Source organism: Eretmochelys imbricata, chromosome 3 (assembly GCF_965152235.1).
Source record: "Eretmochelys imbricata isolate rEreImb1 chromosome 3, rEreImb1.hap1, whole genome shotgun sequence".
Classification (NCBI taxonomy): Eukaryota; Metazoa; Chordata; order Testudines; family Cheloniidae; genus Eretmochelys; species Eretmochelys imbricata.
This window is the reverse complement of record NC_135574.1, coordinates 121,174,409-121,411,686: the sequence shown is the minus strand read 5'-3', so window position 1 is coordinate 121,411,686 and position 237,278 is coordinate 121,174,409. Positions and strand designations below refer to the sequence as shown.

The 237,278-nt window shown below is 42.8% G+C and overlaps 4 protein-coding genes across 4 annotated transcripts; 2 read left to right on the top strand and 2 right to left on the bottom strand.

Annotated features, from left to right (window-relative positions):
• Positions 1-35,317: 35,317 nt before the first annotated feature.
• Positions 35,318-94,075, top strand: LOC144262403 (plasminogen-like). Its single transcript, XM_077812163.1, has 19 exons — positions 35,318-35,333; positions 37,167-37,302; positions 39,398-39,504; positions 45,633-45,747; positions 46,772-46,911; positions 49,407-49,527; positions 52,058-52,176; positions 53,987-54,149; positions 55,157-55,287; positions 56,764-56,929; positions 63,183-63,370; positions 64,162-64,301; positions 76,510-76,603; positions 79,290-79,410; positions 82,211-82,285; positions 86,320-86,460; positions 89,533-89,639; positions 91,090-91,235; positions 93,914-94,075. The coding sequence occupies exons 1-19, from the start codon at positions 35,318-35,320 to the stop codon at positions 94,073-94,075; spliced, it is 2,388 nt and encodes a 795-aa protein (XP_077668289.1).
• Positions 94,076-105,281: 11,206 nt separating this feature from the next.
• Positions 105,282-147,906, bottom strand: SLC22A3 (solute carrier family 22 member 3). The gene is made up of 9 exons (XM_077811806.1): positions 147,490-147,906; positions 128,864-128,967; positions 126,392-126,546; positions 122,726-122,894; positions 120,384-120,501; positions 111,715-111,812; positions 111,378-111,592; positions 107,707-107,815; positions 105,282-105,552 (listed from the first exon to the last, which is right to left on the bottom strand). Exons 1-9 carry the CDS (start codon positions 147,904-147,906, stop codon positions 105,282-105,284), a joined length of 1,656 nt encoding a protein of 551 aa, XP_077667932.1.
• Positions 147,907-178,729: 30,823 nt separating this feature from the next.
• On the top strand, positions 178,730-203,181 carry LOC144262158 (solute carrier family 22 member 2-like). The gene is made up of 11 exons (XM_077811805.1): positions 178,730-179,146; positions 186,150-186,253; positions 187,708-187,862; positions 189,429-189,597; positions 192,994-193,108; positions 193,667-193,773; positions 193,951-194,165; positions 195,182-195,290; positions 196,795-196,907; positions 198,766-198,865; positions 203,115-203,181. The coding sequence occupies exons 1-11, from the start codon at positions 178,730-178,732 to the stop codon at positions 203,179-203,181; spliced, it is 1,671 nt and encodes a 556-aa protein (XP_077667931.1).
• A 6,705-nt stretch (positions 203,182-209,886) lies between these two features.
• Positions 209,887-234,950, bottom strand: LOC144262157 (solute carrier family 22 member 2-like). The gene is made up of 11 exons (XM_077811804.1): positions 234,534-234,950; positions 226,402-226,505; positions 224,189-224,343; positions 221,347-221,515; positions 219,118-219,232; positions 218,369-218,475; positions 215,770-215,984; positions 215,167-215,275; positions 213,182-213,294; positions 211,892-211,991; positions 209,887-209,950 (listed from the first exon to the last, which is right to left on the bottom strand). Exons 1-11 carry the CDS (start codon positions 234,948-234,950, stop codon positions 209,887-209,889), a joined length of 1,668 nt encoding a protein of 555 aa, XP_077667930.1.
• Between the last annotated feature and the right edge of the window lie 2,328 nt (positions 234,951-237,278).

Here is a 237,278-nt window from a genome sequence, read left to right as displayed (position 1 = left end):
TTAATCATGCACCTCCCTGAACAAGACCATACAAGCGATATATTTTTCAAAGCTATCAGTTCTCTAAGGCACAGCTTTCTCCAAATTGGCAAGGTCAGTTAGTCCATGTACCACTCTACTGTAATTAGCTTTTTTTTTCAGGGGAGGGTGGGCAGTTTTCCACTATTTGACAATTGACCTTTCTGAACTAACAGTAGCTTTCAAAGGGAACATGTCTTGTTGCTTGCTAATACAACCTGGGATGATAATGCTTAACACGTATTTAACATTTTTCATTTCCAAAGCCATTAACAAGCATGAACTTACCTCACAACAGGGAGGTAGGTAATTATATATTAACCCTATTGACAATTGTACAGATAGTGAGAGTTGAGGCAGAGATATAAAGTGATTTACTCAAAACCCCAGAGAGAATCAGTGTCTGAGCTAGAGTTAGAGTTCAGGAGATCCCAGGTCCCAGTCCTGAGCTCATGGCACACCTCTTTCTCTCTCATGGATATTACTTAGGCAGGCTTACGATTATGGGAAGCCAGGAGGGGGCACCAACTCCCCACTCCCTTTGGATCACCTTCTCTGCAGCTGCCCCCTCACTGTGCAGCAGTGGACTTCATAAGAAGAAGCACTCTAAGCAGTTGCTCTTTTCCTAGGGTGACCAGACAGCAAGTGTGAAAAATCGGGACAGTGAGTGGGGAGTAATAGGCACCTATATAAGACAAAGTCCTGAATATCGGGACTGTCCCTATAAAATTGGGACATCTGGTCACCCTATCTTTTCCCCCTGCTGCAGCTGTTCAGCAGCATCCCCACTGGCAGCCTGCCACAACACAGCAAGAGAGAGCCTCCATGCCCTTTTACCCTGTTTTGGTAGAACTGGGGAAGGAGATGCAGTGGATACCTCATATAATTGCACCTGTCTCTTACGCAGTTCAGAAAAAGTACACGCTCTCCGAGGATGCTTTTGGCCAGGTGTCCCACATGAAAACGTAGTGATTGAGGCAAAAGGGGAGACCAGTTGAACCTAAAGCACTAAGCGCCAGTGTCCTGCACTAATATTCATACACCCAACGGTTTTATTAAGCCATAGCAGCACTCCTTCATGTCATGGATGACCAAGCCTACATGGCCAGAGGGCAGGTCAAGCTCTGGCATAAAGCCTCTGCCTTGTTTGCATCACTTCCTTAGGATGAGCTGCGGGAGCTCAGTAGGAATGTGAACATTCAAGTGAATGTGGCCCAACTTCAGCAGCAAATGGCCTTTATAGTTGATCCAGTAGCAAGAACTGTCTGAAAGGACACTAGCCACACCTACCTCTGGCACTTTTCACCATGCATGGATCATAAATTCCAAGGGCAGAAGGGACCATTGTGATCATCCAGTCTGACCTCCTATACAGCACCCACCGCAGAACTCCCGCAAAATAATTCCTCAAGCAGATCTTTTAGAAAAACTTCCAAGCTTGATTTAAAAATGGTCAAGTGGTGGTTATGGGGGTGGCAGCATGTTGCTATATTTCTGCAGGGCTGGGAAATGTAGCTAATATGTTTATGAATATAAGGTATATACGCTGAATAGTCATAGTCATATATTTATGTTTTTAACTGTATTAGATTTTAGTTGCTCTTGCACAATATTGAATTGGATACAAAACTGGTGTTATATTTCCTTTCTCACTCTGCAAGCCCTGTAGATTTCCTCTCCTGTTCTGCTCAGGATAAGAATAGCCCGTCAAGCTTCCTTTTACTTTTTTTCTCAGTGTTTTTTGCTTTAAGTTTTTGTTCCCTCCAACTTTTTCTCAACTTCTAAAACTATTTTATTCCAGACTTTCCTGCAAGCGACACAAATGATTTCAGCTTGCTGGATACAGTGGGATACATGGTTTTGGCTCCAGTTGGCTAAGTGTAGCGATTCTGAGAAGGTTATATTGCCTTTCTGGAAATTTCAGGACATGGATCTAAAACAAGAACAGAGCCTCATTACTGTTGTCCCTCTGCTGAGCAGGGTCAGATGTCAGGGCTTTGCAGGTCAGTTCCCCAGTGAAGGAGACATCAGTGACATGATGTTAAGGTATTTTCTTAGTGTAACTTGTTTTATTTACACTAGACATCAGTCCTTGAACAGAGGTGGTCACAAATAGCCCATAGGCAATCTCTTTTTTCAAAAATCTCAGCCAAAACACCAATGTCCAGTTCCCATGGAGCAAGTCTCCCCAGAAATGGCTCTAATTAGAGAGATTAAGGCAGAGAACAAACTCCATTGCTGCTTGCCACAGCTCCCCTAAATAGAAAATACATCACCAAGCTAATGACAATGCAGCACTCCTTTGAAGACTGAACAGCGCTCACATACTAGGAAAAACAACTTGTTAGACTGTGTAACTCCCTCTGGCAACTCCCAGCATAACAATATGTAGAAAGGCATCCAGACAACCAGTGTGTAGCAGTTGTGGTGCTACAGGAGCCATCAATGACATTTGTCTCTCACTGCTCCTTCCCCGTGAGCAGTAAAACAATGGCCACAACAGGAGGCCCTATGAAAGTGCTTCTATGGCTTGAAATAGGACAGAGGTGAAAAGCGTGGTTAAGGCCAGTCTGCCCAGTTTGAGCATAGCTTATGCCAGCACCCTGAGCAACTTCATAAGGTTCATTAATTATTAAATATTATTATCACCTGATTTAGGAGCATAGTATCATATTGGGCCTGAATCTCCTCTCACCTGTATTGGTGTAAATCAGGAATAACTATCTGCACAATGGAATTACGCTGGTGTAAAATTAATGTACATGAGAGCAGAATCAGGCCCATGGTGAAAGTTGCTCCTCTGCTTTTTCATCGTGACAATGCAACATTACATCCCAAACAGCATGCTGGAGGCACATAGGGTTGTACAGGAAACAGAATGATCTAGTGGCTAGGCCTTGGTGAGACTTTGGAGACCTGGGTTCTATCACTTTACTTTATTGTACTTCATTTTCTCCACCCACCTCTTGCCTGCCTTACCTATTTGGACTGTAAGCTCTTCAGCCCAGGAGCTGTCTCTCATTATATGGATGTATGGTGCCTAGCACAATGGGGCTCTGATCACAGCTGGGACCTGTAATAAAAATAATAATAATCGTGATGTGTGTATTTGTCCTACTGGACAAACAATTAAAAATGTGGCATCCCTTTACCTGGTATTAAACATATAAATAACTTCCAAAGCATAGGCAGCGCATAATGGAAGCAAGGGGAGTCTAAGCCTCCCCAAATCTTTTGCCACCGGGGTGAGGGCAGTAGTGGATTGGGGCCCTGTCATAAATATAAAGGGAAGGGTAAACCCCTTTAAAATCCCTCTTGGCCAGAGGAAAAATCCTCTCACCTTTAAAGGGTTAAGAAGCTAAAGGTAACCTCGCTGGCACCTGACCAAAATGACCAATGAGGAGACAAGATACTTTCAAAAGCTGGGAGGAGGGAGAGAAACAAAGGGTCTGTGTCTCTCTCTGTCGGTATGCTGCTTTGCCGGGGATAGAACAGGAATGGAGTCTTAGAACTTTTAGTAAGTAATCTAGCTAGGTATGCGTTAGATTATGATTTCTTTAAATGGCTGAGAAAAGAATTGTGCTGAATAGAATGACTATTTCTGTCTGTGTGTCTTTTTTGTAACTTAAGGTTTTGCCTAGCGGGATTCTCTGTGTTTTGAATCTAATTACCCTGTAAGGTACCTACCATCCTGATTTTACAGGGGTGATTCCTTTACTTCTATTTACTTCTATTTCTATTAAAAGTCTTCTTGTAAGAAAACTGAATGCTTTTTCATTGTTCTCAGATCTAAGGGTTTGGGTCTGTGGTCACCTATGCAAATTGGTGAGGATTTTTACCAAACCTTTCCCAGGAAGTGGGGTGCAAGGGTTGGGAGGATTCTGGGGGGAAAGACGTGTCCAAACTACGTTTCCCAGTAAACCCAGTTAGAGTTTGGTGGTGGCAGTGGTTATTCCAAGGACAAAAGATAAAATTAATTTGTACCTTGGGGAAGTTTTAACCTAAGCTGGTAAAGATAAGCTTAGGAGGTTTTCATGCAGGTCCCCACATCTGTACCCTAGAGTTCAGAGTGGGGGAGGAACCTTGACAGGCCCCCTGAAAAAATCTCCCCCAGCCAAGGCCCCACTGCCGGAGGAGCTTGCAGTGGCACAGAGCTTTTCTGGTCTTGGGGCTGCAGTGGGTGGGGGGGAGGAGGAGTGGGGGTGGAGTCTTGGGGAAGTGGGTGGAATGGGGGTGGCGCCATGGGGGGAAGGGTCAGAATAGGGTGGGGCCATGGGCAGGGCTGCAGGTGGAAGGGGTGGAATGGAGGAGGGCAGAGCTGTGTTCCCAGCTGAGCCTGAGAGTTCGACCCCAGCCAGGGCCAAGCACTCAGTCCCCTCCCCGTATCCCCAACTGAGCTCTAAGGCCCACCCCTTTGCCCCAACTGGGGCCATGGGGGTGGGGGGAAGGGACCAAGCTCTCAGCCCTCCTCCGTGTCCTGGCCAGGGCCATGGGTGGGGCTGAGAGCAGTGAGCGGTGGGCGTGGCCTCAGCCTGAAGAGGTGGGGCAGGGGCCGAGCCTCCCCATGGGGAACCTTCACCTGCTGCCCATGTTCCAAAGTAAAAAACAAACTAGCAGAGCCAAAATCCGCCAAAGAATAATGAAACACTGAAAGTTAGGGACAAGGTTCACTACTTTGCTCCTGAACGTACTTGATATTTCTATCTGCTGTGCTGAGTGTATTGAATGGATCCTAATATTCCATTGGTTTCAGTGGAATGGCACTGGATGGCACCTGCAGTCTTGCAGAGGACCAGCAGTGAAAGAGTTAAAGGACCCCCAGACTGTTCATTCTGGAAGCTAGCTAAAGATTGAAAATTTTGTGAACAAACACTGAAAATGCTAACTGTGAAACTAGAAAATGGTAAGGATGACTAAAACCATCATAAATGCTATGCCACCACTATTCCCTTGGATTCCCTGCACACTATTCCCTTGGATTGCTCCCCTACCCTTTTTCCACGTCAGTGATATGCTTCTACCAACAATGATTAGTGAAAGATCAGGTGTGAGGGGAAAAAACCATGGAGTATTATACACAATAGTTTACCTCAGAACTTATTGATATCTGATACAAGCATGATGGGAAATTATTTCTGTATCATGGGTAGCCTGACTCACTGCTGATTACATACAAAGTGTCAATGCAAGAATGTATGACGTGTAAAATGTTCAGTATCAGAATGAATTTTACTATTATTCCCTCCCACCCCCCGCCCCCAAAGAACCATTCTTGATAATGGAAACTATGCATCTAATTTTCCATTCACCTGCCTGAAAATGTGTCCCTTTCCTCTTCTATTCCCTGCACTCATTTTCCTTCAAGATCCGATAACTTGATTCTAGGATATACACACCAAATAATATAGGGCCCAATCCAAAGATCACTGAAGTCAATGGAAGTCTTTCCATTGATTTCAATGGGCTTTGGATCAGGCCCACAAAGTCAGGGGCAGAGCTAGTCTAAGTTCCAGCTTCCCTGACTAATTCTCTACTCTTCTGAGCATCACTTAAAAGCACACGTGTGCCAGACCAATGCACCAAAGCTGTATGATGTTTCCTGGTGAAGCTCTGAGAACAATCAAGCATTTCCCAATCCCTCTCTTTCCCACTCATGTGCCTGATCCAAAACATTTTCTAATCTGGCCTTCAGCATTCAGTTTATTTTATTTATTTATTTATTTATTTATTTTTAATATTTCATATAGTTAAGGCTGTAAGAAAATTGTGGGCTGCGATTTTGTTCCTGAAACATCAACTTTCAGCACTCAGCACAACTTTCAGCCCACACTGCAATACTGCTGCAAATTTGAGTGGTGCTGTGAGCTGCCCATCAGGTTGCAATGCTGCTCACTCAAATGAGGCCTGGCTACCCCGGCGTCATTACTGGGTCAGGCTGGTGGCAGAGGGGGACTAGGAAGAGGATGGGGACCCAAGTGGGCTGGGTCCAGGCTCTCCAATGGGCTCGCCCTGTTTGCTGCCCTGGCTCTACACTGAGTGCTGTTCCCTGCACTCAGTTCTGAGGGCACTGGCCTTGCACTTTGCCCATGTGCAGTTCTGCCTCCGCTAGGTGGTGCAGGCTGGGCCTGCTAAGCAGCAGTGGCTCCTGCATGACCTCAAGGACTTTGCCTTCTGCAGCTGCCTGGCCACACTGTGGGACGGGCTTGGGAAGAGCCCTGTGAATGGGACACAGGGAGGCAGGAGCTTGTGCCTCCAGCAGGGCACAATAACAAGACATGGGACCCCCGGTGGTGTCAGACCCAACAGGGCCTCTAGGGGTCTCTGAGCTGGGGCCAGCTCCAGGGCACAAGGGCTCAGGACCTTGCATCCTACCCTGGGGATTGGAGGAAGGGGAGGGGGGTTTCCAGCCCTTGTTGGAGGGTAAAGAACCCTGCTGCCAACTCAACATCTAGTCAGTTATAAAACAAGAGTGCCCACGTACACCTGCACCCCCCACACCTCTGGCCCCCCTACCCTGCAACCCTACCACACCTCTGCCTTGGGGGCACCTCTACACACACCTGCACCTGACCAATATGACATAGGGACAGTTGGGATAAATCTGAGTGGCTTTTCAACCCCATGAGCCAGGTCACAGTGCCACTCACTCATATTTGGCCCCACACCAAAACTACAACTTTAACAAAACTGTGGCCACAACTTTTGAACCTAGAAAAATCACAACTTTCTTACAGCTTTAATTATGAGAGTGTTATAGAGGTCAGGGTTTTCCAAGCTAATTTTTAGATTCACAGAATCAGTTTGAATTCACAAACCATTTGCTTCTTAATTTTTTCCTCTAAAAGGAGTTTAAACATTTTAAAACCCCATGTTTTTAATTAAAGGGAAACTTGTGTTATGTACATAGGTGCTGGAATGAATGGTGCAGGGGGTGCCGCAGCACCCCCTGTCTTGAAGTGGTTTCCATTATGTACAGGGTTTACAATTTGATTCAATGGCTCTCAACACCCCCACTATAAAAATTGTTCCAGCACCCCTGGCTATGTATGGGGGAGAGATGAACCTCCCCAAAAGCCGGATTGACCATGTGTATACTGGTATCTTTCCATTAGAGGCTCTGTCTCTCTCTCCTCCTCTGCTCCTTTCTTCATTTTTTCTGCATCTATGCTGCACTAAGCTTGTTTCTGCTGTATTTTCACCCTATTCATTTACTGGACATTTCCCTCTTTACTTCATTTCTGCTCCTTTTTTTCAGTGTCTCCCCTAAGCAGAGCATTAATCCAACAATTAAGCTCTAGTCAAACTTTTGAACCCATTAGATTCAAGTTGGTTAAGGACAAAACATCTTTCAGCATCTTTAATTTCAATAATCAATACCTATTCTAGAAAGTGGGTAGGGTTAATGAATTGGTTACAGCAACTCCTAGATGGCAAGATAAAACAAATCCACTGATTTTCTTACCACTGATCTGTACCTTTCTTGTCCTCAACATCCAGTCTCACACTCACACAGAAGGTTGGTTGAGATACTGGGGGAAAAAATATGCCAGCATTAGACCCTTGATCTTACTGGAGTGGTCCAGCTCTGAAAATGGTATGAAATGATGGATTCAGTTCCTAACAGAGTTTCTGTGATTTGACAGGAATGAAGGCAGCTGCATCTGAATATCTCTCTCTGGGCTGCGTTATTTAATCTTCCCAAGCACTCCCCTCTTCTCTCTTCATCAGCAACTGAAATTTCAATCTTGAATCATCCCCTTTTCCTTGCAGGACCCTCTCAGGATTACTTTGTTGTTGTTTGGCAGGGGGCTGGGAAATGGAGAAGAGCCCAGTCACTGAAGTCAAGATTCAGTATAAGTTATTGCTGTATGATGGGCCAGGAGACAGCAAAGTACTGGTGCATTAATTAGGCTTATAGGCAAATATCTGCCAAATATTGTGCCTCAGAGTGGTTATTAATATGTTGGTTTGTGACGGCTGTTATGCTGCTGCTTCTTTGTCAAAAAAAAGTGAAATATGCTGCACCCTCCTGGACACTCATACTGTAGTCTGGTATACTTTTTAGAGAGTTGCTTCATACAAAAGATGTAATAAGATTAAAATATGAATCCGATCAGGGAAAATTCGGTTTTCATGGCTTCTTCTGAATGATCTTCCCTTGTTTTGACTGGTCTTAAGCTCAAGTGGGATTCAGAAACAGAAGCTTTTTCCATACTATATCCTGGCACATTCAAACTGTGGATTTAGATAGCATGTCTTCATCTACAAACTATGCTTCCTCCCTGCCTGAGGGCAGAAAAGTGACTCACGCAAGGTATGACACAATATTGAGTCAACTGGAACCACTGCATACATATTTTTTTAAATTGCACATAAACTGATACTTAAATGGAGAAGGCATTTTGCTTGCAGTGCAAAAATCCACTTTACTCCCCTTATGCAGTTTCAGTTTTAAAAAAAACAGAAACAAAAAGCAATTTGTGGGAAAGGCGAGCTGAAAGGGAAGAAGTCAATTTTGCTTGCTGCCCATGTTCTTGCACTGATCTGTATTTAAGTGACCAGCAGCATGTGCATTTAGGATGACGTTAGAAAAGGCTTGGATAAGAAGGGGCCTAAGTGTTGAATTGAAAGGCATTGCAATGTATGTTATCCAATCTATTATGATTTAGTTTTTGCACTGCATCTTTAAATGGGAAGAAGTCCTCCTTCCTGCTAATGAGGTAAAATCCTTGTAGTGTTCTGGTGCAGCCTACCACAGAAGAGAGACATACAGTGCATGTAGGGTGACCAGACAACAAGTGTGAAAAATCGGGACAGAGAGTGGGGGGTAATAAGCTTCTATATAAGAAAAAGCCTCAAATATCAGGACTGTCCCTATAAAATCGGACATCTGGTCACCCTAAGTGCATGTCTTCCTGATGACAGAAAACATACTATTCTTCCTTCTTGCTTTCGGTATTCTCTAAAGATTATTCTGACTGCAAGTTTGTGATTTCTATTTGTGTACAGAGATACACAAAATAAATAGCGAGGGTAAAATGGACGAAATTCAAAAGTTGCGTCTTTCTTTTCTTTCATTGTTTTCTTCTTATTCTATCTTTTGTTTTTGAGAGACAGTTAGAATATGAAGGTGAATCAAGTTAGAAAAGGGAAATGGAAGAGCAAGTAGGGAGGGAGTGGATTAGTGATTTGTTTTACTACTACCGCCGCACAAGCCAGCAACAGCCCCATCCCCTGGCTTGCTCGAGAAGCCAACTGTCAGTAAGGCAGGAGCACACATTGCAATAGAATCACTGTAGTTTTTATGATGAGTTTGTGGTATCTGAAAGGACTTGGCTTGACATCCTTAGATGCTGAAGAGGTACAGCATGGGAAATGGCAGTGCCCAATGGCCCAGCCAACGTGCCCTAACCTCAACACCTCTAGGGGAAAGAGAGCAGTTCACTCTCCAACCTCTTTTTATCTTTGTTCTCACTCATGAGGCTGCCAATTGCGATGTGGATGCAGATCTGCTAGGAACTGGACTGAGACCAGCAACCCATTTTATGATCACACAGGCCAATAAAAATCCATCAGATGGTAAAGACTATTGATCTGGACTCCATTTAAACTTCTGCCCTAGAAATTAAAAGCTGTGTGGTCCATTACCAATTCCTCAATCTTTCCAGTCCCCAGCAGCAGTACTTTAAACAGGGGCAAATTCTACACAGGTGAGGGTATTAAAACAATACCTTATACTTACACAGTGTCTTTTATTTCTGTAAATGCCAAATTGTTTTGCAAACTATTATATATATATATACTCACAAAAATTGTTACACCCACCATTGAAATGCGACAGCCTCTTATCTGGAATGCAATAGCTATTTAACAACAACCCGCAATGCACTACACAACAGTTTAAGATAGATTTCAGAGGAGCAGCCGTGTTAGTCTGTATCCGTAAAAAGAAAAGGAGTACTTGTGGCACCTTAGAGACTAACAAATTTATTAGAGCATAAGCTTTCATGAGCTACAGCTCACTTCATCGGATGCCACAAGTACTCCTTTTCTTTTTACAGTTTAAGATAGTAACTGAAGGAGAATACAATACCCAGGAGATTTCACTAGATTTACTTCTGAGTTTCACCAGTGCAAAACAGATCAGACCCAGGTGCTCTAGCTTCAATGGGAGTTTTTGAGGAAGTAGTGAATGATCAGGCAATTTGAGTGGACTATACACTAACTAGTTGAGTATGGATGTTATAAAAACAAACATAGCAACCATGGATTGAAAACTGAATGTAAATATGCTAGATCGGTGTCATGCTGTCTGAAATGGCTTACGACTGTGAGTGCCAGCCTCAGGTCAGACTGTCAGAAAACAGGGCAGACACTCCAAACTGATGGTATAGTCTATAATTAGATTTCACTAAGCCAGTAACATGTATGCACTCCTGGATCACTATGTTAGTCTTACCAGGGAGTCACAAACAGCCCCCTTAGGCTCTCCAGCCTGCCTTGCCACCCAGACAATCTGGATTTTGTTATAATGGTCCCTTATACCAATGGTCCCTTATACCAAATTACACTACATTACATTAGGTTACTCCCAACCCTAAAGGGTCGGTCACTTACCCGAGGTCAGTGGATACTCTCTATCTCACGCCAAAGACAATGCTAGCAGTCAATTTCTCTAGTATACTAACTAAAGATGTATTAGCTAAGAAAAGGAAATGAGAGTTATTGAGAGGCTAAAGCAGGTAAAATGCATTAACAGGTAAATCAAAGTCTGTAAATCCAAAATGTTAACAGAGTTGTAGTAATCTGCTAGATTTCAAAAAGGATAATTCTGGGGATCTCTGTCCACTTGTTCAGTATTCCGCCCTGCCACAATCCAAAACAGTTCAGAGATACTGGATTGACCCCATATCCATTCTTATAAAGCAATTTGGCAAGTGTTTTCATCATGGCATGGGCTCTTCCTTTGTTGACTAAATGCAAACTGAGCCTGTGAATTTCTGTTGTCAAACACAGTCACCCAGGCTTTGAAGTTAGCAATCTACTTCCTTGCATTCACAAGTAATTTAGGGCTTGTCTACACTGGCAAGTTTTGTCTATGAAACTAATGTCAACATGAAAAAATCAACAAAATCAAAAGTCGCCAAAGTGAGTCTACATTTGCTCCCTCTGTCAACAGATCGTGTCCACATTTGGAGCACCATTGTTGACAGCGAGAGCAATGCACAGTGGGTATGTATCCCACAGTGCCTGGCGACACCAAATGTTGCTAGGTTTTGTGGGAAGGTGGAAACAGAGCACGGTGCATCCTGGGACGTGCAAAATATTGTGCATGACAGCAGAGTTACTCGCAAAGTTACTGACAGAGGATGAATAGCAGGCACCTGAGTGTGATATGGACAGCAGCAACTTATCAGTGCTTTTGGCATTCACAGAGCAGCTGCATATGATAGACCGTCACTTTTGGGCTAGGGAAACAAGCACTGATTGATGGGATCGCATTGTCTTGCAGGTGTGGGATGACAACCAGTGGGTACAGAACTTTAGGATGCATAAAGCAACCTTCATGGAGCTATGTGCTGAGCTGGCCCCCAAACTGCAGCGCAAGGACACCAGAATGAAATCTGCCCTTTCGGTAGAGAACCATGTTGCAATCGCTGTGTGGAAGCTGGTGAATCCAGACTGCTACTGGTCAGTTGCAAATCAATTTGCAGTGGGGAAGTCCACTGTTGGGGCTGTATTACTCCAAGTGTGCAGGGCAATAAATCACATCCTGCTGCGGAGGCCCGTGACTCTGGAAAATGTGCATGAAATAGTGGCTGGCTTTGCAGAGATGGGTTTCCCTAACTGTGGCGGGGCGATTGATGGCACACACATTCCAATTTTAGCACCAGACCACCTTGCCTCTGAATACATCAATAGGAAGGGATACTTCTCCATGGTGTTGCAGGCGCTTCTGGATCACTGGAGGCATTTCATGGACATCAGTGCAGACTGGTCTGGAAAGGTGCATGACGCATGCATCTTCAGGAACCGTGGTCTATACAGAAAGCTGCAGGCGGGGACTTTCTTTCCAGACCACAAGATCACAGTGAGGGATGTGGAAATGCCCATAGTAATCCTGGGAGACCTGGCTTAACCCTTACAGCCCTGGCTCATGAAACCTTACACAGGGTACCTGGACAGCAGCAAGGAACATTTTAACAACAGGCTGAGCAGGTGCCACATGGTAGTCAAATGTGCCTTTGGCCATTTGAAAGCTCACTGGAGGTGTCTCAATGGCAGGCTAGAGCTCACTGAAGATAATATTCCCATGGTCATAGCTGTGTGCTGCACTCTGCATAATCTGTGTGAATCTAAGGGTGAAATGTTTGCTCAGGTGTGGAGCACTGAGGCAGAGTGCTTGGCCGCACAGTTTGAGCAGCCAGATGCTAGGGCTGTCAGTGGAGCCCAGAGGGCTGCTATTAACATCAGAGAGGCTTTGAGGAACCACTTTGACAATGGGGGACACTAACACATGTCTGCTTTGGAGTTGCTTCCCTGGTGCATCCATGTACAATTTTGGGGCCCAAGCTCCATGTAACAAAATGCTTTAGAAGTCTGTTCCTGAGATTGAATTGATTGCTGTACGCTTTTGTAGAACACAGAATAAAAATGCTGTACCATTAAATACCTTAGCCTTTATTTCTTGTTTAGCCTTTATTTATTGTTAAAATGCTGTACCATTACATACCTTTTAGCCTTTATTTATTGTTAAAAAGGTAAAACCTCACAACTGTGTTCAAGCTGTGAGAGGGGGTGGAGTGATGGGGAAATTCAGGAGTGCTGTGAAGTGAAAAGGAATGCGTGGGCATAGAGGGGGGTGGGATTGGCAAAGAATTACACATGTGCATGTTCTACAGGGGTGGTCGACCGTCGATCTGCTCAGCCTGCAGCTGTATCAAAGACTTAAGCATCCCTGTGTGATCCTCCATAACTTTTATCATCCGCTCTGTTGCTTGCCGAGAAAATGCTGCATTGGGTTCCCAGCACTCTTTGCATTCCCTGGTCTGTCTCTCATCATGCCGCAGCACCTCTTGGAACACGTCTTCTTTGCTGCGTTCTTTGCTTCTTTGCTCGGGTTCTTCCTTATCTGATGAAGCTGGTCAGCAGGGGTGCGTGGTGTGTTTCTCAAGGTCTCAGTTGCTATGGACATTTCACAGAAGAGGCATTGTTACATTCCAGCCAAGGATTGAAACATTTCAGTAACAAGGGCCTTTTGCTGAGTAGTAATCACTTTCTCACTGACTCCAGGCAGGCACACAGCAATGTGAGCACCCCAATCATGGTGAGTGTCGGAAGTGGGGGGGAAGGCGATTGTGCAAATGGACAAAACGGTCACGGCTTGCAGGGCAGCTTTGCAGGGAACTCATTCTAAAATTATCACACACTTTTTCACAGGCGGCCAATCTACTTGCTGACATCTCATTGCTGTGGGTGAGCAGGGAAACCAGGGCACAACTACTGCATGCTTGCGGCTTTCAACCCAGTCTATATGCATCTCAGCTACGTGCTGCTTTGGTCCCAGCTCCAGTGATTGCTAAATGGCATGGTACAGTTTCCTACAATGCGGGAACTAACAAGGCTGCAATCCCTTGGAATCTGCGGCAGAGGATTAACAAGTACCTCTTGGAAACTTTCCAGAGCCTCTCTCTGGAGGATTCCCTGCAGGTCTCAATGTCTATCGACACCTTGCTTGGTCACACAGATTAGCTACACAGGGCAATGTCCTGCTCACATAAAGCACTACCTGCCTCCCACTTTTCGATTCCCTGGACACAAGCCACAGCAACTTACCTGGCATCTCATCTGCTTCCTGCTCCCTGCAGAGCACTTCTGGAGTGGAGAAAAGTTCCTGTCTGCCTGCCCCACCAGGCGAACTTGCTGGGAGCTCCACATTCTCTTCTATCTCCACTTCTTCATCCACAATTTCAGCCTCAGGGTTACCCCCTCTTTCAGCAGCCTGTGAAGTATCCACGGGGCAATCGGCAATGGAGGCGGGGTCACCACTGAGGATAGCATTCAGCTCCTTATAGAAGCAGCAGGTCTTAGGTGCACCACCAGAACGATGGTTCGCCTCCCACGCCTTATGGTACGCTTGCCTCAGCTCCTTTATCTTTGCTCTGCACTGCTATGTGTCCTGATCATAGCCCTTTTCGCACAGCCCTCAAGAAATTTGCCCATATGTGTCCTGATTCCTATGGGTTACTCGCAGCTGCCACTGAACAGACTCCTCTCCCCATACAATGATCAGATCCAACAGCTCAGCGGTGGTCCAAGCGGGAGCGTGTGTGGTGCAATAGCCAGCCATGCTTACCTGGGAAGCCACCTGGGAAGCCACCTGGGAAGCTCACATGGGAAGCCAGCAAGCAGGAAATGAGATTTAAAATTCCCAGGGCTTGCAAGGGGGAGAGGCAGGTTGGCTGCAAGGCAGAGGAGTTTAAACCGCTGAGCAGAGCAGCAGCATGGGAATTGTGGGACACTTTCTAGAGGCCAATAAAAAAAAAATCCTGCTGTCTACACTGGTTGTTAGTCGACAATAAAGGGAGGTGGAAAGACAAAAGTCTCTCGTAGGGGTCGAAGTTTTTTGTTCCCAAAACTGGGCTTGTTCTCGCTACAAAAGTCCCATTGTAGTGTGTATGCTATCGCTGTTTTGTCGCCAAAAGGCAGTTTTTGGCAACAAAACTTGCCAGTGTAGACAAGCCCTTAGTTACAATGATTAAATAATGCAATTGCCTGCCATTACATTAAAATAGGGCTAGATAAGTGAAACAATACAAATAACATTTTATTAGTTTTCATGCAGTTGACATATCAAACATCTTCTCATTTTAGCACTGACACACACTTTAATCTAGGGTTATCTAATAACCAGTCATACATAATGTAATGTGATAGCAATCAACAATTTATAGATAAGTAAAGACAATATCACTCACATTTCCTTTGAATTAACACGAGTGAATTAGTATACTTACCATTTCTTTGATATTCACACACAAGTGAATTGGCCAATGGCTTTGATTTGAGCTGGTCTATCAGTGTCACAGTAGGAATCATTTACTCTTTTTGATATATGTATATATTACTTTAAAAAATCTATTTATGTTACATATGTTATGGCTCAGGTATCAAAATGGTGAGGGTGAAATTCTGGCCCCTTGAAGTCAATGGCAAAACTCCCATTGACTTGAGAGGGGCCAGGATTTCACCCTGTTTAACAAAGCCATTCAATGAAAGATAGTAGTGTCATTTGCTTTTTGCCTTTTAACATCTTTCATTTTGATTGGTTAGCATTTCCTTCCACTTTGCACAAGTTAATGAGCCAGACTATAGGAAGAAGGATGAAATGGTCAGCAACCAAATTTAGAACCTGCAAAGGTCAAACTGAAACTGCACTATTTCAATGTATAGGTCATGTGACAAATTGTGCTATTTTGTCCTTTTATTGGAGACTACAAGAATGGGGAATTACAAAGATTCATGCTATTTCATTTATACTTTGCAGACTGAGGATTTGAATTTCTGTATTCCTCAGATGCTGGAATCACCACCGAGTGACACTCTGCTGTGAAATGTTGCAGAAATGATTATGTATTGTGCTTTCAGTTTCATAAAAATATCAGAATTGCCCCTCAAAGTTTTATCTAAACTAATGTTTTGCAAGAGATTGCAAGTGGGGCAGCTGGAAAATTTCCAGGGGCTAGAATGCAAAAGCTATTTCTTTTGTACACTGTAGAATGCATTCCACAGCACATCCTGTACTTGGCCAGGAACGTCCCCTTGGTGAGTGCAGATTTTTCAATAAAATGGGTCAGGCTGGATGGGTGTGGGGGGGCGGGGGCGGGGAGGGATGAGTAGCACACAAAGACCTTCCCCCCTTCCTTGTGCAGCTTGCACGAGAATCTGTCACAATTGATTTCAGAGTGGTAGCCATGTTAGTCTGTATCTGTATTTGTTTTTGTCACAACTGAGTCCCTGCATTAGGGGATGGTGTGGGACTACTTGCCTGGTGTGCCCAAGGGGGTGGGGAGGAGAGGGAAGGAGGTGGGGTCACAGTGCTGCCCTGTCCAGGCCAGTCCACAGAGGAATCAGAATGCAGCAGGTGGAAGAACAGACTTCATCATCCTAACAGATAGTACAGTCCATGTGGTCCCCTTGTGTATCTGAGCCACATGGGGAGGGATTATGCTTCTCTGAAGTACAATCCTCTCCAAGATCCCTATAGGGCAGTTGTGATATGCACTATTCCCTAATTCAGGCTTGTGGTATTGCCATAATTTCTCTACAGTATTCAGTATAGGAAATCAGGAGTATTATTGTCTCATAATCCCCCTTAACAAGCAAGGCCATATTTGATTGATGACTCTCCACTACCTATAAAGTTTAGTACACTGAATTCAGAATGCAAACTGCTGCTGAATTAGATGTTATTACTGACATATTACCTCTCTAACTACTTAGTTTTCAGTCTTAGTGGGGGCTTTACATTTTCTTTATTTTTTTCACTGAAATGGGTCCACTGCCAGACTGTCTTTGGGATTCACCCTCTTCTAGGGCTTGATCCTGCTCCAGTGAAGTCAATGGGAGTTTTTTATCTCCCCCACCCCCGCCAACTTGCCCTTCTATTCCATGGATATCTCATGGGTAGCTCTGCTCTGGTTATCTTTTCCCTACAGATCTCCATCAAGCTCACTTTCTGAGGGACTTATATCTACCTGTCTTGACTCTATCTGTTTCTGACTATAATTAGCAATAGATTGTTCCAGTAAATGTTTCAATACTGAAGTATTTCTCCTGAAAAACTGTCCTGTTTGTCCCATGTCTCTGATTACTATCACTTTCCGTTATTCAGATATTTTTGTTTCCAATGTCAGAAATCTTGGAGACATCTTAACCCCCAAATTATTTTCTCCTCTCACTTCCCCCTTTAAATCTCCTTATCATCACTTCTGGAACAATGCCAGAAATTGTCCTGTCCCTGACCCTAGCCTGGGCTGCAAGTTATATCCTTTATTCATGCCTTAATTACTTCCGACCTCAACTACAGCAACTCCTTCTTTTAGAATCTATCTAAATCTCTTCTCTCAACTTTAGGTGATCCTGAATTCCGTGGCCAGATTACTCTTTCACTCCATGAAGCAGGACTATGTCATTTTCAATTTCATCGTTTATGCTGGCTTGCTGTTTACAAACTGAATATCAAATTGTTTTCTTTGTTTCCAGTATTACCCATGGATCTGTGCCACCCTACCACATAGATTTAACACCAACATATTCTACCCCCCAACTCACTCTCCTCTTCTAGTCCTGACGTCTGTCTTCTTCCTTTAATTCTCTGCATTTTGGAGTGGCTACCTCAACACAACTGAATCTTGTCCTCAAGCATCTTCCCCTTTTTTTCCCTTTAGGTTATAATTGACACGTTTGTGGCTTTTTCTAACACGTTGTGGTATTGAAGATTGAGGAAACTACATCTAAATAAATGTAAACATTAGCACAAATGACTTAGGTTGACTCTGTGGTCACTATTTTTTTCATTTTACAGAAATAAACTGAATTTCAAGGGTCAACTTTTATTTAAAAAGCGATCTACAACTGATTATATTTTAACCACTATGCTAACTGAAGTCCCTCAACTCTGATTTAAACTCTGATAAACACCTGGCCTCTGAGGATATCAAACAAAGAAGAGCAAACACTACCAGATCAGAAATGGACAGAGATTTAGACAAAGTGCAGGTCATTCAAAAGAGGGCGAGAGAGACCAACAATCCCTTCCAATTTAGAAGGAGAATATTTTTCAAATGTTTGGCCTTGCAGGATAATGCTAAAAACTCTGGGTGAAAATTAATGTTCAGACACAGGCCCAAAAATGAAGAGGACTGAGGAGGGTAGATAGAGGGAGTGAGGGGTATTCTTCTGTTTTAACCCTAATGTGCTACTTTCAGGTGGAAAGTGTACAATATGGGCAATTTTACATCCTGTTCAATATGCTGATAGATGATTATATTTTCCTGTACCCAGATCTTTGGGGCTCGATCTGACCCATTATGATGCAGAGGTACAATACATCTGCAAATCTCCATCTTTGTCCTTGACAAAAATGGAAGCCTGAGTCTTCTCTCCCTTACATGGGTGTAGATCATTGAAGTCAATGGAATTATACCAGTGTAAGTGAGGTAGAACCAGGTCTGAGGCTAGCTTAAGAAGCAACCACACAGTGGAGGGAGTATACTGGGGTCTTTAGCTTGGGGAAAGCTAGCAACTCAGGGTATGTCTACACTGCAGTTAAAAACCCATGGTGGACCCATGTCAGCTGACTCAGACTTGTGAGGCTCGGGCTAAGGGGCTGTGTATTGCAGTGTAGATGTTTGGGCTCTAGGACCTTGCAAGGTGGGAGGGTCCCAAAGATTGGAGTGCAACCCAAGCCTGAACGTCTATACCACAATTAAACAGCCCCTTAGCCCGAGCCCCAAAATACTGACTCAGCTGGCATGGGCTAGCCACAGGTGTCTAACTGCAGTGTAGATGCACCCTTAGTGTCTTTACACCAGCCTTCCCCCCAGAAAGGACATAGCTAATGAGTTGCTCATTACACAAGGAGGGTTGAAGCAGTCTTTTGTTTTTTCCTAAAACAAGCTGAAGATAGTGAGAAATTACAGCAGAACAGTTTGAACACAGATGTAAAAAACAGCTGTGTGAATAACTGATTTTTGGTTCGCTGCAATTCCAAAAAACTGAAAACAATTGTTTTGGGTCATCCCCAAAACATGAAATTTATTGTGAATTGAAAAGTCAAAAAAATTCATTTCAGGTTGAATGAAATGTTTTATTTGACCCAAAACAAAACATTTTGTCTGGATTTTTTAATTCTTTAATTTTTTAAAAAATAAAATGGAAGGGCTTTTTTCAAAAAGTAATTTTCAATAAAAAATTCTAGATGTTTCACCTTTTTTTGATTTTTTTTTCTGACATGAACAATTTGGCAAAAGTGATGAATTCATGTCACATTTCAGTTTCACCAAATTTGCATTTTTTGTCAGAAAAAAAGTTTTGGCTGAATAATTTCACCCAGCTCTAGTAAAAAGTTTCCACAAACCCCCTATATTCTATACATTCAAATGATTTATAGAAAACTAAACAAATTTAACAGTTACTTGAGAACTTCAGTCCAATTCATTGCTGCCAAAGCTAGAAGTCATTTTGATCTTGTTTACAAGTTAACTTGCAGACACCGTGTGACAAGTAATGTGTTTTTTCCCCCAATATGCCTGTCTTGTCTACATGGGGACACTCAGGAAAATTAATCCGAATGATAACTGAATTAGTTAAACTTCATTAAACCCCTGTGTGAACATGCTCATTCAGAATTAAAGTGGCCTTAATTCAGTTTAGAATATTTCACTTTAGAATTAACTTTCCTGAGTGTCCCCATATAGACAAGCCCTAAATTTAGCTGGATATAAGAGAGCTATTTCCACTTTAAGTTTTGCAAAAGCTTATCCGGTGGGTGGACATCCCACATTTAGCCTGAGATTTAGGGCAAATATTTGGAAAAAATAATGGAACAGATCCTCAGCTGGTGTAAATTGGCCACACAGAGCTATGCCAATTTACACCAGCTGAGAATCTGGCCTAATATATGTTGTTTTCCATTGTACAGTATAGAAGATCTGCTTGTTCCTGGCTGCAGTTAGGATTCTATCCGGATCTCTCAGTCCAGAGAGACCATTACAATTCTTGAATTTCTGTTAGTAGAATCCTGTTCTATTCTTTTGATAGGGAATCTGCAGACTCTTTCAACTTAAACCTGTTCTTCAGTTTTCACCTTTAGTTATCCATCCACACACTTAAAAAGCCAACAAGATCTCTGCATTCCATTCCATCTGGAAATTCTACAACCCACAGACAAGCAGCCGGCTCTTGATTTTCCATCACTTTTCCCATGCGGTATTCCAATAATTTATTGCTTTACAGTCTGAATGTCGTGATATGGCCAAAAATCTCATTTTTGTTGTTCATCTTTTTGAAGTTAATCTGTCCCCAGTACTTGAGTGACAGCAGAGCTCACCCTGTTTTCCACATTATTGACATGAGAAACCTGTTGATCCTGGCTGGCATCCATCAGTGCCAGGGATACTTTAATTTCAGTAGCATTTGAGTTAATTTATTAAAAAATTGTCAGTTTTCAGATACAGTTTTCAATACATTTTTCAAAACTCACAAAAGGGCCTGCATCTTTGAAAATACTAAAATGAATCTCTAAAGTCAGGGTTTATTTTTGAATCAAAGAGCTTTAAAAGCTAAGTAAATTGGCCTCTCAGTACCCTCTGAGGTAACTGCTATACCAGATAGAGAAATTGAGGCACAGAGAGGTTAAAGTGACTTGCCCAAAATCACAGAATACATCAGTGGCAGAGCTAGCAATAGAGCCCAGGAGTCCTGGCTTCTTGTCTCTGTCCTAGCCCAACACAACCTCCTGAACTAGCTGAGGCTCAACTAAGGGTTAACCTCCAGAGTGCTAAGAACTTTGAAATGGTAGACTAATAGACATGCTGGGTCTTGTGCAGGTTTAAAGGTAGCCATGTGGGTGGGAGGAAATGGCAGGTATTTTAGGAGGAGGCAGGGAGTCTTTGGGGACTAAGTCAAAGGGTCTGAGTAGCTCCCAGAAGTTTCTCCACTACTGAAGTTTATGGTATTTTCTATTCTTCACTTTCTGCTTTTTTCCCCGGAAATAATAGTGCCTCAAGCCTGGTCCTACAACCATCCACACACTGTCAACTGAAGAAGAGGGGGCTCGTTACTTATCCCTCTCTCTTCACTCACACAGTTGTTTTTTTCCATTCTGTAAGAACAGCAAATCCTTCCCTCCTTCAATTATTAGTTACCTCCCTGAACTGATTTCCACCTCCCGCACAACTCATCTTCTCTTCCAATGGGACTAATCCCTGCTGTTAATGACAATCACATTTCTCTAGTCTGCTACCAGGGTTCTCTGGAGCCTCTAATGGGATCCTGCTCTCTGTAGTGCTTCACACAGGGCCTAGCAGAATAATTCCTACTGCAGCAGGAAGTTTGATAGCAGAATATTAAAGGATCCTGTTGAGAAAATGAGAGTGCTTCACAGAGCTAAAGATAGGAACAGCTCTAGGTTTTATGGGACTCTATGCAGAGTAACACATGTGGAGTCCCATCCAGATCGTCCTTCCTTAATTTATTTACACCCTCTCCCATCCTCAGCCAGTTTGGAGCTCCCTCCCCCACAGGGTATCCTGAGTGACTTGCATATTTGACTCCACAGCTTGAGGTGAGGCTCCCCCACCAACCCAACATAGTCTGGAAGGCTACGAACCAGCGCTGAAGTGCAATTTTCCCAAGAGAGAGGGCATTTAGGGAATCCATCTCTGCTAGTTTTGAAATCAGTTTGGAACATGGGTGAGCGTAGGGGTGTGGCACACTGGCTAGGAGATTTTGTGTGGGTGTGGCTATGTCTGTGGAAAGGAGGAGCCCAACTGTAGCCACATAGATCTCATAGACCTAAGGTCAATAGTGGCTACTGGCATGTGAGACATTGTTAGGAATTAAATAAAACAAAAACCCTTCTCCGTAAGTAAACATCAACAAAAAAACCCAACCCTAGAGTATGTCTAAAATTGAAATACAATGAGAGAGGGATTTCTCTGATGAAACTGTAGAATGACAATATAACCCAGTTAACATTATTTGTGACTGATTTTATTCTTGCTTACACTGGAATAAATCAGGCATAGCTGCATTTATGCCAATACAGCATTGCAACTGAGATTAGCATCAGGGCCTTGGCGTTGAAGACACAGAATAGCAGGTATTTGCATTCTGCTCAGTGGCAAAAAGTAATTTTCCCCTCTGCTGATACTCACCCCTTCTTGTCAACTGTTGGAAATGGGCGATGTCCACCTTGATTGCACTGGCCTCGTTAGCACTACAAAAATAATTTTCCTCCTTTGATATTCACCCCTTCTTGTCAACTGTTGAGAATATGCCACTTCCACCTTAACTGAATTAGGCTCGTTAGCACTGATACCCCCCACCCCCTTGGTTAAGCAACTCCTATCTTTTCATATGCTGTATATTTATACCTGCTTTCTGTATTTTTCACTCCATGCTGAAGTGGGTTTTAGCCCACGAAAGCTTATGCCCAAATACATTTGTTAGTCTCTAAGGTGCCACAAGGATTTCTTGTTGTTTTTGTATTTTTTCAGTAATGCTATCCCTGTCTTTAGGTTAGCAAAACGAGGCCTAACAATTTCAGAGCTAAAGCATGCCCTGTGTGATAGGAGAGTGCTTTCATCTTTTCCCAGCATCTAATACAAACATTTAAACATTATTTTGTAAGATCTTCAATTCAAGGTAATGTTTGAACATTTAGATCGTGGCAGAGTGGGTCACAGAACCGGGAGAATGATTAACTTAATTTGACTATCTTGTTTGTTTGATGCTGTCTAAGTCGAGTGTGAGTCAATAAAACTGACACAGCATTAACACAGCTTTCAGCGCAGAGCCAGCCTGTCCCAAAATGGGGATTAGCAAAGCCGTCTTTCTGTTATTTTTATTTCTATACACAGGTAAGGTTTCTTTATATTGCATTTTAATCAAAGTGAGATTCTGGCCCAACTTTCCAAATTTGGGGCTTGGAATTGGGTACCTAAATCCATATCTAGGCACCTAATTCAAAGGGCCTGATTTGCAGAGATGCTGAGCAACCACAGCTCCTAGAAAGGAAAATGGGAGCTGTGGTTGTGCAGCAACTCTGCAAATCAGGCCACTTTTATTTACTTGCCAAACTTTAGGCACCCCAGTCTGAAAACATTGACCTATATATTTAAAAGTGCAAATTAGTAACGTTGCTAGCCTTTAAAGATCTATGTGAAAGTCACAAAGCCCAGGGTCACTTATCTTCTTTCAAATCTCTATTTGTTGCTCCTTTATGAAGGCTCTCTGACGAAGCGTGGTACCTACAGAAAGGGGACCTTGCAGTCCTGACTAACTGCTGCTGCTAGTATTTGGGAACAACAATATTTCTATCCAGAGCCTAGTTCAGATTCTGAATTCCTTCAAAGCTCCAGAATCTCCTGATCTAAATTTTGGTGTAGTCCCCTCTATTCTTAAAGTAATTGTTATGTATTATACACTATATTGTATATCATTATATATAATAGTATATTTGTCTCATTTCCTGCTGTATATGTTCTTCTGATTCAATGTAATGCACCTAGGGTGACCAGATGTCCCAATTTTACAGGGACAATCCCCATATTCGGGGCTTTGTCTTAAATAGGTGCCTATTACCCTCCACCCCCATCCCGAGTTTTCACACTTGCCATCTGGTCACCCTAAATGCACCACTAGGATACTCACTAATTTTTGTGATTGTGTCATACCAGGCAGCCCTTAGAACAAATAACAACACAGTTTGAGTTGTTTGCAACTTTGTCATACAGTACCACATTCAATAAGTGGTCGGTTAAACAAAGGATTTGGCTACACTAAATGGTGTAAATCGTGAAACTTCTGACATAGGCCCAGTGGTAGCAGAGATCTCACATATTTATTCTGCTCTTTGCTAAAGTGCCAGGAAAAATGATGAACCATCCTTCAATGTTTTGTGTTGAACAAATGACTTCAATGAATTATGCAACAGATTTTCCAGTGGCCAGATTTTCAGAGGTAATGAGCTGCCACAAATCCGATGGAAGTCAATGGGAGCTGAAGGTGCTCAGCACCTTTGAAAACTAGGCCAATACAGGCCTAATATAAAAGCTGTTTAAGTCCATGGAAAGACTCCATGTGGGCTTTAGATGAGGCCCGAGGTCTGTGTATTACATCAGTTACTATCAAATATCCCAAAGCTGTCTGATTTTGATTTATTTATTGCAGTATTACAGATTGTTATTTTTTGTTTGTTTTTAAATCCAAAGTGTTTTCAAAAAAGCAGAAAGAAAAGAAAATATCCCCTGTAGCATGGAGATTTTAGTCTCCTCTGTGGCCAGGTTCTTGTAAGAGGCTTTCCTGTTACTGATTTGTATGGGGCAATAAAGCATTTCAATAGATTGGAATTTAATCTTCAGTAGTCTAGATGCTATAAGATTAGTTCTTCAAAAGATAAAAACAAGAGGATTTATAAAATGCTAGACAATACGTTAAGTCTTTTAAAATATATATCTGTTTTACGAAGATCAGCAAATGCGATGGAGATTTTGAATAAGTACTCTGTGTGCTGTACAAATGAAACTTGACTCAGATATCAAAGCCTGACGGCATTTCTTCCCACAGACATTGTATATATCTACATGAACTGCTGAAATAGCACTTTTAAAAGTGAGGTTAACAATCAAGGCAATAGTTCATATGATTATATAACAACTTTATCTTCATAGAGATCATATGGAAAGATAACAGAAGAAAGCAGGGATGTGTTGTGTGTGTGATTGTGTGGGAGTGAGGGGTATAAAAGAAACAGCTGTTATAGTTACTTGTAAAAGGTATGAATAGATTCTAGCTAATGGAAGTTAGGATTTAGAAATATTACAGAGGGGCCCTTCTATCACAAAATATAGTAGCTATTTGATGTTAAAGCATATCCAAGTGAATTTAAATTCTAGTTTCTGAGTTGTCCTTACTGATATGAATACTCCTAACTGAAAGCAAAGGGATTATTTATGTGAGTGAGGACTATTGATATGATTATGGGTTTACAGGATTTTGTCCTCTGTTGGCAATGTAGTCAAGAAACATACCCAGTATTTGCCTTGCCGATCTGTTCATGGGCCTTTCTCAAACTGCTGTAAATGTCAATCTTTGTTCCCTTTTCTGAATAAGAAAGTAACATCTTTTTAATGGTAGAGAATTCCACAGACTTAGAAAAAACTGCAGTCGGCGCATGTCACAAGCTCAGGGCTGGGTGAATAAAAGCATCAACATTATTCACATACATTTTCATTGTTTTCTCAAAGTACTACTCTCTGTACTGACACCATGAGGGAAAAGAAAAGAAAAAAATCATATGTCTTTAAAAATTAATTTAATCTAATTTTAGACCATCAACACTAAATGCCTTAATCACAACCATATGGGTATTGCATGGGGTTGCTATGGGGCAGAGGTAAGGTTGTTTGGATACCCAGCAATATATTTTCATATCTTAACATGTTTGGACTTCTTTAAGTTTAACCTTTACCCTGAATTTTCAGGATTAGTAATGAATGTATCTGAGATGAGTACAACATCCCTTTATTTTATCCTAAATTACTGATGTGTTCTCTCAATCTTACTTCTTAGTAATGCCATTTTTGTCTGGGAATACAGTAAAGAGTGGAATCAGCTAGATATGTGTGTAGTAAATCTAAGTAACTGTGTGACCTTAATATTGTAACTCCTGTCTGTTTTCCTAACCCTGTCTGTCCTCCCTGTTCTTATTTGTAACCATCCCTTGCATCATGTCTACCATTAGATTATATGCTCCTAGGGACGGGGATGACAGGCCAAAATCTGCCTTCAGCAACACCAGCGTAAATCCAGAGCAACTTTAATGACTTCTGTTGGGTCTCAATTTATATTGATAAGACTGAGAGAAGAATTTGCCTCTTTGTCTATTTTATTTCTCTAAAAGGCACCTAGCATACTGTAGATGCGAAATGATGATTAAGAATAATGTCGTATTGCAGGGTGATTATTGTAGAACTTGAATGAACAAAATCACTCCATTTTCAAGTTGTGCTGGCTAATGCCAGCAGAGGCCCACTATGGTCACAGGAATGTCTCTTTTCAGAATTAGGGCTGTGTGACTATTCTGCTTGAATTGTGTTTATCAAGGAGGTGTAGTCAGTCAAGTGGCTATTAGTTTTGTGTCAAGTTTACCCTCACCATTAAGCAATAAATCCCATTTATAAAAGGGAAGATTCCTTTTTGGCTTTGGAATGGGTTATTGTTACTTTCGGCCCCCTGTAACTTGGCTTGTGTCAGGGATCACTAGGCTTTCCCTATTGACTGTGCTCACTGAGTTAGGCCGATCACTTTCTCTCTCTTGGGATGGACTGCACTACTTCCCCCCAAACAGTCTCAGACCACAGGGATTTTCAATGCAACCAAGTTCATTAGAGTCAGACAGAGAAAAATAATAATACAATAATATAAATGGTATCAAAGCAGTCTTAGCCAGACCTGTAAAAGCTCATTTAAACAGATACAGACCCGTAGGTAAGGAAAGAGAATTCAGATAATAAAGTACTCACATGTGTAGCACAATGCCTCGTGTGGCATCCTGTGAAGATCTGTCAAAGTGACCACTGCTCTTACAGACAAGCTGTGGTTCAGCCTATCAGAGTCAAAAGATGCTTATCTTGTTATGTACAACACTCATATTATAGTCCCTTTGAAGTGAGTAGTTATTAGATTGCCTTAACATTCCCCATAGAGTCCCTTGTTTGGGAAATTACTATTTGTACAGGTGTCCTCTCCTTGGGATGTTCCTTTTTCATACAACAGCCATTGTATGTTTCCAGTTCTATTCAGTATTTTTGGATTGTCCTCTCCTAAGTAGCTTGCGGTCATCTGCATCCTGTCCCTTCGCAGGTTCATTTCTAAAACTTCTTTGAATGCATGGAAGTATCACCCAGTCATATATGTCTTTTCTTAGCTTAGGCCTTGTTTACATACAACTTGCACTGATTTAACTAAAGGAGTGTTTTTAAATGGATTTAGTTGAAGCTAAATCAAAACAAGCTACTCTTATATCCAAATAAGACTGTCTACACACAAACTCACACCAGTTTAACTAATTGTTTAAACCAGTACCAGTTTTTGTGTAGACAAATCGTTACTCCCAACTCAGAATGTCATTGATGCAAGATTGATCCAACGTGTGACTTCCTCAAATATAGAACACCCTGCTGTCAACTGATTACCCAGAGAGATAAAAATGTACACCCATTCAATGTCATTGCCATTTACATGCAGTGCTGGCTGGTCATTCATTTCCGTTTTATAGGACGCATGCATATGTCAGGGGGGTTGAAGAATGAACCTGGCATCACCGCATAGTGGTGGTGATCTGGGCTGTATCGCCCAGTGGCGAGGGTGAGCGGCCATATTGCCCAGTGGCGAGGGTCAGTGGCCATAGGGCCCAGTAGCAATAGGCAATGGCTGGGGGCAGGGGAACCCAGACCCTCCCTGCTCCACTGGGTTGCAAGCCAGGATCTTGTGAATAATGGCTCAGATATATGAGCTATGGGTGGCTGCCCTTACTCTTGTTCCCTGTTCCACTTCCTACCTTGGCTTCAGTTCCTCTGTCTGTGCCATTAGTATGTTTCTGGATTCCCCCGGGATCCCTCCTGATCATACTCCAGAGGGTGTTCCTCTATCAGCCATGGCCTGTTGTTCCCAGCCTCCCTGGGGTTACGGGCCTGTGGTCGCTTGGCAGTGGGGCCTGGTCTTGGCTGTGTGGAGCCCTGGTAGCTTCTCTGCAGAAGCTTGCAGTGCACAACTGCTCCCCTGCTCTGTCTGCCCAGACTCAGCTGAGCCCAGCCTCCAATGTGAGCATGCCCAGCAGGTGCCATTGAGCAGGGCCTTCTGGGCCCAGAGCTGTTCTTTAACCCTTAGTTCAGCAGTGTGGGGCTCATGCACCCCATCACACACCCTCCTCCTCAGGTTTGGGCCTAGCAGTGGGCCTTCCTCCTGCTCTCCTCCTCCATCCTGAGGAAAAAAAATCAATTTTGCGTGTGCCTTTCCCAGGCAGTTGAGCATGTGGAAGTCATAAGGCTGCAAGAAGGTGTACCATCTCAATCCGGACATCGGTGTCCTTCATAGAATTTAGTGAGCAGAAGGGGGCGTGATCTGTGAAGAGTAAGAAGGAGTTTCCTAGTAGATAATCGTATAGGTCCTCTATGGCCCATTTCACAGCCAGGGCCTCTTTTTCAATCTCCTCCTGTGGGAATAGTTTCATACTCAGGTACAATATTGGATGTTTCTCACCTCCTATTTCTTGGGACACCATGGCCGCAAGACCCACTTCTGACATGTCCGTCTGAAGGATAAAAGGCTCTGAAAAATTGAGGTGGAAGAGAACTGGCCCCTGAGCTAGCCGGTTCTTCAGAGTTCTGAAGGCCCTATCACACATCTTTGTCCATTGCGCCTTCCTGGGATGGGTGCTTTTTACTAGGTCGGTAAGACGGGGGTGGGGGTGGGGAAAGCGGGGCAACTATTGTGGCAAAGCCAGGCATAAGTCACCTACAATAGCCTAGTAAATGTTGCACCTGCTCCTTGGTTGATGTGTTCATACCATGGGTTAGTGCCTGCACCTTATCCACCGGGGGTGTTGCTGGCCCCACCCTATGGGGTACCCAAAGTACGTCACTTCTCTCTGCCCAAGGTGGCACTTAGCCAGATTTGCAGTAAGCCTTCCCAAGGGCTTGACCGACCATGATGATGTATTGTAGGTGGTCTTCCTGACTGTAGCTATAGATGACTATATCATCAATAAGGCGTCCATGGGTCATGGTGTTGCAGCACCTTATTTGTCAGTCACTGAAAGGTGGCAGATGCTCTGTGTAGGCCAAAAGGCATAGTCACAAATTGATAGAGGCTAAAGGGAGTAGGAAAGGCCACCTTCTCTGGGACATCTCTGCCATAGGGATTTGCCAGTATCCTATACTCAAATCTAGCATGGATATATACTCGGAGCTCCCCAGTTTCTCTAGTAGCTCATCCACCTGGGCATTGGATACGCATCAAATAGCACTATCGTGTTGATCTTTCTAAATTCTATGCAGAATCTCATTGAGCTGTTGGGTTTTGGCACCAGCACAATAAGGCTTCTTCACTCACTGTGGGACTTCTTGATGACCCCCAGTGTCAGCATAGCCTGGAGTTCTTTGTGGACCACCTCCCACCTTTTCTTTGGCAGGGGATGATGAGTCTCCTGTACTTGCTACATCCTCCCTGGGATGGCTGAGAACACCATGGGGAAGGCCTGAGTCAGTTGCAGTGTTTGGTCTTGGTGCCTTGGGTTGAGCTCTGGCCCCATTGGCACAGGAGCTGGGTCTGTGGATGTCATGGCTTGAGGCCCCAGTTTTGGTTCTGGGGAATAAAGGGCTATCAGAAGACCATCTTGAGTCTTCCAGGCCTTCAGTAGGTTGATGTGATAAATTTGCGTCTCCCTCTATCTCCCAGGCTGACGGATCTCATAGTCAACTGGCCCTACCCTTTTTACCACTTCAAATGGCCCCTGCCACAGGGCCAATAGTTTTGAGTCGGGCATTGGGAGTAACAACAAGCCCTGTCACCTGGTTCGCAACTGTTTCTCCTTGTTGTTGGTCCATTCCTGGGCCTTCAAGAGACCTTCAAGAGGTTTTCCTTAGTAAAGTCTCTTAGCATTTTCAGCTATTCTTGAAAATTGGAACATATATGGCACTGAGCCCACCACCACCCCAGTCTCCTATTCCTTCCAGGCCTCGTGGAGAAGGTCCAAAATCCCCCTGGGCTGTCTACACACAGAAGCTTGAAGGGTAAGAATCCTCTGGTGGTTTGGAGGACCTCCCATATGACAAATAGCAATGATGGTCGCAGTTGGGCCCAGTGTCAAGGATCCATGTTGACCAATTTCCGCAACATGGCCTACAGGGTCCCATTGAACTGCTCCACCAGCCCATCTCTCTGCAGATGGTAGATGGAAGTTTTCAGGGCTTTGATCCTCCACAGTTTACACAATTCCTATGTCTGTTTGGACACGAAGTTGGATCCTCGGTCCATCAGTATTTCCTTTGGTATTCTGACCCTGGTGAAGAGCTTCATGAGTTCATTCACTACGGTGGGCATATTTGTTGTGTGTAGTGGGATGGCTTCAGGGTACTGTGTGGCATAGTTTACTATCACCAATAAATAACAGTACCCAGATGTGATATTCTCAAGGGGCCCCCACTAAATCCTTTCCTACCCATTCAAAGGGTATGCCCACCACTGGGAGCAGAATTGGGCCCTTTGGGCCCTACCAGCTAGCATTCAGGGCACAAGACAAAAATCTAGCACCTTTTTTGTGGATTCCCAGCCAGAAGAATCTAAGGGACCATTCTCTCCTGCGTCTTTTTTCACTCCAAGTACCTGGCATATGGCACTGAGCGGGTTCGGTGTAGAAGCCTCCAGTGGAACTTCTTGACTCCCAGCAGCCATCGCCCTGTTTCCTGGGTTTGGGGGTCTCATCACTCAGTAAAGCCACTAGGTCCAAAGCTCAAAGTGGGGCCAGTGCTTTACTCATTGGGTTTTGCCCACCTCACCATCGGAGACAGCTATCTGTTACCATGCCCAGCTCAGAGTCTGGTCTTCCCATTGTTCTTGCACAAAGTCCTCATCTTCTGGTAGCCAATTGTGGCTTATTTCCTTGGGTGTCCCAGTGCTAGTAGGCTGCTGGGTTGGCATTGCTGGCTGGCTGGAGGGACACTCTCCGGGGTCTTCCATTGTGTCTTGGCCCATAAACCCCCTCATTTTCAGGCCTGGGTTGATTTCTGAGGTGGGGAAGTCCCTGCTCCACTGCTTGAGGAGTCCCTCAAACCACTTCCCATCCTGCCCTAATGTTATTGGGTAGGCCAGGGTGTCTGCTAGGCTGACCTGGCAAGTCCCAGTGTAACCTCCTACCATCAGCTGCATTCTTGTTGCAGGGACTCATGTCCCTATGAATGGACTGGAGGTAGGGCAGAGCAGCTGATGTATCAGGGAACTCTACTAAGCTTGTCCGTACAATGGTTTGGCTATACCCAGAGTCTATCAGATGCATCATTTCAGCTCTGTTGACCCATACTGGCAGCAACACCTTGCCAGGCCCTGCCTACAAACTCTGGTGCGTGCCATCCATGCCTGTCCATAGATGCAGTCCATGAAGGGGCACTCCCACCTAAAATGCCCTTGCTGTCCACACTCGAAGCAACTCCTTTTTGGGTTACATTCAGCTGGCTTGTTCCTGGGGCCACGGGACCTCCTGGTGGGCATACCCCGCTCTTGGTGACCATTTTGCCTCAGTGCCTGGGTCCTGCTCTCCAAGTGGGGGTGACACAAAGGTAGGTCGCCAGTTCAGCCACCCTTGGCCTCCCCTCCTAGCAGGCTCCTCATTAGGGGTCAGTGTCCTGGTTCCGGGGGCTCCCATCCTAGGTGTCATTGAGGCTGGACTATTGGCTGCCAGGTCTTTCTCCATCAAAGTTACAGCCTCTGCCAGCATTGACAATTGATGGTGTTTCACCCACTCCTTCCTGCTGGCTGGGAGAACCTGTACTGCTGCAACAGGATAGCCTCTGCCACCTGTACTCTGGTCTGCTTCTTGGGGTTCAACCAGAGCCAACACTGTTCCTTCAGGTGTTGGGCCACCACCTGGGTCAGGCTTCTGGCAAGTATCTCTCATTTCAGAATTGCTGGTGGAACATCTCAGGGTTGATGTCCAGGTAGTTGACAATAACTGCCTCTACCTTGTTGTAGTCCAATGCTTCTATGGAGTCCAAGCCCCAATAGGCAGCTTCTGCAGGTCCTATCAAATATGGGGCTATCATGGTGGCCCAGTGTTCTTGGGGCCAACAGGCTGTGGTGGCCACCCATTTGAAGGTGACCAGGAAGGCTTCTGGGTCATCTCATGGTCCCATTTTCGTAAGTCTGATGGGCAGCCCAGTGGGGAGGATGTCCCCTGAGGGTCCAGGCCTCCAAGTGTTAGATGCCCCTTCAGGCTGCAAAAGTGATGCCATCTGCTGAATTGGGTGTTCTTGTTGCACCTGATGCTGAATTATCAGTTCCTGGAGTAGCTGGTGCTGCTTCTGGGCCACTTGTAGTAGTAGTAGAAGTTGACCTTGCTGTTGCTGGGCCACCTGCCGTTGCTCGCTCTCTACCATTCATTCCACTAAAATTTTCTGTATCCGTGGCCACTTTTGGGTCAGGTTCACCATTACACCTCCTGTCTTTTTAACAGGACTTGGCCAGTACCCGCATTCTCCAACATGTGTTGGAGGAGTTGAAGTCCGAACTTTGCAGCACCACCCAGTGGCGAGTGTTGGTGGCCATGTCTCCCAGTGGTGATGGTCTGGCTGTAGAACCTGTGAATAATAGCTCAGATATGTGGCTTAAGGGTGGGCACCCTTATGTCTGTTCCTTGGGCCATTTCCTATCCTGGTTTTGGTTTTTCCGTCAGTGTCACTGGTTTGTTTCTGGATTCCCCCTGGAGTGCTCTCTGATTGTGCTCCAGAGAGTCTTCCTCTATCAGCTGTGACCTGTCATTCCTGACCTCTGTGGGGTGAAGACACTGTGGTTACTTGGCAGTGAAACCTGGCCTTGATCATGTGGAGCCCTAGTAGCTTCTCTGCAGTAGCTTGCAGCACACAACTGCTTTGCTTTGTCCACCCAGCTTGAGGTGAGCTTCTCCCTTTTGAGCCTAGCCTCCAATGTGAACATGCCATGCTGGTGTAGCTAGGTGGGGCTTTCTGGACCCAGAGCTGTTCTTTAATCAGTAGTTCACCAGTGTGGGGCTTATGCAAGCCATCACAGCGTAACTTTGGTTATATCACGATTGATCTTAAGTTCCAGAGATAGCTTTTCCCCAGCTCTTTCAGTATTAGCCATAGTTGGACAGTAGTCTCTCTAAGTAAGACAATACAGCCATATATTCAAGATGCTCTAAAGATGAATCTTTAAATTTCACACCTCATACTTTGGCCTCAGTCAGCTTTGTCATCAGCTAGATTTTTCCAAACATTAAATAATGTATGTGAGAGAACACATACCTGGCATAGTTCTGAGACCCAGTCTGTAATACAACCGGTGGCGTTCACATAGATAAATGCACTGAGATTCAGTTCCTCCACTTGGCACACTAAGTCTGCAAGCATTCCATATTGGCACCGCAGTATCCACAGTGTCAATGCACAGAGGCAAAAGAAGCTACAAAGTCTATGAACATGATGTTGACTTCCTTTTGTCACTTGAGTCATTTTTCAATCACATTCCACAGAGCTTATATAACATGGGCAGTAGATCGACCTGTGCAGAAACCACACTGGTTGTCTCTCATTTTTGGATTGAAACAGTATTTCAGCTGGTGCAGTAGTCTGATCATCAACACCTTCCTTGGGACTGACAGCAGCATTATCCCTCTATAATTTGAGCAAGTTGATCGCTCTCCTTTTTTGAAAAAAGGGATGATGCAGTCCCTTTCCCAATCTTCTGGAATATGACCAGTTTCTCAAACTTTTAAGATGACTCTCTGAAGCCAATGAACTAAATCTGGGCCTCGTTTTCAGTTCTAATGAGATATTGTCAAAACCAGAAAGAACAGGAGTACTTGTGGCACCTTAGAGACTAACCAATTTATTTGAGCATAAGCTTTCGTGAGCTACAGCTCACTTCATCGGATGCTGCATCCAATGAAGTGAGCTGTAGCTCACGAAAGCTTATGCTCAAATAAATTGGTTAGTCTCTAAGGTGCCACAAGTACTCCTTTTCTTTTTGCGAATACAGACTACCACGGCTGTTACTCTGAAACCTGTCAAAACCAGGTGCTTTATCATTTCATGACCATTTGTCCACTAGCATCGCTTCCTCTAATGTCACTGGCCTGTTGTCTGCCAGGTTCATTGCTGGAATAAGTTGTAGTTTACATCTTGGTGGTGATCTGTTCATCAATTCACAAAATTGCTTATGCCAACGCTTAAGTTATACGTCAATATCCTGGCAGCATTCTCCATTTTTGTCCTTAACTGGCAGAAGCCACGAGAACGGCCTGCCAATTAGATCTGAACAGCGAGTGACATCTGCTTACTGAGCAAATGCAAGAAACTAAATCTTGTCCCCAGAGGGCTCACCATCTATAACTCTCTGATTATCTACAATGCCACAGAAGTTGATCCAATAAAAGATATTACCTCACCCACCTTGTCTCTCTAAATCAGGGGTGGCCAACTTGAGCCTGAGAAGGAGCCAGAATTTACCAATGTACATTGCCAAAGAGCCACAGTAATGTCAGCAGCCCCTCATCAGCTCCCCGCAGTCCCCACGCCCAGCGCCCCCCACCCACCAGCAGCCCTGCCAATCAGCACCTCCCACTCCCTCCCCGCACCTCCCGATCAGCTGTTTCGTGGCATGCAGGAGGCTCGGGGGAGGAGCAAGGGCACTGCAGGCTCTCGGGAGGAGGCAGGAAGAGGTGGAGTGGGGCCAGGGCCTGTGGCAGAGCCAGGGGTTGAGCAGCGAGCGCCCCCCCGGCACACTGGAAAGTTGGCACCTGTAGCTCCAGCCCCGGAATCGGTACCTATAAAAGGAGCCGCATATTCATTTCTGAAGAGCCTCATGTGGCTCCGGAGCCACAGATTGGCCACCCTGCTCTAAATGTTGTCATAACAGAAGTGTCATTAGCCCTTGTGAAAGTTATCATTTTTTAAATCTTTAAAGAAAAAACCCCCAAAAGACATTTGCTCAGTTTTACCAGCACAACCTCACATATCCCAAACAAGTGAGCCACACTGACCCCTCTCCGAACCTCAATGAAACAGTCAGTTATGTATTCTGGATCAGCCCTGGAACATTTATAAGTGACACATATATAACCAGAACAGATTAGTTTCCTTCCAGATATTTGACGGGCCTGTTAATTAATTTCGTTGTGCCATTTCTGCATTTATAACAAATTGGACTTTAGGTTAAAATAATGCACAGCCTGTTGTATTTTGAGATCAGTTATTTTGTTTGTATTTTGCTATCTTCATCAAGGAATTTGTCATATTCTCTTGTCTGTTACTAGTTACCAGTTCAGCCAAAATTATCTTATAAACACCTTCCAAATGTATTTGTGCACAATTTAAATCAGTTCAAAAAAAAAGAGAAGGAGCAGCAGCTCTGTAGGTGCAAAGATATTAGCAAATGTTGTTTTCTATTCATGACACTGATGAGTAAGAATGGAGCTGCTTCCTGTATGATCACAGAAAGCAATGAATATCTGAGGTGGGACTGTTTTGGAAAACAGATAGAACTTGAGATTAGAGATGAGCAAAACCATAGCTGGCCTGTAAACTGCCATTGCCCCATAATCATACAACAGGACACTAGGGATGTGAATCCCACAGCACGTTCTCCAGCTATCTATTCAAGGTATTTATATGGCGCCTGTCACCAGAGTGTCTGAGTACCTCACAATCTTTCAGTATTTACCCTCAAAACACCCCTATGGGGTAGGGCAGTGCTATTAGCCCCATTTTACAGATGGGGAATGGAAGCCCAGAAAGGTGAGTGATGTGCCGAAGGCTACACAGGAAGACTGTAACAGAGTAGGGACTTGAACCCAGGTCTCCCAAATGCTAGACTAGTACACTAACTACTAGACCCTAGCTACTTTGCTAGGGATTATGGGTGGTAGGGACAATAGCTGGCAGTAGGACTAGGAGTTTTTCCTCCCATATCTGATACTCTGGATCTGACTTTGTCTGCACTTACACTGGGTGTAAATTGGAAGTAACTCGCTGAAGTCAATGGAATTAAACCAGTGTAAAACTTGTGTATGACAACAGTCAATGAGAGGGTTGGGCGAGGCAGGTGCTTTGTTCCCTGCATACCCAGATTGTGAGGATTGAGGAGAAGTGTCCGTGAAAGAGGCACGTCCGTGAAAACTCCAGAAGAAGGTACATTTGGCTCCAGAGAAAAGGGCAGGCCACTAGAGCTCCACAAAGACATATCAGTAAGGTGGGGGTAGATATGGGATTCCAAAAGGTTGGGGATTTTCTTGGATGCTTGGATTCTTATACTACTTAGCCACCCCCTCTGGCACCTATAGAAAAATACCCTTGATGTGTGACTTAACTACAACGGAGATAAATTTACTTTGATAGCTACAACAAAAAAGCATTTGGTATAATATAACTATGAACAGTATGTATGTATGTAATGGTGTGAACGCTGAAAACCCCCTTAAATTCATTGGGGTTACACTGACATAAAAACTGGAGTAATGTAGCAGTGAATCAGGCCCAATATGTGTTGATGCAAATCAACTTCTATGAGAGTGAAGTACATCCCTGTGCAGAAGGTCAGCACAAGGTGTAAATGGATTTGAGTGATGTGTAGGCCTTGGGGTCACTCTCTGTTTAGGGGTGAGTTTCACACTGAATGAATAATTCTCAGTATCAAACATTTATCAAGAATATCCTCATTTGAAAAGGAAATGATAAAACCGCATGATTAGCACTCTCTGTAATCCTGCTGCTAAAAACAGCAGAGAAACAATTGTCTAACTGATGAATAGACATTTAGAATTTTTATAGATGTCAGAGGAAAGTTAATTAGGTAGCAAATTCCTTTACAAGGGTGAATGTAGTTGAACATCTCAGAATTAATTGGTTCACACAGATGTAAAACATACTAGCATATTCATCCAACACATTTAACATGTAGGTCTGGCTTTCAGAAATTGTCAAATTAATTTATTTACCAATTCACAATTTTGTGTTAATTCACTGCAATCAAAGACACAACCGGACAACTTGACTATTAAATCTGATCCGGTCTTGAGATATTATAACAACAATAAACATGGTCATTGTAAGTGACTGCAGTGATAGCCTGATGACTGATGTTCTCTTGTTTCCACTCAAAACATCTGGAGACTGACAACAAAGAAGACGTGACAGATAAAACTGAACTGACTACAAATTCAATGAGATTGTGTCACCAATGGAGAGTCATTTTTTCACATGACTCCCATCCTTCCAAGATCTCCAAAATACTGTTACCAAAATCATCTCCCTTGTTTCTGATTCACTCCGTGTCACTTCCTCACCCCTTTGGGTCTCTGTGTCTGCTTCCCATTCCCTATGCATCAAATGACTTGTTCTCATCATCAAAGCACTTCGTCTCTGTCCCTGTGTCCAGTGATGCCAACCTTTACCATACCAGGAGAATGGAGCTTATTCAGGGTGTGTTACCATTAACTCAAATGCACACAAATTAAATGGCAGCGTCACTTGCCAATGTATGACAGGAAATGGGATTTAAAAGCACAAATTATATGAACTGCAGAATTCTCACTTTTTAATCCCTGCTCCTTTTTTTTGGTTTTCTTTTAGCACAAGGAGATATACTAGACAACTATGTAAAAACGGAGGGTGCTTGGATAGTTGCTCAAACAAAACAGATTTACAGAACAAACCGTAAAGAAGAATGTGCTGAGAAATGTGAAGCTGAAACAAAATTCACATGCAGGTAATTTCTGTTGTGTCCCACAGCTATATCCCATTGTGGCTGACTGAGTATTCTGCTTTATACGTTAAGGAAGCTTTCTAAAGGTGTTCCTCAGGAGTAAGTTTATTCTGAGGTTTGGAAGGAAAGGAAAAAATGCCCAGAAAGTCAATACATGGGAGATGTGGGTGAAAAGAGAAGATATGGAAGGAGACACCAAGAAGATGGTGTTTTTAATTTCAGCATACGTACTGGAAAAAAACATGGTATCTTGATGCACAAACCCTCCTGACAAACAATCTAACACACCAATATCCAGGTGCCTTCAGACCCTTTGCCATACATAGGCCTATAAGAAATGAGCTGGTCAGAAAACAGGACATCAGCAATAGCACTTGTTGGGTTTATCACATTCTTATTCTGCATCTTGAGCCAGAGGGTCCCCTGCACTAATGTGTGTGGACTAGATCTTCCCTTGCCTCCCTGGGAGGGAGGAAATGGCACCACCTCCACTCCTTGCTTCCCTGTAGAGGTCCTATGAATAAGGGTCTCTGTGGGATTTTGGGGCATTGGAGGTGATGGAGTAGGGAACAGGCCAACCTTCAGCACTGTCCCCTGCTCAGTCGCCATATATCTGACTGGATATTCTACTGACAGTTATCGTTCCTTGCAGCAACATTGACTGCGGAGCCAAGCATACTGCCTGAGGGATGGGGGCCAGTGGAGCAGTGCAAAGGGACAAGCCTGCACTGTAAAGGGAGGGTCCCTTCACACCAGGTCCTGTCCATCCATGGGGTTGGGACGCCTTCCTCGCTAAACTCCAGGGGTCCCCAACCCTTTCTCTTCCAAATGATGCTTCTTTGAAAACTCCAGAGGTGAATCTTATGGAATTTTCTGACCTTCTGATTCCCCTCCCTCCATTCGAACCACAGGTGATCTGGTGCTGAGTTTTTAAAGTGGTGTATAACTTGGCAATCAATTTAAAATCTGCTGTAAGTTTTAAAAATGGCAAAGATCCACCGAGAAACAACTTTCATTTAAAGGGGCTACCAAACAGGATCACAGAAGTCACTGCCAGCTACTATTTTCATGCAAATGAATCATCACCCATCCTCTGTGAACCACCCCTCCTTTCCTCCCTTCAGCTTAAGCTACGCAGAGGATGCAGAACTTCAGCAACACTCCTGGAGTTCTCACCCAGGAAAGGCAAGATTGGACCAAGTTCCTTAAAGAAATGTTAAAAACACACATGTATCTTTTGTAGAGGGGTAACCGTTCCCTGCTGGGACCTCTGCATATACAATATCATCCCTCAGCCTCCTGATTGCTAGTGTGGAAGTCAGGGCTGCAGCCATGAACCCTGCCCGTGGAACCTGATCCTGCATCACTGAAGTTTATGGGGATTTTGCTGCTGAAGCAGGATTGAGCCCCTGTGCCTTTGAGCCCTTGCTCAAGCCTGGTTTTTAGACCAATGGGACTTCTTTGTATAAGTACTTTTAAATCAACAATGTATGCTGATTAGCATGGGGGCAGGGGGAGACCAGGAGAAGAAGGTTGCATGAGAGGGAGCATGTGATACCTTTATATAAATACTACAGGAATGGATTCAACATTGCAGCTTAATGTAATGTTTCTGCTGTGTTTTGGCCCATAATTGTTGAACACTGTTTTGTTTGTGGTGTTGTTTTAGTAAAGGCAGCCTGTCATGGTGTATCAGGCTTTGCTAGACCAGGGAAAAGCTCCAGGGAAAAGCTGAGTGTAGGTCAGACTTAATTAACATGAGCTAGCTAGGACTCCTTTAACGTAATCACTTTTCCTAGTGTGAAAGCAGGCTGACACCTGTCATTCAGTTTGTGCAGGTTGAGTTGTAGCCTAAGCAGTTACAACCTACTCCAGACAAAGGGTAACATTTTCAAAATGTGCTGGAGAGACTTAGGAGCCTAAGTCCGATTTAGGCACTTCAGGTGCTTTTGAAAATTTTACCAAAAGCCTAAAATGTCTCTAAACTGCCGTGACTGATAAAATCTAAAATGGATAATGAAAAATTTTCACTAAGACAATAATTTAAACAACATTAATGACCGTTTCTTACACTGCTTTCCCCTCTCAATTTCAACAGGGCCTTTCTATTCACCAGTAAAGATCAACAGTGTACTACATTGCCTGAGAACACCAAAACATCGGAGTTGGTTAGAAGAACAGATGTAGTGCTCTTTGAGAAGAGAAGTATGTATATATTTTGATATTACTTCTTTAATATATGCTCACCTGACAGAAATATATCCTTGACCACTTTTCTGAGGTTGCTAGTTTACTGTCATTTATGGTGGTGATGATTTCTGTGAGATGGGTGCAGGGAAATGGACTGAAAACACTAAAGTAATTCCATATAGGCCATTGAACAGTCCTCAAATGGTAATACACCCAGCTTGGGCTGGATTCAAACCATCCTCCTTGAAGGGAAAGGATGTAGATGCATTTCTAACCCTCCATCTAGTCCCAAGCATTTTATGTTTTGGGGATCACACATATTGAACATGCTTCAACCAAAAAAATAAAAAAAAAGGGATACATTTCTCCACCCATAAATGTTTGCAGCACTCTGCTTAATGGGTCTGGTGGAACCTATTATCATGTGAGTTTTCAACCCTACTTGGTTTCCTATTTCTACGCTTTATTTTCAGTTCCTTAATTTTCTGTTTATGTGGTTTAAATATGTCCCAGAAAACCAGGGAGGAGTCAACGGAAGAAGCATTTGATCTCATATTCTATCCAGTGGCGAATTAACCATTGGACCAGTGGGGCCTGTGCCCAGGGGCCCTGGCCAGTTGGGGCCCCCCAGAAAAATGGGCACCCCAACTCACTCTGCCTGTCCAGCACTCGTGCTGGGGAGGGGGTTGGGGCGTAGGGGCTTGCCCCACTCTACCTGCCAGCCCGGGGCTCTGCCAGGGAGTGGGGTTGGGGAACAGGGGCTTGCCCTACTCTGCCCGCCTGCCTGGCGTGCCAGCCAGGGAGCGAGGCAAACTGCTGCACCCCGACTCTGCTCCCAGCAGGAGTGCTGGGCGGGCAGGGTGCGCCACAACCCTGCTCCTTAGCAGGAGCGTGGGGAGGAGCGGGCGACTGCAGGTGGAAGGGAAGGGAGGTTCCCCCACTTGCTCTGGCTCAGGGCCCCACAAAACAGTAATCTGCCTCTGATTCTGTCTGTCTCTAAACAATGAATCTCTCAATAAGAAAATATCGAATATCCATGTTTTTTATAAGCTCCCTTTTAAAATCTCTGTTCAAGGCTTATAGTATGCTCAGATGAGTGGTTGGGTTTAAGACTGTTTTTGGATTCCTTAATTCTCCCCTTGAAGTAAAATTATAGTCAAGCCTTGAAAAGACCATAGGCAGTGAGAAAAATAAATTTCCATTTTTAAATGAGACCACTTCTACCAGTTCCAAGGGAAGAAAAATTACATAGTAACATCAACTGACTGAAATGAGAGTTCTTGGAGAAAAGAAAGGTCTCATTTGCTAATCATTCAAACACCTAGGGTAACTGGCTAGCATACCTTGTAGTGTTTATAGTGACCTGTGTTAAATGATGCTGTAATCACCAGTAATACTTTTTCACATTTTTTGATGAGTTTGAAAAATATGCCGAAATACTAAGCTTCAGACAGCCTTGAAGCAGGTCTCATTTACTGCATAATGGTTTTATAAGGAAAACACAATGGACCACATTCTAAACTGGTATAAATTAGCATATTTCCACTGATTTCATTGACTTCAGCTCTGAAGCTGGCCCAGAACCCCCAAAACTGGAATTTAAACATCAATGAGCTTCATCAAACTTCATCCTAGCTCTCACATTCACATCCTGGAACACCTACAGGATAACATAGTGTAATGTGTCGGACACCAAGAAAGAGGCTAATTTGTAGAAGCCAGTAGCTTCAATAGTTGCTAGATAAAAGTCATATCTCTAGTTTATGATCAACCAAGGAGATTTTGTTTTGATGATGTAATACCTGTAACTTGATATCTTCCTTCAGAGTTGAGGCAATTAAAATTTCTCTGGCTTTGGAATTAGCTGTCCTGCTTTTGCAGTTTAACTCAGTTGAATTACTATAATCTCTTAAAAAATTAGAAAAATAACAAGCTTTATTAACTCATCATCTGTCTCTTAAATGTTACCAGTTAAAATTCTTAGTTGGTGTAAATGGCCCAAATGCCACCAGAGTTATTTGCACTAACAGAACATTGGCCCTATGACGCCAACCCAAACCCAGTAGCTAGAGCTTCCAGCTGTATAGTGCATATACAGCTCTCTGCCACTTTCTTTTTTCACATATTCCTCATAGAAAATTGACTTAATAAGTCATTGGTATTAAAAGCCATACTCAAAAGTTTGAAGCCACATCACTTCCATTAAAATAGGCTTAAGAATAGTGGACTTTGTAAATGTCTTTACTTAACATTTCAATAGTGGGAGTTTCCTTTGAGTAAGGATTGAATAAAAACTGAACAAGGCCTTAAAAGTTGGCCCTGTATAGTTTTTGTTATAAATCTGAAAAATCAATGGACACATGAGCAAGTGATGAAGTAAGATGAAATTAACTCTTCACTTATAAGTAATTAAATATTCCCATTGACACAATATAAATACTCCAATGAGAGGGCCAGATTCTTATTTTGGTGTACATGGCTGTAAATCCAGAGAAAGGCCAATGAATCACTGAGAGCAGAATCTGTCCCATAACACCACAACATTGTAACTCTTTGTCATTAACACATGATGCATTGATGACAACACAATGACATGTCAACCCTGAAAATGTGTTTGGGACACTGTCAAAATCAGAACTATCCAGCAAATATAAGGATGGGTGATGATCCTACCATATGCAGACTGAGATTTTCAAACAATTCTAAAGGAGTTTGGTGCCCAAATCCCATTTAAACTCAATGGGATTTGGACATCCAACTCCCTTAGGATCCTTTGAAAATCTCAGCCGTGGATCTTGGGGGTTTCCTGTTAAACAAGCTGACTATATAAGCCAATCAGTAAATATGGTAGAATTGCGAACCCCAAGCATTCGAAAACCAGAAGTCAAGCTAGAAAAATCACAAGATTGGCTTAAAAACCATGAGATATTTAAAAAAGAAAATGTGGGGGGCTTTTTATTTTCCTTCTGTCTTTTAAGCCATTGGAGTACACTCAGGTCACATTTTCAAGCGCCTATCTGCAGCCATGAAGGCTACAAATTTGCTATTTTTTTTCTATTTGAAAGCTGAAATTCTCATCTAATCACTTCCAGAAGCTGGGGCTTTCAATAAAATCCTAATATAATAAGATTAGTGCTAAAATCAAGGGAGTTGTCAACTCTTGATTTAGTCATTCCTTTATTTTAATTTGTACTAACTACACAAAAAGATCCAGTCTAGTTTCCAATAAGCTTCTTTCTGTACAGTGGCCTCCGACATAAGGCATGAAGGAACTCTGACTGTTATGCATGAAGCTGCGAAACTCCCTGTGAAAAGTTTAGGACAGTGCAATACATCTGGTTCAGTGAGATTAGAGGTTTTACTGGAGCCTACTGAGTATTTAACTGTGTTCCTCTGTAATTCACCTTATTATTGTCAGAGTTTTAAAGCATCTTGTATCAATCCTAAAGATAAAACCATGTTATCTGAATATGTTGTTACAGAACAGGAAATAGGAATGAAGGATTTGCCTCATTGGCTCAGATCAATGATTCGTGCAGTCTATTGTGCTGCCTCTGGCAGTCACTAATAGCCTAATGTGTCAAAGGAAAGTGAACGCTTCCCATTAGGCATCTAAATGATTATGCAGTGCTGTAGATGGAACCCAAATGAACAGCTCTTCCCTTTTGTCCACAAGAGGTCATCTTACACTCTCAAAAATGATACTTGATTACCCTTCTCTATCTTATCTTTCACAGCCACAGATGCTGTTTGATAGGGAAAAATGTGCAGATTTTTTCCCAGAACTTCCCCATTAAACATGTTATAAAACACAGAAGCCAATTTAGTTTGTGCTATGGAAAGAGGGATGGAAATTAAAGGCCGTATTTGGACTTATCAATTTGTAAATTGTTAACCCAAATGAACATGGGCTTGAGTTTAGGGTTCAAAGTTGGTTATTTGTTAGCAGATGGGAAAAAAACCTAAAGGTTATATAAACTGTCAGAAGTTTATTCAAACAAAAAGAGTTTGTGTCAGCACTTGACTGCTTCAGTGTTCATTACTTCAGATTTTTGAACGTGAACACATTGCAAAACGACTTAGGGTATACAAAATTCTGTGGTAGACTAGCTATTTATCCATAAGTATAGTCTGGCCAGATTAGAAATAGGCCTGAATCAGAAACCCAGATCCAAATACCTCTCAATTTTAGGAAAATCTGGACCCCCATCCATAAACAAGCAGTAAGCCTAATTCTCCTCTTACTGTACCTAGGTAAATCAATTTTATGTCAATTGAGTTACTCCAGATTTACACTGATGTATATAAAAGGATAATTATGCTCCTACGGTAGTTGTGGTGCAGGTTATGTTGAGAAATTTTGAAGCAAAACTGAGAAACAACAAAAATTCTCCATAGCCAATGTTCAAAAACACTGAAACCAACCTGATGAAACCCAGCCCTTCTCAGCTGGAGAAAAGGGAGACACTGAGCATTGACACTTTATTACCAGGAGCAGGGGAGACGCTGAGCATTGCCATGGGTGCTTGTGCATGTGGAATGGGGGAATGGGGAGGAAAAATAAAGGATGCCAGAAGTCCCCTGAAAAAAAAATCACCACCTAGGCCTATTCCAGATCCTCTAAAAACAAATACCAAGTAAAACCTGTCCTAAATGACCAAACAAGGGACTGTCAAAAATTGGTTGCTTAATGGAGATCACGTAATAAAAGTGGAGCAGGATTGTATTAGAATGCTTGGTGACACTTGTGGTAAGTCGGTTTAAACAAGTGCATGCCAGTAACGATTATCTCCTGTACAGATTTCATTGTGGTAAACTGTGCTAGAATGGTTCATACATGAACCAAGATGACACTCACCATTATTAGCTCATAAAATGAAGAATTTGTAACCCTCAAGGTTGCACTAATTTGCACCTCGGGACCAACCTGGCACCAGGAAATAAGAAAGACTGCAGCATGATAAATGTTGTTTTTTAATGGTGACCACCGGATAGGAATGGAGTTTACATGCATGCTGTATGTCACTGCAAATGGGCACGGTTGTGAAGAGTCACTCAGAGATGCTGCTGTTCAACATCTGCAATTTCAGATGTCCAACCCATAGGCAGCCCTAGTTCCATCAGCAGTAGCCTGGTCAGCACTGAGCCCTACAGCTGTCAACTGCTCTGTAGTCTTAGTCATAGGTTCCTTGATTTGGGCACGGTTTTTCCAGACCTCAAAGGCCAGTCTTGGATGGCTGCGAGGGGACTGGACAAATCACTGACAACTTAGGCTTTCAGTGCTACTGGTCATTTTACATCTTCAAGACTATCTTCATAAGGAAATGATATAGCTAGGGTGACATCCTGGCCCCACTGAAGTCACTGTCAAAACTCCCATTTACTTCAATAAAGCCAAGCCTTCACACAATTAGGCCAGTCCCACAAAGGCCAGCACTGCCCAAAATTCAAAGTTTAGCTCTATCAGACTCATCCAGCTTCATCTTGTGCAGTGGTGACTCATGGTTTCAGCATAATTCCATAAGTGAGTCAAGTTTCATTCATAAGCAGGGGGATCTCAGTGAAATACGTGGTCTATGTTTACTGTTTGTAACAAAACCCAAACTTGAGTAGGTCTGAGTTACAAAATTCTACCTTTTGAATCTCCAAAGTTCAGGCATGTTTAGATCTGTGATTCTTTCTGGGGCCCACTCTGCCTGAAATCAGGTGAGTTTCATCTGCTTTTAGGTTTTGTTGAAAATATTTTACTTGTAATAGAGCTTTACTTGTAATAGAGCAACACAAACACAGAGGCAATAAAAAAAACTATGTTTTATTCCACTCCCAAGAAGGGAGCATTATAGCTGTTGTAATCTGAACTCACCCTTCAGAAACAACCATAATTTGTTATATCTGTTTCCCTAAACATTTTTGGTCTTTACGTAAACATTCAAGTGATCTTCCTTATGTATGTCATTAAAATTTGCAAACTAACCTATTTTTACTATAGCACAACTCTGGGGTTTTGGAGGGTGGGAGCAAGAGAAGATTTGGAATGTGGGTATTTAGGCTGATTAGCATGTGTGTAGAATCTGTATATAGTTATTTAATTCAAACAGATGTGACATTATGATACTGATAGATAAAAATGTATTTCGTGTCAGTGTATCTTTTAGAATGCAGGACTGGTAAGGGGAAGGACTATAGAGGAACAATATCTAAAACTCAGAATGGTGTGCCCTGCCAGAAGTGGAGAGACAGTAAACCTCATATACCTAAGTATGTCCTTTTCATATTTGTGTATATGTTATTCTGAACCTATTCCAAGCCATCCATATTAAATGTGTACTAAAGAATTTTGTAGTGTATATCATTAAAGCAAGTTGTTCAGCATTCAAACTCATTGGTAAGAAATCATTTCCTCCTTGTCTCAATCACTGTGATCTCTACCTGTTCTCAGAAAGACCTGCAAGGCTGACATATTTCTAAGCATCTATGAAATTTATCCTTCAGTGATTCAAGGGGATGTACTAGATGACCAAAAGGATGATTTCAAAGATAGCATTTCTGGCCAAATTTGGTGGTCCTTAAGCAAGCAAAACATTCATTGGATGAAATCCTGGCTCCGTTGAAGTCAATGGCAAAACTTCCACTGACTTCAATGGGACTAGGATTTCACCCGTTCATTTCAATGAGTGCTAAAAGTGGCAAAGGAGATAGAAGTTACATCATCTTATTGGAGACCCCCTTGCATGTTTCCATGACAGTATTTTATGGCATTAAATGAGAAGCCGTCAACAAGATTGAACTGTTAACCTCCCATTCACACAGGATGTGTTAGTATCACATGCAAGTTGTTGACAACTCTCGTATTTAGTTAATGCCCTTTTTTGCGTTCCCCAGGAAAGTGTTCTGTATGAAATATTGCTCTTTTTAACTATGTGTGTTAGAAAAACACAGCAGGCAGTTATTGATGGAGCTCAGACCCTGGCAGTCCAACAGCAACAATCCGTTGCAAGTGTAAAAGAGCATTCTGGGTCTATGAGGCTGTCATATTTCCTACAAACTGTAGATATGAAGCTGTTGGCTTTTCTCCAGAGTCATCAAAGAACTGACATCCAGTAGCTATGAAGAGGCTACTAATGACAGCCACAGAATACTCTTCAGATAAGGATTTCAACTCTGGGCAACCAAAGGGAGCATCTATTTCCTTGGTCTTTCATGTGTATGACTAGAGTCCAAAATCACCTGAGAAATTAGGACATTTCACTTTCGCTGTAATGGCATTTTTATTTTATTTCAGTTATACACCTGACAACAGTCCCCTTGCAGGGTTAGAGGCAAACTACTGCAGAAATCCTGATGAGGATGAAAAAGGACCCTGGTGTTACACAACAGATCCTGATACCAGATTTGATTACTGTAACATCCAAGAATGTGAAGGTCAGGATTCACACACCAAAGATCTTTTTACATCACCATATCTCTAAGTATGTTAAATTGTGCAAGTGCTTTTTTTTCAAAGTATGGAAAATATTAGCTCCCTGACCCCATTATCTCTTCATTTGAGACCATGCCAGCAAACTTGAATCCAGAAGCTGCAAAAAACTTCCTCAGGTGAGTAGTCTTTATTCAAGTGACTTGCAGGATCAAGCCCCTTGTTGTTCTTTTGGGTAGCCTCAGTGGTATTAGAACAGTTCCCTAAGGTCAACATACAAGTACATGTGTTCCAGAGGACATACCCTTTTGACAATGACAGAGGAGGACATCTTTTCTTGGTTAATATTATTGTACTGCATTAGTATCACATCCTATTTTTAATCATCAGACCGATCCCACCATAATATATCTAAGGACATCAAAATCTGAGGACCTGGCCCATTTTTGTGGTAGTTAATATGGCTATTACCATTGGCCTTAATTCAGCAAGGCACTTAAGCACAAACCTAACTTTAAGCATGTTAATAGTCCCATTGATATTAATAGGTCCCCTCATTTACTTAAGTTTGGGCATGCGCTTAAGTACCTTACTGACTCAGGGCCTTGTTTGTATATGACCTTGTTCTTGGATGTTATCGTTCATGGCAAAATGCCATAATTCTGTCTGGAAACTTTCAAAACTAAAAAATAGGGTTTTGCCACTTCCCAATGGTTTTGTTTCAGCATCCCACTTCAGAGTCACTTAACATTTCCATTATAACAGCTCCTTGCCAGATCATTGTATGGTACAAAAGGACTCATAATTAGAGACGAGCCTGATCCAAAAATCTGGATCTGAAGAAACTCCTATTTGAGGGAGTTAAAAAAACAGACACAGATCTCAGTTTTGTGCTTCAGGTCCATTTGTGCTTTGAATTCAGATCCAGCTGGGACTTAGCACGAAAGTTCTCAACAAAAAGGATGTCTCCCTGAATGGCTTAAATTGTATAAATATTTAATAGACATCATGGAATCACAATTTTCGGTTGGTTTTAGATACTTTTTGATCTGCTCTAACTAGAAAATGGCATATTTAAGAAAAGAAAAGAAAAAGAAAAGAAAAGAAAAGAAAGATTGACCTGACGATCATGGTCATGCAAACAACGGCCATTGACACCAGTGGGAGTTTTGCATGCAGACATATGGCATGGGCCAGTCCTGAAAATCTTGCAGTCACATAAAATTTGATTCAGTTGATGAGCATAAGCACCATGAACTTCTAGGGATCCTTTGCTCAGTGCATAAAGAGATTAATCTTGGTTCAACTCCCCTATTCTAAACATATGGCTCTTCCTTTATTTTCCTTCTAAATCTCACGCAGACAATTCTACTGAACCCAGGTGGGACTTCCTCTGCTGCATGGGGCACAAGTAACTTGCAGGTTTAAACTAGAGAAAATGGTGATTCTCTGTAACTTGAAATCTTTAAACCATGATTCGAGGACTTCAGTAACTCAGCTGGAGGTTAGGAATCTATTACAGCAGTGAGTGGATGAGGTTCTGTGGCTGGCAATGGGCAGGCAGTCAGACTAGATGATCTTGATGGTCCCTTCTGATTTCAAAGTCGAATCTATGAAACTTAATGGATTATGTTCAGGAAATCAAATGAACATCAATCCAGAGGGTTGGCCTCGCCATGGTCTGATTGTTGAGAGTAGTGGGAGAATGTTAGCTGTTTAGTGTCATCATATTACATCCCATGGAACCAGAGTCTTCATTATCCAAGTCAAGGAGTACTTGTGGCACCTTAGAAACTAACCAATTTATTTGAGCATAAGCTTTCGTGAGCTACAGCTCACTTCATCAGATGCATACTGTGGAAAATACAGAAGATGTTTTTATACACACGGACCATGAAAAAAATGGGTGTTTTTATACACACGGACCATGAAAATTGAAGTGATAAACACCCATTTTTTTCATGGTCCGTGTGTATAAAAACATCTTCTGTATTTTCCACAGTATGCATCCGGTGAAGTGAGCTGTAGCTCATGAAAGCTTATGCTCAAATAAATTGGTTAGTCTCTAAGGTGCCACAAGTACTCCTTTTCTTTTTGCGAATACAGACTAACACGGCTGTTACTCTGAAACCTGTCATTATTCAAGTCATTACTCTTTAAAGGAAGCTACGTTGCAAAGGAAGTTTCGACAGTAATATATACATCCTAACAGCTCCTTAGGAATCTTCTTGTCATATCATAATTTTTTAATTGTAATTTTCATTGTTTTTATTTAAAAAGATACACTATAGTGTAACCAATAAGCCAAATAAAATAAAGGTATTTAAGTAGGTGAAGTCACCCACCGGTAGAAAGACGCTTGCCATTTTAGAATAGTCCTTCACTCTAGTTTTGTCTTCTAATTGGTCTCTTGAGCTGATGGCAAGTCCAAAGGGAAAGTTTCCGGACCAGTGCTATTCTTGATTTTTTTCTTTGTTTTCACTCCGGCTTGCCCATACAGAAGAGTGTATGCATTGCAGTGGCGAAAACTACCACGGCAAAATCTCCCAAACCGAGTCTGGGATGGAGTGCCAGCACTGGGATTCTCAGAAGCCTCACTCGCATGGGTACATCCCTTCAAAGTAAGTCATAACCAGTAATAAAATAACTGATCAGCTAGATGGACCAAAGACCAGGGAAATAGCCCCTGGGGTCTGGAGCCAGAAGGGAAAAAAGATGGTTAAATTATTTTTCATAGTAATTTTCCAGTTTCATGTTGATAATACTTGATCATGTTTTTTGGTGGCCAACCTCTCCGTTGGCCATTTGAGCCAATACATTTTTGCATGTACTTGACGTTTTGCTTGTTTGCCATACTAATACCATCGGCAGCCTTTGGGAGTGTGTGTGTGTGTGTGTTTTTAACATCCTTCCCTTAAAAAGAGAGGGTTGGGGAGGCAAAAAGTTCTGTTTTGGTCCAGGGCAACAACAGGGCTGATCTGCTACCTCTCAGTGCAATGGAAAAAGGTAAATCAACATTCCTTTCTCTTTTCTTTCTGTTTCTTTGGAGGCCACTCCAAGTTATCTGAAATTCAAGCTAGGGAAAATTGTAGTGACTGAAGAACCTCAGAAGGCTCTGAGGTTTGGTTCTGATAATAATTAATAATAATAATACCTAACATGTACATGCAACTTTTCATCTATAGATCTCAAATTACTTTACATTGCTAAGCATCATAGTCCTCATTTTATGGATGGGGAAACTGAGGGTTTTTTTATGTCTCATTGTTTTACTGTGTTTCCCCTGCCTGTCCTTTTCCACTTGTTGTCTCTTGTCTTTTATATAAATTGTAAGCTCCTTGGGATGTTCTTTGTGCAGCGCCTAGCATATTGAGGTCCTGGTCCATTACTAGGGCTCCTAGGTGCTACAACAATACCAATAGCAAAACAAACAAATAACACCTATAATATAAGGGCAGAAATTTCAGAGATGCTCGACATCCAGAGTCCCAATGACTGGAGTTGTCAGGGCTGAGCACCTCTGACTATCAGGTCCTAAGTGGCTTGCCCAAGGTCACATAACAGCTCAGTAGCAGAGCAGAAGTAGAACCCAGGTCTCAACTCTCAGGCCAGTGTCTTATCCACTGGACTATGCTGCCATTCATAAAACCTATAATAACCACCTTGCAAAACTTGAATGCTTGGCCATATTTATCTGAAACTTTTAAGATCTTTTTAGTGCTCCCCATTCTCAGCTGATGTATAGAACATAACAGCTGGTGACATGAAACCTCCTCAGGTGGCCCTTCATTCTTGTCTTATGAATCAGAATGAACAAGTAAGAGGTTGAATCTGAAAGACAGTAACATTTTAAAGTCACCGTCCCCCTTTTGTTAAAGACAGTCTCTAATAAACACATATTGAAACAGACAAGCTTACAGAATATCAGAAGAAAGATGAGGTAATATTATGAAAGTTTTCTGCTCTGAGATCTTAAAAAAATGGAAACCAGAGAAACAGATTTATATGCTTCACAACTTTAAGCTGACCTGCCAGGAAGGAATATCTCCTGCAACGTCACAGTATTGAACAAATTGCCTGGGTGGTGGTTTGGGGATTCCCTTCCTCTGAAGAACTGAGATTAGTACAGGAGTAGTCAGAGCAAAGGTTTGATCCCCTGGGGCAAATGCTTGATTTCTTTCTTTCTCTTTTATCTTCTTCCCTCCCTCATGCTAAACCAGTTCTCTTCACCCTCTCCCTTCACCACCACTGTCTCTGCTGACCCTGACAGTGTTTGTGTTCAGGGAATAGAGAGATAGTGATTATGTCTAGATCCTGAGCAGTCAGCTGGGAGGCAAGCGTCCTGTACCTTCTCCTACACATGTGCAATCAGGAAGAGCTAATCACACCAACTGGTCCAAAATGTTGAGGGGAAAAGGAAAATGGAAAACTAGACATAGGTCACTGAGAGCAGAGCACAACACAGTGGATCACATGAGCAATTTCAATTTACAGCAAATATATTCAGATTTTTAAAATTTTGTAGTATGATACATTGCATAAAGGCGAGCTACTTAGGAAACGGCCAAACAAAGCAATATCTCCTTTTAAAAATAGCTCGCTGTTAGAGAAGGGTCTAGTAATTCCTTTAGGCCCCAGTCCAGCAAAGCTCTTAAGCACATACGTAAGTTTAAGGATGTTCTGCCTCCTTGTGTGCGTGCATCATGGCACAGTATTTAATTAAATGGTCACATGCCATTTGCTGTACAAGACCCCTGTCTCATTCAGTGCACAGAATGGACAATGAATGAGGCTGTGGATTGCAAGAAGAGAAAGGATGTTCTCTTATGGGTAAGAAACTGGACTGCGACTCTTATTGCTGGTCTGCAATAGTCTTTCTGCATGATGTTAGGCAGAACTACCATAGTGCATATGAACAAGGGGCCCAAATGAGGTTGCACAGGTAACCTTAATTCTGGCATTTCCTAACTTTTTGAGTGTTGACTTTGGAACCTTACTGTTCTTTTAATATAGTTTTTCCTATGTAATTTATATTTCATTCTTTAGCCCAGTATCAGAGTGTCCAAAAAAGCCCCTTGTGCCCCAGAAGGGGCAATTCATACTGTCAGCCATTAGTGAATTAGCTTCTTAATTTAAACTTCTAATTTTCAGCTTTCCAGAGAAGAATCTGAGGATGAATTACTGCCGTAATCCTGATGGCGAGCCTCGGCCCTGGTGTTTCACTACCAACCCCACGAAACGCTGGGAATTTTGTAACATTCCACGTTGCAGTAAGTGTTACTTATGGAGATTGTGGAACCCAAGCTAGCTATCACGGCAGGCAGTTGCAACAGGTAGACGCTAGAACCAAAATGTAGGGAAAAGTTGGGGGTGAGGCTGGAGGGTGGAATCCATCAACAAATATTCCAAGAAGAGCCTTCTGTGCCAGGGAAAGTGCATCATTAATAGAATCGTTTACTAAGTTCTACTCATTTAAACCTGTGTAAGTGCATTGAGGGTGATGGGGCTGCGTAGGTTTACTGAGTGCATAATTTGCACAGTTGTCTCTGAAACTCAAATTTGCCCTGCAGAAATTTTATTACTGATGTTAGCTCTAGAGGGAAATAACTCAGATTGAGTCTCAGGATGCATCTTCACTAGGGAAAAAAGGGTTTTTTAAAAAAAAACTCAAGTTAACTAACAGGAGGTCAAATCCTAGTGAAGTCAAGGCAGTTTGTAGTTTTCACAAGAGTTTGCAGGTCAAGGAAAACTGTGGGGAAGCCTAGGATTTACTGTGGCCTGTTAACGCATGTGAAAACTACAAACTGTGTTGCCATCATTAGGATTTTATCCTATGTTAGATAACTCAAGTTAAGAACACATCTTTTTTCCTAGTGAAGACAAGACCTCTGAGCTCAGGGCTAGCAGTTAAAAAAATCCATTAAACTGAGCACATTTGACATGCAAATCACAGAGACAATAAATATGGTGCACCACTATGCCATTTTCAGACCAGAATTGCACTTTGAGGAGCAGGCTTATATTTATGTCATCAGTCCTAGTCTTAAGTATATGCTTTGCTCACTGCTTTATGAAGAAGCACATATTTGCTGGATAGAGATCAATTAAAACACATATTTATTGATGGAGGGTGAATATTTGACAGGTTTCTCTACAGTAAGAAATGGGTTGAGAAAGTGTAAGATCACTGATACTGAGTTTAGAACTTTAACTAGTTTTATGGAACATGTTGACCTTTTAGAACCTTATTATTCTTCCATCGGGAAATTATATGTACAGTCAAAATGTATGTTCCTTTTCATCTTCAAGTTAAAAAACAAAACCAAATAAATAAATGTGGACTCACAACCCAATGGTAGCTCATTTATGCCTTTGAGGTTCCCAGTGCTCTGGTTCTCCTTGGAATACTTGTGGGCTGTGGCTAATAGACACCTGCCTTTCTTAATGCTTATTGCATAAGTACCTGAGTAGTTCTAACCATCTTCCTTTCTTCAGCATTCTCCTTTTGCTGCCAGACCATCTCAGGCTCCTTGTTCCAAGACTCGCTCTTCCCATTAAATCTTCCCCCTCCAGATTTGTGTTTTACTCCAAAGGCCCCACACCCTGCTGTGATGCTTCTCTTTACAACATCTCACAGGGCCTCATCCTCACTACCTCCTGTCCTAACAATCTCTGCTCTTCCATCCTACCTCTCAGACTCACCTAGTCTTACTCCCTCACCTCACTTTTCTCACCTCCATTGTGGTGAGACAGCTAGGGCGGAGGAAAGGATGGATGGTTTAAATGTGGTCATGTTGCCGCCAGATGTTTCAGAGGGTTTGGCATAGAACAGAATTCATTCTTTGGAAAGTTTGATTCCTTTTGAAAATTTTATGGCAACTTAAAATCCAAGTGAGATGAGTCAAGAAGGAATGTTTTCTCTGTGCTTTGGCTTATGTCCTGCCATAGCCTTCAGAAACCTCACCAGTATAGAAACAAAAAGTGCATGTTCCACATTATGCAAAGTTAAGCTGAGTTATGCAAAGTTAAGCTGACATATCTTGAAGGCACTGTTTATATTCTTTTCCTTTTCTGGTATAGCTACACCACCACCACTTCCTGGCCCAGGACGTCAGTGCCTGTCAGGAAACGGAGAGGATTATCGTGGCAAGATAGGTGTCACTGTGTCAGGAAACACTTGTCAACGTTGGAATGCTCAGTTTCCCCACAAACATGCCAGGACTCCAGAGAGCTATCCCTGCAAGTATGTAAAACCTCTTAATTATTTGGTGCCTGCTGGAAGTACCAAGGAACACAGTCATTTCATGATGATGTAGACATAATATTGAGGTTGGCACAATTTTTGTCCAACCATATTGCTAAGTTCTCCTTTTTCCATATTATTTCAGCTCTCTCATTATTCTTCTTTGATTTCTTCACTTGATCCTGCTCTTTGATTTTTCCTGTGTTCCTCCTCTTCATCTCTTATTCTTATGTACTTGCATCTTCCGCTCTGGCATTCGTGGTCTTCCTATTCTTCTTTTCCCCTCTCACATCTATCCTTTACTGTATTCCATACCCAGGTGCTTCCATGTAGAATAAGAGTGTTAGAAAAATTATTTTTCCCAGTGATGATACTGTTCCACAATGTGCTTTATCTGCACTACTATTGGTGTCCTCTCACAAGTGAAGGAAGCACAAGTGTGATCCACTGGTGAACATGTGTTACAGATTCTCCTCTGTGCTGATCCGCAGAGGATACGAGCTGTTACAGCCTCCAGCTATAGAGCCTTGGCTCTTAAACTCCATCTATAGCAGCACATGCGTTAAGTCTCCAGTTCAATGTGATCACTGCTATCTTTGCCAACATACCAGGGACCTCCAGAGCTAAAAGCAGGAGCAGCTACAGTTTGAGCTGAAGAGTCGAGGCTGTAAAACTAGGGTTTGTAACAACTCATATCCTCTGTGGATCAACATAGAGGGGAACCTGTAATACTCACCTGGGGTTACATAAGCATCAGAAAAGCTGCTCATATTCTTAGCATGTGGACCTCTCTTACCTAGAATGCTGACCGGACTCACAACAATAATGCATTGCAGTAATTTGTCTTTATTATGGATAAATGTAATTACTGAGCAACATTTTGCTGAAGTAGTGACTCACAATAAATACAGTATTAAACAGGTGAGGAAACATTCCCCACCCCCTTGTTCTCGGCCATTATCAGATTTCCACGAGAAGCTAATTTTCACACAGTGCTTTTACTTCAGGGCTTTAGAAGAAAACTACTGTAGAAACCCTGACGGTGAGATCAAGCCATGGTGTTATACCACCAACAGCACAACACGATGGGAATACTGTAACATACCCAGCTGTGATGAGACAGATGCAGAAAACACTGGTAAGGAGAGTGGATGCACCTGTGATATGGGAGTTGAAGGAATAGTGGGAGACAGTCATTCTTTTTTTGTACCAATTGCAAATAAATCATTGTTTATTCATATTTTTATTAATGTGTTGATCTGAACACTGCAAACCACATCTGAACATTAGTGGAAGGTTGAACCTGTTGAGGGTAGGATTTAAGTCTGGTGGGAAAGTGCAGTGTGAGGAAGAAAGGTTTTACATCATATTGTTCCGCTGACTGCCTTGGCTTTGGAAAAGTTACTGAGCAGTGGGCTTACGGAGCTTCATTTTTCCTTTTGAACTTAGTATCTTTTCTAACATCAGAGAAGATTTAAAAGTGTGGAAAAAGTTAAAAAACAGGAAAAAATTAAAAATAAAACCCTAGAAAGCATTAATCGATTGCATTCAATGGCAAGGAAAGAAAAAAAATGGAGATAAAGCAGAAAAACATAGTAATTAAAAATTCAATAAATATTCCATTTTTGAAAACTGAAATGAAAATTTTCCTTTTGTTTCAAAATTTCTCATTGCAATTGTTTTAAAAAATGGTTAAAATGACATTTCTCTGTTAAAAATTATTGTTTTGGACAAAACTCAATTTTTTGGTGAGAAAATTTTGGGCTCAAAAATTTCAACCAGCCCTTCAAATAATACAAGTACAGTAGGATCCCAGTTACCCAAATTGCTTGGCACCATCAAGTATACATAGATACACCAGATGTGTGTCCATCGATAACAAATCAATAGAAGCTGCAATAATTTAGAGAAAACATCAGCCTCCAAACTCCAACCCCTGAAAAATCCAAACCAACACTTCCACCTGTTTACATATCCTAACTAACAACCCCAAACTCTTTCAGTACAAACAAAGGGAAATCATCCCAATGCAAGGTCACTAGAAATACATCTGATATAAAAGCACAACTTTGGATCCACATTCTGAACTTTCACAAAAAGAAAAGGAGTACTTGTGGCACCTTAGAGACTAACAAATTTATTTGAGCATAAGCTTTCGTGAGCTAAAGCTCACTTCATCGGATGCAATCAGTGGAAAATACAGTGGGGAGACTGAATGCATCCGATGAAGTGAGCTGTAGCTCACGAAAGCTTATGCTCAAATAAATTGGTTAGTCTCTAAGGTGCCACAAGTACTCCTTTTCTTTTTGCGAATACAGACTAACACGGCTGCTACTCTGAATTCTGAACTTTGTGATTCTCTAATCCAAGTATGCCCATAAACACAAAATTGAAACTGAGATTGCATCTAAGGAACAGCATCTGACTCATGAAGGTAACCCATTAAAATGCCCCTTCTGAATGAGATCTTGTCATAAGAAGGTATCTGTGACAGGCAGGCTAATCGCTCTGACTTGTTTGTTTATTGCTTTTATTTGTTTGTTTTGTTTTTTCTGTGCTCGTTTATCAAAGTAAAATTCACCTTTAAAGCACTGCTTTTTATTGTTCATTACAGATGCAATTGTGCTTCACCAGGGTCCAGTCATTGAGGATTGCTTTCGAGGCACTGGCCTGAGTTACCGTGGCACAGCTTCGATGACTGTCTCAGGAAAGAAATGCCAAGCATGGAGATCAATGTCTCCGCACAAACACACAAAAACCCCAGAGGCATATCCAAATGCGTATGTTTACTTCGACCACTATCACAAAAGCAGTGTAGGCATTGTCCAGAAATCTATTAATTGTGCCATCCACGTAAAGGGACACTGTCAAGTTAAAATTCACATTGCAAACAAATTTCTTTACCAATTTACTAAGAGTGCCTTGAGAGATAGAATTTTAAAATCCAATTCAGTTGTTGTTATTTTAGGTCTTTGTTTAATTGTTTTAGTTTCTCCCACTTGGACAATGAAAATTAGCTAAGCCAGCTTCACTTTCAGGATCTTAATACTGCAGTGGTTTCAAACACTGGAAGAGGATGTATTTCATTTAAAATAACATCTTTCATTATTATTTTGTAAACCAATGAAACATTTATATTGGTCTAAGATTTAAAAAAAACTTGTTTTCACAAAATTTAAATTCTGGGCTAAATGTAAGTACTGTATAGTGTCTTTTAAAATTGCTCTTAAAGAAATTAAGAGTTGTCATAAATATTCCAAGAATCAGACTTATGGCCAAATTCTGCCATCAGATCCACACTGTAGGTCATAGAAATATGCACTGTGTTATGTATTTGAGAATCTGACAGCTGCCTTTAAACCTGCTTCAGGACAGTGTATGGGAGAATCTAAGAAAATGGAAATTACTTATATGGACACAAATAATGTTGCAATACATACTGCTCAGGAATATGTATAGTATTGCTAAGTTATATGTATTTTGTGACTGCTGTAGTCATAATTAGGAGATGGGGGTTGGGAATATTATATATAGCGCTTAACTACCCTGATAGTTAAGAAGTTTTGCCTAATGTTCAACTTAAACCTCCCTTGCTACAATTTAAGCCCCTTGCTTCTTGTCCTATCCTCAGCAGTTAAGAAGAACAATTTATCTCTCTCTTCCTTGCAACAACGTTTTATGTACTTGAAAACTGATATGTTCCCTCTCAGGCTTCTCGTCTCCAGACTAAACAAACCCAGTTTTTTCATTCTTCCCTCATAGGTCATGTTTTCTAGACCTTTAATCATTTTTGTTGCTCTTCTCTGGACTTTCTCCAATTTGTCCACATCTTTCCTGAAATGTGGCACCCAGAACTGGACACACTACTCCAATTGAGATCTAATCAATGTGGAGTACAGCAGAACAATTACTTATCATGTCTTGCTTATAACACTCCTGCTAGTACATCCCAGAATGATGTTTGCTTTTTTTTGCAACAGTGTTACACTGGTGACTCATATTTAGCTTGTGATCCACTATGGCCCCTACATCCCTTTCTGCAGTACTCCTTCCTAGGCAGTCATTTCCCATTTTGTATGTGTGCAACTGATTGTTCCTTCCTAAGTGGAGTACATTGCATTTGTCCTTATTGAATTTCTTCCTATTTGCTTCAGATCATTTCTCCAGTTTATCCAAATCATTTTGAATTTTAATCTTGTCCTCCAAAGCACTAGCAAACTCCTCCCAGCTTGGTCTCGTCCACAAATGTTATAAGTGTACTCTCTATGCCATTATCTAAATCATTGATAAAGATATTGAACAGAACTGGATCCAGAACTGATTCCTGTGGGACCCCACTTGATATGCCCTTCCAACTTAACTGTGAACCACTGATAACTACTCTCTGGGAACAGTTATATATTATATTAGCCTTTTTTACAACTACATCATATTGTTGTCTCATATTCAGTTTGTGATCCATCACCCCCAAACCTTTTCAGTAGAACTACCATCTAGCCAGTTATTCCCCATTTTGTAGTTGTGCATTTTTCCTTCCTAAATGAAGTACTTTGCACTTGTTTTTATTGAATTTCATCTTGTTGATTTCAGACAAATTCTCTAATTTGTCAAGGTCATTTTGGATTCGAATTCTGTCCTTCAAAGTCCTTGTAAAACCCTCCCAGTTTAGCATCATCTGCAGATTTTATAAGCATATTCTCCACTCCATTATCCAAGTCATTAATGAAAATATTGTGTAGTACCAGACCCAGGACTGATCCCTGTAGGACCCCACTAGATATTCTAGTTTAATAGCAAACCATTGAGTAGCAAACCTACTCATTGAGTAGGGTCTCTCAACCAGTTGTGCATCCATCTTATCATAATTTTATTTAGACCTTATTTCCCTAATTTGCTTATGAGAATGTCCTATGGGACTGTGTCAAAAGACTTATTAAAATAATATATCACATCTACTGCTCCCCCCCCACATACCTACCAGTTCTCTAAGTTTGCTTTTTTCTAAGTCCTTTGTTCTTTTTCTGCTTCTCACTCCTTTCCTTCCCTATAATCATGAGATCTATTGCTTCATGGTCACTTTCACTCAAATTGCCTTCTGCCTTCAGATTCACTATCAATTCCTCCCTGTTGGTCAGAATCAAATCTAAAATGTCTGTTCCCATGGTTACTTCCTTCACTTTCTGAAATAAAAGGTTGTCCCTGATACATTCCAAGAACTTACTAAAAATTTTGTATTCTGCCGTATTACTTTTCCAATAGATGCCCGGGTGATTAAAGCCTCCATTACTACCAGTTCTTGTGTTTTGGACATTTCTGTTTTTTGTTCTAGAAATGCCTCATCCACCTCCTTTTCCTGATTAAGTGGACTGTAGTAGACCCCTGCCATGACATCACCTTTATTTTTCCCCTTTTATCTTTACCCAGAGACTTTCAACTGGTCTGGCTCTTACTTCCATCTGGACCTCAGAACCAGTGTATATATTATGGATGTATAATGCAACCCCTCCTCCCTTTTTATTTTCGCTTCCCTTCTTGAATAAGCTATACCCCTCTATACAAATATTCCAGTCATGAGACTTGTGCCACAAAATCTCTGTGTTGCCAGTTAAGTAATAATTTACTTTATGTACTAACACTTCTTGTCAGCAAGTTAAAGAAGTATGGGCTGGATGAATGCACTATAAGGTGGGTAGAAAGTTGGCTAGATTGTCAGGCTCAACGGGTAGTGATCAATGGCTCCATGTCTAGTTGGCAGCCGGTGTCAAGTGGAGTGCCCCAAGGGTCAGTCCTGGGGCCGGTTTTGTTCAATATCTTCATAAATGATCTGGAGGATGGTGTGGATTGCACTCTCAGTAAATTTGCGGATGATACTAAACTGGGAGGAGTGGTAGATACGCTGGAGGGCAGGGATAGGATACAGAGGGACCTAGACAAATTGGAGGATTGGGCCAAAAGAAATCTGATGAGGTTCAATAAGGATAAGTGCAGGGTCCTGCACTTAGGACGGAAGAACCCAATGCACAGCTACAGACTAGGGACCGAATGGCTAGTCAGCAGTTCTGCAGAGAAGGACCTAGGGGTGACAGTGGACGAGAAGCTGGATATGAGTCAGGAGTGTGCCCTTGTTGCCAAGAAGGCCAATGGCATTTTGGGATGTTAAGTAGGGGCATAGTGAGCAGATCGAGGGACGTGATCGTCCCCCTCTATTCGACATTGGTGAGGCCTCATCTGGAGTACTGTGTCCAGTTTTGGGCCCCACACTACAAGAAGGATGTGGATAAATTGGAAAGAGTCCAGCGAAGGGCAACAAAAATGATTAGGGGTCTAGAACACATGACTTATGAGGAGAGGCTGAGGGAACTGGGATTGTTTAGTCTGCATAAGAGAAGAATGAGGGGGGATTTGATAACTGCTTTCAACTACCTGAGAGGTTGTTCCGGAGAGGATGGTTCTAGACTATTCTCAGTGGTGGAAGAGGACAGGACAAGGAGTAATGGTCTCAAGTTGCAGTGGGGGAGGTTTAGGTTGGATATTAGGAAAAACTTTTTCACTAGGAGGGTGGTGAAACACTGGAATGCGTTGCCTAGGGAGGTGGTGGAATCTCCTTCCTTAGAAGTTTTTAAGGTCAGGCTTGACAAAGCCCTGGCTGGGATGATTTAATTGGGTATGGGTCCTGCTTTTGAGCAGGGGGTTGGACCAGATGACCTCCTGAGGTCCCTTCCAACCCTGATATTCTATGATTCTATGATTCAGTTATTCTGTTTATTCCCCATACTCCTTGCATTTGCGTATAGGCATTTAAAAATATGCTGGTCTCTCTTATGCATAGTAAATAAATAACGAGGAAACCCATCTTGGATTGACAAATTGAAATGAGGGGTGGTGGGATCAATGTAAATAGCAACTCACTGGGCTTCTTAATACTCACTTCTGCCTTCTTTAGTCTGTCCAAAATACAGAAGCTTAAATAATCATCCTGTCACAGCTCTCTAACCATGTTGTTGTCTTCTCAAGGCCTTTCCTGGAGTCCCTGTCTCTTTCAACGTAACTCCTAGCTGAAACCCTGCTTACATGTCATCTCATCTCATCTGTTGCAATCACTTTGTCATCTGCACCTTGACCAACTGGCTGCTCCTTTTGCCTCCTCCTCCAAGTCTGGCATCTTGTGCCATTTTTCATGCTGCTGCCTGTGCCTGCCTGGAAGTGCACCCTTTTTTCCTGTGAGCCACGCATCTCCCTTCTCCACTTTTAAATATCTGCTCAATATCCACTTCTGTGGCCTTACTTTCCGCAGTGTCCTCCATTTCTCTGCTCTAATAAATGGGTTAGTCTCTAAGGTGCCACAAGTCCTCCTTTTCTCCACTCCTCTGCTATCTGCTTCTCCTCTCTTGCCACACCTCAGTTTCTGATTAAATGTACCAGTATTTATATGACGAGCAAACGACATATTATATGGCCCACATTCTTTTCATCAAACCCCCATCCCTCTTTTTCATATCCATTTCATCCTCCTTCATGTTCTTTATGTGTCTCTATTTTATGCCCCAGCATTGCAAACCCATATGCATGGGAGTTGTCCCAATAAATTCAGTGGGACTATTCTTACACATAAAGTTATTCACATGCAAAAATGTTTGCTGAGCCTTAGACCATAAGAACTTAGAGGGAAGGGCCTGGTATTTTCTTATGTTTTATTTCAAAAAATCCTTCATTTTGATTTCTAAAAGCAAACCCGCCCATCCTCTCCCCCCCTCCCCACCCTGCCACCAAAAGCTCTGGATCTGTTTGAATATTTATTAATACGTAATTGCTAAGGCCCTACTTGAACTGCAGGATGATTGTCAAAAAGTTGTGGCAGAGTTACAGGCAAGCCGTGGAAAAATTGCAGACCAGTAATAATGGACCTTATTATTTGTGGTAATAAAGTCCATTATTTCTTTTCTGTGATTTTCCACTGTCAGCCGCCCGGAGCTGAGAGCAGCGGGCCGACGGCTGAGAGTGGGCTGGGGCAGCCAGGGCTCCTGTTGTCAGCGCCATGCATGGTGGGGCTCCTGCTGTCAAAATTGTGGTGGAAGCCTAATACTGTGGAATCCACATTTTCTACAATATCGCCCATTAATTTTCTACTATTGTATACAGTTATTTGTCTTTTATTAATAATAATATTATGACACCAGTCATTACTCAGCAAATCATGATATTGGTATAGCTTTTGGCTTAAATTCTGCAAATGTTGTTTTATGTTTCCTCATGCATAAAAAAGGATTGTTACCAGTTATGATGTCAATATGAACTTCAGCCCTCTGCTGATATAATAGCCATAAAGGATGTTTTCTTTTGACATGGTGGCAATAGAATTTCTGCTATCTATGTTAAATAAATATATTGTGACAAAATGGCCAATGTTGGTATGGTAGGTCCCATGCTTTTCTTGGCAGGGGGCTAAGACGCTACCCCTTGCCCCTGCTCTTGGGGCACCAAGGGCTCTGTTGGTGGCCCAGGAAGGTGGTAGAGGAGGGAAGAGGGGGAGGGGTCTGGGTTTGCTCCTCACTCTGAGCCCCAGCCCTTGTCAACCCCTGCAGGTTTCTTACCCTCTTCCCCCTTGTGTAGGGTTACTCTCCGTCCTTGACGTTGCGGGAGGGAGTCTTCCTGCCATGCTGAGGCAGGGTCTCCCTTCCTTCAGTTCGCTAGTCTTTCAAATCTCAGCAACACACCTCCAAACTCCAGTCCTCTCTCCTTCCTCATACCCCCTGACTGCCTGAAGCAGGGGGGTTTATTAGGTTCCTGACAGGGCCTTAATTTACTACAGGTGCTCCAATTAACCTGTAGCAACCCTCCCTAGTCTACAGGGAACCATGCCTTAATTAACCTAGGGCTTATATATTTCCCCTCTCCCACTACTCCCTGGCCCTGCTGTATCACAATACACAATTCCTTTAGTGTCTACATGCATACCGTGTTTTTATAGGAGGTTCCCGTAAACTCTTTCAGTGCCGTAGCATGAATAAGAACACACTGTGTTTACATTTCTAGGGACTTGAAGCAGAACTATTGCAGAAACCCAGATGGTGATAGAAGCCCCTGGTGTTACACCATTGATCCTACTGTGAGATGGGAATACTGCAATCTGAGGCGGTGTGGCAATGTACAATTGTCTTTACCAAAGCCCCCTCGGACAACGATGGCATCAACCCTTCATACAACGACACCCACCCAAACAGGTAACCAGCAAAATATAATCATTATGTAAAAGACTTATAGCGTTTAATATGGCTTCCATCCATCAGAATGCTTAAGTATGTACTTAACTTTAAGCATGTGAACAGTCCCATTGAAGCCAACGCTTAACAACTTGCAGCATCAAGCCTTTACGCATTGGTGCTTCAGACACATGCCTGAGGCCCTGGCTCTTAGATTCATGTGAGGTCATCTGTATCTAACCTTTTCTTTAAAAAATATTCTAACACTAAAGGCTGCCAGGAAAAGGTTACACTGGGGCTACATCTTGAAGTGATGCATGATGTCTGTGTAAGTTTTTAGAGAGCCTGAAACCGTTGCTCAGAAGTTGGAACTGCCCCATTCATCTTCATTAATTGTTAACTCTGAAACCTGCAGCTCTGCTGAGAAAGCCCTGGTGACACCAACCAAGGAAGGAACTTGGTGTAATGGGAGCTTTTTCAATTGTTTTTTCCCGATCCGATTGTAGAAGATATTTAGCCTGACATTTTATGAAATAAAATTGGAATTTCATAAAATTGCTCTAAATTCACATGTTTTGTGAATTCCCAACACACATTTTGACAAAAAACAAACAACATTTTCATTATCAGTATTTTGCCCATCTCCAGCAATAATCCTAGCCTACGCTATCTTATATGTTCTTATACCATCCTGCTAGTTTATTTTTCTGCTACACCACAGGGCATGTAAGTACCAAAAGTACATAACCTCTGAATTTGGCCCAGTGATACACAGCAAAGAATCACCCTCTTATTTTCTTTCCTGGTTGCAGACTGTGTACTTGGCAATGGTAAAGACTATCGTGGCACAATAACAACCACCGCAAGTGGCAGGACTTGTCAAGAATGGAATTCTCACAGACATGAGTATTTCACGCCAGTGACTCATCCACGGGCAGGGCTGGAGAAAAACGTAAGCAGCAGTTCTGACAATACTTCCTGCCATTGAGCAGTCATTCTTTCCGCTCTGCCATGTTTGTGGATCACTGAAGAACTCTTCTTACTTTACTTTACTTTTCTCAGGACAAACTATGAACCCGATCATGTAAATCTCTTATTCAAGTAAACATATCTGCAGGTAGCCTCCCCTGCTGGAAGGAGCAGTTTGTGGTAGCAGCAGCAGCAGGGACAGAAGGGGAGGACACAAGATTGGCTCCAGGCTTCTCCAGCCACAGCACACTCCTCAAACACCCCTCTAGACAGCATCTATGATCCATCCCAGGACACAGACACTCTCCTACCCCAGCGCGCCTCTAGCTACCCTGACACTCCCCCCTGTACCCAACAGCTGCTGAGTTTTGTGTGGTTCCATATCCTATCCCTGCCATGGCTTGAGGCAGGGTGTATGTGGGAGATGGGGTGCACTCTTAGCATCGCCAATTCCCCCAATGTCATCCTCAGTAATGTGGTTTTGGCCTCCGCTGGAACCAGACTCCCAATGATGTGAGAAACTCCAGCCTCCAAACCCCACTGGGGAATAAACTCCCTCTGATTGACTGCCTGCCCCACTTCCCTGCCTCCTGTGGTGGAGCAGGGCTGTGCTCTCCCTTCCCATAGGAGCTGAGGAAAATTTTGGGGTAAACCAAGATGACAAAAGGAGTAGCTGACACCATTTTCACAGGAGGAGAGAGCAGAAAAAGCCCAGCAGAGCTCAGGATGGCTCTGCTCCCTCCTACTCCTCCCATCCTGGGAGCAATGGGTCCATCTGCTCTCTTCCTCCCCCTTCCCCTCTGCACCCTTCAACACCTCGTATGGGAAGGGGGGGATGAAGAACCTGTGGAGCTGCAGGAGAAGCAGAGGTGCTCTGAGATGTGAGGGGGCGATGTGGAGGGCTGGGGGTGCATAATTTATTGGGCTTTGGGCAGATGTGGGGCTGTATGGCAGCAAAACTGATGTGGGGATTAGGAGGTGCCTAAGTAATTGCTGAGCTGGTGGGGTAGAGAGTTAGAATGTTGGCATCCAGGAAGAAGCTGCTTGAGGGTGTAGAGATTCCAGCCTGCGAGAACTCCTGCAGCTGGGGCCAGCTCACTGTGCTCTGCACATTTGGGGCTGCCTATAAATTACGTAACACGTTGTTTGGAGATTTTTTCAAGACCCACAGCCCCACGGAACACCGAAACAAACATGACAACTGAGGACCAACCCATCCTCTAATGTGTTATGTAATTTATGGACAGTCCCTGTGGGAGAGCTGGCAACATTTTAACTGGCACATATCCATGGGGAAGTTCAGAATTCAAAAGAAACACTGACAACAAAAAGAAAAGGAGTACTTGTGGCACCTTAGAGACTAACCAATTTATTTGAGCATAAGCTTTCGTGAGCTACAGCTCACTTCATCGGATGCATACTGTGGAAACTGCAGAAGACATTATATACACAGAGACCATGAAACAATACCTCCTCCCACCCCACTCTCCTGCTGGTAATAGCTTATCTAAAGTGATCACTCTCCTTACAATGTGTATGATAATCAAGTTGGACCATTTCCAGCACAAATCCAGGTTTTCTCACCCTGCGCCCCCCCATACACAAACTCACTCTCCTGCTGGTAATAGCCCATCCAAAGTGACCACTCTCTTTACAATGTGTATGATAATCAAGGTGGGTCATTTCCAGCACAAATCCAGGTTTTCTCACCCCCCCCCTTTTTTTTTTCCAAAAACCACACACACAAACTCACTGTCCTGCTGGTAATAGCTTATCCAAAGTGACCACTCTCCTTACAATGTGTATGAAAAACAAGGTGGGCCATTTCCAGCACAAATCCAGGTGAGAAATCCTGGATTTGTGCTGGAAATGGCCCACCTTGTTTATCATACACATTGTAAAGAGAGTGGTCACTTTGGATGGGCTATTACCAGCAGGAGAGTGAGTTTGTGTGGGGGGGGGCGGAGGGTGAGAAAACCTGGATTTGTGCTGGAAATGGCCCACCTTGATTATCATAGGTTTCAGAGTAACAGCCGTGTTAGTCTGTATTCGCGAAAAGAAAAGGAGTACTTGTGGCACCTTAGAGATTAACCAATTTATTTGAGCATAAACTTTCGTGAGCTACAGCTCACTTCATCGGAAAGGGGGGGTGCAAGTGTTGGGAGGATTGTTCATTGTTCTTAAGATCCAAGGGTCTGGGTCTGTAGTCACCTATGCAAATTGGTGAGGCTTTTTACCAAACCTTGTCCAGGAAGTGGGGGGCAAGGTTTTGGGAAGTATTTTGGGGGGAAAGATGTTTCCAGATAGCTCTTCCCCAGTAACCAGTATTTGTTTGGTGGTGGTAGCGGCCAATCCAAGGACAAAGGGGGGAATATTTTGTACCTTGGGGAAGTTTTGACCTAAGCTGGTAAAGATAAGCTTAGGAAGTTTTTCATGCAGGTCCCCACATCTGTACCCTAGCGTTTAGAGTGGGGAAGGAACCTTGACATGGTGGCATAGTGGTGGGATTAACCTGAAATCATTTTGAGATCCAGTTGAGATTTTTTGAACTAGAAATACAGATTTTAAAAAGGAAATTTTTTTTTCCTTTGGAAAGGAAGTCCAGAAAGCAGCTGAAACTGAAAGCAGCTTGTTTTTTCTCTGCTTTGTGGCCAAGCAGAGACAAAAGGGGATTATCTTTGTGAATTGCAGGTTTTCTTTGCCTGGAGGCAGGGTACTTAACTCCTGCAGGGAAATTCACAGTCTTCCAACCCAGAGTTTTTTTTTTCCCTAAAAGTAAATGGGGGGGGGGGTGTTCTACCCATTTGCCTGGAGACAAAAGTGGCAGGGATTTTTTTTTGGATTTTGATTTTTTACAAGGAGCACAAGTTTAAAAAGGAAACTTTTTTTTTCCTTTGGGCTGCTGGTAAGCAGGTTTCCAAGTAGTTGGAGGTTTTTTGCTTTGATTTGGGCCCAGAGTAGAGACAAGGAAATTGTCTTTTTCTGTAGGCTGACAATCACTATCAGAGAATAGGTATTCTATTCCAGCACAGCAAAATTTTACAGCCAAGTTTTGTTTGTTTATTTCTAAACCTCGGGTGTAAAGTTAGTTAAAAACAGAGAGGTTAGAATGACAAAATCCATGGCTCGATAAAAGCTGGAATTAGCCAGATTTCAGGCTGAGGAAAGACAAAGGAAACATGAAAGACAGATAGAACTCATGCGGCTGAAGAAGGAGGAGAAGGAACAAGAAAGGCAGGCAGCGAAAGAGGCAGCAAAAGAGGCAGAACAACACCAAGCGGCTGCTCAGAGGAGAGCTATGGAAGCAAGGGACAAAGAACTGGAGGAGAAGGAAAAAGAGAGGAAGTATGTGGAGGAGATAGAGAAGATAAAGGCTCAGCAGAATATCCCAACAAACCCTAGCAATCCTTCTCCAAGTACCACTTCCCATCCCAGAAAGTTCCCCACCTACAAGGCAGGCGATGATACTGAGGCCTTCCTAGAAAACTTCGAAAGGGCCTGCCTTGGGTACAACATCTCTACTGACCAATATATGGTAGAGCTGAGGCTGCAGCTCAGTGGACCCTTAGCTGAGGTGGCAGCTGAAATGCCTAAAGAACACATGAACAAGTATGAACTGTTTAAATCCAAGGCGAGAGTCAGAATGGGGATAACACCCGAGCAATCTCGTCGGAGGTTCAGACCCCTAAGGTGGAAACCAGACGTGTCATTTACCCGACATGCCTACCACATTGTGAAACATTGGGATGCCTGGATATCAGGAGCAAGTGTTGAATCTCCAGTAAATTTGCCCTTCCTAATGCAAATGGAACAATTCTTAGAGGGGATTCCTGAGGAAATAGAAAGATACATCCTAGATGGGAAGCCCAAAACTGTAATCGAGGCAGGAGAGATTGGAGCCAGATGGGTGGAGGTGGCAGAGAAGAAGAAAACTGGTCGCAGTCGGAGCGGAGACCAGAAGGGACAACCCCAGACCACACCCTATTACCGGGGGCCGCCCAAGGCCCCACCTACCTCCCAAAGAACCCTCCAGACCCCTTATCGTCCCACCACCCCGTTCTCCAGCAACCCACCTCGCCCCAGTGACCCGTCAGCTGGACGATGTTTTAAATGTAATGAGCTGGGGCATGTAAAGGCCAACTGCCCCAAGAACCCCAACAGATTACAGTTCATTGCACTGGAATCACACCAGAGGTCCGCAGGCCCAGATACCTGCCAGATACCCTTGGAGCGGAGGGAAACTGTGAGTGTGGGCGGGAAGAAGGTCACCGCGTGGAGGGACACTGGAGCACAAGTGTCAGCTATCCATGCTTCCTTAGTGGACCCCAATTTAATCAACCCAGAGATCCAAGTGACGATTCAACCCTTCAAGTCCAACTCTTTCAATTTGCCTACAGCCAAGTTGCCTGTCCAGTACAAGGGCTGGTCAGGAACGTGGACTTTTGCAGTCTATGATGATTATTCCATCCCCATGCTGTTGGGGGAAGACTTGGCCAATCATGTGAAGCAGGCCAAGAGGGTGGGAACGGTCAGCTGCAGCCAGGCTAAACAAGCCGTGAGGCCTAGCTCTGTTCCGGAAACTTCTATCAGGACCCGGTCAGAGGTGATGGACCCAGACCCCAGGCCAATGTCTGCAACAGCAGTAGAGGATCCAGTCCCAGAGACCCAGATGGAACCAATCCCAGACCCGGAACCAGCCGAACAACCAACACCAGACCCATTGCCAGCACTGAATCCAGTACTTGCAACCTCAACACCAAAGGGTCCCACCGAACCTGAACTGGCAGCAGCCCATAACCCTATACAAGAGGCTCAGCCAGAGCCTGAATCCCAACATAGTGTACCAGCGGAGAGCGGTTCACAGTCAACGGAAACAGCCCCATCCCCTACATCGCTTCCAGAGGGACCAAGCCTAGGTCCACAATCCCATGAGGAACTGATGTCTCCAACATAAAGGGAACAATTCCAGACTGAACAGGAAGCAGATGAAAGCCTCCAGAGAGCTTGGACAGCGGCACGGAGCAACCCACCGCCTCTCAGCTCTTCTAATCGATCCAGGTTTGTTGTAGAAAGAGGACTTTTATACAAGGAAACTCTTTCTGGTGGACACCAGGAAGACTGGCATCCTCAGAGACAGTTGGTAGTTCCAACTAAATACCAGGCCAAGCTCTTGAGCTTAGCCCATGATCACCCTAGTGGCCATGCTGGGGTGAACAGGACCAAAGACCGTTTTGGGGGGTCATTCCACTGGGAGGGAATGGGCAAGGATGTTTCTACCTATGTCCAGTCTTGTGAGGTGTGCCAAAGAGTGGGAAAACCCCAAGACCAGGTCAAAGCCCCTCTCCAGCCACTCCCCATCATTGAAGTTCCATTTCAACGAGTAGCTGTGGATATTCTGGGTCCTTTTCCGAAAAAGACAGCCAGAGGAAAGCAGTACATACTGACTTTCATGGATTTTGCCACCCGATGGCCGGAAGCAGTAGCTCTAAGCAACACCAGGGCTAAAAGTGTGTGCCAGGCACTAGCAGACATTTTTTCCAGGGTAGGTTGGCCCTCCGACATCCTCACAGATGCAGGGACTAATTTCCTGGCAGGAACTATGGAAAACCTTTGGGAAGCTCATGGGGTAAATCACTTGGTTGCCACTCCTTACCACCATCAAACAAATGGCATGGTGGAGAAGTTTAATGGAACTTTGGGGGCCATGATACGTAAATTCGTAAGTGAGCACTCCAATGATTGGGACCTAGCGTTGCAGCAGTTGCTCTTTGCCTACAGAGCTGTACCACACCCCAGTTTAGGGTTTTCCCCATTTGAACTTGTATATGGCCGTGAGGTTAAGGGCCCATTGCAGTTGGTGAAGCAGCAATGGGAGGGATTTACACCTTCTCCAGGAACTAACATTCTGGACTTTGTAACCAACCTACAAAACACCCTCCGAACCTCTTTAGCCCTTGCTAAAGAAAACTTACAGGATGCTCAAAAAGAGCAAAAAGCCTGGTATGATAAACATGCCAGAGAGCGTTCCTTCAAAGTAGGGGACCAGGTCATGGTCTTAAAGGCGCTCCAGGCCCATAAAATGGAAGCATCGTGGGAAGGGCGATTCACGGTCCAGGAGCGCCTGGGAGCTGTTAATTATCTCATAGCATTCCCCACCTCCAACCGAAAGCCTAAGGTATACCATATTAATTCTCTAAAGCCCTTTTATTCCAGAGAATTAAAGGTTTGTCAGTTTATAGCCCAGGGAGGAGACGACGCTGAGTGGCCCGAAGGTGTCTACTACGAAGGGAAATGTGCTGGTGGTGTGGAAGAGGTGAACCTCTCCATGACCCTTGGGCGTCTGCAGCGACAGCAGATCAAGGAGCTGTGTACTACCTACGCGCCAATGTTCTCAGCCACCCCAGGACTGACTGAATGGGCATACCACTCCATTGACACAGGTAATGCTCACCCAATTAGGGTCCAACCTTACCGGGTGTCTCCTCAAGCTAAAACTGCTATAGAACGAGAGATCCAGGATATGTTACAGATGGGTGTAATCCACCCCTCTGGAAGTGCATGGGCATCTCCCGTGGTTCTAGTTCCCAAACCAGATGGGGAAATACGTTTTTGCATGGACTACCGTAAGCTAAATGCTGTAACTCCCCCAGACAACTATCCAATGCCACGCACAGATGAACTATTAGAGAAACTGGGACGGGCCTTGGACTTAACCAAGGGGTACTGGCAGGTACTGCTAGATGAATCTGCCAAGGAAAGGTCAGCCTTCACCACACATCTCGGGCTGTATGAATTTAACGTACTCCCTTTCGGGCTGCGAAATGCACCCGCCACCTTCCAAAGACTTGTAGATGGTCTCCTAGCGGGATTAGGAGAATATGCAGTCGCCTACCTTGACGATGTGGCCATATTTTCGGATTCCTGGGCAGACCACCTGGAACATCTACAAAAAGCCCTTGAGCGCATAAGGGAGGCAGGACTAACTGTTAAGGCTAAGAAGTGTCAAATAGGCCTAAACAGAGTGACTTACCTGGGACACCACGTGGGTCAAGGAACTATCAGCCCCCTACAGGCCAAAGTGGATGCTATCCAAAAGTGGCCTGTTCCAAAGTCAAAGAAACAGGTTCAATCCTTCTTAGGTTTGGCTGGTTATTACAGACGATTTGTACCACAATACAGCCAAATCGCCACCCCACTGACAGACCTAACCAAAAAGAAACAGCCAAATGCTGTTCAGTGGACCAAAAAGTGTCAGAAGGCCTTTAACAAGCTTAAAGCGACACTCATGTCTGACCCTATACTAAGGGCCCCAGACTTTGACAAACCATTCCTAGTATCCACAGATGCGTCCGAGCGTGGTGTGGGAGCCGTTTTAATGCAGAAAGGACCTGATCAAGAATTCCACCGTGTAGTGTTTCTCAGCAAAAAACTGTCTGAGAGGGAAAGCAACTGGTCAGTCACTGAAAAAGAATGTTACGCCATTGTCTATGCTCTGGAAAAGCTACGCCCATATGTTTGGGGACGGCGTTTCCACCTGCAAACCGACCATGCTGCACTGAAGTGGCTTCACACCATCAAAGAAAATAGCAAAAAACTTCTTCGGTGGAGTTTAGCTCTCCAAGATTTTGATTTCGACATCCAACACATCTCAGGAGCATCTAACAAAGTGGCTGATGCACTCTCCCATGAAAGTTTCCCAGAATCAACTGGTTAAAATCATCCTTGAGATGTAGAAAATATTGTTAGTCTTTATGTACTTGTAGTATATTTAGAGATGCATGTGTCTTATTAACTCTGTTTTTCCTAGAGCTCCAGGAAGAAATCCCAGCCAGTGGTTCACCCTAGCTGAGATTTGGGGGGCATGTCATAAATATAAAGGGAAGGGTAAACCCCTTTAAAATCCCTCCTGGCCAGAGGAAAAACTCCTCTCACCTGTAAAGGGTTAAGAAGCTAAAGGTAACCTCGCTGGCACCTGACCAAAATGACCAATGAGGAGACAAGATACTTTCAAAAGCTAGGAGGAGGGAGAGAAACAAAGGGTCTCTGTCTGTCTGTGTGCTGTTTCTGCTGGGGATAGACCAGGAATGGAGTCTTAGAACTTTTAGTAAGTAATCTAGCTAGGTACGTGTTAGATTATGATTTCTTTAAATGGCTGAGAAAAGAATTGTGCTGAATAGAATAACTATTTTTGTCTGTGAATCTTTTTTGTAACTTAAGGTTTTGCCTAGAGGGATTCTCTATGTTTTGAATCTAATTACCCTGTAAGGTATCTACCATCCTGATTTTACAGAGGTGATTTCTTTACTTCTATTTACTTCTATTCTATTAAAAGTCTTCTTGTAAGAAAACTGAATGCTTTTTCATTGTTCTCAGATCCAAGGGTTTGGGTCTGTGGTCACCTATGCAAATTGGTGAGGCTTTTTATCCAACATTTCCCAGGAAAGGGGGGGTGCAAGTGTTGGGAAGTATTTGGGGGGAAAGACATTTCCAAACAGCTCTTCCCCAGTAACCAGTATTTGTTTGGTGGTGGTAGCGGCCAATCCAAGGACAAAGGGTGGAATATTTTGTACCTTGGGGAAGTTTTGACCTAAGCTGGTAAAGATAAGCTTAGGAGGTTTTTCATGCCTTGTTTATCATACACATTGTAAGGAGAGTGATCACTTTAGATAAGCTATTACCAGCAGGAGAGTGGGGTGGGAGGAGGTATTGTTTCATGGTCTCTGTGTATATAATGTCTTCTGCAGTTTCCACAGTATGCATCCGATGAAGTGAGCTGTAGCTCACAAAAGCTTATGCTCAAATAAATTGGTTAGTCTCTAAGGTGCCACAAGTCCTCCTTTTCTTTTTGCGAATACAGACTAACATGGCTGTTACTCTAAAAACTGACAACAATATCTTTTAAAAGAAATCTCATGATTTTGGAACTTTTGGAGATGGAATTCTGCACTCTCGTTCATCCATGAGAAATGATGCACCTGGAGAAACCCAAATCTTGGCAGCTTTGATAGTCCCCTTGACATTAATGGATCTGCAAGTACCAGTAAAGTCTACTTGCATGAGTACGCTTTTGCAGGATCAGGCCCTGTTTGTTTGTTTTTGTTATGTTTGTAATCTACAACAGAAGTGCTTTTCTTTCATGAACTGAAATTAGGGCGTATTTATCAGAACTGTCCTTTGCACTTGAGTGGGGGTTGATTTTGGGAAAGGTTAACGGATGCATCCAAACATAATTCACTAATATGATATAAAATGTGTATTCCTCAGAGAGGGAATCACATGGGCTATGCTGTGGTCATTTATTGGAGGGAGATTCGTTGGAGGAAGATTCATTCCCCTTCCTACCACCTGCACAAATCTCCAGCACCTGGCCCAGAATTTCAGATTGAGCCCCGGGAGAAGGATTTGCCCCTAAGATGTGGCTAGGTGGCACAGCTGGTTAATGCACTAGGCTGAATTTGGGGCAAGAGCCTGTTTGACATAGTTCTTTTTTAAAATGATAAAATGCATTGAGATAAAATTCTGAGTGCAGATAAAATCAATTACATCTTACACCACAGCACCTTCATAGAATCATAGAATATCAGGTTGGGAGGGACCTCAGGAGATCATCTAGTCCAAGTCCCTCTCAAAGCAGGACCAATCCCCAACTAAATCATCCCAGCCAGGGCTTTCTCAAGCCTGACCTTAAAAACCTCTAAGGAAGGAGATTCCACAACCTCCCTAGGTAACCCATTCCAGTGCTTTACCACCCTCCTAGTGAAAAGGTTTTTCCTAATATCCAACCTAAACCTCCTCCACTGCAACTTGAGACCATTACTCCTCCTTCTGTCCTCTGGTACCACTGAGAACAGTCTAAATCCATCCTCTTTGGAACTCTCTTTTAGGTAGTTGAAAGCAGCTATCAAATCCCCCCTCATTCTTCTCTTCTGCAGACTAAATAATCCCAGTTCCCTCAGCCTCTCCTCATAGCTCATGTGCTCCAGCCCCCTAATCATTTTTGTTGCCCTCCACTGGACTCTTTCCAATTTTTCCACATCCTTCTTGGAGTGTGGGGTCCAAAACTGGACACAGTACTCCAGATGAGACCTCACCAACGCTGAATAGAGGGGAATGATCATGTCCCTCGATCACCTGGCAATGCTCCTACTTATATAGCCCCAAATGCCGTTAGCCTTCTTGGCAACAAGGGCACACTGTTGACTCATATCCAGCTTCTCGTCCACTGTGAGCCCTAGGTTCTTTTCTGCAGAACTACTGCCTAGCCATTCGGTCCCCAGTCTGTAGCAGTGCATGGGATTCTTCCGTCCTAAGTGCAGGACTCTGCACTTGTCCTTGTTGAACCTCATCAGATTTCTTTTGGCCCAATCCTCTAATTTGTCTAGGTCCCTCTGTATCCTATCCCTACCCTCCAGCATATCTACCACTCCTCCCAGTTTAGTGTCATCTGCAAACTTGCTGAGGGTGCAATCCATGCCATCCTCCAGATCATTAATGAAGATATTGAACAAAACTGGCCCCAGGACTGACCCTTGGAGCACTCCTCTTGATACTGGCTGTCAGCTAGACATGGAGCCATTGATCACTATCCGTTGAGCCCGACGATCTAGCCAGCTTTCTATCCACCTTATAGTCCCATTCATCCAGCCCATACTTCTTTAACTTGCTGGCAAGAATACTGTGGGAGACCGTATCAAAAACTTTGCTAAAGTCAAGGAATAACATGTCCACTGCTTTCCCCTCATCCACAGAGCCAGTTATCTCATCATAGAAGGCAATTAGGTTAGTCAGGGATGACTTGCCCTTGGTGAATCCATGCTGATTGTTCCTGATCACTTTCCTCTCCTCTAAGTGCTTCAGAATTGATTCCTTGAGGACCTGCTCCATAATTTTTCCAGGGACTGAGGTGAGGCTGACTGGCCTGTAGTTCCCAGGATCCTCCTTCTTTCCTTTTTTATAGATGGGCACTACATTAGCCTTTTTCCAGTCATCCGGGACTTCCCCTGATCGCCATGAGTTTTCAAAGGTAATGGCCAATGGCTCTGCAATCACATCAGCCAACTCCTTTAGCACCCTCAGATGCAGCACATCTGGCCCCATGGACTTGTGCTCATCCAGCTTTTCTAAATAGCCCTGAACCACTTCTTTCTCCACCGAGGGCTGGTCACCTCCTCCCCATACTGTGCTTCCCAGTGTAGTAGTCTTGGAGCTGACCCTGCTCATGAAGTCAGAGGCAAAAAAAAGCATTGAGTATATTCGCTTTTTCCACATCCTCTGTCACTAGGTTGCCTCCCTTATTCACTAAGGGGCCCACACTTTCCTTGACCTTCTTCTTGTCCTTGTTGACCTTGTCTTCTTCTTCCCAATAGAAAAGACCCTATCTCCCACCCCACATCCAAAGCAATTCCCTCCCTCCTAAGTATTAACTCAGGGAAAAGCCTGCGTAAATAAACATATGCTAATGATATTGGTGGCCTCATCCTGTTCCACTGGATATGTTTATTCACCAAAAAACCCACAAGAGAATTCAGCATATTTGGCAGTCTTCTCAGGGGGCAGCTCACAACTGAGACAAATGGTGGAGAGGGGAGGAAACATTTAGACATTTCTTAGCACTGCGGTATTTAAGCAGGTTGGAATTGATGTGCATTGGCAAGCTATGTAGGAGAAGCTTCCACTGTAGCTGCCTGGCCCCATGACATACGGGGTCCTTTGCAAACCTCGGAAAGATGCTCTTTGGCATCTCCTCAAGATCTTGAAAACAAAGTGGGCTTTGGCAATATGATTAGCATTGGCTTAATCACTCTAACTTCAGTGGAAACAGAGTTAGGCCAGCACTGAGTGCTCTAGGAAAATCCCATCTTATGTTTGTTGTACTCTTGAGTCCATAGGATCAATCAGAGATTCAGGCTGGCTCTGCTACTTGTGGCTTGCCTCGTTGAAGAAAGTTGTGTCAGTTTTATTTTCATGACATTTCACTTAATTCATCTAACCGTTTTGAGAAAAAGAAAACAAAGGATTTTATTGCAATGAGAATAAATGATTATCAACAAAACAGTGAAATATTGTCTGGGGGGAAAAATCCAACGTTTAGTTTTATATTATTATAAAAGCATAAATCAATTGACTTTTTAATTCCCTTCTTAATATTCAGGGCTTTACTGTTTGTTTGTTCATTTCTGTATTTATTACAGTATTGCAGGAATCCTGACGGAGATATTAATGGTCCTTGGTGCTATACGACAGACCCAAGGAAAGCCTGGGAATACTGTGAAATCACCGAGTGCCGTAATTATTCTTTAAAGAGTCTTGTCTCCCCCATTTATGCTTTTGAAAATGTTTTTATGACACTTGCAATGGGTAATTTTATTTTTCAATCTGAGTGGAAAAGACAGGCTTTAACAATAGCTTTATATTTCAAATTATAGCTCCATGTAACTGACAACAGCATCTGCTGGTAATAATCAGCTAAAATTTAGGTAAAAAAGTTGGGTGTAATCTCTACAAGATTGTCTGATCCCGACAGAATATGCTGTTTGTCATTGCTGGAGGTGGTCATCCAAAAACTGAAGCACCTGACATCACTAGTCACTCTTAAACATCTTAGGCAAACTCTATACAGAGGTTCTTATTCATGGTTGTAACTAAACCCCACCCCAGAGTATGGGCCTGGTCCCAAGCCCATTGAATTGAATGGGAGTCTTCCAATTGGCTTCAGTGGGTTTTGGATCAGGCCCTAAATCTGCAGGTTGTTCTCAGTGCTATTGGGTGGGACAGATGCAGGAGAAGGCTGAGCCAGGCTGACCTAGAGATATGCTTACTTAGTGTATCTCTCTGGGATCCTCTGCTGGAGGGATGCAGTCCGAGACATACAAATAAATCTGCCCTTCCCTAGCAAAATGCTCTTCATGTTAGCTGGGGAGTGAATCTGGCCCTAAATATTTAATTTGTTTACTTAAAAAGAAAGGCATTTGGGGGTCAATAAAGGGAAAGTGTTGAGGGGTGCATGTTTTACTCCAAGCTTTATTGAATTTAAAGAGCAAGGCTCATATTCTAGCTTCTGGGACACATGAACAGGAGCTGCATGCATGCGTCTGACAAAACTCAGGCAGCGGGTGGGCTGTGACTGCTGCTTGCCACACTGATCATAATCATCTCACTCTAACCTTGTGCTCTCCACCCCCACGTTTGTTGTATCTACTGGTTGTCTTTTGTCTTACAGTTACATTGTAAGGTATTTGGGGTAGGGGCTGGCATTTTTTTATGTATGTACAGTGCCTAGCACAATGAGGTAGTGGCCAGTAGGCCATACCGCAATACAAATAAATAACCACAACAACAGTGACCTGAAATGAGACTATCCCCACTACAAGCTTTCTAAAGATTTTATTTATTTATGTTGCAACGGTTAATCATTCATATCCAAAACACTGTGTGCAAATCAAAACCCTAGGACCCACTGAATGAAATAGGAGGTCTGAGTGCATATGGAAGTCAAGATGTAGCTCCAACTTTTTAGCTCTCTGGAAAAGGATTTTGAAAGTTCGGAAAAACATGAGCACTCTGGTTTGCCTGTAATGGCAAATATTACATGGACCACAAACATTCTTCCCAGAACAACTTATTTGAAACAGTAACTAATAAAAGGTGGTTTTGAGAGATCTCGCCCTAAAAATAGCCAGACTAGCTGAAACCTTTAAAAAAAATTAAATAAAGTATATGCAAATATGTGCTTACACTGTGCCTAATGTGCACACAAAAGGGCTTGCAAATGCCGCCTATGGCCAGGAGCTGGATTGCCTGTCAGTTAATTAATTAATTATGTGTTGTTGTACTATGGGAGCATCTAGAAGCCACGGCCCACTGTGTTAAGCACTGTACAAGCATAAAACAAAGAGACAATCCCCGCCCTAAGAAATTATATAATTTCTCCACTCTGTATTTTTGTAAGATGGACACATGATGCTTGTCCTTTGGTGAGTATCCCTGATCAAACCCCAGAACAGAGCAGGTAAGCAGAGTAAGGGATTCTGCAAGATACACACACCACAACTGTAAACCAACCCCACTGGCTTTATTGTGGTGGGTCACTTGTTGGGGTATACAAACTCCACACTAGAGAAGAAGGGGTTAAGGAGCTGCTCTGGGCCCAGGCGACCTCATCCCACCCACCTGCAAAGGCTGGAGGAGGAGGTTAAAGAGAGCAGCTGAGTGGCAGGCAGACAGTGGAAGTAAACTGCACTCCCAATGAGCTACTGTGGCCTGACCATTCCTGCAAAGAAAGGACTGGTGAAACTGTGAAGGTCAGAATCTTTATTTTTATTTTCAGTTCTTTACTTTACCCTATGGGAAGAGAGGGTGCTGGTAGCAAGTGATCCAGGGAGACAGCCATCAGATGCCCACCATTATGCCCTAGATCAGACCCTGGTGGAGAGGATGGTCCTGGATTTCCCTAACACTTTTAAAGAGGGACAGCTCTGAAAGCTTTTGGCAGGGAACACAGAGACAGTGACTGAACTTCATTTACCATTGCTCCAGATTAGTTTAAATACAGTCAGAAGATATGGCTTGTAGGGTTGCTGTACTCGGTCAGAGATGTAAGGGTACTTACTGAGGCAATTTGGGGAATGTGTTTTCTTTTTTTTCTTTTGTTCTTTTCCCCTTACTGTAATTTTAGCCCTGTTTTGTTTCTGACTCGCTGATATCCAAATGGTACATCTGTAAACTCTTTGCCATGTAAATCAATGTGTTGTCATCTTGAAAGCAATATTTTGGTCACAGACATTATTAACTGTTCCAGATCAGAATAACCTAACAAAGTTTATGCAGTTTTTGCTGTGTAACTGCTTCATAAAGAGTGACAAACCAGAGAAGGTGTAAAGATGACCTTCCTCTCCCCATTTGTTTAAATATATTGTGGATGGTATGACAGCTGCTTAAAAATTCTTCAGGTTGACTTCATTTCATTCTTTAGCTCCTCCCGAATATGAGTGTGGAAAAGCCAAGACCGCTCCAAAGCTGTGCCCTACGAGGATTGTGGGCGGGTGTGTTTCAAATCCACACTCTTGGCCCTGGCAAATCAGTCTCAGGACAAGGTATAACTATTCCACATTGCATTACAACTTAGAAAGCCCCTCACTACATGGGGCACCTCAGACACAATTTTACAGAAAGGACTTCACTCTTCATGCTCCTGTATGTGGAGCTGACGCCTTCTGGAGAGTCGTCTTGATCTCTCCCTAAAAATGCCCCCAAACTGAAATGCCTCTAAAATAAATCTTTTCAACAAAATAGATTGCGCAACATTTTTTCCTCTTGACAAGATGGTCCCAAGCTAGTAAATGTAATGTAGTTAACTAGAACCCCTCCCATTTTTGTCCTAAACATTTACATAGGGCCAATTTGAACCACTCATCCAAAATGTGCTTTAATTTTACTGACATAGGAAACAAATAATTCCCATTGAATGCAACGGGAGTTATTTGTATCCTGCCATGGGGATTTAGACCTGGGATGGAGCCAGCAATTTAAAATTTGTACAGATGGTTTTCTGTCATCCCTGCTTATATGGGATCCAGTCCTGTTTCCACTGGAGCCAAAGGCAATACTTCCATTGACTTTGATCAGTGCTGTATCAAAGCCATAATCTCCAGGACCGAACATTTTCAGTGTCATATTGGTTGTGGTTAGTTATAGAGATCTAGCAGTGCTAAGAAAAGGCCTGATGAAAATGCCCACAAAAATCTGCTGGTCACCATAAAAAATAATGTCCTCAAGACAATGAAAATTGTATATCTTGGCGTCAGTGATATATGCCTACCTACTCACAGCTATGCAGCGTTGCAAGCTTTTGAAATTTTGTCCAGTAGGACACCACAAAGCAAATGGTTAAGATTAGGGCTGTCAATTAATCGCAGTTAACTCATGCGATTAACTCAAAAAAATTAATTGTGATTAAAAAAATTGATCACGACTAATCGCACTGTTAAACAATAGAATACCAATTGAAATTTATTAAATATTTTCAGATGTTTTTCTACATTTTCAAATATATTGATTTCTATTACAACACAGAATACAAAGTGCATAGTGCTCACTTTATATTATTATTTTTATTACAAATATTTGCACTGTAAAAATGATAAAAGAAATAGTATTTTTCAATTCACCTCATACAAGTACTGTAGTGCAATCTCTTTATCATGAAAGTGCAACTTACAAATGTAGATTTCTTTTCTTCCATAACTGCTGTCAAAAACAAAACAATGTAAAACTTTAGAGTCTACAAGTCCACTCAGTCCTACTTCTTGTTCAGCCAATCGCTAAGACAAACAAGTCTGTTTACATTTACAGGAGATACTGCTGCCTGCTTCTTATTTACAATGTCACCTGAAAGTGAGAACAGGCATTCGCATGGCACTTTTATAGCTGGCGTTGAAAGGTATTTACGTGCTAGATATGCTAAATATTTGTATGCCCCGTCATGCTTCAGCCACCATTCCAGAGGACATGCTTCCATATGGATGATGCTCGTTAAAAAATAATGCGCTAATTACATTTGTGACTGAACTCCTTGAGGGAGAATTGTATTTCTCCTGCTCTGTTTTACCCACATTCGGCATATATTTCATGTTATAGACGTCTCGGATGATGACCCAGCACATGTTTGTTTTAAGAACACTTTCACAACAGATTTGACAAAACGCAAAGAAGATGCCAATGTGAGATTTCTAAAAATAGCTGCAGCACTTTACCCAAGGTTTAAGAATCAAAAATGCGGTCCAAAATCTGAGAGGGACAAGATGTGGAGCATGTTTGCAGAAATCTTAAAAGGGCAAAACTCAGATGCAGAAACTACAGAGCCTGAACCACCAAAAAAAAAAATCAACCTTCTGCCGGTGGCATCTGACTCAGATGATGAAACTAAACATGCATCAGTCCGCTCTGCTTTGGATCATTATCGAGCAGAACCCATTATCAGTTTGGACGCATGTCCTATGGAATGGTGGTTGAAGATGAAGAGACATATGAATCTTTAGCGCATCTGGCATGTAAATATCTTGCAATGCCTGCTACAAGAGTGCCATGCAAACGCTGGTTCTCACTTTCAGGTGACACTGTAAACAAGAAGCAGGCAGCATTATCTCCTGCAAATTGTAACCAAGTTTGTTTTTCTGAGTGATTGTCTGAAGCAGGACTGAGTGGACTTGTAGGCTCTAAAGTTTTACATTGTTTTATTTTTCAATGCAGTTATTTTGTGTACATAATTCTACATTTGTAAGTTCAACTTTCATGATAGAGAGATTTCACTACAATACTTGTATGACATGAATTGAAAAATACTATTTCTTTTGTTTCTTACAGTGGAAATATTTGTAATAAAAAATAAATATAAAGTAAGCAATATACACTTTGTATTCTGTGTTGTAACTGAAATCAATATATTTGAAAATGTAGAAAATATCCAAAAATATTTAAATAAATGGTATTCCATTATTGTTTAACAACATGATTAATCATGCAATCAATCTTTTTAATCACATGGTTAATAGCGATGAATTTTTTTAATCACTTGACAGCCCTAGTTAAGATATGTCATAATATTGATTATACTTCTGAACACAGAACCCTCCTGTTGAAATTGGGACAATCTTTCAAAATTCAAGAGAGGTGTCAACTATCTTTTCTCATGTTTTGAGCCAACCAAACCTCAGCTCTTGATGAAAATCAGTATTTTCTTTCTCATGATCTGTAGAATAAAATCTGGGAATCCTAAAAGCTCCTGAATAAGTGAAGTTGATGGTTTCCTAGTAGTCCTCACTGTGCATTGCTGTGATAGTGGAGAATTAACTTCGCATTCTCAAACTAATCTCATGCCTTTCCTCTCTATTCCAGTTTCAACATGCACTTTTGTGGTGGTACTCTGATAGCCCCACAGTGGGTTCTTACCGCCAAACACTGCTTAGACAGGTAAGTGTCTATTGTAGCCTGCTGCAGATATTTCCTACAACTGGAGAGGCATATCAAAGAGGGAAAAAAGTGTGCTTGGCAAAGTGTTTCTTTGATCTGTCTGAACCAGAAGCTGGCTTTTGTCAGAAGCTGGGAATGAGCGACAGGAGATGGATCACTTGATGATTACCTGTTCTGTTCATTCCCTCTGGGGCACCTGCCATTGGCCACTGTCGGAAGACAGGATACGGGCTAGATGGATCTTTGGTCTGATCAAGAGGGCCATTCTTATGTTCTTATACTCTTAACCAGCCAATGCTTCACCTACATGATGGCTCTTAGAGTGGTTAACTGCTCTGTTACTTCTCATCCCCAAGCTCAGTTCATTCAAGTTAGAGCAGAGAGAAAGAGATAGGGTAACAGTGAGGTTCCTTACTGAATAATGAACCTGTTCATATCTGTAAGGGCAGCACAGTCAGGCCCTGATTTTGTGCTTGTGTAATAAGCAAGAGAGATGCTCAGATATCTCAAGAGAGCAACTTACCATCTTGAGGAGTCACCCAGCTATGTGAAGCTGACACACTGATGGCTGAAAAGAAAGCTTCATGTCATAATAAATGTTAGTGGGATGCTTGGCGAGACCTTAATAAGCAAAAACTCTGCATCCAAAACAGAGTATCTAGTCATCTGACTTCATGGTTGCTGTAGCTATAAGAGTTACGCATTTGCAGTTTTATTGTTGTATTCAAACTGTGACGTAGATCAGTGCTGCTCAAAGTGGTGGTCCGTGGACCGGTGCGGGTCCGGCTAGCCATCAGCTGCCGGTCTGCGTGCACATTGGAAAAAGAAAATGCCGGTCCCCCACATCAGATAGCTTGAGAAGCACTGACGTAGATGACATTTATAGATGTAAAATTCCAGCTGAGACCAGAACATGCTTTGTTTTTCAGATTCTGATACAAAGAGATGGCCAAAAATATGATTACATAGACCCATAGACTTAAAGACCAGAAGGGGTCATTGTGATCATCTAATCTAACCTCCTGCACATTACAGGCCACAGAACCTCACCCACCTTCTCCTGTAATAGACCCCTAACCTCTGGCTGAGTTATTGAAATCCTCAAATCATGGTTTAAAGACTTCAAGTTACAGAGAATCCCCCATTTACTCAAGTTTAAACCAGCAAATGGCCTGTGCCCCATGGTACAGAGGAAGGCGAACCCCCCCTCCAGAGTCTCTGTCAATCTGACTTGTGGGAAAATTCCTTCCCAACCCAAAATATAGCGATCAGTTGAACCCTGAGCATGCCAGCAAAACCCACTGGCCAAACTCCTGGGAAAGCATTCTCAATAATAACTCAGAGCCCTCCCCATCTAGTGCCCCAGCTCTGGCCATTGGGGATTTTTGCTAATAGCAGTCACAGATGGGCCACATGCCATTGTAGGCAGTCTCATCATACATCCCCTCCATAAACTTTTCAAGCTGAGCCTTGAAGCCGGTTAGATTTTGCGCCCCCCTTGCTTACCTTGGAAGGCTGTTCCAGACTTTCATTCCTCTGATGCTTAGAAGCCTTCTGATTTCAAACCTAAACTTGTTGATGGCCACTTTATATCCATTTGTTCTTGTGTCAACACTAGCCCTTAACTTAAATAATTCCTTCCCCTCCCTGGTGTTTGTCCCTCTAATGTATTGATAGAGAGCAATCCTATCTCCTGCAGCCTTTGTTTGGTTAGGCTAAGCAAGCCATACTCCTTGAGTCTCCTTTTGTAAGGAAGGGTTTCCATTCCTCTGATCATCCTAGTAGCCCTTCTCTTCAGTGTTCCAGTTTGAATTCATCCTTCTTAACCATGGGAGACCAGAACTGAACACAGTATTACAGGTGGAGTCCCACCAGTGTATTGTATAATGTCAATAACACTTCCCTATCTTTACTGGAAATACCTCGCCTGATGCACCCTAGGATTGCATTAGCCTTTTCACAGTCACATCACATTGGCGGCTCATAGTCATCCTGTAATTGACAAATAAACCCAGGTCTTTCTCCTCCTCCGTCGCTTCCAACTGATAAGTCCCCAGTTTATAGCAAAAATTCTTGTTGTCAGTCCCTAAATGCATGACCTTGCACTTTGCATTGTTAAATTTAATCCCATTTATATGACTCCAGTTTATAAGGTCCCCGAGATCTTCTTGTATGATATTCCGGTCCTCTGTATTAGCAGTACCTCTCAACTTTGTCATGTGCAAATTTTATTAGCACATCCCCACTTTTTGTGCCAAGGTAATGGATGAAAATGTTAAATATGGTTGGTCCCAAGACTGATCCCTGAAGAACTCCACTAGTAACCTCCCTCCAGCCTGACAGTTCACCTTTCAGTATGACCCGTTGTAGTCTCCCCTTTTGCCAGCTCCTCAACTACCTTTCAATTCTCATATTAATCTCCATCTTCCCCAGTTTAACTAATAATTTCCCATGTGGAAGTGTATCAAATGCCCTACTGAAATCCAGGTAGATTAGATCTAGGGCTTTTCCTTTGTTTAAAAAAATCAGTTATCTTCTCAAAGAATGAGATCTACCTTTTGTAAAACCATGTTATGCTTTATCCCAATTACCCTTTACCTCTATGTCCTTAACTATTTTCTCTTTCAAAATTTGTTCCAAGACCTTGCATACAATTGAGGTCAAACCAATGAGCCTGTGGTTTCCTGGATCACTTTTTTCCCTTTCTTAAAAATAGGAAGTATATTAGCAACTCTCCAGTCACAGAGTGTGGCCCCTGAGTTCACAGATACATTAAAAATCCTTGCTGTTGGGCTTGCAATTTCATGTGGCAGTTCCTTTAATATTCTGGGATGTGGAGCGCGGCAAATTTTCTACTAGCTAGAGAACTATACCTACTACTAGCTTTAGCTCAATATGAAAGATTTAATGGGAATAACAGTGAAAAAACCCTGATGAGAAGCCTACCCCCTCCAACTCCCACCATGCTAGCTTCAGCTAAAAGGAAGGATGCTGTGATTAATACCAGGGTGCTATCTCCTGAACTTACTGAAGGAGTCTATCCTTCATATCAGTGCCTGGTAGGTCAATGTCTGATAAAAGTGATGCTCCCTTGTTTATGTAGGCTCTTGAACACCACACTCATCACTGTAGTAATCTGTGCACCTATCTACCCCTCCCATGCCTACCTTCCTCTGCTTGCTGATAGAGCAAAAGACATCTTCCCAGAGTTTAGGGGGGGAGGGATAGCTCAGTGGTTTGAGCATTGGCCTGCTAAACCCAGGGTTGTGAGTTCAATCCTTGAGGGGGCCATTTAGGGATCTGGGACAAAAATTGGGGATTGGTCCTGCTTTGAGCAGGGGGGTTGGACTAGATGACCTCCTGAGGTCCCTTCCAATCCCGATATTCTATGATTCCATCCCCTTCCTAGCACCTCAGTCTAACCATGGCACCATTCTGCCCTCTCCCACTTTTCTGGGTGCTGCAAAGCCAGATGGGATCTCCACCCCTTTATCTATCCCCCAACCAGCTGTTGCTGCATGGGGTGGGTTTGTGTCAACACTCTTCTACCCTTTTCCCAGTCTTTTGGTTGCTGGGGCAGAGGGGGAGAGCATATGTCTACACCTTGTTTCAGGTCTTCCTCCCCAGTAAATAGCTCCACTACCTGCTTCTGTTGCTGCTTGGATCTTGGTCAAACATTGTAATTGACACTGTACCTCCTATGCATCTTCCTTCATAGGGATTTAAGGAGCAGCTGTGACATTGATCACATGTTCACTGTTGCTACTTGGGAAAGCAGCAGCAGAGCCACTGGAGCAGTATATCTGCAGATTCAGGAAGAAAACATGACATCACTTTATAGACTGTGGATTTCTTCATAACTATGAGAGAGCTAAACATTAAAAAAAAAACTAATGCTTAGATTTTTGCAAAAATCATCAGTATGTCCCAGCTCCCTATCAACTACGGTTCTTCAGGACTTGCTCCCCACTCAGCAGGGGTGCAAGCCCTGATTATCTGTATAGAACCTCACCATGTGCAATCACCTCTTCCAGGTCACCCAGGCCATCTGCATACAGGATCTTCCTTGGACTACACACTGAAAAGGCGGAGGAGTCGTCTGTGCAAATCCGAGAGGTTGAGAAAATAGTCAAGGAACCTGGTAGGGCAGACATTGCCTTGCTGAAGATGCGCAGGTATCGTTTCAGCCAAAGCTTTCCCCCTAAAGCCCTTTAGGCTGAAGTCATGAGTGTCCTTGTCAGGATTTAGATCTGACAAATACGTGGTGTGGAAGTGACTAGTTAATGGACAGTGGGCAGCTACCCATACCACAAAGTGTATAAAGTCATTTCTAAGCATTTATTACAGGCTTCAAAAATGTGTTTACATCTATGCAGAATACACGTTAATGACAGAGAAGATTATTGAAAATACTACAGAACAGACCAGTTTTCATCATAGAAATGTTGGACCGGAAGAGACCTGGAGACATCATATAGTCCAGCCTCCTGCACTGAGGCAGGACCAAGTAAACCTAGACCATCCTGACTGGTGTTTGTCTAATGTGTTCTTAAAAATCTCCAAAGATGGGATTTCCACAGCATCCCTTGGAAGCCCATCCCAGAGCTTAACTACCATTGTAGTTAGAAAGCTTTTCTTAATATCTTACCTAATCGCCCTTGCTGCAGATTAAGCCCATTACACTTCTTGTCCTATCTTCCATGGACATGGAGAACAATTGATCACTGTCCTCTTTATAACAGCCTTTAACATATTTGAAGACTGATATAGGTCCCCCATCAAGCTTCTTTTCTCAAGATGAAACATAGTTAAATTACGTGGTTTGACTAAAGAGATTTTAAAGGAATATGGTAGGCAGAATTTTCCAAGTTGCATTCCTGTATTAAATAAATCAAAATTACACTTACATGTCAAACACATTCCAAAAGGATCCCAAGAAGTTTAATAATGTTTTTAACAAGGAGTGCCTAATAGAGATTTTCTTAGAATTTCTAAAATCAGGAGTCAAAATTTGGAGAGAAGTCGGCAGCATGGTCTGATCTTGAAATATCTCTGTTCCATTTTCAACCTATGCAAGCCACAATTTGAAGTCTAAGCAGGGCACCTGAGTTAGTCAGAAGAGTTTCATATGGATCCTAAAGCAATCCTATTTAGTAACTTCTGTGAGTTGTTGGAAGAAAGCCTCGTCCACCTCATCCCCCTGGGCCGGTGGTGTATAGCAGACTCCCACCATGACATCACCCTTGTTGCTCACACTTCTAAACTTAATCCAGAGACACTCAGGTTTTTCTGCAGTTTCATACTTGAGCTCTGAGCAGTCATACTGCGCCCTTACCTACAGTGCAACTTCCCCACCTTTTCTGCTCTGCCTGTCCTTCCTGAACAGCTTATATCCATCCATGACAGTACTCCAGTCATGTGAGTTATCCCACCAAGTCTCTGTTATTCCAATCACATCATAATTCCTTGACATCACCAGGACTTCCAGTTCTCCCTGCTTGTTTCCCAGGCTTCTTGCATTTGTGTATAGGCACTTGAGATAACTCGCTGATCGTCCCTCTTTCTCAGTATGAGGCAGGAGCCCTGCTCATGCTTCCTCCTGGTATCCCACTTCCCCACTTACCTCAGGGTTTTGGTCTCCTTCCCCCGGTGAACCTAGTTTAAAGCCCTCCTCACTAGGTTAGCCAGCCTGCTTGCGAAGATGCTCTTCCCTCTCTTCGTTAGGTGGAGCCCGTCTCTGCCCAGCACTCCTCCTTCTTGGAACACCATCCCATGGTCAAAAATCCAAAGCCTTCTCTCCGACACCACCTGTGTAGCCATTTGTTGACTTCCACGATTTGATGGTCTCTACCCAGGCCTTTTCCTTCCACGGGGAGGATGGACGAGAAGACCACTTGCGCCTCAAACTCCTTTATCCTTCTTCCCAGAGCCAAGTAGTCTGCAGGGGATTGGTCCTGCTTTGAGCAGGGGGTTGGACTAGATGACCTCCTGAGGTCCCTTCCAACCCTGATATTCTATGATTCTATGATTTAAACCCAGCTCTTTGTCAATGTATGGAAAATGACCTGACACCTGCTAGGTTCTGTGGATCCTGAAAAAGAAATGAATTTCTTGTTTTCTGCTGCAGAAGATATTCTCTCCAAGATGAAAGAGATGGGTGTTATGCCCATGTTACACAGGTGTAAATGATTGCACAAGGTGCAAGGAAAGAATCAGATCCCCAGGCATCCAGCACCTGAATCTTGATTGAATCTCAAGCAGTCCAGTTGCATTGCTAGCAGATGGGCAGTTAAGACTCAAGATGGTTATGTCTAGGCATGTAAGGACAGACCCTGCTCTGTCATCTAAGCATGTGGAGGGCCCCCTGCCAACAGAACCAGTGTGGTTCTGTTGCACAGTTTTGGGAAGGGAGGGGACAAATTTGGGGGGATTGTAAAAGAGGGTGCTTTTCTGACTCCCGACAGGCTGGAATTCTGCTAAGTGGCAGCACCGCTGAGGAGGGGTGGGTGGAAGTGGAACAGCAATAGGGGTATGGCTGGAGCATCTTCTGCCTTGTGGCTCCTATCATCATCTCCCATCTTGAGGAGGAGATGAGATAGGGCTGTAGTAACAGCCATGGGGTGTCTCCATAGCTTCTCCTTGGTCTGGGTGGGAGGATTTCTTCCTCTGGTGGAACTACCCAGTGCCCAGCCCATCTGAATATTTAATGATGGGCTGAGCATTTGGGCCCCGATACAATAATAGTCAGGCATCTCTTGTGGTACACTGAAAATGCCTGTGTATATTTGCCTGAAGCCCTGACCAGGGTCCTGCTTAGACATCCAAGCAGGCACCTCTGAAATCCGATCTGTCACGCTGCGGCTTGGCAAATTCTCTGATTTATTTTAATTTTATTTCTTCCCCTCCAGAAGGATCTGCCAAATCTCTCCAGCTGCTCGTCACTTCTCCCCTTGCCCATACAGGCACCACACTGTGGGAGGGTCCTAAGAAGAAAACTGTTTTGGGCCTGAGAGAACACCTCACTTAAAAAGAAAAGTTCTACCTCAAGACTTGCAGGGCTATACATAGGTGCTGAGCACCAATAGCTCTTCTTGACTTCATTTGGGGATTGGTGCTCAGCACCTCTGAAAATCAACCCCGTTGTGCACCAAGTCTCCCTCCAGAGCCTCAGAATGTAACTGGTGTCAGGGACAAACAAGCTAAAGCTATGCCTCTGTGGATTTGGTTTTCATTTTGTTTTGTTTCAGTCCTGCAGTAATCAGCAATGAAGTGATCCCAGCTTGTTTGCCTTCAGAAAACGTGATGTTAGGAAACAGAGCAGAGTGCTATGTGACTGGCTGGGGAGAAACAGAAGGTGAGGCACATTCAGTGCAGTTGAAAGATCAGTGCAAACCCCAAATGTATGCACCCTCTGTGCTCGAAAAAACAAATCAATATACATCAGTATTTACCATATAGCAAATATCATTGAGCAATGTCATTCTTTCCACCTCCCTCTCTCTATGAGTTTGATTCTCATCATTCAGGAATGCGCCACTGAAATCAATGGAGTTACACCTTTATAAAAGCAGTATAAAACGAGAGGAGAATCAGCCCTAACAATGTCAACCCATTCCCTCTTTATCCTCCTGTCTTTTGCCCCAGCTTGGGTTTCTGCACAATCAGCAGGGATATTTTTCTAGCCTTGCCCCTACTCTAAACTGCATGATGTTGACTTAGTTTATTCTCTTGAATGACTTTCTCACAAAGACTCCAATCCGTACTCAGAAGGAGACTTCTTGTCCTCATTTTCAAAATCTGCCACATTGCCCTGCCTGACTAGAACATTGTCTCCTATTCCAACCCCTTTATCCCCTCAGTTACACCAGTGATGCCATTCCCTCATCCTGTGTCTGTCCTGTCTGCTTAGGCCGCAAGCTGTTTGGGGACTGTCAGCTACTTTGTGTGTTTACATTGCCTAGCACACTGGGGCCTATGCTTGGTTGGTCCTTAGCTAGTACACACGGTTCATAATAATGATAATACCCCATTTGATTCCTGCTCCCATCTGTGCACATTTTTCCATCTTGGCCCCTACATAAGAAATGTCCTTCACATACCTGTTTGCCTGGCCACTACTCTCACTTTAAGACCCTCCTCTTAAAAACCCGTCTTCTTCAAGATGAGAGGAGTGTCTGTACTCAGCATTCCCAGTCTCCACAATGGTTGGGACCTATGTCTTTATGATGTTTCAAGCAAACTGTCTGTCAGATTTCTGCTCTCAACTGTGGGTTTCTTTGGCCTCAGGGGGTTCTGTGGCATCTTGCAGATGGGTAGTTGCATATTTGAAATGTCATATCCCATCACCACACTGGCTTCCAGATGTTTTGACCTTTGCAGCTTTTCCCACCCTGAGGTTTAACATTCTTGAGTTAGATTTAAAATAAATCCAAGCTAATTCCTTCATCTTTTTTGCTGAATCAGCCGTGCTGCTATCCTAATGAGAGCCTATCAATACTAAGCCCTTGTCTGCTGCTTTTTATTTATTTATTTCAAAGCACTTTACAAAGGAAAATAATCAGTATTATCTCCATTTTATAGATGGGGAAAATGAGGCTCAGAGAAGTTAAGTGATTTGGGCAAAGACTCCCATTGACTTCAATGGGCTTTGGATTAGGCCCACAGTGAGTCAGTGGCAGAGCCAGGAACAGAAGCCAGGTTTCCTGATTCCCAGGCCAACACCCTATCCATTGGGTCATACTGCCTCTGCTATGGAGTTAATTTATCTGTGCAATTTATACTTGTTTTGTTGTTTACTCACAAAGGTACTGGTGGAGAAGGTAAACTTAAAGAAACTGGCTTCCCTGTGATTGAGAATAAAGTGTGCAATCGCCCTGAATTTCTGAATGGAAGAGTTAAAAACACTGAGCTCTGTGCTGGGAATATTGATGGTGGTACTGACAGCTGCCAGGTAAGAAAAGAATGGGGACATCAAAACTGGCTTTAAGCATAAGCAGGAAAAATGACACTAGGGCTCTGTACTTTAGGGGCACAGTATTAGCCTCAGCAACTCATGGCTCAATACCCTCTTGAAGTGAAGAGCTGAAAATACATACAGAAGCTAGTTCTCCCTCACTCCTTCTTCCATTGGTACAACCAGAGCTGGAGATAATTCATAACCCCTCATCCCAAGCAGTGAGTGGGTGTGAAAATCTACAGTTGACCCTGTGTGAACGATACTCCATGTTGGATTCCTTAGACCCTTCCTTTGTTAGGGGAAGGCATGTTCGTGATGAATGTTCATAAGTGTAGAAAGGCTTTTTTTTTTTTTTTTTTTTTTAGTCCAGATTAGGACTGAAGTGTTTCCAGTTTTCTGATTTCCTTGAATATGTGAAAGGACTTTAGAAATTCTCCTTAATCTAACTGACTAAGGGGATCAAGCTGGGAGCTTTCCGCATTGAAAAGCTGGGACTCCTTGATAAAAGAAGAGTGAAAGTAAATATGAACCTGCCTGAGCAGGCCTTCTGCACCAGCAGTGTTAATGGTATTTCCTGAGTGTGCAGAAATCTCCATGATGTGCCTGTCACCCAATGGGCATATGTGCTTGAATCAGGGTTCTGATATTTACAGGTAGTAAATTTCTGACCAGGTGGGACATAGGGTGTGAAGAAGCTACTGTAGGTCTAGAATTTGTTCAGGAGCTCAGATCTCTTCTCTTGCTCCCTAGCTTTCCAGTGCTGCCTCCTGTTTTTCCAGTCAGCTGGGTTTTTTTTAAACCCTTTGATCCCCCCCACTCACTCAGAGGAGATGCTCTCTTTGCCGGCTGCGTTAGTGAGAGGTTCCTTTCTCTTCCTTGACCAGCTTATTTACTATGCTCACTGCCCTCTGTTTCTCCCCCAGCTCCCACGTGGTGTGTGGGTCTCACTGGGTAGGAGGGATTGGGAGTAGGAAGGCAGAGGAGTCAGCTCTCCCACAGGCATGGGTAGCAGCGGTAATAGTGCCACCCCGCTTGAAGAGCCAAGACTTCAGCGGGAGAGGAGTAGGAGAACTGATGGGATGTTCTGAAGGAAGGAAGTGGGGTGGGAGAGAGCGGAGCTCAAGGGAGGAAGAACAGGGTTAGCTGTGCAGTCAAATGCCCCTTGACATCATGCTCTGATTCTACAAACATGTTTCATGCCTGGCTGTCTCTAGTACTGTGGATAAGTTGCAGCTTTACAAAAAAAGCAATATTGCCAATTCAGATATTTCCGGGGGGGTGGAGGGGGGGTTGAATTCCAGGCCCTGCCCACACCCCGCAGGGACCCTGTTCTGGTGCCTGCTCATTCCTCTCCCTGGCAGCGACCCCAGGTCTCCCTCGGCTGGGGAGTCTCCCCCAGCGGAGCAAGTAGGGCGGCATGGTCCGGTACGCTGTACCAGTAAGCTAGTTATAGCCAGTAGGCTGTACTGGAAAGACACAGGAAGAGCAGAATGAGGGGCGGCCCTACACCGGCAGATCCTCCAGAACAGCTGTGCCGCCCCCAGCCTTTCCAGGCAGCTGTGTGCCTGCATCTCCTGTCTGGGGTCTGTACAGCGGCTCCGCCGGAGGAGTTACCGGTGTGGGGCCGCCCCACGTTCTGCTCCTTTCGCTGCTGTGGTTCCCAGGAGATTCCTGCGGTTCAGGACTCTCCCAGGAACCGCAGCGGCAAAAGGAGCAGAACCCCACGCTGACAGCTCCTCCGGTGCGGCTCTACTGCCCTTAGCCTCATGCCCCCAGCCCTGTCCTCCAGCGAGGCTGCTATACAGACCCCGGGCAGGACGCAGGAGATGCAGCTGCGTGGAAGGGCTGGGGGCAGGGCTTGGGGTGGTACAGCCGTGCAGAGGAGCTTCTGGTGTGGGGCCGCTGGGCAGCCCCACATTCTGCTTCTTTCACTGCTGCGGTTCTGGAGATCCCCATGGTTGAGAAGTCTCCAGCACAGCAGGAGGAGGACAGAGCCCCCCCACCTCAGGTAATGTGGGATGGATCATGGGCAGGGGACGGGGAGAGCATGGGGCCCGGGCTAGGGGCAGTGTAGGGTCATTTGAGGAGTCACATGGGAGGTCATGTGGGGAGGTCACATGCCCCCCGCCCCACACATCAGCTGGTGCAGCGTACCAATAAGAAATGAATTCTACTTGTACCACTCATCTCCCCTCTCTTACATGAGCTGGTGCTGCCAGGAGTCGAGTTCTCAGTGGACTCCTCTGCACTCCACTGTACAGGAACAGACTCCCTATGCACCAGATGGAGGGGTGGCTGGGCCAAATTTCAGTGGCATTGCAACCACTCAACTGGAGCGATGCAACAGCCATGATTTACTATAAGACTGCTGCTTAAAAGTGTCACGGTAATGGTCTTCACGGCGTATGGAACTTTGACCAAAAACCGTGGGGCTAGAGAGGGGACATTCACGCACACACGCCAGTTCCCTTAATTGGCACCACTACCAAAAAAGTCAACCAACACGCAGGCAGGGAAAGCATAGCTCCTCCCTGGTCCCAGTTGAGGTGTTTTCTTATGACCACATCCTTGGCCTGTGAAGGTATTTCCACTTCTGTGCCTCCGACCTGCATGTTACTGTTTGCATAGTGTGCTTTCAATAAGGTAGCAACCCTCTTTCTTCTTCTTTGTAGGGTGACAGTGGAGGACCCCTAATATGTGTTGAGCAAGAAAAATTCTTCGTTCATGGCGTCACCTCTTGGGGTCTGGGCTGTGCTGAGCCCATGAAGCCTGGTGTTTATGCCCGAGTTTCTAGGTTTGTTAATTGGATTGAGAGGGTAATGAGTACCAGCTGAGTCCTGGGGATTCACTGACCCCTCCTGGAAGGCAACGCACAAAGCAGAGATGTGGGATTCCAAATACAGTGTTGAAATCAAAATTATTTACAAGAATCTGAAATAAATATTGTCATCTATTGTAAGTTACTGTAAATTAACAGTCATTGCCAAGAAACCAAACTGACTGTTAGCCTCCTTCGGTGTGTTTTATATTCTACAATGAACACACGTTTGTGAGGTACTTGTTGAAAAATATCCTATTCTCTCTTTTCCATAACTGGACCCAAATACTTTAATCCTTGATATAGTACCAGAGCAATAAAATAGAAGGGAAAGTAAAAACTTTGCAAACTATTTGTTTTTTGTGCTCTCAGGTTATTAATAGAACTACCCTATCATCACTAGTTACTGCAGTTCAAATTTATTTTTCCTAGTCTCTAACAGGACACTAATTGCACCCAACTGAGTGGTGTAAAGCAGTGGTCCTCTATCTATGGATCTTGGACTGCACGTGGTTCTTCAGGGCGACAGCAAGTGGCTCTAATAGAGTTTAAGAGTATGATACATTCACTGCCTGATGCTCCCTACCCTCTGCCCTATACATGTGAGAAAGCAGGGGGCGTTTTCAGCAAACTCCCTGGGGCTAGGTGGGCTTTGCTCTCCTCCACACCCTACACACGGAGGGGAAGAAAGAAAAAAGCCACTGGAATTCTCGTTCACTCTCACCAAAAGCCAGAAGGGTGGAACAGGGAGAAGGAGAAATATCCTCACCATACACTATCTGTGAGCCGGAAAATGGGGAAAATTCATCCCTCCTAGGGGAGGGTCAAGAGAAAGGGGAGACTAGCTACCCTCATAGCAGCCAGGTGGTAGGGAAGACAGAGGAGACCCCCTTGTATTTCATATGCCCTGGGTGCATGGCAGCTTATGCAGCATTTTCCTGGTGTGTTCTATACATCTGGTGAGAGAGAGGAGAAACTCATTTTTTGTAAATGCAGTTTTCATTGTTACGGACACGTCTGTATCAGCACAAAGGTATGAATGCTGACTAGCAAATAGACCCTCCCCTCCAACTAGTCCGTGGTGAAGACAGAAGCAGCCAGTGAGGCAAGTCTTTACAGCAGTGAATGATGGCCCATAACGGCACATAATGAAATGGCGTAAGAGCCTCATTACCAGTCTTGCCTCACTATACAAGCTTTAGTTGTTGTGACAGGGTCGGGCCAGATGGCTACAGGAGAGTAATAGAAGGCAGATATATTAGCCCCAGGCTTAGTAGGTCCCTTTTTCCTTGGTAAGGTAACAGGGAAGGTTCTAGAACAATCAGGAACCTTCTGGAGACAGTTAAGACAGGCTGATTAGAACACCTGCAGCCGATCAAGAAACTGCTAGAATCAATTAAGCCAGGCTAATCAGGGCACCTGGGTTTTAAAAAGGAGCTCACTTCAGTTTGTGGTGTGCATGTGAGGAGCTGGGAGCAAGAGGCACTAGGAGCTGAGAATGAGAACGCTGACTGTTGGAGGACTGAGGTGTACAAGCATTATCAGACACCAGGAGGAAGATCCTATGGTGAGGATAAAGAAGGTGTTGGGAGGAGGCCATGGGGAAGTAGCCCAGGGAGTTGTAGCTGTTGCACAGCTGTTCCAGGAGGCACTCTAGACAGCTGCATTCCACAGGGCCCTGGGCTGGAACCCGGAGTACAGGGTGAGCCCGGGTTCCCCCCAAATCCTCCCAACTCTTGGTCAGACACAGGAGGAGTCGACCTGGACTGTGAATTCAGAAAAACGGCCAAGCTGAGGGCTACCGTGAAGCTCCAAAGGCGAGCAAATCCACCAATAAGCACGAGACCCACCAAGGTAGAGCAGGAACTTTGTCACAGCTGGTGTCAGAAGTGGGATCTGGTGCCCACAGTGCGGCAGAAGACGGAGGGTGTTTGGAAGAAAAAAAAAAGGGAAGAGGGTCTATTTTTTTTCACCACAATGGAGGAGGTAGTGCAGGCACTGATACAAGCCACGGCTGCCCAGCAGGAGGCTACTCGTGTCCAGGCAGCCGCCCAACAGGAGGCAGTGCGGCTGCAGCAAGGGACTAATCGTCTGCTGATGGACCAGGCTTCTCAAGACTGGGCTATGTTGCAGGAACTGGTAAACCAGGTAAAGGCCCTTACAGAGCTGAACCGCGGCCATGATGGGAGGCAGATCATGCAGGCCAGCAATTGGCTGCAGAAAATGATGCAGGAGGATGATGTAGAGGCAAACCTCCTGGCCTTAGAGAGGACAGCCCTGTGGGAGGCTTGGCCCCGAGAACAGTGGTCTGGCATCCTTGCTCCATTCCTGTGTGGGGAGGCCCAGAAGGCCTACTATGATTTGCCTGAAGAGGCAGCGGCAGACTACCCCCAGCTGAAAGCAGAGATCCTGGCCAGATCTGGGGTAACGACTGCAGTGCAGGCCCAGTGATATCATGAGTGGAGGTACCAGGAAAACAAAATCTTGCAGTCCCAATTATATGACCTCATCCATCTCTCACGAAAGTGGTTATGAACTGAGTCCTGGAGTCCGGAGGAGATACTAGAGGTTCTGGTCATTGACTGGTACATGAGAGGACTACCACTAGACTTTCGCCGCCTGGGTAAGCCAGAACGAACCCTCCACCTATGACGAGGTTGTCATGCTGGTAGAAAGGCGAAGGATGGCGAGGGAGCTGATCCGACCAGTTAAGGAAGAATCACCCCAGGTTAAACTAGCAGCACCAAGCCCTAGAGCTCAGGTGACTGGGCCACCAGGAGAACCCAGGTGGAAAAAGAGAGGGGCTGAAGGCCCACCAGAAGCCACAAAGAGTCGGAGCACTGAGGGGAAAGCGGATCGTAATGTTAGACTACCCAAACCAAGAGACCGGGGAATGCCTAGGGCTCCATACAGATGTTATGCCTGTGGGGAGTGGGGACACATAGCTGCACAGTGTCCCAATGCCGAGGAGCCTATGCAGTATAACCTGGGGAACTGGGCAGACCCATGCTCCCTAATCCACCTTGTGGGGGGTCTCACTAGCCCCACATATGTTCACTAGACCAGTGAAGCTAAATGGGGTAGAGACCACAGCACTGGTTGATTCGGGGATTGCTATCATGCTTGTCTCGGGGAAGCTCATGAAGCGTAGTCAGCTGCTGTGGGCTAAGCATACGGGGATAACATGCGTCCATGGGACAGTTGGTTACTATCCCACCATCCCAGTAAAAATTGAGATTCAGGGGAACACTACTGAGGTAGCAGCAGGTGTAGTCCCTAAACTCCCGTACCCGGTGCTCATAGGGAGGGACTTCCCAGGGTTTGGAGACTTACTCCCGGTTGGGGAATTGGAGAAAGGGGGAAGTCCTGAAAGTAGTGAGGCATCCACAGTAGACTGTCAACCTCCAACCTTCTCTGAAATATCCCGAGATTTGTTCTCTGCTCCCAGACAGCATACAAAGACAAAAAGGGAAAGAAGGGCAGCTAAGGCCTTGGGAACTCGAATACTGGCCCAAAGCCAGAGGGTCGCTCTCGTAGGTAGGCGGACCCGAGCAGCTGAAAAGGAGGTCACCCAGGAGGGAGAAGCACCCGAGTCTGTCCCACACCCTAACGTCTCTGAACCAGTAGAGGCGACAGAGACTGGTCCTCTAGATCATGGGCAGATTAGGCCCAGGAGAGGAAATTTTGGACGGGACCAGGCTGAAGACCCAAGGTACGACAACATTAGGAAGGAGGTAACCGAAATAGATGGGGTCCCTGTGGAAGGGAAAACCCAGGGACCAGGACCCTACTTCATAACGAAGAAGAATCTCTTATACCGGGTTGCAGCAGTACAGGGGCTAAAGGTACAGCAGATCCTAGTACCTCAAAAACACCAGAATGTTGTATTAAGTCTGGCCCATAGTCATCCTTTTGGGAGGCATTTGGGGGTAGAGAAGACTCTGGCACGGGTCCTGTGACGATTCTTCTGGCCCAGACTACATGAAGAAGTGCGGAGGTACTGTGCGTCCTGCCCGGAGTGTCAGCTGCACAGTCCCCGTCCCCACTTGAGGGCACCATTAGTGCCCCTTCCCATCATAGAGGTCCCCTTGGAGCGAATAGCCATGGATCTAGTGGGACCCCTGGAGAAGACAGCCCGGGGCCACCAATATATACTTGTCATTCTGGATTATGCTACTCGCTACCCAGAAGCTGTCCCCCTGTAGACTACGGCCTCTAAAACGATAGCTAAAGAGTTGGTGGGGATCTTTGCCCAAGTGGGGCTACCAAAGGAGATATTAACAGACCAAGGTACCCCATTTATGTCGAAGCTAATGAAGGATCTCTGTACGCTGCTCCATATACATACCCTGAGAACTTCAGTCTATCATCCGCAGACTGATGGGCTGGTAGAAAGGTTTAACCGAACCCTCAAGGCAATGATAAGGAAAGTGGTAAGTCGAGATGGGGCAGAAGCAGCATAATTATTGGTCCATATAATATAAGCCCTATTTCCCACTGTGGGAAGGATAGGATACTACCCAACTTATGTTTGCAATCCTGGAGGTACCTCAGGCCTCAACTGGGTTTTCCCCCTTTGAATTATTATACGGACGCCACCCCTGTGGCATACTAGATATTGCAAAAGAAATCTGGAAAGAGGAACCCAATGAGGGAAGAAATATAATTGACCATGTGTTGCAGATGCGAGAACGGATAGCCTGGATCACCCCTATTGTACGGGAGAATTTGGAAAAGGCGCAGGAGGCCCAGCCAACCCATTACAATTGCCAGGCAAAAGTCCGACAGTTCCAAGCAGGGGATTGGGTGATGGTGTTGGTACCCACAGCAGAAAGCAAGCTTTTGGCCCAATGGCAGGGGGCCCTATGAGGTGGTTGAACCCGTGGGGGAAGTAACCTATAAGGTGCGGCAGCCAGGACGCTGGAAACAAGAACAAATTTATCACATTAACCTCTTAAAGCCTTGGCACCAACGAGAGGCATGTGTAGTGGCCCAAGAGACCCCGATCCAGGGAAATAATATGCAGGAACACATCAGGATATCCACTGATCTGACACCAAACCAGAAGAATGAGGTAACTGAGATGATCAACCAATACCAGGACGTGTTTTCAACCAAACCAGGCCAGACCACCAAAGCATATCACCACATTATCACAGACCCTGGGGCAAAGGTAACTTTAAGGCCCTATCGGGTCCCAGCAGCAAAAAGGGAGGAGATCAAGGCAGAGGTAAAAAAAGGATGTTGGAGCTGGGAGTCATCGAAGAGTCCCACAGTCAGTGGTCAAGCCCAATTGTGTTGGTGCCCAAACCCGATGGCATCACTAGGTTTTGTAATGACTTTCGCCAGCTGAATGAGATATCCAAATTCGATGCATACCCCATACCCCGTATCGATGAGTTAGTTGACCGCCTGGGCAATGCCTGATTTTTGACCACCCTTAATTTAACAAAGGGATACTGGCAGATTTTCTCTTCCTGAGAGAGAAGAATTTACACCCTTGTGTGATTAATGCTAATGAGAGTTCTGTCTATAAAGCATCACACATTAAGCCACAGCTAATACCGCATGGTGCTACAACAGCAGCTTCCCTCATGAAATCCAACAGAGGGAAGGAAAAAGAGAAACAAATAATAGTGAGTGCCGACCAGCCAGAGAGATTGTTATACATTTTCAGAGGCCAGTCACCTGTTCTTTGTTCCATAGCATAATAAACTGCCAAACCTCATAAACTTTTCAGAAAGACTTTCTGCTCCCACAGTCGCATTTTTACATTTAATTTGTGATATGAATTTGGACTTTGATTCTTCCATAGTTCATTCCACAGACATCTCTGCCTCCCAGAACACGTCAGAAATGTGATTGTTCTTGTGACAAGGTCTGAAGTGCCGCCCATATGAAGACCATCATACTGTCTGGCTACTACTGTCAGTAAATCCAGCTTCCAGCCATATCCCTGGAAATAATTTCCACAATGGGCTTCATGATGATCACGCTGGGCTTGATTGAAATAACCGTCCCTCTCTGCTAACCATTACACAAAACTGCCATCATCACACTCTTCATCTGTGAGTTTTACAGGAGACCCCTCACTTCAGGACTTTTGATCCAGAAAATCGGCTTCCTGTGGGTTTTTTTAATCAAGTCTGCTTACTTTAACAAAACCAAATGTTTGCTCCTGCTAACTCCTCACAGAGTCAATACAAGCATCAACGAATGACCTGATTTCTATTGTGCCTCCTATTCAGTAGCTCTGTCTGCTAAATTCTGATGACAAAATCTTTATTCCTAGTGATAGTGTAAGAGGCAGTCAGAATACATTCCTTATATTCCATGCTGAGTATGCTGTATTGACAGTTGGAAAATTCACCCTTTGACTTTTAAACAGATCACACTTGATATCAAGGCACTAGAAGATGATATGTAAGAAACTCTGTGATAAATAAAATCACATCCTAACTGTCCAGTCCTGAGGGTATTTAAGCCCCTTGCCTCTCGCTGACTGCAATGAGTATTGAGGGCACCCAGCACCTCTCTGAAGCAGGCCCTAATGTGTTTCTTGGATCATTCCTTAACCAGTGCTCAGTTTGGAGGGCATATGGTTGGGTATATCATGTCTTCACTTGTTCCTTCTGTTGGCTCAAAAATGTTGAGAAAGTGTCGGAGCAAACATTGGAAGTAGGGCCTAGAAGATAGATAAAATGTTCCCTTTTTTTCCCTCCTCATCGAAAAGTCCTGTAAAGATTAATCGGGATGAATCCAAAAGGTATCTATAGAAATTACTCTAAAAACCTGTTGAATTTAACAAAAAGAAAAGGAGTACTAGTGGCACCTTAGAGACTAACCAATTTATTTGAGCATAAGCTTTTGTGAGCTATAGCTCACTTCATCGATGAAGTGAGCTGTAGCTCACGAAAGCTTATACTCAAATAAATTGGTTAGTCTCTAAGGTGCCACTAGTACTCCTTTTCTTTTCGTGAATACAGACTAACACGGCTGCTACTCTGAAACCTGTTGAATTTAACAGAGGGTGATCTCCTCTTGATAGAATTTTTAACATTCACCTATAGACTTTAATGGAGAACTATATCCCTGCTAGAGAAATGTGTAGGACTCTCCCATAAGGCTCAGAAATGATTAACTCATTGAAATTTAGACTTAAAAGCAGCTGTGACTTTGCAATTAAAAGAATTATTTTCAGAAGCAGCATAATTATTGGTCCATATACATAGAAACCCTATTTCCCACTGTGGGAGGGGGAGAGGAATTCCCCACTTTAGACCTCAATGCACCTCCACCATCTCATTCCTCCCCTTCTACCAAAATATTAATAAAATAAGCAAAAAGACAGTGTAAAACAAAGGGAATGGAACCTAATTAAGGTCACCAAAGGGATTTTGGCATTTCTGGGTATTATAACAGATGACTGTATAATGTACTACAATTAATATGGAGGAACTCTCACAGGCATTGAGATTTTATTTCTCCGTCTGTTTATCAGTGAACATTAGCACAAGTTTCCTTTTTCCTGTATAAGACACATACTTAACCTGAAAATATAACCCAGGTTACTATTAAAATAGTATCATATTAAAGAGTTAGACGGCATCGACAGATACATGCCTGATGTATTTAGCAGCAACACTTTAAGTGAGTTTCCCAGACCTGAAGAAGAGCTCTGTGTAGCTCAGAAGCTCGTCTCTCTCACCAACAGAAGTTGGTCCAATAAAAGATATTACCTCACCCACCTTATCTCTCTGATCCACATGTATAAAATTGTAAGCTTAAAAAGACCTTAAATTCCTAACAGGGAGTATGCAGGCATTCAGTTATTTTACATTCTGACATACATTGTCTACATTTTATTCTGGACGATACAGAATGCCACTCTGAGCAAAGTACAATTAGAAAGGCCTGAAAAATAAGTTCTTATGCTACTAAGAGATGTCAGGATTACCTGATCAAACAGACATTCTCCTAAATGGATAGTGGACTTATTTTAACCTTTCTTGTTTATTTAATGTTTTTCTCAGTTCTTAAAGTACCTCGATATCAGAGCTCCCTCAGCTCTGCAGTGGTGTCTGTGGTTTACAGAAGAAGCCATGGGTAATTTTAATTATATTGGTTATAAGCAGAATTGCTTGATGTTTTCAGTGGCAGAGGGAAGTTTGTGTTGTATTGGTCAACTGCCTGCAGTTGCACTTTGTTGTTGCTTGATATGTGATTGAGAATTGAAGGCATGAGAACAATTGTCTCTCAAGGACAGCATCAAAATACGATGTGTTCTAATTTGGCATTACAAACCATGTAACCAGATATTTTAACAGAGATGCACATTTGGTTCCCTTCCTTTTAGTCTGTAAGGAGTTTTGCCAACTGTCTTATTGTCATTTAACTACGTGTCAGGGGAAATTCTTATTGAAAAGTAGTTCTGCTGGTCTTCTGTGTCTCATGGTCTCTCCTGCTGTTGCCTGTTCCAAGCATGAATGCATTTTATTGCTATCATGGTTCCTGTTTTCCTTAAGCAGACATGACATGGGTGGAATGGATTGGGAAGAGTTAGGAAGTGTTGATGTACTGTATATAGCTCACCGAGTTCCAGTAATGAAGGAAGCACCTTGTATATCGGTTATTTCCCCTATGGTTTCTTGAAACCCTATCTTACAAATAATTGCTCCTCCATGCCAGGCTTTTGAGATGGTCAGTTTGGAGCATTAATTGTTCAACCACAATGTGGCGCCTGCTGAATTTAGAAACTGTATCCTATAGTCCCTTCACCAACTCTGCAATATCAATCCATCCCAAACATTAAGAATATCCTCTTGACATCTACACATTAGAAATGAGGCTCACACTCTCTCCATCCTCAATGTCATCAGTTCCCTTTTTCCCTAAGCAATTCCTTGTTTGCTTTTCTGATTTTTCAGAGTCTTTATCGCTTGGTAGGGCACAAAACTATTCTAATTCTGCTTCCCCCCACACAAACCATCACAATTTTAAACCACAATTTCCTCAAATTATTGTAATATCAAGAATGAACAAATGACCCAGACATATACAAATAAGTAAGAGCTTACTGGGACACGCAAAGCAGCTGATTTAAGTGGGTATTCTCTAACAAGAACCACACAACACTCCCTTCCTGGAAACAATGGACTCCGAAAATATGTATTTAGTTCTGTAGCTATATAAAAATACAATGTTTATTTAGAACGTCTTCATTCCTAAAAGAAGTACTTGGGGGTGTCTTTTGTGACACAGCTCAATCCATCCTCTCCAGAGGACTTTAAAGCAGTTATCAGGCGGAAACCAAATTCCTGGTGTGAGAACAGGGACGTTTCGCTCAGTGCTTTTAGTGAAAGATCATATATAGGAGGTATCTTGATGCTTCTTTTTCCCACCACTTTTACTTTGGAGACTGAAGTAACAGAGGGAAAAAAGAAAAGAGATATATTTCTTAGCAGTAGCACCGTCCAATTTATTTTCAGTACAAATGTACAATTCCCTGCCCCTGGCTCAAAAAATCAAATCAATGTGATATTGAAGGAAAGACAGAGTACCTGGAAAGCTGTTCCACATCCTCCACTGTCTCTGGTAAGGAAATTCCCTTTGTCTCAGGTAAAAACAGCACTAAGATCCCACAGATAACTGCAAGTATACCTATGACAGGCATTGAAGAAAAAAAAAAAACAAGAACCAAAACTGGTTTGTCATTTTTCTCATTCTCAGGACAGTTTTATGGTACAAAATAAGAAAAGGGTAGAAAGACCTGAAGTTGCTCCCAAAACACTAAGTAAAAGCTGAAGGCCCGTTTCTCCCCTGCCTTGCTTCTCATTTGGTCATTTACATTTTTGGAAAGTGAGTGTGAAATGTTACCATGCTGATTGTAAAGTTTTTGGGTGCAGGGACTGTTTTTTTGTCCTGTGTTTGTACAACACCTAGCACAGTGGGGTCCTGGTCAATGACTGGGGCTCCTAGGCCTGATGAAAATACAGATAATAATTTTATACCCAGTTACACAGTGTTGTTGAGGATCAGGTCTTCAGAGTGCAGCAGAAATTCTGAATACAAAGGTGTAAACTAGAACATCTGGATACTGCTATGGCTGGAATAATATTAATTTGAAAAATAAATTTCTTTTCTTCTCTCTTTTTTACTTTGTATTTCAAATCCTCTTTCTCCACCTCTCTTTCTTTTTCTATGTTCTGTCCCTCCTGCTCTTTCCTCATCATGTTTCTCTTTAGAAAAACATGATTTAGCCTTCAGACTCAGGATTTCCTAGCAAAAGGAAATACTTTGCTCACACAATTAGCCTGTGGAACTCATTGTCACAAGACACCACTGAGACCAAGAGCTCATCAGGGAAAAAAAAGATTAGATATTTATATGAATAACAAGAATATCTAGAGTTAGAACAAATTAAACATGATTTTTTGGAAGGGTTATAAATCCTCATGCACTAGGGAGTAAATCAACCTGGAAGTCAGCAGGAAAATTCCATGTGACCAGATTATCCAGCTGCAGGGTTTCTTGCACCTAACTTTGAAGCATCTGGTACTGACCCCTTTTGGTAACAGGATACTGGACTACATGGATCACTGTTCTGAACCAGTATGGCAATTCCTATGTTCCCGCAAAGCAGGACCTTAAGTGGGAGATAACATGGAAAACACCTTTTTGGCCAGATCTGCTCTGTTGACTTTGATAGAGCTATACTAACTTCCAACAGCAGAGAATGTGGCCCTTTGTTTATTTGGTCTGATGAGAGGTAGTCGCATATGAAAACTATCCCGAAAATGTTAGAAACCCATTGCTGCAAGTGCTCTGTTTTGATCAGTAAACACATTTTTAATGGCTTTTGAGGGGTCTTCCTTAGAGGGGGCTTAGACCTTTGGTAGGATACAAATGCAGTGGGACTCAGTTGGAATGCCTCCTGGAGCTCCATGTGTGTGGGTGCGCAAGCTGATGTAACCACCATCACTGAAAGGATGCAACACAGCTCCCCTTTGCACTTAGGTCATCTGTGCCGGCCAAAGAGGATGGAGATGATGTATTTGGGGAAAGATAGGTCATGCAATAAAACTCTTCCCAAGAAAAGAAGCTGTGTTAGTACACAGATTAAAAACAAGTTGTAATAAAGGGGTCATCAAGGGATTAACTGGATTATTCACAGTATTGTGGATGGGAGCCATGCTTCCACCTTTCCCTTATTTCCTCTTTATTTAGTGGGTGTTTTCCCCACTGTGTTTGTTATGTTGCTGAATAAAGCAGCACTTTCCCAGCCTGCAGTACTGTAAGTAAAGTATGTCTCTTATGCACTGAACAGTCTCTTTGAAAAAGAAATACTCTATCCAAGGTTGCATTTTAAATGATTTCTTACTAAAGATTATTAGAGGTAGCTCCATCCAGATGGCTGCTAATCGGAAGAGAAGAAATGGGGCTATGATACCCCCTATGTCACACAAACTCGAACACAGGGAAACACCAAAGTTTCTGCAAAAGAAAGATATTCATTTTAGAGAGGTTAAGACAATGTAACCTAGGAGATGCATGTGTTAGGCCCAAAATTATCTCATAATCAGGGCATACAACACACACTTACATAAGCAAACCAGCGCAACAAGTCTAAACAGTGAACTCATGAGAAAACAGAGGGTCACTGAAAAATAATATATTGAACATAGCAGAAACTAACAGGAAATTTTAAAAGAATTCCAGCCACTTTAAGGGCCAGATTCTGCCACTGGCACATCAGATTGCGAATTACACAGTGATCTTCCCTAATGGGATTTCAGAAGCCGTACCTCTGTGGAACACTAATCCTAAATCATGGCACACAACGCCTTTCTGCATTCAGACCTTTAAACTAACCAATCTCCAAAATAAAGTACTATTGGCACGATCCTTTTGCTTTAGCTACAGCATGGACTTTAGTGTGGGTAGCTGCCCATCTAAGTACCCAGGGTCCCTGGTGGGCTTCTGCAGCCTCTGCTGAAGCTTAAGCTGCCACTGCTTCACTGCTATTGCTTCTTCTTCTGCTAACTATGTTAAAGCTAGCTCAGGCGTATCTACACATGCTACAGTCACATCTCCATTTGCAATGTAGACATACTCTTGGTTGATGGGGATTCTATGATCAGCTTTGTCACCGTCCTCCTGGATAACCTGGGGCAACTTCATTTAAGTTCTCGGTGCCTGTTTTCCCATCCTTAAAATGCTCAGACCCAAGCTAAGTTAAATTGAATGTGGAAAGAGTTTGTGAAACACAGTATCAAATGCTTTACTAAAATCCAGATATATTGCATCTGTGTTTCCACAGCCATTCACTTTCTTATTTTATCTTTAAAAGTTATCCAGACTGTTGCAATATACCAAAGATCTTCCAATCTAATTTCAACATGACACAAGTGAGAGTCAGAAACTGACAAAAAAAACCCAAAAAACTGAAGGAGGAATGGAAGACTAAGGGTAACAATTACCAGGTTATCTAGTTACCCAGTAAATCAAGTATCTGGACAGTAGGAATGTTTTATATATAATTGGTTTGATGCACAGATAATAGGTTAGTTGAACAGGTCTATTTTCTTATGGGGTAAATTTTCTACTACATTTTATCTTTAGGAGCACTCAAAGTTTATTTGATTATGGTGGTGGGGCGAGCGCCCATCCCAGCCAGGAGGGGTTAACGAGCTCCTCTGGGCGCAATCAAGTCCTACCTGGAGCAAGCTGCCCCTGAAGAAAGGAGGTTCCGTAAAAGAGTAAAGCCAAATCCAGAGTGAGAGTGCCAACCCCTTAAATCCGCAGAATAGTGAATGCTGAGTAGGAAGGCTGCTGAAGATCCTCCATTGCCTAGATCCTCTGGATAAGTAGAGGAACCTCTAAATTATTTTCCTTTCTCTCAGCCCAGAACACTCAGCCTGGGCCCCTTGGACTGCAAAGGGGTTAGAGAAATCCAGCCCTAACTCAAAGAATACTGACCTATTTGCCTTGCAAAGCACACCAGGTGGACCTGGACTGCTTTGGGGTTGCAGGACTGTTAAATTTTGCCCTTTTCGTTTGGCCTCCTGTTGGGGGAGTGCTGAATGAATCCCCGCTACTTGTAGCTAGAAAGACACTGACTCTGTAACAACCCCTGTAGCTGAAGGAAGGTACTCGGAACAAAGGGAGGTACCCCTGCCCGGTCTCTCAAAAGGGGGCTCTCTAGAGGTAAATCCTAAGACAATTAGCTTGTTTATTTCTTTAATGGGTATCAATTTAGACAGGGTTAGCTGCATTGCTATACAGGTTTTGGCTTGTTGGATAGAAAATACATTCTTCTGAGTAATGTCTTTCCTTTACAGGTCTTTGATTATGTTGCCTCCTCTGTAATTTGTCTCCCATGGGACACTATAACGCTGCATTTTCAAATTAAATAGAACGTCTTAAATTATGGAGACACCAGTCACACCTCCCTATTTAAGGTGGAGTTGAGTTTTGCATTTAAAATGCATAAGAAGAATGTCTTTCAGAGAGGTGCTGCCAAATTAAGCCTGAACACTGGCACAGTTACACCGTAAAGCCATTTACTATTCCAATGTGTCTAATGCTACCGAAGGCAACTTCCTTAAGTTTAATGTGGATTTCAGCTGTGCATGAAACTACAGTTACCTTAATGTTGTAGGATACAATTCACTGTTCACAAGATACACAATTTCAAAAGCCATGGTGATTCCCAGTCTTCCCAGGGTGGCTACTGTGGTTTTCAACCACAGGATATCTGTTAACAAGGTAAATTCAAAGAGAAAGGTTGATGAAATGTGTTTTACCTGTCAGCTGGAAAGCATGGGGCTCATTCCACTCTCCCTTACGTGGGTTTCACACTGGTGTAACTCAGCTGAGTTCAATGGCATTACCGCTGATTTATATTGGTGTCAGTGAGCAGAAGCAAACATCAGGGCTAGATTCACAAAGGGATTTAGGGACCTAATCCAACATTTAGGCACCACTGACTTTCACAAAGCCACTGCTCAGCCTATGCCTACACCTGGAGGTGCCTAAATTTCTGCTGGGTGGGCAGGCACAAAGCTCCCTAAATCCTGATGCCGCCTCACAGGCAATGGAGCCTTCTTTCATGCCACAGCCCCAACAGGATACTCAAGCAAGGTGTTCCCCTGCCTACCTTGCCTGCAGGGCCCACTCTGGTGGGTGTGCTCAGAACATGAGAACCTACGATTTAGTGAGCAATTTCTGGCTGTTCTGGCTGTAATTGAAAACTGATCAAGGGAAATACTTTTTACACAACGCATAATTAGGCTGGGGAAAACATTGCAACAGGACGTCACTGAAGCCGACATTCACAAAGAGACTGAACATTTCCATGGCTAATAAGACTATCCAGAGTTATGATTGTTAATCATCGTTAATGCTAACAACAGATTTGGAAGGGATATTGGGTTTAAGCCATTTCTAACAGGGAGCTGGATGAGACCTGAAGTGGGGCAGATGACCCCAATCTGCCTACCATGGAGTTTTGACACTTTCCCCTAAGGCATCTGGTGTTGGTCACAGTCAGAGACAAGCTAATGGACGAGATGGACGTTGGGTCTGATCCAGTTGGCCAATTCCTGTTTTCCGGTACCTATATCTTTCTCAAAACTACCCTCCAAGCCCAGTCAGGAAGAGTTACATCAGAGGGACCCTGGATCAGGTTTAAGGAAGAGTAGAACCAAAAGGACATTGCTACCAGGTATCCCTGTGTGCTGGTCTCTATGGGTGTTCAAGGTTTGCCTACTCGTGCTTTGTTGTGTCACCCAGGCCAGTTTGAAGACTCAGAAATCAATTCCAACCCACTGACTCAATGAAGATGTGTTGCATAATGCCAGGTGTGGGGAAATGGGTGGTGAATGTCGTTGCCAAGCTCCCATGATCCTACCCAGATTGTGCAATCCTATGCTTCAGGCAGGCTGCTGGTCATTATCCAGGTGTGACGCTTCCCCCCGCAACATTTTTCTAAATCAAATTATAATCAGAGCTGAGTCCAACTGACTCCCAAATAGATCTGGGCAAAAATGTCTCTTGGCCCCATAGAAAAGTCCTCCAGAATTTAATAAAAAATGACAATTTTTTTCTATAGTTTTTTTCACCATCCTATAGATTTTATAATAGAAAATTAAATGCCTGCTATGGAATTCTATAGGATGGCTCAAAAAAACTCTAGAAGGGATAGCATTGTCTATGAAATTTGATAAGATTTTAGAGTAATTTCTAGAGAACCCTATCAAATGTTCAGAGGTCTCTATAGATTTCATCCCTATTTAATGGTATAGGATCTTTTCCATTAAAGACTTCAGTATTACTAGTTCATGAAAAAGAGAAATGCATCTCTTTTCTTTTTGTCTTGAATTTTTTGCAAAAACAAATTTTTTTGCTGGTAGAAAAACTTATTGAATCCCCAAAATCTGTTTGTGTGCATGCCTATGTGTGTGAAAATGGTGACTTTCTCCTGGCAGCAAATTCAGAGAAATCAGACACACACAAAGGTAACATTTGAGGACAGAAAGGGGCAAAATTTCATCCTGGATCAAATTCATGAATAGAGTTGAAGCTGTTTAAATGGGAGAATGATAACTGGGACAGTTGCTGTCATAGGACAAATTTAAACAAAATATTTTTTTCCTGTTAAACTGAATAAATGTTCGTTGCTTTAACAGAAGGATTGTAATGACTGGAACCATGGTACTGGGATGTCTGGCTGCATGACTGCCCTGTAGATTACATGACACATTATAAACTACTCACTTTTAGGCAATAATAAAAATACCTGATGCATAATAATGCCCATCACTGATACCATACTTTCCACCCAAAGTGCTCTGCAGAGGAGGGTAAGTATCATTTCAAACTGCTTTACAAACCAAGGGATGTGACTTGCCCAAGGTCATAAAGCAAGCCAGTGACAGATCCAGGAACAAAACTCAGATCTCCTGATGCTCAGACCCTGGCCACTGAGCCTGGATTTATTGAAATAACTGAGCTGCTGAAACATGTGGTGTTGTCTTAAAGTAACGTTTGAATAAACTTTAAAAATGAGGCTAATTGTGGTAAAACTGGACCCACTGAGGAATGTGTTTCTGTGAAGGATCTTTTATTGTGTTTCCAAACCCACCCGTTTTCATAGGCTCCATTTTAGAGCTCTTCTCTTGGGATATCTGCCTGCTAACTGTTGCCTGGTGGTATAATTTCTGGAGCTGATATCGCTAAGGCGAATTAGTATTGGCAACCCTGACTTCATTCTGCTGATGACATCCTTAGGGAGGGGTGATCCTTTCTAATGGTCATTCAACATCCTGTGTAGCTCCAACCTAAACTACTCTGAAGCAAAGAGGTGGGACTTCACAGTCAGGGAAAGGCTGTCTGTTCTCTGTCTGCCTTTAGTCTGCAGTACCTATGAATGCTTACCTGTTCGCTATAACCACATAGTGGAGAGACATCAGTTTATAGAAAAGAATCCCTTGTCAGGGGTGCTGAGTCACACCCCAGAGTCACCCTGGTAGTCCTTGAAGCAGGACAAGAATTACTAAAAGGGGAAGCCAGATCCTCTACCTCTGGTCTGTCCCCTTTGAATTACCAGCTGGTGATTCCCTTTGTGAAGGGGAAACCCATGGGGGTGTCAAGCTGGTTCTGTACCACCTGCTCCTAGCCCCTGCCCAATGCCAGGGACAGGATGGATGAAACGAGGAATGGACAGAGCACACTGCACTCTGGCAAGCCCAGGCTAATGGAATGGCCTGTTACTGATATTAGAGCCAAGAATCTGACTCAAGAGCTGCTAAGACTGACCAGCAGGAAATATATCATTTAAATAGGTTTGTTTTCTTCCTCAGACACTGATTTATTTGGAGATGGGAAGTTTCCCCAAACTACCAATTTCCTAGCTTCATATCTGTATGATAAATATCTTCCCGGCCAGGGAATGAGTGTATTTCCCCTTTCATATTTTTGTTCTGTAGTTGGCATTATCATTTGCTAACTGTATCACAACATGCTTTTTACCTTGGTCCACTGCTTCAAACCCTTTGTGTGGCTTCAACCTCTTTACTCTAGGAACTTCACAGAGTAAATAGCAGATGCTCTGTAACCTGAAGACTTTAAATCATGATTTCAGGACTTCAGTAACTCAGCCAGAGGTTAGGGGTCTAGTACAGGAATGGGTGGGTGAGGTTCTGTGGCCTGCAATGTGCAGGAGGTCAGACCTGATGATCATGATGGTCCCTCTGACCTTAAAGTCTATGAGTCTGTGAGATAAATCACTGATCTTGGGAAGCTAAGGAAAGAGTTACCTTCTGGTAAGAATGCAGTAATTAAGCATGCCACTCCCGCCACTATGTTGCTTATGGCAAATGGAAGGCGTCGGCCAATTCGATCGATTGTCAGTAAAATCAAGAGAGCTGCAGGTAATTCCACAGCTCCAGAGATGAAAAAGTCTAGGTAGAGGTTTCCTCCTATAATTCCTAGGCGCATAACAAGCCCTTGGTAAATCAGGGCACTTGTAAACCTAAACAGAAAACATTGAGACAAACACAAATAAATGTAAGCAGCTGACTTGAATTTCAAGCTTGAGAGAATCACAATACCGAAAAAATATGACACTCAAAACCCAGTAAAATTGGGACTTACCAGGCATACATTAGAATCAACGTGTATTTTCTCATATGGGGAGTTCTAACCAGATCGAGAAATGATGGATTACTAACCTCTTCATCTGTAACTGTGATCTACAGAAAAGCAAACATCAGAATCAGCAGACCATAGGCAGGAACACAGGCCACCACAGCTGAGCTAGTACAGCAGCTATGGGAGAGGGCTCAAAATGTAATACAGCTGCAGACTAATTTCCAGCTCCTTAATATTTTGTAATGACAACATATATGCCAGAAAAAATACAGCTTATTTTCCAGCTCCTATTGAGTTTCAGGAGAAAAAAACCCATATTTTGACTTGTAAATGTGGAAGTGGACTTAGAGGTCCCTGGGAGGCAATAAACCTGGCATCTTGCAATGCCATTTTTACAGCTGCTTTTCAGGGCAGAATTGAACTTTAAGGGTGACACAGAGAAGGAACTCGATTGTGAGTTCATTCCCCACAGCCAGCCCATGAAATTGTAACGGTTGATGGTCAGAACAAAGGGGTGGGTCTGCAGAGGGGTAAGAGATGGAGAGAGCAAACAGCAATGGCCTTGAGAGTGTTTTTGATACCACAGCTGAGTAGCAGGAGGAAAAGTAGGGAGGAGGACACTATCAAGAAGTAAGGCCAGGGTGGAAAGGTCCAGAACAGAGAAAGATTAATGTCTGCCCTCCCCAAAACATTTAAATGAAGCAGAAGGCAATGGGCCTTCAGAATGTGCTTATAGTTAAGAATGTGCACAAGCATTCTGCTGATTTAGGCCTTTTCCTTAAAAATCTGCAAATTATTTAGAAATATCAATTAAGCAACCCTTCCCCGAGATGAGGAGGAAAGTATCGTTTTCTCCATTTTACAAGTAGGTAAAATGAGGATGAGAAAGCACACATGACTTAGGGCCTGGCTATACAAACAATTAGACCACGGCAAACTGGGGTGTGAATCTCTCCCATGCTAGCTGCCTGCGGTTTAACTGCCTGTGTGCACTCTGCGGGTGCATGTTAACAGTTCGCTAATGCGCTTTGAGCTACTCCCAGTTCAACGAGGACTAGATCAAAGCTCTCTCACAAACTGTTAATGCACATCAGCAGGGAGCACTAGACCAGATTCATACCCCAGCTTGCTGTGATTTTTGTGTAGACAAGCCCTTAGCCAAGGTAATACAACAAATCAGCAACAGAATAAGGAGTAGAATCCAAGAGTCTTGATTGAGATTTTTAAAGCTGTGCAAGGGATTTAGTCTCACATAGTCAGTGGAAGAGGTGTGGCTAAATCCCCTGTGTTGCTTTGAAAGTCTCAGTCCCTGATGCTGGGTCCCTTGTTCTAACCACTCAATAGGTATCGTTACCTCCCCACCGATGGGGCCTGGCAGAGCAAACAGTGAACCAAGCAAGCACAAAAGAGGATTGATAAAAAAAAGATGTGATTGTGGAAAGAGAAAGAAGGAACCCCCCCCCTCCTTCTCCCATCTGTGCTGTGAAGTCAATGGAAATTACTTTGTGTGGTGGGGGGAAAATGGGGCCAAAGGGAATGTAGAGACAGAGACCATGCTGATTGGTGAGGAGAACAATAAACTTGGTCAAACAGCATTGCCCAGTGATCTGATTCTAGTTCAGCCAAGGCTGTATACATGAATTTTATTTTGTATTTATTCCTCATCTCATAATATATAACCTTAACTTTTCAGTGAGATAAACAGCCCTTTGAGTGGACTTTTAACACCCCCTTTAGCAAAAAGAGTGTCCCAGAACATTGGAAGTGTTAATGAAACCCCAGTTTGCCCTGGGTTCTCTTCCATTCCCTTTCATCATTGCTAGGAACCCTCTTCCCATCTTTACAGCTATTTTGTTTTCTGTAACGGAGTGAGATGTTTTCTCAAAGTTGCTTCCATTCTTTACATGCCAGCTCCCACTTTTTTAATCCTACAATGTGTTTGTCAGGCACTCATTTACATTCCAGATCAGAATCTGCTGGTTGCTGACATTTGTTATGGGCACACTCATGAAGGAGATAAAGCTGCCTTCATTTTGTTTATAAGAACATGTTGGCAGTGAGCAGCATGTGAACCTTGTGCAAATATGGTATTCATTTTCCCATGCAGAGATAAATGAAGCAGTCTTAACACAATGCCCTGTCTGTCTCAAGAGCCACTAACACTAGTTGGAAATAATGTTTGAGTATGATTTATGGGCTGGGGGAAAAGGACGTTAAAATCATTGCAAAAAAACTCTTAACTCTTTTAAGGTCAAATCTTGGCCTCACTGAAATCAATGAGCGTTTTCCCATTGACTTCAATGCAGCCACAATTTCACCGTTAGTACCCAAAGACATGTTATATCCTAACCCTGGGAAGAGCAAAGAGATTTTGTATAAAATGATGTACTTCATCAATTCCTATCTCATTGTTTCTACAATGGTTTTAAAAATTCCAGTAAAAGTTGTGTACTTCACAAGCTTCGGCGCGGATCCTGCAAACTCTATGCACTGTGACGGTCTCCAATTCAGCAGCCCATGTCTATTCAGCATAGAACCAAGCCTGGTCTTCACTACGGGGAGATAGATGCTGCTGCATCGATTTAGCAGGTCTAGTGATGACCCACTAAATCAATGGCAGAGTGCTCTCTGGTGGGCCCCTGTACTCCAGTTCTCTGAGACGAGTAAGGGCTGTCAACCGGACAGTGGCTCACATTCACACAGTGCAGTGAAGGCACTGGGGTAAGTCAACCTAAGCTATGTCGACTCCAGCTGCATTATTCACGTAGCTGGAGTAGCATAATTTACGTCGACTTACCCCCATAATGAAGATAAGCCCTAACAAGCTCTTGAAGTCAGTGGGATTTAAGCATAGACTTTAAGTGCTGTACTGAATTACAGCCACAGCGTATAAAATTAAGAACATGTGTAAGTCTTTGCAGCATCAGGACCTTAACAACATGAGCAAAATCTTCTGTGCATGTTCAGAGTGAGATTTTCCAAGGCTTACATCTCTGTCTAATCAACATCAGTTTTCACTAGAATACTCCAGGTCATTTCTCCTCAGAGAGGATACTATCCACATCTATCCCTGCCATTTTAATGCAAGAGATCTTTTTTTAAAAAAGACAAGATTTTTTTTATAATGGGAAAATAATTTGTTCCTCTCTCCTGTCACTTAAAAATGGATGAAGTGATTTTGCACATATGCTTACAAAACATTCACCCTTGTGCAGAGACCAACTGTAAAACATTTCAGCTTGAAAAATGAAATTTGGGGGAAATTATGCACAACTGAGAACAGGGGGTTACACTGGAAACAACATTTAATAAATTATGACCAGTCTCCTACTATCACAATGCTGTAATACAAATACTGAACAAAACAATGCTCATCTGTCTTCGCTTCACACTCATTACTTGAGCTAGTCGGAAAATATAACATCAAAGCAGAAGTGTTATGCAGAGATTTATTGGTTTCAATGAATATTTAATCAGGAAGGTTTGGGGGTCTGAGGGAAGGGAGTGGAGAGCGAGTGAGGGAAAGACTCTCTTGATGGTTAGGCACTGGTCTGGGATGTGAGACACTCAGGTTCAAAGCCCTGCTCTGCATGATTCAGAGGAGAGGTTTTTCATTCCCATATCACTCTGAATCAGGCATGTGTCCCAAACTCTCTCATGCATACTCATTCTCTGTCTCTCTCAATCAAAAGCTCAGGTTTCAACACAATTATGTTTTTGAGAAAACATTTGAAAGGCTTTTGACTTGTTCCAGTGAGGAACAAAACCAACATTTCAGAACCTTGAAAATTGCAGTGAAACAGAAGTGTCCTCCGGTCACCTCTATTCATCAACATGGTATCTGAGTGCCAATAAAGTCTCTGATATTCTGGGCATCTAATCCTTTCAGGCGCTCTTGAAAATCTTAGCCAAAGTCCATGCATGTTATGGTGGATTCTCTCTCTCTCTCTCTCTCTCACACACACACACACACACACACACACACTAACGCCTTTGTAAAGCTAGAGATAATTATCAGGAAGACAATTCTGGTATGAGTAAAAATGAGAAATGTACTTGACCCCCTATTAATGCACTTCCTGAAATATCACTGTCTCCTGGGCACAGCACCAGGAATGACAGAAGTTGTATATCAAAAAGGTCCCAGGAACAGATCCAAAGTGCAGCTCAGATATTACTCAAGGTTAAGCAGTTGCAGCTGTGAACTGGGGTCATGACTGTGACTATTTCTTAAGAATGTCAGCTGAGATCTTAATAAGTGTGATGGGAAAAGATACAAGTCTCTATATTCTAGTCCAGGTTTTTAAAATACTGAAGTGTAGAAAAGAGAGATTAATCTGAGAACATGAACAGTTTTACTGACTTCTGTCTCACTCATGTATCTTTCCACTTCATTTCTCTCTTAACTGTTTCAGTTTACACGTCTGTAACTGCAGAAGATGCTATTCCAATCTAGCTAGTTTACCCCACTCAATCTCTTGGGCTGGGGGTGACACTGACATCATCTTGGCCTGCATAGTGGAAATGATTTACTAATTTCTGGCCTAGCCTTTCACTGGTAATCAAAACTTCATCCATCACACTGCTTCACATATCTACAGCCATCCTGTCCTCTAATTATATTCTGTTGGCCAAGTAAATGAGTGGCCCAATACGTTGCCTATTCCCACACAAAAAAATGTCATTAATGTAAGCTTGCTCCTGTGATTAATATAATGTTCACAGAAACTCCATAACAAGAACATTATGACAATTACACAAAACTATGCACTAAAAAGCATGGAAATGACTAGTTAAGGAAAGGTATATGGATATTTCAACATATCCATCCCTGCTGATATATGTGTATCTATAAAACATATAACTAATGATATATGTATGTGTTAAAATAGTTTGTAAAGGTGTCAGGAAGGTCAGAGTTTAGCTTGTTTGTGAAATATGTCAGGTGAACTCTTACATTTCAAAATTGTCATTAACTGAATGTATGAATTATAAGGATAATGGAATATTTACACACATTAATTTCTATGCTTTTTCGCACCTTTTTTTTTGCAACGGAATATGCAGTTTTTATGAGGACTATATTTATCATAGGAGCAACCATGAGTAACTGACACTGGGTGGGAGTTGTGATTAATTCAAAGAAATTTTTTCTTACAGTGTAAATAAAATCATGCAGATTTGGGCAAAGTGTCCACTTTTGTGGAGGAAGAACAATAACTTGAAGGGATAAATGCCTAGTCTTCTGTCCAAGGTGGGTGAGGAAATATCTTTTATGGGAAAAAGAAAAGGAGTACTTGTGGCACCTTAGAGACTAACAAATTTATTTGAGCATAAGTTTTTGTGAGCTCAAATAAATTTGTTAGTCTCTAAGGTGCCACAAGTACTCCTTTTCTTTTTGCAGCTACAGACTAACACGGCTGCTACTCTGAAACCTATCTTTTATTGGACTAACTTCTGTTGGTGAGAGAGACAAGATTTCGAGCTTACATAGAGCTGAAGAAGAGCGCTATGAAAATCAGGGTCAATGTAGTATATTGTGGCGCAGTCTCTTTCAAATTAGTCACGTGTAAGGCTGCGAGTTTGTCACAGAGGTCATGGATTCCATGGCTTTCCATGATATCCATGACTTCTTCAGTGGCAGGTAAGGCTGGCCTGGGGGCCGCCTGAGCAGCTCAGACAGCCCCTGGGCCAGCCACACCAGCTGGTGCTGGGGCCGTCTCGGGCCACCACCCCCCAGTGCCATCAGCAGAAGGAGTTTGGGGGTGGGGGGGCTCAGGGGTGGGGGTTGGGGTGTGGGAAGGGGTGAAGGTTCTGGGCAGTGCTTACTTTGCGTGGGGCTCCTCAGAAGCAGTGACATCCCTCGGCTCCTAAGGGGAGGCGTGGCCAGCGGGCTCTGCGCTCTGCCTCCGCCTGCAGGCACCGCCCTCGCAGCTCCCATTGGCTGCAGTTCCCGGCCAATGGGAGCTGCAGAGTCAGCACTCAGGGAGGAGGCAGCATGCAGAGCTGCGTGGTTGCGGCTCCACCTGGGAACTGAGGGATGTCACCGCTTCCCAAGCACCCTTTGCACTCCCTGGGGCCACCCCCACAGCACCTGCAGCATCCCCATGGGGCTGCCCACCCCTGAACACCCGTGGCACCCCTGGGCCACCCCTCTCCCCAGTATTTAGTCAGGGATATATAGAAATATAGACTCATAGAATATCAGGGTTGGAAGGGACCTCAGGAGGTCATCTAGTCCAACCCCCTGCTCAAAGCAGGACCAACACCAACTAAATCATCCCAGCCAGGGCTTTCTCAAGCCTGACCTTATAAAGCTCTAAGGAAGGAGATTCCACCACCTTCCTAGGTAACCCATTCCAGCGCTTCATCACCCTCCTAGTGAAAAAGTTGTTCCTAATATCCAATCTAAACCTCCCCGACTGCAACTTGAGACCATTACTCCTTGTTCTGTCAAGTCATGGACTGGTCATGGGCCATGAATTTTTGTTTACTGCCTGTGACCTGTCCATGACTTTTACTGAAAATACCCATGACTAAAATGTAGCCTAAGTCATGTGTAATCACCAGAAGGCCTGCCAGGGTAATGAGTCTCTGATATGCAGACAAACTCAGGTCTGCATGTTCAGAGTCCGTAGGAACCATCTTGTTATGTAACTTTTAAAGATGGTTCTAGTTTAAACTTTATATCCCTGGAGTTACTCTGGGTTCCTGATGTACAGGGGCTGCAGCATACCCACAAGGAAGATATTCTCAGCTGCCTGACCATGTTAGAGAGCACAACAGTTAGTGTTCAAGCTGCACAAAAAAAAGTCATTGACAGCAAACCTCCCCACCCAGGGAAAAGAGAGAGAGGCAGTTTTACTTCAAACCCATGAATCACAGACAAAATCTTTCCTCTAACCCATTTGGGGGTTATTGTGAAACTTTACCAACGTTGTTCAGCATGCTGCTGAGTGAATATTTCCCACAAATATTTTTTCTTTACCAGGAACAAGTTAACCATTCCTTTTAAAAAATCTTAATATGTTCAGTGGTGGATAGACTGCAGTCCTCTAGGGATTTTCTCCAGTGAAGCTAATGATTTAAAACAGATCTTCTAAGGCGAACCTGTGAGGTTCTGAAGTCTGACATTTAACTTCCAAGCCTGGCTTGTAGACTATACCTACAGATCTCTTGACTGACTGTTGCTGATAGGCTATTTGTCTACATGTCCAAAGCTAAAGAAAGTACTCTTTTGAAACCATTAAATGCAATGAGATATAGTCCATGGCCATATGTAATGCAATAAAACTATGACAATGTATACTTAACCATGTCAGTCCTTTCACCTCCATCCAGGGCCACAAGAGAATTCTGATTCCATCAGGTATCCTCCCTTTTGCAAATGGTGAACTCATAGTCAATACAGATTCTGCTTCCCCTAGTTTAAATTTTGGCCATCCCTTTGCTCCTGTGGAGAAACTCTTGGGGGGAGGGAAAATCTGTGGGTTTCAGTTCAGAGCTCCTCTTAGATCCTCCCTTTGGGCAGGAGGGGTTTGGGACCCAGTGGACCAGCCAGAGGAAGCAGCAGCAGCTCCCAAAGACCCTGATGCCTCCATGTGATTTGCCAGGTCTCCTGGACCCTTATTCCCTCAAATGATGGTCCAGGAGTACTGGCAAATCACGTCCAGGTTCAGCGTGTAAGTTCATGCTGCAAAGAGCAATGCAAGCTTTCATGCAGCTATCCATATATGATGTTCTAGGAGAGGAGCATGAGCAGCAGTGTCATTGCACAGTAGTGCTGATACTGCCCACTTAAAACTGCAGTATGCTTGAACAACACTCCCGTGCCTTAGTACTGTCTCTTCCCCCTACAATCGGTATGCCCTCTAAAATTTGGCGCAGCCCTTAACAAGCAGAATAGGCATGGAGGGGCTATTATGCTGTGCTCACTATGTTTAATAATATGGCATTACAGTAGCAATCAAAGACTCAAATCAGGATTAGGGTATCCTTGTGCTAGGCTTTCTACAAATATGTAGAAAGACACAATCTCCATTCTGCAACATAATTTAAGGCCCCTTTGCTGCGTTGTTCCTACTCCGTTGCTCTGAACCACAAGGTCTATAATTAGGGCTGACCAAGAAAAACATCATTACAAGAAATATGACCAAAAAAAACCAAAACGAGAAACAACTTTGTTAGGGAATCTTATTAACCAGCTCCCTCCCCCCCCCCCCCCCCCAAGTACTTAGAACCCACTTCCTTGTTCAACCTTTATTTTTTAGGACTGAGATAAATATCAGCTCCACAATGAGACTAACGGACACATCCTCCACATGGTGTACGTCAGCAGACAGACTACTACACAATATTGTCGGATCATAAGCCGTTATGAAAGATGCTGGCCCCTAGTGATTTAAGATGTCTAGTATAGTTCTTTAAGATATGGGATGTTTAGTGTGAATTTTACATTAGTAACTCAGCACTCCCATCTCTTATGACTTCTTGGAAATCTTCTCATTTCAACACGTGTCCTTTCAATAAACCTACTTCTTCCTTCTCAAGAGAAAAAAAAAATTGAGCCAGACAATCTGTTCACGGTGTTGTACTGTAAAATTCTTCTAAACCAAACAGAAAGGCCACTGGTTACAGATCAAACAAAACTGAAGCAAACATATGGTAAGTACCTCAGAGTAATACGGTGAGAGATATTTCCCATTATGCTTGGCAATGGTGTGCATAATGTTTAATGCCTTTTCTCCTTTTTTGCGTGTCAGCAGCCAGCGTGGAGATTCAGGAACTGCCCTGTAAAAGCACAGAGGGAGGCAAGGATTTTGCTTAATAGTGTCTAGAAAACCATGGGAATCATCACCTGCATTAACACCTAATGCAGTGATTCTTCAGCCTCTCAACAAGATAGAAATTCTTCCATGGACCCAGCTCCCCAGTCAACCTTCAGCTTGACTCTCAAAATACTTCATGCCATGGACAACCAGGAAGGTCCATGGACCACAGCTTGAGAACTAGTAGATTGTCTACAGTTTACATGCAACTTTCAGCCATTTATCTTTATCTTTTTTTATTCAAATAGTTGTTAGATCTTGCTCAACTTTCCTGAAAGTTTCCTAAGGCCCAGAAGCTGTAGGGAATTGGTGACAGGACATGTAACTTTTTGCCTCTACATTGGAGGTCCTAATCTAGTTCAGATCAAATGGTTGATTGATGGCCTATGTGAAAGGAGTTGTTGACCTGGCCTAGTTCTTAGCATTGCCCTGCAGTAGTAGCTGTGTCAGTCCCAGGATATTAGAGACACAAGGTGGCTGAGGTAATACCTTTTATTGAACCAACTTATCTTGGTGAGAGAAAGAAGCTTTAGAGCCACCCAGAGCTCTTCTTCAGACCTCCAGATTTCTTCAGCTTATCTCTCACCAACAGAAGTTGGTCCAGTAAAAGATATGACCCCACTCGCCTTGTCTCCAGTGCTTAATGTATAATCAAAGAGGTGCTGGGGCTCAAGCAATTATATGTTGGAGCTCAAGCAAATTTTTTACTGTCAAACTGACCTGGCAAGTGCAGAGGTACCAGGACTATGAACTGCCAAGCCTAGAGGTGCCAGAGCTCAGCCCTGGCACAACTTAAGCACTGCTTGTCTCTCTAATTCTTAGCAGACAGTTAAGCATGGGATTGGGTGATTGTAGAGTTCGGATTTAGTCCCAGCTCTGTCACTAGCTTGTTGTGAGAACTTCAACAAATCTGCCTCAGTTTCTCCAACTGCAAAGGAGAATAGTTACCCACCTTTGTAAAGTGCTTTGAGAGTTTTAGATGAAAACCACTGTAACTCTATAACCACAAAGTTTTATTAAAACTCACCACCAGGGTTTGCACTAAGTGGCACCTTTCTGACAGTCTCAGAGAGGAAAAGGAGTGAATGACATGGAGACTGAATTACCTGTTTACCCAGAGATGTAGTTCCCTTCAGGTCAGGGTTGAGGCACACAGCTGGGAAGAGAATGATAGGTAGGTGCAGCTGATTCAGAAGTAGTGCATACTTCCCCACACTGCCCTAACTAAAGTACTTCAACCTTGACTTGGAGGACAACTCCCACAAGAAAGAAGGTAAGGGAGTTCACTCTCCATTCCTGTTCAACCCTGGGCCTTTTCCATTCCATTCAAATGAAATATCGCTTGTGGTCAAGCCAAACATACAAATTAATTAACATCTCTGTGTGGTTCTTGTTCCCCTCAAGTGTTTCCTGGCACTTTGAAAGTCCCTGACCTTCCAATAATCTCTTTGTAGAATACTGGGTGGGGGAATCATAGTGCCACAGGGTCAAAGAGTAAATTAACAACAACGAAAATAACATTTAAAACTTCTAATGGGTGTTGTTCTACCAATCATTGCTCTCGCCCCTCTTTTTGTATTTGGTACATTGAACTCTGCAAGGCCAAATTCAGTCCTGGTGTACCTCCTGTGTACTCAGTTGAATTACATCAGGGAACAATTTTTGGCTCAAAATGTTTGCTTGCCTTGTGAACACCTAGGAAAGAACTGAATGAAATTCCTTGGCTACTACTGGGACAGTATTCAGTCACAAATAAATGTAGTTAAACTTTCAAAAACATGTATATGAGATCCTCCAAAGAAGTTTAATTTGGAATCCAGGCCTATGAGACCTCTACAAGGCAACCAGAGAACTTTGGAGGATGGACCTAGTGGTAACAAAAGTCCACCCATGAAAATATAGGCATATTGTGGAGGACATTTTTGGTGGATTCCAGACCTGTAAAACCTATTTGGAAATGTCAGACTATGGGTCTTGTATAGTTTGACTAATCAGAAAGGCATTTTATCAGGCCACAACGTTTTTTTTTTTTTCACTTTATATTTTGTAACCAGGTCTTAATCTGCAATGCATCCAACAGTAATTTCTGAAAAGTTCAGGGAAACCCTCTTTTTAAGAATTCTCTGATCTAGATCTGAATACAAAGCATGAACCTACAGAGGTCAAAATGAACACAATAACGTTACCAGTAATACAGCAGGAAAAGAAAACTGGGGAGCGTTATGGCCAGCTGAATCCCCTGCCATGTGGGAACCAGGTAAGCAATTCCAGGAAGAATCATTATTCCAAGGGTGAAGAACATCTGTATCACAATTCCAACAATCCTTCGCTGATCTGAGCCAACTATTTCTGTCACTGAAGAGAAGGGAAAAACAGAAACAGAAATAAACCCTATTCAAGTTAAAAATATTACATTTGCAATGTTGGCTCACAGTTATGCAGGAGGTTCTACCTTGGATTACAACTGAAGGTGCCCTTTTTTCTAAAAATTACGTGTAACCCATGTGCCTAATAGGGAGTTACTGGGGGGGAAAGGGGAAGGAATGAGTGTCTGGGTCACTGTTGCTAGGCCAATGCACAGTTAGCGTTCCATGTCCAGAAGTTTCTGGAATTGGGTGCTGTGCTTTTGGTCATACTCAGTAGGCTCCCTGTAGCTGGACTCAGACTCCACTGAGAGCAAATAGTTAGGGCAGCTGCTTTATAAAAAGACACATGACCTGCATGGGCTGGGAGAAGCTCAGGAACAGGAGCAGGCTGGCTTCCCCTAACTCTGAAGCATTTTGCAGCCGGCTAGTGCTATGGCTAACTCTGCAACACTGGCAGGGAAGCACCAACAGTCTTAGTTTCTCCCTCCCATTTCCTCTTTCTGTGACTATCTTCTTTCATTTTAATTGTATACCTGGAATGTTATTTGATGTTTAGCTAAACTGTTTTAGTTAAATTGCCTTAACCAGTATGGGTCACAATCTCTCTTCTTAGTTAAGTGTGATGCTAGAGAAAGAGTCATCTGTATTTGGCTCTTCTCAGTTTTTTATTTTTATTGTAACAGGGTTTTTAATTTATATACTTAATACTGATTGGTTGGTTAATTGGTTGACTAGCTGATTGAGTCATTCTACAGTTCAGCAGAGAAGGAGAAAGAGTCTTCGTGGGCTTCAACTGGAGATTTCTGCATGCAAGAGGTGGGAATATATTGTTGCAGTGCTTTTAACTCAGCAGGCTGTTTTGAATTCATGAGCAAAGACTGAAGAGAACGCCAACCTCAACTTTTGGAACTCTGAGTTACTTCTCACTGTGAGTTTGTGGGGACTAACCTGTTTAGATTTAATTGGTTTGATTTTTTGTTTCTATTTATGTATAACTCTGAAAATAATATATGTGGATTATGAAGTAGCCCTGTTATGTAGTAGAAAATAAGCTATTATTATTGTGTTTCTTTATCATTATAAGAGTTTATAAAATTGGTACTTAAGAATTAAGTTAATTACTTTTGCTCTTTTTTTTAACTTGATTGTGAGGAGGTTGACCTCTGCAGATGCAGAGGAATTTGTATCACCGGTGATTGAGAGCTCCTTAACATCAAGGCTCAGAGACTCGATCTGAATACATTGAACTCCCATAATCTTGTCCCAGTAAAAACGGGTTCAGTGTAAAATCTAAGATTCTTTGGGGGCAGCCTCTTCTTGGATTGTTCCAAAGTACCGTGTCAATGATTTGAAGGGTATATCTCCAGGATATTACAGGAACCAACCTCCAAGTGTACTCAAGTCAATGTTTTGGTATAAAGTATATGTTCCCCAGAGATCAATATATGAGGCATAGTAACTTAGGCCACTGATCAGCCTTAAACGTACCTGCTGGTAAAGCAAAGGGATAAATAAATCACACTGACCAAGGCATGGTCAATACCAGAAAGTTAGGTCAGCATAACTACACCATTCAGGGAAAAATCACCACCACTAAGTGGCATAGTTAAGTCACCGAAGACATCAATGGAAGTATTTCTCCATTGACCTAGCTACCACCTCTCAGGGAGGTGGATTACTTACGCAGATGGGAGAACCTCTCCCATCTGCGTAGGTAGTGTCTACACTGATGCACTACAGAGGTGCAACTGCAGTGTAGACAAGCCCTTAGGCTGTTAAGTACCTACGTCACTTTTGAAAAGGGGACTTTGCCTTAGATCTACACTACAGAGTTAAGTCGACTTAAGTTATGTCGACATTCATAAACCACTGTAATTACATCGCTTGTGTATGTTCACACAAAGCTCCTTGTGTTGGCGGAGCGCATCCACAGTTGGTGCTCCAGTATCAACAGAGAAAGCAGTGCACCGTGGGTCGCTATCCCACTGTGCAACTCACCACCTTCTGCTGCCAGAAGTTCTGGGAATGGATTGCAGTGCATCATGGGGGCAGGCTCACCATCCCATGTTGCAGTTTTCTCCATCCCATCATTCCATGCGCTTCCAACTACTTTTCAACTGCCCCTGTAGACTGTGTGCCCGCCATCTCTTCCTGATAGCATGAATCCTGCATTGCTCTCCAGTCTTGTTATGAACACAACACAGCTGATCCTACAGTATTTCATGACCTGCAAATCTGAAAATGAACCCGTGGTGCTGCCCTGATGTGTGCCGTGGAAAGAAACAATTCAAGATTGATGTTAGCATTCACAAAAGAGCTGCACGCAGTGGAGCATCACTACTGGCTTTGGGAAACAAGCACTGAGTGGTGGGGTCACATCATTATGCAGGTCTGGGATGATGAGCAGCTGCAGAACTTTCGGATGTGCAAAGCCACCTTCCTGGAACTCTGTGTGTGGAACTTGCCCCTGCCCTTTAGTGCAAGAACAATGAGAGCTGCCCACATGGTGAAAAAGCAAGTAGCAATAGCTGTGTGGAAGCTGGCAACTCCAACTGCTATTGGTCAGTTGCTAATCAGTTTGGAGTTGGGAAGTTCACCATAGGGGTTAGGATTATGCAACTGTACAGGCCATTAATTGCCTCCTGTTCCGAAGGACTGTGACTCAATGTATGGGAAATAATGAATGCTTTTTCAGCAATGGGATTCCCTAGCTGCGGGGGGGGGGGGCAATAGGTGGCATGCATATCCCAGTTTGGGCCCCAGACAGATGTAACAGATTACATCAACAGAAAGGGCTAGTTCCCTATGGTATTGCAGGTGCTGGTGGATCACTGGGCTTGTTTCACTGACATCATTGTGGAGTTGTCAGGGAAGGTGCACACATCTTCAGGAACACTGATCTGTATACAGAGCTGCTTGCAGGGACTTTCTTTCCACACCAAAAAATTCCAAAAGGGGATGTGGAAATGCCGATAGTGATCCTGCCTACCTCTTACTCCCATGGCTCATGAAGCCTTACATGAAAGCTTGACAGCAGCAAAGAGTGCTTGAACAACAGGCTCAGCAGGTGCAGAATGTCCGCTGAATGTGCATTTGGTAGATTAAAGGGTCGCTGGCACTGCCTTTTGGCAGGTTAGACCTCAATGAGGAAAATATTTGCATGGCTGTAGCAGCCTGCTGTGCTCTGCATAACATTTGTGAAGCTAAAGGGGAAAAGTTTCCCCGGGATGGAATGCTGAGGTGGATCACTTGGCGGCAGATTTTGAGCAGCCAGATATCAGGGTTATAAGAGGGACTCTGGGAGGGCTATTTGAATCAGGGTTATGTTATGTTCCAGTGATGATCTATCTCCACTGGTTCCTTTCACCTCTGGTCATTGGTGAACAACTGTACAGTTCTCACTTACCTTCACATTCAGGTAGTCTGTCCACCAACATCCATTCCCTCAATCTCCCCACCCAAAAAGGGGAAAAGTACAGCTCTTACCAATAACATAGGCTGTCATCCAGGTTCCCTTTCCAAATACACCTTGTAGGAAGCGAAAGATCAAAAATACATAAATATTTGGTGCAAATGCTACAACAAGGCCACATAAGCCTACTCCAAGGCAGGAGTAGAGGTAAATACGGATTCTGCCATATCTGCCAAAAAAAAAAAAAGAGCAAAAATGTTGAAATATGACTAATATTTTCCTTCTCGACTTAGTTTATGGCTGGAGTTTAAACCTGCTCCTAAATCTTGTGTTGATGCTATCAATCTTGTAAGGTTTCCCATCACTAGGCCTTATGATGGTGACTTTCTGAGTCTTTGTTGTACTGGCTACTAGGAATTGGAAATCTCTCCTCCTGGATATTAATCTCAGCCTCTCTATCTCCACTTTTAAAGCAGTGATTGAAAACATTTAGGCCCAGTTTTTGGAAAACAGTTTCTAATTTTGCATGGTGCACTTAAATTATAGAAATTAGAATGCGCCTATTGAAATAAATGGGACTTTTGCTATTGACTTCAACATGTGCAAGATTATTCCCTTAAACTGCCTATTTTAAGTACAGTCACACCCTGTGTAGGAAATGTCTTACCCTTTACTAGAATGCCAAATGAAGCAGCTGCGTAAATATTCTGTTTAGAGTTTATAATGTCTATCTTCCAGTATTTTAATTTTGTATTCATTAGTATTGAATTTTAAACATTTTATCCCAACAATATTAATGGACAAGCCAAGCCTAACTACAGGTCCAGACTAGAGTTGGTTTAAAAAAAGTCAATTTTTTAATAAAAATATTTTTGATCAAAATAAAAACTTTCATTTTTTTCAAAATTTCCTGTTTTTGTTTTTTGTTTTTGGCTGAAACCCAACCAACCAACACCCCTCTCCCCGCCCCACACATTCCAGAAACCAAAAAAAATTATTTTTTAACAAAAGCAACTTTTGTATTTTTTTCAGGTTTGTTTTTGGGTGGGGGAGGGAGTTGTTGTTGTGGAGAGGACACAAAGCAAAACTAATAAGAAATTTTGACCAAAATGACTTTAAAAAAATACTAAGAAAAATAATTGGTATTTTTCGATAAGCTCTAGGTAAAACCCTTTGAACTATGTGGTAAAGAGACAATTACAGATCCAAATTTTGTGGGTAAGACGTAATTCTATAATAATATAAATTATTTCTATTATCATTTCATCCAAGACTGTCAGGCACTTTATAAGCATCATGATTCTCTCTGATTTGATCATGCGACAACTAGTTTATAGTTGCAGCCCTGAAATGTCTTCATCCAATGTTAACCTGGCTTTAAATCCCTTTATTTTGAATATGGCTAAGTGAATACTTTCAAACTTTCAAACAATGATTTATCAGCTCACTGTCTCTCTCCTTCTTTCTGTTTGCGAATTGTCTGTGTAAAGATTAAAAAAAATTTCTTCACTTGATTCTTTTAAAAGAATTATTCACTTAAGAATGTTTGCAAATAATCCTTGCTCTCTACCATATTTGAGAGCTTTGTTGTGTGACTTCAGTATGCAAAAGTTGTATTGTTTGCTTTTGATTGGACACGTAGGTCACGTGGTAGGTTTGTCCTCTACTGGATGACCATAATTCTCAGTACAATGAGGTTTTTATTGTAAATACTTTTGTTTAGGAATTCAAAGTGCTTTATCTGAGAATATTCTCTGTGTGCTCTGCCTAATAAAATCACCTACTAGGATATTCATGGATAGCAAATAGAAAAGGAGCACAAAACAGCAAAGGTTAATATATTTTTCAAATCAAAGAAATATTCATCTACAGTGAAATTCACCCTTGTATTTGGGCTGGCATGAGGACTGCACACCATTTAATTCTGACTTAATTCCTTAAAATAAGGCTTCCTCCTCCTATTTTGAAGGAAAGTTGGACTTAAGTAGTGCTTAGCTCTGGCACTGGCCCTGTTTACAGGGCTGGATTTCACCCACACATTTTTGCAGTATTCAGTCAGCTCTAAAAATGTTGAAGACCAACTGTAACCATGACCTTGGTGGTCACCATATGGGTATGTGTGCCTTATGTGTGAACTCAGAGGGTTGTAGCACTGAGTTTCTTCTTCCTCTCTCAAAGGAGCTGCTTTCTTCATCAATGGCCTTATGCCCCCTCAGAAATTGTCAACCCCAAAACTCTCTGTAAACGCTTGCTTTTCATTTCTGTGTTCCTCTGTACTTCCTGAGTCCAGATGTGAACAGAAATTATGAAATACCACAAGAAGGGCTCTTTTCATGCTATTTTAAGTCCTAACAGGACCAGGAAGTACTAAAAATCTCATGAAGTTTCCAGACCAATTTTACAGACTCAGGAAGTTAAGTTTATATTGGACCTGCTTCTTGGAATTGAACTGAACCTCCAAACTTTGAATGTTTGCATACGGTGATTACAGCACAAAATGTTTCTGCCTCTATAAGGGTAGACTTGCATTAACACACATACTTTACCTGTCTGCAGCATAGCCTAGAGTGAATGCTCCTGTCAGAAACCCCAGATTGAGAACAGCTTGTGTTAGATCTAGCATCCAGGCATTGGCACACACAAGATTATACTGTGGGAACAAGCAAGAGATATAATAAGATTCCCCCACAGAGATGGAATATTTTTCCTCAAAGCAAAACATTTTAGCAATTGTCTTGCTCTAGGACAAAAAACACGCCTGAGCAAAAACCTGATTGCTAAGTGTTTGAGAAACTACTTTCAAGCTTGTTTGTTTTTTACCACCTCAGTGATTAGCATCCCATCTCAAACATCCGTTTTTAATAGAAATTTACTAAGAAAATTATAATGCGGGCTGCTCCAATAACTCTTGAATTCCATAGACTTCCTGTATCCCTATCAGTCTGGTTCCAGATCTAGCACAGAGACTGTGTTGATATTGCTGGTTGATTATCTCCTCACAGTGGTAGACCAGGGTAAGATATCCATGATCACTTTATTGGACCTATTAGCAGCTCTTGACACTGTTGACACCTTTGCCTATCTTGCGGGGTCTCAGTGTGTGGAGCTATGTCAATCGAGTGTCCTCCATGGATTCTCTCTTCCCAGAGGATCAGTGAGCAAATACAGTTTCTTCCTGACTGGTCTCAGATTAAACATCATCCATCTTGTGACTTGTCATCCTTCCTATTTATTGTGTACTTGTTCAATGGCAGGCCCAGATGGCACAGAGAAATGCCCGCATTAGTGAGTCCAGATCACTGCAGTTACAGTAAACATACAGAAAATGGGTCCTCCTTACCAAAAGGCTGCTGTGTTTCAGGTTTTGTAGGCCAAATGTCCTCAACAGGGGAGACATCTGAATTGGTTTGTTGTTATACAGATTGAGCACAATAGTTTAACGTCTGCTGGCAAGGAAATGCTGCATCTATGTTTAGCTCAGAGTAAATGCAGAGCTGTAACCAGGGAAAACACTAACATCTCCAAATGTTTTTAATTTTTTTCTTAGTGCCTCCTAGGCAAAAGTAGAGATACTTGACCTGTGAGGGTGCAGAAAACGAATTTCAAACCAATTTTTGACAGGTTGAAAATGTTTTTCTTGCTGTAACTTTCTCAGACCCTTCAATTCTTTATATTGCAGCAGCTGTTACAGGATGACAAAATGCTGCTCCTGCGTTCATCTGAAGAATTCATGGGGGAGGAGGCAGGGAGGGAAAGAGACCAGAAACAAAAATAAAACCAAATTAAAAATTCATTTGTTGTGCGGATAGTATTTTGTTGGCAATTACTTTATAGGGTCGTGGAGAACAATTATATGCCAACCTAGCTCAATAAGTCCTGCAGACCTCATTGTAGTCAGGATTTTTTGATCTCTGACTAGAATGTCCTTTTCAACAATGAGGAGTTAGGCAAAAGCAAAGTTAAGAATAAACTGAGGTAATATTCTCAGCAGTTTTAGCCATTTATTAAATAGCACTCTAGAAATAGCCATAATTTCCAAGGATGAGCTGTAATAAATAATATTAATAATAATATTTTACAGATAACTGAGATACAGAATATTTGCAATGCATTTAGTATTTCAAGTTCACACTCATAATAATGTATATCAGATGAAGGTGCTCAAATACTGCAGTGATGGGGGGGGCATAGAAGTACTTAGATAGAATGAAGACATCTTCTATTTCACATTGGCCAAGATTTTTAAAAGTAATAGTCTAAAGATAAGCTTTTAAATCCATATTAGGCACCTAAATAAGTGGTCCAATTTTTTTAAGTGCTGAGCACCCTATTTGTCCCAGTGATCTCACTGCTGCCAGCTATTATTGCCTCAATGCAAACTGTTAGGTTATCAGTGCTTTTGAAAATTAGGCCACTTATTTAGGTGTCTAAAAATGGATCTAGGACCCTAACTCAGTTTTGCCAACTCTTGTGATTTTACTGCAAGTCTCACAATATTTGTATTTTCTTAAAGCCACAGCTCCTGGAATCCTGTGATTAAGTGAGAATCTCAACTTTCTTTTTTAAAAGTGAGTTTCTACCCCTTACTGTGGTGGAGAAAAGTTTGACTACATGAAACCTACGATTCAAAATCCAGAACAACAATAAAGACCTCTACATTTATTATTTAAAAAATCTGATCATTTTGAAGCCAAGCTCTTGACTTTTGGGAGCACAGCTCATCCTTTTTGAATGTCCAGTGGTGTTCACTTTTAACTCCTACTTTTATAAATCTAGACCAGTATGTATAGAATCATTAGGTTCTTCCAGGAACAAAACTTGTTCTCATGTCTCAGAAACAATAACTGCTGTGGAATTTTCACAAACTCCAAAGCGTTGCACATTTACTCTTTGAAGAGTACTCCTACCTTCTTGTTTCTTAAACAAGTGCGACAGCAGGACAGAAAGGACAGAACTTCATGAAATATTTCCAGAACGTCCCACTTCACAGAGTTTTTTCAAGGGCATGGCCATTTCTAAAAGTGACTTTAGAAATACTTGTACATGCCTGTGACATTGTCACTAGTCAGAGATTTCAGGAGGAATGTTTAAAACCACCCACACAGGCAAACACAGCCTATTTGGTCTTTAAAACTAGTTTGTTGAGTAGAAAATACAGGTCCAGCTGATCTTCTGTAGAGAAAAACATGGAATGGAATAATGTAGTGAAAAAATAGGCAAAGAGAACTAGGTGGAAGAAAAGCAAGAATGGCACCAGTAAGCCTCCTCCCTCTCTCCACCTGAGCCTACAGAAGTCACTCTACCAGTCACTAGGAAATGGATCTCTACGTGATAGAGCATAACCAGCCAGAGGGGTGAGATGGAGTCAGGGAGCAGTCACCCTCTGTGGTACACTCTTCTGGAAATATATTGGAAACAACTGCCAGAAGAATCTGGACCAATAGTCCCCAAAACTTAATGTTGTTTAATGAGAATTAAGGTTGCTCAGCACCATGTAAGTTCAAGGTCTTAAAGAGAGAGACCAAGCTAGCAAATGAACAAAGGAGCTCAATGGTGGACTGCAATAAAGAGCCCCTCACCAAGGAGACCAATGCAATGAAGGCCTATTTAGGATTTGACAACTTTGCTTGCTCTTAAAGCAGAAAGCCCTGACAGAAGACTTCTGTCCACAATCACAAGTCCTGCAATCAAAGAAGTAAAATAGGCAGAAAAAGTAAAAGTTACTGTCTCATCAGAGCTCATAATGGATTATTATGGGCACAGAATGAAAAGGATTTAAGAATGAAATACTTTTAAAATAAACACATCATGAAAGGAAAATGTTTTTGATCTCAAATCCTTAACAGAATTTACAGGCACACTTAAGTTACAAATAAATACATTTTAAAACGAATTAGTTTAAAATCACTTCCTTTAATAAATACATTTTAAAACTCATTAATTTTAAATCACTTTCTTTAATCCCACCATCCAAATTCAGAGTTCAGGACCTCATTTTTCTAACACTGAAAGTGGCATCAGGCTTATTGCCTGTGTCTCAATGTTAGATCAACTCTCCCAGGCGAAACAAGGATAGCTAAACACTTCAAATCAAAGAAAATTCACCTTTCACATATATGCATTTGTAATGCCACTTTTGAAACCCAGGGTTGGATTCCAATCTCATTCACTTGGCTGTAAATAAGGAACAATGCCCCCTGAAGTCAATGGAATTACACTGGCACAAAACCTGCATAGTTGAGATGAGAATCAGGTCCATAGCCTATAAATTTGAGCCCATAGATGTCTAAGTATCCTGTTTTGACTCATGTATTATTGGCATGGACCGAATTATGAGTGAAGATGTAGAGATCTCATTGAACATGTTAGTTTTACTTTTCAAGCCTATTCTGCTAGGGCAAAATTTGTCTCATTGCAGAGCCTCCACACACCTAAGCTCCAAATACACCCTGTCAGTCCCATGCTTTAGTGGTGTGGAGGCCATTGTCTTGTGGTGCCTTTTGGTATTAAAGACATTGTGTGGGTTTTCCAAAAGCACATCATAAGTAACTTAGGATCATAAGTGGCAGTGAAAGTCAACAGTCCCTTAGGTGCTTTGGAAAAATCCCATCCATTGTTATTAATATTCTGATAATACTCAGAGAGGCCCCAGTCAGGAACAAAGCTAGATGCTAGATGCTTTGCAAACATGGGCCCCGGTACTGCAAGCTGTTCTGTGCTAGTGGACCCCTGCACACCTGCATGGAGCTCCATGGATTTCCTTCATGGAACGGCTTGAAGGATTGGTCCGTAGAGATAGCTGGGCTCCTTGCCTTGGAAAGTTACTATGCTTGATCCTTTTAAAAGTATATATTTATTTTTGAAATAAATTAATCCACATTTAAGATAAACAGAGAGAAAGCGAACAACCTGACATGAAGGGCTGGGGGAAGAGAGTGCATCAAAGAGACAGGGGAAAATATGCTTCCTTTACAATGCCCTTGTACCTCAACGTACATTTCACATTGAGCAGCTGACAGTTGAAATAAATTGTTGCCTTAAAATATCAGTCAAATACTTTAAATCACTTGCATTTTCCATGAAACAAGAGACGATGGATAACAGTTAGGCACTGGGAGTACTTTCAAAAGGATTTATAGTGTAAAATGCTTAAGTAAATTGACTGATACCTTATAAATAAATCCTACGTTTTCCTCAGGTCTATATATTTAAATATTCTTGATGTAGTTAAGAATTCTTGGCTTCATTTTTTGTTGTTATTTTTTGTCTGTCCGGGGTCCACTTAAATGCTCTTTATATAAACAGTGTTGTTACAGCCGCGTTAGTCCCAGGATATAAGAAAAACTCGGTGCATGAGGAAATATCTTATATTGAATCAACCATAGGTGCTGGAAGTATGGGACCTGAGGGTGCCGCACCCCTGGCTGGAAGTGGTTTCCATCACATACAGGGTTTGCAGTTTGGTCCAATGGCTCTCAGCAGCCCCACCATACAGATTGTTCCAGCACCACTGGGACCAATTTCGGCTAGTGAGAGAGACAAGCTTTTGGGCTTCCCCAGAGCTCTTCCTCATCCTTTTCATTAACAGAGTTAACCTTTAACACAGAAGTGTATATAGTGCAAAGGATTGTTTGAGTTCTACAGCTCGTCACTCCCAGACCACCCTTGGCTTGGTTTGGTAGTATCCAGAGGCGTAAAGTGGGCTGGTACGGCCCACTATGGCATAGCAAGTGGCTGCTGGTACCAGCCAGGACACAGCCGATGTTAAAGCGCTGCTGTGGCAGCACTTTAATGTCGCTGCTTCTTTTGCCCCCTCCGAGGGCAGCTATGGGGGGGGGCAAAAGGGGCAGCTGCCCTGGGGCCTGGTGATTTAAAAGGACCCCGGGTGCCCACCTGCTGCTTCGCAGAAGCAGCTGGAGACCAAGGTGGCACGGGCCTGGCAGCACGGAAGGGCTGGCAGGGGGACACTGACCCCAAGCCCAGCCCCTTCCACCCGAGGCCCCACACCGGTAAGATTTTTAAGTTACTTTCACTCCTGGTAGTGTCCGAAAGTTACCACCATCTGAAAGCTGTTTGGTGGCCTGGATGAAAAGAATTGGTGATTTCAGTCTAGTCCTTAAAAGAGAATCAACCCCATTTCAGAAAATTCACTAGCAACTAGCACCCTAGTTGGCAGCCTCAGCAAAAAGGCATGGATTTAATGTGAATGTAAAGGGTTAAGGTAATGTAAAAGTGAAAAGTAAATGTCTAGAAAACATGACTGATGAGGAAAGATTGAAAAAATTAGGTTTGTTTAGTCTGGAGAAGAGACGACTGAGGGGGGACATGATAACAGTTCTCAAGTACATAAAAGGTGTTACAAGGAGGAGGGTGAAAAATTGTTCTCCTTAACCTCTGAGGACAGGACAAGAAGCAATGGGCTTAAATTGCAGCAAGGGAGATTTAGGTTGGACATTAGGAAAAACTTTCTAACTGTCAGGTTAGTTAAGCACTGGAATAAATTGCGTAGGGGAGATTGTGGTATCTTTGTCATAGGAGGTTTTTAAGAACAGGTTAGACAAAAACCTGACAGGAAAGGTCCAGTTCATTGGTTCCCAACCTTGTTCCGCCACTTGTGCAGAGAAAGCCCCTGGTGGGCCGGGCCAGTTTGTTTACCTGCCGCGTCCACAGGTTTGGCCGATCACAGCTCCCATTGGCCGCGGTTCGCTGCTCCAGGCCAATGGGAGCTGCGGGAAGCGGCACAGGCCGAGGGACATACTTCCAGCAGCTCCCGTTGGCCTGGAGCAGTGAACCGCAGCCAGTGGGAGCCGCGATCGGCCTAACCTGCGGACGCGGCAGGTAAACAAACCGGCCCGGCCTGCCAGGGGCTTTCTCTGCACAAGCGGCGGAAAGTTTGGGAACCACTGGTCTAGTTATTACTTAGTTCTGCCTTGAGTGCAGGGGACTGGACTAGATGACCTACTGAGGTCTCTTCCAGTCCTACACTTCTATGATTCTATGAATGGAGCCCAAACCACCCTCTCAGTCCTAGCTGTGATCCCATGCAGAAATGTGCAGGAGTGTACCAGGATGTATCTGTTCTGTAGCTATAAAGAGCTAAGGTCCAGACTGAATCCATTTCTCACACTGATGAGCAGTTACTTACATGTGTAGTCCCAAGAAAGTCACTAAGATTATTTGTGTGAATAACTGTTCACAAATTGGGCTCACATGTATTGAAAGGAATACTTTGCTCTTTGTGCATGGGGAAAAGAAAATACAAGGCTTCAGAATGGAGGGGGTCACAAGCCTCCCTCTCAATCTTCTGCTTGGTGTCCAGGGTCAGTAATGTAGAGAATCCAAAAATCCAGAGCCCTCTCTGCCTGGGCCTCGTGTGTCTTGCTTCATCTTTCATTGTTTCTTATTAACCTTTCCAACCTGGCAATCCTGTGAAAGCAGAGCTGTATAGTGCGTCTGCTGAAAATAAACTATAAAAAAGTTCTGAGAGGTCACACTAGAGGTGGTCTAAACCAAAAACCTCAAGTCTGAACATCTCACAAACATTGGGCAAGTTTGGATCTAGATTCACATCTAATTTTGAGGATTTGCCTTTCTATCTCTCAGCCACCATGCTCTCTTTCTCCCCAAAATTTGGAAAAGTTCAGGCCCAGACCAGAACTTTGCCTCTCTATTCTGAGTCTAATTCAAATGGAAGACCTAATGCCTGGAGGAAGTTAGTTAAGTAGGTCGTTTTAATTTCAGGGTCAGCTCCTCCATTGATGTGTGTGTCAGAAAATCCACAACTGCACTTGTACACACAGCAGTAATGCCCTGCTTAAGGCTGGGATGTCCACATTTTACAACACTGAGGGCTGCATTGACAACTTGTCTGTGGGCTACACACTTCATTTGCTAACACAGTTTCCGTACAGTACATAACAAAATGCACATTACCACACTATATGCTTGAACTGTATTCTTCCTCAATTTAATACGATGGCTGGAAAGGGCCTGGTAGATGAATTCATAACCAATACCAATCTGAACTCCTCTGCTCTCACCGCCAGTGACATGTGCAGACACCAGTCACTGCAAGAAGTCGAGATAGGAGCTTAGGAGAGGAGAAACCACTTACTTCAGGACAGTGCCACGACTCTCAGCTGCACTGTGTTATAAATAAAGGAATGGAAGAGGGGAAAGCTGATATCATTAGTTCCTCTACCAACCCCTTTGGAGTTGCCAGATTGTAGGGGATGAAAGGTTTCAGAATAGCAGCAGTGTAGTCTGTATCCGCAAAAAGAAAAGGAGTACTTGTGGCACTTGTCATAAATATAAAGGGAAGGGTAAACCCCTTTAAAATCCCTCCTGGCCAGAGGAAAAATCCTCTCACCTGTAAAGGGTTAAGAAGCTAAAGGTAACCTCACTGGCACCTGACCAAAATGACCAATGAGGAGACAAGATACTTTCAAAAGCTGGGAGGAGGGAGAAAAACAAAGGGTTTGTGTCTGTCTGTATGCTGCTTTTGCCGGGGACAGAACAGGAATGGAGTCTTAGAACTTTTAGTAAGTAATCTAGCTAGGTATGTGTTAGATTATGATTTCTTTAAATGGCTGAGAAAAGAGCTGTGCTGAATAGAATGACTATTCCTGTCTGTGTGTCTTTTTTGTAACTTAAGGTTTTGCCTAGAGGGATTCTCTATGTTTTGAATCTAATTACCCTGTAAGGTATCTACCATCCTGATTTTACAGAGGTGATTCCTTTACTTCTATTAAAAGTCTTCTTGTAAGAAAACTGAATGCTTTTTCATTGTTCTAAGATCCAAGGGTTTGGCTCTGTGGTCAACTATGCAAATTGGTGAGGATTTTTACCAAACCTTCCCCAGGAAGTGGGGTGCAAGGGTTGGGAGGATTTTGGGGGGAAAGATGTGTCCAAACTACGTTTCCCAGTAAACCCAGATAAAGTTTGGTGGTGACAGTGGAAATCCAAGGGCAAAGGGTAAAATTAATTTGTACCTTGGGGAAGTTTTAACCTAAGCTGGTAAAAGTAAGCTTAGGAGGTTTTCATGCAAGTCCCCACATCTGTACCCTAGAGTTCAGAGTGGGGAAGGAACTTTGACAGCACTTTAGAGCCTAACAAATTTATTTGAGCATAAGCTTTCGTGAGCTACAGCTCACTTCATCGGATGCATGCAGTGGAAAATACAGTGGGGAGATTTATATACACAGAGAACATGAAACAATGGGTGTTACCATACACACTGTAATGAGAGTGATCAGGTAAGGTGAGCTATTACCAGCAGGAGAGAAAAAAAAAAACCTTTTGCAGTGATAATCAAGGTGGGCCATTTCCAACCGTTGACAAGAATGTATGAGGAACAGTGTGTGTATGGGGGGGGGGGAATAAACATGGGGAAATAGTTTTACTTTGTGTAATGACACATCCTCTCCCAATCTTTATTCAAGCCTAATGTAATGGTGTCCAGTTTGCAAATTAATTCCAATTCAGCAGTCTCTCATTGGAGTCTGTTTTTGAAGGTTTTTTTTTGTTGAAGAATTGCAACTTTTAGGTCTGTAATCGAGTGACTAGAGAGATTGAAGTGTTCTCTGACTGGTTTTTGAATGTTATAATTCCTGACGTCTGATTTGTGTCCATTTATTCTTTTACGCAGAGACTGTCCAGTTTGGCCAATGTACATGGCAGAGGGGCACTGCTGGCACATGATGGCATATATCACATTGGCAGATGTGCAGGTGAACGAGCCTCTACAGCCCCCAACTAAAACCTCTCCAGCCCATCATCAAGGATCTACAACCTATCCTGAAGGACGACCCATCACTCTCACAGATCTTGGGAGACAGGCCAGTCCTTGCTTACAGACAGCCCCCCAACCTGAAGCAAATACTCACCAGCAACCACACACCACACAACAGAGCCTCTAACCCAGGAACCTATCCTTGCAACAAAGCCCGTTGCCAACTGTGTCCACATATCTATTCAGGGGACACGATCACAGGGCCTAATCACATCAGCCACACTATCAGAGGCTTGTTCACCTGCACATCTACCAATGTGATATGTGCCAGCAATGCCCCTCTGCCATGTACATTGGCCAAACCAGACAGTCTCTATGTAAAAGAATAGATGGACACAAATCAGACGTCAGGAATTATAACATTTAAAAACCAGTCGGAGAACACTTCAATCTCTTTGGTCACTCGATTACAGACCTAAAAGTTGCAGTTCTTCAACAAAAAACTTCAGAAACAAACTCCAATGGGAGACTGCTGAATTGGAATTAATTTGCAAACTGGACACTATTATATTAGGCTTGAGTAAAGACTGGGAGTGGATGGGTCATTACACAAAGTAAAACTATTTTCCCCATGTTTATTCACCCCCTCTGCCTCCACTGTTCCTCACACGTTCTTGTCAACTGCTGGAAATGGCCCACCTTGATTATCACTGCAAAAAGGTTTTTTTCCTCTCCTGCTGGTAATAGCTCACCTTACCTGATCACTCTCATTACAGTGTGTATGGTAACACGCATTGCTTCATGTTCTCTGTGTATATAAAATCTCCCCACTGTATTTTCCACTGCATGCATCCGATGAAGTGAGCTATAGCTCACGAAAGCTTATGCTCAAATAAATTTGTTAGTTTCTAAGGTGCCACAAGTACTCCTTTTTTTTTTTTAGGGGATGAAAGTATCCCCTGGTGAGGAGCCAGATGCCTGGAAGGTGCTAAATGCTCTCACTACCCATTGAACGCCTAGACATTCAGACCAAATTCCAATGAAGTTTTTTTTAACCATGGTGCAATTATTTGGGACCATTTTAGTTTACTTTGCCTATTTTGCTTATCCAGGAAAAGGATATTAAACTATCTGTCCATCTCCCTAGGGAGAGGGGAGAGAATCCCCAATATGCCTAGGGATTTCACATCTGAAATAACCTTTAAACAAAGGAGGAGGATGGGTCTGAAATGAGCATTGAGAAGGTCAAGCTCATGACTAATACCTGGAAAACAAAATGGTTATTACAGTGTCTCCCCTCACAGTATGTCTGTCAGAGGGCAGATATTTTTTTATTTTGGACTGACACTCAGATTCAGTTAGGGGATAGCAAGTACTCCACAATGTTTTTCTGTGTAATTCAACGACTGAAGACAATGGGAGTTGCAGGTATTCAGCAGCATCTCACTTTTCTGTAGAGAGGTGCAAATAATTTGGGACCTGAGCCAAAGGCCACTGAAGTCGACAGAGTCTTCCATGACTTCAGTAAGCTTTGGATGAGGCCTCCCGTCTCTGCGATACAACTAAGGACAGACTTCTGTTCCGGTGCTGAGCGGGATGCTGGAAAGCTCATACCTTAGTCCTTCAGCACAGCCTTTCCCTGCCTTACCAGACTCAACCCTGCATTGTCTTACCTGATAATAATTCATCAGAGGACTTGGAAGGATAGCACCTTTGGCCTGAGGTTCTGAAAGCACTGTACAGTCTGTCACAACTAAGCGTCACAACAGACAGGTGAGATAAGTAAATATTTGATTTACAACTATCGTTTCATTAATTGACCAATACTAGGTGTTTTTCTATGCCTGTCTACAATGAATCGAAGGTCTCAGCCCAGTTCTGGCTGAACAAGTGTCCATTTGAAACAACCACCAGCAAAACTGGCATCCTACTTGGCAGTATTAATAGAAGACCAGTTTATCCTCTCAGTCCTGCAGATGGTGCTCCAGGGGAGGCTGGAAGTACATTGCTAGGGCAATCTGGGGCAGCTCAGACTGCTGCTACCCAGTCTGTACTTGCTTTGGGGGTGTATAGATTCTCTCATTCTCCAAAGCATTTTTCACCAGCACGTCACTGAAATCAAACTTCAAGCTGATTCAGCTCAAGGGGGGCAAACAGCCCTTTTTCTTGGTTTTATCAGGAAACAAAATGTGCTAAGAGACCTCTTCAGGGCAGATTTTCTTCTCTACCTTGTTCAGAGGTCAGCACACCAGTGGCACTTAATAATGCCAAAGAAAAATGGAGGGTCAGACTTCCCTTCACTCTTAAGTTGCTGTGTCACAAGAACCTGAGTAGTGGGGTTTGTTTGGTTTTGATTTTGGGATTTTTGCCTGAATTTTCCTACATGCCTTCAAGGTCCAGCTTGCATCACTTGTAGATCTGCTGGCTGGACCACCCAGAATGATACCAAGCCTTCTAATGTGAAATTGGCCACCTCCATTTTTTTTTAAATATTTTCCTTTCTTATTACCACTGCTGCCTCCAGACTGGCAAAATAAAGGAGAGATTTGTAAACTCATCCCAACCCTGTGCAAGCATAGAAAAAATTCAAACATTTGAAATCAGTGTTCCAGCTTCTCAGCCAGTGTAAATTAGTGCAGCTTCACTGAAATAAATGGGGCTGTGAAGATCTGCCCTACCTGAAGCACAATCATTTGTATATGGGGGAAACCTTACTGAGTAAGTAGTCAGTCCCGCTGTCCACTCCCGACACCCTCTCACTACCCCTCAAACCCTACCTGATATAGGAAATATGAAAGAGTAGCCCTGATTTCTTGTATTAACCCAGACATACTAATCAAGGTAAGTGTAGGCTTTGGGGCTTTTCTGTACTGTAGAATGAATTCTTCTGGAGTAGTATAGAAAAAGGAACAGCTGTTTTCTCTCCACTCCAGCTTTGACTGTCATGTTATTCACTGCTTTAAGATGCTGTAAAAGTGGTAAGGTAAACATTACTGAACTGGTTACAGATCCCTTTGAAAATACAGTTTTGTTTGTGTTTTTTGAGACAGCTGCCAAGTAAAAGAGTATGATGATTTATTTGCAACAACTGTAGTAGGATAATGTGTTCTGGTGATGATTTATCCTTCTCAGACCTCACACGTGGGCAATGAATTGTTACCAAGTCTCAAAATTACATAACTTTCATCACAGAGAAGTGTTGCTGACAGGCCACATTAGAATCAGTTCATTATGCTAAATGTGTGCCAGTAAAGGCTGCTATTAAGTCTGGAACACACCAGCTTTGCTTTTAGCAGTTGATGAATCCATTGATTACTGTCTCTGCTGACACCTGAATCTGTAGATTTGTCTGTAATCCATTAACATGCCACTAGGCGTCATCATTAGGCTGACCAGAGATCAAGTGTGAAAAATTGGGACAGGGGTTGGGGTGTAATAGGAGCCTATATAAGAAAAAGCCCCAAATATCGGGACTGTCCCTATAAAATTGGGACATTTGGTCACCTTCGTCATCACTGCCAAAAACGTTTGGATAAAATTACCCACCCTGTGCAACATTTTATCAGCAGCTAGTGGAAATTATCTAGGCTCAGCTTTTTTTTTTCTTTCCGATTGCTGGTCTACCGTATGGAGCTGCTGAATCAGTGCACCCTCTCGCACCCTAGCCACATCCTCTTTTCAGCCTGCGCCACTCATTTGCAGAAGTGGCTTTTAGAGACTCCACTCCCATTCCTAAGAAAATGCAGTCTGGACCCCCGCATTATTTATGCTGACATCATCTGGCATTAATGGGGGATGAATTTTGGCCAAGATCAGTACCTCCTCTATGGCTCCCTTTCCCAGCAAAATCTGACAATCCATTTGATTCCAAACCTGCTGCTGACGCAACTAGTTTATTTTTCTGGGTTCATGAGGAGTAACAAAAGCTCAATAAAAATAAGTGGAAACAATATTTGATTTTATTTTTGGGGTATTTCCCAAATACTTAATTTCATTGAGCATTGTGTGTTCTCTTAAACAGGGAAACTTAATTACGTTTGTGGAATTACTGTGAGGTTTTACAAATAAAGTCAAAACTGATTTCAGTGCATTTGCTGCAATCTGCATCTTAAAATCATTCTGATTACTACTCTGTCTAGCTTTATTCCACCTCAGGATCAGGGAGCTAAAGGGCTCTAGCTGCATTATGTACTGAGAGTTAACCTGTTTGCCTTTTGTAAGGCAACTCTCTCTGATTTTAGGTGCCTGCAAGGAAAAGCATGACCCAAAGCTGTAGGATCATGACCCATCCTGGTACAATGTGCAAAATTTCAATTTGCAGTGGCAAGGAGAAAGAGGACTTGCTGTTGTACCTCTATAAGATACAAAGAATGTTTTATAAATGAATCTTAGGTTTTGCTATTTCACCTATCATGAAGGCCTGAAGAAGATAAATAGAGTTGCCAAGTGTTGTCCATAATGGACCTTATAGTGGATTCTGTTCTCCTCCTCCTCCTCAAAACACCTCATTGTGAAAGGACCCACTTCCAGCCACCTACCCTAGGTGTAAATAAATTAATCCAGCTACCATGGAATGGGCATTAGGCACTTCAGGTGCTGCTCATACGCCAGCTCCGGAGTTCCCATCAAACCGAACAATTACTTTTACTTCGTGGTTTCTGTAACTGCAGCTGCCTGTGGAACTATTTCGAAACAGTTTAACAAATGAACTAGACATAAAATAATAGAAAGTGACACCACATTCAAGTGTTCCCCACAGAGAGATCCAGACCCTTTTGCACCACCGGAGCAGCGTGAAGGGATCAGAACAAAGATGAGAAACTCACCCAGCATATTTCATTAATTTAATAATTAATCCCTCCTGTCCTCTGATCATTTTTCTCTCTCTGGTAATGAGGTGCTCAGAACTGAATGCAGCATTTCAGGTGTGATTGCATAAGAACTGGATAGAGTGAAACTGTTACACTTCTGTTCTGTGGCATGACATCTTTGCATAGCAGCCCATGTTTGCATTGTCTTTTAGCTACTGTATCACATTGCAAACTTGTGCCTAATTTGCTGTCTAGTATAGCCCCCTGCAAGTTTCTTTCAGCATTGCTGCTTTTTAAGTTTCTCCTTCCCACTAACATCTACTTTTCAGATTACTACGTTAAATCATCCTTTTGATTTAGTCTCCCTGGTCGTGTTCTCGGTAAACTTAATCAGATATGAAATAACACATGTTTAAACACAGTACAAAAACAACAGTTCATCTATATAAAAATGAAGGGTTTAAAAAGAGCAGGCACATTAGAAAAGGGGTAGCTGTTTCAATGGTCAAATTAGATAGGACAGTACTATGTCTAACTTCTCATCTAAATTTTATGGAAGTCCTAATTTAGAAAGGGAAGACTAAGTTAACCCTAAGTGTGTTATATTTAACATATTTATGTTGTGAATTGCCTGCTATGTCACTGCTTAGTAAGTGAGTAAAGCTGATAATTGGGTATGTTGGAGCCAGACCCAAGCTACAGGGACTGGACTTTTGGGCCCTGATCCACAGCCCAGTGAAGTCAATTGGAGTCTTTCTACTGATCCCAGAACTCTTTGGATCAGGCCTTTGGAGTCTGAAAAGAGCCCTGTGAATGCTGCTACTTGGTATACCATATGGTCATCTGGGAAAGAAGAATATGGTAGCACTCTAGCCTATTACTATTCTTATGTCCTTGTCTTTAGGCTTTGTATGTGAGCCTGTTATTTTACAGAATAATATTCAGAGGTTTAGGGGGTAGATTTTCAAAGGCATAAAGGACAATTAGGTGCCCAACTTCCAGTCACATCCAATGGGAGTTGGATGCCTAACAGCCTTCATGCCTTTGAAAATTTCCTCATTAGTCAGTAAGAGCACTCTTGTCCACTGGCCTTCCCTCCCCTGACCTTATGTGGGCTATCCAACCCCCTTCTTATTATTATTTTTGGTAGGGGATTTGGCAGGCAACGGTGGTGAAAATCAAAACCACACTTCTAATTTGGCTGGTTTTCAGCAGCTTGTTCACATGCACCTGGAGCATTTCCATAAGGTTCCCATTCACCATTTCCTTGGTCACCTTCCTTTTCCCTGTAGCCCTGCTTTTCAATTACATGAGTGCTGCTGAACACACAGGTGAATGTGGTACAGGCTGAAGATGTTTGCCAACAGAACTTTGAACTTCAGCTCCCACTCCTTGCTCTGACGACCCACAAGTTTCATTTTCTACATGCATCAGCTAGCGAGCAGGGAGGTTTTTTTCTTGCTGCTGACGCAAAATCATACTGGTTGCATCAGATACAGAATAATCTTTTACCTACTGCTGCTGTAAATGGACTCTGAGTGAAGCTTTACATTGCTGTTTTGCTCACCCACTTTCAGCAGTCATCAGGGTCAACAGCTGAAAAAACATGGACAAAAAAGTAACCCCCCGCCACACCCAACACACACACTCCTAATTTTCATCTTAAAAATAATGTCAGTTAAACGATACTTCATGAAAGATTCTGGACTGAAAGCCTCTGGAGGTGGAAATTCTTTGTACATCTCCAGGACAAGTATGACATAGGCAGCAGTGCAAGTTTCCCCTGCCAGTGAGGTTCAACCCTCACCTGGAATAGCCACTCCTAGGAATCTGAACATATTTAATTTTCCTTGCCCATTCAATCCATTGCTGAGATGGCAAACGAATCTGCTCAGTGAAGACTGTGATTAATGTTTTTTGAGGCATGGATTCTTATCTACCGACACATTTCAGACAGCTTGCACTCATCAGCTTATTCTGAGTTTCAGTTATTTCTAACCCAAACCAGCTATGATTCTACGATGGATGCTCTGAATCCATTTACCAATCTCCAGGCCACTCAGTTGCTCTTATTTAACATTTATTCAGGGCATACAATGTTCTAGGCCAGGGGTGGGCAAACTACAGCCCGCAGGCCACATCCAGCCCTTCAGACCATTTAATCCGGCCCTCAGCCCTGCCAGGGAGTGGGGTTGGAGGCTTGCCCCGCTCCGCACAGCTCCCAGGAAGCCACTGGCATGACCCCCTTCTAGCGCCTACTTAGTATGCAGAGGTGTGGCCAAGTGGCTCTGCGGGCTGTCCATCTGCAGGCGCCACCCCTGCAGCTCTCATTGGCTGCAGTTCCTGGCCAATGGGAGATGCAGGGGTGGCGCCTGCAGACGGGGAAGCATCCAGAGCCACCAGGCGGCGCCTTGAAGCCAGAGAGGGGACATGCTTCCGGGAGCTGCTTGCGCTAAGTGCCACCCAGAGCCTGCACCCTTGAACCCAATGGTCCCATCCAAGAGCCCCCTCTTGTACTCCAAACCCCTCATCCCTGGCCCCACCCCAGAGCCTGCACCCCCAGCCAAAGCCCTCACCTCTCCCATGCCACAACAGCCTGCCCCATCCCTGATTCCCTTCCTGCCCTCTGAACCCCTTGGTACCAGCCTGGAGCCCCCTCCTGCACCCCAAACCCCTCATCCCCAGCCCCACCCCAGAGCCCTCACCTCCCCGCACCCCAACTCAGAGCCTCCTCCTGCACCCTGAACTCCTCATTCCTGGCCCCACCCCAGAGTCCGCACCCCCAGTCGGAGCCCGCACCCCCTCCCTCACCCCTACGCCCAATTTCATGAGTATTCATGGCCCACCATACAATTTCCATACCCCAATGTGGCCCTCAGGCCAAAAAGTTAGCCCACCCCTGTTCTAGGCACTTTATGGAATGTGCATAAGGAAAGTTTCCTTCCCTGAAGATGTCATAATCTAAGAAGAGACAAAATAGAACAACTGATTACAGGACTGGCTGAAGGAAGGCAGATGAGAGTATAAACTCTTTGGGTTAGGGACTGTCTCTTTGTACAGCACCTAGCACAAGGGGGTCCTTATCACAATGTGAGAACCTGCAGGGCTGGAACTGTGGGGGTTTAGGGCTGCTGATGCCTCCACATTACCATGGGAGGCTTAGGCTGGGCTCCCATGGGAGGACCCTGTGAGACTGGGATCAGCAGGAAATACCAACCACCAGGACTGGCGTGGCAGCTTCAGAAAGCCCCCTGATTGGCTGATACCAGTATATAAACCAGGAACCCATGAAAGGGAGCTGTCTGAGCAACAACATAGACTGCCTGCCTGTCTCTGCTCCAGACCCTGCTTGTGAGAGATCCTAAACTCCAGCTTCTGATCCTGCCTGCCTCCTAACTCTTGGTTTTCCCTCTGACCTGTTGCGTACTCTGACCTTGCAGTACCTGAGTTGGTCTGCCTTCTGACGCCAGACTCTTGCTTTTGTCCTCTGGCCTATCTAGCACTCTGGCCTCCTGGTATCTGACTTGGCCTGCCTCCTGACGCTTGACTCTCAGTTTGCCCTCTGGTCTATCCTGGATCTGACCTCCTGGTACCCGACTTGCCCTGACTTCTGCTCTGACCACTAGGATTGACTGACCAGGTCCTGATCATGACATACAAATAAATAATAATGGGAAGATAGCAGGACCATGGGCACAGTCATCAAATCATACGGTGGTTTTGATACAGTATGCAACACTACATGAAGATTACATACCTAATTTATTTAAATGTGTTTTGGTTATGGTGTTTCTGAGCACTACAGTTATCACAGTTATTTACACACACACATACATCTCTAGTGCTGAGTCTATGGATTAGAGTCACATTGCATTGCACCGACTACATGTCTATAATCAAGATCTCCTAGCACAACTTATTGGTTGTCCTTTCGCAGCCCAATAGAGAATAACTGTATTTGCCAACACTTACCACAAATGGGGTAACAGAGCAACTGCAGTTATCCATTCCTCAGGAAATAACTCTAGTATTTCGGATACCAGAGAGTGGTAACTGTTGGCAAAATATGACTTTTTAATGACAACCAATGTAATTCTATTTTCTTATCAAGGTTAGGGACACACAGAAGTGGTTAGACACTAATTATTTATTACTAGTAAGTCTAGATGTTTACTAAAATAAATTATATAATGTCTATATAACTGGCCAGATCACGAGCTGGCATAAATCAGCAGCAGTCAATTGAACAAAATTGATTTATACCAGCCAAGGACCTGCCCTTAAATGACCACTCTAATGCCTCAGTTGCAATGACATTACTCTTTGTTTATTTTAGTCCAGCGTTACAACAGCAAAAAAGCAGTATCCCCATTTGAGTTCATCTGCTTCAGAGAGTCAATACTAGGGATCTTTCAGATTAGCTCACCCATTCCTAAAAGGCTGGCATTGCTGCTTGATAATACTCAATATCCTGATTCATTTGTAACTGTCAGAGAAACTGATGAAAACTTTATTCTTGTCCCATTAAAAACATCTATACTACATATGTATTGCTCTAGCAATCAATTTTTATTTTACAATCCTGCTCTGACAATGAAAACACTGATTGGAAAATGTTGATTTCCCTTACCTCACTGATGATCGTTGAGTGGGATTGTTTATATACCCAGCCATCCTGGCATGGAGTAAGCGCCACGTTGCCCAGGCTGCGATTAGTAAAGTGGGACAGTGGATTGGCACAGCTCACAGAGGTGTTATTCCACTCTATGTCAAACCTCTCACACTGGCCACTGGAAAACCTGTTCACCAGGTTCGGAGCTGGCACAGTATAATTTTGTTCCTCTTCAAGGGTCCATCCACATCTCTCACTTAATTCAGCTGCACCAGGGATCCTGCACCAATAGTGCTCTGGTGCGTGCCCAAGAAAGACCACTCCCACAAATAGAAAAGAAAAAGTTATGCCTGTCTGGCAAAGGAGGAAAAAGACCCTCTTTTGGTACCTTCCAAATTCCCCAGCTTCTTTTAAAACCTCATCAAAAGACGGCATTGTGTGCAGTAGGTTTTCAACTCGGAGGGATCCAAGAGATGGCAGAGTCAACAGCTTTCAAACTTTGTAACTAGTGCTGGTGCTTCCTGTAGATGTAGCTGTGTGGACTGTCTCGCTCCCTCTCCCTCTCCCTCTCCCCCCCCACACACACACACACACACACACACACACAACACCACGGTAGCATAAGCAGCTTTGGAACAGAGCAAAGTTCCACAGACCCACCCAGAGTGTTACAGTATGTCAAGTGGTGTGAGGCTTACACACAGCAGTGTAGGAGAGCAATATAAAGTGAGCAAACATACCATAAGAGAGAAGTGGCGTGCGTTTCCTATCTATCCAGAATCTTAAACAGATTATGCAATAAAAACAATTAACTCTTTAGGGACAGACGTGCAGTAAACACCAGCTCTGCAGGCAGGGGCATACAGCTCTTGTCCTTACAAAGGGGTCCCAGAAAAATGCAGTGTGTTAAATAAAAACATAACAGAGAGGAAGCTGCTGCAAAAGTAGCAATGAGCGATGCTGTCAGCATTCTGGGTGGCAGTGACAGAAATGTTCATAAAAAGCTCTGAAGTCTCCCCTTCAGCACACAGGAGTTATTTCTGCAGCCACGTTCTAGTACTCATCCAAAGTGCTATTGAACCATGTGTACAACTTTTATTGGAACGCATAAATATGTTATAATTAAAGAAAGGTTGTCATGCCCAAAATGTAGGAGTTCCTTTTAAAAATAGGTCTATCTGTGCTTTGACCTATTTATGTAGGTTTTTATATGGCCTCATTCATCTTAGTATCTGAGCATCCCCTGCTCTCTCCTTTCCCAGAGGAGCTATACATTTAGTTAGTTTATAAGTTTGCTTGGGGGCCAGGGACTTGTGGGGGCCAGAGATCAAGGTGGGCTAGGGGTGGGTGGCACTTCCAGAGGGCAATCTAAGCCACAGAAATAATGGGTTTTGCATTTAAAATTCTGAAAGAGGTGAGATTTGTGGCCCTTCTTATCTCTTTACAGTAATAAGTGGCGGTCCAGTTCCCAGGGCAGTTCTGTCTCTGGCAATTACCCGTCTCTTACTGGCTATGGTTGTCGTTGATGGGATGTTACGGTTGTGGAGATAGAAGCAACCTTTCAGGTAGCTAGGTCCAATCCCATGGAGGGCTTTGAATATCAGGACAGACAACTTGAAATGGTGCCCAGGGAGGGAGCAGAGATCTGAGGTGATGTGCTCATGGCTTTTGTTGCTAAGCAGATGAGCTTTTGTATCAGGCTGAGCTCTTACAGGGTGTGTGGTTTCAGTCCTAGATATAATGAGTTGCAAAATAATGAAACCTGCAGGTCATGAACGCATGGCTCACTGCAGGCAGGTCTGTGTCCGACATGGTGTGGCGCAGTCTTCTGGACAGTTACAGACAAAAGTGGGTGGGTTTTTTTGCCGCCAGAGTTATCTGTGAAGCCAATAAAACTAAAGAGTCCAAAAGAAAGAGGGCTTATCCCTGAAAAGCTCAATGATTGGGGAAGAGACCTTTTCTCAGGATAATCAGTGGCTGAAAGGGCCACGTTTAGCTGAATTCAATCCAAATTCCAAGTCTTTTATAGTTTCACTCCTTTGTGATAAAATCTGCATTTAAAATATGACCACTTAAATATGAAAGGAAAAGACTAAGTTTAACAAAGACCCACCAACTGTAGATTAAAAAAAAAATCTGAGGGCTCTAAAAGACAAAACATTCCTTCTAACCATCATCCCTTTTGTCAACTAGACCCTGCATCTGGAAATTGTTACAGAACAATGCTTGTGTTCGGTTGGCAAGCTCAGGTCCCATCCACATGGATACAGGTCCCAACACATAACTTTGAGATATCATCACTTGAGTCCCCCAGTTGACCTAGTCAACCCAAAAGTTGGATGGTAAAACCAAGAAACGTAGGCAGACTCTGTAACTGCACTAAACTAGAGCTGGGCATGGAACAGCTTTTTCAGTTGCCCGCAGTTTTGAAAAATAAATCACTTTGGGTCAAACAGAAACATTTTCAGCAAATCAGAGAGTCAAAAAAATTGCTTTTGGTTGAACGAAACATTTCTTTTCACCAAATCATTTTTATTCTCAGCCATTTTTACATATTTTTTACAAATAAAATGAAAGGAAATTTGGAAACTGAATATCAAAACGTTTCATTTGGAAAACCAAAATAAAACGTTTCAATCTGGGGATTTTTTAGGAGACATTGACATGAATTTGCAATATGTTTCGATGTCTCTGAAGCTGCATTTTCTCTGGGAAAAAGTTTCAAATGAAAATTTTCACCCACCCCTACACTAGACCCACCAGTAAAGGGAGTTTGTCTGACTCCTGTACAGAGGGATGACCAACAATGTATTTTCTAAGATGAGACTTTGTGCTGTGAAATTTAGTAGCCATTTTGTCTCAGACCATAATAACCAAGAATAATAATTTTCAGTGGGAACAGCAGCAATCAGAACTACCAACGGGTCAAATTACCATATGAGATAAATGGGCTTAATTTATATTACAATAATACTGCAGATAAAGGGACACATGGAAAATAGACATATTGGGGCAGATCGTCAGCTGGTGAAAATCACTGGAATTGGGAACATAAGACCAAAGGAATTTCCATACTGGATCAGACCAACAGTCCATCTAGTCCAGTATCCTGTCTCTGACAATGGGAAGCACCAGACACTTCAGAGGAGGGTGTAAGCACCGCACAGTAGTTAGATGTGGGGTAATTTCCCCCAGACATTATATTTCCTTCTGATCTCTGTTAGAGATTGGCTTAAGGCCTGAAGCATGAGGTTTAATATCCCTTCTGTAGTGTATGGGAATAGGGTAACATCCTGCTAAATATTTTGTGAGCCCACTAGTGCCCTCACTGTCTTCTACGTTCCACCAGAACTCTGCCAGAGCAGCAGTGTGTGTGGGTAGCCAGGTGGTACAGGTTATATATGATTAGTAAACATGGCTGTTTGGACCTCACCTTGCCCATATGGTTCCTTTATATTACATATGTTGTATATAGAGCACAAGACACACCACCTTCTAAAACCTTTGTTCCCATCAACTATGACAACTCTGGCTATTCTTGTTAACCTTATCCCTTTTTGATTCTTGCTAAGTTTTTGACTTTGACGACTTCATGGCACAGTGAGTTTGGTTCTCTAGTCTAATCACGTGTTGTCTGAAAAAATATTTCCTTTGATCAATTTTGAATTTGCCAACTTTTAATTGGTCAGTGGAGGTAGCTTGGATCCAGCCCATTAACTCAAAAAATTGTCTTGAATTGGAGATATGTGGTGAGTGCAAAGGGAGAAAATGCAGTCTAGTGGTTGGGGTACAGGCCTAGGAGTCAAAACTCATGGGTCTGTCCTGTTAATCACTCGTTATGGTCTTGTCTATACCAGAGAAATTTACCATGCAAAATGACACTTTTTCCCCCTCAAACAATTGTGAAACACCTCTCTTCCACAAATGAAAGTGCTCCAAATTGGAACATCAGTTCTTCCAGCCTCCATCGTTTTAGTGCCTTACTGCAATCTCCCAGAATGCACTGCCATGAACTGTTGGGTAAGAACCTGGAGGACACTGTGTCTGAAAAGGTTTAGTGCTAGTGAGGACACAGGGCAAACTTGCAGGTATTCTTCACATTTCAGTGAGGATGCACTGAACCATTTGTTCTCTACGTGGTTAAATATAATCGGTTCAATACTCTAGTGTAGATGAGGCCCAAGTGATCACAGTTCCTTAATATCTCTCTAGACTTCCATTTAGCCATCTAAAAATGGTGTATCAATACTTGCTTACACCACTGGGTGTTGTGAGATTTAGTGTTGATAAAGGAATTTAAAATAATCAAATTACAGATGCAGGCAGTGTGCATTAGTAGTATTCCAGAACAAGCGATTCTTAGATTACCTCAGGTTTTCCTGGAACTCCAACGTTAATTTAGATATCCAAGTTTCAAACTGACATTTGATTTCTGGGAGATTGTTTTGGAAGAATTTATTGGCTAGTAATGCTGGTGCTGAGAAGTGCATTTGCTGCTGGAACATTCATCACTGTATAAGGCTGATCTAACTGGTCCAGAGAAAGAGGGAAATCCTTGCTGTGCCAAGTAAAGGAAGGGGATAGGGATGCAGTCAGAGGGGAAAATAAGGCCACCCGAACTAGCTTAATTTTGTAATGGAGACAAATGTAGTCAAAGAGCCCCGCTCCAAAGTCACACCTAACAGGTAAATATAAGGTCTGGGTCCCTCTTCCAGTGGCTTGACAGCACAGGATGGGGAATCAGGCTCACTGACTTTTATTCCTAGCTCTACCACTGACTGACTAATTCAAACAGCTCAATCCAGGTGTGCCATGGTTTCCTTTCCCATAAAATAAAGTAGAGAGATGCTCAGCTGAAAAGTTCATACCTACATGCAAAGTTTGGGAGGAGCATGGACACAGGGTTTTGGTTTGGGCCACTTTCTAAAACCTGGGATAATAATCCTTCCCCACTCAGAACTTCTAAAAAAGGGCTGAAGAAATGAAGCTCTGAAATAGCATTTACAGCTCTGAACAGCTCCAATTTAAAACCAGAAACGTATGCGTTATTTTTGTTTAGGTGAAAGTAGGGGAAGAAAAGCACTGACTAGAATGAATCAAAGGCTACAGCTACATTTGGAGCTAGGGACGTGAGTCCCAGCTTGTGTGGATATACCCATACTAGCTCTCCTAGAGCTAGTGCAGAGGTGGATTTACTATGAAACATACAGTGCCCTGGCACAGGGCCCCCCCAACTACAGGGGGCCCCAGGACCAGGCAGCCCAGCACCATCCAACACTGCCGCCGGGGGGGACCGCTGCGGGGGCAGAACCTGCGGGAGAGCAGGGAGGGAGCCGTTTAAGAGCCGTGCTGGAGGCACGGCGTGCGGTGTGCTCTCCCAGCCGGTGAGCTGGGCTCCTGCTGGCTCCCAGGGCTCCTGCTGCAGTCACAGCAGGCAGCCAGGTGAGACAGGCAGGTGAGGGGCTGGCTGGGGGCATGCTGCAGGGGAGGCGTGCGTGCTCCTCTGGTGGGGCATCCGTCTGCGCCTGTCCTGCTGCCCTGCTTCTCTGGACGCCGGGAAGCGCAGGTGCAGTCCCTGCTGCTGGTGGCCCCTGGAAAAAAAGCCAGGGGAAGGGAGTGGCGGGCCACGGGGTCTCAGCTCTCATATGCTGCTGCCACCACAACTCCCTTTGGGAGCGAACAGGAGCAGCGGCGGGGCAGGGATGCACCCACCAGACAGCCAGGTAAGGTAACCCAGCGGCCTCGACTGGGACTGTCCCAGCCCCGAGCTCCCCACACACTGCCCCCTACGCACACATACCCCTGAACAGGAGCGGCTCAGGGCAGGGGGCTGGGGTGGCCCTCACATACCCGGCCGGCCCTCCACACCGCCAGCCCTCACTCCTGCACCCCCTCACGCACACCCCTAGCCTCCTAACCTCCCTGATTCCTGCATACCCCCCACACACCCAGCCCCCCTAGACACCCTCTGCCCTGACTCCTGCACACCCCCATCCCCAACCCCGCCCTGAGCACCAAATGGGAGCTCCTGCATCCCCCACCCCATCCCCACCTGCACTCCTTGCACCAAACAGAAGCAGCCCCAGGTAAGAGCTCTGCAGCCCAACCCTCTGCCCCAGCCCCTGAGCCCCCTTCCACACCTGAACTCCTGGCCAGACCCCACACCCCAACCCGCTCCTGCACCCTAATTCCCTCCCAGACCCCACACCCCAACCCTGAGCCTCCTCCCATATCCTAACTCCTGGCCAGACCCCGCACCCCAATGTTTTTTTTTAAATAAAGCGCTCTAATCCAAAGCACTTCACAAATGGTACAAACAATATTTGGAAAGATCATTAAGTGGTCTGCCGAGATTTTCATGTGGTCTGTGAAAATAAACGTTAGACTCCAAAAACAATCAAGGTACCTCACTTTAATTTCATTTACTTCCTATCACTTATAATATGAAGAAAAAAAGAATGAAAAACAGGGATGGGGGAGATAAGAGAGACTGGGTCCTGAGGGGGTGGGGCAAAAATGAAGCTGAGCACAGGGCCCCACTAACTCTAAATCCACCACTGAGCTAGTGCACTGAAAACAATAGCATCGCTGCAGTGGCGTAGGCAGCGTCAGCAGCTAACTGCCCCATGTATGTGCCCTTGGGCTGCAAGCAGGTTGTACTCTGGGCAGCTACTCCATGATGCTGCTTGCTGCTGCCCATGCTGCCGTGGCTACACACTGCTGTTTTGAGAGCGCTAGTTCGGGTGCATATGTCTACGTGAGCTGGGCATCACCCCGCGCCCCCAGCTCCAAGTGGAGATGTAGCCATAGCAATGGCAGGCACTGGGCAAGCTCCCTGGCACAACTCTGCCTTTCCAGGTGAACACTGAACCCACCCCTTCTAATTCAGGTCTGGGATGCTGTCATGGAGTGCTTGTGAGACCTCAAAACTCATTGTCATTTGGGATTTGTTCGGGGTTCTCAACTGTATCCAGAACTGGAAGGCTAATTCAGGCTACACGTAGTGTCCCCTGGAAAACTTCTTTGCCGGATACGCATGAACGGAAACACTGCCCAGAACCAGAAAATCCTGGGCATTTATAGTGACCTTACGTCTTCCAGTTCTCTGAAATGGTCTTAGGGCTGGTGCTGGTCCCGAGTCAAACCAGTATTTCAGGACATTAATCGCACGCACGCAGCACAAACTGATGCCCTTTGATATCTGGAAGGAAGTAGCCAAGATGAGGGCGAGATAGAGAGATAAAAAATGGGCTGAGGGGTAAACAAAGGGGGAGAGGAAGGGACGGCGTGGGCCAGGGAAAAGCAAAGGGGGAGGGGAAGGAGCGGTGTGGCAGCCGTAGAAGGGGAGGAACAGTGACAGCAGCAGTGATGAAAGGGGGCATATTCAGAATCACGAATCGCAAACATGAGTATTGCAGTGTTTGCAACTCCCTTTAGGAACCCAAATGTCACAACCAGTTAAGAGGCAGGAGGAAAACTATATTGTTCCAGCAAATTGTCTGTGGGAGCATTTCATGCACAGATCAAACACACTGTGTGCCATCTCATGCCACCATGCAGCTGATAGCGCAGACGATCGATTTAGATTTACAACCATTCTTCTTGTATCCTGAAATATTTTCAGCCCCATTGCTCCATCCCAGCAAGATAACAATTGCCTGTACAGTGCAGCCTAGCCTGGGGATGAGGGAGGGTTGCATTGTTCCGTTCCCAGAAGCCTAAGGGCATCACCCAATCTGTATGATCATTTATATTGTGAAACTATCTGGCCTGAATAAATAAAATTGTTATTTAGACTGTAAATTCCTCCGGACCAAAAACTATAGGCCTGAAGCTCCATTGCTCTGTACTCTGGGTTGCTATTTACACCTCTGCCAGAGATCTACTACTGATATAAACAAATGGAGAATTCTGACTTGCCGGCACTTTGCACATGTTTAAATGATAAGACAAGTTTCAGGCCCCTTGTTTCCTATAGGCCTGTTAAGCACTGAACTCACTTTCAACACTATATAAGCAGTAATAATACTACTAGTCCACATTTTCTGCATTAAAAGTGTCATGTTAAAGTATAATTTATGATTATTTGGTTCTCCTTTCAGTTTCTCTTGCTGCCACCAAAATATTTTAAAAAGCACAGGAACATGACTGCAGCATGTTGCACCCACCTTGATGCTGATCCTAGGGACACTAGACATTTACCAAGCTAATGAGAGTATGCGGAGTTATGATTGTTAATGCCAACAAACCAGTTTTGAAGAGATATAAAACCTCATGCACCAGCGTTAAACCAGTATCTAACTATTAGGGGTGAGGATGAGGTGTACGGATCCAGATTATCCCACATCTACCTATTGCAGGATTTCTTACGCCTTCTCTTGAAGTACCTGGTCTGGCCAGTCTCAGAGATAGGATAATGGCTTCGATGGGCTTCCATCTGACCCAGTCTGGCAAGTCCCATGTTCTGTCTCTTGCTTTCTCTACATTTTTGTTCATTTGTCTTCTTCCTTCCATTTTCCACTTTCATTTTTAACTTTGATCTCACTCCATTTTTCTTCCTGCCTTTTTCTCTCTTTTCCAAAAGGTGGCAACACCACTCAATGGAATGGCACATTTCCCATGCCTCGGGGTCAATCTAACAAATTGTAGCTAACTCTGAGGCACGGGAAATGTTCCTTTCCATCCACAGGGTTTCCACCTTTTGGTCACAAGAAAAAGCACTACACTGCACTATATTTTCCTCTATAACTTTTCCACGGCCATTAGGCTATTTTTATCCCCCTGTTTCCAAGTACAGACATAAATAAATGTGAATACTAGGAACCTCTGAGTACAAGAATCAGGGGGATCTGTGCTCATTGCTAGGACAGCGGCTGAAAACAGGAGAGGAACATTTAGGGAAGTGGGAGAAAAAAGCCAAAAGAGGGAGGGGAAAGCAGGAGTGGAACAGCAGGACAAAAAAGAAAAACAGAAGGGAGTAAAGAAGCAGAACCTAGAGGAGGGAAAAAGAAGAGAACAGTAACCATGTCCTATAGGATGAAATTTGCTTCCCCTGCATAAAACCCTATAACCTGGGCTTGATGCAGGTGAAATGCATGAGGTATGGGGTGGAATCCATCTCCCATCTCGGGGCTAGGGTTGGGATACAGCAAGGCCCTGCCCCCATGGCTGCTCCTCCAGCTAATTTACTGCATGTGGCCGCTGGGTAGTCATAGGCACAGACTGCCACTTCCCTCCTGCTCCCACTGTCATTTTTACTTAACTCAGTTGGTGTAGAACTTTGCTTATCCCACAGTCTTAGGGATACCTGAAAGCTATGGCTAATCAGGGTTTTGGTTAAACATGGGAGCCAGCTAGCTGACACAGGAACAGGAATTGCCAGAGCTTGCTAGCTTCCCAAGGCCAGTGACAGAAGAAGAGCAGGAAGGGGAGAAGGGGAGAGCTCTTTTGAGCTCCTCTCTTAACTCTTGCCTGTAACCTATCAGCTTTGAGAAAACCAAAGGAGAGGCAGCCCTACTCCCTACCTTCCTCTTCAGACAGCTGTGCAGCAAACCGAGGGCACATGGCTTGGGTATTGGCTAACCAGGAGTTTTGGTCATCTGGCGTTGGGATAATCAAGATTCAACCAGATATTCTAGAACATTGCACATAATGCAGTGACTAGACTCATAGAATATCTAGCCCAACCCCCTGCTCAAAGCAGGACCAATCCCCCACTAAATCATCCCAGCCAGGGCTTTGTCAAGCCTGACCTTAAAAACGTCTAAAGGAAGGAGATTCCACCACCTCCCTAGGTAACGCATTCCAGTGTTTCACCACCCTCTTAGTGAAAAAGTTTTTCCTAATATCCAACCTAAACCTCCCCCACTGCAACTTGAGACCATTACTCCTCGTTCTGTCATCTGCTACCATTGAGAACAGTCTAGAGCCATCCTCTTTGGAACCCCCTTTCAGGTAGTTGAAAGCAGCTATCAAATCCCCCCTCATTCTTCTCTTCTGCAGACTAAACAATCCCAGCTCCCTCAGCCTCTCCTCATAAGTCATGTGTTCCAGGCCCCTAAGCATTTTTGTTGCCCTCCGCTGGACTCTTTCCAATTTTTCCACATCCTTCTTGTAGTGTGGGGCCCAAAACTGGACACAGTACTCCAGATGAGGCCTCACCAATGTCAAATAGAGGAGAACAATCACGTCCCTCAATCTGCTGGCAATTCCCCTACTTATACGTCCCAAAATGCCATTGGCCTTCTTGGCAACAAGGGCACACTGTTGACTCATATCCAGCTTCTCGTCCACTGTAACCCCTAGGTCCTTTTCTGCAGAACTGCTGCCGAGCCATTCTGTCCCTAGTCTGTAGCGATGTGTGGGATTCTTCCGTCCTAAGTTCAGGACTCTGCACTTGTCCTTTTTGAACCTCATCAGATTTCTTTTGGCCCAATCCTCTAATTTCTCTAGGGCCCTCTGTATCATATCCCTACCCTCCAGTGTATCTACCTCTCCTCCCAGTTTAGTGTCATCTGCAAACTTGCTGAGGGTGCAATCCACGCCATTCTCCAGACCATTTATGAAGATATTGAACAAAACCGGCCCGAGGACCGACCCTTGGGGCACTCCACTTGATACCGGCTGCCAACTAAACATGGATCCATTGATCAGTACCCGTTGAGCCCGACAATCTAGCCAACTTTCTATCCACCTTATAGTCCATTCATCCAGCCCATACTTCTTTAACTTGCTGCAAGAATACTGTGGGAGACCGTGTCAAAAGCTTTGCTAAAGTCAAGGAACAACACGTCCACTGCTTTCCCCTCATCCACAGAGTCAGTTATCTCATCATAGAAGGCAATTAGATTAGTCGGGCATGACTTGCCCTTGGTGAATCCATGCTGACTGTTCCTGATCACTTTCCTCTCCTCTAAGTGCTTCAGAATTGATTCCTTGAGGACCTGATCCATGATTTTTCCAGGGACTGTGGTGAGGCTGACTGGCCTGTAGTTCCCAGGATCCTCCTTCTTCCCTTTTTTAAAGATGGGCCCTACATTAGACTAGGGTTGTTTCTAGGGAGAGGTGAACCAGTTTCCATAAAAGAAGTATGGCAACTTCCTCAGCCAGATGTGAATCAACATTGCCCCCACCACGAGGCTTGAAAAGTTTGTTAGCATTTTCGTTCATTGATTTTTCCATTTCTGCACTTGTACTTGCGTGCCTCAATTCCATTGGATTGGATTGGAAGCAAAAGTGTCAAAGTACCACGGGAGAGGGTGTGGTTGAAAGATTCCAGCCCAATGCTGCAAGCACAAAATATATGTACAATAAAGGAATATCTAAACCATATCAGAGTGGAAACTTTTGAAGCTTACTCATGAGTAGTTGTTTGTTTCCCTAACTATTTAGAGCTTAACACATTGTAATCATATTTGTAGAATGTCTAGTATGTCTTTTCTATTTAATACTGTACCATTTTATTGCTTATGTGGTGCCTACTGAATTATTGAATATTCCCATCAAGCCTCCTCTATGGGCTCTCTCTAGAGTATTACCTGATTTCTAGTTCTGAGACACCTTGAAATTTCTGGAGATTACAATAATTAATGGAACAAAAATGGCAAAATCACATGATTTCATACAGATAACAATATGATTCACAAGTATCACCACTGTCCTGCTAACATCAAATAGCTTCCTTCTGTGCTAAAGATCTGAGCTAAAAGAAGGAAGGAGGATGTTTCAATAAATAAAATCTGGTGTCTAAAATAGCCTTAAGAATCCTGATGTAATGAGATCTAGCCAATCAATTTCAAACTGGGGGAAATGCCACACTCTGTATATGCAGCTTCCTAACATGGTGGATCCTGATAATCAGTGGAGAAGGAACCAACCCCTTGATGCCTGGAATCAAAAAGCATCACGTCAAGGGACTGCCCTTCCATGCACTATATATGTATGTGTACAAATCAACAGAAATTTGGTCTCAGCAAATTCCTGTTTCTGGCGTTCCAAAAAGAAACCTCAGAATGGTAACTGGAAAAGAATAAAGAAATGGCTATACATAACCTGACACAGAGACAGAGAGAGGGAACAATCTTAGTACAACAGCAGAAGACTGAGGGATTTTTAGTACAACAACAAAAGTCCAGCTCATACTGGATGGATGGGAACTAGTCAGTCTTTATCTCCATACTCTGTTTTTTGGCTCTTTGTGGTAAAAGTCTATTTATAGCAAACCTTATTTTTGTCTTTTCTCTGTCATTACATTGTGTTCTTTGCTCCAATCACATTGTACTAATCTAGAGATTTTTTTAACCTCTCAGCTACTCACCCCTTTCTTGAATAGCATGACTTATTAATAGGTGTGAAGACCAATCCACTTCCATCAGGTCATTCTACTAGCTGTCCATGTTATCTGTTCATGAACCAAGCATCCAATCAGCTTTGTTGCTCATCAACTTGTTTAACTAGGTGAAGTTTTTTTCCTTAAAAATTACTTATTTTACAAAAAAATTCAAAGATCTAAATCTGTGCACATGGATTAAACATGAAAGGGTGGTGGAGATGGGGGCCAGAAGAATTATCCACCTATAAATATTTGGAGCATGTAAAATCCAAGGAGGAAAAAGAATTGCTTAAATTGCTGCAAGAGAGTGAGATTATGAACAACTGGATGAAACTGAACAAAGGACAATGTATGCTGAATATTTATTTACGTGTCCTACCATTCAAGTCTAATGTATTGTGAAATAATCACGCCAGTGAATACATGGAAATCCTAAGGTCATTTGAACTGAATGGGTCAAAACAAATTTACCATAGGGGACAATCCTATATTGTTAGTGCATTTTTAGTGTTTTTGTTCTTTAATGTCTACAGGCTAGATCTCCCCTTGACAGAGAAGGTAATGGAAGGAGAGCATAGAAATCAGAACACTCTGTGAAGTGAAGCAGTTGGCTTCCTGGCATTTGCCATGTGAGGTGGGAAAGGTTAGGAGGGGCTTAACAAAGGGAGGGAGAGCAGCTTCCTAACATGGTGGATCCTGATCATCAGTGGAGACGGAAACCCCTTGACGCCTGGAATCAAAAAGCACCACGTCAAGGGATTGCCCTTCCATGCACTGTTAGGCAGACATCCACTTCCCCTGGCAGCATGGGACTAGGAGAAGTTGGGGAGTCACTGGCTAAGTCTTTGCAGCTGTGCAGTAACATCCATGGCAGAGGCTCTGTGGGAATTAATGCTGCCTGATCCATATGGATTATGAGGTCAGATAGGGATTGGTGCCATGGAGAATGGCTGATCCCACTAATCCCTGTGGAGCCCAATCTCTGCAATGCTGGGGCATTTCTGCAAGGTCATGAGAAGCTTGGGACAATGCCTCAGAGATGGCACTTCACTTTCTGTGCCCTTCCCACCAGTCCACCAACTTTTCATTCCATCCACCCCCCGGAAGGGAAGAACTGGCCCCACACATCTTTTATTTTAAGGTCCACATATTTAAATTCCCAAGCTTAGATTTAGAGATGGAGTGGACCACTCTCTGAGAACAAGTAGATACTAGACTCACAGTCATCCTCCTGGAAGAATGAGCCATTTCCCTTTCTCAAAGATGATCACTATTAAAGGGGCATTTGGGGGATTAGTTCATGCTTTATTTTAATTAAAAGATGATTGAAGAAAAACGCATTCATTTTGGCTTATTTAATAAATGACAACAGACCGTAGTTACTGTATAACATCAGCCTGAGTGATAGCACTACACATTAATGTTGGCACCAGTCTAACCCTTCAGATATCTATCCCCATAGCTTTTCCTATTACGGGCCGGATTGCGACTGGTCCCAAGTGGGTACACAAAAAGGTAGATGGAACAAAGAATTTCCCCTTCTTTGTGCCCCTGTACCAGGGCTAGACACAATCAACACTACTGTGCTCTGTATATTCGAGGACTGCTGGAGTGCAGGGCTATTGGCCTTGCCACACTTCTCAAAGGGGTTTATGGTTAAGGCTATGCTGGCCTGCCCAGCCCCAGCAATGGGGATGCTCAGGTGTAAGAGCTCTTGGTGTGTGCTCCCAAGTTCCCCATCAAAGGAATTCTGTCTGTCAGGCTCCCACTGCTGCACATCTGTTGCTCATCATTGCATGCTAATCCTCTCCCCAACGTAGACCATAGCTTAAAGATACAATGAACCCCTGTAAATCTAATACCTCTTTACGGATTTTTATTTCATTTATTTATTTATTGAAAACGTAACTTAGAAAATATTGCTGGTAACCCACATTCTGATGAGTCAGGGAAGAAACAGCCCACAACAAATCTGAATGGCGCAGAGGACAGAATTGTTCTCTTTCTTTAAACTCTAATGTTAAAATGAGCAATTGTTCCAAAACAGTCACTACACTACATTATTTTTCTCTGGTGGAAGGCACCAAATCACTGTGCATTTGCATTGTGATACTGGGATATTAATATTTAATTCATTAAATATTTCGTTTACTCTTCTTAAAGCCTGTAAACTTCCCAGTTGACCCTCTTCTGTATACTTCTATATCAGAGGAGGTTTGTTCCTTGGTTTCCCCGTACCCCACAAGGCCCATCACACCATGACACATTCTCACATTTACCCTGGTCTGCCCTAATTTGTCTCTTCTGAGGATGACCCTTTCAATCCACTTTCTGCTGGAAAAACCCAAACATTTAAAAAATATTATGCACAATATTGAGAAATTCTTCCTCTATTACTCCCCTAGTCCAAAAAGCCATCCATCCAGGGGGGACTGACCTTGTGATCTACATAATGAGGCCAAGAAATTAATAGGCAGCAGGTTTAAAACAAACAAAGGGAAGTCAACCTGTGGAACTACTTGCCAGAGGCTGTTGTGAAGGCCAAGACTATAACAGGATTCAAAAAAGAGCTCATGGAAGATAGGTCCATCAATGGCTGTTAGCCAGGATGGGCAGAGATGGTGTTTCTAGCCTTTGTTTGACAGAAGCTGGGAATAGGCAACAGAGGATGAATTACTTGATGATTACCTATTCTATTCATTCGCTCTGGGGCACCTGGCACTGGCCATGGTCGGAAGACAGGACACTGGGCTAGATGGACCTTTGATCTGACCCAGTATGGCCATGCTTATGTCTGTGTTTCTCCAACAGTACACCCCCCAACATTCATTTAGTTTCATTTAGTTTATCAATTTGTTCCAAAACCTCCTCTAATGACACTTCAATCTGGGACAGTTCCTCAGATTTGTCACCTAAAAAGAATGGCTCAGGTTTGGGAATCTCCCTCACATCCTCAATCATGAAGACTGATGCAAAGAATTCATTTAGTTTCCTTGAGTGCTTCTTCAGCATCTTGATCATCCCATGGCACCACTGGTTGTTTAGCAGGCTTCCTGCTTCTGATGTACTTAAAAAAAATTTTGCTATTACTTTTTGAGTCTTTGATTAGCTGTTCTTCATATTCTTTTTTGGCCTTACTAATTATGTTTTTACACTTCATTTGCCAGAGTTTATGCTCCTTTCTATTTTCCTCATTGGATTTAACTTCCACTTTTTAAAGGATGCCTTTTTGCCAGTCACTGCTGCTTTTACTGTGTTGTCTAGCCACTGTGGTTCTTTTTTGGTTTTCTTACTATGTTTTTTAATCTGGGGTGTACATTTAAGTTGAGCCTCTATTATGGTGTCTTTAAAAAGTTTCCATGCAGCTTGCAGGGATTTTACTTTTGGTGCTGTACCTTTTAATTTCTGCTTCACTAACCTCCTCATTTTTGTATAGTTCCCCTTTCTGAAATCTGTGGTGTTTTCCCTGCCGCAGGGATGTTAAATTTAATTATATTATGGTCCCTATTACCAAGCAGACCAGCTATATTCACCTCCTGGACCTGATCCTGTGCTCCACTTAGGACTAAATCAAGAATTGCCTCTCCTCTTGTGGGTTCCAGGACTCAATGCTCCAAGAAGCAGTCATGTAAGGTGTCAAGAAACTTTATCTCTGCATCCTGTCCTGAGGTGACATGTACCCAGTCAATATGGGGATAGTTGAAATCCCCCATTATTATTGAGTTTTTTATTTTAGTAGCCTCTCTAATCTCCCTGAGCATTTCACAGTCAATATTAACATCCTGGTCAGGTGGTTTGTAATATATTCCTACTGCTATATTCTTATTATTAGAGCATGGAATTACTATCCCTAGAGATTCTATGGTACAGTTTGGTTCATTTAAGATTTTTACTTCATTTGATTCTACGCTTTCTTTCACATATAGTGCAACTCCCCCACCAGGAGGACCTGTTCTGTCCTTCCAGTATATTTTGTACTCTGGTATTACTGTGTCCCATTGATTATCCTCATTCCACCAAGTTTCCATGATGCCTATTATATAAATATCCTCATTTAATATGAGGAACTCTAATTCACCCATCTTATTATTTATACTTCTAGCATTGGTATATAAGCACTTTAAAAACTTGTCACTTTTTAGCTGTCTGCCATTATATGATGTAATTGAATGGGACGTTTTTTCTTTTGACTGTTTCTCATCAGATCCTACCTGTATTTTATCATCTTCTATCCTCTCCTCATTAGGACATAGGGAATCTCCATTTATAGATACTCCCCAAGGGATGTCCAAACCACATGCTCTTCTGCACCTGTCAGCTTTCCCCCAGCCCTTAGTTTAAAAACTGCTCTACGACCTTTTTAATTTTAAGCACCAGCAATCTGGTTCCATTTTGGTTTAGGTGGAGCCCATCCTTCCTGTATAGGCTCCCCCTTTCCCAAAAGTTTCCCCAGTTCCTAATAAATCTAACCCTCCCTCCCTACGCCATTGTCTCATCCTGTAGCATTTAGGCTCTGATTACTGGAATCCTAGAAGGTCCACCTGGCTTTCCATATGTCCCTTCTGAAATCTTACATGGAGAATCCCTTTTCTGGTCACTCTGCTCCATTACCACCTCCACTCGATATCCAGAGGCAAGAAGAGTATGAAGTCAGGGACATCCTGGACTCCAAGTGAGTTTAAGACAAACTCTATTATCTGGTGGGACTATGGACTGGAAGAGTGATCATGAGAGCTGGTAGAAAACTTCCATGCTCTAGAACTCTCATACTTTCCATCAGAAATACTCCCTGAAACCTGGTCACATGGCCCCTAGGAGGCACCTTTGAAGAAGTGAGGAGGGGAGTGCAGACTACCATCAGGTATCTAACCTGAAGCAAAGCCGGTCCCCTGGCAACCTAATGAACAATGGCCCTGATAGAAGCTGTCTGACTGAGTCACTGATTGGCTGAAGGAGACAGCAGGCTATACTTACATTCAGCAGCAGCAGTCCAGGGGCTGCTCATGCTCAGTGTATTCCTACAGCACAGCTGTGCTCGGTCCTCTCCCTGCCTCGGCTGTGTCTAGCTTTCTCCAGCCCCAGCCTGTACCTACTCCCACTCCAGCCCCCAGCTTCATCCTGACTTCTGACTCCTGGCTCAGACCCTCTGTGTTGGATCATATTAAAGAAGTTCTGTATTAAAATCACAAATAAGTTTGATTCCTCATAGTTTAAATTCCAGGGTATTACTAATTAAGAGGTCTCTTGGTCTTTGGTCTCTTGTTTTCACTGTTTCTCTCCCTCTCTGTGCGAAACTTGCAAGCTGCTAATTGTGTTAGTACATCCTAAAGCAGAGTCTGTTCTCAAAGCAATACTTTGTAACAACAACTACTCACACAGAGAGAGACTCAAAGCGATACTTTGTAACAACAGAAACAGCACACAGAGACTTCACACCCTTTTGTTGTATTTATCTCGCTTTGTTAACAATTGTGATTAAAATAGAGATAGAGGATGTATGTGATGGATGCTTGGCGTGGATAATAAATGAATGACCAGGGAGGTGCCAGCCTAAGAATCCAGTGTCGATCGGCCGAAGAAGGCGTCAAGTGGAAACAACCAGAGGACCCCGGGAGGGCAAACTGGAATCCACCCAAAAGCCTCAAGGATGGGAGAACCAAAGAACAAGATAACATCTGGCAGCATGGAGCCATCAGGAACATGCCATCTGCTGATTGATTCAGCAACAGCATGATGAAGCAATTCCCATAGACTAGCATAGGAAGACATTCCTATAAAAATGGACTCTAGAAACTGAGAACTTTGGGGTCTGATTCTGCAAACCAACTTCCAGGAGCATCAGATGTGCATCTGACAAGGCCCTGCTCCCTCCTCGTGTCCAGGCCACCTGGCCAGTAGCTTGGCACAAGCAACTCTACGGCTGGCAACTATGATAACAACCTTGCAGAACCTGGGGGTGTGTGTGTATGAATGAATGTGTGAATAAACATGAAATTGAATGGAATATTATAGCTATAACTAACTGCTTACTATTATTCTTTCTGTATTCACAATACATGTGGCATTTTGCCTTATTCTCTTTAATAAGATCCTGCTGGTTTTTATTTTATTGGTATAACATCTGACTGTGTCTCTGGTTAAGTCTTCAGCTCAGGTTTTAGTTTATGACTCTCTGCTACATCTTCCGACTGCCACTCCAGTTAACCCTTCAGCTCTGGCTTTGGTTTCTGACACCGGGCTACAACCCTTGGCTTCACTCCAGGACCTCCTTGTCTGAATTCAACTCTAACTTGTAGGCTGGACTCTTGCTCCAACCACTAGGTCAGGCTGCCCATGACTCGGTTACCAACAGAGACAACATTAATGCATTCACAAATTGTCCATCATGTTCATGTACAGATTATGGGATGCTGTGAATTAGCACTGATACTGGTTTACTAGTGCAGAGGGCAATATAATAGTTTTAAAGTTACTGACTGCTCAGACTTGAATAGGAATCGGCAAGCATTTTAATTATCTAGATAGCCTCATTTCCCCTTCCAGCTTCTCATTCAGATCAGGTCCCTAACTGTACATTTAGCTTCCAGAGTTACCGCCTAGTGCCCACAGAACCTTCTATTTCAGTCCAACATGGTTAACAGTAATCTCTCAATATTTAGTTCAATAGGGACCCTTTTCAACAATAGAAGCCATGTGACTAATGGAATTTCTGTCTCTCCGGAACAGTTACAGAGACTAACAGAAGGCCTGGAACAGGAAATTTTCCCTCTTCTACAACCCTTTTAAACAGCCTTTTACTTCAACATCTGTGAGCATGTTTGTTTTCCTATGTGCCTGGTTTATTGGGTAGATTTTGGGTCATTATTTATTGCCCCCTCTTCTTTGAAGGAAATAGCTGATCAGATAGTTCTTTGCTGTACCTGAAAACCAAAAGCAAATCAAAGAAAAAAGAGGGAAGTTTAAAAGAAATGTTATTTTGCCGACTATCTGACAAGATTTCTTTGCACTTTATATCAGCCCTAAGAATGGTCTATTTAAATTTATCTTCTTAATTTGTATCCCCTGGAATTATCTGGGAACACACACAATTGTTAACTTTACATTCTTGATAAGATCAGAGCTTAGGGTTCTGGGAAAGAATAACATTGTCTCTGCATTGTACGTGACAGATTTGTTTAGATTTGCACATAGCATTATTGTCAAATTGTTCAGTTGGACCGCACATTTGTATCTGAAACATAATAAAGATCTGACTAGACAATGATGCAGGGAGGGGACCCTGGCTGGACTCTTACATGTATCTAGCTGTATCGACCCTGTCCAAACTCAGTGCAACAGATGTTTTCTCCCACTTGATATTACTCTTACCAGATGTTTCCTCTCTTTGTTATTCCTCCTTTGTGTCTAGATTCCAATAAAGTTTGGTTCTCATGGAACCAGGCTTAAAATATAGTTATTATAGTAAAAACAACAGGACTTATACAAATACTTGTTCTAACAAACTTTGTAGGTTATAAACACAAAAATACATTAAAATAGCATTAAGGTTATGACTCAAATCAACAAGTCAAGAGATTCAAAATTATGGCTTGAGAAACTATGAAGATGCATGGAAACAAACATTCCAGACACCACACTCAGCAGCTAAACTGCATATAGAAGATGTATTATCATGATTAGAGCTCATGATTTTGTACTCCAAAATATAAGCCTTTGCTGTCAGAGAACCTCCATCAGCTACCAGTAGCTGTAAATGTTAGAGAAGGAGCCATTAGAATTTCAGTATTCGCCAACTAGATCTCTCCAATTCTAAGCATGGGGGGAAATACTCTCATACTGTCTGGTAAGTGTTGACAAATAGTGAGTTGTTAATGATGATCAGTCTCAGCATTCCTGGTGCCACCTCCTTCCCTGTTCTGAAAGCCCCTGAGCACACCTAAAGTATTCAAAGACACTGGTCCACTCCCATCATGAGAATCATTTCCTCAATATCAGTTGAAATTGATTCTCTATTGACTTGAACCCTTAGGCTTGGGGGAAGGAGGTTCTACAGCCACCAGTCTCTGGCAAAATACACATCCCTGCAAAGCAGGGCATGGTTGATGGCAGCTGAAGGGAGCAGCAGGTTTTCTCAGTACCTAGTTCCACTCAGTAAACCAGGGTCTTTCCACATAGGCCTGGCAGCCTCCGGTTCTGACAATCACCAATTACAGGTGGTCAGGATCCCCTGGCCTGCAAGAGAAGTTGCTCATTGTCCTTAATCTCTCCTGTGTGTTATGTGTACTAGGAGAATCAGAGCAGCCATTTCTGAAGTGGGCCCTGTCTATAATGCACCCTTACACTGTATCTGTAAAAAAAAAAAAAATCCTCTGTCACCAGTTCTGCAACTTTGGCCCCAGTCTGCGGTAGTTGGGCTTAAAGGGTCACAATCTACTTGCACCAGATATAGGCATAGGCAGGGCCAGCACTAGACGTTTTGTCACCCAGATCAGAAAATGTTTTTACCGCCCCCCCATCAACAGCAGAGAAAAAGTCAATTTGGCACCCCAGAAAGTGGCACCGACTCACCCACCCCGCTCGCCCACCCCTGTACATGCACTACTTGGGCACAAGGTAGGTAGCTATTCATTCAACTTGAAGTCTGTGCAGTAGAATAGATAGCCCCCACACTGAGTCATCTACTGCTGGGCTCCATATTTAAACTGGTCTTTTCCCTTGTGACTGGGTACTCACCTGTGCTAGATTTTATTTTGATCTGTAACTTGAGAACTAAGCTGTTTTAGTCATTTATTTATTTAGTTATTTAATTTCACAAACTGCCCTTACTTTAGTCCATGACGTACTAACTGCCTACGCCTCACAGCCCAGACTCCCTTCTGTTCACTCTCACCTTGAGAATGGACTCTCACTAGCCAGCTCTGTATTGGTATCTCACCAGTACAAAGCACAAAGGCCTCATTCCTCCCACTCATGCTCTTACAATAAGCCAGGCTCACCTCGGACTCTTCCATTTTGAAAACTCAGACTTTTCAAAGAGGTAAAAAATGCTCTACAGCAAGACCCTGGGGACACAACGTTCTCTCCTTTTACACTTCCTGGAATTTCTTCTCCCCAGTTCTGAAATAAAATACGTCACAATGGGTCATATAATAACATAGGATGTCCCAGACAGAAAATGTTTGCCACTATCTTTTGGGTCATATGCCACCTCTGATATGTCTGCCTTCCGTGCAGCAGAAACTGATTATTAAGGAGTTTCCATGCATGCCCATCCATGGGTTTTTGTAAGGGAAAAATCTTTGACTCTCCAGGCCTTTTAAAAATGGGATGGGGAGGGAATGTACAATGTATCAGAACAAAATCTAATCGATTCACTTTATCCGCATTCTCAGAATTGTTCTCATTAGCTTTGAAAATTAAAGGCAGAATCCTGAAAACTATTACTCACTCGAGTAGTCCCATTGAAGTCAATGGGATTAAAGGGAGTAAGGACTATATGTGTATGTGAGTAAGAGGTTCGCAGAATCTGGACCAAAATTACCACGGCAATAGTATTTTTGTTTAAAAATATACAGCCCATCTTTTCCCTCTTGTTTCATCATTCCCTAAACTACAGCCATCAAAAATTCGGGTACCGGTCACTTGATATTTAAGTTCCCATTGCATCTCTTATAAGAGCTGGGGTGTTAACCCCAAGGTCTTTGCTGAGATTACATCCTCAATCTCTCTCTCCCTTTGCAGTTTCAGTTGGCTTTATGACAATCTTTCATTGATGACAGACATGAATACAGGATTATAGCCCCAGACCCACAAACCCTACCCCAGGTGAGTATTCCTTAGTCACCCAAGTAGCTCCATTAGGGTTAGTGGATAGGAATCCAGGTTTGTAGGCTCCGACTCTACGGTTTCACTATAGGCTGTGAAGAAAGCCCCCCTTATAGCACAGATATCTGGCATAATAATAGTAAAGAGAATGCTGAAACACGCTGACAAAATACAGCTTCTTTTTCATTTCAAGGTTGCTCCAATATGCAAGTCCCCCTTTAAAGAGCAAATTTCACCACTCAGACGGTTATGCAGAGTAAATTCGGTATTTTTCAGCAACATTAAAATGTATTTTATTAACACAAACCCTCACACTTTGGCATTACACTTCTTGTATTGGCAGTGCTACCCACACAAGCTGCTAAGGGTAAATAAAGGTTGGAAAACAGTTGATGAGTGGGAAAAACACATAACAAATCACTGAAAAGAAAAGATAATGCTACAAAGGAGCAAACAAAACAAAAAGTACGGAGAGATGTTCAAAGGTAACATTGAAAGTTTGTTCCTTCCCATAGGCCTGATATTTATTATCTTTTCAAAACAAACCCTCAACTGAAAGCAAAACATTTGGCCTGCTGCTAGCTTTCCAATTAAGCTAATTGCAGAGGGAAATTCTAATTGGAGTTAGGTACCAGCAAACAATTCATCTTGGCAAGCGTCTACAGAATCTGAGCTGCAAGGGCAAAACTACACAAAAAGTTCACAGATGTTTTTGCTTAGTGTGTTGCAAGGGGCTTGATCATACTACCCTTGAAGTCACTGGCAAAACTCCCATTGACCTCAACAGGAATCAGAGCAGACCCTAAGGCCCAGCAGACAGCTGTGTACTTCATGGAGTGTCAAGGACCAAGGACAAAGTTACTGAGACAACAAAAAGAAATAGGGCCTGACCCAAATCCCTTTGAAATCTATGCAAGTCTTCCATGGACTTTAATGAGAGTTGGACCAGGTGTATAAAAAGCAGTTCAATCATGAGAGCTCAGGTCCGTCCCCGACCCCTTCACAGATCATTTTTGCCAAAAATCCTTGAATGTCAATTTATTAGAGGCGGGTCATCTGATTGCTTCTCTGCTGCAGCCTTGCAGTGCAATGACCCTTTGTAACGGGAGCCCGAGTCACAGTCAAACAAAAGCCAGTATCCTCACAGGTGCACTATTGCTACTAACTTGCCCAATAATAAAAAAAATGAATGGAACATACTGAATCAGTTTCTTCAAATTCTTTTGAGTTCAAAAAATCATACCAGAAACTTGGAGGGAGGACAGATTTTCTCTGAATTTGCTGCAGGAATTCATTACTAGTTACTGCTCACAAGGCCAAATTTTACCTGCTTCACAATGGCTTTTATTGAAAAAAAAAAGAAAAAAAAAAGAAAAAAAAAAGATGGGCTACTGATTATAAGCCAGCTAAACAAGCTATCCCCCTTGCCAAATAAAAAAAAATTAAGATTTGTGAACAAATAAAAATAATTGGGTGCTTTACTGTTTCTGCAGAAGTACAAAAATTATTCTTACCCTAGAAGCCAAAAGAACTTGTATGAATCATCTGAGTAAAGACATTAAAAGGTGAATTCTCTCATGTTATCGTCAAGTGCCATAACGTTAAATAACCTTTTATATGACTCTGGGGAATCTATACTTGCCCCTAACATCTCTGACAGAGACCCTGATTCACCAATCCATCCTTATTTAGCAAAGTGCTTAAACACGTGATTAACTTTAAGCATGTGATTAAATCCCACTGACTTTAGTATAATTTATGCACATGCTCAATGTTAAGCATGTTGTACAGAATATAGCCTTGTGTTCACACCCTGCACACTAACATAATAATGTTTGTACAAGGTATGCCTTGTGAGGTATCACTTAAAAACTCATAATTTGTTGATCAATAACAGCATGGCAAAATGCACATAACAGTGTTATATGTGAAGTTATAAACATAATGAGATCATGACTAAAAGTATGTTTTCAGATAAATCTGGGGAATGGCCAAACCAGTTCCTCAGAGACAAAGGGCAAGCTGATGCCTCAGCCAGGTGTAAACACAGCTGATGGACCATTACCTGCTAAGTGGACATTCTTTGGCAGGAAAGAGGGCAAGGGAAAATATCTGCATCTATGCAAAGAAAGAGCATGGAGTTTCCTTCTACACAGTCTGTTTGTTGCCTTACTCCCAGCTGGAAATGCTTCTCAAAGGTGGGACAGGACCATAAAAAGAAGGGGCAGACACCCCAAAACATCCTCATCTCTCTCCCTCCCCATTGCATTCTCTGCACTTGAAAAGATAAAGGACACAGCTGTTGGACTTTGGGGCCAGGGACCTGACCTAAAGATTGGTCACTATGACTGCTGAAAGCATACAGTGAGAAAACTTTGCTCTGAATCTAATATAGTTCATTAAATTAGGCACCAGTAGTGTTTTATGTTTATTTTTCTTGTAATCATTTTTAAATTTTATGCCTCACTACTTATACTCACTTAAAATCTCTTTGTCGTTAATAAACTTGTTTTACTGCTTCATCTAATCAAATGTATTAGAATCAGAATGTCTGGATTCTCTATTTAAAATAATAAGATGGCATATTATTCCCTTAAAGGAATAATGGATTTAATATATTTGTACTGTCCAGGAAAAGGCTGGGCAGCACAGAACGTACGTTTCTGAGGGATGATCCAGGTCTGGAGGTGTGTTAGGGTCACCCTGCAGTATAACCGAGGCTGGCAAAAGCCAAGGTGCGGCTGTCTGGCTGAAGCACACACAGACATAGCTGGGAGTTACTTACATGCTGGAGACTGTTTGTGAGCAATCCATGTTGGAGACTATAGCAGCAAGGCATTGTTAAGGGCACCCCCAGTTTACAGGGCAGGGGTGACACAGCCCCAACTAGTCTGGTTTGTGCCCCTGGTATGTCACAATATGCTTACCAGTGCTGCTGAAAAGGGATGGACTTAAGCAGCACTTGCTTAAGTGCTTTGCTGAATCAGGGCCAGAGTGTCTTTTTGCATTCCCCTCATCAGTCCTCTGTGCTGTACCAGTAATGCCAGCCTTGATATCCCTTGTGGTTTTTCTTCTCATTAATATTTCTGTGCCTTCTTCCATGTGGCCCCTTGTTCTTAGTCTACCTGGAATCTGTTTAACAAGCCTCTACCCTCTTCTCTTTCAAAACATACATAAATGCCCTGCGTCTGCAGCATCACCTATGCAAAAAGAACATCTTTACCCTTATGTCAAAAATAGATAGATACATTTGAACCATCAAGGTGTAGATTTGCCTAAAATGAGGACCCATGTAACATAGCTTCACCCCACTGCCTACCTTGTCCCTCAATGTCCTGCTATTCATTATATTCTCACTTGCCTATCAAATCAATCTTTTAGGTCCCAGTCCTGTAACTACTCCTGGGTGGGTGATCTGCTGTTCCCACGCAGATTCCCATTGAAGTTAATGGGCCTCAGAACAGGTATAGTAGTCTGCCCCTGCGAAGTTGCAGGATTGAGGTCTTAGACTGTACATACTTTTAGCCTAGGACATATCTTCTGTGTAGCACCTAGGACACTGTTGGCACTATAAAATAACAGTTGATTATAACTGATCTCTTTTTCTATCTTTTTCCCCACAACAATTACTTATCAACACTCCTTGATAATAACTGATATACAAACACTTGGATGTTACCAATACTCCTTCAGACCAGATCTAATTTCCCTTCCTTCCAATATCAGATTGTTTTTTTCCATTACAATATCACACATATAATTACAGTACATATTCATAAATATACAGCTAAAGGTACATTGAAATGTTTATTAGTCAATCATAAAGCTATATTTTTCTAACATCCCAATTATTCCCTCCTCTGGGCTTCCCAGTATATTGCAGGCAACTATGTCTGTCATGTTTTAACTGTAAGCTCTTCATAGCAGGGACTGTGTACTGTGACTTTTACAGTACTGGAGAACTTGTTATAATTATGCATTGTGATTCTTGGACTGCACAAAGCCAAAGTGTATTTATTATTTAATACCAAGTTGAGTTCAAGCTGCACAGATCCAGGGTTTTTGGTTCAGCTGCATCTTCAGTTTAAAATAACTTTTATTTTTATTTTGCAAGGGGAAAAAAATCTCCTGCAGAGTTACTGTTTACTCTCTTACGAAAATTAATTAATAGAATGTGACCTAACTGCAAAACTTACTCTTTTTTCTGCTATAAAATGCTGTAAATAAATATTGTGTGGACAGTAAAAGAACAAATTTATAAAGAGACAACTTCTGAGCCTGAACAACGTGTTCACAGATCGGCGAATGGAAAACTCTGCATATTGTTATTCTTTGAAGGCCGTGTTCACCTTCAGGCATGCTAAAACCGATTGGGGATTTAAGTGGAATTGTACAAGTGGAATGAGGTCTTAACCAGCCATCCTGTGCCCAGAACTCTCAGTGACTGATATCAGCAGTAGCGTTATTCTTGCAAGCATGATAAAGTAGGGCTTATACATATGGAACAGTGTAAGACCAAAATAGTTACTAACCCATCTGATTGAAGAACTACGTTACTAGAGGAACCAAAGCGTTGTGGTGTCTATCAAGTGAGTTCTGGCATGGGACTCAATATGAGGAGACCAAGGGCTCGATTCACAAAGACACTTAGATGTCACAACTCTGAGCGTCCCTACACCTCACTTTTAGGCTTGTAGAAAAATCACTGGGATTCTCAAAGGCTGAACTCAGTTCCTAGGCAATGAATGGGGAGAGATCGGAGCCTGCAAATGGGATCCACAAAAGCCAGCACACGAGGTGGGAAGATACCAAGCAAAGGGGTGTGTGCTAAATCCTGCCCCTTTCTCAGAGCTACTGTCTAAGTCCAGGCTGCAGGGAGGTGCCCATCTCTGTTTGGGATCCTTATCTGCAAACCCGCTCTAGGTGTTAGGCATCAAAGCTGTTTTAGCAAGTAGCCCAGGGGGCAAGAGAACAATGATGACACCCTCCCTTCTAGCTCTTAGCCCAGTGGTCAGGGTACTCACCTGAGATGTGGGAGACATCTGGCTCAATTCCCCTCTTCACCTGAGGGAGAGAAGGGAGTTGAACAGGGCTCTGCCACCTCCCAGGTGAGGACACTAGTCACTGGGCTACAGGATATTCTGACATGGGGCTCCCTCATTCTGTCTTGCTGAAGCTGCTCCACTGTGGATAAATAATTTAAAAAGTCATTGGAACCAGGGGACCAGCCCCTGGGTCTCCCACGGGAGTGTGCTAATCACCAGGCTACAGTGCCAGCCTCACGCTCACTTGCTTGCTCTCTGGCTCATTGACTTTTTCAGTTAGTCACAGTGCAACAGCTTTGACTGAAGAGACTGAGAGAGCCCCCAGATCAGAAAATGCCATAGCCCAGTGGTTAGTGCAGTCATGTGAGAGGTGAGAGATCCTGGTTCAGATCCCTTCCTCTCCCTCCCGGCAAAGTGGAATGGAGACTTGAGCAAGGGATCTCCTACATTCCAGGTGAGTGCCCTAATAACTCCTGGCCTAAAAGTTATAAGGGAGGTCCCTCTCCCCACCTCGCCTGGCCATTTTGTGTCAGCTTGTTTAGAGGGGCCCAATTCAGTAGGTGAGCTCTCAGCATGCTTACCAGATCAGGCCCTCTAAGTGAGTTCAGCAGAGGAATGCCTATCTGCCCCCCATTCGTGCCTTGTCCTGGGGTGGTTAGGTGGGTAAGTCCTTTTGTCAATCTAGCCCCTGGTTTCTATTCCTATCTGTGACACTTTGGGCAAGTCACTTAAGCTCTTTTTTACTCAGATTCCCTATCTTGGAAAATAAGGAGCACTATACTCACCCACTTTTAGAAAATGCTTTGAGATCTATGGATAAAAAGTGCCACTGTTTAAGTACAAAACATTATTTTATTATTATTGGCTTCGATCTGTATTGTGAACTACAATCAATTTTCTAGAGTGGGTTGTTAGTTTTAATTTTGTTTATGTATTAAATGAAGATCCCTTAAAAAGACTATAAACGTGTATCAGAGGCTCCAGGAGTTCAGTGTACAGGAACATTTAACTCAGCTTTTGGAGCGTTGACATATTTCATAGCAGGCGTGATAATACATTACTTTCTATAAACTAAAGAGATTACTGATTATACACAGTAACAGTGTCTCAATAGACAACTGCTTTAATTAACCTACTGCAGCAGGGCAATATAGTCTTCTGGAAACAGATATAGTAACTCTCCATTCAAATGAGTGTTCCTGATTCTTTCACCTTTGCCTTATATCCCCTCAGTAAGCATCAGAGGGTACCCAGATCTTGATCTGCACTATGGGGAGGACAGGCTAGAGCAGTGGTTCCCAGACTTGTTCCGCTGCTTGTGCGGGGAAAGCCCCTGGCGGGCCGGGCCGGTTTGTTTACCTGCCGCGGCCGCAGGTTTGGCCGATCGCTGCTCCCAGTGGCCGCGGTTCGCTACTCCAGGCCAATGGGGCTGTGGGAAGCGGCGCAGGCTGAGGGACATACTGGCAAACAAACTGGCCGGCCCGCCAGGGGCTTTCCCTGCACAAGCAGCGGAACAAGTTTGGGAACCACTGGGCTAGAGCTATGGGTCAATGACTGAACTGAAAAAACTCAGCTGAAGTACAAGTTACGCCACAAGGAGACAGAACAGACCTGGCGGATGGGAGCCTGATCAGACTGGGCCAGAACACACAGCGGGGACAGCCAGACCAGACACACAGAAGGGGTTTGTAACAGACTAGTCCCAGGTGTGAATGGGAACCATGGCTTACAGGAAAACTAAGGGCTAACGCAATGCAGCTTTATAATGATGGAAGTGACAGCATTTTCCACCTCCAACACATGCTTTTGAGTCTATGGTTAGACGTTCAACAAATAGCTGACCTTCAGGTGACTCCAAATCTGCCTGTTTAATCTTTTAGGCCCAGATTCTGAGCTTCCCTGTGGGCCAGTCTTCCAGCGTATAGGGACCACAAATCCTGCTGATCTACCCCTAGGGGATACACCGGGCATAGGGAGGATTCTCCTGTGGCATAGGGGCAGTGGAACAACCCTGTATTGCTCCCCCACTTGCAGTTCCCGGCATGGAGTCATGCTGGGACATACCCAGGAGAGAGAAGGAGGACAAAGTGCATTTCCAAGATGCATTCATGCACCTGCCCTTATATTTATTTTGGTTTGGTTTAGTATTATCTTTAAATATAAATAAGTCTGTAACCGGTGTAAATTTAAAGGATGTTTGCTGGTGGATACAGTTACTGAAAAGTGCATGCGTATAGCACTTAAGGTCATCTCTCACTCTCTTACAGGTGGCATCACTCATCTCCTGCCTTTGACATGCAATAATCTGGGCTATAAATAGTTTAAAAGCTCCCTGTGAATAGGAAAAAAATCTGATCTTTTATTATGCCATATAGAAATTGTTAATTTCAAAATAGTGCCCATATTTGTGACTCGCCGGGTAGTGTCCATGGATGACGAATGATTACAGGATTAGAAAACATGGCTTGTAGTGATAGTCTCAAGAAGCTCAATCTATTTAGCTTAACAAAGAGAAGGTTAAGGGGTGACTTGATTACAATTATAAGTACCTACAAGGGGAACAAACATTTAACAGACTCTTCAATCTAGCTGAGAAAGGTATAAGATGACCCAATGGGTGGAATCTGAACCTAAACAAATTCAAACTTGAAATAAGGGATACATTTTTAACAAAGAGAGTAATTAATGATTGGAACAATTTACCAAGGGTTGTGGTGGATTCTCCATCACTGACAATTTTTAAATCAAGACTGGATGTTTTTCTCTGGGAACTATTTTGGGGAAGTACAATGGCCTGTACTATTTAGAGGTCAGACTAGATGATCACAATGGTCCTTCTGGCCTTAGAATCTCAGCATAGTACAGGAGCACAACATGTATGCTCTCAAAAGACAGAAGAGAGTGAAGGGAACACTGAGATTTCTTTATAGCTTTAGCATAAGCCCAAATGTTAGCATTGTATAATCACGTTACATGACATAAATGGAACGTATACACAAGTTTCTGAGCTAAGCCTCCCAGGAGGTGCAGGAAACAAAGCACAGCCCAGAAGGAAGGGGAGGCAAAGGAGGTTTTAAGGCCAACGTTGCATGCCCCAAATTCTGTTCGCTCTGGAGATTAGTGCAGCCCCCAGCATAGTTAGAACAGCCACAGGTGTTGCTCTAATTTATGGACCTGTAGCCCCTACGGGCTGCTCTGCAGTCCAGAATAGCTACTTTATGCTGTGGCCTTTCCCCTGCCATCTCTCCCACCATCAGCACACCCTGTACTGGAGGCTCTGAGGAAGTTTGGGCCAGATTTGTGAAGATATTTAGCCACCTAAAGATGCAGATAGGTGCCTAGTGGGATTTTCCAAAGCAGCTAGGCACCACACTCCCAATGGTTAGGCACCTAGGTGCTTTGGAATACCCTACTTGGCATCTACATGCATCGTTAGCTGGCTAAATACTTTTAAAAATCTGGAACTATGGTCCATATACACTGCCAGCGCAGCATATAGGGGCTAGAATCTGTTATACTTGAGGGTATAAAAATTTCAGGACCCTATGAACAATGAAGAACACAATAAGAAAAGGAATACTTGTGACACCTTAGAGACTAACAAATTTATTGGTGCCACAAGTACTTTTTCTTTTTGCATTTACAGACTAACACGGCTGCTATCTGAAGAATACAATGTGCATTTATAATGCTTATAGACTCAGATAATACAAAAGTATTTTACAGAGGAATAATTGTCAAGCCTATATCATATGCTAACAAATCAACAGATGCTATGTAAAACACCAAGTGTAATCTTCCGAGCCATAACGCACAAAACAAGCTAATCACCAACAGCAGAGTTTGCATCACATAAGAATCAAAGCTTGATTTGAAACAACGCTTGAGAAATAAAGGTTGCAACGCATGGTTTGTCAATTTACAAGGTAAATTAACTATTTGACTTTTGGTCAAGCATCCTGCAGTTATTTAAACAGCTCTGCTACCAACTAAATACAGAGCAATGCTGTGAAGAGCAGTCCGGTTACTTATTTTAATTGAGTTGCCATATGCAAAAATGCCAACCTTAGATGACATTCTAGAGCATATTGGGGAATTTGACTTGTTCCAGAAGCGAGCCTTCTTTGTCTTATGCCTGCTGTCTGCCTCCTTCACCCCTATTTATGTGGGTGTCGTCTTCCTGGGGTTCAGTCCAGAACACCGCTGTCTCAGTCCTGGAGTTGCTGAGTTGAGCAGCAGATGCGGCTGGAGTCTAGAAGAGGAGCTGAATTACACCGTTCCAGAGCAGGGAAGACATGGGGAGTCTTTCTCTAGTCAGTGCAGGAGGTACAACGTGGACTGGAACACAACTGGCCTCAGCTGCACAAACCCCTTAGAAAACTTCACTGGTTACGGCAACAGGAGCAGTATCCCGCTCACCACTTGTCAAGATGGCTGGGTTTACGATTCTTCAGGATCATCCATCGTGACTAAGGTAAGACTAATAAACAAGCAGCAACAGCCCATGGTTACCCAGCTATTTGCAAACTGAAAAAATCCCAGATAATAATTTTCTGAAGGAGGAAACACTTATGCCAGCTAATAGTCTCATCTCAGCGTGTGCATAGATGGAGTATAACTCCCAGTTACAATGGTAACACTAGACCTGGTTGAAGGGTACAAACAGTGATCTGTGAATATATTTGTGGGGGTAAATGGTAAGTACACTGTGCTATTATTTTCAGAGTCATATTACTAGTTTTTCAGGAGTAGTCAGAAGACTGGAAGTTTATTCATAAAATGTCCACAAATCCTGAAAGTTTCATTAATTTCCATACAAATGATTATGCACATTTCATCATTTGCTATTCTCTTGTTTAAATGTTTCAGTCATCTGTGCACGGGTCAGCTTTACAGATAGCATGAAAAGTTAGCAGCATTTAAAGCAAATACAAGTTAGTGAACTACTTTTCATGCTAAAATAGATGAAAACAAAAATCTGTGTCCAACTACATTTCAGAACAAAAATGGATTTTAATGTTGTTTTTAATAAACAGGGGGAAAGAGTGATATTTACCCCCAATATTTACTCAGAAAACTGCAAAGCTAATTTTTTGCACCAATTTTCACCCATTTTTTCAACACTGATAAGTTCCAAGGACATTTTAAACAAAATAAAAGCTTTACACATGACCTAGCTGACTGATCTTGCACATGAATAATAAATAATGTCAAAGACACAGTGAAGACAAAATTGGAAATATTTTACATTGGAAAATATTTACATATAACAAATACAGTAATAGATAATAGGGATAAGTTAAAAAAGAGCTGCAAACAGAGAAAAAGCCTACATTTGTCACATAACTAATTTGCAATAGATAATTCAACTGGCTCTAGTTAACATAGATGCCTCCCCTGCTCCATTCTTCAAGATGAGAATACAACCTGTAAGTGATCATCTGTCTTGAGCAGTTTCCAAAGTGAGCAAGTTGTAAGGGGGAAGGCGCCATGAAGACCTTTTAAGGTGAATTCCCCTCACAATTCCTCAGTTTCCCCAGCTGTAAGACGGAGGATAAATACTTTATCTCCTATGTAAAGCACTTTGAGATCTATTGATGAAAAATGCTACGTAAGAGCCTGATATTGTCACTATTAATGTAGACAAATATGTTGAAGAAATATGCTGAGAGTTGAATTTGTGCTGTCAACTCCAGAAAGCCAGACATCAAGTACTATAAAGAAGGAGACTAAGAATAGTCCACACACTATCATAATGCCAGTATACACAGTGAGATAAAGCTTGATCTGCATCGATGCTGCATTCCCTTTAGGCAATCTTCCCTTGAAAGAGGCAAAGATCCAGAGAAATAATTGGGAGCATGTTGGGAGGGTGTATGTCACAGGGCGAGAGGCTAAAGAGATTACAATGATTTAATTTGGAAGGGAGATGAGAAAAAGCATATGTGATGGATACTATAAAGCAGTGGGGAATGGTAAGAAGTCTTGGTGCATGCTTTATCCCTTCTCTTAAATGAGAATGTGAGAAAATACTGTTGAATTAAACACCAACACACATAAATAAAAGGGCGTGAGTTAAACATTGGGTAAAGTGGAATCTGTGGAACTCATGGCTGTAGGATGTTATTGAGGCAAAGAGCATAAGAATTTAAGAAAAGGTTACACATGGGCAAGAACAATATCTGCTCTTACATTGGCTAGGATAAAATTATATGGACGAAGTGTTCTAAGGATGGGGAGCAGAAAATAAGGACATCCCCCACCTAATACCTGGTCCTTTTCCTGTTTTGCCATTGACTTCAATGAGAGTAAAACTGTGCCTGAAATACAGTATTAAACATTCAAGGTTTTCACTTTCCTTTGATGCGTCTGGCATTGGCCACGGCTGGAGACAGCCCCTCAGCCTGGAGAGATCATTGATGAGAGACCAGCCTGAGCCTCAATTTAAAAGCTCGGTCTACAAACAACTATTTTTAGAGCATGAGCATGACCCCCGCTAGCCCAAGTCTGTTGACCCGGTCTGGGAGGCTGTGGGCTGTGTAGACATACCCTATGTTTCTGTTGCTCAGTGAGTCGCAGCAAAGTTACAGAGTACATGCTTGCTGTGAGTAAAAGTGAAGTAGACTCTGCCGCTGGGCTTTGTGCCCGTACTAATTAAGAGTTTGAGAGCAGGTTGCTCAGCTTCACTCTGGCAGGGCCCATTGTATCACACCTAAAGACTCTATTAAGCAACAAATATGAACCCACAGCCAGTAGCCCATGGATGCTCCCACAGACATTACTGTCTTCACAGCTGCCGGATTAAAGCTCAGTTCAGGAGCTCAGAGTTTAAAAATATCTTTACCTGCTGCTGAAAACTGCATTAGGCAAGCCTCCTAGTGTCCAGCAGCAGTGCAAACCCCCATGGTGCTACCTAGCCCTATAAGCCAATCTAAAACTAATGAAAGGCACCAGGGTGATACCACAGAACAGCCGGAAAATGTAATGTACTCCTAAATCAAAGCCATAAATGCTTAACTCCAAAGCAGAACTGATGGACACTTCCTCCATACAGAGTCACTACACATAGATGAGAATGAAGCCGAGTAACACCTCTGCAGCATCACACCATTTCAGTTGCTAGATAATTTGCAGTGAGCAAACCACCAAGTTTACAGGTTTGCCAAGATAAACTGATAGAGATTCAGACATTTTTCCAAATTTATCCAAAATTACAGGCAGATTAATTTTCTTAAGATTCCCTCCTCTTTCCCCCTGCACCCTCACCCTGAGAAGTAATTATGCTATTCAGAGAAATAATAGAAATCATAGAAATTTAGGGCTGGAAGGGACCTTGAGAAGTCATCAAGTCCAGCCCACTGTGCTAAGGCAGGACCAAGTGAACCTAGACCACCCCTGACAGATGTTTGTCTAATCTGTTCTTAAAAACCTTCAACGATGGGAATTCCACAATCTCCTTTGGAAGCTTATTGTAGATCTTAACTACACTTATAGTTAGAAAGTTTTTCCTAATATCTAACCTAAATCTCCCTCGCTGCAGATTAAGTGCATTAACTTCCTGTCCTACCTTCAGTGGACACAGAACAATTGAGACAGTCTTCTTTATAACCGCCAGTAACAAATTTGAAGACTTATGTCCTTCCGCCTCAGTTTTCTTTTCTCAAGACTAAACATGACCAATTTTTTTAACCTTTTCCTCATAGGTCAGGTTTTCTAAACCTTTTATCATTTTTGTAGCTCTCCTCTGGACTCTCTCCAATTTATCCACATCTTTCCTAAAGTGTGACACCCAGAACTGGACACAGTACTCCAGCTGAGGCCTCACCAGTGCCAAGTAGAGCAGGACAATTACCTCTGATGTCTAACATGAAACACTCCTCTTAATACACCCCTGAAACATATTAGCCTTTTTCACAACTGCATCACATTGTTGACTCATATTCAATTTGGGATCCACTATAATCCATAGATCCTTTTCCGCAGTATTACCCCCTAGCCAGTTATTCCCTATTTTGTTGTTGTGCGCTTGAGTTTTCCTTCTTAAGTGAAGTACACTGCATTTTCTTTATTGAATTTCATCTTTTTGATTTCTGACCAATTCTATAATTTGTCAAGGCTGTTTTGAATTCTAATCCTGTCCTCCAAATTACTTGCTACTTCTCCCAACTTGATGTCATCTGCAAATGTAATAAGTGCACTCTTCCATTATCTAGTCATTAATGAAAATATTGAATAGCACTGGATCCAGGACTGACCCTCCTATGCTGGACCCCACTAGATACACCTTCCCAGTTTGACAGCAAACCATTGACAACTACTCTTTAAATATGGTCTTTCAACCAGTTGTGCACTGACCTTACAATAATTCCATTGAGGCCACATTTCCCTAGTTTGCTTATGAGAATGTCATGTTTGGTTGCCAAAAGCCTTACTAAAATCAAGATACATCACATCTACTGCTTCCCCCCATCCATTAAGCTAGTAACTCTGTCAAGGAAAGAAATTAGGTTGGTTTGACATGATTTGTTCTGAACAAACCCATTTTGACTATTCCTTATAACTCTATTATCCTCTCAGCGCTTACAAATTGATGGTTTAATAATTTGTTCTGGTATCTTTCCAGGTACCGAAATTCGGATGACTGATCTATTATTCCCCAGGTCCTCTTTGTTCCCCTTTTTGAAGATAGATACAATGTTTGTCCTTTTCCAGTCCTCTGAGACCTCACCCATCCTCCTGGAGTTCTCAAAGATCATTGCTAACAGTTCCAAGATTGCTTCAAAAAAGGAGGATTTGTGGCACCTTAGAGACTAACAAATTTATTTGAGCATAAGCTTTCGTGAGCTACAGCTCACTTCATCAGATGCATTCAGTGGAAAATACACAGCTGCTACTCCGAAACCTGAAGATTGCTTCAGCTAGTTCCGGAAGTACCCTTGGATGAATTTCCATCAGGCCCTGCTGACTTGAATATATATCTAACTTATCTAAATACTCTTCAACCTGTTCTTTCCCTATTTTGGCTTGCATTCCTTCCCCACATAATGAATATTAATTGTGCTGAGTATCTGGTCATCATTAGCCTTTTTTAGTGAAGACTGAAGCAAAATAGGCAGTAAACACCTCAGCTTTCTTGATGTCATCAGTTGTTAGCTCTCCTTTCCCACTAAGTAGAGCATCTACACTTTCCTTTGCCTTTCTCTTACTCATAATGTATTTAAAGAACCTCTTTCTTATTGCCTTTTATCTCCCTTGTTAGGCGTAATTCATTTTTTGCTTTAGCCTTTTCTGACTTTGTCTCAACACATTTGTGCTGTTCTTTTGTACTTCTCCTTAGAAATTCATCCATGTTTCCACTTTTTGTAAGATTCCTTTTTGATTTTCAGGTCACTAAAAAGTTCCTGCTGGAGCCATATTAACCTCTTACTATTATTCCAATCTTTCCTTTCCATCAGGATAGCAAGTGTGCCTTTGATATTGTCTCCTTAAGAAACTGCCAGCTCTCCTGAATGACTTTATCCCTTAGATTTTCTCTCCATGGGATCTGACCTACCAGTTCTCTGAGTTTGTTAGACTCTGCTGCTCTCACTCCTTCCTTTCGTAGAATCCTGAAATCTATAATTTCACAGTCACCTTCCACCTTCAGATTTCCACCAATTCCTCCCAGGTAGTCAGAATCAAATCTAAAATGGCTGTCCCACTGGTTACCTCCTCAGCTTTCTGAAACAGAAAGTTGCCCCCAGTACATTTAAAGAACTTATTAGAAATTTTGCTTTTTGCTATATTACTTTTCCAACAGATATCTGCGTAGTTAAAGTCCCCTATTACTACCAGATCTTCTGGTTTGGACATTTCTGTTTGTTCTAGAAATGCCGCATCCACCTCCTTTTCCTGATATGGTGGTCTGTAGTAGACCCCTACCATGACATCACCCCTATTTTTTCTCTTTTTATCCCTACCCAGAGATTTTCAACTGGTATGGCTCTCACCTCCTTCTGGGCCTCAGAACAAGTGTATATATTCTTGATGTATAATGCAACACCTCCTCCCTTTTTTCCTGCCAGAACTTCTGGAACAAGCTATATCACTCTACAAGACCAATACTCCAGTCACAAGGTTTATCCCACCAAGCCTCTGTGACGTCAGTTGTCATAATTTATGTACTAATATTTCCAGTTCATCCTATGTATTCCGCATGTTCCTTGCATTTGTGTATAGATATCGAAGATGTTGAGCAGATTTTCCCCATTGATTTCTTTCTTGTTGCTCTTCTGACCCTTGTGAAAGTTCCTTCCCCACTCTGAACTCTAGGGTACAGATGTGGGACCTGCACGAAAGACCCCCTAAGCTTATTCTTACGAGCTTAGGTTAAACCCTGCCACCACCAAAGTGTTACACAAAGAACAGGGGAAGTGCCCACTTGGAAACATCTCCCACCAAAAAAAATATCCCCCCAAGCACTACACCCCCTTTCCTGGGGAAGACTTGATAAAAATCCTCATCAATTTACGTAGGTGAACACAGACCCAAACGCTTGGATCTTAAGAACAATGAAAAAGCAATCAGGTTCTTAAAAGAGAATTTTAATTAAAGAAAAAGTAAAAGAATCACCACATAGAGAATCCCTCTAGGTAAAACCTTAAGTTACAAAAAGACACAAACGTTCCATTCAGCACAACCTATTTTATCAGCCATTTAAAGAAAACAGAATCTAACGCATATCTAACTAGATTGCTTACTGACTTTTTACAGGAGTTCTGACCTGCATTCCTGCTCTGGTCCCGGCAAAAGCATCACACAGACAGAGAGAACCCTTTGTTCCCCCCCCCACCCCAGCTTTGAAAGTATCTTGTCTCCTCATTGGTCATTTTGGTCAGGTGCCAGCGAGGTTGTCTTAGCTTCTGAACCCTTTACACATGAAAGAGTTTTTCCTCTGGCCAGGAGGGATTTAAAGGTGTTTACCCTTCCCTTTATATTTATGACAACCCTATACTAACTTTGTCCTCCCAAACCGCTAGCCCTCTGTTAAGGTCACATATTTTTATGCTTACCTGTAGACCTTTGTCACCTACCCCCTTTGAACCCTAGTTTAAAGTTCTCCTCACTAGGTTGGCGACACAGTGTGAGGTGGAGTCCATCTCTCCCCAGCACACCTCCTTCCTGGAACAGCCTCCCAAGGGCGCAGGGTGCCAAGCCCTCCGGTCTGTGCAGCCATGCATTCATCTCCAGTATGCACGTGTCCCTGCCTGGGCCCTCACCCTTAACAAGGGCAGTATTTTTCTGGAAATTGATACAAATTGGACAAAATGTATTTCAGCTATGATGGTTAAAAGAATTGGGTCATTTCATTTCTGGACAATTTTCCTAATTTTGTGTGTGTGTGTGTGGTGGGTTCATCATATCTCAAAATGTCTGGGCCATGTCTAATGTTAGGGAGTGTCTGTCCTCCCTATTCTAATGCTGATGTGCCTCTGCAGTTTAACCTGGTGTGTGAGGACTCCTGGAAGCTGGATCTCTTTCAGTCTTGTGTGAACATTGGATTTTTTATTGGCTCCCTAAGCATCGGCTACATAGCAGACAGGTACATGTGGGATGAAACATTCACTTTGGGTATTTAACATTCATATTTTTAAACAGTTATGATTGAAGGGAAAAACGAACGCACTGAAAAACTAATTCAAAAGATCACTCAGTCCCTTAGAATAGAGTCATTTTTGGCAGCTAAAATATTTTATTTCCTAAAATATATGGTTCTGATCAGTGGATTTATATAATTGTCATTTCCCAGAAGCCAGGAGCGGAAGAGAGGGTGGATCACTGCAACTGCCATTTAGAAGCTTCAGTTAATGCAAAATAAGACTTCTTAGAGGTGTTAGTTCAAAGGAGTATATTAGACCTATTCATAGACTCAGCTGGTTTCTGGGCAAAATCCAAGGTGCTCATTTTGATCTATAAAGTTTTATGTGTTTTGTACCCTGGTTACCATAAAGACCACCTCTCCTCTTATGCAATGTTTGAGATCAGCTATAGTACTCCTCACTTGCCCCTGCAGTTCAGATCTGGAACACTGAAGGCCCCTAGGGCATTCTTAGGAGATGGACTTTGAGTCTGGAATTTCCTGTTGGCCTTGCAAAGCCCTGTTGGCTGACCCTTAGGACATAGTTCAAAATGACCTGCTTACGCAGGATTTGATGGAAGGGGGCATCTGAGTGACTTGAGCTGCTGATGTTTTTGAGGGGAAAAGAAATTTACTTTGGCTGTCATTTGTCACTCTGCTGTTTTTGTTAGTGTACATTTATTGGATTGGGATGTGGAGTTTTGACTGACGGTGCATTTTTATAAATAACTAAATAAAGAGTTCTCTATTAAACCAAACCAAAATGTCTTTCCAGCATTGTAATAAGCCTGTTTCTTTTGGAAACATTTGCTTTTGAATATCAGTGGAGCCATTAGGATACCAATGGAGAGACAGCTGCAGGCCCAATATGAAATTTCTGAGCACTATATCTGGGGAAGGATAATCAGAATGAGGCAAAAATTAGTGTCATTGAATAGGTCAATGGAGGTCATTGTAGTAGTAGGTCAACTACTGTAGCATAGAAGAACTATTACCGATCAATGTAGCGTAAGCCACCACAGGATGTTTCCAGAGCCCATTAGCCCGGCCAGTAAGTGTTTATGGTAAGAAAATGTGCAAACACATGGGTGAAAGCAGTCTGGAAGAACTCACCAAGATCATTGTAAAGGGAAAATCTTGGTGGAGGGGAACCACAAAGCAATTCCTGCCTTCATTAAAAGCAGCGGGGAAATCATGTGGGTAAAAGGAGATATAAGGACAGAGACTCTAGCTGTCGCCCCTCCACAGGCAAAAAAGAGGGCAATAACAGAAGAAAATAACAGCTCTTTCAATAGAATGAATTAAAAAAGTATTGCTTTGCAACCAGCATGACTCAGCCACGGGAAAGTTTGCTCTTCAGTTGTATTTTGCATGATGTAATGCATATAACGATCACAGATACATTTGTTTCTCTGCAGGTTTGGTCGTAAATTATGCCTTTTAATTACAATCCTTGTCAATTCCATTTCTGGAGTTCTCATGGCCTTTGCACCAAGCTACATGTGGATGCTGATCTATCGTTTCATACAAGGACTGGTCAGCAAGGGAGGCTGGTTAACAGGCTATGTACTGAGTAAGACGGATTGCAATTACCACTTCTGGGAATAAAGCCCCGGGTGTAGAAGTAGGGCTGAACAGATTTGTTCTAATACAGCTGAATGTAAGGAATTATTAGCTCACTGGGTAACACATTGAAAAATTAAGCTCATTTTATTCATTGAAAAACTGCAGTTCTATGCTCAAAACCAAGATTTATGTCAAAAATCACATTTTCTTTTCAGAGGTCACAATAGCAGGGTTTTCAGATCTAAAAACCTGGCGTTCTTCCTTAAGCCTTTGAGAAGCCTACGCATATTGGAATAAGACAGTTTTGGAAAATACTGTGCCTTCCCACATTAACAAGCATATGTTCAAATAAATACCCATATAGGGACATGGATTAATTGGAAATGCTGCCAAAGGCAGGTTACATTTTAAGGGTGTGCCTACAGCTGGAAGCAAGCCCAGGAAGACCCAGGGCTAGCCAGCTCAGTATGGATTGAAGGGGCTGGGTGGGCTTCTATTTGGGTGCCTTACCTGCGTCACTGGCCATGTCATAACTTCCACACTGCTATTTTTAGCATGCTAGCTCAAGCACATCTGTCTACCCAGGCTAGGAGACCCGCTCCCAGCTGCAGTGTACACATACCTGTACAGGCCGAGTGGGGCTGGCCTCAAAAGGTAGTGAGTAGTGTAGTGTCCAAATTGAATTTTTTGTTCACCAGACTTTTTGGGGTTCCATGACTTGAGACCGTATAAAAAACCGTATTTCCAGACAAGGTAAGGTTACTACATGACAATATTGTGCTCCCTCTTTACATTTAGAAAACCAAAGCACTTAAATGCTTTGTCCACATAACATGTTAATGGGTGAAATCCTGGCCCTACTGATGTCAACGGCAAAACTCCCCTTCACTTCAGTGAGGATGGGATTTCACCTGTTATTCACATCAAGTACAAAGAAACGCATATTTCGTCACAACCCAACACCCTTAACTCTGACACACAAATACTCTTCTTTCATCTGTAATCTCAAAATGAGAACATATCACCAAGCCCTTTCTGAAAAAAAGAAATCTAAAAATTAAATATGCACACAGTAATGATACTGAACAGCTTCTAATACAAGTCCACATAACCATACATCGACATCCATTAAACTGCATACACAACATTCTCAAGGAACATCAATTACAAGCTGTCTACCTCCTCCCCTGGCCCCCCTCACCCCTAAATCTACTGCCATTTTCCACTTAGCGGTATTCATTTAAAAAGGTAAATATTTAGATACCAAAATCATGGTTAGAAATTGACTGTGGTTTAGTAACATCCAAATTTTTCAAAGAGTCTCTGTAACAGAAGTTCGTGAAACATGACCAATTTGTAGAATTTGATTTTTAAATAGTTATTATACATTATTGAAGAGAACTCAGTTTAAAGTGCTGTTAAGGCTTCTAGATAGGACAGAAATTTTACAAGGTCATAAATTCTAGAATCTATTAAATTTTAAATGGTTTTAAATTAGGGGATCTAGGTTCTCCAATCTCTAAATTGATTTATCACTGATTATTTTCTACCTTGATTTGTGTTATCTTTTTAGTCACAGAATTTGTTGGCTTAAGTTATAGAAGGACAGTAGGAATTGTTTACCAAGTAGCCTTTTCTGTCGGACTCCTTGTACTCTCTGCTATTGCTTATATGATTCCTCACTGGAGATGGCTGCAGCTCACTGTTACTCTGCCAAACTTCTTCTTCTTGCTCTATTACTGGTAAGCACATTTATATTTCACCCAAGAGCAAAAATACAAAATGGAGATTTTAGTTTACAGTTTAAGCTCCTTTTGACAACCTTAGTTTATTGTTAGGGCTAGTCAAAAAGGTTTCAGCTGTAACATTTTACCATTGAAAAATGGGTTTTCACCAGGATTCAAATTTTTCACAGGAAAGGATCAATTTCTACAGAACTTTCCATTAGAAAAATCTAAATGAAACCTTCTTTTTCATGTCAGGTCGACATTAACTTGTGTGTCTACCAAAGCCACTGTGTTGACTCATGGTATTTGTAGTTTCAGGTCTCTCATTCCCTGGTTCTCCCATGGGCCATTCTTCTCCAACTGGACTACATCTCCCATGATGCATGGCAGTCTTTCTCTGCAGCTGAGCCATTGCAGTATATCATGGGAGTCCCATAAGAATCAATCACAGGAAAAGACCACCTTGCATCATAACAGATGTAGTTCAACCAGGGTGCATTGTCTATAGGAGATAATGAGGGCATGAAGAACCCAGAACAACTCACATAAGGCATCACAGTGGCAAAGGCAGACACATACACACTAATGTCAACATGAACCAAAACAAAATGTTTCAACTTTTTTGAATTGAAATTGTTTGGAACCTGTTCTTCAAAAACTTTTGATATTTTGACTTTTCTTCCTGATTCAGGATGAAAAGAAATGTTGAGATATTGGAGGTTCCCAGGGGATGGAAATTCCATTTTTCTATTAGATCTGCTTCTCACCTGATTAGACAGCTAACCTGAGATTTTAGAATATTCTGCACAAAAAAATCTACCATATCATGAATGCAGTGTTATGGTCAATCTAGCACTCAATGTTGTTAATGAGTAAAGAGGTTGTTACCTAACAATGTAAGACACTCTATTCCATTCTATCATCCATAGCAAGGGTGCTGCATCTCCAGCATCTTCTCCGTACATTCAGCCTCAGAATGGCAATAATAAAACATTAGCTACTAGGTCACTATTCTAGGCTTATTTAGAGATGGGGGCCAGGATTCAAATCCAGGTCTGAATTTTGCATGTCATCACACTCCTTCCAAACTTGGGTTTTTTTTAATCTAGAGGCCTCCGTTTGATCCATTAGAGAGCTATGGGCCAGCTGCAAAATTCAATACCACATTTGGGCTTGAACTCCCCACCACCCACTGTTACCTGATGCACAGAGTTCCAGGGTGTTTCTCTAGACCCATCTCTAGCTGTGATGTTTAACATTTGAAACATGGGTGTCTTTAAGTAGTGGGAAAGGTGAGGAAGGGGATTTGTAACTTTTCAAAAGTTACTCATTTAGTTTAAGAGCATATTTACTAGTACTACTCAATATTTTCATTAATGACTTGGATAATGGAGTGGAGAGTATACTTATAAAATTAGCAGATGACTTCAAGCTGGGAGGGGTTGCTATCATTTTGAAGGACAGGATTAGAATTCAAGACAACCTTAATAAATTGGAGCATTTGTCTGAAATCAACAAGATGAAATTCAGTAAAGACAAGTGCAAAGTACTCCACTTAGGAAGGGAAAGTCAAGTGCACAAATGCAAAATGGGGAATCACTGGCTATGCAGTAGTAGTACTGAAAAGGATCTGTGGGTTATAGTGGATCACAAATTGAATATATGTCAACAATGTAATGCAGATGAGAAAAAGGCAAATAGAATTTTGGGGAGTTACTAACTGGAGTATCATATATAAGACATAAGAGGTAGTTGTCCCACTTTATTCAGCATTGGTGAGGCCTCAGCTGGAGTACTGTGTCCAGTTTGGGGCCAAACTTTAGGGAAGATGTGGATAAACAGGAGAGAGTCCAGAGTAGAGCTACAAAAATGAGAAAAAGGTTTAGAAAATCTGAACTATGAGAAAAGATTAAAAAACTGGTCATGTTTAGTCTTGAGAAAAGAAGACTGACAGGGAAAGGGAGTGGAACCTGATAGCATCCTTCAAACCTAATCATAGAAATGTAGGGCTGGAAGGGATCCCTAGAGTTCATCAAGTCCAGCCCCTTGTGCTGGGGTAGGATCAAGTAAACCTAGACCATCCCTGACTTGTGTTTGTCCAACCAGTTCTTAAACAAATATGTTAGAAGGAGGACGGTGATCAGCTGTTGTCCATGTCCACTAAAGGTAGGGCAAGAAGTAATGGGTTTAATCTGCAGCAAGGGAGATTTAGGTCAGATATTAGGAAAAGCTTCCTAACTATAATGGTAGTTAAGCACTGGAAGAGGCTTCCAAGGGAGGTTGTTAAATCCTCATCACTGGAGGCTTTTATGAACAGGTTAGACATAGACCTGTCCAGGACGGTGTAGGTTCACTTGGTCCTGCCTCAGTTCAGGGTTTCATTAGATGACCTGCCGAGGTCCTTTCCAGCCCAACATTTTTATGATTCTGTTGGTTTAAAATGGCAGACAATAAATAAATAAAATAAATAAATGAATAGAACAAATCTGCAAACATTTTGTTGACTATTTCATCAGAATTTCAGCAAAAAAGTTTCATCACAATTTCACAATTTAGAAAAATGGCAGCCCCTTCTCGTATTTCTGGACAGCATTTTCTTACATTATTTCAAAATATAGCAAATGGTTTTTTTTCTAAAAGCCAGACGATGTCATCATAAACAGGAGAATCAAGTAAGAATAGAAAGTTTATTTTACCTCCATATTTGGCCTTCGTCTGACCACTGATGGAATATGTGTCTAGTTCTGACGTCCACAATTCAGGAAGAATGTTGATAAATTGTAGAGGGTTCAGAAAAGAGCCACAAGAATGATTAAAGATTTAGAAAACCTGCCTTATATTGACTGAGCTTCTTGAGTCTGTTTAACTTAGCCTTCTCTTTGTTAAGGGGTGACTTGATCACAGTTTATAAGTACCTACATGGGGAACAAATATTTAACAATGGGCTATTCAATCTACACAGATCCAATGGCTGGAAGTTAAAACTAGACAAATTCAGACTGGAAAAGAGATGCAATTTTTTTTTTAACAGTGAGATAAATAATCACTGGAACAATTTACCAAGGGTTGTGGGGTATTCTCCATCATTAGCAATTTTTAAATCAAGATTGAACATTTTTCTAAAAGATGTGCTCTAGGAATTATTTTGGGGGAGTTCTCTGGCCTATGTTATACAAGAGGACAGAGTAGATGATCACAGTGGTCCCTTGTGACCTTGGAAACGATGAAATGATGAACCTGAGAGTAGCTAAACATCCTCAACCCCCTTCCCCCATGGCTTCAGCTGGAGTTATGGGTGTTCTGTACCCCTTAATGTCCTATCAACAGAAACTCAATTTAGTTTGAATACACAGTGTTACAGTGACATATATTTTGTTTCCACGTACCTGTGCCTGGTTGCTTGTGTTGCAGGTGTCTGCCAGAGTCACCCAGGTGGCTGATAGCTCAACAGAGAAATGACAAAGCCATGAAAATTATTAACCGTATTGCCAAGGGAAATGGGAAAAAGGTGCCTCCCTCTTTACAGGTGATCATGTATTTTTTTCCTGGGTGTGTAATTACAAGCAAACAATGCTATATATTTAGGATTGCTCTGACTCCAGACCAGAAGCAAAATGACAAGCCAAAGTGCTGCAACTCTGCAAAGAGGAGTTGAGTGGTTGTCTTTTTGTGAAAGCCTCGGATATTAAAACAACTTTCTCACATGAATGGACACTCCTATAACTATTCCAATAGCCAAAATGAGTTCTTCCTCTTATAAAGTATCAAGCAGCATTCAACCAACCAGATCACATCTGACTGAACATTCCAAAGTATCTTTTATTCATTTATCATTTTTAAAAATAAATGTTGCTTCATTTAATGAGGTGGCTTTGGTACAGACAGCTGGGGGAAAGGGTGGGCTGTTTAAGTGTTCACAATTCCCCTCGGTTTTTGGTTACTTTGCAGACAGACTCTTAATTGGTAAATGAAAAATTCCAGAAACAATGATGTTTATGTTGATTCAATGAAAATAAACAAGGCCGAACTCCCCAGACTCTCACCCCCTAACCTCTTCCTTAATGTCCCTCTGGTTCTTTCCTAGAGTCTCAACCCTGAAGAGGAAGATGGGGAAAAGCTGAGCCCTTCATTTCTAGACCTGGTCAGAACACCTCAGATAAGGAAACATACACTCATTTTGATGTACACTTGGTAAGGAAGGGTAACACAGTTTTCATTTCAAAGCATTAGACCACCCCCAAGCCCTCCCACACATAGTTACTTTGGCTGTTTTCCCCATATGGCCCTTGACTGGCAATGCATCTTAATTCTTTGAATAATCTATCCCTTTGCAAACTTGGCTTCAGTTGGACTCTGCTCTCTGCCTAGGTTCACAAGCTCTGTTCTGTACCAAGGGCTCATCATGCACATGGGGATTGCTGGTGGGAACATTTATCTGGATTTCTTCTATTCTGCACTGGTTGAATTCCCAGCTGCCCTCATACTCATACTTACAGTTGATCGCATTGGCCGTCGCTATCCCTGGGCTGCAGCAAATCTGGTGGCAGGAGCTGCTTGCCTTCTTACAGCTTTCATCCCAGACAGTGAGTTACTCAAGTTTTTGTTAGTCTGTGTCACTGTTACCCCTGAGAGAGAGAGAGAGAGAGAGAGAGTGTATGTGTGTTCGTTCTTGTTCTGGAGAACTGAAAAGACCACTTTTGCTAGTGTAGTCCACATCAGTGTTGCAATTCAGTGGAAACAAATTATAGACATTTTCCCCACAAACATTGGTGAAGATAAAAATTACCAATAATTTTTCCCCTCTCTAATTGCTTTTTATAACGCAACTGTTGAAAAACGGGGCACATAATGGGCTAAATTTCCCAAATGGCATCAACTCAGCCTGTAAGTTTGCACATGCAAGTTCACAAGCACACTGTTTTGGGCAGCCATGTCTTTGCAAACCCCAAAGTTTGGATCTGCACACACACACAAAGAACTCGTACACACCTAATCTGATGGACAAGCCCAGTGAGAGACACCAGGCTCTTACAAGATTTAATATACTCTTTTATATGTATAGTCTCAGGTCTACTAGTCACTTAAGACATAATACATCCTCCCTGAAGTTTTACATACAGCCCAAAAACTGAGCTCAGCTGACAGAACAAACTCATTTTAAAACAGCGATCAGACACTTCATGGTTTATACGAGGAGGGAATGTAGGCTAATCAATTACATTTGTGGCTAGAGCTAGGACATCCTGAGTTCTAATCCTAGGTCCGTGTGTGTGACCCTTGGAGAAGTGACTATCTTTGTTGCTTTCATTTTACAAATAGGGAAACTAAGAGATCACTACTTACCCTACCTCCCAGGAGTATTGTGGGGGTCAGTTACTTTATGATTGTACAGTACACTGACAAATCTAAAATGCTTAAAATGCTCTGAAGTACTAGTATTGTAAACTGATATGGGGTGAAAGGAGAACCCATTCATAGCTGCCCCTGTGGGGTTCTTGTGCTGTATGGTTTTCACTAAATGCAATCTTTCACACTCTTTTATGACATGATCAGAAAAAAACAACCACCACTGTAATGCTAAGATGTGACTTCCTTCCAGATATCTATTGGCTAAAAATTACTACAGCTTGCTTGGGCAGAATGGGAATTACCATGTGCTATGAAATGGTTTGCCTAGTAAATGCAGAACTGTACCCAACATTTCTCAGGTGAGTACACCGTCTTCTATTAATCCAGCATACAAGGTGATGGCTAAGAGTGCAAAGTGTCTCTCTTTACTGATTCAAGGGTATCACAGAAACACGTTAGAGCCACAGACTGCACAGTAGAAAAAATAGAATAGTGTGTCTATCAAATGACAGAAGTTTCATTCAAAATTAAACAGTATAGCGAGCCACCTTAACCTATCCAAATGCATTGCATGGCCCAATGGAGCAGAGCTTCATGTAGAACATTCACTGCAAAAGTTGTTTCAAATACCACAAAACACAGGATTGGATTTGAGAATAATCACTCTATAGATGGATATTTAGCATCTAGGCCAGTGACGTGAAACACTTTTGGCACTGGCTGATTTTAAGACTGATTCAGGACTATAGCTATGGTGATGCCGAAAGGCTACCCCCAGAAGATGGCGAAAAAGGAGCCAATGAAGAATGAAAAAGCTGCAGCATCAGAGATCTAGTGGACGCAAGCCAGGAGAGAATGATTGGGGCCTGAGGATTGCCAATGGAGGCTGGCTGGAGGCTATTGCTACAGGAGGGGAAGCTGCTGGCCATGTAGTGCCCAAACAAAGTGATTTTGAATTTACGAAATACACCAAAAAAAAAAATGTCAAACAATGTGAACAGCAGCCCGATAACCAGCAACTAGCACGCCATGGTGCCATAAGACACCCAGGTTCTGTTCTCTGCCCTTGCCTCCTTCTCCCTCAGTTCACACTACTTGGAGGACAGTGCCACAGACTAAAGGTGGCAGGTTTCTGAAGTGTATGTCACAAATCATTTCAACGCCTCCTCTGCCTCATCCTTTTCCCCTCCCCTCCAAAAAAAACTGATTAAATGAAGGTATTATACAAGGAAGAACAGAAAACCTACAGGACATTTGTCCATCTCTTAGAGTGTTTTTTGTAGTGCTTTATCCAGTCTAGATTTATATCTTCAAAACCATGGGGCTTCCATTGTACCACCTAAGGAACACTTGCATTTCCTAGTACATCTCACTGGAAGATTTGCCTGACGTTTCACCCTTTTTTTTATTAACTGCATCCTATTACTCTTGGTTATTATTAGCCCAATCAGAGGTGAACTTTTTAAAGTTCCTTTTTATTATTTTATTTCCTCACCAATCTTTGCAACTCTTCCCAATTTATATCATCGGTGAATTTCGTTAACAAGATATTTCTCCCCTCTGCCCAGATCATTAATGAAGATGTTAAATAAGATCAGGTCTCAGACCAATGCCTAGTGCACAAACCAATTCCTAAGTTCTTCTGGACAGCCCACTAGTGCCTACTATGTTCTCATTATATCCCGGTGGGGACTTACCATTGCAATATGCAACAGATTAGGCACATCCCTCCTAGTATTGTTAACAGGAATGGCTTGCCTACTCTTCTGTATGCATTGCTAAAAATGTTTAAGTGAATAGCTGCAGAATGCTTTTTAAACAAATTAATAATGGGGGAACATTTCATGTACATATATTTTCTAGGAACCTGGGAGTACTTGTCTGCTCTTCCATGTGTGATATTGGTGGGATCATAACTCCATTCATTGTCTACAGACTGGCAGAGATCTGGCATGAGCTGCCACTTGTAGTTTTTGGTAAGAGTTCTGTATTGTAGAGTGACTGTATTTACTATATGCAGTGTTGTTGGAGCCGTGTTGGTCCCAGCCTATTAAAGAGACAAGGTGGGTGAGGTAATATCTTTTATTGGACCAACTTCAGTTTGTGAGAGAGACAAGCTTTCAAGCTTACACAGAGCTCTTCTTCAGGTCTGGGAAAAGTACTCAGAGTTACAGCTGCACAATCTGTTCAACCTTTTATATAGCAGTGACACCGAGTTAGTTTCCCAGACCTGAAGAAGAGCTCTGTGTAAGTGCAAAAGTTTCTCTCTCACCCACAGAAGTTGTCCAATAAACAATATTACCTCACCTACCTTGTTTCTGTATTTACTATGTCCTAGGCAAATTATTCCCATGGTTAGTTGCCCTCAACATAAAAAAAATTGTATCTTATTTCTAGCTGAATTTGTCTAGCTTCAGCTTCCATCCATTGGATCATGGAATGCTTTTGATCGATAAAGAGCACACTACCATCAGAAATCTCTTCCCCATGTAGGTACTTAGAGACCATGAACCAGTGAGTCGCCTCTTAACCTTTTCCATTAGTTCTAAAAGGAGCTGAATTTATTCAGTGTATCTCAGCATGACAGATTTTTCCAGACCTCAAATCACTCTCGTAGCACTTTTTAGAACCTGCTCCAATTTATCAACATCCTTTTTAAAGCATGGACAGAAGGGGACACTTCCCCAGGTGATTTACGCAAGGTAGAAAGTCTGTGGCAGAGCAGGGAATTGAATCTTGGTCTCCTAAGTCAGCATCCTAACCATTCAACCATGCTTCCTTACCTCTTGGCCTACTGGGCTGTCCATGAATACTGGCCAGTTGCTTCCATGAGTCCTTAAGTGAGGGAAACAGCCAATTCACCCCAGCCTACTCCCCACAGCAGCCAGTGATGATTCTCCAAAGGACTCCAAGCCCTAGATATGGCTAAGGAAAACACTATAGTTCCCTAGCACTCAAGCAACAATGTTGGAGGTGTATCCAGCTCATGGAACATTTAACAGACAGCGTGTGCAGCAGCAGACGAGACTCTGCCACACTTCATGGAAAGTGGGTGGTCTGAAGGATTTAGGATGGGTGGTTATGGGAGGGAAGGAACAGATTGCCTAGGCAAAGGGATGGAGTCGGAGTGAGGTCTCCTCATTCGCTAATTGTGTAAGAGAACTTTCCTAGTAGACAATATTGTGCACTAGGAGATATGGTGTATTTTTCCCTATTGTTCTCATGACAGAAAGATTCACTAAATGTCATGGCTCATGAAATGCCCTGAATCGCTTAATTTTCTTTCACTGTTGGTTCAGTGTTGGAGTTTTGTTTGAGATGATTGCAATATGTTAGATACACCAGCTAAATTAGGTTAGGCCTTCACCACTGGCACATGGTCCCGAAGGGGTCAGACCCCCGTGGAGGACGGATGTAGCAGAGTGCCACCCCTTCCCTTTCCAAGTTCCTCTGCCAACAAGTGGGGAAGAGGCAGCTGGTGGCACAGGAGCATCCCCTCACCAGAGGAATTCTCAGCTGGCCTGCTGGAGCCAGAATCTGGCTCCTTTGTACCCTCTGAGGGGTGCAGGGGCTAAGCCACATCTGAGATAGTGGCCCAGCCTCTCTTTTCTCATCTCAGAAGGGCCTCGGTAATAAGAGCAGTGCCTACTGAAAAAATGGAACTTGGATAAAACCCAGAAGCCATTTGCTTTTCTTTAAAGCCTTCTTACTCATTCAGCAGAGGCAGCTTTGACTCAAATTCATAATCATTGCTGCAAATGAATATTAAACCATGTAATGCTCACTTTGTATTTTGTATCAAATTTAATCCTTTTGCATGATCTTTGTTCCAAGCTGTGGTTGGTTTAATCGATGGTGGACTAGTGCTGCTCCTACCTGAGACCAAAGGGAAAACTTTGCCTGAAACCATAGAAGATGCTGAAAACATGCACAGGTACAGTACCATCCAGCCTGAGAGAAATTTGTATCAAACCTTCTTAACAAAATCTGCCTCAGAACAACGTTTCATTGTACATCCCTGGAAGGATCTGTTGTTGGTCTTCTTTGCAGCCCCAGAAATGCAGAAGACTGCAGACACAGTGTAATACCTGAAAAGACTACGCAAAGTTTTTCCACTGGGTTGGCAGGATAGCAGATTTTAAATTATACCATTTTATTTAATCCAGGCTCCCAGTGTCATTGCTATTCTTAGGCTTGTTTTAACAAAATGTGGAGAGGGTGGAATCCTTATTCCTAAGTATTCCAATAAATTTGTAGTGGTTTGGCTAGTTTGTGTGTTAAATGTAACATGTCGTACCACACCCACATCAGGAGTCACAGTGATACAGTATTTCACAACTACAAAATATTGGCATCTGTTTTTGTTTTTCCCAATGGTCCACTTTATGGTTCAGATCATTTTGAGTTGCCATCCCCTTCTCTCTACCAAACATTTTGTTATTTTCAGATTGTTTGTTGCTGCAATCGCAAAGCACTACAGTGCTTCCTGCCTACCAGGATTCCAAGAACAAATAATAGAGGTCATTAGCTGGCCTTTGGATAGCAGTATCACGGCTACCATGCATGATCTACTCGAGCTGTACACAAGTATATATCTGAAAGGAAATTTGTTTTACGTGGAATTTGAAACGCTGTGACCTTGACGTTGGCTGTTCAATACAGTGACATGCGTTACATACTGAGAGGCAGCAAACTTTTGTCTGTAGGTATGTGGAATGAAGTCTTTGCTGTCACGGCAATAGCAGCGGTCATGGATAAAAGGGAACAGTGAAGAGCTAGAGGTGACTTTTGAACCCAGGGCTTAATTCAGTGCCATGTCTTTGTAGTAGGAAAGGGCCTTGGCAGTGAGTTTTGGCAGCCAATTCACCTTTTCTACCACCAGGAAAAAAGTTACATAAAAGAGGCAAAGGCAGCAGTCCTAGGGAAAAGCTGGACTAGCATAAGGTACATTGGCTGGGTTCAGAGTTCACATCTCATTTTGTTCAGTGACAGGGAAATCACACTCAAGCCGAGGTCATAGCTGTGCAAGGTAAAGTCAGGTTCTTGTTTGGCTTATTTAATTGCCCTTATGCAGGGCAAGGAGTTTGGGGGAAACGGTCCCTAATTACATTTGATATAGTTTAGACACTGCTTGACATATCCTTTCCACTCAGAATACTAATGGATGCCAACTTAAAATGTGCCGTAAGTGTAGTAGGGCCGGTTTACCATGTGTTTTCCACTTTTTATATGCATTTGTGCAAATAAAATAGTTGCTCAAATGCTCACGGACCGCTCCCATTTAAAAAAGAACAAGCAAGACTGAAGCCAATGTGTGCAAATACTCCTGGAAAACACAGCGTAGTATTCACCCAGCCCATGTTCATGCGCTCTCTCTCTCTCTCTCTTTAAACCCTACGGGCCAGTTTCTCAGCTGCTGTAAACTGGCATCTCTCCATTGACATCAGCTGAGAATGTGGCGCTATTCACTTCCATTTAGGCACGGCTGTGGCTGATGGGGAAAGAAGAGAATAAGGAGAAGGAACAAGCAGATAGTGGTGAATTTGACCCTCCAAGAAGCTATTCATATGCCATGATGATTAAATGGCAACGTCGGCATATCTCTGAAATAGGAAGCTGGGACTGGCAGGCTGCCTATGATTGGGGTTTCCTGACTCTTTGCACTATAAGACCCTGGTTTTAGTTGTTTGTAACTTGGCCAAATTTCGGGGAGAAATGATTCAGCCATTTCCAAGAATGAAGCTAGTGGGGAACATTTTGCCCATGTTAAAAAATTCTTGTACCCTCTCTTTACAAAGCTCTATCATCCCCATGCTTTGGGGCAAGGAATTTGGTAGTGGTGGCCTTTGTGTCAAGGACAGGCCTTGTGCTGTTCCGAGGAAAATCTGCCCAAATGCGGCCAAATTATAAGTCTTTGAAAAACTGCAGTTTGCACATGCTCTGTTGAGACTCTCAAGTAAATTCCCCAAAGATTCGGTTTGCACTGGGCATGCTTCAGCCTGGGGCCAAGCAGGACTTTTGCTGCACTTGCAGCTCTGAGCTGCTGTGGGGCTGGGCCAGGCCCCAGCACCTGAACTGAGAGTAAGGACCCTGACTTTCTGAGCTCTCAGTGAAGGTGCTCAAGAAGGTGTTTGATTCAAATGCAACGGGGACAAAAGCCAGACAAAAAAACAGATTCAGAGGGAACAAAAGCAGTGGTTGTAGATTAGGACAAGGAACCCTGGCTGGGGAGACTGTCTGAGCAAGGAGATGGGGCTGGAAGTGGGGTCTTGGGGGACTGGGAGCCAGTAGATGGTGGAAGATGGATTGTCTGGGCAGGGCGACTAGGCCTGAGAAACAGTCAGGGTGAAGAGAAGGTGGTGAGGAGAGAGATCTGATGAGTAGCCAGAGGAAAACTGGGACTGGCTGGGCAAAGAGACTGGGACAAGGAAACAAGGGAAGGACTCAGAGATTAGACAAGGAGCCCAAGAGTAGGGAAATAGGGAGTGGGAGTCAGTGTGGATGGGGAATATGTGGAGGCAATTGGAGCCAATATGGGGTAGAGAGGCATATTGGTTTAGAAGTTGGGCGGGGAGACTGGGATTGGCTAGGCAAGGGCGGGGTCAGGAGAGGTGAAACTAGGATATACTGGGCACATAGACTGGAACTAGGATGAGAAGCCTAAAGAATGTAAACTCAGATTAGCTAGGTAAGGAGAATGGAACTGGTGCAAGGAGTCGAGGGTGGGAAATATATAGGACTAGCATGGGGCAGGCTGGAGCATGTGAGGCTGAAGGGATCACATGGGGGGGGGAGAAGGGGTAGAGGGGGAATTGGCAGAAAAGTCTGTGCCCTCTAGAGCCTGGAATGGAACGGAACCCAAGATTCCCAAGTCTCACCATTTCTTTGCTCTCAGCAAATACTGTGAAACCCCCTGGCAAAGTGTGTGGCTCAATCACCTTCCAGTGATTGTCCACAAAGGATAACGTCTCTAAACAAATTAATATGTGATCATGTAATTAAAGACAGACAATCTCATAATGCATAGGCACAAGGGGCCAAATTAAGGTTCCACAGGCAAATTTCCTAAATTTTGCGTGGTTAACTTTGCAACCTGAATGCTCTTTTAACTTCGTGTGTGTGTGTGTGTGTGTGTGTGTGTGTAATATAGCTATATATGTGAAAACAAAGTTAGTAGTTTCTCAGTAGCTGGAGCTACTTTTTATCATGTATACAGTTTCATAAATTAAGATAAGAAGAGACCATTAGATCTTCAAGTCTGAGGCCCTGTGTATCAGAGGCGATGGAATCTCATCCAGTTACTTCTGTACTGAGCCCAGTAACTTGTATTTGGTTAAAGCAGATCTTTCAGAAAGGCATCTAGGCTTGAAGACCTCAAAAGATGGAGAATCCGCCACAACCTTTGGCAGCTTGTTCCAATGTTAAATCACCTTGTTAAAACTTGATGCCATATAATAGACAAAAAAATGCAAAAAACCCCAACCTTTCTACTTACATATATTTTTGCTCAGACAGAACTCTAGATAAAAATCTATGCTTTATAAAACATCCCAGGGAATTATTTCTCTCAGCAACACAAAACACTGCTTAAATTAAACAGTAACACCAGCAAAATTGGTTGGTGGTAACACCAGCAAAATGGAGGAAAAATCAGAAAGTAAAGGCTAACACACTATTGATAGCTCTAGCATTTGTGCTGAATGTCAGTCCTCAGTTGGCATTTCCTGCATTTTGTTGGCTTGATCACAAATCACTTTTAAAAAACAGTTTTCTCCGCCAATCCATATTTAATTGCATACAATGTGTACTCCAAAGCAGTCACAGGGGAGTGTGGGAAAAGGTGTGTAGCCTAGCTGGGAAGTTTGAATACATTCTTTACAACTTGGTGCAAACTTACAGTCCTTTAAATGAAAAGCACCTGGTTGTTTCTTATAAAGGCCTATATTTTGCTATGAAATAGACAATGCAAGGGGACCTTAGAACAGTCTGATTCCTTTGCAGGTTAGTTCCTCTGTTTTTGTCTGGAAAAGAATTCAGAGATTCGGTTTTTTTATTTGCCAACCACAAACTAGTTTTTCATTTAATTTAATCAGAGTAGAAGATATTCTTCTTTTTGTTCCTTGGGGGAGCACCTGTTGTTTTCCTTATTCCTCCCAATTGTCTTTTCTGTTTTGTTTCCACAGACAAAGAAAGCGCAAAAAAGAAGTGATTTACGTGCATGTTTCAACAACAGAAGTTGCACCTAATTAAATTAAAGAGTTGCTTCTCCCAGGGCCAGCCTTTGATGACACATTAATAGACTGAAAACAGAACATTTATATGACACACACCATCTACTGTCATAATTTCTTTATTCTGCTCTAATACTTGCTACACATCCTTAAGACAACAGACCACTAGTTATCATCCACAGAGCTGCATCTGTGACATACATCTGTCTTCCACCACTGATCATTGCTACTATCTGTAGCTCAGTCCAGGACACTTAGACCATGTCTACACTATCACTTACGTTGGCAAAATTTATGTTGCTCAGATGTGTGAAAACACACATCCCCCTCCCCCGAGCAACATACATTTCACCAGCATAAGTGGCAGCGTGAAATCTGCCGCTGCCCCAGCTACCGCTGCTCGTAGGGGTGGTTGTGTTATGTCGACAGGAGAGCTCTCTCCCATCGGCATAGAGCGGCTACATGAGTGATCTTACAGCAGTGAAGCTGCATCAGTACTGCTGTAAGCTCCCTAGTGTAGACATGGCCTTACGGTTTCCAGAGGTTATTTGTAGGCCAACTATTTCAAAAAAACAGCTCTCCGAGTCCTATATGGTATCTTTAAGGCTTTATCAATAGAAATTCCACCAGAATCAACTATGCAGAGAATACAAAATTTGGAGGGCAAACAAGGAATACCCAGAGCCAAAGTGTAAAGTGGAGAGAACAGAGCAGAGAAGGGGCTGCAGTACACCTGGTGAGTCATTACTGACCTTTGTAAAGGCGTTCAGTTCAGGAGAGGAGACAGACACCAAATGGATGTGGGTGGATGGTACCAAGAAGCTGCTCCCATTGCATTAAAGAAAGTTCATGCTCATCTAGCCTCATTACTTTCCTAATATTACTGTTTCACATAATCCTGCTCTATAAGTACCACAGGGGAGCTGTGAGATCAGGACTGGGAGAGAGATGGGCCACAAAAGATCTCCAGGTTTTTGAAATATTGAGAAGTTGGGGAATCATGGCAGTAGGGCTTCTGTGACTGAAGGATCCCGCATACACCCTGGTACTGTAAAGCCAAGCGTAGCTGTCCTCCTGTACATGGTTCTGATCACATCCATCATCTCACATGTGATTTAATCTGTGGCTTTGTGTTTACCTTCTGATCGCTCCCAACTCCGAGCCACAATTCAGGCCCGAAGGAAGAAATGTGTAGAATGGTCTGACGATGCCTCAGACCAAATAAATAAATAAATAAAATCAACATTGTTCTTCACCCACACTGTGTGCGGGAACTTATTGTTCTTCAGGAAAAGAGCTATTAGAGAAATATCTCATCAAAAAAGTTTGAGCAAGCGAGGCCCCTGCCCAGCACATCCATGTTACAAGAATTTAAAACATCCCCTGTAGAAAACAAATAGAAAGTTTCAACAAATGCAAGGTGAGTCTTTAGAAGCCATCTAACGTTGGCTTAGGACTGGAGTATACATGCTGCTAGTCTTCACTTAGTAATTAACTGCCTCTAGACCTGAAGATTCCCCAAGTTGTGACAGAGCGTCCCTGTCTGCATGGGAGATAACTGTTTTTAAGACTATCGTCCATGCCACACCCACCAATCAAACTCCGCTTCTCCTGCCACAGTGAGTTCATATCCACATACAACACCACTAGACAAATGCCTCCAGCATTTAGCTCCAGGATAATCACCAGCTCTCGGATCTGTAGAGTTGTTGAACTCTTTGTAGGGGCTGGCCGACAGATGCAATCACACAGCCTTACAGCCACGCTGCATTACACCAGGATTTCACAATCAGGTTTATTTTGTTTCCAGGATTTCCCTGCAGTGCAGCACAGGTGGGCAAGGTTTACTTGCCTTCCCTTATGTGCTGAAATGGTCTATTACCTTGGAGCTGAGGGCCTCATCAAGAGAATCCCAACTCCCAAATCTGCAGTGAATTGAGTCTGAACTTCTCCCTTGCGTTCGGTCAGGAGAGGGAATCCAGATCAGTCTAGAATTGGCTTATTCCCTGCTTCTAGAAGAGACGCAGAGAAGGTGCCTAACACTTCTTCATTCCCCATGTCACGCACAGGGCAACATCAAAACCTAAAGAACAGAGACAAATTGGAACAAGGAGTACTTGTGGCACCTTAGAGACTAACACATTTATTTGAGCATGAGCTTTCGTGGGCTAAAGCCCACTTCATCAGATGCATGCAGTGGAAAATCAGTAGGAAGAGATTACACACACAGCGCATGCATGAAAAAAATGGGGGTCTGCCATACCAACTCTAATGAGACTAATCGATTAAGGGGGGCTATTATCAGCAGGAGAAAAAAAACTTTTGTAGTGATAATCAGGATGGCCCATTTCAAACAGTTGACAAGAAGGTGTGAGTAACAGTAGGGGGAAAATTAGCATGGGGGAATAGTTTTTAGTTAGTGTAATGACTCATCCATTCCCAGTCTTTATTCAAGCCTAATTTAATGGTGTCCAGTTTGCAAATTAATTCAGGTTCTGCAGTTTCTCATTGAAGTCTGTTTTTGAAGTTTTTTTTTTTTTTAATAATTCTGACTTTTAGGTCTGTAATTGAGTGTCCAGGGAGGACAAATTGTTCTGCCTTCTTCTTTAGGAGGGAAACTGAAGAAGCCTGGCCTCTGCTGCCCCCTAGTGCTAGGAGATGACCCAGAGAAGACTTCACACCAGAGCCAGCGCCTGGGGAGGAGATTACAGAGATTCAAACGTCCTCCTTCTTGCTCCTGCACCCAGTTTCCCCAAATCCTGGGATGGGCTATGATAAAAGTCCAGGATTCTGATATGGGGGTGGGGGGGAGGGAATACCTGGATTTTAGCCATTGCCTTCTTAGTACAGCTGAAGGGCTGCTTCAACTCAATATGCAGCATGAAGAGATTTACCAGTTCAGATTCAAATGCTTCCTAGGTGCATCTAGTTTTCAGTTAGTCTAGCTGAACAAAAAAAGCGCGGGGGGGGGGGGGGGGCTTATAACTGGAGGTTGGAAGCAGTGAATGAGGCAGCACACATTTATTCTGCTCTCTTCTTTACCCATCTCCATGCCTCTGACCTTCTGCCATCTCCACTTTCCTCCACCCAGCTCTACCCACGTTCACTGTGGGGCTCTCCAATATTATCCTACTCCGCATTACTTTCTTCTGCAGTTTAGGGCTTTTGATTACCCCCATTCCTTCTCACATTCCAGGCCTATCTCCCAGCCCTTTGAAGACACTCCTTTCAAAAGATTATAAACATATTGGAGGCGAGAGGCTTTAAATGGATTATTAAACTCTTATGTTTAGCAAAATAGTCTGATCAAGTGCAATTAGAACAGCAGTTATTGAACACTGTTAAACTCCCTCTCTACAAATATAATCTCTCATCCAAAAAGGGTCATTAAAATTCCTTTTCCTGACTGAAAAACATCTGACACCTCATATATAAACTAAGGGGCATGTAATATATGAAGTAGTCACTCCAATTATTAAACTACTTCTATAGACAGGAATTGCCAGACTGGATCAGGCAGTGATCCATCTAGTCCTATATCCTCTCTCTGACATTGGCTGGCACCAGATGTTGCAGAGGGAAGTGGGAGAAACCTTAGAGTAACAATTATGGAATAACTGGCCTACATAAGCAGTTTCTTCTTAACTTCCATTTATTAGAGGCTACTTATGCCAGGAAACATGAGAACTTTTATCTCCCTCTCAGACACTGTCTTTATGTCGTGGTTTTGACTAGATAGGGGACTATGAAAAGTTTCTCTTCATTTTCATGAACTGCTGATAACTTGAAGGCACCAGTAATTACTAGATGTCTTCCTGCTGACTTTAGCCAGTGGATTGGCTGTGATACCTCGACATGGAGAGACAAGTTGGGTGAGGTAATATCTTTTATTGGACCAACTCCTGTTCGTGAGAGAGACAAGCTTTCGAGCTTACACAGAGCTATTCTTCAGGTCTCTCAGAGCTCTGTGTAAGCTTAAAAGCTTGTCTTTCTCACCAACAGAAGCTGATCCAGTAAAAGATATTACCTCACCCACTTTGTCTCTCTCATATTCTGGGACCACCATGGCTACAACTACACTATATACCCTGACATATACACTTCAATGTTCTGCACACCACTGGCCCGGTTCTTCTCAAAGCTCCAATGAAATCAGCATATCTGCAACAGGATCCTAGTTCCAAGCGTAACTAAAGAAGAGGGCGTTGAATTCATTGTTTACTTAAAGGGGAATTTCAGATGGTTTAAGTCACATTCCAAAATGCCACAAAAGAAACCCACTGAATTCTTAGTGAGAGCTGTCATTTTTGTCACGATCCAGCCTGGACTGGAAAGGCTTGCTGGGAAAGCAACGCTGCAGATAAAGCAATTTGTAACTGAGACAGGTTTTGTATTGCATGCAATTACAGATATTGACTTTCCACATTCCAAGGGGAGATGTATTATTTGGGTGGGTGTGAGCACAGAACTACAGGAAATGCTTTTGCCTTCACACTCATGAAATTTTCACTGGAAGTAAATACCCTTAGAACTGCTAGGTAACCCCCCAAGAAGTTAGGCATGCCAAACCTGTACTATGCAGCTTTTATTACAACACAACTGTAGTTACAGACATTCAAATACAGGACAGAATTTCTACATTTGGTCTTCGCAATCAGTGATTTATTCCTCTCAGACTCAACTGTCCTCATTGCGTGTCTTTTCCATTTTGTTTGCTGCACACAGCTTTTCTACGTATGCTCATTAGATAAACTAGAAAACTTCTGGGTTACAAGGTTTGTTAGGTTGGTGGCATGGTATCTCCTGGATGGACTCATAACTCAAAATTAATTGCAGTTCAGTCAAATCTAAACCAAGAACAAGCTCATTGTACTGCATCGATTGCCAACTCCTCTGGGACAAGATTACACCACAAATTCCATCAGGCCCAGAAGGAGTTTAGCAGGAATCTTCAGGCATAGCTGCAAGCTCTTCTCACCTGTATTGTTATTAATTGTTTAGTGCCAGCAGTGTGCTTGGCTCTCTACAAGATTCAAAATGAAAACCATCCCTGCCCCCAAAGTGCTTGGAATCTAAGACAGACACTGTGATGATGGGACACACTGGAGAGGGGTCTGAATGATTCACTTCTAGTGACTATCGGTCTTATGGAGAAGGCAGTTGCTGTGCAGATGGAATGAGAAGGAAAAGCTATGAATAAGGAGTGACCAACAGGGGGATTAGAATGGGAAGAGGAAATGAATGGGGGCTTCCAAAGGGATGTAGTGAGAGTTGAGACCAGAAATCTAAACTGGACTGGAGTTGTGGGGGCCTTGGATAGTGGTTAGTCAATGGCCTCAGTGCAGTTAGAAATCTCCATTCTCTCAAAGCCAGCAATTACCTCAGGATTATCTTTAGTACCTGCCACCTTGGAGCAAACCACACACCTGATTGGTGGTGATGGTTTCTGAGGCACTTTACTCAGTCATCTTTCCAACACCAAACTGGTTGGCAACAGACCTGTAGCAGTCTGGGGTAGCCAGCTTCCAGATGATTATAGCAACCTGCTTCTGGACCAGCAAGGGTGCCCTCATCTACACTGGAGGGTAGGAGCAAGCCAGACCCACTGCTGGTCATTCCAGGTCTGCATAAAGATGTGATCCCACTAGGCTGTGCTTGTGGCCCTGTCTCAAAAGCACCAGTATACGTAGCTATGCTGATTGTACTGAGGAGCATTTGCCACTGCAGGTCTGCCAAGCCAGGGTACTTTTCTTCCTCTGCCTGCTCCTGCTCCATCATGAAATCCATCAGGTACCTTTGGTGGGTCAGAAAACACCACTGAAATATCCACCAGCACCTCACGGAAGCTCTGCCCGTTTCCTGACACAGGAACGAAGGCAAAAGGAGAAGCTTGTCAAAAGCCACCTCCTCCATCTTGCTGACTCCAGTAGCTAGGAGCACAAAGATCAAAATGACTGCTGGGCTGGCTGCGTTGATGAGCTGTTTAAACTTTCTGTAGCATGCAGGGTAGGCAGTAAAGTTTGCCCACAGTGCATCATAGGCAAAGGACGAGAGTGGCCACATTTCAGGAGGGCGCTAGGGACTTTGGGATATGGTTGTTTGACTTGGGTCAGCGTGCTGCAGTGTTCATGCCAGAGCCCAGGTTCAACCCCAGAAAAATCTTAATGTAGGATTAATAATCAACCAGTGTTGACATTCAAGCCCAGAGTTCTCTAACATGGGTCAGCTGACTCAAGTTCTACTAACCCTGGGGTTTCATTGCAGCGTAGAAATACCCTAAAGTAATCTCTGTATTAATAAATATTCAGATACTACAGGGATGATGGCAGTGCAAGTATCTGAATAGATGTGTGTAGTCTATGTGATTAGCAACCAAGTTTCAAAACTACTGTCCTAAAATGTAAATACACCATAATATGGTAAGAGGGAAGAAGGTACTTGGTAGCTTGCTGTGCCTTTTGGACAATGAAGCAGAAAAAAATGTTAAGTATGTGGAACCAGGGATTAGAGGTGCATAAAAGGAAGCAAGGTTCTACAGTGTGTGTTATTTACAAACTCTTTTTGTATTATTGTGCCAAAGACAGATCACATTTGGAGTGTGCAATAGGGTGACCAGATGTCCCGATTTTATAGGGATAGTCCCGATTTTTGGGTCTTTTTCTTATATAGGCTCCTATTACCCCCCACCCCTGTGCCGACTTTTCACATTTGCTGTCTAGTCACCCTAGTGTGCAACTTCCTGTGTTTGCACATGGAGGTAGATAATTTTCTCCCGAGGATTCTCTTGCCTAAAAAGATGAAGCAAAAACAAAAAGGGAATCAGAACAATGATGAAGTGAGAAAAGAGCATGCAATATCCAGAAACAAAGAATAACCAGGAACACAGAACACTAGTGACCAGCTAAATAAAATGGTAACATTTTCAGAACATCTTCATCCCATTTTCAAAAGTGATTTAGGCACTTTGGAGTAAGACTAATTGGAATTAGGCTCTTAAGTGCCTACGTCACTTTTGAAAATGGGTCTTATGCTCCTAAATTGCTTAGACACTTGAAAATTTTACCCAACAGCCAATATGCTAATTCAACTTCAACATCAGTTTGTAATTCACTTGGGATGAGTATCCTGAAGTTTTTTTGTTCTTGTTATTATATGATCAAGCACATACTACCAACTGTTGACTTAATGCTTTATCTAAAAGGTACACAAGCATAAGCTTAACTTTTAGCCTGTGTGTAGCCCCATCGATTGCAATGTGACTACTCATGTACTTAACATTAGGCATGTGCTTAGGTAATTTGCTAAGGTACTTTGACTATCTGAAGAGATATATTCAGCAATAACATAGCGCATTGCATAGCTTATAGGCTAAACTGCAGATATAGTTTTACCACATACTTCATATAGGTGTCATATATAGTAAATTTAATTGGATTCTTAAGATGTCATCATGGGTTCAAAGGTCGTCTAACCTCATATGCACTTCTGGTCACTGACTTCTGGCTTTGTGAAAATGAGCTGTCTATTCCCAAAGACCTGATGTTTGCTATCCCTCTCAACAAACATTGACATCACTGCACTCGGTGTCTGATAACAAGGACTCATCTTTTTTTATTCTATAGGGGGGAAAGAAAAACCTCCCCCCACCTGCCCAAACAGCATTTGGTCAATCAGTCATACAATGAGTTTGAGAGGCTGATGTTGCTATCCAAAGTCCAACTAATGGCCTACGGTTGTTCTTCTCAGTTTCCGGGCAAGTAGTTTTCCCAGTGCAACAAACTGAAGCCGGAAGGTTCCTAAATTAACAAGCTGTGCTCTGGAGGCAGAGAAGGTAGCCAGCCAACCCAAAATAGCTCTGGGCAGGAAAAGGTTTTGAGTAAAACTATCAGAGTCACAATCTGCTTACTCATTTCCCCCTACTATACCCTGTGCCAGACCCATACCTGACACAACATCCTTCCCCTGGCATGTCAGCATAACTATGCTAGTCAGCAAATTCAAGGGCTAGAGTCATGGCTCCCACTCCCTACTCCATCCCGTCCACTTGCACCAGGTTGGGATGCAACATCCCCACGGAGGCTGCTTTCCTTCCTGTTCTGCTATCCATGATCAGGGTAGCCACTGCAAGGCAGTGAGAGGGTACATAATGCAAATTCCAGGTCACAATATTGCCATCAGACATATGTAGATAGATCACACTATTTTAATATTTACAGTATTTATAAACATCAAATATTGGTAGAACTATTATATAAATTCTTATATTTAATAAGAAATTATCAGAAGCAGCATGGAGTTTTCTTTTGGAGAACACAATGTCTATCTACCTGTTTTTCTTCTCAGTCCTAAGAAAAATCACCATTGGAATAAAAGTGCAAAATAATAATTTCACAGGATTTTGTGGTGTGTTGGGAGGAGGGACAGGATGTATGCACCTGCTGGAGATGTCAAAATTGAACATTTTTCATAAGGCCATTAAACACCAGGGATCCAGTGGTCACCATTATACACTACAGTTACCTTCTGAATGCAAAATGAGCTTTGCCATTGTCTACATAGCATTCATATCCCTAGAACTCAGAAGTATACTGCAGTAACTATGCCACAGATACCATGATGCTTTCAATGACAACCACTGGATGTACATTTACATTGTAGCTTTTTCTGTTAGTCTTTTCTTTTTCAAAACATGAACAGCTCGAACAATCTGAATGTGCCACCTGACTCACCTATGCAAGTTTTCTACATCTTCAATAGTCTCAGGTAATATTTTCCCTTTGGTTTCAGGCAGCAACACCACCAATCCACCAGCAATTAAACCAACCACAGCTTCAAATTAAACACACACGAGAAGACCAAGTTAGAACCCAACTCACATCACAGGATACATTTGATGCCATCTGGCTGCAATAATAATTGCTGAATTTAATTAAAACAACAAAGTTGGTAGAAGAGATTTTGTTTTTAAAACATACAGAAATAAAGGGCCAAATTTTTGCTCTATAGCGAGCGTGCATGCATGTGTATATATATGAGTATATAGAATTTTTTTATCACAAGGCAGGTTCACAGCTTTTCAGGGGTCTCATTGCGGCATTACTGAGATAATTATAGATAGTAAAGTTTAATTGTAAGCTACATACTGTAATGGTATATATCGAGTTGGAAAGGCATGTTTGAGGAATTATAGTCTGTATATTTGTACGACATAAAATGTACTGGATTTCTCGGTCACCATGAGAACAAGATTTTAAAAATTACAGTTAATCTCTCACTCACTAAATTCCTGGTTACCAACTTTCATAAGCCCCATTCTAAAATGTATGTATTATTAAGTCCCTTGTAAATAATATAAATATGCTCTTTATTAAAAATGATGTATTGCCTTCAAAGACAGACTTCTAGCGATAACGCACTAGTCCAAAGACTTTGAGATTTTGCAGTACCTGGCCTAAAGTTTAGATTGACTAATCTCCAGGAAATTTCAGCCTGTTTTGAAGAAGGCTGCTTACTAGTCTATAGCCTATTTTAAAGATGATTACATGGTTGTCCAATCAAAAAAGAGAATATTGACAAGACTGAAGTATGCAACATCCTTAATAATCCATAAAATATACCCAACAGGCACCATTTGAAATGACAACATCTTGTCTCAACACAGAGACCAAACCACAGAAGTGAGAAAATGACTCTAATGAATACGGTCAACAAATTGACATGCGATCTGAATTTTGGTAAATTTCACAATCCTCTTCAACTTGTCAAAGCAACATTTGTTAGTTTGCAGCTTTTTTTTAAATAAAAAAGCACATAAGAAACCATAAATATATATGGACGCGGACTCTGACTACATACACAACTCAGAAGTGAGCTATTAGTTTATTAGGATTTGAAGGTTTTGTGAAGGGAAAAATATTCTCTCCTAGATTTGGAATCAGTTTCTCAGATTTGTTTGTCATAACTGAGGCATGGTTAATACACCTGAGGAACACTCCACAAGAAGGTAAGAAAATACTTACCAAAAACTATAAGTGGCAGCTCGTGCCAGATCTCTGACAGCCTGTAGACAATGAATGGGGCTAGTATCCCACCAACATCACACAAGGAAGAACAGACCATTACACCAAGGTTCCTGATTGAACAGCAAAACAGTCATTGCATTATACTGGTCTGAAAAAGTTCTGTAGCTGGAACAGAATACATTCTGCCATAAAATTGTGATGATTAACTATTTGCATTACTGCAGTGACTCAAAGCCCAGGCATGAACCTGGACTCCATTGCACTAGACACTGTGCAAACAGAACAAACGTCCCTGTCCCAAAGAGCTTACAATCTAAGCAGGAGACAACAGATGGGGAGTACAAGGAAACAATGAGACTATTGGTCAGTATGATAGGCTGTGGTTTCAGCAGCCTAACCATAATAAAATACCAAAATGGAATCATAAGTCCTGATTCTCTCCTGCCTTGCTCCTCATGAAGTCATTCACACCTGTGTAGCATAAGACTATAACCCTACCAAATAGCCATGGGAAGGTTTACACCTCTTTTGCATAAATGTGAGTAAGTGATTCCCTGAGATTCAGAGAACTTTCTACAGTTTCATGTGAGCTCTTTCTGCCTTGTGCTGATTGGCTGGCTACACCAACCCTCGTCATCCCTCACTGTCTGCCTCAGTTTCACCCCACACCTGCCCCTCTTTACTCTCTTCCAATCTGTTCTGCCCTCCCTTCCCCACTTCCCTTCCCATTTAGCTGATCCCCCCCCCCAAATAAAAATATCATGAAGTTACCCCTCCCACCCACCATTTCTATTCTCTCTGTTTAGATGGTAAACTTTTCAGGGCAGGGACCATCTACTACTCTGTTTGTACAGTGCCTAGCACACTGGGGCCCTACTCTTCACTGGCTCTTAAACACTACTGTAATCAACATGATGAATAATAAACTTCAAGGTAGTAGAGAATCAGGCTCAGAGTGTCCCATTAGAACCTGCCACCAGATAGAACAGAACTTTGAAAATATTAGCTACATTATTTTAAATAACTGTCAATGTAGGGAGATGTTCAAAGGTCTGCCTAATGTACATGTCCATAAAAAAAACAAATGAAAAAAACCCTTCGGTAGCTTCCTAACTAGAGCTTATAGGCAGAATGATCTTTATACAGGTTTCAAATGAGCATATGGGAATCTAGCAGTTTCTACATAATATGGGCTAAATTTAGATTCTTTCAGGGGTTTTTTTTTGGGGGGGGGGTTGTTTTTTTTTAAAAGGCGATGAATGCATGTACCTAAAATCCTCTTATAAAACTGCTATCCAAAGCCGGCGTTCATGGTAGATTAAGTTTCATAGAGTTTAAGGCCAGATGGGATCTGTATATCACTGGCTCTTAAATTTCATCCAGTTACCCCTGTACTGAGCCAAGTAACTTGTGTTTGGCTAAAGAATATCTCCAGAAATGCATCCAGTCTTGACTTAGAATAGAATTGAAGACTTCAAGAGATGGAAAATTCATCACTTCCCTTTAAGACCAAAAGGTGCCCCAATCCACCAACACATTGGGGCTTCCAAAATTTCAACCAGCCCAGATTCTTCCCAGTCCTCCTTAATTCAGCTCCCCCTCCTCAAATAAACTTTTATTCTACTTCCATCTTCCTGCTCTCCCAGACCCCTGACAGACTCTCCATTTCTCACCCATTCATTATTGTCTCTAGCCCCTTTCAACCTCTGGATTTGAAGGACAAGAATCTTGCTTTAATCCAGCTCTGCATGTTCCATTTGCAGCGCAATGTATAAGGAGAAGTTGCATGTTCTGTTCCTGCATTAACTTGTCTTTTATTCAATTTTCTACGTGATCCATTTGCATAATGTTCTTTAGACATCAATACATCTATAATTCTGGAGCATTTCTGTACTAATTGTTAAGTCAATATAAAATACAACATATCTGTCAGTTTCAACAGCTACCTTTCACATCATGCCGTCCCCAGACAATGCACTCACCTCAAAAACGTTGGGTACAGTTCAGTGTTTACAAAGCAAACCATTTCAATAGACATTGTAATTCCCATTCTCCCAATGCAACCTACAGCCACTTTTAGCCAGTGAATATCTGCAAAGGAAACAGTTATTTCACTTACAATGTTTTCTGGAGGCTTTTTGGGCCAACGGTCATTGGGTGGGATGAGGTTAACTAATGAAACAATGTTATTTTTAGTAGAATCCAATAATCCTGTATTACTTTAATTTTATTAGTTTGAAAGAACTGCTATTAATTGTATAAAGCAGCAGATTAAAACAATTAGCACCACATGAGTTATTGTTAAATGTGATTTGCAAAGTTATGTACGGTACCCTATTTCCCCAAGATATTTCCTATTAATTCTGATGTCTGCAAAAATGTAGACTTTCATTTATTCCATCTCACTTCTGGGGTGTGGGGGGCTGCAGGTGTGAGAAAAGTCTCCAGCACCTGTCAGGTGCACAGCTACAATCCCAGACATGCTTTTGCAAACTTTCAAACCTAGACTATAGTGAGACAGATTAATGAGGTCCCCAAGAGGTAACACTGAGAAGGTAAACTACTGGAAACCTCTGACAACTCACCTTCGGGGATTAAAGCCATAATGAGACAGGCAGCGCCCGCCACCAAAGTTGCCACAGCCCAAGGATAGCGACGGCCAATGTGATTGATTGTGAGAATGATAATGATGGCAGCTGGAAATTCAACAAGGGCAGAATAGAAGAAATCCAGATACATGTCCCCACCAGCCATTGCCATGTGCATGATGAGCCCCTGGTACAGAAGAGCACTGGTCAACCTAGGCAGAGAACAGAGCCCAAGCTTCTTAAAAGATCTAGTCAAAGAACAGAGACCCGTTTCCTCTTGGAATGCACATAAACAAACCTTCTGAACCACAATTAGGTCAACAAAACCAACTTCAGCTCTAATTTACTCAACAGTGTAGATGAAAGCCTGAGAGAAGAACAGTAGAGATTAATGCTGGAAAGCAGAAACTAGAGGTAGAGTTTACAGCCCATAAAATAATATGGTAGTTTAGGAACTGAGCGTTGAATATAAAATCGGGTAGGAAATATCAATAGTATCATAGACTCAGGCTAAAAAAGCTTTCAGCCTACCCATACTTCTAGCTCTGAGTTACAATTATGGGCTTATGACCACTGAAGGAATAGTCCTTTGTCAAGTGCCCATTCTGCCCTCTGCATCCTCACCATCAGACATAATGGAGACTCAGATGGGCAATCGGACAAGCAATGCGTTTTCTAAATAACTCCTTTTAACAGCTCAGACGGTTGAAAAAAGAGCTCTTAGTTAAGAGCAAATTGACCACGCAATTGGGGAGCGAGTTCAGAAGGTAGGCAAACTCCCCTAGTCAAATGCTTGTATTAACATTCTCATCTTGCCTCAAGAAATAAATTTACCTGTAATTGTTTCATATAAGGACGAGGCTAAGAGCTTGTCCACATGGCAAGTTACTGGATGGAAACCCAGGGTGTGAATCTACAGCACAACAGCTTGCCATGCAATAACGTCCCACGGGGAACTACTACAGTGCACTGAAAGGCCGGGAGCGTGGCTTAGTGCAAGTCTTTCACTGCGCTGTAGCAGGGTCCCCGTGACAAGTTACTGCATGGAAAGCTGGTGCACTGCAAGGTTGCGCCATAGTAGTGGCTTGCTGCACAGTAGCACACCACATAAACAAGCTCTAAGACTGGGAAACTCTGTCATGGCAACACGGATTTGTTGTAATCATCCATGGTGGCATATGGTTATTATTTGTGACGTGGCAACATTGAGGTTGGTGCTGTCTTAGACACAGAATACACACAGTTCTTGCCCAGAGGAACTTGCAATCTAAACAAATGACAAACACTCCGGTCCAGTTCTAGGGGTTAGATATGTGGTGCTATAACTTACACACTGTTAGTTTGGCAGAAGTGTCTACAAAAGGAGAGAATAAAAAAGGTGCAAACAAAAAGATGGCCTCTTCTACCCGGTTTTACACTTCTTCCTCCCCTTTGGTTGCTTTTGCTAATATAAACCCTGCCCACTCAATCACTGGTTGAACAAACTGGGTATAAGAACTAATGGCTCTATCACGGAGTGATTTTTTTACTGTACACAAGGCCAAAATGACTCCCCGTAGGCCTTGTCCAACCTCATTAATAGCACAGATTTCTGTTAGTGCAATTGGTACAAATTTCTGCTTGCTCTTGTCTCTGCTTAGGGGTCAGCACCAGCAGATCTACAGAGATTCCTAGAAGCTAATGGGTGACTATGAGCTATTCCTGAGTGCAGGCAAAGCCGACGGAGTCACTTTGGCTTTGTCTATACTAGAGAAATCAGTATTGCAAATAGATTGCTTTACATCAATAATTCCACCATCAATTGAATGTGTCCACACCACGGCTGCTTTACATTGATTCAAGTGAGATGGCTCCTTCAGCCAGTGAACCTCAGTCCTCAGATGGGGGACCCCTCCCACATGGTATTCCTCAGTTACCTCCACTTCACAGCAACCCCCTCCATCACACTGTCCCCAATATCTCCCTATTCCCTGGCTAAAGTCAGGCCTGGGATAGGGAGACATTTCTGGGTATGGCAGATACTGTGGGGGGGTCACAATGAGGGTGGGGGTGCAACTATCAGACCTGATATTGAGCCCATTGTGCCAGTGCATTGCAGCCAACAGTTACTCAACTGATTGAGCCTGCACCAATTTAGGCTACCCCAGTTCTTACCCCTATCAAATTTTGGGGTAACTGATACCAGTTTTTGTCTCCTTACAGTTGACTGAAGCACTTGTCTACATAGATGTAACGTGCTCTTAAACTGATGGAGTGGGAAACAAGTTTAACTTCTCTATGTGTGGAGAAGTCCTCATGTGGCCCCATAATTCATCCATTGGTGACCAGACACATGAGGTCATCATGGCAATGGGGCGAAATTAAAACCACAGTTAAGATCTCTAGCTCATACTATTCCAATGATCTCCCCTGACAGGACTGAGAGTAACCGAGAAACCTCCCCAGCAGTACAAAGGAGGAAGAAAGTCTGGAGCATGAAAAAAATTGAGTTCTGAGTGCAGGAAACAGGGGTAAGACAAAACTGGAACTTTAATGCTTTGTAATAAAAAGTAAGTCTTAAGATGACTTCAATCTTTTTTTTTTTTTTTTTTTTTACCAGTTGTACATCAAAATGAATGTGTGTTTCCGCATCTGAGGTGTCCTGACAAGGTCCATGAATGAAGGACTCAGCTTTTCCCCACCTTCCTCTTCAAGGTTAATATTCTACAGAAGAACCAGTGCATTGTTAATTAAGGGCTAAACCAGGTGACAGAAATTTATCATGTTAAACAGGAAGGGAGGTGATATATTGTAATACATATTAGACATGTTACTTAATACAATACATAAGAGCTTCCTGAGAAACGCACCACTCCATTGTGATTATTGCATGGAATATGGAGGAGAAGGATCACAATGATAACGAGGGAATTCTTTAACTTCATTTCAACAGTTTTAGTCATTCCTTATCTTTTTGATCTGGTGTTTCCTAAGTAATTTCTCCAGGATCTCAAGCGTAATTCTAAATAATTTCCTTTTTCTTTAGTCTTAGCTGAACAGGGTCATGAGTCAGCAGCATTGCAATGCAAAATGTTTCGGCTCTCGAATAAATAAGAACCTTGGCACAGCACTGACACCTGGGGTCTATTCCCGGCCTTGTTTCAAACCTCCTGCATGACCTGGGACAAGTGTCCGAATCTCTCCTTGCACCAGCTTCCTCATATGTACAATGGGGGATAATAGTTATCCAGCTGGGACTGTGTGGTTACCTTTGATATTTACCAGCATGTAGAATTCCTCAGGTGGAAAGCATTATAGAAAGAACTTTTATGTTGTTCACCTACAAGCATAAAACCTCAAGCCCACCTGAAAATGGGCAGGCAGCTTTTTCCCATTCTTTTTGGCAATATAGTTCACAATCTTCATGGCCTTGTCATTCTGCTTCTGAGATATCAGCCACCTTGGAGACTCAGGCAGACACCTGTAACACAAGCAAGCAGACGCTGCCATACAGAAAACAAAATGGTGTATCCACACTGAACCAAGGTTGTGGAGACAGTACTTCAGCTGAACACACACAGTGACACTACTTTCTGCTTTTCAAGAAAAGAACAGTTTGCCGTGCTGCAAGATGAAGTTGGAGGAGGAGCCTTGGCAGTAGCTTGATTTTACTGGAGATGAACACACTCATGATAAAACAATATGAAAACCTTGCAATAAGAACATGTGTAACACTTGCCCAGTCAGTTTTTTCCTCATGAGGAGCAATTTTCCAGCTACAGTAACTCCTTGCTTAACGTTGTAGTTATGTTACTGAAAAATGCTACTTTAAGGGAAATGATGTTAAGTGAATCCAATTTCCCCATAAGAAATAATGTAAATAGGGAACGTTAGGTTCTAGGAAAAAAAAAAAATTTCCTGGAACCTAGCCTCCCCTATTTACATTAGTGTGTGTGTGTGTGTGTACACACATGTACACACACACACACACACACACACAGTACAAGTTTTAAACAAACAATTTAGTACTGTGCACAGCAATGATGATTGTGAAGCTTGGCTGAGGGTGAAGTCAGAGGGTGGGATATTTCCCAGGGAATGCCTTACTGCTAAATGATGGACTAGCACTCGGCTGAGCCCTCAAGTGTTAACACATTGTTGTTAATGTAGCCTCACACTCTACAAGGCAGCACAAGTGGAGGGAGGAGAGACACAGCATGGCAGAGAGTCAGGCAGACACACAGCGTGCGTGCAAGAGAGAGAGACAGACACACAACGTGTGTGAGAGACGCACATTGCGCCTTTAAATACGCTGACCCCACTCTAAGTACACTACCTTTTTAAGTAGATCAGCAAGTTGAGACAGCAGCTGCTGCCAGCAAGCAAGCTCCCTCCCTCCTGAGCACTGTCGTGTTTCCCCCCCCCAAGTTCTGTGGAAATGAGGTGCAGGAGTGGGGGGGTACACCCTGACATCAGCACCCCTCTTTCCCCTCCCCCACAGCAAGCAGGAGGCTCCCAGGAGCAGTTCCAAGGCAGAGGGCAGGAGCAGCACACGGCAGTGGGGGGAGGGACACCTGAACTGCTCAGCAATTGATAGCCTGCTGGGCGGCTGCCGCACAGAGAACTTAGGGGAGCTGATGGGGGGCTGCCGGCCCACCCAAGTTCCAACCCCCACCAGCTGGCTCCAATGGGCTGCTCTTCCTGAAAGCAGTGGACAAAGCCGGCGGCTGCCAAACAACATTATAAGGGAGAATTGTGCAACTTTAAACGAGCATGTTCTCCAATTGATCAGCAACATAACAACGAAACCACGTTAACCGGGATGATGTTAAGTGAGGAGCTGCTGTACACCATCACCACACTCCACACACACCCGGCTAAAAGCACTGGAACTCTCACTCCATTTACTCATGTCAAATAAAATTCACAAAAATAGACAAAGGAAGAAAACAAAACTCTATCCCCCCTAATCTCCAAGCCGGGCAGACAACTCTTCATGACCCAAGTGCTCATAAAAAGAAAAGAGTGAAACCAAAAAGATACAAGTTAATTATTTTAAACAATAAACCAAAAGGATCTACTGAAAAGGAACCTATATTACTTTTGGTTGTGCCACAAAATATAGTGTCATTTTAAAAAAATTGTGTGCAACAAACCACTTTAAATAAAAATACTTCACCATTGGACAATGACCACTAATTAACCACCATTTCAAGGTGGTGTCAGACAAATCATGGTCCTAAATTATGTAATAATTTCCCTTTAAACAAATGTTCAATGGATGCATATATAAAATTCAGTTCTATGTGTCAAATTATTTTACATTCAATTTTTTTTTAAAAATCCATTCACAGCATAACGCAACAGAAGTTTGATTCCTAAGAATAATTAGATAAAATGTGCATGCTCTGATACAACCAAGGATTGAACATTAAAGGAGCCTATTCCCACTCTTTATTGGTGTAGATCTGCAGTTAACCAGAGTAATGTGCATGCAAGCAGTATACGACATTCTCCTACAGCTCTTTAGCATCTCTCTTGGATGAAGGGAAATTGCATTTTAAATCTTCTGCTGAGGTATATGAAAGTCCTTACCAGTAATAGAACAAGAGGAGGAAGCACGGTAGAGTAACAGCAAGCTGCAGCCATCTCCAGTGCGGAATAGCATAAGCAATACCATCAAGGAAGAGGAGTCCAACTGTAAAGGCTACTTGATAGAGAATTCCCACAGTCTTCCTATGGCTTGGGCCAACAACTTCTGTGACTGAAATGTATATGATATAAGTGACTGCTCAAAAACAGAAGGAAAACTGATGGATCATTTTAGAGATGGAAGAACCAAGAAACCCTACTCCAGAAACAAGGGGTTTCAAGCATTTTGGGAGGTGTAGGTTTCTTTTCAGGGATTCTGGAGGCAAACACTAATTCTCTGAACAATGTTTCTTAAAAATTCTAGATTTTTGCATAAAATCTTATCACAAATCTTTTGTTACTTGCAGACCAAGCTTAATTTGCTTATGAAAATTTATTTTTATTAGATCATTGAGGTCAGTACCTATGTTCTTATTCCAGACTGTACTGTGCTTAAATCCTATTCTCTGTTATGGCATTCCATGCTTAAGGAAACACTATCACCAAAATTTACATATGGGATATTTTACTGTACAATACAACACTATCCTAAATAAAGTTCCAATAATGTATAACTGAAGGATCATATTGTGCCAGGAGGTAATAATCCTTTGTTGTACGACTGATGTGAAGTGGAGGGGGCAGTTGTTCCAGTAGTGGGTGTAATACTCAAATCACTAGTGTATATATATATATATATATATATATATATATATATATATATATATTGTGTGTGTGTGTGTATGTATATAGAGAGAGAGAGAGAGAGAGAGAGAGGGAGGCAGGCACAGAATGGACTGGTTGTTACATTAGGTTTTCTTCATCTCAAACTTCTGGATAGCTACATTAGCTAGATGTTTCTGCTACAATGTTTAGCAGTATAATTGTTTAAAATGTTGGCATTTCAGTTTTGTCACCTTCAGAGTTAACACTCCACTGAGGTGAATGAGGCAGTTCGCACCACTCACAGCTATTGTTTGAAAACTGTCCACTTTAAAGATTCAGGAAGACATGCAATGCTAAGCCATGTAGCATTTGGAAGATTTTCTTTGCAACTGTAAAGGAGAAACACTTATATTTTAAGAACAAAACCTAAATTCTGCAACACCTAAGGGATCCCTAATGGCACCTTGGGCAACAGCGAACTATATTTAACCGACCATAAAAACAAAAAACAAAACAAAAAAAAACTAATGCTGGATCAGTGTAGAGTGACATAATCAGAGTGACACTGTCACTATTTGAGCAGTGCTGGATTAACACATAGGCAAATGAGGCATATGCCCAGATCCCAAATTTGGGGAGGAAGTGATGGGTTTTTTTTAACCAATGCAGATTTTTGCACAAACTAAAAAAAACTTCACTGGGCAGGTCTACACTACCACTAAAGGTTTCAGAGTAGCAGCCGTGTTAGTCTGCATCCGCAAAAAGAAAAGGAGTACTTGTGGCACCTTAGAGACTAACAAATGTATTTGAGCATAAGCTTTCATGAGTTACAGCTCACTTCATCGGATGCATGCAGTGGAAAATACAGTGGGGAGATTTTATATACACAGAGAACATGAAACCATGGGTGTTACCATACAGACTGTAACAAGAATGATCAGGAAAGGCGAGCTATTACCAGCAGGAGAGCGGGGAGGGGGACAGGGAGGGGGACACACGACTGCTAAAGTCAATCTAACTTACGTCACTCAGGAGTGTGAAAAAGATACCCCCCTGAGCGACGCAAGTTATATCGACCTAAGGGCTGTCTACACTGGTGCTATGTTGGCAGGAGACGCTCTCCCACTGACATAGCTTCCGCCTCTCACAGAGGTGGAGTAATTATGTCGCCAGAAGAACGCTCTCCTGTTGGAATACAGCGTCTTCCCCAGATGCACTACTGCTACACTGATCCAGCTGCACTGATGTAGCTCTTCTAGTGTCGATCTGGCCACTCATTTGAGCGGGTGGCATTGCAACCTGGTGCATGGGATTGCAGCACTGCTCAGGTTTGACCCATCCACCCCCGTCCTGGTGACTAGTGCCACAAGCAGCAGCAGAACAAGCAGCCAGTCCAGCAGATCCACAGCATGGCCAGCCTGGCCATAGTGAGCGTACCTTACGACTGTTTGCTGTGATTCACATTAGAAATTGGGGCCCAGGAAGCGTACGTTTGCCTAGGACCCAGAGATGGGTTAATCTGGCTCTGCATATGATCTCTTTATTGCCTTCCCACCATCATCCTTCAAATGAGCATGTAATATCAAAGAGCACCAAAACAACTTCTGCCTTTTTCTTGGTAGGTATCTACTGTACTTGAGTTATTGTTTAAGATGTAAAGCCTGGGTTTGCCGTTTACTGCTCCCTTATGTATCAAGATTCCTCAAAGTTTTTTGTTTCCTCTGCTTGTTTCTTTACAGTCCTCCCTCATCACCTCCTCCCTTCAATCTGTTTAGAGAGCACTGGAGCCTAAATACTGATGTCACACCAAGATGCTGCACCCTTCCCTCTTTTGCATACTGGGGAATGGGAGGCTGAGCTCTGGGGTAAGTGGGACTGCATCTCAGGTAACAGCCTCATTTGACATCACTATTCTGATCTTCCAAAGACATCGGAATCTGAGGGAAGAAAAACTGATCTCTCTAAAGCAAACTGATAAGCAGGGGGAAAAACAATCTCTGAGCAAGTCATATATATTCACTTTCAAAAAGCAGCAAAGGGCCCTTTTCTGCTTTCCAGTTCACATTTAGTCCAATGAATTGCCAGTTTTCCCTTCATGTCCCGTTACCAATATTACTCCCAGGGAAAGCACCAGTCTTACTCAGGATGTAGCCTGCTGTCCAGCTGCCCTTGCTGACCAGTCCTTGTAGGAAGCGAAAGATCACCATCCAAAGGTAGCTTGGCGCAAAGGCCACAAGAACTCCAGAGATGGCACTTACAAGGATTGTCACTACAAGGCAAAGTTTACGGCCAAATCTGCATGGGAAAAGAATTACATTTATGAGATCAAAATTCAGACACACACTGAAGTAAACTGTTAAAAACTTCATGTAGCATTTAGAAAATCCAAACATTTGTCTATTGGAGGGATAGGCCCACATTAATATTATAAAACTACATTTTTCTGGTGTTAATGGGGGCCTAGTGCTCACCTACCATTTGGGTTAATTTCTCCATCACTTTGTAATTCCATAAATGCTTTTGAGCAGTTTGGATGAAACCAAGTATCCCAAATGATAGGTGAGCAATAGACCCACATTAATACGAACAGACCATAAAGGTATTCCTTCCTGTCTATTTTTGGAATTACAGTCTGTGTTGTTAAGTATGGAGGAAAGATACCTGAGAATGAATATAATTACTCTGCAGTTTCTTTTGAAGTACCTATGTAATGTGAGGATTAGGAGTAACTAATTTACATATAAAGGGACTGTCATAAATATAAAGGGAAGGGTAACCACCTTTCTGTATACAGTGCTATAAAATCCCTCCTGGCCAGAGGCAAAACCCTTTCACCTGTAAAGGGTTAAAAAGCTAAAGGTAACCTCGCTGGCACCTGACCCAAAATGACCAATGAGGGGATAAGATACTTTCAAATCTGGGGGGGGGGGGAGAAACAAAGGGTCTGTCTGTCTGTGTGATGCTTTTGCCAGGAACAGATCAGAAATGCAAGCCTTCCAACTCCTGTTAAGTTAGTAAGTAATCTAGCTAGAAAATGCGTTAGATTTTCTTTTGTTTAATGGCTGGTAAAATAAGCTGTGCTGGAGGGAATGTATATTCCTGTTTTTGTGTCTTTTTGTAACTTAAGGTTTTGCCTAGAGGGATTCTCTATGTTTTGAATCTGATCACCCTATAAGGTATTTACCATCCTGATTTTACAGAGGTGATTCTTTTACCTTTTCTTTAATTAAAATTCTTCTTTTAAGAACCTGATTGATTTTTCATTGTTCTTAAGATCCAAGGGTTTGGGTCTGTGTTCACCTGTACTAATTGGTGAGGATTTTTATCAAGCAAAGGGGGTGTAGGGCTTGGGGGGACATTTTGGAGGAAGATGTCTCCAAGTGGTCTCTTTCCCTGGTCTTTGTTTAAAATGCTTGGTGGTGGCAGCATACTGTTCAAGGACAAGGCAAAGTTTGTATCTTGGGGAAGTTTCTAACCTAAGCTGGTAAAAATAAGCTTAGGGTATCTTTCAAGCAGGTCCCCACATCTGTACCCTAGATTTCAGAGTGGGCAAGGAACCTTGACAGGGCCCGATCCTGCAAACCATCCATGGTTAGATCTTTCATTGACATGAATTGAAGTTTCTCATGTAGAGAGAACTTACACGATGAGGCCTGTAGAGCTTGCAATGCAAAGCAATTTGGAGGGGGAGCGAAGGGGAATACATTATTAGGAACGTGGACAACTTTTTCCAGTGACTGGAAAAATGGTTCTAATGGTTTATAACACAACGTGCACTTCCTGTGCCCAGAGCCAGTGGTATACCCTTAATCTCAATGGGAGTCTACAATGACTTCATACCCTAGTTCTGAACATGGTGCTGCGGTTACGTAAATCACTTTTGTCTCATATTTGCATTGATATTGTATCTATTTGGCAATTTCCTACTATTATTTCTTGATAAGCAAACGTTTGTCAAAAGGGAACAGGATGTTTTCATATCAAAATTGCAATTCATACCACAGAAAGACAGAATGACAGCTCCAACTCAGTTTTCTGGCTTTTGTTAACAATCAATATGTTCATATAGGGTGTCTGGGTTTTTTGCACATATCACCATAAAATATACTGAAAAGCACATGAGCACTGCAGGGAGGGAGCTTGCGGGATCAGGAAAGATCTGCAGCTACAAGTAACTATAGACATCTCAGAGTCTGATATGTTTTTCTAAGACCGAGAGACTTAGAAGTGTTCATTCACTGAAAGGTGCATGAGCATGCTATTAGTCAGATGGATTTGCTTCTACATTTGTTTATTTTTAACTGCTAAACATTGATTAGGGATATCAACTATGCTTTAATATCCCACACATACCTGTCTGCTAAGTAGCCGATGTATACCGATCCCAAAAAAAAGCCAGCATTCACACAGGACTGAAAGAGATCCACCTTCCAGGAGTCCTCACATACCAGGTTAAACTGAAGAGGCACATCACAGTTAGAAGGAAAACTCAGTGAATATATCCACTCCTTAAAACTAGAAACTGGTTGATACCAACAACCACTATAGCCTTGCCTTATTAAAACACCATTCTGTTCCAGGGTTGATCCTGCATTTTAAGAGTACCACCCAAAAGCCCCAACCAGGATTAGGACTCCTTTGTGCTAGGCACTGTATAACCATAGTTCATCACTATGGACTTGAACATCCTTGGACATAGACATGCAGGCAATTCTGGTCCCTTTGGCAGCTTCCACTGGGGGCTGGCAGCTATGGTCCCAGCCGCGATTCCTGCTTCTTCTCCAACTATAAATCAGTAGCCCTGGCTGCTCTAATAGGGGTCTAAAATTTTCTTTGCAATGAAGATTCTAGATGCCTATAACAAGCAGCAAACACCACGTGACCTCCGCTGGGCCACAGTCTGAGTGCAACTGCCTTGAAATACTGTGCACTCTGAGCAGAAACAGTTTGAATTTGCTGTAAGAAGCCCAAGAAGAGAGGTCCTCAGAGCTTGCTGAGCCTGAACACAAGGTCTTCAAGACACTGGGGGGGCTTTGGAGAGCCAAAGCAGGATTGTCCCTATGCAAGTGTTATCTAGAATCAACCCTGTTAGATATTGGCTACTCATCCTTGGGTTTTGTGCATAGTTTTAGAAAATGTTTCGTAAAGAAATATTGGTTGGGGGGGGCGTGAATGGGAGGTGTTAAAGGATGTAAATCTGTCTGTATATCCCTTTCCTTCCTGCTGGTGTTAGGTTAATTAAAGCTATGTATTTGTAATCCACACACCAAGATGTGTTTACTCCTGTGCTGGTGTACTTCTGGCTATAGGGGTTACCACAGGACAAAGGCTGGTGCTTCCCCTGTGTTACCTTTACATTCTGTGATTTTTTTCCCATGTCCATTGGTGGACAGCCAAGTAAGGGCTGAAAGGAAGGAGCTAGGGCCTTTGTTGGAGGCCCACAGTTGCAACCACGCTGGAAGTTGTGGGCAGTGGTGGGGATCCTTATCCAAACCCTTTAAACAAAACTTCAGACTTGATCAAAAGATGTCTGCTCAACTGAGGTGCCCATTCTGACTCCACAGCAGGGAGGCTCCCCCAGTGTGGTTGGCAGCAGGCCAGTTACGGAGAACCTACTGTTCTTTTCAAAGATATTTAAATAGAAGAATGTTCAAGGTGAAGAAAGTTACGATTAGCAAAAAAGTAGGTTTTCAAACAAAATTTTTGTCTGTTTCTCCATCTGTGAACAAGTGTTTGACTCAGCGCTGCAGGAGGCAATTAATCTAGTTCTTGCCAGTAGAGGCAATTCCAATGGAATAAAGCAAATATTGACAGTGCATCTTCCCCGGGGACCTCACTTCGCTTTAAAATTGACAGCAGAACTCATATGTGATGCAAGAGAGCTGACTCTGCAATAACATTGAGGCACCTGACTGCTCCAAATGCCTAACAGATACATAGGTAATCTGGGACAAAGTCTAACAGACCTATAATAATGATTGACAAGGAGCACAGGATTTTTAACTGAATTTTTGTTTACTTTAAAAAAAAAAAGCCTAGAAGTAAGAACTATAGTTCTATCTGTGGAAATCTTTTATAATGCAGATTTACACAGTTATAGAACTGTTTTGACAGGCTTCCAAAAGCTATTCAATGCAAGATCTTTAACAAATTTAATGAAAGTAGAAGAGTGTTCCTCGTTCGGTCAAGACTTCCAAAAGCGATTGATCGTGGCGTCTCAGTTTGAGTCCCATCTTGAAATGCCTCAGAAGAGCCCAATTTTCAAACAGTTGTGAGCACCCACTTTGAAAATGAGACACCTTTAAAGGTGCCATTGAGACACCCAGGATCAACAGTGACTTTTGTAAACCTTGGCTCACTGGACTTACATTTTTCCTTTGTCCTTCAGCTGCTGCTATATAGACAATACAAATAATTACAAGTTAACAAAAGGTCTGTTGCAGATGATAGCAAATATGAAGCTAAAATGCTCAGAAATTATTATTCATAAGAAAAGGAAGGCAGAGAGAACCTGTGTGTACAGAGCTCTTCAACACAAGGGACATTTGGGCCAAAATGTTCAGAATTGACTGTTGAACGTCACACACCCAAATCCACGTTTAGACACCTAAATAAGTGGTCCGATTTTCAGAAAAGCCAATCACCTGCAATGCCCATTGTCTTCAAACTAGGCATGCTAAGAGGCTTAACATGGGTCATTCCCTCACCAACATTACCTCCTGTCATTTGGATACTCGCATCCATCTCAATACAAAGATTTATCCTTAGAGCCACTTCATAGGTAATTTCACCTTCAGGTGCTCATGTGCTAAGCCAAAGCTGCAATGTTTGGGTTACAAACGCTACAAGGGAACTGCTTTTTAATTTTTTTTTAAATAAAATAATGGAAAGCTTTTATTTTAGATGCTTTAAAAAAAAGATATTTTGGGCTAAATTTGATTTGACAAGGTCCTTAAGACAATTTTCTTACTCACTAAAAATTAACAATGAGGCTTCATGTTGAAACTTTTATCACTTAGCATACACCTGTGAATGGGGTATTTTCACAAAACACATAATATTGCCCAATATGCACCTGTTATTTCTAAGGCTGTCAAGCAATTAAAAAAATGAATGGCGATTAATTGCGTGATTAAAAAAAATTGTGATTAATCGCACTGTTAAACAATAGAATACCATTTATTTAAATATTTTGGATGTTTTCTACATTTTCAAATATATTGATTTCAATTACAACACAGAATACAAAGTGTACAGTGTTCACTTTATTTTTGATTACAAGTATTTGCACTTAAAAAAAATAGCATTTTTTAATTCACCTAATACAAGTACTGTAGTGCAGTCTCTTTATCATGAAAGTTGAACTTACAAATGTAGAATTATGTACCAAAAAAACTGCATTCAAAAGTAAAACAAAATTTTAGAGCCTGCAAGTCCACTCAGTCCTACTTCTTGATCAGCCAAACCGCTCAGACAAACAAGGTTGGTTACATTTGCAGGAGATAATGCTGCCAGCTTCTTGTTTAGAATGTCACCTGAAAGTGAGAACAGGCATTCTCATGGCACTGTTGTAGCCAGTGTCGCAAGATATTTACATGCCACATGTGGTAAAGATTCATATGTTCCTTCATGCTTCAACCACCATTCCAGAAGAAATGCTGATGATGGGTTCTACTTGATAACAATCCAAAGCAGTGCGGACTGATGCATCTTAATTTTCATCATCTGAGTCAGATCCCACCAGCAGAAGGTTGATTTTCTTTTTTGGTGATTCAGGTTCTGTAGTTTCCACATCAGAGTGTTGCTCTTTTAAGACTTCTGAAAGCATGCTCCATACCTCGTCCCTCTCAGATTTTGGAAGGCACTTCAGATTCTTAAACCCTGGGTCGAGTGCTTTAGCTATCTTTAGAAATCTCACATTAGTACCTTCTTTGTGTTTTGTGAAATCTGCAGTGAATGTGTTCTTAAAATGAATATGTGCTGGGTCATCATCTGAGACTGCTGTAACATGAAATATATGGCAGAATGTGGGTAAAACAGAGCAGGGGACATACAATTCTCCCCGAAGGAGTACTGTGGGAAGTCCCAGAGCTCAGGCTGCAGCCTGAGCACAGAGGTCTACGCTGCCATTAAACAGCCTAGCACCCTGAGCCCTGGGAGCCTGAATCAGCTGGCATGGGACAGCTGCAGGTTTTTATTTGCAGTGTAGACATACCCTGTGCGGTTGGGCAGACCAGCCCCCACATGGTGCTGCTGTGTCTATAGATTCTCTGGGTGCTCAATCTCCTGCAGAGGTACTAGGGGAAAGCTAACAAGGTTTTCCCAGAATGCACCAATGTGAACACGGTTAGACAGTTTGGATACATTACCTTGTCTGGCATGTGGTTATGTTGTGCCAAGAGTTTGTGTGGATACAACTCAGCCATGTTTGTCATCTGATGAGAATGGCACAAACTGGTTTCTAAAACACTGTTGCATCTATGTGTGCAGGGCCTTAAATAAAGGATCCTCTCTAGAAACTGCTTCTATATGGGCCCTTGAGTTTGCTAATAGAAATGTGGAGAACCACCAGGGCAGCATGGCTTGATGTGGGTCCCTGGGCCTGGCACCCAGTCAATGGGAATGTACAACAGCACTATTGCTCACTAAAATCAGTGGCAGTAATTGGGCTGGTTGGTGCCTGCTCCAGAGGAGGAGCGTACAGATGGTGACTTCTGAGGGAAGCATCGTGGAAAAAGACAGCATGAGGAGCCCTGCGCAGCCCTAGCCACACTGAACCCCTGAATCTGAAAATGAGGGGAGCAGCAAAAGCAGGAAGCAGAGAGAAAGGGAGGTGGAAAGAAAAACAGGATGGCACCAGGATGCTAGTGAGAAAGATAAGGGAAGGAGAGGGTCAGAGACTACAAGAAGTGCTGAATTTTGGGTGAAATATGAAGATGAGGTTGATTCTGCCTGTCCTTGGTGCAAGGGGTGAATGTCTCATAGGCAACAGCGACTTGGATCAACACGCTAGTTTTTGTCAAATTAAAAGCAGTTCCAATGTCCAAGCTGAACTGACGTATTGTACAGCAGTTAAAGTTTGTCTTGGTTGTAATAAGTGACTAGAGTTGTTCTTACTGGCATCTGCCACGAACCAAAACCTTTAATGAACAAGGTTTTACAACAATTTTACAAGTAGAAAATGGAAACGATGTTTTCGTCAGTAAATTTACAAAATTGTTGTCAATGAAGTGGAATCTGAAGAAAACTTTACACAAAAGTGTGTGTATTCATATGAAGATAATTCCTTTAAGCACAGGAAAATTAGTGTCAGAAATCAAAAAGTATCCACAATTAAGATGTGGAGATTTTCTGAAAATCTACAGGGAAGGAAGTTTCCAATAAAAAAAAACAAACAAACAAAAAAACCCCACAATGACAACTTTGTTTTCCCCCCTTATGGTTCATATGTTTTGTTGCTACAAAAATTGTATTTTTAAAACATTTTATCCCACTAAATCCAATTCTCCTCAAGTAGCTCAATCATTAGTCTAATCTAGGCAGTAAATCCTTTTATTTTTTAGTTCGTTCATTCTTATCAATTGCACTTCAACAAGTGACGTTTTTCTGTGTAGCATTGTGCCCGCATCCCACCATCTGATCCCTGCACAGAGTCCCACTGCAGTCATAGGCACGGGAGCCCACTCACAAAGATCAGATTGCCATACTGGGATCAGAGTGAAGGACGACATATTGGCTGCCGTTACAAGGACTCTAAAGCACCACCTCTTCAATTTCAGCAAAGTAGGACATTTCCCTAACAGCAGTGACGACATGTTCACCTGCCTACCTGATGTAATGGGAATAGACGGCACAGCATTACAATAGCTTCAATTATTCCCCTCCAGCACCGCTCAGAGAGGGGTGCTGGGTAACTATTCCTCTTCCTCAAGGGCCCTTACCCATGAGACTCCACAATTCCCCCTTCTACATGAGACCACTTGGAGAGATGGCCATGGAGCCCTATCAATATCCCGATAACTCATTTTCCTCTGACACGAACAATACCACACTACCAAGAGGTCAAAATGCCTATGAGATCAGTTCACGGGATGAAGGGCAGCTGCCTCAAACTCAGCCTGGGCAAAAGCAAAGTGTTGCTACTTGGAATGATGAAATGCCCAGAAGAACCATCCAAGGCCTTGTCTCTGACCCACCCAATGGTCAAAGTGGCACAAAGCCTGGGGGTTCCATTTGGCTTATCAATGTGTGGATATGACCAAATAGCATCAGTGACAGAAGAAGCCTTCTTCCACTTCCAGCTCACAAGGACACTCCACCCTCTTTCTCCTGGACAAGGACCTGGCCACAGTGATCCATCCATTTGTCACCTATAAGCGCCATCACTGTATGTGATGCTGAATGGGGAAACATTTGGCACAGGCCAAATTCAGCTACTTGCCTCCTCCACAGTTTAATGTGCTCATAGCACCTAAATATGTACTCCAGTCCCTCCACTGACTCTGTCAAGGTTGATCTCCCACTCTGGCACTTCGAGTGCAGGAGGTGGGGGCGCACAAGGATTCTAAAAATTAATACTGGCCACTCCAGGCTTGTATTAAACTCCCAAGGTTACAGCTTTTTCTGACCTTGGATGGGTAGATGCTGCCACCACCCAAGTGCAAAAACCCCTTTGAGAACCCAGGAAGGCGCACTTGGGAATTCTTTCCTGTGGGATACCCTCAAGCCCTTTCACGACTCCCCTCCAGAGAAGAGCTGAGAAAGAAAACAAAGGAAATCAGCTGTTGCCACCAGCTAATTAAACAAGATGTGCACAAACCTCTTAGGACACAAAATCCAATCCTGTTCTTAAAAAAGGTAAATTTTATTAAAACAAAAAGAAAACACATTTAAAAACTCAGGTTTTGTTAGATTTAAGAAACTCTCTTATAAAAATTAAACATCAAAAATAACCTTCTTGAGGTCCAGCTTAAAGGTTATAAGCAAAACAAAATTATTTGGGATTAGCACAGAGGAGTCCACAAGCCATAAAGAAATAAACAGAGATAAACCTAAACATGTCTTCCTAGACATTTCCTGATCTACTTACATATCTGGGGTTTCAACTGAGTAGTTTCTAGGTATGATTTGATGATTTTTCATACCTGGCCCAAGCTCTCACAGCATAGCTGCTCTGTCCCTTCTCTCCCAGAGAACCACCACAGACCAACAATGTGGAAGTTTTTTCCCAATTTTAAAAAGTTCTAGCCTTTCCATTGGCTCTTTTGGCCAGGTGCCCACTCCCTTCTTTTTAACCTATGCAGGGAGACTTTTTAACCCTTTACAGGTAAAGCAAGTAGAGAACAACTACTAAGAGGGATTTTATAGCTAATTGGCTGGCTGGGTGTCCATAAAAAAAGAGAGCTACCCCATTTATCACAGACTCCCAAACTGCTTCTGCTGCCAATTTAAAGCCTTGGCCCTGATCTTAAAAGCCACAAACAGATTAGATCCCAATTACATTAGAGACCGCATCTCCATCTAAGAAGTGCCTATGTGTGTTTTTAGGAGAGATCAATTATCCTGTAATTTTTCTTACATCGCCCTTCATGTGGGGGTGTACATCTAGTTTCAACAATCTTCAGCTTTTATGATTTTTGTCAAATACTTGTATTGGTTCTCGCAATTGTACAAAATATTTTAGCTTAGTTTCGTCAAACTTAGTTTAATCCTGTTTATACAGGTTTTTCCTACCACTGCTGTGAAGTTAGGTTTAACAGCTGGGATATTACAAGTGGTGTTCAATTTTTTAAATATCCCTTGGAAGTAATGGTTATTTTCCAATATTTGCCTACATTTTCAGCACATTGGAAATCCATGGATTCTTTTCTGTGATTTATTTCCAATTTGGTTGACTAATAAATGGGGTCTCTTTTAGTAGGATTGTGCATTATTTTTTTCCTATATGTAGCCATTTAATCTCATCATCTTTGATCCAACCTAATGAATTTAAAAGGTGTTTCACATTTGTCAAGGCTAACCCTTAAATTCTTTTTTCCCCTCCAAAGCTATAAGATGTAGGCCACGATCCTACAACGAGCACCGTGTGGGTGTAGGAATCCACTTGTGTGGAACTCACTGCACACGTCACATCTTATGTGTTACTCTTGGTTTCCATATCAAGTTTGAGATGCACGTACGCACTCTTCCATGGGAGTGCTCATGCAATTAAAGCTTTGCATAAGATTGTGCTCAATTTACACAAGGAACCATTTACCCTGGTTGAATGCAAGAGCCTATCAACAGTGCAAACAATTCTGTTCAGCACTTCAGAACAGAAAATGAAATACATGTTATGCAATCAAACAGGCCATAGTAGTCAATATATTTCATTATGAGGAGTCTCCTCTTTAATGAAAGCACTTCTGTTAAATTTAACCTTTGTCTGCCCTCAACTAGTTGATAACCCAGGGGATGGGGAGGAAGAGGAAAATATTCATTTGTACCTCAGTCACAATGGATGATCCTGAAGAACTGTAAACCCAGCCATCTTGACAGGGCGTGAGCGGGATACTGCTCCTGTTGCCATAAACAGTGAAGTTTTCTAAGGGGTTTATGCAGCCGAGGCCAGTTGTGTTCCAGTCCACGTTGTATCTCCTGCACTGACTAGAGAAAGAGTCCCCATGTCTCCCCTGCTCTGGAACGGTGTAATTCAGCTCCTCTTCTAAACTCCAGCCACATCGGCTGCTCAACTCAGCAACTCCAGGGCTGAGACAGCGGTGTTTGGGAGTGAACCCCAGGAAAACGACACCCACGTAAATAGGGGTGAAGGCTGCAGACACGAAGCATAAGACAAAAGAGACTTGTTTCTGGAACAAGTCAAATTCCCCAATATGCTCTAGAACGTCATCTAAGTTTGGCATTTTTACATATGGCAACTCACTTACAGTAACTAACCTGGTTTCTCTTCCCAACACTGCTATATATTTTGTTGGCAGTGAAGCTGCTTAAGTAGCAATAAAACATTTGACCAAAAGTCAAAGAGCTACTTTATAAATTATTAAGCCGTGTATTGGCAGCTTTTTTTTTAAGTTAAATTTGACATCAAGCCTAGGCTCACCTGTGAACCATGGGGAATTGCTATTTGACCCCCATCAGCTCCCCTAAAATATTCTTCTTCTGATGGGCAGGAAGTGGGGTAGAGGGGCATGTTGTTTGCCCACAAACAACGTTAACAGGGCTAATAAAGTCACTTATTTGTCATTAATTACCCAAAACCTTAGTAAGGTACTTTGAGAGGTATCCTCCCCTAGCTGATGCCTTATTACCTTGATTTAGGTAGGGTACTCAACAATATTTCTAGCTTAATACATTTATTAGCAAGAGTGTGAGAATGAAAAGTTTAGGGTTGCCATTGCTAGGCAACAAATTCTTTAGTGCCCATCATGAACAGGCTTTGCAGGGGGTATTTAAAATGCGGTTCAATAGAGAGATGCTTTCAAGAAAAAAAAAAAAAAAAACAGCTCCCACCTTTGAAGCTGAGCTTTGTAGTGGGGAAGAAATATATGTTCTAAAAAGCTTTGTAGCCAGATGCCTATTTGTGTATTTACCCTCAGCAGAGGTTTCCCCATTCCTCTCTCACCACTTCCTCACAGGACAGGTGCAGTGGGATTGCTGTCACAGGTGAGGATTTAGAAGGCAGGTATTTGCCTGTGGGCTTGTCCTCCAGCACCTGCACAGGGTGGATCTGGATTGTGGATAGAACTTCTTTGCACAAGGCTTTAAAGATTTCAGGAAAAACCTTTGAAGCATTTTTTCCCTCCCCCATGTCCTTCTCAAACCCTAAAGCTGAGAGCTTCCCTTCCTCAGTAGAATAGTTGTTTGAGTCAGAAGACAAAGAGATCTTAGGTTATTTGTCCCTATTCTCCACCTCTCTCTCCACCCCTCCCCCCCCGCTCCAGCTTTTCTCTTTTGGGGGGTTTGGGCCTACTTCACAGTCATTCCTGCCCAGCTGTTGTCAGGAGTGGTCTTTTGGAGCTTGCTTTATGCAGAGCCTTGAGCCCTCTGGATATGTCTCCCTCAGGGTGGTCCCCTTCAGGTCCCACTCCCCCTGCCCCAGGATCATTGCTGAACTCCTTGATTCAAACCAGGAAGGAGAGCTTGATATGAGCCCTGCCTCTCTCCCCAGGGAACTGGGGACCCATTTTAGGGCTTTGAGGCCCTAAGATGCCACAGGGATATGGTCTTCCTAATCCTGTTCTGTCCTGGGACTAACCCCTGGGGTTGGATGAAGTTCTCTATTTGTGGAGTCTCTCCCCAATCTGCTTTGGGATCTCTTGATCAGGCTTTTCTGTGTTGGAGTCATGACTTCTTGGGGGCAACGGGACACTGAACATGCCTGTCCAACTCAGAGCCCCATGCCCTAGCAGTGCAAGGGTTGGCAGACGGAGAATGAGCAGGGCACATTCAGCCTCTGAAGAGCCCATAAAAGCTGCCTCACAGACAGAACACTGCTTGGATTTAGCTCAGTATTTGTGAAGTTGCTCTGCCATGCCTGCAGGGGTCTGCGGAGTCTCACAGGGAGTAGCTGCACCATTGGCTCTAGATAGCGGAGACTGCTCCACTGCTCTTTACCAAATCCAGGAGAGGGAGAGGAGGAAGAAAGGAAAGCTGCTTGCTACTGCCCAAAACCACACAAAAATAAAGGCTGGCAAAGAGGAGTCAGGAGCAAAGTGAACCGTGCTTGACTGTTGCTGTGGACACATACGATCTGGCAGCAAGCTGAACAAGAGAGTGTGGCTAGCACAGGCTGTGCGAGAGCTTTCAGCTGCCTCCAAAACTGCAGAGAGGAGGGGAACAGGCCACAGGGATCAGAATTGTGGAAAACGCTGAGCTGCAGAACAGTTGGGTTTTTTAGGTCTACTCTTTTATTAAAAAAACAAAAAAAAAACCCCACACCCAATACACCTATCCCAGCTAGAGAGTTTTCACCCCCCAAAGGGAGGAGACACTGCACGAAGTGCATTATGCATTTTACATGGAAGGCGCCCCAACTAAAGTTACAGGCATCAGTGTAAAATCCTAAAACAGAAATGCTCAATCCAGACCAAAAAAAAAAAAAAGGCACTCTAACTCCACTTCTCCAAGAGGTGGTTTTTGAAGTGACGCACAAGATGAAGACCAATTCACTGCAGGAACTGTGCAGGGAGGGGCAGCAGCTTCTGGATTCATCATTAACCCAAACCCTTAAC

Bases quoted from the DNA above. Each gene is read 5' to 3' on its own strand.
- LOC144262403 (XM_077812163.1), top strand. The intron at 49,528-52,057 runs GTAAGTCATAAC...TCTAATTTTCAG, and splicing joins CATGGGTACATCCCTTCAAA to CTTTCCAGAGAAGAATCTGA. The intron at 55,288-56,763 runs GTAAGGAGAGTG...TGTTCATTACAG, and splicing joins GACAGATGCAGAAAACACTG to ATGCAATTGTGCTTCACCAG.
- SLC22A3 (XM_077811806.1), bottom strand. From the start codon at position 147,906: ATGCCGTCTTTTGATGAGGTTTTAAAAGAAGCTGGGGAATTTGGAAGG. The intron at 122,895-126,391 runs GTAAGAGCTGTA...CCTTCTCTTCAG, and splicing joins GATGACAGCCTATGTTATTG to TGACAGAAATAGTTGGCTCA. The intron at 111,593-111,714 runs GTAAGTCCCAAT...TTTTCTGTTTAG, and splicing joins TTGATTCTAATGTATGCCTG to GTTTACAAGTGCCCTGATTT.
- LOC144262158 (XM_077811805.1), top strand. From the start codon at position 178,730: ATGCCAACCTTAGATGACATTCTAGAGCATATTGGGGAATTTGACTTG. The intron at 189,598-192,993 runs GTAAGCACATTT...CTTGTGTTGCAG, and splicing joins TTCTTCTTGCTCTATTACTG to GTGTCTGCCAGAGTCACCCA. The intron at 195,291-196,794 runs GTGAGTACACCG...TATATTTTCTAG, and splicing joins CTGTACCCAACATTTCTCAG to GAACCTGGGAGTACTTGTCT.
- LOC144262157 (XM_077811804.1), bottom strand. From the start codon at position 234,950: ATGCCAAACTTAGATGACGTTCTAGAGCATATTGGGGAATTTGACTTG. The intron at 221,516-224,188 runs GTAAGACTGGTG...TATACATTTCAG, and splicing joins GACAGCAGGCTACATCCTGA to TCACAGAAGTTGTTGGCCCA. The intron at 215,985-218,368 runs GTAAAAAAAAAA...TTCTCTGCCTAG, and splicing joins TTCATTTTGATGTACAACTG to GTTGACCAGTGCTCTTCTGT.